Source organism: Gorilla gorilla, chromosome 13, assembly GCF_029281585.2.
Source record: "Gorilla gorilla gorilla isolate KB3781 chromosome 13, NHGRI_mGorGor1-v2.1_pri, whole genome shotgun sequence".
Classification (NCBI taxonomy): Eukaryota; Metazoa; Chordata; class Mammalia; order Primates; family Hominidae; genus Gorilla; species Gorilla gorilla.
The window spans coordinates 49,757,132-50,045,489 of NC_073237.2; the positions used below are offsets into that span (position 1 = coordinate 49,757,132).

At 38.1% G+C, this 288,358-nt stretch overlaps 1 protein-coding gene and 1 non-coding gene across 20 annotated transcripts; both read left to right on the forward strand.

The window, feature by feature from the left end:
• Positions 1-1,894: 1,894 nt before the first annotated feature.
• ZDHHC21 (zDHHC palmitoyltransferase 21) lies at positions 1,895-133,149 on the forward strand. 19 transcript variants are annotated; one of them, XM_055351093.2, is made up of 13 exons: positions 2,014-2,217; positions 5,105-5,153; positions 7,186-7,246; positions 11,761-11,910; positions 15,321-15,449; positions 18,077-18,183; positions 21,097-21,295; positions 22,552-22,650; positions 27,092-27,203; positions 30,521-30,659; positions 49,137-49,253; positions 69,667-69,710; positions 70,252-75,619. In XM_055351093.2, exons 7-13 carry the CDS (start codon positions 21,142-21,144, stop codon positions 70,382-70,384), a joined length of 798 nt encoding a protein of 265 aa, XP_055207068.1. In that variant the 5' UTR covers positions 2,014-2,217; positions 5,105-5,153; positions 7,186-7,246; positions 11,761-11,910; positions 15,321-15,449; positions 18,077-18,183; positions 21,097-21,141; the 3' UTR covers positions 70,385-75,619. The 19 variants fall into 19 exon arrangements, 18 of the variants coding, with proteins under 18 accessions (XP_063552442.1, XP_063552441.1, XP_063552443.1 ...); XR_010130198.1 differs by lacking the exons at positions 7,186-7,246; positions 11,761-11,910 and adding an exon at positions 66,452-66,602 and having other exon boundaries at positions 1,995-2,217; positions 70,252-70,342; XM_055351088.2 differs by lacking the exon at positions 11,761-11,910 and having other exon boundaries at positions 2,013-2,217; positions 18,009-18,183.
• Positions 133,150-255,417: 122,268 nt separating this feature from the next.
• TRNAH-GUG (transfer RNA histidin (anticodon GUG)) lies at positions 255,418-255,489 on the forward strand. The gene has a single exon. It is a non-coding gene; the product is annotated as a tRNA-His (tRNA).
• The last annotated feature ends 32,869 nt before the right edge of the window (positions 255,490-288,358 follow it).

Consider the following 288,358-nt stretch of genomic DNA (forward strand, 5'->3'; position numbering starts at 1 on the left):
GGATTCTACTTTTAATATGCAATTGGGTAGCTGGATTTGGGTGGGGGGGGGGATTTTACATTTAATATGCAATTCTGGTAGCTGGATTCGGGTAGGGAGGAGTCCACATTTAATATGCAATCAGGTAGCTGGATTCAGTTAGGAGGGATTCCACATTTAATATGCAATCAGGTAGGTGGATTCGGGTGGGAGGGATTCACATTTAATATGCAATCAGGTAGCTGGATTCGGGTGTGGGGGGGATTCACATTTAATATGCAATCAGGTAGCTGGATTCGGGTGGGGGGGGGATTCACATTTAATATGCAATCAGGTAGCTGGATTTGGGTAGAAGGGATTCACATTGAATATGCAGTCAGGTAGCTGGATTCCGGTGGGAGGATTCCACATTTCCTCTTCCTTCAAAGTGATTGTTTATATGTAATATCTCCTTCTTTTCAAACAGAGAAAGTTACAAAAATCCTACTACATCAAATGATTTATGAAAAATAAAGGTAATTCTATCAAAAGCAATTGTGACTAGTCTTTCAACCTCGCTATGCATATATCGGGGAGTATATTTGTTAACCTGAAAGGTAATAAAACCTGTTTATGGGTAAATCAATTCCTACCACTGGGTTCTTTTGGGAATATCTAGCAATCTAGGTCAGTAATTCTAAAACTTGAGTGTGTATTAGGATCACCTAAAAGGCTTGTTACATCACGGATTGCTGGGCTACACCTAAACAGTTTCTACTACAGTAGATCTGGGGTGGGGCAAAAGAATATGGATTTCTCACAAGTTGCCAGGTGATACTGATGCTGCTGGTCTAGGTATCCCACTTTCATAACCACTGACCAAGAGTTTTTAAGGTCACAAGGTGTTTGTAATTAGTTCAGAAACCAGCACACAACATGTTTAAAAATCCTTAGCAATACAAGGTAATATGAGGCCCCAAACAAGCAACAATGTGTACTATATAAGCACAGTGGTGAGAGAACTCTGGTTTGGCAAGATTTCCACTCTCAAATCTGGATAGGGTTAAGATCATCAGAGAGCAGGGCATTCTAGAATGGGGAAATGAACCAAATTAGTTGGAGCTAAGGCTGGAGAGGTAGGTAGGGATGTGTCTGTGGAGGACTTTTAAGCACATCTTATAAGGAGTACAGATTTTATCCAACAGGCAATATTTCTTCCACCAACACACTATCTCCTCCTGTGGCACGTGGGCACAAAGATCTAGCTCCACATTACTGCAAACGGTTTAACCTTCCCCAAATACTGTTCAGCCGGAGTGAGGTGGAAAAGTTAGTAGATCTCTGGTGTTTGGTGAAGATACCAAGTTAGACTGAGAGGTGGATTACTTGCATCGCTGAGTCCAAAAGTTGTCGGCTTTTGCAGGGATGGGAAAGCAGGCAACTTTTGGAGGTCTCCCAAAATATAAGAAAAGATTGTTTGGGTGTGGATTTAGGTTGAGGACAGGAACAGGAAATATCCTGGGATGTCTGAGGCAACCCAATAGAGGGTCTGAAGTGGACGAGACCATGCACTACGGTGCAATGCTTTTCCATCTTTACGGTGCACCCCAGGAGTCACCTGGTGATCTTGCTGAAGTGCATGTACTGATTCAGCAGGCCTGAAATTGTGCATTTCTAAGATTGTGAGTTCCCAGAGGATGCTGATGCAGCAGACCGCGCTTTGAAGCAAGGTACCATGGGACATCCAGAACACCTGCGGGGAGAGAGGCCTGCTGGCCACATCCCCCGAAGAAAGGATACTGCAATCTTTTAAGCTAAGGCCCCCATCCTGTCTCTCGGGAGAGGTGAGCAGTGAGGATATGGGGACAATGAGAAGGACGGCTCAAGTAGGGCTGGGGAGGAGCAGAGGCGCCCAGGCGCGCCAGGTGCAAGCGCTCAGGAGAGTGCGGTCTGACTGGGTCCGCGGCTCTGGGGCCGCGGCGCGATTGCAGGAGTTTCGGCCCTCAGCGGCTCCCATCGCGGCTCCCGGGAGCTAAGCGAGACGGCGACGGCGGCAGTCGTCCCTCCCCACGCGGGCGCGCGGGCATGCGGACACCCACTCGGCCGGTCCAGGCCCTCAGCCTCCCGGAAGCGGAAGGGGAGAGCGGCCCGGCCTGGGCGGCGGCGCCGGAGGAGGCGGAGGTGGCGCGGCAGGAGGAGGGGAAGGAGCTGCTGGCGGTCGGGAGAGCGGCGGCAGCGAGAGGCGAGCCAGCGGCGACGGTGAGTGTGCAGGCGCGGGGGCGAAGCGGCCGCCCCCACCCCCACCCCCACTCCCACCCCCACCCCCACCCCCACCCCCACCCCCACCCCCACCCCCACACCCACCCCCATCCCCGGCCCCCGCTCCGCTCTGCCGGGCCCGCCCGCCGCTCCTCCGCGCGGGGACGCCCTCACCTGTCCCTGCACGCCCCCTGCACCTGCTCTGTTTGGAACCCCGGGGTTTCTCGGTGCCTCCCCGCCCCAGGCCTGGCCTTTTTCAGAGCGTCTTCTGCTAGAGCTACAGCCACTTGCTAAGTGCTCCTCCCTCAACTGGGGGTGGGGGGTTCCTGCTCTAGTCGAGACGATGTTGGCTATTTATTTATTTATTTATTTATTTTAAATCTGTATCCTGAGTTTCTCGCTTGTAAACTACAGTTTCTCTCTCCGCACCCCCGTCTGGAGACCTGCACTGGGATCCCGGGTTTCTCTGTGCTATTCCAGAGCTTTTCATTCATTCCAGACTTCTGGTGTGAAGCTGCAGAGAGGACAAACAGTTTGCTCCTTTATTGACCTTCTCACTCCTCTCCTCTTGATCCAAAGAGGTTTTCGGGAAAATGGCTTATGGATGGCAGCAGTTTGCACTTGTTACTGTTCACTGTAACAGGTCGCTGGATTGTAACTGCAGAGTCCATTTAAGTTACGGTCTTTTTCAAGCTATATGCGGGTCGCATGTTAAGATCCCTTGAGAGTCAGGGTGGATGTCTGTATCACCAGGGCTGAGAGGACATGACCAATTATTACTTTAAAATATTGCAATATAGCAGTCTCTAAAAGTACAAGAGAAAAAAAAATCAAGGTCATTGTGGGCGGGTCATAAATTATATTGTAAAGTTACAGTCCAAAGGCGACTAAGGATAATTAAGTGCAGTTTAAAAAGATGTGTTAAATAGGTCCTCAGCCTACTATGCTAATATATGCACTTTTAAAAGTTCACTGCTTTCCTTGTGGTAAGAATAATATTAATAACAGTCACCATTTGATGACTGCTTAGTATGCGCCATTCCTGGATTAAAAGGCTTTTGCTGTAATATTAAATTCTTCCAACTCTTTAGATTTTACTTATTTTAAAGGTAAAATTCAGAGAGATGCTCTATTTTTCCTTAGTTGTGCCATCTCTTAAAAGCAAAAAGATATTTGAAGAATTGAGGTGAGAAATCCATTGGAAAGAAAGAGCCAAATGAGATTTGGTGTCGTGGAAAGAAAAACTAGATTCTAGTCCCATTTCTGTCACTATCCAGCTGTGGGGTTACAGGTAGGGCAATGACCCATGTTATTTTCTCTATACCATCAGAGAGTCAGACTAAATTATTTAAGGCTTATTTTAGCTTTTCCATGCTTACTTGGAAAATGTTTTTAAATAAGACCCTTTAACGTGGTTTGAAGATACATTAAAAACATATACGAAGTATTAGTAAAATATGAAAATATAAGTTAAAATGTATAATTCCATAATTGTTTTGGTGTAGTACTTTTCCAGAATTCATCATTTTCGATGGAAACAATTCTATTACATCCTTTCACACTATTGAGATTTCTGTTAACATACTTGAGAAGCTGTAGTTGGAATAAATGAAATAGAGCGTCATTTAAAGAAAATGATGAGGACCGTGTCACTTTTGCCTACGAGGTACTTTGTTTAATAAGAGAAATCTAAGCATTTAAAAATGCAGACACATAATCAGCTTAACAGGAAGTTCTGAGACAAGAATCAATAAATCATAACGTGTACTTCTTATTTGCCTACTGCCTCATTTCTTTAATTCGTAATGACCGATTCAGAACCTGTGGAAAAATGCATGAATAAAATAATGGTTTTATAAAATGTGACCCACATATAGCTTGAAAAAGACCGTAACTCAAATGGTCTCTGCAGTTACAATCCAGGGACCTGTTATAGTGAATAGTAACAAGTGCAAACTGCTGCCATCCATAAGCCATTTTCCCGAAAACCTCTTTGGATTGAGAGGAGAGGAGTGAGAAGGTCAATAAAGGAGCAGTTTATTGTTTGTCCTCCTGCTAGTCTTATTATATAGTGGTTTAGTAAAGAAACTGCTTGAGAAGTTGAGTAATGTCTCCATGGAGCTGTTTTTCTGGAACTGTAATTGAATGTGACTCAGTGAAAACTTTTTTAGCATAGGAGGTGACACAGTGGCAGTATCAATACTACCAGGCAAAAGAGGGAAGGCAGAGGAAAGGCTGTTTTTATTGCCGAGAGTTTGTTCCCTTAATTCAGTTTTACTTTTATATTAAGGAATGTAACCTTTTATGTTGTTTTAGTAAAACATTAGGGCTCAGATTCAACTTTTCACATGCATTAAGTGTAATAGGCAATTTAGCATCTGGTAGAATAATCAGTGCTTAAATAACTCTTATTAAAGGTAAAAATACAGGTGAAATTGTAAAACAGTTTTTATTGTTAAAAGTGATTTGTTAAGAATTCTTGATAAGTCAAGTCAGACTAGTTTAAAAAGCACATTTTCATAGACATGTGAATCATCACTGTGCTCATTGATAGGTCCCTGAACAAAAATACCTTAGTATGATGGTACTTTATGTGTTTGTTTTGCTCTTTAGACCTAACCTAGGCAAAATTGTGACATTTTTGAAGTTTGCCTTCTGCCTTTCAAGCTGCTTTTTCCTCTGTGCTATTTCTCTCAGGGTAGATTAACCTTCTTCCCCATTTCAGAGACTCTCTTAACCGATGTGTTGCCCCTTCTACAAAAGGGCAGGTTGGGTAAAATTGGTATTTTACCATTCACTGGTGAATTTTATTTTAAATCTAACATAAAATGCTCAAGTGTGAGGTCAGCCAGGCTTCTGATTTTAAGCTTTTTATCTGTAATTACAGAATGAAGAACTTTTTCACTTACTGCAGGATTTTCAGCTTCAGCAAGCAGGTGAGGAGAGATTTTTCTTATGGTGTTAGTGTTCTTAAATCATGCCTGCTTTGGTAAAGCCTGGTGTGAAGGAAATCTAGTTTAGTCTTCTACCCCCAACCCCCCACCAATCTCTCTTGGTGTGGTGGGTACTAGAAGGTAAGTAGCAGGCTTCCCTTCCCTCTTGGAAGAACATACTTGATTCATACCCAGGAAAAGCCTGGGCCTCTTCATTTCTGGCTTTTACTGTATCTGAAGGTTTTTTCCTTGTGCTGATTTTGGAACAAAAGTTACCTTTTTTAATCCCTGTCCCTATCCTACATTTAATCTTGCCTTTTCAGTCCCTTTTCCCACTCCTGTCTCCCTAATGAAAATTCCCACAGAGACCTTTTGTACTGACTGAAACAATATTTGGTGGTCTTTAATTCGTATCACCCCACATCTCCCAAGCTATTTTTACTTTTTGTTAGAAGATTCTAATGAAGTGAGTTTGAGCCAGGGAGAATGGAGACCGAGGCTGCAGTGAGCTGTGATTGCAGCACTCCAGCCTGGACAACATAGTGAGACCCTGTCTCAGACAAACATACCCAAAAAACAGTGCCCCAGTTATCTACTTTCTCTAAAGTTAAAGCAAGTTAATGCAAGCAGGGAAAAAGAAAGGTAAATGCCTGTATTAGCAGTACTAATACTACTAGTAGTAATACTACTAGGATAGTGTTAACAGTATTAATACTGCAGTGTAGTACTACTAATACAGTCATTTACATTTATTTTTCACTCATGAGACTGGTGCACACAAAAACAAATTTATGAGAAGAGCAACAGCTTATGCTCAGTTTTGCCCAGAATGTAATTTAAAGACTTAGTCTACAGAGTGGATTCTTGAAACCATTGATGGTGCAAATATTTTATGCTTTGACACTTTGTCCACCCACGTTTTTACAAAGTCTTCCTGGAAAACTCAGCAATTGATTCAGAATCCCTGTGTGCATTATACATTCTTTATTAGCTTCTGAAATCAAGTACTGATTTTCTTTCACACTTTATTCCTTTGCTCACCAGTCCTGCTTTTACTTGAATGTGATTTAGTTTAGGGGCTTCAGTTCATTCATTCTATTTTAGATCAAATCTCTATTTTTGGTTTTCTGCTTAAAGAGCCCCCTAGCCAACGTGTAGAAATACAACTTCAGCTAGTATGATACTAGCTGAAGGGCTGTAATATTTGAAGTTTTTTTGACTAGTTCACGGACTTTAAAAAAGTAGATAACGGGGCATTTTTTGTTGTTCTTGTGTTTGTTTTGTTTTTTGTTTGAGACAGGATCTCACTCTGTTGACCAGGCTGGAGTGCAGTGCAGTCACAGCTCACTGCAGCCTTGGTCTCCATCTCCCTGGCTTAAGCGATCCTCCCACTTCAGCCTCCCAATAAGCTGGGACTACAGGCATGTGCCACCACACCCGGCTGGTTTTCTGTTTGTTCATTTTTTTTTGTTGTTGTTTTTGAGACAGAGTCTTGCTCTGTCACCCAGGCTGGAGTGCAGTGGGGTGATCTCGGCTCACTGCAACCTCCGCCTCCCGGGTTCAAGCAATTCTCCTGTCTCAGCCTCCCGAGTAGCTTGGATTACAGGTGCCCACCATCATGCCTTGCTAATTTTTGTATTTTTAGTAGAGATGGGGTTTCACGATGTTGGCCAGTTTGGTCTCGAACTCCTGACCTCAGGTGATCCACCCGCCTTCGCCTCCCAAAGTGCTGGGATTACAGGCATGAGCCACTGTGCCTGGCCCCCATTTGTTTGTTTTTTAACTAGAGGCTAGGTCTGGCTATGTTGCCCAGGCTGCTGTGGATCTCCTTAGCTCAAGCAATCCTACCCCCACTCACCTCCCATCATGGTATGATCACAGGCAAGAGCAGGCCCTGGGGTATTGTTAAACTGTTTCATTACTGTTAATGATGGGGACCTAGAAACGCTGTTTCATTCTGGAGTTTGTAAAACTAGAAGTAAAACTTATCTTTCACTTTCCCTTCCTCTGCTCTCTCCTTCGCTCCCCTGTAAAGTTATCGTTTTGGAGGCGCTGCTTTGCCAGTCAATTTCTCATTTAAGCGTGACAGCAACTGTGTAAGTTGACATTTTTATCTCCGTTTTACAGATGGTCAAACTGAAGCTTGAAAAGAAACTAAAGCTTGGAAAGTGAATAAGAAACTATGTCATAATTTCTCTTTTAACATCTGTAGAAGATTAATTTTTTAATCTGTTGATAATCAACTGAATATCTATGTGATATTTAAAAAATTGAATTCCTAATTGGCAATGAGAGCTTGATTTTTATGGAGAATTATTTAACTGCCACACTTGACTAGTTTTCAGAGTAGAATGATATCAGAAGTCAAAAAGTTTTATAAATATGTTTACAGCTGTAACTCTGCTTTCTAAATTCATTTGGCTGTAATTAATAAGTTTAGAATTTCATATATTCATCTAATAAGCATTTTCTCTTGGCACTGTGGAAAAAAAATTTGGTGTGTTTGAAAACTTAGCTTGTAAATTGTTAGATTGTATTCTTTCAGGCGTAGCAATATTAAAAATATTTAATGACTTTATAGTTTTGAAACTTTGAAATTGTTTTGTTGTTCCAATTTTTTGAATGTTTAGGCCCAACGTTACTTTTGTTTTGTTTTGTTTTGAGACAGGGCCTTACTCTGGCACCCAGACTGGAATGCAGTGGCACGATGATCTCTGCTCACTGCGGCTTCTGCCTCCTGGGTTCAAGCTTCAAGCGATTCTCGTGCCTCAGCCTCCCGAGTAGCTGGGATTACAGGCGGGCGCCACCATGCCTGGCTAATTGTTGTATTTTTGGTAGAGACGGGGTTTTAACATGTTGGCCAGGCCAGCCTCAAACTCCTGACCTCAGATGATATGCCCACCTTGGCCTCCCAAAGTGCTGGGATTACAGGCATGAGCCACCATGCCCGGCCCAGCATTACTTTTATTACCACATAGATGAGATTTCATTTCTCAGTGGTAGTGGTGTTTATCTAGTACTGAAATACGAATCTCATTTCAGAGGCTGTGTCTGCAGTGTAGCTCTGATAACTATAAATGTAAAGTAGGATTTTTCTTGATTTTAAGCCAGCAAGTGACTGGGATTTGACTCATGGGTGATTGGCCTGTGCTATAACCTACTAATGTTACTGACAGAAACTACTATTTTGCTGAAACATTAGGAAGCCACTCTCAAGTCATAGACTTAGCAGCATTATTGTTTTTGGCCATCTTTCAAAAATGTTTGGTTGTACCACATTTAATTCTGTTTGAATTTTTTTCTGAAATAATTCATTTATTTGCCATTGGGGTAGCAGCTCTTTAACATTGTTTTTTTGTTTTTTTGAGATGAAGTCTCGCCCTGTCGCCCAGGCTGGAGTGCTGTAGTGCAATCTCTGCTCACTGCAACCTCTGCCTCTTGGGTTGAAATGATTCTCGTGCCTTAACCTCTTAAGTAGTTGTGATTACAGGCACACACCACCACACCCAGCTTATTTTTGTATTTTTAGTGGAGACAGGGTTTTCCCATGTTTGCCAGGCTCGTCTTGAACTCCTGACCTCAAGTGATCCTCCCACCTCGGCCTCCCAAAGTGCTGGGATTACAGGCATGAGCCGCTATACCCAGACTTTAACTTTGTAATTCTGTGTTTAGTCTCTAAAAAGGAAAGGTGCAACCGAGGAGCCCACTTTAAATTAGCTTAAAAAGTTAAGAGTAGAAACAAAGTTCATTTGACAATCTAATAACTATGGACCATAGAAAAGTTGACACTGGGAGGAAATACAGGTTCCGTGCCCCCCACAAATGTATAAAGGGAAAAGAAATGTAATAATTTTGATGTATTTTTTACATTCTCAGTATTTAATAGTCTGCTGTTGCTGGGTAACCAGCACACTTAACACACTTGTAACTTGGCCTTTGTTCCCTGTCTTGGAGAATGGTTCCACCCTTCACCTAGACCCTAAGTGTGAAACTTGGGAGCCATCCTAGTCTGCCCTTTGCTCCCAATTGATCACTAAGTCCTATCAGTTTTATTTATTTAAATTCTGCCAGATCTGCCCCTTCTCTTTTTTTTAATTTCTTCTTTCTTTTTTTATTTATTTTCTTTTTTTTAAATTATACTTTAAGTTCTAGGGTACATGTGCACAACGTGCAGGTTTGTTACATAGGTATACATGTGCCATGTTGATTTGCTGCACCCATTGACTCGTCATTTACATTAGGTAGTTCTCGTAATGCTATTCCTCCCCTCTCCCCCACCTCACGACAGGCCCCAGTGTGTGATGTTCCCCTTCCTGTGTCCAAATGTTCTCACTGTTCAATTCCCACCTATGAGTGAGAACATATGGTGTTTGGTTTTCTGTCCTTGTAATAGTTTGCAGAGAATGATGGTTTCAGGCTTCATCCATGTCCCTACAAAGGACGTGAACTCATCCTTTTTTATGGCTGCATAGTATTCCATGGTGTATAATGTGCCACATTTTCTTAATCCAGTCTATCACTGATGAACATTTGGGTTGGTTCCAAGTCTTTGCTATTGTGAATAGTGCCGCAATACACATACGTGTGCATGTGTCTTTATAGCAGCACGATTTGTAATCCTTTGGGTATATACCCAGTAATGGGATGGCTGGGTCAAATGGTATTTCTAGTTCTAGATCCTTGAGGAATCGCCACACTGTCTTCCACAATGGTTGAACTAGTTTACAGTCCCACCAGCAGTGTAAAAGTGTTCCTGTTTCTTCATATCCTCTCCAGCACCTGTTGTTTCCTGACTTTTTAGTGATCACCATTCTAACTGGTGTGAGATGGTATCTCATTGTGGTTTTGATTTGCATTTCTCTGATGACCAGTGATGATGAGCATTTTTTCATGTGTCTTTTGGCTGCATAAATGTCTTCTTTTGAGAAGTGTCTGTTCATATCCTTTGTCCACTTTTTGATGGGTTGTTTGTTTTTTTCTTGTAAATTTGTTTGAGTTCTTTGTAGATTCTGGATATTAGCCCTTTGTCAGATGACTAGATTGCAAAAATTTTCTCCCATTCTGTAGGTTGCCTGTTCATTCTGATGGTAGTTTCTTTTGCTGTGCAGAAGCTCTTTAGTTTAATTAGATCCCATTTGTCAATTTTGTCTTTTGTTGCCATTGCTTTTCGTGTTTTAGACATGAAGTCCTTGCCCATGCCTATGTCCTGAGTGGTATTGCCTAGGTTTTCTTCTAGGGTTTTTATGGTTTTAGGTCTAACATGTAAGTCTTTAATCCATCTTGAATTAGTTTTTGTGTAAGGTGTAAGGAAGGGATCCAGTTTCAGCTTTCTACATATGGCTATCCAGTTTTCCCAACACCATTTATTAAATAGGGAATCCTTTCCCCATTGCTTGTTTTTGTCAGGTTTGTCAAAGATCAGATGGTTGTAGATGTGTGATATTATTTCTGAGGGCTCTATTCTGTTCCATTGGTCTGTATCTCTGTTTTGGTACCAGTACCATGGTGTTTTGGTTACTGTAGCCTTGTAGTATAGTTTGAAGTCAGGTAGCATGATGCCTCCAGCTTTGTTTTTTTTGCTTAGGATTGACTTGGCAATGCGGGTTCTTTTTTGGTTCCATATGAGCTTTAAAGTAGTTTTTTCCAATTCTGTGAAGAAAGTCATTGGTAGCTTGATGGGGATGGCATTGAGTCTTTAAATTACCTTGGGCGGTATGGCCATTTTCATGATATTGATTCTTCCTACCCATGAGCATGGAATGTTCTTCCATTTGTTTGTTTCCTCTTTTATTTTGTTGAGCAGTGGTTTGTAGTTCTCCTTGAAGAGGTCCTTCACATCCCTTGTAAGTTGGATTCCTAGGTATTCTCTTTGAAGCAATTGTGAATGGGAGTTCACTCGTGATTTGGCTGTTTGTCTGTTATTGGTATATAAGAATGCTTGTGATTTTTGCACATTGATTTTGTATCCTGAGACTTTGCTGAAGTTGCTTATCAGCTTAAGGAGATTTTGGGCTGAGACAATGGGGTTTTCTAAATATACAATCATGTCATCTGCAAACAGGGACAATTTGACTTCCTCTTTTCCTAATTAAATACCTTTTATTTCTTTATCCTGCCTGATTGTCCTGGCCAGAACTTCCAACACTATGTTGAATAGGAGTGGTGAGAGAGGGCATCCCTGTCTTGTGCCAGTTTTCAAAGGGAATGCTTCCAGTTTTTGCCCATTCAGTATGATATTGGCTGTGGGTTTGTCATAAATAGCTCTGATTATTTTGAGATACATCCCTTCAATACCTAATTTATTGAGAGTTTATAGCATGAAGAGCTGTTGAATTTTGTCAAAGGCCTTTTCTGCATCTATTGAGATAACCATGTGGTTTTTGTCTTTGGTTCTGTTTATATGCTGGATTACGTTTATTGATTTTCGTATGTTGGACCAGCCTTGCATCCCAGGGATAAAGCCCACTTGATCATGGTGGGTAAGCTTTTTGATGTGCTGCTGGATTCAGTTTGCCAGTATTTTACTGAGGATGTTTGCTTCGATGTACATCAGGGATATTGGTCTAAAATTCTCTTTTTTTGTTGTGTCTCTGCCCGGCTTTGGTATCAGGATGATGCTGGACTCATAAAAGGAGTTAAAGAGGATTCCCTCTTTTTCTGTTGATTGGAATAGCTTCAGAAGGAATGGTACCAGCTCCTCCTTGTACCTCTGGTAGAATTCGGCTGTGAATCCATCTGGTCCTGGACTTTTTTTTGGTTGGTAAGCTATTAATTATTGCCTCAATTTCAGAGCCTGATATTGGTCTATTCAGAGATTCAGCTTCTTCCTGGTTTAGTCTTGGGAGGGTGTATGTGTCCAGGAATTTATCCATTTCTTCTAGATTTTCTAGTTTATTTGCGTAGAGGTGTTTATAGTATTCTGTGATGGTAGTTTGTATTTCTGTGGGATTGGTGGTGATATCCTCTTTATCATTTTTTACTGCATCTATTTGATTCTTCTCTTTTCTTCTTTATTAGTCTTGCTAGCGGTCTATCAATTTTGTTGATCTTTTCAAAAAAAAAAAAGAAAAAAACCAGCTCCTGGATTCATTGATTTTTTTGAAGGGTTTTTTGTGTCTCTATCTCCTTCGGTTCTGCTTTGATCTTAGTTATTTCTTGCCTTCTGCTGGCTTTTGAATGTGTTTGCTCTTGCTTCTCTAGTTCTTTTAATTGTGATGTTAGAGTGTCAATTTTAGATCTTCCCTGCTTTCTCTTGTGGGCATTTAGTGCTATAAATTTCGCTCTACACACTGCTTTGAATGTGTCCCAGAGATTCTGGTATGTTGTGTCTTTGTTCTCATTGGTTTCAAAGAACATCTTTATTTCTGCCTTCATTTCGTTATGTACCTAGTAATCATTCAGGAGCAGGTTGTTCAGTTTCCATGTAGTTGTTCGGTTTTGAGTGAGTTTCTTAATCCTGAGTTCTAATTTGATTGCACTGTGGTCTGAGAGATAGTTTGTTGTAATTTCTCTTCTTTTACATTTGCTGAGAAGTGCTTTACTTCTAACTATGTGGTCAGTTTTGGAGTAAATGCGATGCGGTGCTGAGAAGAGTGTATATTCTGTTGATTTGGGGTGGAGAGTTCTGTAGATGTCTATTAGGTCCTCTTGGTGCAGAGCTGAGTTAATTCCTGGATATCCTTGTTAACTTTCTGTCTTGTTGATCTAATGTTGACAGTAGAGTGCTGAAGTCTCCCATTATTATTGTGTGGGAGTCTTAAGTCTCTTTGTAGGTCTCTAAGGACTTGCTTTATGAATCTGGGTGCTCCTGTATTGGGTGCATTTATATTTAGGATAGTTAGCTCTTCTTGTTGAGTTGATCCCTTTACCATTATGTAATGGCCTTCTTAGTCTGTTTTGGTGTTTTTGGTTTAAAGTCTGTTTCATCAGTTACTAGGATTGCAACCCCTGCCTTTTTTTGTTTTCCGTTTGCTTGGTAGATCTTCCTCCATCCCTTTATTTTGAGCCTATGTGTGTCTCTGCACGTGAGATGGGTCTCCTGAATACAGCACACTGATGGGTCTTGACTCTTCATCCAATTTGCCAGTCTGTGTCTTTTAATTGGGGCATTTAGCCCATTTACATTTAAGGTTAATATTGTTATGTGTGAATTTGATCCTGTCATTATGATGTTAGCTGGTTATTTTGCTTGTTAGTTGATGCAGTTTCTTCCTAGCATCTGTGGTCTTTACAGTCTGGCATGTTTTTGCAGTGGCTGGTACCGGTTGTTCCTTTCCATGTTTAATGCTTCCTTCAGGAGCTCTTTTAGGGCAGGCCTGGTGGTGACCAAATCTCTCAGCATTTGCTTGTCTGTAAAGGATTTTATTTCTCCTTCACTTATGAAGCTTAGTTTGGCTGGATATGAAATTCTGGTTTGAAAATCCTTTTCTTTAGGAATGTTGAATATTGGCCCCCGTTCTCTTCTGGCTGGTAGAGTTTCTGCCAAGAGATCTGCTGTTAGTCTAATGGGCTTCAGTCTGCCCATTTTTAGTATGCCTCCTGTCTTAAGTGTCACTACCCCACCCACTTACACACACACACACACACCCACACACACACCATTCCCCTTATAAGTTACCGTTTTTGGGGTGCTTACTCCATGTGTCCTCATCATTTCTCATGGGGTTAACAGTCAGTCTACCTAGTTGCATGTGGTCAATGTCAGTGCTTTATCAGTCCACCAAAATTCAGCCCTCAGATTGTGTCTGTTCTTCCTAAAATGCAAATTTGATCATGGCATTTTACTGCCTAAAATCCCTCAGTGGTTTTCCACTGTGTTCCAGGTGAAATCCAAACTCACTTGCATGGTTTAACAGTGATTTTCAATCTGAGGATCTACCTGTGGGTCATGAAATTGGTTTAGTAGGCTATGACCAGCATTATACATTTTTATTAAAGTAAAATAAACAGGTTGCAGTGGTACCCAGCTGTAGTGCCAGTGACCCAGGAGGCTGAGGCAGGAGGATTGCTTGAGCCCAGTGTGCTAGGATCGCACCTGGGAATAGCCACTGCACTCCAGCCTGGGCAACATAGTGAGACTGAGTCTGAAAAAATAAAAAAGAGTAGAATAGAATAGCAATATCAGCGCGTGTCATATGTAGTAAGGGTAAATATCGCTTCCTTAAACTTTTTTAGTTATTCATATATATCTGTGCGTACTAGTAATGTTATAAAATTTATTAGAGTTGGTTGTGGTCAAAAGGATGAACATCTTACCCCATTCTATATGCAGTGATTCTTGTTATTTCAGTTTACTCAGATTTTCTCTGCCTGCTTTTATGCCTTTGCTTATTCTGTTGTCTTGGTCTGAAGAGTCTCCCTTCTTCATCTAGCTACCTCACAGGGTTTGTTGTCTTCAGGAATCTTTTCCTGATGGCTATTTACCATAAGAAATACATTTTGTAACACAACCTATGAACCAGTATCCTTACCATATGAGATAACAGTCTTGTCCCCTTGCTCTCTGTCTTGTCTTGTCTTACTGCTCTTGTCTGTTTGCTAGTCTGCCTCCATTGAAGATAGAGCCTCTCTTTTTCATCCATACCCTGTGTTAAAGCATAGTATGTATAGTGTGTAGTAGTTAAGTGTTGATTGAATTAATAAAATAGTGAATCAGTGTATGTTATATACAGTACTTTACAGTATGTTTTTTTAAGCTTGAATTGTAGAAACTGACTTATGTTTGACTCTCTTAATGGTTTCATTACAGGAGGATTAACTTTCTTAAAGCATTTTAAATTAAAACTTCCATTTTAAGCTGTTTATGAACTGTGATTAGATTCTTCTACCAGAATCTATCGTTATTTTGTGATTTGTGGTCAAGGAAGTGTGTGATGAAGTCCAAATACTGGACATATAATGCTTATTTGATTTTATTGGAAGTATAATGCTTATTTGATTTTATGGGAAGTGGGTGATTTTAAAAGAGAGACTCTCAGATATAATTGTAATCAAATGCAAATTCTGAGGGGATGGGTGGGATATGAAAGCACAGAATCAAATGGAGTTGAATTTTTTTTTTGTTATTTCTAAATTTAAGACGTTTGTAATTGGCATTTCCACAGTTAGAATATTTAGTTGCTTATCGTTTTTTTCTTTGTGAGAAATCATTGTTTGTTAAACCATTAATAGGTTCTCATGGAGAACTGTTATTGAAGAGAGATCCATTTGGTGGGATATAATTAAAAAAATGAATCAAAAGAAAATCTCTAAATGCAGATGCCAGAAAAATTACAGCACATCTCAGTGAATTTGCAAGTGGTAAGTTTGCTTTTGATTTTACATGGTGATATATTTTGGAGTTATGGGCCATAGTATCCTTGGAGTCTTATGCTTAGATGCACTTAATTGTCAGTTAGCAAATGTAGTTACTTTATGTTTATTTAAAAGTTTTTATACTAAATTTTAACCAAACCTGTTTTCTTAAATAAGACTTTTTCTATAGAGAAAAATAATCTGTAAATAATATGAGTTTCAGAAACATCTTTCTGAATCGTAAGTCTTATATGGCTTTACAGCGAATCCTTCTGTACTTCATTTTTAAAAATACTAATTTTAAAAGCATTTACTATAAGGATAATATATAGTGACAAAGAGGCCTAAATTAAACAGTTAGTTTGTAAGTTTAGTGTCTCTTAGGTTATCTTTATTTTTAAGTTAATTGAAAAGAATTTAGAAGTACATGGTTGTTGATAAACTTAGAAGAAAACATAAATATTTGAAAGCCTTCCTTTTCACTACTCCTTTCTCTCTCAGCCCATTGAGAACAGTTTGGCTGGTCTGTTTTCTTGCAGTCTTTTCTTCCTGTACTTGTGCAGAAATTACTTATGCACATACCTGCATATTTTTTCTAACAAAAATGTTATATAAACTATTCTATAAGTTGCTTCCCCAACACTTAATTTTGAAAAATTTCAAACAGAAGCATTGGAAGAATTTTGTTTAACATCTGAATACCTATGACTTAGATTCTTACCTAACATTTTAACAAATTTCAGCACATACTCATCTGTCTTTCTGTCCACTATGTTATTAATATGGGGGATTCATTTCAAAGTAAATTGCAGATGTCAGTATGCTTCCTCTCTACATAATTCAGTATACATATTGCTAACTAGATCTCAGTATTGGTTTATAGTTTCTTAAAGGTAAATTTACGTACCATGACATGCAACAATCTTAAGTGTACATATGCTGAGTTTTGATAAATTCATCTTTGTAACTCAGACTCCATTATCAACAGAAACATGCTTGTTAGCACCACAGAGAGTTCCCTCATGCCTCTTCCTGGCCTGTCTCTATCCCTGTCTCTTTCCAGAAAAACCAGTTACGGTCTGTTCCCTCTCCACTCCTAATGGATTTTGCCTATATCACTTGCTTTATTCACTCAGCAGTATGTTGTGGGTAGTTATATGCAGATCTAAATCTGCCTTCTTTTCTGCCTTAAAAAAAAATTGCAATAGCTTGGAAATAGTCTACACTATGGGTGTATTAGAATTTATTTGATCATTCCCTTTTCTCTACATGGACATTTAGATTGTGCCATATTTTTATGATTACAGAAAGTGCTGTATCCTTGTACATCCTTGTCTGTATATATACAGTTTCAGGAGTACTTTTTAGGTAATACTAAAGATAAAACTGCTGGGTAAAAGAGTTTTACATTTTGATACATACTGCCAAATTGCCCTCCCAGGATGATTGTATCAGCTTACATGCCCACAGTAATGTATGAGAGTGTCCTTTTTTTTCTGTGCCCTCTTAACATTGGATATCATCTTTCTAAAAGTTTTTCAATACAATAGATGAAAAATGTACCTTGTTAATTCCTAATCAGTAATGATTAGCCATTGGATTTTTTTCCCTTTGTGAATTGCTTCTTTATATATTTATGTTGTATGCCTCTTGTCGGTCATGTGTTGCAGTATTTTTTCCAGGAATGCTTTGTCTTTTAACTTTGCTTTTCATGTGTTTTGGGCTTCAGATGTGTTAATTTTTATGTGGTCAGACATGGTTGATGGGTCTTCATTGTGAAGGCCTTCCTTATTCCAAGAATATAAAACCACTTGCTATTCTAATAGTTTTCCTTTTAATGAAATTTAGAAGAAAAAGATAAATCATTGTGAACTGAAGTGCCAGGAAAAATTTCAAATGGAGAGTGAGATTCAAATTGGCCTTGAAGTCTGAGTTGAATTTAGATGAGTAAGCAGAATGGTAGGCACATTTCAGACAGGAGGCATGGATGGAATATCGTCAAACAGTGGTAACAGGACCACTTAGGCTGAGGTGAAGAATCACATAAAACTGTAAGCATAGACATATGTGTTCGGATAGATTTCTTGGTAATTATTTTGGCTAATCTTTATGCTTTTCTAAAATCTGCATCTTGATGTTATAGTTTTCTGTCATTTTCATGGTGACTTGAATATTCTTCTTGAGGAGAATATATGGTGAAATACAGTTGCCTGAAAAGGCAAAAAATAGTGGTATTCTTTTGGAGTAAGTTGAACATTATAAATATTTACTCAGTCTGGTTTATTAGAGTTAAATTATAATTGTTTTTAAAGTTTGTGCTGTAGTAATTTACATCATTTAGTCACTGTAGTCAACTATAGTTACCAGATAGCAATCTTAAAAAATGTTGAAGTACCAGTATATCCACTAGTTACTTAATCAGAGTTTTGAGTTATGAGCTCACCATTTAATATACAAATTAGTATGTCAGAATCTCCAGCTAATGAAAGTATTTTATGAATGCTGTCCTTAAGACCGAGTAACAGCATTGTGTTCAGTTTGGTTGTTGCTCAGGATGTGTAATAGTTTCTCTTCAGCCATAAGCCACGCCTGGTAGATATTAATTGAGTGGAGAGATCTTGCACCTCTTCCAGTTATGCATTTGTGGTTTGTCATCTGATTTGGAGCACTTGGAAGATCACTGTTTTGTGTTCTACGACCCAATTGAGAGGATTATGTGGAGCTAAGTTTTACCAATCAGGTATTTAAAAAAATATATTCAACATCTTATTTGTTTGTTGTTTTATTTTTATTTTTCTATCCTGTGCTCACTTTTCCTTAGGGATGCTTGCTTTTTTAGAGAGTGTCATCTATGTATGTTTACATCCAGGAAAAATGGACATATTTTAAACTATACTTTTCACTATGTAATTTTTTGTTGCTGTGAGAGATCTCTTCCAGTGATGAAGAAAAATTTGTTCTCCAGTAGAGGAGAATAAAAATAGAGTTCAAAAATTAATATTTGATAATTTTGCCAGTCGTTTTGCTGGCTCATGTACTTTTCTGCTTCTAATGTTAATAAATTTAAGTTACTCTCATATATACTTAGTGAAATTCATGTTCTGTTTTTAGTCTTGTATAGAACTGAAAAATTAAAGAAAGAAAGGTACATAAAATTAATAATATTGAACATGTTAAGAGAGCACTTGTCATTTCTTTTAGCACTTGATAGTTGGCAAGACTAAAAAATTTACATTGTCTTGAATGTTTCTCTTTTTAACTGTGTAGATAGCTTACCATTTGTATTTGAGATTCCTTTATTAAAATGATTCTTAGCAAATTAAATAGCATGCTTTATCCTGTCTGACTTTCCTCATTTTAATGATACCAATCTGTCTTTCGATTTTTAAATTAAAAGATAAATAAATGAAACTTTTATTAGTTTAGTGGCCTGGGCACTATTTCTATTTTAGAATTCATACACAAGTTAGAACATATCTGATTTAAACTATTGACTGGTATTACATTTGAGTTCTTTTTTTGTTTTGTTTTTTGTTTTTTTTCTGCTGCCCCAATATTTGCAGGATCTAGGGATGAGGAAATGGGGGTATTCCTTTAAAATCAAGTGTTCCTTAATCTCTTTTTCTTTGTTTCAGTATCTTTATAGCTTTGAAGAACATTGGCAAGGCCTCTAAGGGATGGTACCCTGAGGCTTTTCAATTGATTATGAATTGTTCTTAGAATGAAGTAGACTGGGATATAGGCTGAAAATCTGGGAATCACCCTTGACACTTTCCCCTGTAACCCCTAATATCTAATCAACCAGAAAACACACTGGTTTGATTCTAACAGTTGCTCCTTTCTGCAAACCTAATTTTGGCTTTTGCTTTCTCTTTGCCTAATGGACCTCTGTCTTTAATTTTATCATTCACACCAGAGCTTCAGTAATTTATTCACAGTACACATTTCGTCATGTTAATCCCCTGCTTCAATAGCTTTCCATTGCCGAAGAATTCAGTCTTAGCATTCTAACATGGCATCTTTATGTCCTTCATGATATAGGCCCATATTTCTTAGCACTCACTCTCCACAGAAAGCTTTATGATTTGTGATGGCAGGTTGTAATACCTCCCACAATTTCTACTCTTGCTCCTCCTATTCCTTCTGTTTGCAGTATTCTTGTCACTTTTCATTGCTTAGATAACTTTTACTAACCTTCTAAGACTGAATTCAGGTTTCACTTCTTACAGTAAGTCTTACTTGAATCCTCGTTTAACTGGTCCCATCTTCTTTGCCCCTACTAACATTTTGTTTTCAAATCTGGAACTTACCATATTATATTAAACCTTTTTTCTGATTTTTTTTCCCATTAGACTGTTCCTTTAAGCAAAGACCATGTCTTCTTCATCATTGTATCTGCAGTGTCTAGCAAGTGATGGGTGTGTAGTGGAGACTCAGTGAATATTTGTTGAACTAAGTGAGTTCAACTCGTGGTAACATTGAAGTGTTAGTGAAGCCGATGGGTCAGTGGTTCCTAGACACCAGTCAACTGTTTTCAGACTCTTGCAGAGCATTTTACAACATTTTATTGTTTTTTGAGTTTTATGAAGAATTATGATTCAGTAGATGTAGAATGGGGTCTGGGGATATGTATTTTTAAAAAGCTCCCCAGGTGTTTTTGGTTTTCTTACAGGCTAGAGAACCATTGTCCTAGTTTATTATTATACCATTATATTTTATGTAAAAGGTACCCCCTAGACTTTATACAGCGATTTATTATTTCAGCCTTGGAAGTTATATCTACCAAAGTATGGATGTATTTTTAGTCACTTTTTTGGTACCATATTTATATAGAAGTATTTTAAGTCCTTAAGTGTCTCATTGAGAGATCTGTTGGCATATTGTTAACACTCAACTAAAAAAAGCCTCATTTAAACACGAGTCTTCTTCAACTGATCATAATGAGATTTGTTGGGCTTCATTCTATGAATTTTAGTATTTTTGGCAATTTGTAATTACTTTTCACTTTTTATTGTCATTTTTCAAAATACTTAAAAAATGTTTTATTGTAGTTTAAAATTAAAGTAGAGTGCACAAATCTGAAATATACAGCTCAGTGAATGTTTACATATGTAGATACACATAAAGTACCACCCAGGTCAAGATATGGAACGTTTCCCAACCCCTCGTTCTCTCATGTTCCTTTTCAGTTAATATACACCCCTGCAACCACAAGGTAACCACTGTTTTGACTTGTGTGACCATCAGTCTTCTGATTAAAGCTACTAAAAATTTTTGTACATAATCTTTTGGTGAACACGTGTATTCATTTCTTTTGGGTTTACACAGGAAGTTGCTGGGTTAAGGACAAACTTGTGTTTTAAATTCAGTAGATGATTCCAGTTTATACCTGTGATAGCAATTCATAATGAAACATTGAAATTATTTGAAGCTTATGATAAAATTTGAATATCCTGAAACTTCCGTTTGTTTTCCCAAGTATTTATTGTAAAAATATATATACAAAGAAATATCAATAAATATATCAACTACAGAAAGAAAATATCAAATATGCAAAGAAAACTCAATGTCATTTTATAAAAGTTGCCAGAAATACAGGTTTTAGTGAAATTTTTCTATGTAAGTAATTATTTTCTTTGTTCCTTCTCCTTAGGATCATCCTTCCTTGTGGGTTAGCAGGCAGTTATAAGATTGCAAAATGGGTCTCCGGATTCACTTTGTTGTTGACCCACATGGTTGGTGCTGCATGGGTTTGATTGTCTTTGTTTGGTTATACAATATTGTTTTAATTCCCAAAATTGTCCTCTTTCCTCACTATGAAGAAGGACATATTCCAGGCATATTAATAATAAGTAAGTTTCTTGATCTTTATTTTCTTGTATAATTATTTTTCTCATTGTAAACGTTTTTGGGGTGTAGTGCCACTATGATAACTTTCCTTTTAATATATTTAGTATTTTAGCAGTTCTGTCAATATTCAGTTATTTACTAATTTATGAACTTACGGAAATAATGGCCTTTATAGATTTGCAGTTAGATAAAAGTGATATCTCCATTTTTAACTGCAAAGTACATGAAGACCATTTTGTTAAAAATAGAAAACTGACACAGTAGTGATAACTTGCATGTCTCTCTATATTTTTATTATTGCTGTTTTGTACCTAATTACAAATGTAGATATTTTAAGAATAGAGACAGTATACATTACTGAGAAGTGAGAATTTCATAAGAAAAGTATTGATTACGAAGTTGATTATGATAACACTTGGAACTTCTGGATAGTTATTAGTCAATTGGTGATGGCTTGCTTATGATTAAAATAAATTGAAATTATATATTTTACATGTACATGGCATTTACAGTTTTCATGCACATTACCTCATTTTGACCTCACACGAACCATGGGAAATTTTATATATATATGATAAAACTGACCGGTACTATGCAGTCAGTCCTGGATTGAGCACTCAGACTATTCCTTTTACATGTACAGTATGTTTTTTTTTTATCGCCCCAACAGAATTTCTCTATTCTTACTAATGTAAAAATGTAGAATTATGGTGGCCAAATCTATTTTCCCTTACTATTTTTGTTTTCTGGTTATTAATTTTGAAATTAAAAAGTTTCTAAGTCTTAATTCTCAAACTAATCATTTTGAGATCCATCAAAAGGGACAGTTGAACATCACTAATTCAGAGTAATACTGAAGATACCCAGTTAGTTAATGAAAAAGTTTAGTTGTAGAATTTAAAATGGTATTTTGATCCTTTCAAATATAGAACATGTAGTAATTAAACGGGAGCCTATTCATTTATGCCATTATTAATAGGAAGTCCCTGTTATTAAGGGATCTGATTTATAAGAACTTTGAGTTACTATCATGTAAAATAATAATTAAAATTAGTAATGATTAAAATTAGGACTATTTAAGATAGTCCTCCTGACAGTATTATTTGGTGAGTGAAATCAATTATTTATTTTTTAATCTTTTGAAATTTTTTCTCCTGATGGTGTTTGTTAAAATATACATTTTAAACTTTAAATATGATTGTTGATAAAATGTTTTGAAGGGTAAGTGACTAATTTATTTAATTTATTTATTTTAAAGTATTCTATGGCATTTCCATATTCTGTCTGGTTGCCTTAGTGAGGGCCTCCATAACTGATCCAGGAAGACTCCCTGAGAACCCCAAGATCCCACATGGAGGTATGGTACTCTGGATTTATCAGTTTTGCTGATGCCAGAATTACTGTCTTTATTTACATATTTTATTGCTTTTAATATATATTGGTTATAAATGTCATCTAACACCACTTTGAAGTCTTTGCTTGTATGTGTCTTTTCCAAACTTCTCTACTTAAAATTGCAACCCTGCTCCCCCTGCATCCCGGCAGTTTCACCACACCCCATCTCTTGGCTTCCGTATCACATATCGTATGATCCTCATGGTAATTGTATGAGGTAGGTAGGCTGGGTGGTCAGGAGCATAGATTGTCCTTCCTGGATTAAACATCTGGTTGTTGGTGTGCGATCCAGCCCAAAGACCCGGAACCTTGTCTCTGTCATCTTATTACCATGGATCTATGTACAGAGATAATTTTAGCTTTTTATTCACCTTTGTTATGAATCTGGGGAAAACTTAAGTCATAATGTACTTTTTGGTGCTGGTTACCTGATTCTTTTGTAAATATGATTTTAATTTAGTAAAAAAAAATACAAAATTTTAACAGTGAAAGATAATATTGAATGTCTAGAGAGTTGAAACTATAGAATAGTGACATTTATTCAGGAATGTTTAAAGGTTGAGCAGTTTCATATAACTGAATTCTTCAAAAAGGGAATCTTGAAGTCCTAATACTTTGGTGATTTTAACTATTTTTTTATTGAATTACTCTGAAGTATTTTACATGTGTTTCTGCTTTTTTAAAACACAATGACTTCAGTATATATGTGACCCACTAAATATGAGGCAATTTGAATATAAGGAAATGTTCCATTTTCCCATGAGAAGATTCCCAGAATTTGACTTTATAAACTTTTGAGCATATAGATGAAACAGTCAAATGAAATAATTACATGTTTGTTTATATTACTTGAATTGTTCATGTGTGTATTTGAAATAAAACAAAATGAACACCTTCAGTTAGAAATATTTTTATCGCTTTCATATTTTATGAAATTTTATTCAAGTTCTTAACTGTGTTTAAAAATGGTTTTTTGAGTATAATTTACATGCCATATAATTTACCCAGTTAGAGTGTACAATTCTATGGGTTTTTGTATACCCACAGTTGTGTAACCATCACTGCAATCAACTTTAGAACATTTTAATCGAGTTTTTCACTTGAATGTTCGACATGTGGTTTTGTCATTACTAGAGCCATGTTTTTTGACATAGCATTACAGAGGAAATTCTTTCAAGTTAAAAAAAATGCGTCCTGTTTTGATGCGGTCTCTCAAAAATTTACCCCGAGCTATAAGGATTCCTGTATTCAGTAATCAGGGTCATGTATTCACTCATAGTTTTAGTTTGATCCTCCCTCTTACATTGCTTTTTAAAGGTGATCTGTGAGAGACTTACTGACATTTATTTCCTACATTGACAACTGATTCTTGTCAGGGAATCTGTTAGGACCCAAACTTTGTATTGATTTAGGTAATTTCAAGTAATGTTTTTCTTCTCAAAGCATTACATAGTGATTTTAAATATATTAATTGAGTGAGGGTCCCTTAAAATGAGAGTCTTTTAAAAGACTCATGTAGAGGGTGATTCCTTCCTTTCTGAGGGTCAAACAAACCAAGCATTGCATTATATTCATTCAAGCATTCACAGCATTAATAAATCTCCAGGTTAAACAAAATGATGTATTTACTCACATTAAACAGCCTCAGTCATTTATGGAGTTTGCCTTTTTTTTGGTTTTGTTTTATATTTTGATTTTTCTCTCCCTTAAAAATATATCTGTTAGCTTTTAATTTTTTGAAGCTATCATAAATTTCAGTTGAATTCTTTTTCTCGTAGGCTTTTTTTTAATATTATTACATGGCTAGTACAAAAATCACTAGACATCAGAATGTATTAGTCACCAAGATCCTTTGTGGACTTGAGTAAAGGAAGGAAAGGGAAATGACTAAGAAAGGCTTTAGAGATATGTAGGGTGTGTTAAGATGGATGGATTTTTTTTCTTGCTACACAAGGCAAAAGCACCTTCTAGATGATCAATTAAATTTCTAGATTTTTTACAATAGTGATTTCTCCTTTGTTCCCTAAACATATAGATATGTATGTGTTCATATAGATATGTGAAACTGTGAGTTTTTACAGGTATTTCTCATTTTAGATACTTATGTACTATCTTCATGTTATCAAAGGAATGACTCAAGTTCTTTCTTTAAATCAATTTATGGTCCAGACTATAGATTAGCAAATAAATTCTTCTTTACTATAAAGGCCCGTAGTAAATATTTTCAGCTTTATGGGCCATACAGTCTCTATTACAACTCCTCAGCTCTGCCACTGAAACACAAAAGCAGCCATAGACAATATGTAAATGATGGGTACATCAAACTTTGTTTATGGACCCAGAAATTTGAATTTTATGATTTTACATGTCACAAATTGTTATTTTCAATAATTTAAAATTGTAAAAATTATTCTTAGCTCATAGGTCATACAGAAACAGGTGGTAGACTGGATTTGCCTGCAGACTGTAGTTTGTATCTGTGGTCTAGATTACAAAATTGTAGGTTTTCTCTAACTATAGCCAAGTGCTCTCTTCTGAGAATACATTTTAGATATAAAATGAAGAATTTATTCTCTAGGATATTATATGCTGATTTCTCAGAAATTACCAATAATGAATACACCGTGTTTATGTTTTAAGTGGCTGATAAAAACAAACTTTTTATATTGCCTTTTAGTGAAAATTGGCTCGTTGTGGAGCGCCTCCTTCCTGTCTATATTCCTTGCAATGTGTGAATTCAAAGTTTTAACATTGGGATGTTTGGGAGCATTGAGCTAAGTAGGGGAGTGTAATATGATATGCTTGTGACATTGTAATATGCTATAGATTAAATGAGTTTTTATTTCACTTAGAGGTAAATAGTACTAGTTTAACTATGTAAATTAAGCTTTAGTACTGTTGCTCTTGCATGATTTATTTTCATTAAAATAACTGTAAGAAATGAAAAAGTATTTTCTTTTAAAATAAGATTTGAAGTATAAGAGATAATTTCTCAACTTTCATATTATTGGAACAATTAATTTGATGTAGGTTTTATTCATACTTTGTTTCTTCAGAGATATCTGTAGTGGGAATGTTTTCCCAACGCTTTACTATATAAAAGTCCAGCGTGTTGATGTTGCTCCTGACCATTCAACTAAAGTAATGGAATTCAAACAGAGAATCTTAAAAAAAAAAAAAGAAAAAAAGGAAAAAAAAAGAAATAAAAATATCAATATTGGTAAAAAAAAAAAATCCGTAATCTGAAAAAAAAAAAAGAAAATTGAATATTGTCTACTATTATCTTTCACTTTTATTTAGAATCTTTCATTTTTTGATTTTAGACTTTTCATACGTCAGCAAGCATTTAGTGACTACCTAGTATGTGCTAGGGTCCTACTCTTCATATACTAAAATTCAATCTGAATATAGGAGTTAGGCTAATCTTACTATGTCCATACTTTTAATGAGGTTATGGGATAATATAAACACAGATGATGAAAATTAAAAGAATTTTGTAAAAGAAAAATTCCATTCCAACATATTTAAAAGATACATTTTTGTATAATAAGGCAATTGTCTTTTCTAGGAAGATGACTCTTCCATAGTTTTCGCGGACCTAATTAGGACAGTTTTTAATGAAAACAAAAGCCTTTTCTCTTATGCAAACTTCGTGTTTTTGGCACAGAGCTTAATCGTGTGCTGTTTCACTCCAGATTAGAGGAAATTGCTAGTTGGTGGTAGTTCAGTGTTTTATGAAGAACTCCTTTATTTTCATTAAAAATAGTAGTTATCTTATAACATTTTTCACTACTGAAACTATTCTGATACCTCCCAAACCCATATGACATCCTTCTCTAACCAGTCCCATACACACTCTTAAATGAATCTACTGATAATTTTTAAAATTAAATGATTTAGGGAAAGTGCGTGTGGAGGGAAATGCCATCTGTTTTTCAGATGAGTTTATAGGGTTGATTTCAGTTTACTAATCAATTGAAGCCAGGGTCAGCATTATTTCTTCTTTAGAGCCTTTAGAAAATGAAATTTCTAGAAATCAGTTTGTTTAAATAAAATTGTTTTAGTATAATAATTTGGTTGGGCTCTAGGGTTTTGTCATTGGATTTTACTTATATTCTCACAGTATACCCAGAATCCAAATACATTGTTTTCTGTCTCTTACTTTGACTATAACAATAGTGTCTTATTTTTGTAGTCTTTTAAATTAGAAACACACAAAATAAGACATATATAGAATAGAACAGCAGCATTTATGGCAAACACGTTTACGCCAAAGGCTTAGAAGAAAAATCTCTTAGATTTTTATGTTGAAGGCTTCCTATAAAATCTTCTAGAACAACTGTTGGTAAATTTCAGGATTACCCACTTCCCTTCATTAAATGGATTTTAATTTCTTTCTTTAGAAAGGGAGTTCTGGGAATTATGTAACAAGTGTAATTTGATGAGACCAAAGCGTTCCCATCACTGTAGCCGCTGCGGCCACTGTGTGAGGAGAATGGATCATCACTGTCCATGGTAAGAATAATTCACTTCTAGCAAAGAAAAGAGGGGTGGGTAATAAAATGTAAATCTTACAACTTGGCAGCTTTAAACAAAAGTTATGTTAAAGTTATACAGTTTTACAATATCTTAATAAGGGTATCTTTATTTAGATTATATGGTTCTATCAACTCCCAAAGTCATTTTTCCACAGAAATCCTATCTTTTCCAACAGGGAGAGATTTGAGCCAAAAAAGTAAGAATTAACTGCAACCTGATATACAAAAGGATTAAGGTGGTTGTATTAAATGAGGCAATGTATATAAAACATTTAATACAATATCTGACAAGTAGGATGTACCTAAATGGTAGCTATTTCTAATTGTAATAAACCATATGCATCCGAATGTTTATATCCCCTTTTCATTTGTTTAATTAATAACATGTCAGACACCCTGATAACCTCTTCCTTACCCCTTAAAGCTTTTTAAGCATTATGTGTTGGATATAGCTACTACCATTATGTACATGTTGGAAGTATGTGAGTGATAATTAGCTGATTCTGCAGAACTGCTAACAGTTTTGGTCAATAGGGGGCTCTCTTGTAATATTTAAAGAAAATGTTCAGTTGAGAAATAGAATCTTTGAAAACATGCTGCGTGAATTCTGTATTGTATCTCATTTTAAAGCTGTCACAAAAATCTGTGAACAAGATATTGTATTTAATTCTGTTTTCTTAGCATTGGCTCTCTGTATAAATATTTAAACTGGTATAGTGTAGAATTTGACAAATGTATCTGTATACATATATGTAGTATTTATGTTTGTATACACATACATGCATATATGCAAATTTACATAATGAGCCTCTTAATTTATAATTGCTTTCATTTAAAATTGATTCAAGTGGAGTTTAGCTTTTTCTAATGTTAATCTATTTAGAGTTTTCTTTATTTTTGATAACTTATTTTGATAGCACAGTTAATCAGCAAACTTCTGGTGGAAATTTGTTTTTTTGCATAGACTGATTGTTTAAATAGAAGATAATTTCCTGAAGTAGGAAAAAGTAAGAGCATTTTCGATAAAAGCACTTTGTTACTACATAAAAATTTTAAAAATTTCTAAGTCTGTCAACAAGATAGAGTAGTGTATGACATATAGTTGATGTTCAAAACTGTGTCTTGAATTTAAACATAAATAATTATTTGGGAATTACTTGGGAATAAAGATTAATTCCCGAGTAATTTTCTTAAGCTCAGTGATCTGTTTGCTATCACAACAGTAATAGATTTTTAGAAAGCTAGGTGAAACATGTATTCAGATAATTGCTGATCATACAGAAAAGCTCAGTTTTTAAGCGCTTCTTATTGTAGAGTTTCTTATTCACTAAAACACAAATGTTCATGATGGAAGTGGATATTGATGCTTTTTTTTTCAAACGAATGCAGTAGTAAAAAAGAACTAGGAAAGACTCACTTATTGGTGACCAAATAAGGTGCTATTTAACCTTAATTCTAACGTTGGGGTGATTTCTCTTTCTAGGCCTCTTGCTTCCATAGTTTTAGTCAACTTTTCAGAAGTTGGTAGCAGTGAGGGGGAGGTACAAAGGATTGGAGGATCAGAAAGGAGAGTAGACAAGGGACCTAAAGAGATTCAGGAATTTTTATCATTGAATTTCCTGATAGAGCACTGCTGAAATGTTCAGAGAGCAGGGGAAATGTACAGTGTAAATTGGAAGCAAGGAAAATTTTTGATGTTTTCAGAAATTGCACTACTTAACTGCCTAACACAGTTTTAGGTTTGGAGGTCAATTCTCACGTTGCCTCAAGGTTTTCTGTATTTGTGGCTCTGATCATTCTTTTTTTTTTTTTGAGATGGAGTCTTACTCTGTTGCCCAGGCTGGAGTGCAGTGGCATGATCTCAACCTCTGCCTCACTGCAACCTCTGCCTCCTGGCCTCAAGTGATTCTCCTGCCTCAGCCTCCCGAGTAGCTGGGATTACAGGCGCATGCCACCATGCTTGGCTAATTTTTGTATTTTTAGCAGAGACAGGTTTTCACCATGTCGGTCTGGTCTCGAACTCCCAACCTCAGGTGATCTGCTCCCCTTGGCCTCCCAAAGTTCTGGGATTACAGGCTTGAGTCACCGTGCCTGGCCTGATCATTCTTTCTAAGTAGTTCAGATGTTACAAAAAGAACTCATATAGATTGAATACCTTAGTGCTTCTTAAAGCTGTTCTGGTTAAGAAGAATGCTGTGATCATAGACATTGTTTCTCAAACTTCCTGGGGACAGGAAAGATGGAACAATGATAAGTCATCTTTCAATCGGCAGCTGTTGAAGAGCATTTTTGAGTGTATATTAATACATAAGCACACTTCTCTTATAATCCTGCTTGCAAATAACAAAGCACAGTAGATTTTCGTGTTTACAAAACATGCACTCTTAAGTCTTAAGAAATGCCTCTGTAAGGTTTTTCAGTTCAGGCCTGTATTTGACTTTAAAAAATGGTTTAATGACAAAGTTAAAAAGAGCAATTTAAGTTAGGACCGAAACCTGTTACATCGTTTCTTTTTCAGTGACAGTATAATACTATTTTGAAATGAAAACATTTGTGCAAAGTCATTTGTAGTCTTGAACTAGGGTTTTTTGCTGGAATTTTAGGATACTTTGACAATTTGGATATAATAAATGTGGAACAATAAAATATTCAGCTTAAATTAGCCTTGAAAATTTTTTATTGTAACATTAATCCTCTTTCCTAGTTAGGGTTCACTGTTGTATTGGTGGAAGTATAGCTGTATGTATTTATAAATAGTTTTGAATACATTTTTATTTTCAGCAACCAGGGGTAGATTTTTAAAATGAAAAGTGAGTGCTTAGCAGTTATGTCAGAGTGGTATGTTTCAGCTGTTTTACTTCAGGGCATTCAGATTGCTTTTCACAGCTAGAATGCCCTAAAGGAAGAGCAATATACAGGGAAGCAGGGTTCTTGCTCTCTTGGCCCCTATGTCTTCTAACTGTATATCCTCTGGCCAGAGGCTTAGCTCCTTTGTTCCCTGTTTCCATATCAGTGACACAGGAGACTACCGTCTGCTCTTCCTGTCTCGCTGAGTTGTTATGAGTTGAAGGGGGATCACATATGTGGACTTCCTTTGTGAAGTGCTTTACAAATATAAGATGGTATATTTATAGTTTTCTCTGTATAGTTTGTTTTTACCTTCAAGTGGCCATAGCATATCTCCATGAAGTTAAGCATATGTGATATTATTTGTTTCTAATTTAGTCTTATTGATCCTGAGGTGAACTTCTTGAAATTTAAAATATTGTTTCTTTTTCATTTTTTTTTCTTTAGGATTAACAATTGTGTTGGTGAAGATAATCATTGGCTCTTTCTGCAGTTGTGTTTCTACACTGAACTTCTTACTTGCTATGCACTGATGTTTTCTTTCTGCCACTATTACTATTTTCTTCCACTAAAAAAGCGTAATTTGGTAAGAAATGTTTATATCCACTAACATTAGAGCAGTTGTAGCATACAATTATTAACATGTGGTTCCTTTAAGTACAAAAGATTGTAAACAAAACAACAAAAGATGGGAAACAAAACAACAAAAGTAAACTCCCAAATTGGTGAATTTTGAACTATATTGGGATTGAGAAAGTGGGCCCTAGTCTGACATTTCCTTTTAATGAAATTCATTTATGGTTATTTATTAGTGTTGAGCTTAGAAAGCAACACGTTGAATCTTTCAATACATGTGTCTTGGTTTAAAAATATCTAAAATAATTAAAAACAAAGACAAAATGTTCTTGTTTCTTTTCAGGAATAAAAATGCAGAATGTAATTTTTAAAGGTTCTCAAATAGTTATGTTCTTGAGAAAGAGAACTTTTTTTCTCCCTGCCTTTCATCAGTAATGATGTCATGAATTTGCAGGATGCTTTAAAAAGTTATCCACTGAGAATATAATGCATGCTAGGACTATAGTTTTAGAAATGTTTCATCTTATTTATAAATTTCTGATATAATTGGCGTTAAAGTTAGATCATGTAAAAGAATGTACATATTCCCTGGAGTAATCTGTTTCAAATAATTGAGCCTAATAAGAAAAGCATTAAAATAAAATTCCTCAGTAGGATTAAGGTAATAATTTTTTTAAGTGACAGAGAAGTAGAGTTTAGTGGTGTTAATGAAAAACAAAGACAGGCTAAGAGGTAACGAATGCATTGTAGTATAGTGCTGCAGTATTGGCAAACTATGGGCCTTGGTTTAAATTCAGCCCTCTACCTGTTTTTGTTAAAAAAAGTTTTACTGGAAAACAGCTACTTTCTTTTGTTTATATATTGTCTATGGCTGCTTTTGTTTTATAAGAGCAGAACTGAATAGTTGTGGCAGAGACTGTATGGTCTGTAAAGCCTAAAATATTAACTGTCTGGCTCTTTACAGTAACTTTGCCAGCCTCTGGTAGTGGAAAGATCTTGTCTTTGTAAACAGACATACCTAGGATTAAAGCCTGTTTTTTATTATTACATGCATAAGTTTTGACACATTGTTTAACCTCTCTGAATGGTAATTTTCTTCCACTGAAAATGTGAATAATAATGAGATTAAATGAAATAATATATGTAAACTTAGCTGGTATATAATAGACATTCAGTTTATGTTACATTTGATTTTAGTGAAAACTCTCAGAGGGAGGAAACAATTTTTCTTTGGCCTATTAATTTTCATGAAAATTTTAGAGACCATTTTACAGTAACCATTTATTACTGGAAGATTGATGACCAACTAAGGAAATTCCAATAATCAAATGAAGGATTAAGACATTTGAAATTACAAACTAATTTTCTTCTCCAAATGAAAGGTAGAAACTGGAGAAATTAATGGCAATTAGACAGTCACCTTTTTTTAAAATGGAGAAATGGATTATGGGTTATATTTGAATATACTACATATATGTATATATTTACATGCATAATGAATATTGGAAAAAGATCAGCAGCATAGTAAATGTTTATTAAGAGATTAAAAATATCAGGAAGAAGAAAGTATATAAAAAGTGAGTATAAAAAGTGGGTTTTGAAAAGTCGAACCAGATTTTCCTTAGAGCCATCAATTGTAGATGCAAGCAGGTGATTTTTTTAAATAAAAATCATAATAATATGTTAGTAGCATTTTAGCAAATGAAAATCAAATCATTATGTTGGTTGTTAGAAAGCTACTTTAGGAATGAAGCAGTACATTATAAATAATTCTAGGGATCTGACAGTTATTTGTGTCTAGTAGTGCTGAGCAGGAATCGTTCTCTTAGCCTAAGTCTTATCGTTTCCTTGTTGTATCAAGCGGTGTACTTTTATAATTACCACCATATTAGCAGTAATGAAATGAAAACTCAGATTATGTTATGAAATTTCCAGGATCATTTTGCTTCCTATTGAGGAATCGAGTAATTTTTAGTTTTGTTTATGATATATTATCTCAGTGTTTTAGTTTTGTTTATGATATGTTATCTCAATGAATGAAGTAATTCATACATATTATCAAGTTAGGTATATGGAGAGAAGAGCTTTACCACAGTATTTCCCATTGTAAGAAAAGACAGACAAATTTAAATACATAAAATTGAATGTTTATTAGCACTGTTCTAACCTACTTAAGTTTAATAGAGTAAAGCTAAATTCTAGGACCAGAATTATAACTAAACTTGAAGAAAGTATTTTATAATCTATGTAGCTCTAAATATTCCAATGATCTGAAGCAAATGAATGTTCAGTAGTTAGTCAATATACATTGAAATGAATTCCAGTCATTTCATTGATTTAGAAGTTGAGAGTTTGAAGCTACATTATAGACACATCCAAATTTCGTTATATCTTTTTGGTGGATTGATTCTTGTATCATTATAAAATATGCCTCTTTATTCTTAGTAATGATTCTTGCCTTCAAATTTTTTTTCTGTTATTAGTTTAACTATATCAGTTGTCTTTTAGTTAGTGTTTTCATGGTATATCTTTTTCTGTCTTTAATACTTTCAACCTATCTTGATTACTGTGTCTCGTAATGTGTCTTATAGACAGCAGATATTTCATCATTAAAAAATTGTCTTTTAATATGAAACATTTAGTAAATATTTACTTAGTATAACTGGTATTTTGTCATCTTCCTATTTATTATTTGACTTCATCTGTTCTGTGTTCCCATTTTTCTCCTTTTCTTTCCTGTTTTGGAATTTCTAATTTAAAAAAAATTCCAATTTTCTATTTCTAATGGCTTTTTCTTTACTCTTTTTATAGTTTTCCCAAAAGTGAAAACATTATTCTGATTTTTTTGAAGTATAATATAAGTTAGTACTTTACCATTGTGCACCTAATGAAAGCAGTGGTCTTGGAACACCCTCTGTCATATCATTTTTCATATTTTGGGGTAGAAGGTAGATGTAGAAAAAAATCACGTGATAACAAGACATTATTGTTGTTACATACACATTATGTGTTATATTGTTATACAAGTTATATGTTACCTATAGTCAGTATTCGTTTTGAGTTATCTACATATTGGTGCTTTTTCTAGTACTCTTTATGTCTGAGCCTCCTCTAGGCTTATTTTTTCTGCTTTTAGTGCAAGTCTGTTGGAACAAATTCTCTCAGTATTGGTTCCCTGAAGATGCTTTTATTTCTCCTTCATTTTTGAAGGATTTATTGTTTGGCACAGAATTGTAGATTGGTGTTTACTTTCATTCAGTTTTTAAAAGATGTTATTCCATTGTCTTATGGTTTCCATCATTTCTGTTGTAAAGTCAGTTGTTGGTCTTACTGTTACTCCAATGAAATATGTTTTTCTTTCGCTGTTTTTATGATTTCTTTTGGTCTTTGTATTTTAGCAATTATTCTGTGATTCTATGATGTGCTTTGGTATTGTTTTCTTTGCACTTTTTTCTGTTGGAGAGTTTATGTAACTTTGAATCTGTGGCCTGATGTCATTCTTAAATTTTGGAAATTTCTTGGCCTTTATCACTTCAAATATTACCTCTGCTCAATTTTTTCTCCTGCAGTTCTGGGATTCTACTTACATGTACGTGAAGTCTCATGGTGCTGCATATGTTCTGAATTTATTTCTTAACTTTCCTTTTTTATTCCCCCTCTGTGCTTCATTCTGGATATTTCCTATTAATTTATCCTCTGGTTTACTAATCACCTCTTCTGCCATGTCTCTGCTACCCTTAAATCCTTCTAATGAGTTCTTAATTCAGTTATTATATTTTTCACTTATAGAATTTCCATTTGATACTTTCTTTCATTGATAATTTCTGTGGTGAAATCATCTATTTTGTCATCTATTTTTTTAAACGTGTTAATCACAGTTATTTTAATGTCTGTGTTTGATAACTTTAACTTTGAGATCCCCTTGTGGGTCCGTGTCTGTTGACTCTTTTTTCTTCTCAATTTCCAGATATTTGGCCCTGTCTTCTGACATGTCTAAGTTAGAATACTGAGCATTTTGCATGACAAATTGTAGAAAATGTGGTTGTGTTCTTTCCTCAGATTTGGTTTACTCTTTTTTTTTTTTTTGATAGGATGTAAGAGAAGGCTCATTTTTATCCAATCAGGGGTTTGTATAATAAGAATTTCTAATGCTAAATAACAGAACATTGGTCTTAATATAGCAGTTTTTGGAAAGATGCCGTTTATTGCATTTATTGGTATTTTGTAAGGAATCTTGATTGCTGGATTTGTCTTTGTGAAAGACTAGTTTCAGTTTGCCTTTATTCCAATAGTATAGTCCTTCGGGGTCTCAGCTGAAAAACTGAGGTGTTTATTGTGGATTGTGCCCTACAGTTACTGTTTTCCTGGCCTTGGAGATTTTGCAGGATGTTCTGAGTCTCCGGTTCTACTTGACTTTTCATTCAGTACTGAATGTGAATTGACAGGTACTTTCAGATAAAAAGCAGTGCAGAATATATGGCTCACCTTAACGCCTGTCTACTTTCTCTGAGATTTTGGCCTCTTAAGTTCTGGGGAGTTTGGCTACTTGCCAGTATCTTTAAACAGCTGTGTATTTATTAATTAATTGGATTTTATCTGGCTTTTAATAGTGTTTTTGGTGTGAGCGTTGGTCTCATACAAACTGTTTCCTCATAGGTGTCAATGGCAATAGCATTTTGTTTAAAAAAATTTCTTCCCAGGTGATTCTAATCATTGCTGCCTAATTGCATAACTCCAGGAGGCAACACTCACATCATAGTCTGTGTAAACAGTATCCTGTGGAGTTGTGCAGTGCAAAACTTCTGTGGCCATAAGGTCTGAAAAGTGTTGTAGTGTAGGGAATGAGACTCATGGTGGACTTCATAGGTGAGATAGAGATTAACCAAATGGGGAGATGAAGGAGGTCATTGCTGGGCAAAAAAAACAACAAAAGCCTTGAGGCTGTAACTGGAATAATTGGTTTTAAGGGCAAATCTTTAGTAAAATTCCAGCAGTATAACAAACTTCTGTAAAGCTAAATAATAAAATAATGTTCTTACTTCAGCAGTTCTTTTGTAAATTACATTTACTGTGTTTTTCATAAAGGTAGAAAAAAATTGCCAATAATTTCAGAACAAAAGTCACCATTATTACCATTGACATTTAAAAAAAAAATGTTTTATGGTGGAATATTCTTCAAAAAAATACTGCCTCATCAGTGTTTTTTGCAAGTCTTTTCCTGTGTTTCTTTCATTTTTCTCTAAAACAAGCAAAAATCTGTATCCAGCTCTTGATTATGTGTATAAAACTATGTGTGAATAAAGACAGTATCAGGAACTTCATCTTATTATCCTTTCTATTATTCAGGATATGGAATAAGATCCCTAAAGGTCCCTAACTATCTTTGGATATTGCATTAATGATTATTATACATATTTTTTGTGGGAGTAATGATGCAGTTAAAGCATGCGGTGGACTTTGACCCTGTGTTCTTCCGTCAGCCAGACTGAAGCGAAAGCTGTAGTCTGCATTTTCTTTCTACCCTTTCACGTAGATAGGTGGCAGCATAGTATCTTTTCTAGCCCATCTTTAAATTCCAAAGCTGAATGGAATTGCCTGGGTCAGAAGAGAAAGTGTTAACTTTCTTGTTTTTCTTTTCTTGTTTTTTAAGGCGAAAGTGTTTATTCATTAAACAACAACAACAACAAAAAATGAGTTGCACTTTGACCATTGATGTAATGGCACTTAACCTGTATTTAGTAGAAAACTGGTACATTGTATGTTATGCTCATGGTAAAGACAGTTGAGAGAAAGCAGGTTGTTCACAAATTCTGGGAAATGAACAGATTGGGAGCCTGATTTTCTTCCATTTCTCTCTTCTCCTCGCCTTCTGTTTTCAGGAGAGCTCTTTCTGAGCTGGATTATTTTAATTTCTTTGCAAGTGCCCCATTGTTTTTTATAGTAACTTAATGCTTTTTAGATTTCTTCTTAATCTTTACTTTTAAAATATTCTTTTATCATGAACGTTCAAAGATTTATATGTTTTTACCATGTGAAGTTTTGAGGAAATACTTGAATTTATCTTTTGTTGAGGAAGTAAGGACTAAGATGTGCAGGAGATAAGGAATTTATAGTTTATCATGAATCAATGCCCAAATTTAGGATTTATTTTTTAAGCTATAGATATTGATTTATATTCTGAGTCTTATACTAAAAAAAGGCCTGTGAACCTAAAAAGAATTAGTATTTACTATCTTTATCAGAAATAGTAACTAAAAAAATCCCCAAATTCTCAGTGTAAAAAATGCATGTCTAGAAAAATTGCAGAAACTTGAGTAATAGTTTTGTTTTCTAAATAAATGGAGATAAATTAAACATTTTTTGTTAGAATCACAAAATCAATAAAGATTATAAACTTTGAGATGTTTGGAGAAGTTTTTCAGATGTTAGACATTAAATTAGTTTGCATCATTTGCATTTATCATTCCAGTATAATGTTGAATTTTACTTAAAACCCCTCTAGAAAGTAATGTTTGACTTTAAATATTTATTGGCATGAAAATCATTGCCTAGGTTCTAAAACCTGTAGATTGGGTAATGATTTGGCATTTAAGTGAATAAAATAGATGGATATTGAAGAAAATGAACTGTCATTTTTTACCAAGGTCCATATTTGACTCTTTCACATAGTTACTTTAAATGCTTATAAGCAGATGCCTAGTCATTTGGTATATTATCAAACTCTATTTCATTTTATTGGATACTGGTTATTTACCAAAACTAGAAAATTGTGGTTTTCAATTAAATATGAAGGAAAGTACCACTGTATTTAAAGAGTATACCTTCTTAAATTTATTGTATGTTTATCCATGAATATTTTATTGGTAACATGTTTTCTTTTTATATTATTCTGGATTTGTGTATTACTTGAATTAGTGGAAAATGTCTACTCATATGAAATATTTCTGAAGGGATAAATAGTATGGTTGCCATCTTACAGGTAAGGTAACTGAAATTCAGAGAAGTTCAATACCTTGTCCAATCACAAACTTGCCACTTGACAGAGGTGTGATTTGGGCCCATGTCCCTAAGTCATGTTCTTGCTATTACTAAATCCTATTCAAGCTCCCATTCAATACTACTTTTTGCATTTTTCCCTCAAGGAATTTTTTAGCAATATTATTGTAGGATTAAAAATATTAAATATATTTTAAAATACTAAACATCATAATATCTGCTCTTCAGAGAAAGCTCAGTGAACCTCCTGATTGGTAGATTAATATTTTGCTGTTTTCATTGAGGCAGTCTGTTATATCTTATAAAGGCATCTCAGTGGGTTAAAAATATTTTTTTAAATATGTACCTGCTGGAAATCAGCTGCAGGCAAAGTTTACTATTTCTCTACATGAGAAAATACAAGCTTTTTAAAAAAATAATTTGTGGCTATTACTGTCAGAGATTATACAGCTAATCTTTGATGGTATACCACTTTAATTCTAAAATTATGTCGTTTAGCTTCTTTTTAGATGAAGTGGATTCTGATAATTTCTAATTGTTGTATACTTATTTTTATGTGAAGGGGAAAAGCATACTAACTGCGTTTAAGGCTATGAGAGCAGTGGGTGACAGAAGGGGAAGAGAGGAGAGAGAATTTCAATAAAGGAAATGCTGCCAAAATTCAGAAGAGGAAAATAAATAATGTTTAGCAGCCTAGCCAACTCTTCTGCTAGGAAGATACATTATTATTATTCCAATTGGCTGATATCTAATAGTGTTGCTAGGGATTTGATGTCAGAACTGTTCCTACAGAATTATTTGCCTAGCCTTTTAGCTAACAAAAAAAAGAAATAGCCAGAAGACTTGGCTGCAGGTAGCTTTGAATATTGGTAAATCTTTTCATAATTTATTTTAATCTTTTTGTATAATCTGTTTTAAAGTCGCCTGAGTACTTCTGCTATTTAAAAAAATATTGTAGCCTTAATAATAACTTTTATTTTCTTAATATCTAGAAGGTCATTTATTTTGTTCACTGAAGAATGGAAAAAAGTTGCTAAAATAACACATTTAGCTTTTTAGATTTTTGGAAAGAATAGCCAAGAGTCAAGAATAGCCAAGAGTATTGTGGAATTAAAATTGATATGAGATGAAATTTATTTTTAATGCTAATATAAAAGTAATTTGGCTTTTTTGTTCCTGTTTCCTGAGATGCTACTAGAGATATTCCTTAGTAACACTTTTTATTTTTTTTGCTTGAAAAGAATAATGTCAGATATAGTTTATATTTATAAAGAAATAAGAATAATCTATTCTAACAATTGCCAATTCCATTTGTCAGTATATCTCTACATTTTTAGTGAGAGATGGAACACAGAAACCTTATAATAAATCTTAATCCTGTCCTACAATACCAGGTTGACTGAGTATATGTCCTCATTAAACATGTTTCCATAGTCAGTTATAAATATTAATAGCATTTAACATAGAACATTTAGCAGTTTTTATTTCTCTGTAAAACTGTTACAGTTACTGTGAATTTAAATGGTTAAAACCTGGCAGAAATTTTATTGTCTTACTCTTCTTTTACTTTTACCAAACACTGTAGCACTGCATTAATTGGTGAATGTAGTAAGGAAGTACGTTATCCTGTTCTCTTATTGGATTGCCCAAACTTTTCTAGAATTTTTACTGCTAAAATATGGTCAGGCAGACAAAATAATTTTTGTGGAATACTTCACCCTCAGCCATGAACCTGACAGTCAGATGCTAGTGAAATACGCTCTGTAAGACAGTTGCATACATATGATTACCAAAATTTAGTGGATAATTCTGAACACTCAATGACAGCCATTAGGGAGGTATAAATAATTATTTGTTTCACTTTAGATATTAATTGCCATTAGGATGTAATAAGACTGAGAAAAGTACATTTTACCTGAGTGTTGGGTTGGGAAGTGGAGGGGTTTTATGTAGAATAAGCTTGTGACTTCTTTTCTTATGTTTTAGAATATAATAAACTTAAGCTAAGGGTCATTCCAAAAAGTGCTCATACCCATACAGGTATCATAGGATTTTATTTTAGGATTAAATTAAGATTGCTTATTTTAATGTGAGAGTATTTGCCTTATGAACCTACCCTCAGCATGTGAAGTTGGTAATTTAGTAATTTTGAAAATTCAAATCTGTATGCTTTAGATATCTCAGATGTGATCTAAGCTGTTTCTGTTATTTTTGTTTTTTAATTTTATGATTTTTACTGTCTCCAGGTGTTTCTATTCTTTTAACAACAGAGAAAAACAAAATCCTTTACCAGTTGGTACAGTGGTTCTCAGTTGGGAGGAGGTTGACTTTCCCCCACAGAAAACATTTGGTAATGTCTGGAGATGTTTTTGGTTGTCGCAGCTAGGGGAGTGCTACTGGCATCTAGTGGGTGGAGGCCAGGGATTCTGCTAAATGTTCTGCAATGCACAAGAGAGTCCCCTGTAACAAAGCATTATCCAGCCGAGTGTCAGTAGTGCTGAGGTTGAGAAACTGTTCAGTAGGAGGAAGATCACAAAGAAAAAAAAAATTTTTACTTTTCAGAGTAGTCTTATAAAAACACAGAAAAGTACGTATAAGCTATGGTTTATAAATAAAAATTGCTTCAAACTCATTGATAGGAAAATTGTCATTTTATATATAAAATTTTATTTGTAAAACACAGTTTTTTATTTTAATAAATTGTGAGGAACATTTATTCAGTCATTCAGTACATATTATTGAGTGTCTATTCACTTCCCCTTCGTCTAGGCTCTAAAACAAAGTTCCTGTGTTTAAGGAGCTTATGTTCCAATTAGAGAAGACAGGCAATAAACAAATATATGGTAAACAATATGAGTATTATGACGTATAATAAAGCAGGGTACAGGGGTGGATATAGTCAAGGAAGACCTTTCTCTAGTGACGCTTGAACAGAGACCTGGAACTCAAGCAAGTCACTGTTGTTGACATTCTCAAGGAACAGTAAGGAGACCAGTGTATCTTGAGTGGAGTGAGTTAGGGACAGAGCAATAGGAGATGATGAGTTGAGAGTAGTAAGGGCTGTGATTGGACTGGAGACTTTATTAAGATGGTTAGTGGTTGGGACTTTGTAAGCTGTTGGAGGGTTTTGAGCCATTACACAATCTCATTTACATTTTAGTAAAAAAAACCTGATTGCTATGAAAAATAAAGGACAAGGATAATAGCAAGAAGACCAGCTACTAGGCTGCTAAAATACAGTCCAAATATGAAATGATTATTAGTAGTGGTAGAAGCGTTTACAAGTGGTCTGTTATAGTTTGAAGAGCTAACAGAATTTGGTGATAATTTGAATGTGGGCTGTGAGATACAATGCGAAACATCAAGGATATTTCCAGGACTTCACTGCCCAAACAACTGGAAGAATGGAGATACCAGTTACCGAGAGGGGGAACCTGACGAAGAATAGTTTCTGGGAAGAAGTTAAAGATTTGGGTTTTACACGTTTACTCTGCCTACTTAACTTCCAGGGACAGATGTTAATTAAGCAGCTAGATACAAAAATCTGGATTTCAGTGGGGTGGTCTGAGCTAGATAAATAAATTTGGGAGCTTTCAGCATAAAGATGATATTTAAAGACATGGAAACTGACTGGAGATTTCCTAGAAGTAATTCGAAATAGAAAAGAAAAGAGTTCTGAAGACCAAACTGGGCACTCTTCAGTTTTTGAAGTTAGAAAGATGAAAGGTACAAGAAAGGTGACTAAGACTGCAGCCAGTGAAACACGAGTAGAATGGTGGTGAGAGAGGGTCAAGAAACGTGGTGGTAAATTGAAAGAGAAATTATCATGATGGACTGTGGAATATAAACAAGTAGGGAGTTGAATATATTCTGGAAAGCCAGTGACATGGTGGTTGGGCCAAGGAATTGGAGCTCCCATCGGGGTTGAGAATTTGTTAGCATTGATAGTCAACAGGGAGTTAGCTCAAAAGAAAGCATGTGGTATTCATAAGGTGACATACTTGAAATTGTAATTATGTTATGAGTTACAGTTCTTAGAAATGATAAGGTATAGTGTATAGTCTTAGAATTTGAATTGAGATTAGGATATAAGATAAGTTTATAGGAAGATATGAACTGAAGGAATTCACAGATCAAGTATTTAATTATTTGTTAGATCATAAATAGCCAAATCTGACTCTTCTTTTCATTTAGCTTGCATTAAGAGGTGGTACCCCCCACTGCCTAGTTTTGTAACATTTAAAAATTTTTAAATGATACAGTTCTAAAAGATTATGAGATAGGAGTATAGGAATATTATTAATATTTCATGAGAGTGACCCTCTCCTCCTCTGCTGGTTTATGTGTAAGGACATAAGTATGTTTATGTACATGTTGCCTATGTGTTTCTTTTTCTGTGTTTATTGCTGCTATTATACATGTGAAACAGTCCTTGTAGATACTTTTCTCTGTCTCTTCACGTGTTGAGGGAAGAGACAGTTCTTTGTCCAATTTTCTTTGTCTTCATTCATTCATTTAATAAATATTTGTTGAGCTGGAGCTGATTCTACATTCCAGGCACTCATCATTGAACAAGACAGGCAAAAGTCCCCATCTTCAAGAAACTTGCATACTGCTAAGAGAGACAAAACAACAAATAAATAGATATATATCAGATGGAGATAAATACTATGAAAAAAATAAAATACAGCAAGGAAATAGGGAATACTGGGATTTTCTGTAATTTGGTCAAGGAAAAGCTCTCTGATAAGGCGATATTTAAGTAGAAACCTGAAGAAAGTGAGGGGAGTATGCATGTGGTTGTCTGGGGAGTTTTCTGGGAAGAACAAATGCAGCAGTCCTGATTTGAAAGTTCGCTAGCTATGTCTGAGAAATACCAAGGAGGTCAGTGTAGTTGGAGGTGAGCCAGGAAGAAAGTGGTAGATGAGATCAGAGAGGTGGTCTGACTCTTCCTCTCCTTTTTTCCTGTCTCTCACATCCTTTTCTGTGTCTTATTTGACAAATTTTTGTCTCTGTTTTTTATAGGCCATTTATAACTAACTTTTACGTTTTATATGTATTTTAAGAGTTTGGTTTTCTAAAATTAATAAAAGTATTTTTATATTCTGTATTTCACTGTCACAACTTTTGGTACCTTTTATATTGTAAAATGTGATACACATATGAAGGAGTGCATAAAAATAAAAACAGTTAAGTGAATCATCCTGATGTTTCTTTTGGGCAGCATTTGGAAGATTTATCCTTTTTGTTACTTTAGATACAGTTTATTTTCATTGTTGTGAATCCTCATAATATTTCATTTAATATAAAGCCATTTATTCGTTCTGTTGGTGGACATTTACTTTGTTTCTAGTTTTTGGAGGTTATAAATAATGCTATTGTAAGCAGCCTTGTTTATTCCTCCCGCTGTACATGTGCATGTGTTTCACTTAGATGTATAGCTAGAAGTGCTGGTGTTCAAAGGTTAATTGGTATGTTCCTTTAGATAGTGTTAAACAGTTTTCCAAAATAGTTGCACCCATTTAAACTCCTACCAGTAGAGTATATGAATTCTGATTGCCTCATATCCTTACTAATACTTAAATCTTCTTAACATTAGCCATTTGGTATGTATGAGCAGTACTTCATTGTGTTTTAATTTACATTTCTCTGATGACTAATGATACTGAACCCCTTTTCATATATTTACTGATTATATGACTGGCCTATTTGGCAAAGTGTGCCTATTTAAGTATTTTTCCCATTTGACTTTTTCTTGGTAATTGTAGGGCGTTTTAGATTAGTCCTTTTTTTGGAATGTGTTGTAAACATCTTCCACTCTTTGGTTTATCTTTTCACTCTCTTAATGGCATTTTTTTGGTAAACAGAGGTTTTAAATTTTAATATACTCCACCTTATCAACCGTTTCATTTTTGAGTGTTGTTTTTTGGGTTCAGTTTATAAAATATTTTTTATCCTTTCTAAAACCAATGTAATTCTCCTTTATTATCATCTGGGTACTATATTTTTCTGTCTTTCCCATTTCTACCTGGAATTGAATTTTGTGATTCTCATGAGATAGAAGTCAGGGTTTCAGTTTTTTCATAGATAAATAGTCAATTGATTTAGCACCATTTATTGAAAAGATAATTCTTTCCCCTCCACTCTGTAGTGCCATCTTTCTCATAATCATGATTCATATGTGTGTGTGTCTGTTTCTGTTTCTTTTCTAGTCTGTTGATCTATTTGTCTCTCCTTGTGGAGAGACAATACCACACTGTCATTACAACTGTGGTTTTATAAGAAATGTTATCTAGTAGAACAGTAGTTTTTAACCTTTTTTTTAATTCCCATTTTCTTCCTATGGAAATTTTCTCCTCTCACCACCCCTGTGAGGTTAAATACTAAGAAAAAAGATTTTGTCAGATAAGATTGTGTAGAGCCACCAACCATAGTGATAGCTAAGACTTTTTTTCTCCCTCTAAGAACCAGTTTTCTCCCACTTGGGAGCAAAACTTGCCCTGTCGAGAATACATGCAGTAGAACCGACTTTCCTACCTTGCTCTGTTTATGTGAGCCTCATGGTATTCTTTGTGTTTGTTTTTTCCTATGAAATAAAGAAACACCTTAGCAATTTCTACAGACTAAAACAAAGTAAAAAAAAATATATATGTGTGTGTGTATATATATATATGTATGTGTGTGTGTATATATATATGTGTATATATATAAACTCCCACCAGTTGTATATAGTATGTAATGTGGTTATATATAAGCAACCTGACCAAATTGAGTTTATCCTAGGAATGAAAGGTGGTTTTTGCACTAGAAAATAAGTCAGTATATTTTATCACATTAACAGGTTAGAAAAAAAATTCAAATAGAGCATCTCAGTGTATGAAGACAAAGATAAAATTCAGGATTCATTCAGGTTACACACTCTTAGTAAACTAGAACTTAGGAGAACTTTCATAATCAGATAAATGGTCTTTCTTCCCGACCCCCTTAAAAAAAACCACAAAATCAACCAACTATAGCATGCCAAGATGAAATGTTGACTTCTTCTCTCCAGGTTGGAGACAAGGCATTGATGCCCCCACTATCATCATTATTATTATTAAACATACTACTAGAAATTCTAGCCAATGCAGTAAGACAAGAGAAAGAAAGAGAAGGTACAACTGCTGAAGGAAATAAAACTGTCATTACACATAGATGATGTAATTGTATAAATGATTTATCTATAGATTCTTTTGGGTTTTTAAGAAAGTATAAAAAATGTGACTATGAAACAATATTTTTAAAAATCTATTTTTATATGCTCACAAACAAACCTTTAGACAATGAAATTAATAGCAAATGCCATTTATAATAGAATCAAAAAACAGGAAATTACTGAATTAAATCTGACAAAGTGCAAGTCCTTTAGAAGAAACTTAACGAAAGGTAATGGAGAGAATATATTATACGTGAATGTATGCATGAGTATGTGTTGTAACTTGAAAATGTAACTTTAAAATTTTTATGCAAATACAAATTATCTGGAATAATCAAGACATTCTTGCAAAAGAATAAGATGGGATGACATGGCCTACCAGGTATTGAGACTTATTACAAAGCCATAATAACTAAGACATTTGTCACTGTTGCAGGGATAAACAAACCAAGGGAACAAGAGTAGAGAGCCCATGCATGTATGGATACTTGATCTCAGGTCACTGAGGAAATGACAGCTTTTTAGATAAGTCATTCTGGAACAGTTGAATATTCATATACAAAAAGTAAATTCAGATTCCTGTCTTTCACTGTGCACAAAAAAACTAAATAATAATTCTATGTGAATTAGTGACCTAAATGTGAAAGGCAAAACTTAACAAAGCTTTTAAAAGGCTTTACAAGATAATATAGGAGAATGCCATTATTACTTCAGCATCAGGAAAGATTTCTTAAATAGGATATAAAAAGCACTAAAGGAAAAGATTGATACATTGGACTACTTAAAATTAAGACTTCAGTTTATAAAAAGGTGCCATCAAGAGAGTGAATAGGGTAGTTTCAGAGCAGGAGAAGATATTTGCAATATGCAACTGAAACATAGCAATATCCAAAATGTATGAAGAAGGAGTTAGTAACCTTTACCTTTAGGGTAGGGGTGAGGGAGAGCCAGCAATGGGGAAGGAATACACAGGAGGCTCTACTTGGTTTCAGATGTTCTAATTCTTGAGAGGATACTGTTACTTTTCTTCTTCTTCTTTATATATATATATTTTTTGAGACAGAGTCTCACTCTATTGCCCAGGCTGGAGTGCAGTGGCACGATCTCGGCTCACTGCAACCTCCACCTCCCAGGTTCACGTGATCCTCCTGCCTCAGCCCCACCTAGTAGCTGTGATTACAGGCACGCACCACCGTGCCCTGCTATTTGATTTTTATTTTTATTTTTTAGTAGAGATGGGGTTTCGCCTGTTGGCCAGGCTAGTCTCGAACTCCTGACCTCAGGCGATCCACCCACCTTGGCCTCCCAAAGTGCTGGGATTACAGGCGTGAGCCACGGTGCCCGGCCCAGTGTTACTTTTCTTTAAACTGAACACATGTGTTTTATGAATTTATCTGTATATGAGCACATTTCTTAACAAAAACGGAAGAAATGTAAACAATAAAGAAATACATTTATTGATTATATTAGTTTGCTAGGCCTGCCTTAAGAAAATACAACAAAGCGGGTGGCTTAAACAACAGAAATTCATTTTCTCACATTCTGTAGGCTACAACTCCAAGATCAGGGTGTCAGCAGGTTAGTTTTCTCCTGACGCCTCTGTCTTTGGCTTGCAGATAACCACCTTCTCTCTGTCCCCACTTGGTCTTTCCTCTGGGAACATCCATGGTGTCTCTCAGTGTGTCCAAATTTCCTCTTCTTATAAGGGAACCAGTCGGATTGGATTAGTGCCCACCCTAAGGGCCTCATTTTATTTTAGTCACTGCTTTAAAGGCTTTGTCTCCAACTACAGTCACATTCTAAGGTACAGGGGTTAGGGCTTCAACATAGGAATTTTGGGGGACCTAATTGAGCCCATAACACTGATTATGTAGTAAAGATCTCGGATAGCAAATGGGTTCCTGTGATTTGGATAAAAATTTTTAAGCCAATTTTTGGATTCAAAAAGTGTTAAATCTAAAAAAATCTAAGACAGAAGTAAAGATGTACTCTAGAGAACAGTGTTAAGTGTCTCAAAATATGGATTTAGTGCTGATGATGTTAATTATGCATGTGTGAACTTGGAATACAGTTGTTTTTTTGAAAATGTAAAAGCGATAAAAAGCAATTTCTAGATTAAAGTTTTTTTACTACTGTATTTTACATAAATACTTTAAATATAAATGTATAACCAAATGAATAAATGTAATATTATAAGTAGATCTTTTAGTCTCATCTCCATCCTTGACATTTATAAATTGTAGTTGGCCAAAAATTATTTTAAAATCTTTTCACTGGGAGTAGAGTGGATGGATTTTATTTGGTCATAGATGGTAATTTTAGTACAGTAAGCTCTGCTATAATGCAATATGTGCATTCCTAAAAATCACTTCACTGTGTAAAACCGTGCATTAAAACCACAGGGCTTACCACTCCGAAACTTTGTCTGTGACACTCAAAAGGATAGGAATATAATAAAAACAATAGCACTCTTTTATATAAATACTAAGTGATTAAGAAATACATAAATACTATGATAAACATGGCACTTTACCTTGAGAAAGACCTGAAGTTTTCTTATGGAAGTGAGCATCAGGAGGGTTGCAGAATGTGAATTATTGTGAAGTGATGGAAGGGAGGGTCTGTGAAATTGGAGGGAAAGTTGTAATACTAGATGTGGGTGGGTGTGGCTCATAGCATGGAAGAGAAACTGAGGTGGCTGGTAGATGTTTGACGGGTGAGTGTGTTTTGTGTATTCCTACATATTTTGGTTCATCTGGGTACAATTTTTTGTGTTCGTCTAGGATTTTTTCACAGATAAAAGTATGCATAAGAATGATTGCCATGGTCAAACTTGTTTAATGTATCAATTATGTTAGAACAAATTTGTGTTTTTAAATAGTGTTAAGGCAGAATTTACTTATTTTTTTATGTCATCCACAGGCCCATCATTTTGGTTTTATATGTTTTATAGGGATTCTATATTGGGTTCTTTTTACTGAAGTTTTGAAATGATTGCCTAATATTTACCTGCTACATAACGTTTTAAGTGTCTTGCTGAATTCTGAGTTTTTCCAGGCTAATGAATAAGTAATGTGGATGTGGAATCAGATTTTTGCTTGAGTCTGGTGGTGACTCAATATAATACACACAGAAAAGTATCAGTTCTTTTGTTTCAAGCAAGCATACTATCTCTGGTGGCCTTCCTATTTTTGAAGTTGCTGTTAGGATACTTTAATCCTTAACATGAATCAGTATAAAAGAAAGCATGTGGGTGGTTGTGTTTGGGTGTCCTTTCCATCCACTTGGTGCTTTTATTTTCTGTGGTTGTTTTATTCCACAGCTTAGCAACAGCAGATTTCCAGGAGAAGTCTTAGTTCTTCATCTCTCTCTCCTTCATCTGGTCTGTTGGTTGGTAACAGTGAGAGTAAATGAAATGCTTTTTGTTTTTCTGTCTTCCCACCACAGTGTCTTTGGTTTACTTTTAGGACCCTCATTTTCAATCTCTGAGCCAGAAGACCTGCCTTTAAATCACAGCATTTCAATTCCTCCCTCCTATCTAGGCATTCCTTTATGTTTCTACAGTACTCTGCATGCATCCCTGTTATAAAATGTATCACATTGTTTTGGAATTTTCCAAAGTTGGGCTCTCTTTGTAAATAAACTGTACTTCTTGAGGCCATGGACCATATTTTTATCATTTATACATTTCTATTACGTAACACAATGCTTGGCAGTGGTGGTTGGGTGACTGGATGGAAGAATGAATGAAGTAGGCTTGAAGAGAGCTGTACTTATGATCCTATTATATATGATTTCTCTTCATTTTGTCCACGTTAATGATTTCTAGATATCTTGATCACTTGAACTTTAATAATATGAATCATGCTGTGTATTCAAACTTTTTAGCAGAGAAATAATAAAATTCCTTTTGTAAACCAAAGATTGTACAACCATCTGTGTTTTGTTTTGTTTTGGGTTTGTTTTTCTTTTCTTTCTTTCTTTCTTTTTTTTTTTTTTTGCCCAAAATAGGTTCAAAAAACAAACAAGGCTAACTTGCACCTAAGATTGAGGAGTTTTGATGCAGTAGAGTAGTAAACTCCTGTATTTTCCAGCTTGCTATTGTAAATTAAAATACCTATTTTTGAAATTTTAAAATATTTATACATTGATTTCAATAGAAGTATAAAAGAGGGAGAGGTAGTTCTTTTAAGATAATAAGGAAGATGTGTTATGGCTCAATTCTTGATTATTATTGCGACTGTAAGCAATATAAGCAACTCCGAATGGTTTTTAAGACTTTCTTTTTCTTTTTAGGACCTCTTTGTTTTTAGACATGAATTGGCCATAATGAGACTAGCAGCCTTTATGGGCATTACTATGTTAGTTGGAATAACTGGACTCTTTTACACTCAACTAATTGGCATCATCACAGTAAGTATATTTTTAATGTAAAGTAACATTTATGAATATATTAGCTAATTATGAATGTAATTCTCAAAAGTTATAGGAAGTTTAGAAATCAAAGGAGAAAATTACCCATGCTTTTTAATACTTTCATGTGCCTATGTAATTTTAAAGTAGTTATAATCAAGTACAAAGTACACACAATTTTGTATCCTGTTTTTAAAAGCTAACAAATACAGTATTTTTATATGACTATAGACATCATGTTTGTAGTTTTTTATTGATACACGGTATCTTACATATTTATGGGGTACACATGAGTATCTGTTACATGCGTATAATATATAATGATCAAATCAGAGTATTTGGGGTCTCCATCACCTTGAGTATTTATCATTTGTATATATTAGGAACATTTCAAGTCCTCTCTGCTAGTTACTTTAAAATATACATTGCTGCTGACTGTAGTCACCCTACTGTGCTGCTGAGCATTATAACTTATTTCTTCTGTGTGTTTATAACCATTAACCACACTCTCTTCATCCCCTGCTCCACCCATGCACCCTTTCCAGCCTCTTGTATCTCTCATTCAATTCTTGACCTCCATGAGATCAGCTTTTTTGGCTCCCACATATGAGTGAGAAAATACGATATTTGTCTTTCTGTGCCTGGTTTGTTTCATTTAACATAATGACCTCCAGTTCCATCCATGTTGCTGCAAATGACAGAATTTCATTCTTTTTATGGCTCATAGTGTTATTCCATTGTGTATATATACCAGATTTTTAAAATTCATTCATCTGTTGATAGACACTTAGGTTGATTTCCTGTCCTTGCTCTTGTGAATAGTGCTGTGATAAACGTGCGAGTGCAGGTATCCCTTTGATATACTGATTGTTTTTTTTCCTTTGGATAAATACCCAATAGTGAATTGCTGGATCTTATGGTAGTTCTATTTTTAGTTTTTTAAGAATTCTCAGTATTCTTTTCCTTAGTGATTATGCTAATTTACATTCCCACCAACAGTGTACAAGAGTTCCCTTTTCTCTGCATGTTTGCCAGCATCTGTTACTTTTTGTCCTTTTAATAAAAGCCGTACTAAGATGATATGTTATTGTGGTTTTGACTTGCATTTCCCTGTTGATTAATGATGGTACTTTTCATATACCTGTTGGCTATTTGCATATCTTTGAGATATGCATATTCATGTCCTATGCCCACTTTTTAATGGTACCTTTTTTTTTTTAATTGTTGAGTTCCTTGTATATTCTGGGTAGTGTCCCTTGTCAAGCAAAAAGTTCAAGTGTTTTCTCTCATTCTACAGGTTGTCTCTTCACTGTGTTGATTGTTTACTATACAGCTTTTTAATTTAATAGAGCCCCATTTGTCTGTATTTGTTGTCTGCATTTTTTGAGGTCTTAGCCATAAAATTTTCATCTAGACCAAGTCGTGAAATATTTTTCCTAAGTTTTCTTCTGGTAGTTTCACAGTTGTAGGTTTTATGTTTAAGTCTTTAATACATCTTGAGTTGGTTTCTGTATATGGTGAGAAATGGGGTCCAGTTTCAGTCTTCATTCTTATGCATATGGATATCCAATTTTCCCAGCACTTCTCATTTATTCAAAAGACTGTTTTTTTTTCCCAATGTATGTTCTTGATGCCTTTGTCAAAAATCAGTTGGCTGTAAATATATGAATTTATTTCTGGATCCTCTATTCTGTTCCCTTGGTCTGTGTGTCTATGTGTCTGCTTTTATACAGATACTATGCTATTTTGGTTACTGTAGCCTCATAATATACTTTGAAGTCAGGTAATGTGATGCCTCCAGCATTGTCCTTTTTGCTTAGGATTTTTTTGACTATTCGGGCCCTTTTTTGACTTCATACAAATTTTAGGATTGTTTTCTCTAATTGTGTGAAAAATGATGTTGGTATTTTGATACTGATTATATCAAATCTGTAGATTGCTTTGGGCAGTATGGTCATTTAACAATAATTCTTCTGATCCATGATCATGGGATAGCCTTCCTTTGTTTGTCTCTTCCTTTAATTTCTTTCATCAGTGCTTTGCAGTTTTCCTCATAGAGATCTTTCACCTCCTTGGTTAAATTTATTCTTAGAGTGTTGTTGTTGGAGCTATTGTAAATGGGATTGTGTTTTTTCTTTCTTTCTTGGCTAGTTCATTATTGGTGTATAGAAACGCTACTGATGTACTGATTTTTGTATGCTGATTTTGTATCCTGTGACTTTACCGAATTTAATTATCAGATTGAAGAGTTTTTTGGTAGAGCCTTTAGGTTTTTCTTGATATAAGATACCATCAACACAAAAGGCCATAGATGGTGTTTATTATATTGTAGTATGTTTCTTCTGTGCTTAGTTTGTTGAGAGTTCCAGTTCCTTCCTCTTCAATTTTTTGAAATAATTTGAGGAGAATTGGTGTTAGTTCTACTTATTTCAACACTTGGTAGAATTTGCAGTGAAGTTATCTGGGTCCTGGACTTTTCTTTGTTGGGAGACTTTTTATTACTACTTTGATATCGTCACTTTTTATTGGTTTGTTCAAGTTTTCTATTTCTACCCAATTCAATTGTGGTAGGTTTTATGTGTCTGGGAATTTATCATTTACTCTAGGTTTTTCGGTTTGTTGGTATATAGTTGTTCATAATAATCTTTGATAATCTTTGTATTTCAATGGTATCAGCTGTAATGTCTTCTTTTTCATGTCTGATTTTATTTACTTGGGTCCTGTCTCTTCTTGGTTAGTCTTGAAAGTGGTTTATTCACTTGTTTATCTTTTCACAACACCAACTTTTTGTCTTATTGCTTCTTTGCATATTTTTTTTAGTCTCTTTTGCTTTTACATCTCATCCGGTCTTCATTATTTCTTTCCTTCTACTAATTTTCGGTTTGGTTCATTCTTGCTTTTCTGGTTCCTTGAGGTGCATCATTAGACTGTTTGCTTGAAATCTTTCTACTGTTTTGATATAGGCATTTATTACTGTAAACTTCCCTCCTAGCACTGCTTTTGTTGTAGTCCATAGGTTTTGGTATGTTTCGTTTTCATTTTCATTTGTTTTAAGAAAGTGATTTGCTACCTAGTTTCTTTCTTGGCCCACTGGTTGTTAAGAACCACGTTGCTTAATTTCCATGTATTTGTATAGTTTCCAAAGTTCCTCTTGTTATTGATTTTTAGTTTTATTCCACTGTGGTCTCAGAAGATACTTGATACAATTTAGATTTTTTTCATGTTTCTTGAGACTTGTTTTGTGTCCTAACCTATGGTCTATCTTGGAAAATGTTCCATTTGCTGATGAGAACAATGTGTATTCTGTAGCTGTTGGATGAAATGTTTTGTAAATATCTATTAGGTCCAGTTGGTCTAGAGATCAGTTTAAATCTGATGTTTCTTTGTTAACTATTTTACTAGGTCTGTCTAATGCTGAGAATCCTGTGTCCAAGTCCTCAACTATTACTGTATTACAGTCTATCTTTCCCTTTAAATCTAATACTTGGTTTATATATCTGGGTACTCTGGTGTTGGGTGCATATATATTTAGAGTTGTTATATCTTCTTACTGAATTGATCTCATATAATGGTCTGCTTTGTAACTTTTTACTATTTTTAACTTAAAGTCTGCATATCTGATATAAGTATAGCTAGCTATTCCAGCTTACTTTTGGTTTCCATTTGCTTGGAATATCTTTTTCTGTCTCTTTACTTTCAGTCTATATGTGTCTTTACAGGTGAGATGAATGTTTTTTAGGCAGCATATTGTTGTGTCATGTTTGTTTGTTTTTTTAGTCCATTCAGAAAGTCTATATGTTTTAAATGTAGAGTTTAATCCATTTACATTAAAGATTATTATTGATATGCGAGGCTTACTCCTGTCATTTTATTAATTGATTTCTGATTGTTTTATATATGCTTTGTACTTTTCTTTTTCTTTTATTGTTTATCATTGTGGTTTGATGGTTTTGTGTAATGGTAACATTAGAGTTCTTCCTCTTCCTTATTTGTGTGTTTGCTCTGTCAGTGGGTTTTTAATTAATTTTTTATAAAAAAATTGAGACAGAGTCTTGCTCTGTTGCCTAGGCTAGAGTGCAGCGTTGCGATCTTGGCTCACTGCAACCTCCACCTCCCAGGTTCAAGCAATTCTTGTGCCTCAACCACCCAAGAGTGGGTTTTATACTTTCATGTGTTTTTATGATGGTAGCTATCATCCTTTCGTTTCCAAGTGTAGGACTCTCTTAAGCATTTCTTGTAGGACCAGTCTAGGGATGATAAAGTCCCATAGCTTTTGCTTGTTATCACCTGCCTTTTTCCTTTATTTATGAAGGATAATTTTGCTGGAAATAGTGTTTTTGTCTGAAAGTGTTTTTCGTTCCACACTTTGAATGTGTTATCCCATTTTCTCCTGGCCTATAAAGTTTCTGTGGAGAAATACACTGTTAGTTTGATGCAGATTCCTCATATGGGACTTGATGCTTTCTTTCTTGCTGTTTTTACAATTCTCTGTCTTTGACTTTTGATAGTTTGATTATGATGTGCCAAATCAAAGAAGACCTTTTTGCATTGTATCTGTTTGGGGATCCCTGAGCTTCCTATACTTAGGTGTCTAGATCACTTGCTAGACTTGAGAAGTTTTCAGCTGTTATATCCTTAAGTAGGTTTTCTAGGTTTTTTGTTTTCTCTTTATCTTCTGGGACATTACAAATTAAAGTATTTGGTCACTTCATGGTATTCAATATGTTGTGTAGTCTTTGTTCATTTTTTAAATGCTTTTTTCTTTATTTTTGTCAGACTGGGTTATTTAAAAATACCTGTCTTCAAGTAATGAAATTCTTACTTCTCCTTGATCTATTTTATTATAGAAACTTTGAAATGTATTTTGTATTTCATTTAATGAATTCTTCAGTTTGTTTGGTTCTTTTTTATTTGTATTTGTTTAGTAAATTCCTCATTCAGATCTGGAATTGTTTTTCTAATTGGTTCGTATTTTCTGTATTCTCTTTATCTCATTGAGCTTCTTTAATATTACTTTGAATTATTTTTCTGGGATTTCATATATATCTTTTTGATTGTAATATTTTATTGGAGAATTATTGTATTTCTTTGGAGTGCCATATTTCCTGCTTTTTTATGTTTCTTGTGTCCCTATGTTGATATCTATGCGTCTGTTGTAACAGATGTTTTTTCCAATTTTTTGAATTTGCTTTTGTGGGAGAGGACTTTTTCCTGGACATGTGTCTGTTGTGTTGGTTGGTTGGGGCCCTTTGGTTTTGATTCTGGGAATGTGCAGTATTATTGTTGCTGTAGGATTTGTTTGGCTGTAAACAGCATCAGTGGTATCTGTGATTTCATCAGTGGCTTAGGGTGTGGTTGTTAGTGGATGTTGTGGTGAAATTTTGCTAGGGACCGGGTTGCCAGGTGGGCTTGTCCTTAGTCCTTAGGGTTGCCAGTGGGCTTGTCCTTAGTCCTTAGTGGTGGCAGCAGCAAGTGGGCCTGTCCGTGGGTACCAGGGTGACATTGGCACTGCTGTTAGCAGGTCCACACAGACCAATTCTTGGGCCTCCACGTGGCTTGTTCAGGTGTGGATAGTGGCAGCAGTGCGCCAGGCAGGTGGACAGGTTCTCGGGTCCTGGGAAATGGGCATGTCGTGGGTAATGGCAATAGTATTGGCAGAACAAACCTCTGGCTCCCAAGTGGTTTGTGTAGGCGTTGACAATATCAGCAATGGGCTGGGTGGGCCAGCCCTCAGACCTGCAGGTGGCATGTGTGGGTGCCAGCTGTGGTGGTAGTAGCAGGCTGGGTGGCCCTGACCTCTGGCCCCTGAGAGGAGTGTTCAGGTGCCAGCAATGGTGGACTGGGCTGTAGATGGTCCCCAGGCTCCTGGACAGTGTGCTTGGGTACTGGAGTTTGGGTATGGGCAGACCTAGCCTCAGCTACTGGTGTTTGGGGTTGGGGAGACCTAGCCTCAGGTCCCTTGGTGGTACATTCACCCACTGGCTGTGGTAGGCATTGGTGGGGTGATCTCCAGGCCCAAGGCAAAATGTTTGCGTGGGGGTGGCATCCATTGCAGCCTTGCTACTGGGGAGGACGGGGTTGCTTTCAGTGGCTGCAGCTGTATGCAGCGGGCTGGGGATTGCACACTTTGCTTGTACTTCAACCTGGCAGTGCCAGCCCACAATGGCTGCTGTGGGTGGGGGTTTGACATTGGGGCATGTGAAAATGCACCCTGGATTTGCTGCTGGGATCAGCAGGGTCTTTGCCAGTAGTTTGTGCTTCAGCCTTGGTGGTAGCAGCCAACTGCAGCAGTGGCTGTGGGCAGGGAATATCACTGCGGCTCCAGAAATGTGGAGATGCAGGGGCTGTTGGGCTCACTGGCAGGATACAGTCTGGTGAGGGCTGGACTCTTAATATGGTGCCTTCCTGGAGCTGCTTAGGGCTCAAAGGCTGTGCGGGACCCAGCATGATCCTCCTCTCTGGAGCGGTGCCTTCATGTATTCTCCAGGCAGCTCCCATTAGTCTTGAGACTTGTGAGGGTTTAGGGGCTTTCCTCTAGCTAGGATGCAGGAGTCTGCAGTGGGAATGTTGGGCAGTGGGGGTCACTGACTTACCCTTTTCCTGCACTGGGGAGCCTCTCCATGTCCCCACCCAATTTTGGCTGACCAGGCTGCCTTGCTTTCCTGTCAGTCCTTGCTTTAGGACGGTGTTTCCATTCACTTCTCTGTTGAATTCCAATGTTCTCTCTTAGATGATATATTTTACGTGTGATTATCTACTCACTATTTTGGTTCTTCTTTGTGAAGGAGGTGAGTACCAGTTGTTTCTAGTCAGCTATCTTGAAGCCCACCTACACGTTTTTGTGTGGACGTACATTTTCATTTCTCTGGGGTATATAGAAGTGGAATTGCTGAGTCTAATGGAAACTACATTTATCTTTTAAAGAACTGCCACTATTTTCTAAAGTTGCTGCATCATTTTGCATTCCCACTAGCAGTATTTGAGGGTTCTAATTCCTCTACAGCCTTGGTGACAATTGTTATTACCTGTCTTTTAAAAAACGGTAATACCTCATCATAGTTTTAATTTGCATTTCCCTGGTGAACTAATGAGGTTGAGTATCTTTTCACATGCTTGTTGTCCATTTGTATATCTTTGGAGAAATCCTTTGACCATGTTTTAATTGGGTTGCCATTTTACTGTTGAGTTAGAAAAGTTATATATTCTAGGTATAAGTCCCTTTGTAGATATATTATTTGCAAATATGTGATTTGCAAGTATTCTCACATTCTCTTAGTTATATTTTCACTTTATTAACAGTGTCTTTTGAAGCACAAAATTAGTACTTTTTATTGTTTCAATTTATTTCTTTCTTCGGTAGTATATGCTTTTGGTGTCATATCTAAGATACCATTGCCTAATCCAAGGTCAACAAAATTCACTCCTATATTTTCTTCTAAGGGTTTTATTGTTTTAGCTTTTACATTTAGTACTATGATTCATTTTGAGTTAATTTTTGTACATTGTGTGAAGTAGGAGTCCATCTTTATTCTTTTACAGTAGATACCTAGTTGTCCCAGCACCATTTCTTGCAAAGACAATTCTTTCCACCATTGAATAGTCTTGACACCTTTGTTGAAAATTAACTAGATGTTTTCTGGACTCTTAACTCTATTTTATTTATCTGTATGTCTGTCTTTATGACATAGATATATCTTTATGCCAGGACCACACTTTCTTAATTACTGTTGCTTGATAGTAGTTTTGATACATTTTTACTGAATATATTCTGATAAACACTTAATTTCTTATCCACACTATATATGCTATACAGGCATACTTGTTGTATTGTGCTTTGTAGATAGTGTGTGTGTGTGTGTGTTTTAACTAGTTGAAGGTTTGTGGCAATGATGCATTGAGTAAGTCTTTCAGTACAATATTCCCAACAGTGTGTGCTTACCTGTTGTTTCTGTGCCATAGTTTGGTAATTCTTGTAATATTTCAAACATGTTCATGATTATTGTATCTGTTACTATGATCTGTGACTGGTGATCTTTGATGTTACTATTGTAATTATTTTGGGGCACCACAAACTGTGCCTGTATAAATGGCAAACTTAATTGGTAAATGTTGTGTGTGTTCTGACTGCTGCATTCACTGGCCATTCCTCTATCTCTCTTCTTTGGGCCTTGCTATTCCCTAAGGTACAATAATATTGAAATTAGGCCAAATAATAACCCTATGGTGGCCTCTAAGTATTTAAGTGAAAAGAAGAGTTGCATGTCTCTCACTTTAAATCAAAAACTACAAATGATGAAACCTAATGAGAAAGGCATGTTAAAAGCTGAGACAGGCTGAAAACTAGACCTCTTGTGCCAAATTGCCAAGTTATGAATGCAAAGGAAAAGTTTTTGAAGGGAATTTAAAATGCTACTTCACAGAACGTACAAATGATAAGAAAGTGAAGCAGCTTTATTGTTGATATGGAGAAATTTTTGGTGGTCTGGATAGAAGATCACACAAGCCACAACATTCCATTAAACCAAGCCTAATCCAGAGCAAGGCCCTAACTCTTCAATTTTATGAAGGCTGTAAGAGGTGAGGAAGCTGGAGAAGAAAAGTTGGAAGCTAGCAGAAGTTTGTTCTTAAGGCTTAAGGAAAGAAGGCATTTCCATAACATAAAAAATGCAAGGTGAAGCAGCAAGTGCTGATGTAGAAGTTGCAACAAATTATCCAAAAGATCTAAGATGATTAATCAAGGTGGCCACACAAAACAGCCTTCTATTGGAAGAAGATGCCATGTAGGACTTTTGTAGCTACAGAGGAGAAGTCGATACCTGGCTTCAAAGCTTCAAGGTACAGGACAGACTGACTCTCTTGTTACGGTTAAATGCAGCTGGTGACTGTAAGTTGAAGCCAGTGCTCATTTGCCATTCCAAAAATCCTAGGCTCTTAAGAATTATGCTAAATCTACTCTGCCTTTGCCCTAGAAATGGAAAAACAAACCCTAAGTGACAGCCACATCTGTTTACAGCATGGCTTGCTGAATATTTTAAGCCCACTATTGAGAACTACTGCTCAGGAAAAAAAGTTCCTTTCGTAATATTACAGCTCATTGACAATGCATCAAGTCACTCAAGAGCTCTGATGAAGATATACAAGGAGATTAATGTTGTTTTCATGCCTGCTACATCCATTATGCATGCCATGGATCAAGGAGTAGTAATTTCAACTTTTAAGTCTTATCATTTAAGAATACCTTTCATGGGCTATAGCTGCTGTAGATAGTGATTCCTCTGATGGATCTGGAGAAAGTACATTGAAAACCTTCTGGGAAAGATTTACCATTTTAGATGCCATTAAGAACATTTGCGATTTATGGGAGGGGACCAAAATAACAATATGAACAGGAGTTTGGAAGAAGTTGATTCTAAACTTCATGGTTAACTTTGAAGGGTTCACGACTTCAGTGGAGGGAGTTACTAAAGATGTGCTAGAAATAACAAGAGAAATAAGAAGTGGAAGATGTGACCGAATTGCTACAATCTCATGATCAGTGTTGAATGAATGGGAAGTTGCTTCTTATGGATGAGCCCAAAAAGTGGTGTTCTGAGATGGAGTTTACTCCTAGTGAAGATACTGTGGACGTTACTGAAATGACAACAAAGGATTTAGAAGAGTATATGGACTTAGTTGGTAAAGCAGTGGCAGTGTTTGAGAGGATTGACTCCAAATTTTTTAACGAAGTCCTACTGTGGGTAAAGTGCTATCAAATTGCATCGCGTGCTACAGAGAAATCTTTCATGAAAGGAAGAGTCAACCTATGCAGCAGACTTTATTGGTTTTTTTGTTTGTTTGTTTTGGGATGGAGTCTCTCTCTGTCGCCAGGCTGGAGTGCAGTGGCGTGATCTCGGCTCACTGCAACCTCTGTCTCTCGGGTTTAAGCGATTCTCCTGCCTCAGCCTCTCAAGTAGCTGGGACTACAGGTGTGCACCAACATGCCAGCTAATTTTTGTATTTTTAGTAGAGGTGGGATTTCACCATGTTGGCCAGGATGGTATCGATCACCTGACCTCGATATCCACCTGCCTCGGCCTTCCAAAATGCTGGGATTACAGGTGTGAGCCACCGGTTTATTGTTTTAATTGTGACAGCCACCCCAGCCTTCAGCAGCCACCACCCTGGCCAATCAGAAGCTGTCAACTTGGAGGTAAGACCCCCTACCAGCAAAAATATTACATCTCCTTGAAGGTTCAAATGATCATTAGCATTTTTTATCAATAAATAATTTTTAATTTAAGGTAAGTATGTACATTGTGTTTTAGACATAATGCTGTTGTTCACTTCATAGAGTATAGAATAAACATAACATTTATTTGCAGTGAGAAACCGAAAAATTTTTGCTACCGGCTTTATTGCAATACTCGCTTCATTGTTTAGAACCAAACCTGCAATATCTTCGAGGTATTTCTGTAAGTTATTTATGGTTTTTGTGTATCAGGTTTGATTCTGACTCTCTTCCCTTCTATCAACATGTTAATTCTCAAATTGCAAGGGTTTTTTTCTGTAGTATTGAGCATTACATTTTATTAAGGTAGAGAGATTTGGTTATGAGGTGATATTTCTAAACTGAGTGGAAACCACATTTGTTGAATAATGCTCCCTCCAAAAGTTTCATCTCTTTCTGCATATGTGTAGTAACCTCTCAGAGCACTGTACCAGACACTGCTGGTATCTATAGCAATTACACCTCTGTAAAACAATAAAAAAAGAATTATTAAGAAAGAGAAAGCAAGAGAGAGGATATATTCTATTTGTTATCCTAACCTTTAGTCACTTTACTTTCTCTTGAATACAAGTACTTTTTAGAATTACAATGAATTTTTAAATCTCTTTAGCTGGGATTTCATAGTGAACCTCAAGCATTACCCTTTTTGGGTTTAAAAAAGAAATTAAAAAGGGTTTCCAGAATGTAGTCTTCCTCACATTGATTTAAGATTCTTTGAGGCTTGATTATTTAAAAGTCTAATGCATTCAGTGTTTAATTTTAAATCGAATGAATTAAATTAGCACTTAAATACTATTTAATATTTTAATTAAGTTAAAATATAGATGATGCTTACTTTATAAAATAAGTTTGCTGTTTTGTGATAAAATTAAGATTACAAGAAATTTTACATCTGCACATGTTTTTGTCATAATTTGAATCCATGGATCTCTCTTTACAGTGTTAAGTGATGAATTTGTCGGGTTGCAGAAGAAAGAAGTGGGAGAAAGAATCACAGTAAATTTAATCCTTCCATTGCAGTCTTACTTTTTCCCCTACTCTTGCACCCTAAAGATCCTAGAGGCATTTTGGGAAACTACTCATATGGATATCATTTCATTACATAAACTATTTTATTGCATAGCTTGAATATAGACCTACTAGACATCAAACAAGCAAAATAAGTGCTGTCTCTTTGGGATTTAGCTTGAGGTTTCAGGGAAGCAGCATATCACTTTTCAGTAATTTTTTTACCATTATTCATTTTTACTTGGAATAAATAAATCATTTGTCTCATCTTCCTGTTGATAGTGGAAGGTAACAGGATAATCATAGCAGTGATAATCTGATGTCATTTTAGACCTAGCAAGAGTAGATTATCTGTGACCCAGATAAAATAATTAGAAATTACTTTAACTTAAAAATAGTGGATTTGTAATCTCATTTTCAAGGTTAAAAGATTTCAACACAACCAGATGTTTCTGTTAAATAGACTAATCTGAAGCCCAATTCAAAAGGATTACCTGCGATTATTTTTCGATTTAAACAGGATTTAAATATACGTTTTTGTGCGTTTTTACTACAATTTATATTGGAATAAAAATGTTTTCAAATCAGTCTACTTCGAGGCATTTTTTATTAAGGGAAACAGGTTAGTCAAATTATTTTTTAGACTTCAGACTGTTTAGCCTGTTTTTTTGTTTTTTTTGCTGTTTCTGAATGAAATGGATAGTGATGTTATTTAATGTAATTGATGTTGTCTGAATTATTGAGCAGTAGTTCACACATAGCCAACAATAATGTCCATTCTGATGAGCACTAATACTAATAGCGCTGGGTGATTGTATTCGTCATGTTTTCAGTCACTGGGCTTGGAGAGAGTTAATCAGGAAGTGCTGTAACAGCTGGTACAGCGCATTCTGGTGAGGTTCTGACAGTGAGCTATTGTGTACCATGACACTGCTCTGACAGTTTATCTAAATTTTATATACAAGCATTTTTGTTTTCTGGGCTCTGTGGAGTTTATATAATAGTGTAAGCTTTTGATGATGTCTCTGAAGATTTTCTCAGTTGTGGTGAGGTTGGGGGTAGGGTGAGACAGATGTATTTAGTTGCAATTTTGTAAAAGACTAAATTCTCAAACAAAAAAAAATAGTGATTTTTGCATTTGGTTTCACAGGTACTATTGTTGGATTCTATTTGAATTGCTGAAGATAGCTTAAATCAAAGCTTTTCAAATTAAGAAGAAAATATTTTCCCCCATAAATACTGGCTCATATTTAACTCACCAAGTTAATGTTTACTTAAATAAATACAGGAGAAATCATAAATGCAGGGGTGACAATTTTAACTTGGTTACCTTACTCAATGAAAAGTATCTTGTGTTCAAAATGTTAAATCAGTTTAAAGGAGACTATCTACTAAACATCATTTTACTAATCAGTTGATTTACTTGCCTTTTAATCTATACACAGAAATGTAGTCCTGAAATTATTAATTCCTATAGTTAAATTTTGCCTAGTATTCTGCCAAATTATTTTGAATTAATAGCATTCAGTACACTCTTTATAACAATTATGTTTGATGTACTCAGCTCCAGGTCAGCATTGCAAACATGAACATCATTGCTAATTATGCTGACCCCAGCTCACATATACTTCTATAAAGGGAGCTCTGTAAAGCATTTTTGTTTTCCTCTGAATTTTTGCTTGATAAAAATAAAATAAATGTATTTCTAATATAGTATTTCCAATTGTAATATTATATGAAAGATTTTATAGCTTTTTTAAAACCTAGAAAGTTAATTAAAATTTAAAGTGTCCCTTCTTTTTAAATATGCTTTTAATGTCATATAGTAAAATTGGGTATAATATTTTTTAGAATTTTGTATATGATAAGTTTATAAAAAACTAGGTTCCCCCTTGCCAAGGGCATTTGTTTAAATACCAAGTTATATTTCATACTTACATGAAATACTCTTTTAAAAAAATTATCAAAATTATTTTGATAATTATGGTGTGTGGAATTGGGCTACTCTTTAGCATATGCATGTTCCTATGTAAAAGCATATTTATATTGCATAATTTCTGTTTGCTCAGTGTAATAAACTGCTTGTAAATATTTTTGATAAAACTAATTAAAAACAAATCTTTTTCTATAATTTATTTATATGTTCTTAAATCAGTACTGATTGCTTGAGTGATTAAATAGATGCTTAAAAAATGTTCGTAAGGAAACTAAACATTTATGGGTTTTCCTTTTACTAACAATTTTTCCTAGATATTCATTTTATTATTTCATGATCTGAATCCACACAAATATTTAATCTGACATTAAAACATAGGACTGCAGAAAGCAGTAAATCTTATATTTATGGTTTGCTTATGGTATTTCGGCCCAATAATTTATGTACATTTTATTGATATATTATTATTCCCTGAATCTCAGCCAAAGGGGCATGTTAAATGCCTATCTTATTTCTACTAATAACCAAAAATCTTATCAAAGTATAATTTTGGTGTTAAAAGTGTAAGAGTAGTTAAATTTGAGTTTTGATTATAAACAGTTTTTCAGCTGTTCCAAATATTCTAATTAGTGTGAGACTTATTTATACAAAACATTATTGTATATAATCATCCTTGCTGGCTTCCTCTCTATGTTACTATATAATTATTTCCTGTATACTTGACTACTTTTACTAGATTATAAGTTCCATGATGCTAAGGACTGTGTCATAATAGATACTTGGTAAATTTTTGATAGATGGATAGATGAATGAATCATGGTTTACATATTTAGGACTTGTTTTTTCAACTGGATTATAAGCTCTTAGAGGGCATAGGATTTTATATGTGTAGTCTCTTGTAGTCCCTATTATTTTATTTTTCATTATAAAACCACTTGTTTGTTTGTTTAAACATAATGTTGAAAAGTTACATTTTGAGGTAATTGAGGTATTTCTTTCCAAGCCCTCTCAAAAAGTAGGTAGTAGGCAGTATCACTAAAATCTTAAGACTGCCATTTATTGAGGAGTTATAAGGGGTTTTGACATAATTAACTCATTTAATCCCCACAAAAACCTATGAGGTAAGTGTTATTATTTGGAAATGGAGGTAATAGAGTTTTAGCAATTTTCTTTAGATTATACAGTCAGAAAGTGGCGTTTAAGATTAAGAGAAGTGTGAGGATTATTTTGGAAAGAGATTTTCAGTGTCTATAAATATAAGATCTGTTGCCTTCTCACTTTTGTTCTATGATTGATTCAATGTTTATGTGAACATCAGATCCCTGATAAAAGACATAGCTGGTCTTTTGTTGGAAATGGGTGCTTAAAGAACCATTCATTTCAAATGAGGAAAGTAGTTCTGACTTAGAAGGAAGACAGAGCTAAGATTAACAGGACATTTCCGTCTTTTGATTGAAAACAATACTAAAAATAAGGAATCATGCTATTTCTGTTCATGTCCAATTAGTTTAGTGCTGCAAATTTATATTAAGTTGACCATTTTGTACAATATGTGCTGCTAAGTGCTATGGAAAAATTTAAAGTTAAATGAGCTACTGTTCATATACTAATCAGAGGTGCTAAGAAGTGAAATGAAAGTCTTTCTTAGAATTAATATAAATTAGTAATAGATAAAGCAGGCAAATCTCTAATTGTGAAAAACTTGCCTGAGTAGTGTTTTTAATTTTTTAATTTTTAATTGATATATAATAATTGTACATATTTATGGGGTACAATGTGATGCTTCAATGTTTGTATACATAATGTAATGATCAAATCAGTAATTAACTTATCCATCACCTCAAACGTTTTTCATTTATTTGTGGTGAGAACATCCGAAATCCTCTCTTCAGGCTATTCTGAGATGTACAGTACTTTGTTGACTGTAATCACACTGCTGTGCAATAGAACACCACAATTTATTACTCCTTTCTAATTGTAACTTTGTACCCATCGACCATCCTCTTCCCCATCCTTCACTTCTTTCTACCCTCCCCAGTCTCTGCTACCTACTGTTCTATTCATACTTCTGTGAGATCACCTTTTTTAAGATTCTGCATATGAGTGAGAACAGTCAGTATTTGTCTTTCTTTAACTGGCTTATTTCATTTATCCATGTGATCACAAATGATCATACTTCATTCTTTTTTTGGCCGATTAGTATTCCATTGTGTATATATACCATATTTACTTTATTCATCTGCTGTTAGACACAGGTTGATTCCATATCTTGGCTATTATGAAGAGTGCTGCAATAAACATGGGACTCTGACATACTGATTTTATTCCTTTGAATATACGGTTGTCCCTCACTCTCCATAGGGGATTGATTTCTGGACCCCACAGGGATATCGGAATCCATTGAGGCTCCTGTTCCTTATGTAAAATGGTGTAGTATTTGAATATAACTTATGGACATCTTCCCTTGTACTATAAATCATCTTCTAGATTATTTATAATACCCGATACAACATAAATACTATGTAAATAGTTGTTAAACTATATTATTTTTATTTGTATTATTTTTTATTTTTTTAATAGTTTTCCTTAAAGTATTTTCGATCCATGGTTGATTGAATCACAGCTACAGAACCCACAAATATGGAGGGAGGGCTGACAATGTACCCAGTGCTGTGATTGCTGGATCATATAGTAGTTTTGTTTTTAACTTTTTGAGGTGCCTCCATACTGTTTTTTATAATGACTGCATGGATTTACATTTTCCCCAACAAGAGTAAAGGTTCTTCCCCAGACTGTGTAAGGGTTCCCTTTTCTCCACATCCTTGCCAACATTTACCTTTTGTATTTTTGATAATACCCTGGGATAATTCTGATTGGGATGACATGATTTCCCATTGTGGTTTTTGATTTACGTTTCTCTGATGGCTAGTGGTGTTGAACGTTTCTTCATATACCTGTTGGTCATTTGTATAATCTTTTCTCTGTTTTAGAATCAGATTTTTTTTGTTTTCTCTCTTTTTTTTTTTTTTCTGTTGAGTTGTTTGTGTTCCTTATGTATTCTGGGTATTAACCCTTTGTCAGATGTATAGTTGCAGAGATTTTCTTCCGTTCTTTAGGTTGTTTCTTCAATGTATTTTTTTTTTAAGAGACAGGATTTCACTCTGTCACCTAAGCTGGAGTGCAGTGGCATGATCATAGCTCACTGCAGCCTTGAACTTCTGGGCTCAAGCAAACCTCCCACCTAAGTCCCCCAAGTAGCGAGGACTACAGGCACATGCCACCATGCCATGCCTGCTAATTTTTTAAAGGTTTTGTTTTGTTTTGTTTTGTTTTTGTAGCGACAGGCTCTCACTATATTGGCTGCACTGGTCTTGAACTCCTGGCCTCAAGCAATCCACCTGCCTTGGCCTCCCAAAGTCCTGTAATTACTGGCGTGAGCCACCGCACCCAGCTATTCACTATGTTGTTTCCTTTGCTATGCAGAGCTTTTTTGTTTGATGTAATCTCATTTGTCTATTTTTATTTTTGTTGCCTTTGTTTTTTATGTCTTACCTAAAAAATCCTTATCCAGGCAATGTCATAAAGCATTTCCTCTATGTTTTCTTCCAGTAGTTTCATAGGATCAGGTCTTAACATTGAAGTTTTTTATCCATTTTGAGTAGATTGTGTGTATAGAACAGTGTTTTAAACTCTAGATTAAATCACCATAGAGTCATTAGGTAACTGTGTAGCAGACTTGGAAGCATCAACAAGACCTATAATAATAAAGAATGCAGGGGATAATTGAGGTTAGATTGAACTGTCTTCAAGGAGTCTAATGAAAAGAATTTTCTTACTTTCCTCAGGTCTGCAGTTTGGCAGGTCTAGAAACTCCATTTTGAAATTGTTTGCAGGGTTAAACAGGTCCAGAGGCAATGGCTCTTACTTCCAGACTCAAAAGAGATAGTCATATAACAGATTGTTTATTCCTTTATGTGCGATTGTCAGGTGTGCCAAAGGACTCTTCAGCACATTCTTTCTCCTGTATGACAACATATGTGGCAAAGTGTTGCTTGGTGAGAATGAACTCAAAACAGGATGAGTTAGTTGGATGGATTGTATCATCAAGCGCTCTATGCCAAGAGGACTGGGTTCTCAGGTCTGTTAACCAGGAAACCTCTGGTGATAAATTCTTGCTCTTTATCCCACCCCCCTGCAACCTCTCATTTTCGTAACATCAAGCCAAGAGATATCTCTTTCTCCTTTTCTCTTAGGAACTTCCCCCCCGCCCCATTCCAGGTATAATTTTACTACTTAGGATACAGTTGTAATAGTCAACATAATTTTTTAGACTAGACCTGAAAAATAATTTCTTATGTAAGATCACCCATCAGAAGATAAAATATTATATAAAATAGGTAGGGCCTGTATTTCTGTGTGTCTTGCTGTTTCTAGTTCATTATTTTTAAGAACATCCAGTTTTTAAAATAGTAAATCATTCTCATATATCTCTTGGTCATGTAGACTGAGGAAAGTCTTAGATATTTTGATCATTAGACTGTAATCGAGGTGTAAATATTTATAAATAAAAGTGTTCTGGTAGACGACACATAGTAAAAACTTGTTTGTTATCATTCCTGGACAAATGAATTTCTCTGGATAGCTGAGTTTTACATATAACTGAGAACTTATATTTTGTATTTAAACTCCTTGAGGATAATAGTTATCTTATTGGTCCTTTCATGATGAGCACTAACTGTGTTGAGTCTTTAGTATTGAATGAAGTTATCTGCACCAAAATATTTTTAGTGGTTTTTTTTTAATTCCAAAAGTATATTAAACTTAATTTGACACTTGAGGATAACTTGTGGTTTTTCATATTCTTCATAGTAGTAAACCCTGTCCTCTTCTAGTTTGCTGTTTCTGTCCTGCTAGTGAATGTGATGACCTAATTTGTATTGCTCTGGGTGTGTTATATGTAAGCACCAGTGCAAAAACTTGATGACGTGTTTGGTTGCTAAAATACAAATTGTACTTATAACAGTATTCTGGATAACAGAGTTACAGACAGATGAGCATTTGCCATTTCTAGAGGGAAAAAAATAGCCTATTTTGGCCAGCCTCACAAATCCTACTCATAAAGTAATGGTAAGCATCACATTGTTTGAAAGAATAACCATGCTTATGATGATTTAATAGTATTTTAGTTATTTCCCAAAACAGATTCAAGAAAGGTATCAAAAACACTTGAAAATAAAAGCTTTTTCTGTATGAAATCTAAATCTGAAATCTTTAAAGTTGATTTTTTTAATGCTACAAATAAATCCTTCAGGATTATAAACAAGTTGTAATTTCTCCGTAGTAAAAATTGCCCTTAATCTTAGCTGGTGAGAGTAGTCTGACCTTTCATTTGCCTTATATACCATGGAATAGTTTATAGTTTTTAAGTGTTGTCCACATCTGTGATCTTAGGCCATTCATATACCTTTCCTAATAGCTATTCTATTTCAGCTTTCTCGTTGACTTCTGTCTCATCTTTTTCTTTGTACTTTTGCGTAAGTTGTTTTAATTGCTTTGGAACAACGTGTTACTATCAAAACTCTAAGAAACCATTAAAATGACTTACTTCCTTTACAGATGTGGAACCTGAAGCCCAAATTTCCTCTAAGACCCTAATCAGTGTTGTCATATGTTTGTAGACTGTGTTTTCATAAAGTAAGACATTTTGAGGAAATTGCAACGGAGGAGAGAAAGGTTAATTATTAATAGAATTGTCACTGGATACCGTTAATTACAAAGCTTGATAGGAAAACGAATGAATATAGAATATGTAGCTAATCTATAACTTTTTAAAAATTCCTGGAAAATGTGTAAATGAAACTTATTAGTTATTAGTTATTAGTTATCTTAAAAATAGATCCATTTTCTCTGATTTTCTCTTACATAGGCTAACTGTAGTTATGCAACTATTCATAATGAGAATTTAATATTATGAGCTATTAACATCTCTAAAGAGTTGTTTTTGAGTGAAGGTGCTGTTTATTAGCATCATTGGAAAAGTTTTACAGCCAAATAAGTTCTTGGGATTTTACCTGTAGCTGCAAGAGTTTGCATGAATAGTACTGCTTAATAAGTCCACCTATGTATAAACAAAGTGTTAAGGTAAAGTAAGGGATAAAAAGAGGAAAACTTCTCCAGCTTTTGGTGTATTTGAATGAATGTACTCTTTTGCACTGTTTCAAAATATATTTAAAATACAAATAAATATCTAAAAATAAGATTGTGTAATTTGTGTTTTGATTATTTGGCTATTGCTTATAACAATTTGCCAGTCTAATGATAAGTCTTCTGATAACACAAACCAGCATTTCTGGAAGCAATCTTCTGTTTGTTGAAATTTTTTTTTTACATGTTTGTGTTAGAGCCTTACAGAAAGCATACAATTAGGGAATTGTATTATCAAAAAAGTTATTTTTTTTTCTAGAACATCAGCTTTATTTTTTTTTTTGAAAATCAGAGCCAAACAAATAGAATATTAAAAGTATGCATCAGTTTTAGGTTATCTATGAATTTGCCATATTACAACATCTATTATTCTGAAAACTAAACTGACCAGAGTTCTTTCTTAGCAGAAAAAATAACTTTTTTTAGGGTACATGTGCCCTAAAAAAAAGTTATTTTTTCTGCTAAGAAAGAACTCTGGTCAGTTTAGTTTTCAGAATAATAGATGTTGTAATATGGCAAATTCACAGATTGCCTTGTTGAGTTTTGTTGTTGTTTACAGAAACCCAGAACCAGTAGCACCCTGACTCTTAGGCAGTTTTCTGTTCATTAGTTTCTTTCATATGTCATTTTAGTATTTATTTTTTAATGCATATTCACTGACAGTTAAATTGAAAGTAGATTGTAGACTTTCAAAGGAATTGTCAAGAAAGCAAGTGTAATAAAAAGTTATATTTTAATGAAGTGATACTGTCATAATTTTTGTGAGGTTTTTGTATTTGAATAGGTTTTTTCTTTTTGCATAGTGTAATGTTGATTTTGTTTTTCCAAGGGGATTCCAGCAATGTATGAAAGATAATTTAAAATTCATAATACTCATATATAAACTGTTTAAATCTTTAGAATATTTTTGGAATAAGATTAAAAACATGATAGAGTGGATACAGAATAAAGACTTAATAACTTTCTTACATCTGAATATAATTTTTTATTTTTAATAGGATACAACATCTATTGAAAAGATGTCAAACTGTTGTGAAGATATGTAAGTATAAAACTGAAGTGTATAGTATTATTTAAAATTGGAAAGAACTGGACATATTTGAGAAGTATGTGCATATGGTAGAAAGATAATATAATGATGGCTTTTTCTTGGTGCATTGTCTGAGGCCTGTGCTAGGCAAGCCTACCCCAGTCTTACAGTAGGGGTTTTCCAGCCATGGTAGTTTTCACACTAAAATGCTGATCATTCTTGTGCCTTGTCTAACTAAAGTAAGTTAAATTATCTGTCCTGAAAGTACATCAAAAGAGATTTGCTACTGTGTTGTTGACACACATTCTGTTAATCCTGAGATTTTCCTCTGCTTCAAAAGTTGCGCTCGGTTGATTGACGACACAGATACAATATCTGCTATCCAGAGTTAAAACTCAGCTGCATGCCATAATGAAAGAAAAGCTGTATTTATGATGCTGGGACACAATTCATCAGAGTCCAGTAATGGATCCCCAGCCAACCTGTATTGTTTTAGCTGACTGAAGTGCACCATGGGAGTGCTGTCTTTCACTAATAATGCTGTCTTCTGTAGATCGAGGCCCCGAAAGCCATGGCAGCAGACCTTCTCAGAAGTTTTTGGCACTCGTTGGAAGATCCTGTGGTTCATTCCTTTCAGGCAGAGGCAACCACTGCGAGTTCCCTACCACTTTGCCAATCATGTCTAAACAGATGGATGGTGGGCACAGATGGGTCCTCCATGCTGGAAATGCGTTACAGGTTTTATGATAATAGAACTATGACAGTCTTCAAGTCAATTAAAATCCACCCACCAATCTTAGGCATCATAATGTGCCCCAGGCTTTATTTTAATAGTGATCTTGATCCTGTTGTGGGACTAATACAAGATCTATATTTAAGTTTTAAAGCATGTTTACTTTCAAATTAGCTTTCCACAGGGATTTCTTGAAATGCTTTTGTTATTAAACTCAAAAGGCAGTGATTAGGATGAAATAATTGTACATAATTTATTTTAGTACTGACAGTGTTATAGATTCTAATTCATGGTAAATTTCAGATGTTTATTTAAAATTTTCACTTTTAAACAGTAACCAAATCTAAATTTAATTATTCAGGTTTTACAAAAGTTGATACACCTTCTTATAGTATAGGTAAATTTTCTTTTTCAAATCCAATTTAAAATAACCTTTCCTTTTAAATGTGCTGCAACGTTTTTAAAAATGCAGCAGCGTAGGAGTGAACAACAGCAACACAAAACGGGCATTGGTTTCTTAGGAGTGGCTTGCTTACGTTTTCTTCTTTTTTCTTCACCAAAACCAACATAAAAGTACCACTGAAGTAAAACACCAACTACCTACCTTACTATAAAGGAAATGTTAAAATTTTTTTCACAATAATTTTTCAATTTTCACTATTACTGTTGTAATTATTGATTGTGATTAAAATATTTGCTCCCAGGAGAACTCCTGACCAGTGGGCATGTATTCCTATTTTATCCTAAGATTTTAATGAGCAAAAAGGGGAGAGAATTTGCAATAACTTCACAATTACCTTTTCTAGTGCAGTTATATTAGAATGCATATGTTTTTAAAATGCTAGTATAACTAGATAGTATATAATGTACAGTATAAAGAGGAATATTGTGCTTTTGAAAAGAGTATACTTTTTACTTTTATTTATGTACTAGTAGATGTAAAATTTCACATTGAAGGTTTATATATATTGGCCAACTCATATAGAAATTTTATTTATAGGAAGCTACTACTAAAAAAAGTCACTAACTTTGTGTACCTATAATCCCTAAATTAAAATTAAATTTTAATTGGCTGGCTGTAATTTGCATTGAGAGACCTTTTACTAGTAGCTAGTGTTAGGAAGTGAACCTAAAATAAGAAAATATAATGATCTGTGTTTATCATTAGCCTTGTACAAATGTAAATTACTAATAGTGATGTTCTCTTGCAAGGCATAGAACATTTGTATGAAAAGACATTTAGTATGCTTTGAAAAAAACTCAGCTTTTAGTTTTTCTCCATTAGAATACTGCAAAACCCATATATCTTTTTAAAAAATGTATGTACTCACAGTCTTTCCCTTGAAGAGAAGATTGAAAAAGTCTACTGTTCATAAACCATGCTAACATTTTCCTTTTAGCTAGTTTTGAAAGTAAGGAACAATACCTGGGAAATAATTAAACAGAAGGTTACCATTGTCAGCCAGTTGGCTATACTGTGGTTAGTTCTTTCAGAAATTGTAAATATCTTGTAGCATATTCTGAAATAATAGAGTAAGTTCTTCTCAGAGATGTTAATATCATGTTTTTCGTGTTCTAATTAGAATACTTTATTACTTACAAACTCAGAAATGCAAACAGAAATACAGCAGACGAACATATTTATTGGTACTGAAAAGAGACGTAGTAAATTAAATAGAAGAAATATATTTATAAAGCTTAGTGAAACACAAAATTAGAATGTTCATGTCAGGCACATGGGTTTGGATTTTGTGCAAGCTAATTTGGCCACATTTGGCCTGGTGACAGAACTGTTCATAAGGAAGTAATATATAGATAAGGTAGGTAGATATCAGTTGAATGCCTTATATTGTATATATTCCTTTCAAATAAAGACCTTGAGAAAACAGCAGAGCCAAGTGAAGATCCCCTAAAGAACTTTGTGGCTAATTTATACTTCATGTAGTAGCAGTGGGTACTGGGCAGGGTCTCTTTCCCACTCTGATGATTTGTGTTCTTATTTTTCCTAGATTTACCTCTTCTAGGGCATATTCTTTTCCCTCTTCCTCTTTACCTTTCCTGGTCCTGATCCCTCTGTACTCAGTTCCCCTAAATTATTGGACTACAAACTAATATACTAGAAAAGCATATACTTATTTTATTTGAATGCAGAAATGCTATCTATCAGTATATATACATAAGAATGTATATTACAGTATATCTATATATACTTACACTGTAACTTTCAGTATTCCCCAGTTAGCGTACCTAACCCTCCTGTGGGTTTTGTTAATTCTTGTTAGACTACTGGAGAAAAACCAACTGGCAGTTTGCTAAGCCTATCTACTGGTGTTGTTTCTGCGCCCTCTTTTGGCTAATTGATGTAATTATACTGGCTCTAAAGATTTACTGCCCCATGAGTAAATAGTATAGCCACATTCTGAACATATCAAAAGTACAAACTTAGGAGGAGTGTATGTACAAAAATGTAAAATTTTATGAAAATGAACATGTTTTTATGATGTTATTTCTAGTTCATAAGAATGTGATGACTGCTTTGCTTCATTTATGTACATTCCCATTCTTGCTGTCAATCACAAATTTATATCAGATTAGGATAAACTAAGCCATTTTATGTATTTTATTTTAAACCTTATTTTGGCAGAGTAATTCCTTAGAATTGGAAAAGCTGTTACTTTGAAATTACCAATTTATTACAAAACGTAGAAATGTATTGTAGCTGCAAAGACAACCAAGCATTTTCTGTGTTTTAATGAATATCTAAAAAACTACATTTAGTTTATTTTACTCAGTTTTGAAATGATTTTTTTACTGGCTCTATTGCCTTAAAATAACTAAGAGATTAATGATTCTTTGTATAATTTTCCTTTTCTTTGTTCTTTTTTTTACATTTCGCAGTTATATCTATAGTTTTAGTAACAATTTCTTGTGTATTCTGGATAACTGAAAACAACTAAAGGTGTTGGGCATTAGAAAATAATTGTGAGCAGTAAGATTACTGATGTAATATGTACGTTGGACTAAAGTATTTCTTTATAAACATTCTATTTGATTTTAAGCAAAATGTATGTTAAAGCATGTTTTTACATCAGTAAAGTCATTTGTCGACCTTCTGGAAATGAAAGGTTTTTACCTAGATACTGTAAGTTACACCTCCTTAACAATCGTATTTGTCATTGTTGTTTTCTGCAAACAAAAATGTTTATGGGCTTCATGTAGGCTTAAGATTGTAGGCAAAAACGGACTGAGTTCAGGACCCTTCAAGCAGTAGGCATTCAGTTACAGAGCAGTTGGTACTTTGTAACCCAGACTTGCAGTTTAAAAATATCAAGTTAGCTGATGTTTCATTATAATAAAAATACTATTTTGCTTAAGAGTTGTATTACAAATATTTGTGCTTAACATTAGAAGTAGCTGTTTTAAATTGTAGTTAACATATTAACTTTTTCAGAAAAAAAGCATAGTTTATTTTTAATAATGAAATAGAGAACATAATACGTAATGTTCAGTATAACAGCTGAGTTAAAACATCTGCCAGGATTAACATCAGTGCATTTTTGCCAATGCATAGAGGCATTTTTCTCTAAGTATGATGGCTAATGATAACTGTTCTTTGTTACCCATTCAAGTCACTCCCATACAAGTAACTAGCTGGTGATATGTTTCACTCCAAAGGGTGTATTAATTCTGAATGCTAATCATGAAGACTTAAGTTAGGACAACACTTCAAACCAGGAAGTGTGAACTGATTTAGATTATAGCCACACAATTTTCTGTGTGTTAGATCATGGGGTAGTTTGAGTGTTTTCACATGTATTGCTATAAAATCACAATGTACCAAGCTCTGGTTTAATATGCCATTAATACTAATTAATAGAGCTGCTAGTCTGTCTCTGGACTTTTCTCTAGTCTCTGCTTCTCTTGCGCTTCCTGTATCAATAGATTACTTAGCTCAAGTTTACCAAGTTTAATAACCTATAGTTACTTTATTGAATAAGTTTCTGACATGACCTCTAATATACATAGATATATCTAGAATTTATTTGATAAAATTCACACATACAAACATTGAGTAGTTTGCTAATAGATACAAATATTAGATTTTCACACAACTCTACTACTGCTTTAAAACATATAAGTATTGGTAAGTGTAGCAAATAAGCCATGTACATTTAATGTGTTCTACTTGCTAGTATTAACTGTATGATTAATGAATGTGTTATTTAATGCCCATGTTTGTTAACTTTTATTCTAGAAATCATCCTCTGAATTTATTATAAATCACAAATTTCATTGTGCTCTATATTTAGTCATTCTCAGTTGAATTCTAGAATATTCCACAGTACAATGTAAGAAAGTATTAGAATCAACTTGCTTGAACTATTTTGAACCAGTGTTGTGATTCTATATGTTAATCAGTATTTAGCATTTCTGCTACTTTTGAGATGATGATGGTTTAACTTCAGGAAAGTGACTTTTCTGACTTCTTTTATTATCATTGTGCAATTTTTAACAACAAAACTCACTATATCTTTGTCAGTTCTTCAGATGTTACAATACTGCCTGCTAATTTGAAACAGAAATAACAACGGTATTTAAAAAGTCATTGATATTACTGATACTTTCCATTATCATTATATTTTTTACTATTATTATGTTCTTTTTGCCTTGTCCACCCTAGAGAATAGGTACAAATGAGTAGTGAGTATCCAAAAACTTACTAAGATGGAGAGAAGGCTAGATGGTGCATGAATAATCAGCATCTCAGCAACAGAGTTGACTGGAGCCAGTTTCTGACATCAGAGAATCTCTTTGCTGTAATCATTTTAGCCTTATCTCTTATTTATACCATTTTTATGGGAAGAGTTGTTAGTGCATATAAGCATTTAGTTTGAATTATTTAACTTAAAGAATTTGTATTGCTGTTTCTCTTCAGTTGGTCAGATGCCTTTTATAAATATTTTAGTTTTAAATATAATTGTGTAGAGTATGATAATGTGAAGTGTTAAAAATAATGTGGAAAACTCAGCTATTTAATGCAGAGGAGAAATGAATAGGTTGACCAAAGTTTGAAAAAACTGGCACCTTTTCTGGAAATCTCTTATTGCAAAGAAAAGATACTGAGTGTATAGAAAATTTTGTCACCAGAGGAAAAATAAACAATATATAAGGGTGGCTTTCACTTTAACATTTGGGATATTTTGGAGTTCTTGATACCTCGAAGGTCTCCATTTCTATTGGTATTTTGAATATCTGTAACATGTAATGTCGTTCTTATAACAGTTCAACACTGATTTTTTCGGTATCGATAGCTTTATATATAAACAAAGATGCGGACAAAATAGCTTAACAGAAGTTGTGGGCTTTTTTGTGGCTTTGCCTGCCTGTTTGACTAAATACAAGGTTTAATTGTTTGCAGGCTATTAACTAAAGGGAAAGCTTACCTGCGTATTGCAAGCTATATATTCTTGCCAGTATGCATTGGATGATATTTTAACCTACTGGTGCCTGAAGTTAGTGTTTTATAACCTCAACAACTATAAAACATCCTGGTGCTATTCACTTTAGCATTGAGTGACATTTTTAATTCCTGTACCAAAGAGTTAATTTTATTTTTGGTTGACTGAGTTTTCTTCTCACATCGTTGTGTATTTATAAAGTAGAATTTAATGTTACTAAGAACAGTTTGATTAACAGATCTTATTTTTTGCATGGTGCTGTGGCAATTTAATGGATTTTAAATGTTTCTCATTTGGATTTTTTTTTAGGTAGGCATGTATGGATTTTAATTTTGTATTTTAATATAGCTTGGCTACTTTAAAAGGTAGTTTGATAGGCTGAAGTTACAAAAGATAATTGAAGCACTTTTCACAAGTTGTTTTATTTCTGCAACAATGAATAAAAAAGGTAAGAACTCTAATTTATATAAATGAACTATATAGCTTATTGGGCACTTTAGTGAATACTGAAACAAAATACTAAAATGAAGAGTTAAGGTTCATTCTCATTACACATCAAGAGTTCAGCGTGTGTGTGTGTGTGTGTGTGTAATCTTTAGTGGCTTTAAAGAATAATATTGCCATTTGTCTACTTTGCAAATAAAGATAACAACACCTTTAAAATATATGTATGTGTACATATGTGTGTGTAGATATATATAGAGAGAGATACGGAGAGACAGAGAGACAGAGAGAGAGAGAGAGAGAGAGAGAGAGAGATGCTTTCCCAAGAGGAAATGCATATGTACCTTGATTTAAGCAAAACTGATAACAGAAAATTGAACTTAATGAAAGAAAAAAGTCTGGATATGGTTACTCACTTTACATAGAGTAAGCTTTTTAAAACTAATTTTGCTTAGTAGTTAATTTTACAAAAAAGAAGAAAAACACCCTTTAAGTGTACTCGTAATTTAAAACACCTTTGAAATGTAATTGTCCAAATGTAATGCTGCTATGTATATTATTTGGGTTCCAGATTTTTTCCCTTTAAAATTCTCAAAACACTCAGTGTCCTTACAACTGCAGCTAAAATGGTTAATCATTCTGGCAAGAAGGTGACAGTGTGTATATTGGAAAGGCAGACATTCACATTTGAAAATATTTTGCATTATTGTTAGCTAAAATCAACCTCTCCTTGAATGTAGATACAATATATGGTTTTGCAGTCAATTCTGAATGGAAAAAAAGAATCAAGTCTGAAATTTATGTGAAATGTGGCTTCAGATCATTTGAACAATATGTAGAAATCTAGATGAACATATCATTAGAGGTGAGAGCAAAATTTGAAAGCCTAATGAGATGAAGCAACATTATCTCTCTCTAATCTGCCAACAATATTCCCTAGATTGTGTTGCCACTGTATTGATTCTGAGTAATTTGGCTTGTTTATGCGTGATTTAAATGCATGTGGCTGAATGCAGTAATTTTTCAAGTTATTGAGTAGTAGAGAATTCACCACTATTCACTGTCTCCCAGAGATGAACATATAAAAGAAAAAAATTCTACTTCATATATGTAAGAATATAGCAACTAAATGATACAAAAGTAAAAACTTCCACCAGAATCAGAGATATTCCGACAAGTGAATTGTGAGTCTAACACGGGAGGACAAAGCTAGGCTCTTGCAAGGACAGAGCACACGTGGATCATGCTGTATGAGCTCACTTTGTGTCCCTGGAATTAGTGTTTTTTTGTGTGTGATCTAACTGGCAAGTTTAATGAATAGCCAAAATCTATGTTATTCTTGAGGCTTCTAAAATTATGTGTGAACCCCAAGTTCTGTCTAGTATTATATCCCTAAAATGCTTTTAATAGTGGTATGTTACAAGTGGCATAAGAAGATCCTGTTTTTAAATTTGTCAGGCATTTTATTATTCAGTGCATAATATGTATAGATCTGAGTGCTGTTTTCCTTGCATTGTCTATTATTTTTACCTTGTCTTTCCCCTAAGAGAATTTAAAGAAAATCTTCACCAATATTTCTAGTGTTGATGGTAATTAGGAAAATAGTAGTTGAGAGATATAAGAATAGATTGAGAAGAGTGAGTAAAATGGGTGAAATGACAAGTGGGAACCATGTAGCTGAGATGTATTTGTTTAGATGAAAAGTCTACACTGGTTCTTAATATGAAAATCAAACCATGTATCTACCTTAAGAACAATGTTGTTGTTTTTAATTTATTGTAGCGATTTAGTTTTTTTCACGTAATATTTCTATTTTCTTTGCAGATTGTTTTTAATTTAAATTGTGGAATTTTTACTTCTCAAAATGTATTAAGTACTGTATTTTTTGAAATCTTATTTTTAAATAAATATTTTTTAAAAACATAGGACTGTTTTTATCCTCTTACCTTTCTTACTTAGGAAAATTAACCCAAATTCTAGATTTCAGCACTACCAATGTAATAGGTCACTTTTAAAAATTTTATACAATGTGGATAATTATTCATGATTACTAGCCTTAGGATATTGTTCTGCCATAATCACAAAATTCATTAAGTATTCAAAAAGAACTAGGTGTACATACTAGGGTTGAAATTGACAAACGCAGTATTTCTAGTCAGGCATGTTTATCTTAGAGATGACGCAGATGGCTGGATTCAGTCACCCAATTTATTTAACATTTATTGTGGCAGACACTATTTTATAGAAGTATTTTTTCTTGAGGGGAATAATTTACATACAGTAAAATGCAGAAACTTTAAGTTTACACCTAGGCACTATTTTAGATCTGGCAATATTGAATTAAAGCCTGTGCTCCTATGAAGTTGGCCAAAAAAAATCACCAGCTCTGAAAAGACAAATCAATCAGCAGGTCTTAAAGACAGTGAGTTAGTAGAGACTGCCCTGAGATTGAAAGACAGAGGTTTAACTTTATTTTTTAAATTCTTTTAAAAATTTTATTACCAGAAAAGTAATTTTGAAAAATATTCTAGATTAGTAGATAAATTATTTGATAGATTTGCAAATAAAACTATAAATTTTGCTTTATTGGTAAGTCAAAGCAGGTTTGTCAGAAAGTTTGCCTTCTGATAAACTTTTAAGGATTATAAATCTTTAATCTTGTTTCTTTTGCAATTTCCTTTGTTTTGATTCTAAGTAGCATTTATAATAATATTTTCTTAGTGATGATAAGTTACAACAGTTCTCAAACTTTTTGGCCTCAGGTCTCCTTTACATTTATAAAAATTACTGCAGGCCCCAAAGAATTTTTGCTTATGTAAGTTATGTTTATCAGTATTTATTGTAATAGAAAACAAAACTGATTAGGATCTAGGAGAATTTGAAACAAAATGGGAAAAAATTTAAGTAGTTGCTAATTCATTTAAACATAAACTCATTACATGTTAACATAAATAACATTTTTATTTAGAGACCCATGATTTTATGTTTCTGCAAAGCTCTCATGTCTGCCTTCATAGAAGAAAGTTGGATCTCATACTGCTTCTGCATTAGACCAATTGAATTGTTATTTTGTTGGAAGTATCTGGAGAAGTCTGATCTTGTGCAGATAATGTAGTTGGAAAAAGGAGGAGTATTCTGATCTTTTCAAGTAGCTGGATATTTTCCTCTGGTACTACACTAAAACTCAAGTGATGGTTTCTTAAAGTTTAGTTAGTTGCAATATGGAGTCAGAAACAATACCAAGGAACTTTTCGTATTCTCAAAATCCACTGGTCTCTTTTTCACTTTGGAAAGTTCTTTTAGCCATACAAAATTAAATTCATTAATGTTACCACTGGTCTTGTCAGAAAAGTAGGTACTGGGAAGTGGTTAAGTTTGTGGTGACATTACATTTTTCAGAATTCTAATTTTCATGTGAAAGCTTGAATTTTTTTATTGGCAACCACATACTGTCAGTAGTTGTCCTTGAAGTGAGAGGTTACCTTCACTTATTTTTGAGAAAATGCTTGCCAAATACCCAAGTCTGAAAAACTGGTTTGTCAGTCATTCCTTCAAGTATAAAATGGTGTTCCATGAAAGAAAGTGGCTAGTTCAGCTTGCAACTCAAACAGTCACACAAGTGCTTTTCTTTAGTAATAATACAATTAAACTCTGGAATTCACCTGAAGTGCTTTATGTGTACTTCCATTCTGTCAAACAATATTTAAAATGTGCTCAAGAACAAGCTTTAGTAAAATTAATGGTTTTTGCTGTTTCATCAGTATTAAGTGAAAATGGCTTGTCACCTTTTTTAAGCGATAGTGTGGTTTAATCTAGTTAATTTGGCTTTGTTTGGGGAGGAAACAATTGGGGAAGGTAGAGCAGAGCAACATACATTTGAGACTAGATTCATTTACTCTGATAAGTGAGAAGAAACGTCCACTGCTAAAAATAATTTGAATGTGTGTCTGTATATTCCAGCTTTTGAACACTTAAAATATGTATGCTTTACAAGTTCACACCTACTTAGCCTTGTTATAAAGAGGCAAAAACTAAAAATACGTGATTCTATTATAAGAGTGCAAAATCATTTGAGAAGTTGCCAGATACTGTAGATGAACAAATGCATACAAATGCTGCTCTAGGCTGACCAATTACCCATATGAGCAGCAATTATATTAGCGTGCAAGGGCAATTGGAAGGAAAATTGGAGCCTGTAGACATCCAGCTGAGCAAACAGTACTGAGGAAGGATAGAGGATATGTGTTAGCTTGAAAAAAAAAATACATCTAAGCTAACTTAAAAAAATATTTGTATCAGTCACAGCACATTCTTTGTATGTCCTCTGGATGACTAGTATTTTCAAATTAGGCCCCTTCTCCAAACAAGAAAGCACCTCTGTTTAAAGATCAAACACAATAAAAATAGCAATGTGTTTTGCATTTTTTAAAAAAGCCAGACTATTGAGGAAATTAGGAACTTGGAATATACAATTCCAAGCACTCAGATACTACTGTAGACACGTATTTGAGTGTGTCTTTAGTAGTAAGTTTAATTGTGGCATGGTTTGGGTGATACTTAATCTTTCTTAGTATTGAAATTTACAACTTTAAAAAATTAGACATGTTCCCTCCTCCCCAAAAGTAGCTGCTGGCTGTAACTGAATGTTTGAGTACCTAGTACAAGATGGAGATTTTATAGTTCCACATTGAAACTATAGATGCGTAATCCTAGCTGAAGTCAGGACCAACAAGTTAATGAAATTTGTTTTATAACTTGTGTAAGCTTTGTAGCTGTAGAACAGATATCCTCATTATGTTAAACAGGTTCATATTTTTAATGGTGTCTAGAAGTAACCAGTATGAAGGGTTTTTGGATGGTCTGCACTTGTAACTTGATGTCTGGCTTTTAGCGAGTTTTTCAGTGTTCAAAAGCATTTCAGATATTCTCATCATGGAAAAGTACCCACAATGTGGAAAATACTGATCCAGTCAGTGCACGATACTGTGCTGTGAAGTGCTCTAATTTTTGTCATTTATTTTTCATGTACATTTTTTACATTTGAAAGTCTCCAATAATTTGGGTAATCGCTGTGGTAGGAACCTTCTAAGAGGGTCTTCAGTGATCCTCACTTTTTGGTATTCAAAGCCTTGTAGAGTCTTCTTTTTCCTCCTCAGAGGTGAACACTGTTTTAAACATGGTATGTAGCATACTGATACATGTTTTTATACTTTATGTAAACATGAAAAATTGATCAGTTTTTAAAATTTACATAACCCTCCCACAACAGCCCTGATCTCTTGTCCTTACTTCCCCCCCGCCCCCAGCCCATAGCACTTATCACCATCTAGAACAAAATGGAAAAAATTCCCGTTACCAAAATCTTCACTCCCACCCTCCTCCCCAAAAGTAGCTACTGGCCATAATTTGATGTGCATCATTCCACTCCCCTTTCTTCACATTATCATATGTGTTATATATGATATTCCTATCATATAATGATATATGATATTCCTATCGTATAATGATATATGATATTCCTATTGTATAATGATATATGATTATCCCTATTAACATATAATAACTTTTTTTTTTGGAGACAGGGTCTGCCTCTGTCACCTAGGCTGGAGTGCAGTGGCGCAATCTCAGCTCACTGCAGCCTCCACCTCCTGGCTCAAGCCATCCTCCCACACCCAGCTAATTTTTATATTTTTTGTAGAGTCGGGATTTTGCCATGTGGCCCAGGCTGGTCTGCAACTCCTGAGCTCAAGCAGTCTGCCCGCCTTGGCGTCACAAACTGCTTGGTGATAGGCATGAGCCACCATGCCCACCCTCTTCTGTACAGTTCATATCAATAAACTATTATTTAACCATCCCTCTGTAGTTGACATCATAGAGATTTTTTTTTTTTTTTGCTATTAGTAACAGTGCTATGGAGGACAGTCTTGTGCAGAAATATTTGTGCCCATTTGTTAGTATTTCTGTAGGTAAAGTCTAGAAGTGAAATTGACAAGTCAGAGGATGTACATATTTTTAATTTTGATAGGAAGTACCAAAATGTCTTCCAAAATTCTTTACACACATTCTCACACGAATACTATTAATCTTTAAAATTTGTAGCAAAGTAATAGAGGTGAACGTCTGTTTTTTTTTTCTCGTGTATTCTTTGTTTATGGTTTTTGACTAGGTTACCTTTGCTTGTCAAATGTTAGTAACTTTTTATTAATATATTTCCTGGGTATTATTTTTTAATCTATTTAATGGGTTTCTAAAATTTAACCCAGTCACTTGTTTTTCTTTATGGTGATTGTTCCAGTTGCTTTTGCTATATAACAATCCCAAACTTAGTGCCATAAAACAACCAACCATTTTTTTATGGTCACGTTTTCTGTGGGTCAGGCATTCAGAAAGGGCACAGCAGCTTTTCTGTCTTCCATGGTGTCTGAGGTCTTAGCTGGAGGACTGAAAGATCCTGGAAGATTCTATGGCTGGCAACTGCAATCAACAGAAGCCTCGTTTACTCACATACCTGATGGTTGATGCTGGCTGTCAGCTGAGAATTCAGCTTGGGTTATCATCCAGAACACCTACATGGACCTCTACATATAACTTTGGGCTTCCTTACAGCATGGTGGCTGGGTTCTAGAAGACAGTGGCCCAAGACAAACAGAAAGAAACTATGTCACTTTTTGTCACCTAGCTTCAGAAGTCACAAACCTGTAGTCCCAAGCTTATCCAGAGTCAGAGGGAGAGAACATAATTCCATTTCATGGGAAGAGTGTCAGAGTCACACTTCACAGGAAAAGTATATAGGATGGGAGATATTGTTGAGGACATCTTTGGAAATTAAATTTGCCCAATCATTATGTTGTATGGAAGAATTAAACTACCTTGAAATTTAATACTTTTTATTATGACTTCTGGGTTTTATTACCTCGTTTAGAAAGGTCTTTCCTAAATCAAGATTATGTATTTTCCTTCATTTTTCAAGAAAACTTTGATATTTTTGTTTTTTTAAATATTATGCCCTTGAATCCATTTGAAGTTTATTTTCATAAACTCCAGTGTAGCTTTATTTTTACACACTTCAATGTTTTGTACATTTTTGAAAACTTGTTTCTGTAATATTGTATAGTGAGAAACTAAATTATTTCAGATGGACAAAATGTTAACAACACATAAGACCTGACAGTATAAAACTCCTAAAAGAAAACATAGGGGAAAAGCTTCATAACATTGTTGACTTCTTGGAGATAACACCAAAAGCACAAGCAACAAAAGCAAATATAGACAAGTGGGACTGCATCAACTTTAAAAGCTTCTGCATAGCTAAGGAGACTTAATAGAATTAAATGGCAGTGTATCGAATGGGAGAAGGTATTTTCAAACCACATATTTGCTAAGAGGTTAATCAAAATACAAAACGGGCTCCTACAACTTAATAGAAGAAAAAAATCCATATAAAGACTGATTAAGTAATGGGCAAAGGACTTTAATAGGTATTTTTCCAAAGAAGACACACAAATGACCAACAGGTACGTGAAGGGATGCTCAACATCACTAATAGAGAGGTGCAAAACTACAACGAGGTATTATCTCACAACTGTTAGAATGGCCATTTGAAAAAAATAGTGGCGAGGATGTGGAGAAATTGGAACCCTTATGTACTGTTACTAGGGGTGTAAAATGGTGCAGCTGTTTTGAAAAACAGTATGGAAGTTCCTCAGAAGAATTAGAAATGCTATATGATTCAGGATTCCCACTTCTGGATATTTTTCAAAAAAAAAAAATGAAACCAGGATCTGGAAGATATTTGCACTCCCCATTTCATTAATGCATTATCATTATTCATAATAGCCAAGAGATGGAAACAACCTAAATGCCCATTGATGGTTGAATGAATTTAGAAAATTTAGTATATACGTACAATAGAATGTTACTCAGCCATAGAAAAGGAAGGAAATACTGTCAGATGCTGCAACTTGAACCTTGACAACATTTTGCTAAGTGAAATAAGCCAGCCACAGAAGGACAAATACTGCATGATTTCACCAATATGAAGTGTCTAACGTAGTCAAACTTATAGAAACAGTAGAATGGTGGCTGCTGTGGGGAGGGGGAATTGGGGAACTGCTGTTCAAAAGGTATAGAGTTTCCGTCACGCGAGTTAAAAAAGTTCTAGAGCTCTGTTGTATAACATTATGCTTATAGTACTGCACTATACTTAAAATTTAACAGTACCGTACTGTATATTTAAAAATTTACTAAGAGGATTGATCTCATGTGCTTTTTGCCACAATAAAAAGTAATGTGAAGTATGAAAAATAATAACTGGAGAGTTTACTAAATTTGTGTAATTAAAAATACCAAGATTAATTACATGCTAATGTTTTGCTTTTTTCAGTTTTCTCACTTTGTTTTCTAAAAACATGCAATGTTACAGATACATCTAAGTCCTCAACCTGCAGTTTTCCTCCGTAGAGGTAGCCGCCATCCTAAAGTCAGTGTGAATTATTTTCATGAATGTTTTTGTACTTTTATGATGTATGTAGCATCCATAAATGATACTATTTTCAAATTTTACATTTATGTAAATTTTAATCAGCATCACATTTTTTAAACAAAACATCTTTATTAATGTAGATTTGGGCCATTCATTATAAATCCCACAGAACAATTATTTGAATAAACTGTAGTTTATATATTATTCACTAAGTGGATTATTTCCTTTGTTATTAACTTGTTCAAAGAGAAGTGAAATAGTGGAATGGTAAGGTATGTGCATCTTCAACTGTAAAAGCTTTCCCAAATTGCTCTTTAGTCAAACCAATTTACACTCCAACCAACATATATATTGTTTCATCTTCCCCCACATCCTCACTAACTCTATATAATGAATTTTTCCTGTTTGTTATTGATACATATTTTTGCATCTTCCTGCATCATTTGTCAGTCCAATCGATTTGCCAGGAATCTAATGTAATTTTCTGGAAAAAGTCTTTGTAAATATCGAGAGAAAAAGTGAATAAAAACATGACTCTAATAACTCAATAATTCATGAAGGATATATTTTCTTAAAAAGGCAAATCAAGGGATGAGTCAACATCTATGACTATAAATATGAATAAAAAATTATGCTCTTATGAGGTAGCCAGAGATAAACCACATTACTGAATACTTAGAGTTTGACCCCTGTAAAGTTCAGGATCCACTTGATTGTATTTGTTTCTTAATAAAGAGCAGCGATTCCCTTTTTCTAAATATTTCACAGGTAGAAGATAAATTTGTAAAGTCCTTATAAAAATAAGTATTGCCTGTTGAGATCTTATTTTCTTATTTTATTTATCCAGCAAATCAAGATTAGCTCAGTAATTTATGTATCACATGAGGGTAAATTAACGAGCTTTGGTTGCGTTTATGTAAAAGTGGTTGAATCCAAATCTTTCGTGTTCCAGTTGTGCTTGTTACTGGGTCTTCATAGAAGTAAAAACCACACTGAGGAAAAATATCACACCAATTTTTTGTTTAGCACATTTTTTCACATCTGATTTACAGTGTCATTTGTGTCCTTGAAGTATAGCATGCATTTAATTCTTCCAGTGGTTATCTTAAAAATTTCAGAAGGATTTACCTATATATTTCTAATTGTAATATTCATGTAAGAAATGGTACCTCAAATAGGAGGTAACTCCTCCTATTTGAAATAAGAATTTATGTTTTTATTTTCTATCATACTTTTTAAAATATAATTTGGAGTTTAATAGATTATTTTCTGTCTTCCATTTTAAAGTTCACTTTATTGAGGGATAGTTTAAACACAACAAAATGTATTCATTTTAAGTACATTTCAGTGAGTTTTTAGAAATATGTATATCCATGTAGCTATCAACATATTCAAAATATGGAATATTCAATCACCCAAAAAGTTTCCTCAGGCCACTTTACTGCTCCCCCTCCTTAACTCCCACCCCTCCAGGAAACACGGATCTGTTTTCTGTGACTGTAAGTTAGATTTGCCTTTTACAGAATTTCGCATGAATGAAATTCTCTTTTTTTTTTTTTTTTGAGACGAAGTCTCTCTGTTTTCCAGGCTGCTGGAATGCAGTGGCATGATCATAACTTCACTGTAACCTCGAACACCTGGGCTCAAGCAATCCTTCTGCCTCAGCCTCCCGAGTGGCTGGGATTATAAGTGCAATTCACTGTGGCTGGCTTTTGTCCTTTGTTTTTCACTGGCTTTTGCTCAGCATATTTTTAAGATTCATTCATGTTGTGAGTATGTTTCTTTTCGTTTCAGCACTTTAAAAATGTCATCCCATTTTTTCTGACCTATAAATTTTCTACTGACAAATCTGTTTGTCTGATGGGGATTTCCTTGTATGTGACTTGATGCTCTTCTCTTGCTGCTTTTAGATTTATTTCCTTTGGCTTTGGCTTTTGACAGTTTGACTATATGGTGTGTGCATTGGAAAAGACCTGTTCAGGTTTAATATACTTGGGAATCACTGCACTTTGTCTATCTAGATGCCTGTATCTCTGGCAAGACTTGGGAAGTTTTTAGCTATTATTTCATTAAATAAGTTTTCTGTGCCTTTGGCCATCTCATCTCATGGAACTCCCAAGATCTGAATACTTTGTCACTTTATGAGGTCCCTTGTGTCATTGTAGGCTTTCTTCATTTTTTAAATTTGACTGAATTATTTCAAATGACCTGTCTTCAAGTTGAGAAATTCTTCTGTTTGATCTAGTCTATTGTTGAAGCTCTCTATTGAATTTTTTTATTTCATTCATTGAATTCTTCAGTTCCGTTATTTCTGTTAAGTTCTTTTTTTTATTATTATTATACTTTAAGTTCTGGGATGCATGTGCAGAACATGCAGGTTTGTTACATAGATATACACTTGCCATGGTGGTTTGCTGCACCCATCAACCCGTCACCTACATTAGGGATTTCTCCTAATGCTATCCCTCCCCTAGCTCCCCCACCTCCTGACTGGCCCTGGTGTGTGATGTTCCCCTCCGTGTGTCCATATATTTTCACTGTTCAACTCCCACTTATGAGTGAGAACATACAGTGTTTGGTTTTCTGTTCCTGTGTGCGTTTGCTGAAAATGATGGTTTCCAGCTTCATCCATGTCCCTGCAAAGGACGTGAACTCATCTGTTTTAATGGCTGCATGGTATTCCATGGTATATATGTGCCACATTTTCTTTATCCAGTCTATCATTGATGCACAACTGGGTTGGTTCATAGTTTTTGCTATTATGAATTGTACTGCAGTAAACATACATGCACATGTGTCTTTATAGTGGAATGATTTATAATCCTTTGGGTATATACCCATTAATGGGATTGCTGGGTTAAATGGTAATTCTGGTTATAGATCCTTGAGGAATTGCCACACTGTCTTGCACAATTGTTGAACTAATTTACACTCCCACCAGCAGTGTAAAAGTGTTCCTCTTTTTCCACATCCTCTCCAGCATCTGTTGTTTCCTGACTTTTTAATGGTTGTCATTCTAACTGGCATGAGATGGTATCTCATTGTTGTTTTGATTTGCATTTCTCTAATGACCAGTGATGATGACGTTTTTTTTTCATGCGTCTGTTGGCTGCAAAATGTCTTCTTTTGAGAAGTGCCTGTTCATATCCTTTGCACACTTTTTGACGGGGTTGTTTTTTTCTTGTAAGTTTGTTTAAATTCCTTGTACATTGTGTATATTAGCCCTTTGTCAGATGGGTAGATTGCAAAAAATTTCTCCCATTCTGTAGGTTGCCTGTTCACCCCGATGATAGTTTCTTTTGCTGTGCAGAAGTTTTTTAGTTTGATTAGATCCCATTTGTCAATTTTGGCTTTTGTTGCCATTGCTTTTGGTGTTTTAGTCATGAAGTCTTTGCCCATGCCTATGTCCTGAAAGGTATTGCCTCAGTTTTCTTCTAGGGTTTTTATGGTTTTAGGTCTTACAGTAAGTCTTTAATCCATCTTGAGTTATTTTTTTGTATAAGGTGTAAGGAAGGGGTCAGTTTCAGTTTTCTGCATATGGCCATGCAGTTTTCCCAACACCATTTATTAAAAAAGGGAATCCTTTCCCCATTGCTTGTTTTTGTCAGATTTGTCAAAGAACAGATGGTTGTAGATGTGTGGCGTTATTTCTGAGGCCTCTGTTTTGTTCCATTGGTCTATATATCTGTTTTCATACCAGTAGTACCATGCTGTTTTGGTTACTGTAGCCTTGTAGTATGGTTTGAAGTCAGGTAGCATAATGCCTCCAGCCTTGTTCTTTTTGCTTAGGATTCTCTTGACTATACCAGCTCTTTTTTTTTGTTCCATGTGAAATTTAAAGTAGTATTTTCTAGTTCTGTGAAGTCAATGGTAACTTGATGAGGATAACCTTGAATCTATGAATTACTTTGGGCAATATGGCCATTTTCACCATATTGATTCTTCCTATCCATCAGCATGGAATGTTTTATCATTTGTTTGTGTCCTCTCTTATTTCCTTGAGCAGTGGTTTATAGTTCTCCTTGAAGAGTTCCTTCGCATTCCTTGTAAGTTGTATTCCTAGGTATTTTATTCTCTTTGTAGCAATTGTGAATGGGAGTTCATGCATGATTTGGTTCTTTGTTTGTCTGCTATTGGTGTGTAGGAATACTTGGGATTTTTGTGCATTGATTTTGTATCCTGAGACTTTGCTGAAGTTGCTTATCAGCTTAAGGAGATGTTGGGCTGAGTCAATGGGGTTTTCTAAATATACAGTCATGTCATCTGCAAACAGAGACAGTGTGACTTCCTCTCTTCCTATTTGAATACCCTTTATTTCTTTCTCTTGCCTGATTGCCCTGGCTGGAACTTTCAGTACTATGCTGAATAGGAGTGGTGAGAGAGGGCATCTTTGTCTTGTGCCAGTTTTCAAAGGGAATGCTTCCAGCTTTTGCCCATTCAGCATGATATTGGCTGTGGTTTTGTCATAAATAGCTCTTACTATTTTGAGATATGTTCCATCAATACCTAGTTTATTGAGAGTTTTTAGCATGAAGGGGTATTGAAATTTATCTAAGGCCTTTTCTGCATCTATTGAGGTAATCATGTGGTTTTTGTCATTGGTTCTGTTTATATGTTGGATTATGTTTATTGTTTTGCATGTGTTGAACCAGCCTTGCATCCCAGGGATGAAGCCCACTTGATTGTGGTGGATAAGCTTTTTGATGTGCTGCTGGACGCCCCTCCCCCCACTAAGCTTGAGCATCCCAGGTTGACTTCAGACTGCTGTGCTGGTGGCAAGAATTTCAAGCCAGTGGATCTTAGCTTGCTGGGCTCTGTGGGGGTGTGATCCGCTGAGCTATATCACTTGGCTCCCTGGCTTCAGCCCCCTTTCCAGGGGAGTGAACAGTTCTGTCTTGCTGACATTCCAGGTGCCACTGGGGTATGGAAAAAAAAAAAAAACTCCTGCAGCTAGCTCAGTGTCTGCCCAAACAGCCATCCAGTTCTGTGCTTGAAACCAGGGCCCTGGTGATGTAGGCACCTGACGGTATCTCCTGGTCTGCAGGTTGTGAAGACCATGAAAAAAGTGTAATGTCTGGGCTGGATAGCATTGTCCTTCATGGCACGGTCCCTCACAGCTTCCCTTAGCTAAGAGAGGGAGTTCTCCAACCCCTTGTGCTTCCCAAGTGAGGCAATGCCCCACCCTACTTTGGCTCATCCTCTGTGGGCTGCACCCACTGTCTAACCAGTCCCAATGAGATGAGCCGGGTACCTCAGTTGGAAATGCAGAAATTACCCGCCTTCTGCATTGATCTCACTGGGAGCTGCAGACCAAAGCTGTTCCTATTCGGCCATCTTGCCAGCCCCATAAAGGCACTTCTTACATGGTGGCAGCAAGAGAGAATCAGGTTCTTTTTTTATGTTTATCTCTTCGTTAAATTTCACACTCAGGGATAGGTGAGGTGGCTCACATCTGTAATCCTAGCACTTTGGGAGGCCAAGGCAGGAGGATCGCTTGAGCTCAGGAGTTCGAGACCATCCTGGGTGACATGGTGAAAACCTGTCTCTACAAAAATAACAAAAAAAATTTAGCTAGGCCTGGGATGTCACATGCTTGTGGTCCCAGCTACTTGGGAGACTGGAGTGGGAGAATCACCTGTGCTGGGAGAGGTTGAGGCTGCAGTGTGAGGCATGATTGTGCCACACTGCACTCCAGCTGGGGTGACAGAGTGAGACCCTGTCTTAAATAAATACGTTAATTAAATAAATAATAAAAAATACATTTCTCATTCAGATCATGAATTGCTTTCCTATTTTTTGTATTGTGTTCTCTTATATTTCACTGAGCTTTTTTAATATCATTCTGCATTTTTTCTAGGCATTTCATAGATATTTTTTTCTTGTTGGAATCTTTTGATGGAGAATCATTGTGTTCTTTTGGACGTGTCACATTTCCTTGCTTTTTCATGTTTCTTGTGTCCTTACATTGATATCTGCACATCTCATGTAATAGTTGCTTTTTCCTTTTTATGGATTGGCTTTCATAGGGAAATACTTTTTCCTATAGATGTATCTATAGTGTTGGTTGGGTAGGGTGATTTGGTTTTGATTCTGAGTGGGCACAGTAGTGTAGTCGTTGTATTATTTCTATGGGTGTAATCAGCATCAGTAGTGTCTGTAAGTTCACAGTGGCTTAGGCTATGGTTGTTAGTGAAGGTTGTGGTGAGGCTTTGCTGGAGATGAGGACACCAGGTGAGCTAGTACTCAGTCACCAGTGGTAGAGGCAGTTGGTTAGGTATGTTGGCCCTTGGGTCTTTGGGCAGCATACATGGGCACTGCAGTAGTAGGTCTAGGTGGACTAATCCTTGAGCCTCCAGGCAGCTTGCTCTGGGCTGGTTGTGGAGGCAGTGGGCCAGAGAGGTCGGTGGGCCCTTGGGCCTTTGGTCAGTATGCATGGCTTTGATAATGCCAGTAGTGGTGGTAGGCCAACCCTCAGGCCCCCAAGCAGCATGTGTGGGCACCAGTTGCAGTGGCAGTGAGCTGGGCAGGCAAGTTCTCTGGCCCCTAAGTTGTGTGGAGGGGGAGGGCATGTTGATGGTAGTGGGTAGAGTGGGTTAATTCTCAGGTACCCAGATGATGTGTCTGGGTGTTGGTAGGCTGGGTGGCTCTGTCTTTAGACCCCCAGAAGGTAGGCACAGGTGCTGGTGGTGGTGAGCAGAGCAGGCCTGTTGTCAGGGCTCGTGTCGCTGTGTGTGGCTGCCAGTGGTGGCAGGTAGGGCAGATCAGTTCTCAGGCTCCTGGATGGTGCACTTGGACGGAGGCAGCAGTGGCAGTGGGTGGGACAGACTTTACCTCAGACCCCCGGATGGTATGTGCAGGTGCCAGCGGTGAGGGCTGGGGCAGACCTGTCCTCAGGCCTCTGCGTGGCACTGGGGCAAGCTGGTCCCTAGGTCTCCTGAAAGCACATGCAGGTGTGCGGTGACTCTGCTGCTAGGGAAGGGGCTGCATTGTTCTCAGTGGCATTGTCCCAAGGCAGGCCGCTCTCAGATTCTGAGGAGTGTGTGCTTCAGCTCCCTTTGTGCCAGAGCAGCCTCCCTGGTCCACTGCACTGTCCATTCCCTGGGATGTAGGATACTGCTTGGGCTAGAGTGCTGGATACCCAGCCACACTGCTGAGTCCAGCCAGCATTGTTCTGCTGCGTCCCTCTTGGTGGATGTGGTGGAATGGCAGCAGGGCTCCAGGGACGTGGAGATAGAGAGGGTGTTGGGCCCTAGGGAAGAATGTAGTCCGGTGGGAGCTGAGCTCTCAAATGGCACCATGCTATAGTTGCTTGGGTCTCGGGTTGTGTGGGACACATCCAAAACAAGCTCCCTTTCTGGAACAATGCTGTTGCATGGACTTCAGGCATTTCCCTATGCTAGTCTCAGGGCCTGTGAGGGCTGAGGGGCTCTACCTTGGCTAAGATTGCAGGAGTTCGCAATGGAAAAGTGAACTGGGGGATCTCTCACTTACCTTTTCCCTGCACTGGAAAGTTTCTCCTGGCTATGAGCCTATCCCAACCAGGCTGGCTGCTTCACTTCTCTCTCCTTCCATGCCTCAGAAGTTCTCTGACACTGCCCTGCTGAATTCCAGTGTTATCTCTAAGAGTCTGTATTCAATGTGTGATCTTCTACTCACTGTTTAGGTCCTTTCCGGAGGAGACAAGTGCCAGGTACCTCTAGCCACCAGCCAGTAATTTATTCTATTAGGAATTCTGGGATATTTTGTTCTCTGTTATTTTTTTTTCTTTCAGAATTCTTTGCTTTTTCTTAATCAGGCAGTTCCAATGCAATTTCCAGGAATGAAGCAATAGACAAAGGAAGTCTTCCTATCTGAGTCCAGGCATTTGTTAGTCAAGCTCTTGCTAGTTTTCATCTTTTCTCTGCAGGGAGGACCAGGAGATGGTACCAGGTCTCAGTCCCCACTGCTTTTCCTACAGGACCAGTGAATACTCTCACTGCTCTGCTCTTGGAGAGGTGGCCAACAACACACACAAGCAGCATGTAGGTATGTGGAAGGTTTTCTAGGGACATCACCCATTTCCAGGTAGCCATCCCCATCTTACACACACTCCTTCAGGGCACTGAGCCCCACCTCTTCATACCAACAACCTAGCGGCTTGCTTGGGGCGCAGCCTTATGTTGCCACTGAAGAGTGATGCTGTGGCTACCACCACTACTGAAGGATGAGGTGAAAAGACATGGGGGTTCATACTCATTCTGCTGTTCCATTTTGTTGCTGAGCCAAATTCCATTGTATTACCAATCTTCAATTTGTTATCTATTCATTTACTATAAACATTTGGGTTGCTTTCCATTTTGTTCTATAAATGAAACTGCCATGAACATTCACATACAAGTCTTTGTAAAGACATGTTTTCATTTCCCTTGGATAAATGCCTTAGAGTAGAATTACTGGGTTGAATGGTAGGTTTATGTTTGATTTAATAAGAAACTACCAAATTTTTCACGATCATGCCATTTTACACTCCCACCAGCAATGTATGAGTGTTCCAGTTGCTCCGTGTCTTTTCCAGTACTTGGTATTATGGGTCTTTTCAAGTTTTAGCCACTCTAGTGTATCTGGTTGTGATTTTAATTTACATTTGCCTGATGGCTAATGATGTTGAACATCTTTTATGTGCATATTGACTGATCTGGTATTTTCTTCTTTTGGAGATGTCTTCTTTTTTTTCCTTCATGGCATTTGCAGCCAATGGAGATGTGCTTTCAAATCTTTTGACCATTTTTAATTGGGTTGTCTTCTTACTGAGTCAAAAGAGTTTGTTATATATTCTGGATACCATTCCTTTGTCAGATGTATTTATATTTTCTTCCTGTTTGTTACTTACATGCCTTAAAATTCACCTGTTATATTGTGCACAATTGAATATTTTGTAGTAAATGTATAGTTGTACAACCTTCACCAAAATTCAGTTTTAGAACATTTCCATCACCTTAGAAAGACCCCTTGGACTCTGGCAACCACTAATATGCTTTTATAGATTTGATTTTTCTAGGCAGTTACTATAAATGGAATCATACATTATGTAGTCTTTTATGTCTGACTCTTTTCACTTAATGTAATGTTTTTGAGGTTTATCTGTGTTGTACCATGTGTCCGTAATCTATGCCTTTTTATTGTTGAACAGAACTCTGTCTTATGAATATGCCACATTTTGCTTATGCATTTGTCAGTTGATGAACATGTGGATTGCTTTCAGTTTTTGGCTATTATGAGTAATACTGCTTTGAATTTACATAAAAATGTGTGGACATATGTTTTATTTATCTGGGGTAGATACCTAAGAGTGGAAATCTGCATTGAATGGTAAATTTATATTTAATTTTTAATAAACTATTAACTAGTTTTAAAAGTGTCACATTTTACCTGACTACTAGAAATGTATGAGGGTTTCAGTTTTCCACATCTGCGCTAATGACTTATCTTTTTTATTATAGCCATCCAAGTTAATATGTAGTGGCATTTCATTGCAGTTTTAATTTGACATTCTCAAATGGCTAGTGATGTTGAACGTATTTTTATGTGTATGTTTATTAACCATTTGGATATCTTCTCTGATAAACTGTCTATTCAAAATTTTTGCCCACTTATTAAATTGTTTACTTATTGTTATAAGAATTGTGTGTTCTGGATACAAGGACTTTATCAGATATATGATTTGCAAATATTTTCTTTTAGTTTGTGGTTTGTCTTTTCATTTTCTTAATGATATCCTTTGAAGCACAAAATTTTTGATGAATTCCAATTTATCATTTGTAAAAGTGATCATGCTCTTGATATTATCTAAGAGCTCTTTGCTTAACCCAAGGTCATGCAGGTTTTTATCTAGAAGTTTCATAGTTTTAGGTTTTACATTTATATCTACCGTGATCCATTTTGAGTTAATTTTTATGTATACTGTGAAGTGAGGGTCTAAGTTTTCTTTATTTTGTTACATATAGATAATCCGGTTGTGTCAGTACCATTGGCTGAAAAGACTGTCTTTCCCCATTGAATTGTTTTGGCAAATTTATTGATAATCAATTGATCGTAAATGTAATGCTTATTTCTATCATGTGAATTATGTTCTGTTGTTCTTATCCTTATAGCAATACCACTCTGTAGCTTTATATTAAGTTTTGAGTTCAGGTAGTATAAATCATCCAGCTTTGTTCTTTTCTTTCAAAATTATTTTACCTATCTTACGTCCTTTGTATTTTCATATGAATTTTAGGATTCTTTCATCCTCATTGGTGCTGCTCACCATGCCCATTGCACCATGACCAGGTCATAGTAGGAACTATCTACATCTGAAAAAAGCTTTTCCATGGAACTGGGGTTTTTATTCTCCAGATTTTCAAATATCTTACCTAGCAATTTTTGAAAACTTCCTCTATTTGCTTGAGGGCTATCCATTTCTTAGATGCTGCTCTGTGGGTTCCTCGTTTACTGTGCTGAGGTGACCAGGGAAAGTTCAGAAACTAGGCCCTGTTTCCCCAAGCTGTCTCCCAAGCCAGGAACAGGGTACATCCCCTCCTGCTCCCAGTTAGTGGCTCAGGGAGCTCTTCCCACTTAGTGGCTCAGGATCTCTGCAGAGACCAGGTGGTCTAGAAGCACTTGCCCTTCACCCTGGGGCACCGCCATCCACCATTTTCCATCCTGGGTCATCTCTCTTGAATCTGTAGGACAGTGTTGGTTATGAGGACCCAGTGGCAGAGGTTGGGCTGGACCAGCATGTGGCAGAGCTGTAGCTTAACTAGGGACATGTCCAGAAGTGACTGTCATTGAAGATTATAGGAAGGGACAGTCTCAAAACTGATCAGGGCTCCTTCCATGTCTTCCTTGTAGTCAACACATTTCCTCTTTAATCCTTGAGCAAACATCGTGTCATGTGTCATGATGGTTGCCTGCCCAGCCCAGTCCACTGTCATCGTCCCACTCACCACCACCGAGTAGAGTGTGACATCTGGCCAGCACAGGGTGGAGAAGGTCTATTCAGATTTTTTGTATTTCCTGTTAAGCCTGTTTTGGAAATTTATGTATTTTCTAGGAATTCATCTCTTTTATTCACGTTATCTAATATGTTGACATAAAGTTGTTCATAGTAGTCCCTTAAAATCCTTTCAATTTTTGTAGTGTCAGTAGTGATGTCCTCTCTTTCATTCCTAATTTTCGTAACCTATCTTCTTTTTTTGTTTTGTGTAGTTAGTGTACTTAAAGGTTTGTCAATTTTGTTAATCTCTTTAAAATACATACTTTTATCTTGATTTTCTTTATTGTTGTCATTTTCCATTTCCTTTATTTGTACTATAATTTCTAATTTCCTCCCTATTTCTTTTTTTCTACTTGCTTTGAGTTTACTTTTTGAGATGGAAGCTTAAGTTATTCGGTTGAAACCTTTATTTTTTCTAATATAGATTTTTAAAGCTATAAATTGCCCTCCCTGTACTACTTTAGCTGTACCACATAAATTTTGATATGCGGTGTTCTTTTTTATTCAATTAAAACTATCTTAATTTCCTATTTGATCTGTTGTTTGATCATGGATTGTTTAGAAGTATGTTGTCTAATTTCCGAATGTGGAGATGTCTCAAATTTGTTTCTGCTGTTGATTTCTAATTTAATTCCTTTGTGGCTGGAAAACACACTTTGTATGAGTTCAGTTATTTTAATTTATTAGGATTTATTTTATGGATTAGCATATGATGTATCTAGAACAATTTTTCATATGTGCTTGAGAAGAACATGTATTCTGATAGTAGGTTACAGTATTCTATAAATGTCAGTTAGGGCAGTTGGTTGATGTGTTTGTTGATGTCTTTTATATCCTCACTGCTTTTCTGTTTAGATTTTCTGTCAATTATTGAGAATGGGGTATTGAAATCTTTAAATATTGTTGAATTGTTATTTCTTCTTTTAATTCTTTCAGGTTTTGCTTTATGTATTTGAGAGTGCTCTTGTTAGGTATGTATAGATTTATAATTGTTATGTGGTCCTGACTGTATACAGTACTGTTGGGTTTATAACAGAAAATACATGTACAAGTCAATATCACTTAAGAAAATCCTTCATGAAGCAGTAAATATGTATAAATATATATATTTTAAAAGAGAAAGAGGAAGGAAGGAAACGGAATTATATCGAAACAAAGTTTCTGTATTTTACCGAATTAAATAAGTATAAATCCAGAATAGATTGTGATGAGTTACAATGGACATTCTAATTGTTACACTAACTGCTAAGAAAATAAGCCAGTAAAATATGCTTAAAATCAATAGAGGAATTAAAATGGTACACTAAAAATAGATGTTTAATACAAAAGCAGGAAGGAAGGAACAGAGAAAAAAATATAAGACACAGAAAACTAATTGTAAAAATGGCATGCAGACATCCAGTTGTACCAATAATACTTTGATGTAAATGGAGTAAAAACCTCAATAAAAAGGCAAACATTTTCAGACTGTATAAAAAGCAAGATCCAACTATATGTCTGTAAGATAAAATTTAGATTCAGACATAAATAGGTTGAAAATAAGAAAATTAAAAAACAGATATCATGCAAGCAGTAATCATAAGAGCTAGAATAGCTACCTTGATATCAGGCAAAATAGATTTTAAGCTAAGAAATATTACTAGATAGAAGAATATTTTATAAGAGATATACTGAAAGGTTATAATTTTATATCAATAACTTTTACTGTTTCATGAAGTATTTTTGTGAGTGAAATTGGCTTTTTTCTTGTAGTTTTCATGATGGACAATACAATTGATTACTAGTAAAGACTGATGTTATGTCTCAATTTGTATGAAGGGATCATGGACCAGTTTTAGAACTGCTGACTTAAGCCATTTACATTTCATATAACTTCATTATAATTGTGTTTAAATCTGTCATCTTGCTATTTGATTATTATTTGTCTCATGTCTGCTGCTATCACAGAATACCTGCGACTGGAGAATATATAAAGAACAGAAATGTATTTATAGTTCTGAAGGCTGGAAAGTCTAAGATCAAGGCTCCAGCAGATTCAGTGTTTGATGACCTTCTTGTTGCATTCTCAGTGGCAGAAGGGACAAAAGTGCTAAAAGGGACCAAATTTACTCCCTCAATCCTCTAATAAGGCACTAATCTGTTCATGAGGACAGGTCCCTCATGACCTAATAATCTCCTAAAGGTCACACCTCTTAATACCATTATGTTAGGAATTATATATCAACATGAATTTTGGAAGGGACAGAAACATTCAAATTATAGTGTTCTATCTGTTCTTTGTTCCCTTTTCCTGCCTTTTTTGGAGTAACCCTGTATTTTCCTTTACTCCATTTTATTCCCACTATTGGTTTACTAGGTATACCTCTTTTAATTTTTAATGGTTTCTGTTAGAATTACAATATGCCATATCACAGACTACCCTTAGATATTACTATGCTACTTCAAGTATAATGTAAAAACACACAACATTTTGCTTCTATTTCCCCCTTTGTCCTATTGCATATTGTTGTTGTATATTTTTCTGATATATGTGTTATAAACTTCCTGATACATTATTATTACTTTTCTTTTGCCAGTCAGTTATCTTTTTAAAAAAAATTAAAAGTAGGAAAAATATCTTTCAAATTTCCCCATATGTTTATCATTTCTGGTGCTCTTCGTTCCTTTTGTAGATCCTAGTTTTCATGTAGCATCTTTATCCTTCTGTCTGAGAATTTCCTTTTACATTTCTTGTGATTCAGGCTTGCTGATGATAAATTTGCTCAGCATCTGTTTGTCTGAAAAATTTTTCTTTCACCCTCATTTCTGAAGCATATTTTTGTTGAATATAGAATTTGAGGTTGGTGGAGTTTGTCCCCTCCCCACATTCAGCCCCTTCCATTCTATTATTTTCTGGTATTTATATTTTCTGGTGAGAAGTCTGTGAAATTTTTTTCTTTTATTCAATATGTCATTTTTCTCCATTTTAGAAATAGTCCCATTATCTCTGGTTTTTAGTAGTTTAAGTATGATGTGTCTTGGTGTGGTTTTCATTGTGATTATCTACTTGAGTTTAAATTTGAGTCTATTATTTTCATCAGATTTGGAAAACTTTGGTCGTTATAACTTCAAATATTTTGTCCAATTCCTTACTCCTAAACACATGTAATATGACTTAGTATTGTCACCTAGCTTACTAAGACTCAGTTCATATTTTTCAAGGCTTTTTTTCTGCCTGTCCTTTTGTTTGAATAGTTTCTATGTTTCATGTTCACTCTCTTTTCCTCTGCAGTGTCTAATCTGCTGCTAACCCTGCTGCTAACCGTGAAATTTTCATTTTAGATATTGTATTTTTCATCTCCAGAAGTCATATTTAGTTTTTCTTTATATCATTCATTTCTCTTTTAATTATATACATGTTTTTCTTTAAATACTTAAACATGGTTATAACAGCTGTGTTTTAAGCTCCTTGTCTGTTAATTCCATCATCTGTCATTTTTGCATCTGTTTTTATTGACTAACTTTCTTCCTCATCATGGTCACATATCCTTGCTTCTTCCCATATTTAGTAAAGTTTAGTTGGATGCTGGATTGTTTTAATTTAGCATTTTGGAGTGACTGCTTTTGCACTTTCCTTTAAAAGTATTGGACTTTGTTTTGATAGTTGAATTACTTGCAAATCAGCTTGATCATTCTGAGACTTGTTTTTAACTTTTGTTGAAAAGGCTATGCTACTTCAAGTATAATAAAACCTAGTTTTAGGTTTATCCTGGAACTAAGGCATGTGTTCAATTTGAATGTCTCCAACCCTGTGTGAACTCTGAAAATTGTTCAGCTCCCAATTTCCCAGTAATTTTTTTTTGTTCAGCCTTGCAGTCTCATCCTACTCAAGTGTGGCTCTGTATCCAACAACAGTCTTGGAGATCTCATGAAGATTTCTGAAACTTTTGCTCTGCAGGATACCTTCCTTTGTGGTTATGTGCCCTGAAAACTCCAGCCTCCGTGTCTTCAATTCAGTGAGACTACTACTCTGCTTGGATTCCCCTCTTATACAATGGTCTACCACGTGACTGCAAGCAGAAATCTAAGGGAATTTCAGGAGTCACCTCATTTATTTTCCTTTTTTTCAGGGATTATAGTAGTACTATACCACCTGTCAGCCAATGTGTGAGAATGGTGGTTTCATACATTTTCTCCAATTCTTTCATTGTTACAGGAGCCTCCATTACTTTTCAAACAGTAATGCAGTTGCAGTTGCCTCTCCTTTTCTTCATTATGTCTTTATCTCTGGCAGTTTGAGCCAAGAGAGGGCATGGAGAAGTACAATGACTAGAGAGCACTTCTGTTGAGGCTCATTCATTGACTCCTACCCCAGTGCTTTATGAATGTGTGCTGCAGATGTCATACAGCATCACAGCTTCTTCTCTAATTTATGAGCCATAATTTTTTTTTTTGTATTTTCATTGTATTACCTGCTTGGTTGCAAGAGGATGATGAGGAGGACTACTATAGGATAAATTTGTTTTTATAGAGCAATTTCTCATGGATCACGAGGGATGGTACCCCGTTTTCCTCATTGATATCGGCTTGATCATCTGAGTCAGTGGGCTCATTGTGGAAACATATGGAATCCTTTATGCTTTTTCTCAGGCTGCTTCTGTTGCATGAAATAAAGCCAGAGTTGATTGTGAATTGAAGCCTCTGTAGATACTTTTTAAAAGATCTTGTTCCGTCAGCCTTATAACTAATCATCATCATCATTACCACCACCATCATCATCTATACTTTATTGAGGAATCTCAACCCACTGGAGCAAAGATATAAAGCTTTTTTTGTAAGTAAATGTGCCCTGTTAACTCCCATTTGCGCTACTGGATGATGGCTCCCTTAATGACATTTTGCTTAGATTCTGTAATGTTTTTCAGTCACTTTTCTTTATCAAAACATTTATTCTGATAGTTAAGCCTTGCTCATGTTTAATTTTAATCTTTTTTTTTTTTTTTTTTTGAGACAGAGTTTCGCTCTTGTCGCCCAGGCTGGAGTGCAGTGGCGCAATCTTGGCTCACTGCAACCTCCGCCTCCCGGGTTCAAGAGATTCTCCTGCCTCACCCTCCCGAGTAGTTGGGATTACAGGCACCTACCACCACGCCCAGCTAATTTTTGTGTTTTTAGTAGAGAAGGGGTTTCACCATGTTGGCCAGGCTGGTCTCGAACTCCTGACCATAGGTGATCCACCCGCCTTGGCCTCCCAAAGTGCTGGGATTACAGGCATGAGCCACCGCGCCCGGCCTAACTTTAATCTTTTGTACAATTCAAAGCCCTATTTCACTCCTACACCTAAGTCAGGCTAGAGTTGAAACTCCAGAGCTGCTTTCTCATGCAGAGATTCAAGTAGGAAAGAGGAAGAGGCCAAAGGACAAGAGCCAGGTTCTTCCCTATTGGTTGTTTCTGCTTCTCTAACCGGCACCAGCTGACTGTTGACATCTTCTGTGTGGTTAGTTTCCTCTTACTGGCTCTTTAGTCATCTCTCTGGAGAACGCTGGGAGAGACAAAAGATACTCTCCTCTGCAGATCCCTTGATTTGAGGGATCAGGCTTCCACTTGACCTCTTTCCTCTCCTTTGACTCCAGTGAAAGACAGTCTACCCGGCAACATCTTGTAGCTGGGATGCTTTTGCATGGTAGGTGAGGCTGTTTATTGAAGTATAGGTGAAATGAAAAATGTTCAGCCACCCCTAGGTGGTATCCACCCAGCTCATGGAAATTTTATTCTTTCTATGAAAACAATGGAAATGTAAGCAGCTTCTCAGCCAGCTCTCTCAACTCCACCATCTCTTCCTCACTCATTTCTCCAAGACCAAACAATACAACACATACTCAACAGGCCTGGTGCCTTACCAGCTTTCAGAGGATAGATGATCATTAATCTCTTGGTTAATGAAAAGTGAGGGTTTGGTGAACCTACAGAACTTAGCTAGAATTTCTTTTAGGGTCTTTCTCCCTTAGCTTTGAGGAGAAGCATCAGGTATCCTCCCCCATGGGAAAAGGGAGGTTATAGACTCTTCTTATGAATATTCACTCACAGGCAACACATCTTTGCCAGTTTTTCCTTTATTTTAATAGGATGGCTGGGGTTGGAGTTGGGGAAGACGGAAACCGGCACCCTGCCGTAAACCTAGAACATTTTGTGCCATCAGTTTATGCATTTGCTGCAATTCCAGGACAATGGGGAAAATCCTGTTTTATACTAACAACAACAACCATGAAACTATACTACTAGTAGCTGACATTTACTGACTTCTTATTAAATGCCATGCATGGTACTGAGAGCCTTACAGGCATTACCTCCTCAAATCCTCAGGACTATGAAATCATCCCTTATTATCTCTATTTTCCAGGTAAGAAAATTAAGGTCACCGGCTATTCTGTAGTAGAGCCAGAATTCAAACCTGGAGTCTGCCTTTTGAGTTACTAGTGGTGTTTTCCCCCCAGATTATGTATTTTGGGCGTTGATACGACTGAGTTTCCATCTTTAGGTGCATCTTCGCAGGTATCAATTGGAGGAACTGGAGAAGATGCACTGGCGCTGTGAGACAGAAGTCATTCTCAGCCAGGAGTGTCATTTTCTCCTTGGAGTCTCTAACTTCAGGATTCTGTGATTTGGCCATAAATAATAAATATGGTTTAGTAGAGGTTAATAAAATGTTTGTTGAATTACTGCCAACTTTATTCTAGGTCCTTGTTTCTTTGGTTGTTCTTTTAGGGACTAACTGCCTCTCTGGGAATTAATTTCCCAGTGTGGATTTGAATTAATTCCCCCAGGCCACAGAATTGTAATCTGGAAGAGTTCATTCAGCGAATGGCACCCAGCTTTTCTCTCTCTGGTTTGCCAAAGAGACTGTGAGGCTTTGTTTGAACACAGGCAACAGTGCTGGACGGCAGATGTTTACAAATAACATTTGTTTAATTGCTTAGGTACTTTATAATGTATTTTTCTCTTAAGCTGTGGAAAACATCCTTTATCAGCTTTAAATCAGAGTAACTTTGGAGGGCCCTTCTGGCTGCCTTTTTTCCTTGTGCATTGGTCCAGACAGATGCAGTGAACAAAAAGAAGAGAAAGGGGAAGCTGTTGGCAGTTACCCTCAACTTTGCCTCTTTGTAGCAGCAAGCAGCAATATAGAAATGAGTACCGTTTCCAGTTTTGCTCCCCACCCCCTGAGAAAAAAGCACCCAAACCAGCAGAAAAGCACTCAGAGCCATCTAGCTGAAAAGACAGTCAAGGAGGGGGATTGTTTGGTGGCAGCCCCTCTGTAGAAGTACACCTTACAGCATCTATAGTCAGTTTCTGAATTCTGCGAATTTCTCAGGGACCTGGCATGGCCTTTTTGGCTGGTACAAGCACTAGTAGAAGGTTTATGTGAGCATAATAAGAGTGCCCAAGGTGGCCTTTTACTCTGCACTGTGACTTCAGTCCCTTACAAGTGCTGCAGAGCGCCTGACTATTGCACATTGAGAGGAAGCGGGCATGTGGTAAGTTGGTCTAGATTTCAGATGCCTTCAGGTTTCTAGGGGAAGCCCGCAAGAGGAAATGGGACTCTCAGAACCACCTTCAGAGATATATTGTGGCCACAGACTCTTCTCACTCTAGCCTCAGCGTGCCAAGCTTTAGGGCCATTCTCCTCCACCCTTACATCATTTCCACTGACGCTTCTGAAAGTACCCACAGCCAGACCTCACCAGGAGAATTTGATTCAGTAGGGCTTGATGTCAAGTGGGAATTTGCATCCATATATCAATCCATAACATTTGAGATGTTCAGCTATGGTCAGTGTAACCACTACATTAGTGCTTTCTAAAATATGTCACTAAATATATCCTTTGTACGTAACAGTTACGAGAAGGTTCTCTAGAACTAAGATTCCAAACCTGGCTCTGCCACTTATTAGCTGTGTGACCCTGGACAATACACTTAAACTCTCTGTGCCTTATTTTCATAATCTCTGATATGGGGATGGTAGTATTTACCTCGTGCGGCAGTTTGGGGATTAGATGAATTATCACATGTGAAACACTTAGGATGCAGCAATCTCTCAATACATTGTTATGATTTGCCTGTAGAGGAAAGAACATTTGCTTTGAGGTTTGTTTTGCTGGATTCACATAGAAAAACAGAGAAAATTTCCTTGCTCTACATCTGGCCATTACATAGCAAGAGCCTTTGGAGCTACTCTGGAGTGCCAGTATATTGTTTCCTTTTAATTCTTGCTGTGATTTATGTCTCTTCTTCAAAAAACAAGCTTTCTTATACAACCCAGATTTTATAAAATGTTTTTATTTTCAAATCAATACAATTTATTTAAAAATAAAAAATAAGTCTTAGGGACTACTTTGGCTTCTCCAGGAGTCAGTCTGATAGTAGACAAGGCACCAATCCTCCTGTGACAAATACACTTATTCTAGGCAAATACTCTTAGTATTTTTTAAGTTTAATTAGCTTCAACAAATATTTGTTAAATACGTACTAGATGTGAGGCACTTTTGGTAAAGGGAGGAAATAAGGGAAATAAATCTAACCTTTATGGAGCAGCTGCTTTATGCCAAATACTATTGTAAGAATTTCATAATCACCCTGTTTAATATCTGCAATGGATGTGGTTAGCTGTAGTTTACAGATAAAAACCCTGAGACTCAGAGTTTGTTGCTCTGGCATTTATAAAATCCCAGGCTCTCCTCTTTCCACTGTGCCATACCATCTCAGAAGATTCAAAGATAAAGATGGAACAGAGTCTGACCTAATGATGGTGTTTTATATTTACACAGTCTATTGTGGTTTATAGCAGCATGCATGTCTACATTCTGCATTCTGATTTGAATACAGATCCCGTAACTGCTGCCCTATCCTGTATTCCAGCCGACGTTTACAGAGTTGATCATAACCTATGTTTGTAGGGACCTTGATGCTATCGGAGTGCTTTTGTCCTACTTCACATGTTTATCATAATCTTTTGAAGGAATTAATGACAATCCTAGTGATGGCAATATTTAGTAACCATTTACCATGTGCCAGGCACTATGCTAAGAGTTTTCCACATTGTCTCATTTAACCCTTAGCGTAGCTGGTAGATCATTTTCACATCTCCATTTTATAGATAAGGCCACTACAAGCATTATTGCAGTGCAAAAGTTAAAACTCACATCCAAGTCTATCTGCCTCCAGATCCCCAAATCTTAATCACTGTTATACTAAAATATTATATGTATCTAATTAATGAAGAAACCAAGGCTCAAAGGGGTTATGGCCTTGCCCTAAGTATGTCAGTTAGACTGGGAATCAATCTCCCATCTTCTGATGATACACTTCTGATCAATAAAGCACACAAATGCAATAGTAAAAGGCAGAATAGGCAACAAAATAGGAAAAATGGCAGATGTGTGGTCCAGTGGGGTCAGGAAAGGCTTATGAAGAAAGTGAGCTGGACCTAATAGGATGAATAAGATTTCCAGAAATAGACAAAACCAGGAAGGATATTTCAGATGAATGGAAGAGGATTAGCAAAATGAGAAGACATGGATAGTACAGAAACAAAAACATGCTAGTGTTAATTTACCACAATATGAGGTGTACCTAGGGTGTTGGGACATGAGTCTAGAAAGCTATGTGTGCTTCTGTGCAAGTCTGAAGTATTAGCTCCTACATTGTTGGAGAATGGGGAGCCATTGAATGTTTTTGAGCAAGGAATGTGTCATGGTCAAGGCCACACTTTCAACAATTTTAAAAATTGATACATAATCATTGTTCATATTCACAGGGTACAAGTGATGTTTTAATACATGCATGCAATATGTAATGATTAAATTGGGATAATTAGCATATTCATCACCTCAAACATATATTTTTGTGATGGGAACATTTCAACTCTTCTAGCTATTTTGAAATATACAATAAATTATTATTAACTATAGTCAGCCTACTGTGCTGTCTAACACTAGAACTGAGTTCTTCCATCTGACTGTATGTTTGTATCCTTTAACCTCTCTTCATCCCTTTTTGCTCATTCTTCTCAGCTTCTAGTATCCATTATTCTACTCTCTACCTCCATGAGATCAACTTTTTTAGCTCCCACATATGAGTGAGAACATACAATATTTGTCTTCCTGTGCCTGGCTTGTTTTACTTAATGTAATGATCTCCAGATCCATTCATCTTGCTGCAAATGACAGGATTTCATTTTAGTGTTCCATTGTGTATGTATACACACCATATTTTCTTTATTCATTCATTTATGGACACTTAGGTTGATTCCATGTAATGGATATTGTGAATAATGCTATAGTAAACATGAAAGTGCAGGTATTTGTTTGATATACTTATTTTCCTTGAAAAAAATGCACAGGAGTGGCATTGCTGGATCAGTTTTGTGAGACACCTCTATACTGTTTTCCACAATGGCTGTACTAATTTACATTCCCACTAACAGTGTATACGAGTTCCCTTTTCTCCACATCCTCATCAGCCTTCATTAGTTTTTGTCTCTTTGATGGTAGCCATTCTGAGGTGAGATGATGTCTCACTACAGTTTTGATTTTTATTTCCTTAATGATTAGGATGTTGAGCATTTTTTCATATACCTGCTGGCCATTTGTATGTTTTCTTTTGATAAATATTTATTCAAATCCTTTGACATAATCACACTTCTTAATGTGATTATTTGGTTATTTGCTGTTGAGTTGTTTGAGTTCTTTCTATATTCTGTATATTAGTCCCTTGTTGGATGAATGTTTGTAAATATTTTCTCCCATTCGACAACTCCACTCTTCAATCTGTGATTGTCTCCTTTGCTTTGCAGAAGCTTTTTAGTTTAACATAGTCCCATTTGTATATTTTTGTTTTTGTTCCCTGTGCTTTTAAAGAGTGGCTATAAAATCTTTGCCTAGGCCAGTGTCCTGAAGCATTTCCCAAATGTGTTCTTCTAGTAGTTTTATAGTTTCAGGTCTTACATTTAAGTCTTTAATTCTTTTAGTTCAATTTAATGGCTTTTGTATATGGTGAGAGCTGGGGATCTAGTTTTATTCTTCTGCATATTAGTACGCAATTCCCAGAACCATTTATTGGAGAAGCTGTAATTTCCCCAATGTATGTTCATGGTACCTTGGTCAAAAATCCGTTGAGTGTAAATGCCTGGATTTATTTCTGCATTCTCTATTCTCGTTCATTGGCCTGTGTTCATTTTTATACTAATACCATGCTGTTTTGGTTACTATAGCTTTGTAGTATATTTTGAAGTCAGATAGTTGATGCCTGCAGCTTTGTTCTTTTTGCTCAGGATTGCTTTGGCTATTTGGGGTCTTTGTGGTTCTGTGCAAATTTTAGGATTGTTTTTCTATTTCTCTGAAGAATGTCATTGTTATTTTGTTAGGGATTGCATTGAATCTGTACATTGCTTTGGGTAACGTGGTCATTTTAACAATATTAATTCTTCCAATCCATGAGCACGAGATGTCTTTGCATGTTTTTGTCCTCTTCAATTTCTTGTATCAGTGTTTTGTACTTTCCATTGTAGAAGTTTTTCACCTCCTTGTTTGAATTCATTCCTAGGTATTTTGGGGGTGGGGAGTAACTGTTGTAGATGGGACAGCTTCATGTCATTTTCAGCCAGTTTGTGTTTGGTTTATGTAAATGCTACTGATTTTTATGTGTTGATTTTGTATTCTGTAACTTTACTGAATTCGTTTATCAGTTCTAAGAGTTTTTTGGTAAAGTCTTTATGTTTTTCTCTATATAAGATCATGTTGTCTGCAAAGAGGGGCAGTTTCCTTCTTTTCCAGTGTGGATGCCTTTTATTTCTTTCTCTTGCCTGATTGCCCTGGCTAGGACTTCCAGTAGTATATTGAATAAGAGTGGGGAGGCTGGGTGCTGTGTCTCACGCCTGTAATCCCAGCACTTTGGGAGGCTGAGGCGGGTGGATCATGAGGTCAAGAGTTTGAAACCAGCCTGGCCAACACAGTGAAAACCCCATCTATACTAAAAATAGAAAAATTAGTTGGGTGTGGTGGCGAGCACCTGTAATCCCAGCTACTTGGGAGGCTGAGGCAGGAGAATCGCTTGAACCCAGGAGCTGGAGGTTGCAGTGAGCCGAGAACACGCCACAGCACTCCAGCCTGGGCGACAGAGCTAGACTCTGTCTCAAAAAAAAAAAAAAAAAAGTGTTGAAAGTAAACTTACTTGTCTTTTTCCAGTTCTTAGGGGAAAGGCTGTCAGTTTCTGCCCATTCAGTATGATGTTAGCTGTTGGTTTGCCATATATGTCCTTTATTATGTTGAGTTATGTTCCTTCTATGCCTAATTTTTGAAAATTTTTATTATGAGGTAATGTTAAATTTTATCAAATACTTTTTCTGTATCTATTGATATGATCATGTGGTTTTGGACATTCATTCTGTTGATGTGCTGTATCACATTCATTGATTTATGTATGTTGAACCATACTTGTATCTCTGAAATAAATTCCACTTGTTCATGATGTATTATCTTTCTGATGAGTTGTTGGATTTGGCTTGCTTGTATTTTGTTGAGGAGTTTTGCATTTATGTTCACCAGGCACGTTGGCCTGTAGTTTTCTTTTTTTGTTGTGTCTTTCTCTGGTTTTGGTGTCAGGATAATTCTGGCTCCGTAGAATGAGTTAGGAAGAATTCTCTTACCTTCACCTTTTGAAATACTTTGAGAAGAATTGGTATTCTTCTTTGCAAGTTTGGTAGAATTCAGCAGTAAAGCCATTCCGTCCTGGGCTTTCTTTGTGGGAAGACTTTTTATTGTGACTCCATCTCATTCTGTATTATTGATCTATTCAGATATTGTGTTTCTTCCTGATTCAATCTTGGTAGGTTGTATGTGCCCAGGAACTTATCCTTTTCCTCTAGGTTTTCCAATTTGTTAGTGTGTATTAATAGTTGCTTATGATAGTCTCTACTGATCATTTGTATTTCAATGCCTCATTTTTCATATATGATTTCATTTATGATTTATGTTTTCTCTCTTTTCCTGGTCAGTCTAGCTAGTGGTCTTTCAAGTTTGTTCATCTTTTCAAATAGCCAACTTTTTGTTTTGTTAATCCTTTGTATTGTTTTTAAGTCTCCATTTCATTTATTCCTGCAGTAATCTTTATTATTTCTTTTCTTCTCCTAACTTTGGGTTTGGCTTGTTCTTGCTTTTCTAGTTCTTTAAGGTTATTTATTTGAAATTGCTAGGTTGTTTATTTGAAACCTTTCTACTTTTTTGATGTAGGAATTCATTGCTATAAACTTCTCTCTTAGGACTGCTTTTGCTGTATCCTGTAGGCTTTGTTATGTTGTGTTTTCATTTTCATTTGTTTCAGCCTTTTTGATTCCCCCTTAATTTCTTCTTTGACCCAGTGGTCATTCAGAGCCATGTTGTTTAATCTTCATGTATTTGTACAGTTTCCAAAGTTCCTCTTGTTATTGATTTTTACTTTTGTTTCATTGTAGTGCATGAAAATACTTGGGCCGAGCACAGTGGCTCACGCCTGTAATCCTAGCACTTTGGGAGGCTGAGGTGGGCAGATCACCTGAGGTCAGGAGTTCAAGACCAGCCTGGACAACATGGTGATACCCCATCTCTACTAAAAATACAAAAATTAGCTGGGCATGGTGGTGCATGCCTGTAATCCCAGTTACTCAGGAGACTGAGGCAGGAGAATCACCTGAGCCCGGGAGGCGGAGGTTGCAGTGAGCCAGGATCTCGCCACTGTGCTCAAGCCTGGGCGACAGAGCAAGACTCTGTCTCAAACAAACAAACAAACAAATAGTTGATATGATTTTGATTTTTAAAAATTTTTTGATGCTTGTTTTGTGCCCAAGTGTGATCTAGAGAATGTTCCATGTGTTTGTGAGAAGAATGTGTTTCCTGCCACTATTGGATGAAATGTTCTGTAAATATCTGTTAAGTCCATTTGGTCTAAAGTGCAGTTTAAATCCAGTGTTATTTTGTTGATTTTCGTCTAGATTATCAGTCCGACGCTGACAGTGAGGTGTTGAATTTCCCAACTATTATTATATTAGCATCTATTGCTCCCTTTAGGTCTAATAATACTTGCTTTGTATATCTGGGTGCTCTGGCTTGCGTACATATATATTTAAAATTGTTGTATTAAATTGATACCATTATCATTATATAATAAACTTCTTTGTCACTTTTTATGGGTTTTGACTTGAAGCCTGTTTTATCTGATATAAGTATAGCTACTTTTGCTGGCTTGTGGATTCCATTTGCATGAAATATCTTTATCAGTCCTTTCACTCGCAGTCTATATGTATCTTTACAAGTGAAGTGAGTGTTCGTGTAGGCAGCATATAGTTGGGATGCCTTCTAAGTAGGGAATTTAATCTGTCGGTATCTCCTAAGTGGGGAATTTAATCTGTTTTCATTCAAGGCTATTATTGATACGAGGATGTATTCCTGTCATTTTATTAAATGTTTTCTGGGTGTTTTGTGTATCCTTTGTTCCTTTCTTCTTCTCATGTGTTTATCATTGCAGTTTGGTGGTTTTCTGTAGTGGTAAAGTTTGACTCCCTTCTATTTCTCATTTGTGTGTCTGCCCTACCAGTGAGTTTTATATGTTCATGTGTTTTTGTGATGGTAAAGATCATCTTTCACTTCCAGATATAGGACTCCCTTAAGCATTTCTTGTAGGGTAATTCTAGTCATAATGAATTCCTCAGTTTGCTTGTCTGAGAAACTTTATGGCCGACAGTTTTTTCTTTCAACACTGTGAAAACATCATCCCATTTTCTTCTGGCCTGTAAAGTTTCTGCTGAGAAATCTACTGTTAGTATGATGAGGACTCCCTTATATGTGACTTCATGCTTATCTCTTCCTGTTTTCAGAATCTTCTCTTTGTCTGTTGTCAAACTGTTTTGACAGTTTGACTATAATGTGCTTTGGAGAAGGCCTTTTTGGATTGAACCTATTTAGGGATTCTTTAGCTTTCTGTATCTGAATATCTATATCTCTCAAAAGATTTGAGAAATTTTTAGCTATTATTTTATTAAATATGTTTTCTGTGCCTTTGGCCACCTCTTCTCCTTCTAGAACTCTCAGAATTCAAATATTTCTTTGCCTTATAGGGTCCCATATGTCAATTTTGGCTTTCCTTGTTTTTTTTTTTTTTCCTGTCTGACTGTGTTCTTCAAAAGACCTGTCTTCAAGTTCAGACATTCTTTCTTCTGCTTGATCTAGTCTATTGTTGAAGCACTCAATTGTATTTTTTATTTTATTCATTCAGTTGTTCAGTTCCAGGATTTCTGTCTGGTTCTTTTCTATGATATCTGCCTCTTTGTATAATTTCTCATTCAGATCATGAATTGTTTTTCTGATTTTTTGGTATTGTTTACTTGTGTTCTCTTGTATCTCACTAATCTTCCTTAATATCATTATTTTGAATTCTTTTCTGGGCATTTCACAAATTTCCTTTTCTTTCAGATCTGTTACTGGAGACTTAGTGAGTTCTTTTGGAGGTTTTATGTTTCCTTGCTTTTTACATGTTTTGTGTGTTTGTGTGTGTGTGTCATTACATGAAATCTGTGTATCTGGTGTGGCAGTCTTTTGTAGGGAGAGAGTTTTTCATATATATATATATATGTATATAAAGTCAACACTATATATATATATATATATAGTGTTGGTTTGGTTGGGTGCTTTGGCTTTGACTCTGAGTGGACACAGCAGTCTCTGTATGATTTCCCTGGCTGTAATCAGCATCAGTGGTCCTATGAGTTCCTCAGTGGTCTAGACTGCAATTATTTATGGATACTATGGTGAGGCTGTGCTAGGGACAAAGGTGCCAGGTGAGCTAATCCTCGGGTACCCTTGTTGGTGATGGTGGGCAGAGTAGGCCTGTCTTCAAGTCCCCAGATCGTATGCATGAGCACCAGTGGTGGCAGATGGGGTGGATCAATCTCTAGGAGACTGGATAGTGCACTTGGGTGCTGGTTGTAGTGGGTGGAGTGAGCCTGTTCTCAGGCCCCTGGATGGTGCACATGGGTGCTGGCAGTGGTGGATGGAGCAGGTCCATTTCCAGGTCCCCAGACAACACACATATGTGCTGGTGGCAGCGTTGGGAGGGTGTCTTCAGACTCCCCTGATGGTTTGTGCAGGCATCAGCTGTAGTGGGCAGGGAAGATCAATCCCCAGGCCCCTGGACAGTGCACTCAGGCATAGGTGTCAGTGGTAGTGGGCAGGGCAAGCTTGCTTTCTGGACCCAGATGACACACGCAGTCACTGGCAGCTGTGGCCATGGTGGGGCAAGGAGGTCCTCAGCCCCCAAATGTTGCACACAGGTGGGCAGGGTGCAGGTTGATCCCCAGACCCCTGGATGACATGCATAAACACTGGCAGTAGTGGGCAGCACAGGCCTCTACTCAGCATCTCACAGTGGTGTGTGCCGGTGCAGGTGCAGCAAGTGGAGCAGGTTGATCCCCAAACCCATGAATGATGTGAGCAGGCACCGGCATGAAGCCACAACTTAAGGAAGATTCTTGTGGCAGGCAACACTGAGACTAAGAGGAGCTCATTGTAATGATCCTTGAGATAGAAGGAAAATATAAACCAGTGTGGAAAATGTAGAAGGGGAAAATTCAGATAATACTGCCATATAGAATTAGCAATACCTCACAACTGTCTGGATGTTCAGGGCCAGAAAGAACGAGATATCAAATATAATTTACGTTTGAGCCTAGATCCCTAAAAAAATTGTGTTGTCACCAATGAAAATAGGAAATTTAGGATTATGAGTTAATTTAGGTGAGGAGATAATGATCTCCTTTTGGAATAAGGCACTTTGAGGTGAAGCCACTTATTAAAATGCAACCAAATATACAGTTAAGGGAGGCAGTCAGAGGAAGGTGATAGTAGCTTAGGCTATCAAGGAAGCAGGCATATAAAGAAAAAAGACAAGGCACAACTTTTGAGCATTTCTATATTTAGAGTGCCGGCAGATGATAAGGGGCTCTTAAAGGAGGTAAGGAAGTAAAAAAAGGAATGACTAACATTAAGAAATGTGACAGATAGTCAAGGAAGTTGAAATCAGAACAAAAAATTTAAGAGCAAGTTTGATTTTGGAGTGATTGTGAACAGGAAGGGCTTGACACTCGGGAAATCAAGAAAGCAAAGGATTAAGAAGCGAGTGAGCTGGACCAGGCAGAAAGAATGGGCAGCGAAATCTCACAGGAAATCTTTCAGTAAAACTCTCATCAAGAGACAAGATCAATTCAATCCCATTTTGCAGTGTCAAATGGCAAACTGCATGCAAGTCAAAGGGTGTATATGCTGTGTTAATATGCAAATCTGTATTTTCAGAAGATATGGAGAAAATGAAAAGTATTCAAAATCAACATGAGGGAGATTTCTAAGGCAGTTCTTCTAAAGAAGATGAATGAAAAATACAATGTCAGGCCGGGCGCGGTGGCTCACGCCTGTAATTCCAGCACTTTAGGAGGCCAAGGTGGGTGAATCACGAGGTCAGGAGATTGAGACCATCCTGGCTAACACGGTGAAACCCCGTATCTACTAAAAATACAAAAAAATTAGCCGGGCGTGGTAGCGGGTGCCTGTAGTCCCAGCTACTCCGGAGGCTGAGGCAGGAGAATGGTATGAACCCGGGAGGTGGAGCTTGCAGTGAGCCGAGATGGCGCCACTGCACTCCAGCCTGGGTGACAGAGCGAGTCTTGTCTCAAAAAAAAAAAAAAAAAAGAAAAGAAGAAAAATACAATGTCACAATGTCACAGGTGTCACAGGATGGAAATGAATTTTCAACTTAAGAAGAGATCACAATTTTGGCTTTGATACAACATTTCACTAGTAATTAGAGGAGTGAAAACTATAGCTTCTGAGAGAAAAAAATTCTAACGTTATTTCAAATTCAGACACCAAGTTTCTGGAAATAGCTAGTAATGCACCTGGCTACACAGGGCCCTTGTAGATAAACAAGATGGCTTCCTCATAGTGACACGGTGTTCAGAGTTCTCTTAGTAAATGCTTCATTTCAAAGCATACGTCTCTTCCAACATATTACAATGAAAGGACAGCAGTCTTTTGTTTTTCCTTATTATTATTATGACTTTTTTTGCAAGCTGAGATCTCTGTAACATGTTACAGTGTTGGCCAGATTAAAATGAGTCTTTTCAAAACAGTCAATATCTGAGTATTTGAAGAGGATACACAAACTTTCAGTTCTTCACAGGTGTGATAACTTTATCATGTACCTCTGGATAAAACCAGATTATGCAAAGAATAGACTCTGATTCCAGATCATTCATACTTACCTCTGAGTTCAAAACATACACATACACATGCACACACACACACACACAGAGTGAGAGAGAGAGAGAGAGAGAGAAGCTAAAATAGTACAGTTAGAGAACCAATGCTTAGTTTTAACTCTTTTGGAGGTAGCAAGACCTTCCCTTCCTGGGGAATATGGAAGTCTCATTGTTTTATTATTTTGACATGTGGCTGCCTTTAGATGAGTTTGTCTTTCTTTCTGTACATAGTCAAGAATCAGGAAATGAATAAAATGCTCATTGCTTACTTGCCTGTTCTCTCTACTTCAGTCCCTTACAAATTGAGAGAGCCCTGTTTGCTCTATTCTTGTGTTCTCTTTATTTAGAAAAGTATAGAATGTGAAACAGTTACCTCATTATTTTTAATGTTATTGTGAAAAAATTATAGAAAATCAAAAAAGAAAAAGATTATCTATAACTTCATCCTAAGAGAGACCACAATCTTTATTTTAATGTATTTCCATCCAGTCTTTTTTTGCTATGTGCATTCATTACATAATTGTACTCATAGTCTAATACAACTTTGCATTCTTTTTCATTTCTATTTCTATCTGAAGCATACATTCACTCTCCATGCCTCATCCTAGAGACTGACACAAAGATTTTCTACTTTGTCAAGAAGGCTGACTGGGAGACTGATATTTACCAATTCACTCTTGAGGGAAACACACTGGTTGGTTGGACTTGAATCCAGCTGTATCCTGGTTACATTTCTTCTAGTCCCTTAAAACAAAGAGGCTGTGTCACCCTTGAAAAGGCCTACTTATCTGCCTTAAACAGTGTGCCAGTTCTTTCATCTTCCAGAAATCTGAGAAGAATTTTTATCATGGTATATAAAGGGTATAAATATAAGTACAATGTAAGATGACAGCCAGGAGCAGTAGCTCATGCCTGTAATTCCAGCACTTTGGGAGACTGAGGCAGGTGGATTACTTGAGTCCAGGAGTTCAAGACCATCCTGGGCAACATGACAAAACCCCTTCTCCACAGAAAATACAAAAATTAGCTGGGTGTGGTGGTGTGCACCTGTAGTCCCAGCTACTCAGGAGGCTGAGGTAGGAAAACTGATTGAGCTAGGAAGGTTGAGGCTGCAGTGAGCCATGATTACGCCTCTGCACTCCAGCCAGGGTGGGAGAGTGAGACCCTGTGTCTCTAATGCTTGATTACTAGACTTATTATCCTATATTCACTAAAAACAGAGTTGGAACTGGGATGACCACTCACTTCAGCAATAGCCCAGAATCATGCCATGGGTTGCATAGTTTGGAATGAGGATGGCAAATAAGATTTGAATTTCTATTTTTCTTCAATTGGCGGTGGTTGTACTGAATAGAAATCTGGGTGTGTTTCATCTCAATAAGAAAGAGTATCATGATCATTTAGCAATTGATCTCCTATTTCAGACACAAGAAATTTCCAGCACGCTGCCTCAGATTTATCATCCTTTTAGACAAATGTTTATTTAAAGCCTACTACATGTCATGTACTTTGTTTACATTATACGATATATTCCTCATAGCAATATGAGGAAACATACCATTTTCTCACATGGGCAGTATAGGAGAGCAAAAGTGAGGTGCACACCCAAAATTAGAAATTCGAAAAATAAAATCAGAAGATAAAGCTGTGAAATCAACATATAAACTTATATTGTCAGAATGGCTCCCAGAATAGTAAAATTGGCCAATAATCATATTTAATGTGTAAGCATATTTTGAAGAAAGATTGTCAACCAGAGGAGGATAAGATTGATAATATATTGAAGCTTAGGAGATAAGAAAATAAGATGTCGCTGAATCAAATGTTGGCTGTACATTCCCAGCAGGGCTGTTCAGCTTCTTATATTCAGCAAACATGGAGTGTCTGCTGTGGGCCATGCATTGTATTGGATGCTGGTCATGTGAACGAGGCTGGAGTACTTCCATTTATTTCCTTCAGTCTTTTCTCCTTCTCTCAGATATGATTTCTCCTTCAACCTATATGTTCTCATTGTATTTCAAAACAATAGTCATGAATATTCTAGGACTAGGATGCAAAAGGAAGGAGGGGAAGATGTGATCCGGGGGAATTGCTCCATTATTATTATTCTCAGTTCCTGTCTGAGAACACTTCAAAATCTTTTTCTTTCTTTCTTTTTTTTTTTAAATTATACTTTAAGTTCTGGGATACGTGTGCAGAATATGCAGGTTTGTTACATAGGTATACACGTGCCATGGTGGTTTGCTGCACCCATCAACCCATCATCTACATTAGGTATTTCTCCTAATGCTATCCCTACCCTAGCCCCCAACCCCCTGACAGGCCCTGGTGTGTGATGTTCCCCTCCCTGTGACCATGTGTTCTCATTGTTCAACTCCCACTTATGAGTGAGAACATGCGTTGTTTGGTTTTCTGTTGCTGTGTTAGTTTGCTGAGAATGATGGCTTCCAGCTTCATCCATGTCCCTGCAAAGGACATGAACTCATCCTTTTTTTGGCTGCATAGTATTCCATGATGTATATGTGCCACATTTTCTTTATCCAGTCTATCATTGATGGGCATTTGGGTTGGTTCCAAACTTTTGCTATTGTGAACAGTGCTGCAATACACATATGTGTGCATGTGTCTTTATAGTAGAATGATTTATAATCCTTTAGGTATATACCCAGTAATGGGATTGCTGGGTCAAGTGGTATTTCTAATTCTAGATCCTTGAGGAATCGCCACACTGTCTTCCACAATGGTTGAACTAATTTACACTCCCACCAGCAGTGTAAAAGTGTTCATATTTCTCCACATCCTCTCCAGCATCTGTCGTTTCCTGGCTTTTTAGTGATTGTCATTCTAACTGGCACAAGATGGTATCTCATTGTGGTTTTGATTTGCATTTCTCTAATGACCAGTGATGATGAGCTTTTTTTCATATGTTTGTGGGCCACATAAATGTCTTCTTTTGAGAAGTGTCTGTTCATATCTTTCATATACTTTTTGATGGGGTTGTTTGTTTTTCTCTTGTAAATTTGTTTAAGTTCTTGTAGATTCTGGATATTAGCCCTTTGTCAGATGACAGATTGCAAAAAATGTCTCCCATTCTGTAGGTTGCCTGTTCACTCTGATGATAGTTTCTTTTGCTGTGCAGAAGCTCTTTAGTTTAATTAGATCCCTTTTGTCAATCTTGGCTTTTGTTGCCATTCCTTTGGTGTTTTAGTCATGAAGTCTTTGCCCATGCCTATGTCCTGAGTGGTATTGCCTAGGTTTTCTTCTAGGGTTTTTATGGTTTTAGGACTCACGTTTAAGTCTTTAATCCATCTTGAGTTAGTTTTTGTATAAGGTATAAGGAAGGGGTCCAGTGTCAGTCTTCTGCATATGGCTATCCAGTTTTCCCAACACCATTTATTAAATAGGGAATCCTTTCCCTATTACTTGTTTTTGTCAGATTTGTCAAAGATCAGATAGTTGTAGATGTGTGGCATTATTTCTGAGGCCTCTGTTCTGTTACATTTGTCTATATGTCTGTTTTGGTACCAGTACCATGCTGTTTTGGTTACTGTAGCCTTGTAATATGGTTTGAAGTCAGGTAGCATGATGCCCCCAGCTTTGTTCTTTTTGCTTAGGATTGTCTTGGCTATATGGGCTCTTTTTTTTGTTCCATGTGAAATTTAAAGTAGTTTTTTCTAATTCTGTGAAGAAAGTCAGTGGTAGCTTGGTGAGGATAACCTTGAATCTATAAATTACTTTGGGCCGTATGGCCATTTTCACAATACTGATTCTTCTTATGCATGAGCATAAAATGTTTTTCCATTTGTTTGCGTCCTCTCTTATTTTCTTGAGCAGTGGTTTGTAGTTCTCCTTGAAGAGGTCCTTCACATCCCTTGTAAGTTATATTCCTAGGTATTTTATTCTCTTTGTAGCAATCGTGAATGGGAGTTCACTCATGATTTGGCTCTCTGTTTGTCTATTATTGGTGTATAGGAATGCTTGTGATTTTTGCACATTGATTTTGTATCCTGAGACTTTGCTGAAGTTGCTTATCAGCTTAAGGAGATGTTGGGCTGAGTCGATGGGGTTTTCTAAATATACAGTCATGTCATCTGCAGACAGAGACAATGTGACTTCCTCTCTTCCTATTTGAATACTCTTTATTTCTTTCTCTTGCCTGATTGGCCTGGCTAGAACTTCCAATACTATGTTGAATAGGAGTGGTGAGAGAGGGCATCCTTGTCTTGTGCCGGTTTTCAAATGGGATGCTTCCAGCTTTTGCCCAACCCAACTGTCAATATTAGACAGATCAACGAGACAGAAAATTAACAAGGATATTCAGAACTTGAACTCAGCTCTGGACCAAGCGGACCTGATAGGCAGCTACAGAACTCTCCACCCCAAATCAACAGAATATACATTCTTCTCAGCACCACATTGCACTTATTCTAAAACTGACCACATGATTGGAAGTAAAACACTCCTCAGCAAATGCAAAAGAATGGAAATCGTAAGAGTTTCTCAGACCACAGTGCAATCAAATTAGAACTCATGATTAAGAAACTCACTCAAAACCGTAGAACTACGTGGAAACTGAACAACCTGCTCCTGAATGACTACTGGTAAATAACGAAATTAAGGCAGAAATAAATAAGTTCTTTGAAACCAATGAGAACAAAGACACAACGTACCAGAATCTCTGGGACACAGCTAAAGCAGTGTTTAGAGGGTAATTTGCAGCACTAAATGCCCACAGAAAAAAGCAGGAAAGATCTAAAATCGACACCCTAACATCACAATTAAAAGATCTAGAGAAGCGAGAGCAAACAAATTCAAAAGCTAGCAGAAGACAAGAAATAACTAAGATCAGAGCTGAACTGAAGGAGATGGAGACACAAAAATCCCTTTGAAAAATCAGTGAATCCAGGAGGTGGTTTTTTGAAAAGATTAACAAAATTGATAGACCACTAGCAAGACTAATAGAGAAGAAAAGAGAATAATCAAATAGACACAATAAAAAATTATAAAGGGGATATCACCACTGATCCCACAGAAATACAAACTATCATCAGAGAATACTATAAACACCTCTATGCAAATAAACTAGAAAATCTAGAAGAAATGGATAAATTCCTGGACACATGCACCCTCCCAAGACTAAACCAGGAAGAAGTGGAATCCCTGAGTAGACCAATACCAGGTTCTGAAATTGAGGCAATAATTAATAGCCTACCAACCAAAAAAAGCCTAGGACCAGACAGATTCACAGCCGAATTCTATCAGAGGTACAAGCGGGAGCTGGTACCATTCCTTCTGAAACTATTCCAAACAACAGAGAAAGAGGGACTCCTCCCTAACTCATTTTATGAGGCCAGCATTATCGTGATACCAAAACCTGGCAGAGACAAAATAGAAAAAGAAAATATCAGGCCAGTATCCCTGATGAACATTGATGCGAAAATCCTCAATAAAATACTGGCAAACTGAATCCAGCAGCACATCAAAAAGCTTTATCCACCACGATCAAGTGGGCTTCATCCCTGGGACACAAGGCTGGTTCAACATATGCAAATCAATAAACGTAATCTATCACATAAACAGAACCAATGACAAAAACCACATGATTATCTCAATAGATGTAGAAAAGGCCTTTGATAAAATTCAATATACCTTCGTGCTAAAACCTCTCAATAAACTAGATATTGATGGAACGTATCTCAAAATAATAAGAGCTATTTATGTATGACAAACCCACAGCCGATATCAAATTCTTATTCTAACATTTTGGAGTTTGATTCCCAAGCTTGTAAAGCATTTAGGTTTTTATATGTAAATACATATGATGAGTTTGACTCCATTAAATTCAAATTCATGATTAAAAGAGTCACAGGTCAGTCTTGCATTTCAAATTTCTGAACCTAAAATCTGGAAAGGAAATGGGATTTTAAAAAGTTAAATGAACTGAACAATTAGCAGCTTTATAGCATGTATTTTTATGGTTGACCCCAGCATCAGTAATGCACATTATGAAATTTTTTCATCGCTTCATTTAAAATAATTTCTAGGCCGGGCACAGTGGCTTACACCTGTAATCCCAGCACTTTGGGAGGCTAAGGTAGGCGGATCACCTGAAGTCAGGAGTTCAAGACCAGCCTGGCCAACATGGCGAAACCCTGTCTGTACTAAAAATACAAAAATTAGCCAGGCATGGTGGTGGGCGCTTGTAATCCGAGCTACTCAGGAGTCTGAAGCAGGACAATCACTTGAACCAGGAAGGCGGAGGTTGCAGTGAGCTGAGATCGTGCCACTGCACTCCAGGCTGGGCGACAAGAGCGAAACTCTGTCTCAAAATAAAATAAAATAATAATTTCTAACTTGGAGCTTTAGAATTGGCTTAAGTTAAACTGGTTTTTGGATGAACTGGTTTCTCCAGTTTTAGAATGCTGTTTATTTAAATGATAAACTGAATATGATTGGCATTAACTCCACTATAAACAAAGCAAATGATGCTTGTATCTAACTATCCAGAGATCCAAAGCAACAAATGGATGGGCAGAAGGAATCACAAGTGAAAAATCTACAGATTCAATTCTATTTTTAAAATGAAAAATTTCTATATTAAAAACATCAAAGCCTTCCTCCCTCTTTCCACCCTCCTTCCTTCCCTCTCTCTCTTTCTCATTTTGAATAATGTGCTGGTGTGATTTTTTTTTAAAAAACAGGCTTCCATTTACCCTAATTTCTTCACTTATTTCTTTTCAATTTGGATATGCTTCTGTAAGGTGACTTAAACTCTTTTTAGGAACAAGGCTGATTATGAACAGAGAAATTTAAAATAAATAGAATAGAAACACACTGAATAAAGGGAGAAAATTTTGCCTTTTGAATTGGCTGTAATTTTCTTTCCACTCCCCGCTATCCCATCTCACGCATATGTAGGAAACATCTTCTGAATGTCTAGCACCAAATTAAGATTTAGTGCTGAGTGCAAAGAGCTTAAAGCCTAGCAAGAAAGACAGACAATTAAACAAAATAAAATACAGATCAAGTGTAGTTAAAGGCTATAGCATGAACGTTTTCTCATCAATGTATTGACTTAGGCACGTTTCAATGAGCTAGTCCTATGAGCACAATTACCTGAAAACACATACAGGCGAGCCATGGACTAGCTGGTGAGACAAAGTCTTTAACAAAGAGACGACATTTAAGTAGATTTTGTTTATTTAAAAACAGTTACTCTAGCAAAAGTAATGCAGTCAACCTCCGTTCTCTCCTCCTTAGAGTCCCACTCCGTAGAGACAATGATTTCCAGCACTTTTAGGTTTTAGTTCTGCTAGCAATATTTTTCTAAATAATATGCCTTTCTTGATTTTTTTCAAAGGTAAATATTGTGTATTGGTTTATCTCTATGGAAAACATGGACTTTACTTTCTTATTACTGGACCTCCACTCCCTACTTCCCATTTCTTTTCTGGGGTGTTTGGTTTTGTTGTTATAGCAGAGGCTGTGCTCCAAGGTCTCATGACCTTGGGCAGATTGTTCCTGTATAAAGCTGCCTGAGAGCTCCGTATGGAAGGGCTAGGCCTGTTGACTGGAGGCTTCACTATAATTTTCACCTGATTCACACTATGGGGGAATCAGGCAGTTATCCTGGCATTTAACTATCCAGCTCAAAAATGTCAATGTTTTCAGGTCTTCTCTCTTGGGCTGGTTAATTTTCTTTTCTTCTTTTCTTTTCTTTTTGTTTCTTTTCTTGTCTCTTCTTTTCTCTTCTCTTCTCTTTTTCTTTTCTTTTTTTGAAATGGAGTCTCACTCTGTTGCCCAGGCTGGAGTGCAGTGGCGCTATCTCAGCTCACTGCAGCCTCTGCCTCCCGGGTTAAAGTGATTCTCCCATCTCAGCCCCCTAGTAGCTGGGACTACAGGCATGTGCCACCATGCCCAGCTAATTTTTGTATTTTTAGTAGAGATGGGGTTTCACCATGTTGGCCAGGCTGGTTTCGAACTCCTGGCCTCAAGTGATCCGCCCGCCTCGGCCTCTCAAAGTGCTGGGATTACAGGCATGAGCATCCGCACCCGGCAGGGCTGGTTAATTTTCCTAAAAAGGAACCCTGCAGTCTCTTGCTTGGAAGGTATATGTCTAGTTGTCAGCTTTCCCAGAACCAAGCTGGGCATGCAGATGGGAGTTTCACCTTCCAGTATGTAGACTTCTCCTTTATCCTACTGTTTTCAGAATGGCACCCCTTTCCTGAGCTATGCATGCTCTTTCCAACTGCAGGGTTCCTCAGGGTTAATCTCTCCAGGCTTCTGGGTGGAGAAAGATATTCACATGATTGTGTGGAGAGGTTGAGCACATCCAGGGGTGTCAATCGCTTCTTATACATTCAACAAATCCTGTTTTCACACCGCCCACCCCTGCCTTCCTAGGCATCCAGTACTCCTAGTTTCTGAGTCCTCTGGGTTCTGTGATGAGATTCACCTTATTGCTTGGCTTCCCCTCCCCTGCAGGTGCTCAGCCTTTTTTGGTCTGCTAAGTTGGATATCATATATCTGCTTTGCACATCCCAAAGTTTTGTTGAAATATTTTATCACCTGTCATATTCTCTTCTCTTTGCCCTTGTGAGTTTATGCATCTTTATAAAAAAATTTCCCATTATGTCATTTTACTAAGTTTTCGTGAGGTGGAAGAAAAGGCATCTTCAATTTGCCTTTTGGAACTTGGAATCATAAGTTACATTTTAAAGGACAATTTAGGGATGAAAAGGCATGGTGGACTGAAAAGGGCATTTTAGTTCAAGGAAATAGCAAGTCCAAAATGTAGATTTCTAAAAGGATCGGGCACCATGGTTAGGAAATAGGGATTGTAGTTTGGCTGGATCATGGGGTATAATGGCAAGGGGGACTCTAAGGAAAGTAGACAACGCCGTTGCAAAAATAGCTCCGATTATTTCCCTCCCTCCATGCATGCTCATTGTAATGTGACTTTGCAGTATTTTCCATCAAAAAGGAAAGTTTACTCCTCAACCCCTGGAATCTGGGCTGGACTTGTGATGGCTTTGGCCAATAGGATGTGGCAGATTGATTACACACAGTTCCAACTAGGCCACAAGGGGCCTTGCATCTTGCACTCGCCATTTTGGAACCTGCCCAGATGCCACTAGAACAAGCTCAGTTAGGTTGCTTTGAGTGAGAGATGTATGACCCAGTCATTCCCTATTGCCCCAGCTGAGAGTCAGGCAGACCCAGAAGCCGTCACTTGGCTGACTTGTAGTTGACCACACATATGTGGGAGCCCAGTTGAGACCAGAGAAAACACCCAGCTGAGTTGCTAACCCACATAATTATGAGCTAAATATGTGGTGGTTAAGTGGCTACATTTTGGGGTTGTTATTCAACTGGAGCTAACCAATCTTGTACCCAAATAGAAATTTAAAGAGGCATTGTGGAGCCAATAAAATAATACTGGTTAAAATGACACGTTCAGATTCTGGTTCTTCCTTTGCTACCAACCAGTTGTGTGTCCTTGGGCAAGTCCCTTAATCTCAGCCTCACCATCTTTAAATTACAGGCACTGGGAGGTGGACCAGATAAGTGGTTTTCAAGCTTCTTTGCATATGTGAACCCTCTAGGAGCGTGTTGAAAATAATCCTTCTGCCCTCAATCCTATAAATATGAAAGATCTATAATTTCCTTTATTTCCCTGGTGATTCTGCTGCAGCCAGGCCAGCAGGCTTACCAGACACCAGTGGTTGACAACCATGAGATCTTCCAGGTCCCTTCTGGGTTAATAATCCTGTGAGCTTAAGTCCCTTTTCTTGGTTTTGCTGTGGCTTTAGATGTTTTTTCCTGCCTCCACCATGGTGCCAGGGTTTCCTTCCCAAAATGTCCCTCCATGCCTGCCTCCCACCACTGGGGCTGGATCACTTTCCACCTCCCTGCTTTCCCAGCCCACCCCAACCCCACAGGCTCATGTTCAAGCTTTGTTATCAAGCGTGTAACTTAGTGATAGTTCTGCTTTTAACACTGATTTCCACATCCACTTCTTAGCTCTTTTGATTATTAAAGAAAAGGGCATTCTATCTGGACATTGTCCCTCAATCTTAAAGGGAAACCACTGATTCCGTAGCCTTTTGGATTCCCCAATAATCAACTGCGCATTTCCAGTGTTCTTTGGCAGCCTTGTGTAGGGGTTATACGTTGTTCAATCTGCTGTTTTCTTAGGTTCTCAAAACCAGTTTTTCGAAAAGATCTTAGTCTTCCGCCCTTGACATTGCTCGTTTCCATCTGGAATGCTCTTCCCTTAGGACCAGGTTTCCCCAGCTAGAGTTTCTCCTTGGTAACAGCTTTACCATGAATAACAGTAGTGCCATCTCTCGAATCAGATACAAAGCATTAGTCAAAGCCTTACTGTCTCTTCTCCAGCCGTGTGTGTGTGTGTGTGTGTGTGTGTGTGTGTGTGTGTGTGTGTGTGTGTGTGAGATGGGGCAGGGGGTGAGAAAATGGAAGATTTTTCATAAACTGCCTCCATATTGTATACTGCCTCTCCATCCCTTAAAAAGTGATCTTGGGACATCGGACAAAAGCTGTAAGGCAGATGGCAAAACCTAAGTAGTTCCCAGCCTTAGGACAGTGGGTGGGGTTTGCAAGAGGCAGGCCTCCTGGGAGCTGGAGAGTGCCAGGCTCAGGGAGATGAAAGAGACACCCTTTGTTGTTGCTGGGTGACCTGAAAGTTTGACCCTGTCTGGCACTAAATACACCCGTCTCTTTGGATTCCCCTCTGCACTGGGGGAGTCAGCTCCTCCCAGCTACAGTAATTAGCAAATCTGGACAATTTGCAGATAGGTTTTAAGTCCTATTTAGGATTTGAAAACCAGCAGGGGTCAATAAAGTTAATTTAACTTTTTTATTGTGAAGCTAGGGTGATTTATGAGATAATGCACATTCAGCCTAATGCGCTCAGGAGCGTGCAGCCACTTACTGTGAACTCAGCTAGCATCAATCAAATAAATAACCTGTTAACAATGTCCTTCATTTTCAACATAATCTTATCTCAATAAAAGTAGCCTTTTTCATACTTAAGACAACAACAAACTCCGTCTTCTCATTGTTTGGCCGTGAGTGAAGCTTCCTTCTCTGTCGTTGGATGGAGCCTTGCTGGAGTCTGCAGATGAACCAGCTTGGTGGCCGATAGATTGTTGCCTTTCAAGGGGCCTCACACTCCTCTTGGTATGACCTGCGGATTGTGTCTCCCTCACACTACCATAAGCTCAGTAGCAGGAGGTCCCGTGGGGCCCCATGGGATGAGCTCTGCTCTGCACTGGGAGGACTGCATTTTACATAAAGATGGGCACCTGCTGGTGGAGTGACCCAGGACAGTTCTTTTAACCTCCCTGTCTCTCGTGTGTGTTTCTTATTGATATAGAAGGGTGTAGCACCAGTGGTCCCAGAGCGGTTTCAGCTCCAGCATTTGTGAAGTGAACACACTTCTAATTTTCCCACCACTTCAGTCCTCCAGCAGCTGGTGAGGCTGTGGACCCTGTGAGATCACCCACAGGGCTCTCGCCTGACTGATAGAGTTGGGGTTGGTTCTCCTGCCCTCTGACCAGTCCTGGATACCATTGCTCACTTCGGAGGGAAACACTGAGACCTTTTGTTTTTTAATTCATAAGACTCAACACTAAATAACATTAAGTTGTTTGTATTCCAAATGCCAGCGTGTGCTTTGTTTTCTCATTTTCTCTTTACCTGAATTGGAAATCAGGACAAAGGTTAGCATTTTTGTTAGAAAAGGAAAGTAAGGTGTGGCAGCTCTAAGTCACTTGCCCGGAGTCATGTGGCTAGTGTTGGTGACATTGCACTAAAAATGTAGAGCTTTGGATCCCTCATTGGAGCCCTTTTCACCATACTCCATCACTTCAAAAATGAAGCCACTCCTGAGAGGTGACACCCCATTTCTACCTGTGTTTTCAGTCTTTCCCACACAGATATTTCCCAGGACTTGGTGGGTAGTAATTATAAGCTATTGTAACTGCCTGTTCATTTTCAAATTTCTTTCTTTATGAATTGGGTTTGGAAGAGGTGGAGAACTACAGGCAAATCTCTGCAAAATGAACACAGTCATTCACCCACACAGCCACATCTAGTCTGTGGACAAATGCAGGGGCCACTTGGTGCTGGGCTAGGTGCCAAGAACACAGTGTAAATCAGACCCAGGGTCTCGACAGCCAAGAAGAGAGTAGATGAATCCATAGCATCCCTAAGCTAGAGCAGGAACTAGCTACCTTACAGCAGTAGCTCCAGGCTTTGGGACTGTAAGTGCATTCATTCCTAGGACTTATTTCCTCAATCTTACTCTCTCATTTGTCCAAATACCAGAAAGGAAATTAGTTGAGAATGTTAGAGCTGTTCTGTGTTCTCCAAGATAGCACAGTTCAAAGGCAATATAATGTGAGCCACATATATAATTTAAAATTTTCTAGCAGTCACATTTGTAAAAAGTAACAAGCAGTGGTAAAATTAATTGTTTATTTTCTTTCACTTAATATACCCCACATGTTATGATTTCAACATGTATTCAATGCAAAAATTATTTATAAGACATTTTAACATTTTGTACTCAGTCTTTGAAATATAGTGTTTTTTAAACTTTCAACACATCTCAATTCAGAGCAGCCACATTTCAAGTCTGCAGTAGCTGCTGCTGGCTGTTGTTGCCATATTGTACAGGGCTCTGCACTGGGGTTGCCTCAGAGAACAGGCAGTGAAGCCATGGGGCCAGTGTTTTAATCACCTGTGCCTCCCCACAGGGCACCGGGCGCAACTGGGCAGGGGCCTCCTGGTCTCCTGCTCTGATTATGCTTTCGGGGAGAGGCTGCATCCTCTCTCCTGTGCATAGCTGATCAGCAGCAGGGAGAACCCTCCCCTCCCCCAGGTCCCAGCTCCGGCAGGCCTCCTTTCCTAGCTGTGAAACATGACCGCTGGTCAAGCCAGGATTGCCGGTGCGCCTGGGAGCAAGCCTCCTGTTTGCAGCTCTCATGAATTGCTCTTTCTTTTCCACGGAGCACAAAAACCATTTCCCTGACTCCCTTTACTCTCATCACAGCATTACAACGACCTGCAGAGGGAAGGTACACAAGGCTCCCTTTGTTTCTCGGCTTGGAGTCATACAATGTACCTGCTTTAGATGAAAGTCTTACCCTGCAAAGCCACATTTTTTGGTCCCTTTTCTTCCTTTCCAATTTTTACAGAGCCAACAATCAAACCTTCACTTTCAACATTTAACCTTATAAAATATGAGCAGGTCTCGACTTTGAAGGTGGATTTGAGAGTTTCCCAGCTTCCTGCCCAGGGTTTGGCTTTCTGAGAGGAAAGCTATGAACTGGGCATTGGTTCTGAAGGCTCCAGAAATCCCTTTACGATGCCCGCTGATAATTTGGTGACCTTATGTTGTCCTCTGTTCTCACTAAAACCATTTGCAGACTTCGGGGGAGATGCCCTTTACAGAAATGGGTTGGGTGAAGCTGCTGTGTAGTTAGGTGGTCCTCACAGAGCACTGGCATAAAGGGATGGGGGTCAGTGCCATCTCTGAGGACAGTCACTGCCCAGCAGTGGAGCCACCTGTCTCACCTCACCCACCCCACCTCAGAGAGCCCACTCCCAGGAGAACGTGTATAATGTGGACCTTCCTGTCACAGACAACATTGTTCTCTTTTTTGAAAGGTAGAAATCTTGCATTTACAGCGTAGCAGGACAGTTTCAACCTCAATCAAGAGATTTTGTAACATTGTCTTAGGTACACCTTAAAAAACAACACTGAAAAGAAAGCAGTTCCCTGGAGGGTACAGACACAATGGCTTTTCAGAGGATCCTTGAGTGGTCCCAGGACTTAGGATACTTTTAAGGTATTGGAACCTTTATTTTGGGGAGAGCCTTGGTGCTATTGCACATAATTTTCTTTTGAGGAAAATAATGTTTATTACTCCTTTCCTTCTCATCCTCACATTTGTTTTGCTCCACGCTCAACCTTCTCTAGGAGTTTGCTGTAGAGCAAGCTTGTCCAACCCGTGGCCTGTGGATTACATGCGGCCCAGGATGGCTTTGAATGCGGCCCAGTACAAATTCATAAACTTTCTTAACACGTTATGAGGTTTTTTTTGTTTCAGCTCATCAGCTATTGTTAGTGCTAGTGTGTTTATGTGTGGCCCAAGACAATTTTTCTTCTTTCAGTGTAGCCCAGAGAGGCCAAAAGATTGGACACCTGTGTTGTAGAGAAACCATAGTTCAAGTTGTGAGTATGTATTGAGCACCCATGATTTACCTCCCACAAGACTAAGTCCTAGAGATGCAGGGAGGCCCAAGTATTGCCCTGCCCTTAAAGCACTCACAGGCAGTTAGAATGGGTGAAATTGTTATTTTTGCTTTTCAATAGTCATTATCTCCTGAATCTCTCAATTAGAGGTTGGTAAACTAGACTGAGGGCCAAGTTTGGCCAGTGGCCTATTTTGTTTTGTTTTGCTTTAAATTGTGTTGAAATACACATACCATAAATGTATCATTTCAACCATTTTAAAGTGTATAGTTCAATAGTGTTAAGTATATTCACACTGGTCTACAACCAACCTCCAGAACCCTTTTCATCTTGCAAAACTGAAACTCTCCACTCATTAAAAAAAGAACTCATCTTCTTCCCCGCCAGCCCCTGGCAACTGCCACTCTACTTTCTGTTTCTATGATTTTGACTGCTCGAGGTATTCCTATACATTGAATCATGCATCATTTGTCTTTTTGTGGCTGGCTTATTTCACTTAATATAATGTCCTCAAAATTACACCCATGCTGTAGCATGTGCCAGGATTTCCTTTCTTTTTAAGGTGCTACAATCGCAGAGTTCATATGGGCTGCAAAGTCTAAAATTTATGATGTAGTTCTTTACAGAAAAAAAAATTGCCAACTTGCTTCAGATAAACAAGAATTGGTTATGTAAATGCCCTTATCTTCTTGTTTAAAATGAATAGACCCTATACATAATAACAGCTTGCACACAATTTTGCAGATGATAACTTTCGCACACATTGCTGCACTGTGCCATGGTATGGTATTTAAAGATGAGGAAACTGAGACTTGGATTCCTGTTCCTAGCCAGCTCCCATTCTCATGGCTTAGGGCAGTGGTCTGAAGTGATTGCTACTCTCCTCAGACTCACTTACCTTAAAACCATCCCCTACTTTTCAGAAATGACCTTGCAGAAAATGTAGCATGGGGCTGAATTTCTTCAAGTTTTTTCCCCCACCAAATTTATGTTTGTATTAGTCTGTTCTTACACTGCTATAAGGACATACCTGAGACTGGGTACTTTATAAAGGAAAGAGGTTTAATTGACTCACAGTTCCACAGGGCTGGGGAGGCCTTAGGAAACTTACAATTATGGCAGGAGGGGAAGCAAACATGTCCTTCACATGGTGGCAGCAAGGAGAAGTGCAGAGACAAGCAAGGAAACAGCACCTTATAAAACCTCATGAGAACTCACTATCATGAGAACAGCATGGAGGTAACTGCCCAGATGATTCAATTACCTTCCACCAGGTCCCTCCCATGACCCATGGGGATTATGGGAACTACAGTTCAAGATGAGATTTGGGTGGGGACACAGCCAAACCATATTAAACTGCTTCTGTTCTTGCTTTCTGTCTCAGAGGGACTACCCCCTCCACCTGAGCTTGCAATCCCATCTCATCCCACTTTCCCTGGAAGCTCCATCATCCATCCTCTTTCCTTATATGATCAGCCTTTCCATTTTCTGAGTCATTTGCCTCTGCTTTCAAACAATGCTACTTCCCTAAATACATCTATAGCTACCTAAACATATAGAGAGACAGATATAAATATCTTCATATAATAGTATATATCCATTGTCTAGCTATTGACTGAGCTATCATCTCTCTCTCTCCTATCTATCTATCTATCTATCTATCTATCTATCTATCTATCTATCTATCTATCTATCTTCCCAACCTGCCTTTCCTGCAAGTTACCATTTTCTATAAGGCTTTATTTTATTTTATTTATTTTGGTAGCAAGTGACAGAAAAAGCAACCTGAATGAATTTAAGAAGCAAGAGGAATCGGTAGGATGGGTCCCAGGGTGGCTCAGACAGCTGAAGTGAAAGCCAAACAAGCAGCCAGACTTCAGGAAAGACAGCCGAGGGTGGTTTAGGCCCCTGAGGGGCTCCAGAGGATGCCCTGTCTTTGTGTTATACATCCCTGCTTTTCTCTGTGTGGCTTCATTCACCCGGACTGTTTCTCCACCAATCTGGAAACGTGGTTGTGGGTGTCTCCCAGGGTCATATCTCTTCAGCATTGCCACCAGAAAGGAATGACCAACTTTTATTTCCAGTGGAATCATCCTCAGGGATGACTCCAATCAAACTTTCTGGGGCCACACACTACCCTGTGATGGGTACCATGATTGCAACATTTTCAGATCCCTGTGCTAAGAGTGGAGGGTAGAGCAGTTCTTCAAAAGAAGGCAGGCTTGCTGTAGCCAGAAGGAAGGGAGGGGCACTGGACAGCAAAAATAAATGGATTTTCACTACATGCTTTATTTTCTTTCTTCTCTTTTCCACCAAATGTATTGAAGGCACTGCCATGCTTTGTGTATCTACTTAATCAACTTTTGTTCACTCAACCAATTCAATCAGGCTCACCTTCCATCTCTACAAATACCTTGTTAAGGTCACTGATGTCCTCCTTGTCCATCTTTGACTTCTCTTGAAGGCTTTGGACCTATTCACACCCTCCTTTTTTCATCTGCCGTGGCTTTGGTGACAACATTCTCCTAGTTCTCCTATTTCTCTGCTGACATTTCACTCTTTTTTGACCTTTGTCCTACTGATTATTTCTTTAAAATGTTAATTCTCCAGGCCAAAATTTTGCTCTGATTCACACCATACAATTCACCTGGGCATTGTGATGGCCTCCTGACCCATCACCACATATAACCACGGACTCCTAAGTTGTTAGGTAACAGCCCTTTCTCCATCCTGCTCTCCTGGTAGGCATTTACTAGCTCTTTCTCTGGATGTCCCTCAGACGCCTCTCATATGTATAGAAACAGACTCACCATTTTTTCCTCCCTGGCCTCGCCTCTAAGAACCTGCTTCTCTTTGTGAAGTTCCATTTTGAGTAGTGGCGCCTCCATCCTCCCAGTCTGCTAAGCCAGGAACCTGGCTTCACTTTGCTCTCCTCACTCCTCAAATAGACAAGACAAGCCCACCTCACACATATCAATCAGATCTATGTTTTGTTTTGTTTTGTTATCTCAATGCCCATATCCACTGCTTTGGTTCTGCAAGACATTATTGCTTGCCAGAACTATTTGCAAAAGTTTGCAAACTCACCTCTCTGTTTTTAAACTTTTCCTAATTCCTGCAGGGTGAACTTATATACAAATTTTTCCAGAGTACAATCTGATCTTGTGACTCCTTTGCTTAAAAATGTGCATCTTTTCCTTGGCTTCTGAAGCCCTACACAATGGGCTCAACCAAAATTTACTGGTTTAATGCCTTGATACTCCCTTCCATGCAGCCCTTGATTCAAACACTTCAAACTGAACACTGTTCTCTTCATGCTTTTTGAAACATTTCATGTTTATTTATATCAAATTCATACATGTGCATAGTTTTTATGGTGAAAAAAATTGTACCTTTGAAGGTTTTCTGTGAAAAACAGTAACCTCTGTTTCTGCCCCTTTTAGAAGTAACCATTTTCAACTCTTCATTGCTTTTCTTTTCTTTTTTCTTTTTTTATTTTCTTTTGGTGTTTGCCTCCATATTTCTAAATAACATGTTCAAATGTCCTCTTTTGAGTTCTCAGAGTTAGCATTTACACGTATTTTGTCCTCTCCTGCCCATCTGACTCACACACATACATTTTCCCTTCTACATCCTTGCACTATAATTATAGAGTAAGTTTTGGTAGAAACATTCAAATTCTGCATTAATATAACTAGGTGAATATTTTTCACAACTGAGCCGTGTTATATATCAAGACCATGTTTCCATCCTTGAACAACTTTTTATTTTCCCATGCGTTAATAATTGCCATGATCTTTGAATTGTTAACTTTTCTATATGCCAATCAGTGATTCAGTCCTAAGCTGGTTGCCAGAAGTTAAAATATTCTCTCAATATATTCACAGGTCACGTAATCCATCTGTTTTATTTATGTTGTTGGGATTCGTCTCCTGACTCTAACTCCTCATACGATTTTTCAATTTGAGGGGAGTGAAGATGAGGTTAGGAGAATGCACTCAGAAACAAAATACTAAGTACAGCACTCTAGCATTTGGAAGGAAGAGAAAATGCTTTTCCTCAGATATCAACCCCACTTTATTTTAAAAATCATCAAATCCGTTTATTTCCTATGTCAAGGTATTGCATCTCTTCTTGAGCTACATGGCCTGGGGTCTTCCTTCTGACTAGTTCATTTCTACTTACACACAGCTGGAAGGCACTTACAAAAATAGCCCTTCATCTGGGCACAGTGGCTCAAGCCTGTAATCTCAGCACTTTAAGAGGCCAAGGCAGCTGTATTGATTGAGGCCCAGAGTTTGTGACCAGCCTGGGCATCACGGTGAAACCCCGTCTTTACTAAAAATACAAAAAATTAGCTGGGCATGGTGGTGCAGGCCTATGATCCCAGCTACTTGGGAGGCTGAGGTGGGAGAATCACCCGAGCCCGGGAGGTCAAGGTTGCAGTGAGCTGAGATCGTGCCACTGCACTCCAGCCTGGTCAACTGGAGTGAGACCCTGTCTCAAAATAAATAAATACAAATACAATAAAATAAAATGTAGCCTCTTCCATCAATGTGTTGTGGGATGATGACAATGTTGGTGATGATGATAATGACCCTATGGAAGATTATGCACAAACATGTCTAAATTATATCTGTTTTGATCTTGCAAAGGACATAGAGCAGTCACAGAACAGGAGCAAACAGCCTGCTATGTCTACACAACAGCCCTAGAGATTAAACTGTGAGTACTCTCATTTTACAGAGGAGGAAATGCCAGCAGCTTGCACAGGGTCACAGAACTAGTGTTTACGGGACAGAGGAGTTGAGCTCAGGAAGTCTAACTGCAGAGCCCATACCTTCCTCTATGCTGTACCACTCTTGAATCTTAGAAATGGTATACTAGGTGTGGTACCAATGGACACAGTAACAAAATACTGTTACTATTCTCTCTGGTCTCACTTCTAGACCCAACTGGGCACACCCCGTGTCCCAGGATATCACACTTTGTAGTCATTCCCTCACTTTGCCATGTCTTTCTCTGTGCTTTTGCAGATGCTGTTCCACTGCCAGGGACTCCCTCCCCATATCTTCCTGGAAAACACTTGTTCACCCCTTTGGACAATTCAGTTATCACTTCCTGGAGGGACACTTTCCCTGACTTTCCCAGAAGATTTCCTTCTCCATGTTCTGCAGGGACACCACTTATCCTGCTTCCACTATAGCATGAATCAGTGCTCTCTATACAAGTGCCTAGTACACTGCTTGGACCTCTGAAGGTATTTAGTAAAAGTTTACTTAATAAATAAACAAAGAAATCAATGAATGGATGAATGAATTTTCTTAAGTAAACTTTCTCCATAGACCAAGAACCTTGTAAATTCTCCAGAACGACTTTCTCCAATTAAGAAATTTTCCCCAAATCTTTCCTCCATGGTTTACCTTCTCCTAAATTCATTTTTTTGTTGTTATTTAAAATATTGCATAGTGGAAAGTGGCTGACTCTGAATTTCTAACTGTTTTTATTATTCCCAACTGAGTGCAAGTATTCCATTCCGCTCCTTTGTTATTCTTTTCAACATTCAACATACATATTACTCATAAAAATGTGACTTCCTGCTTTATTTCCAGTGTAACATGAAATCTACCAGAGAAGTTTCCATAAAACCTACCAGAGAAAATGAAACCTAGCAGAGACAGAAGATTTTATCTGTTCTTGTGGCTCCCCACTGTCCGCTCGCATCATGTAATTCTGCTTAGCACTTCTGGGCCCATTTCCTTCAAAGCACTTTCCAAGCATGACCTAAGTGATGTATCACAGGCGAGGGGGTAGGACGCCAGGAACTTGAGCTGTAAATGCAGAACTGTTAAACTCAGTTTTGGAGGAAATTAGATTTTAGAGTTGGAAAAGAAATATGGTCCTGATACTAACACCCTGTCTCACTTCAAATGACCAAACCTCCACCTCTCCTCTGACATCTCCTCCATGAAGACAAGGGGGTTATTATGTTCACTGGAAGGGTGACTGAGAAGTGGCTTTTCCAAAGGTTATGAAAAGCTATAATCCCCATGGGCAGCCACATTAAAGGACAATTATTTTCCTAAAGATTGTCAAAAAAAGAACTGCCATCACTTCATAAACAAAACACAGTATGCTGGAAAAGCCAGTAATCATTCAAGGACACACATCATGTTAAATTGTAATAATTAACACTTGCTATTTGTTAAGTGCCTACTGAGTGCCAGGGGTTGTACATACAATATCGTTAATCCTTTTCACAGCACTCAGAACAAGGTAATGAATCTTCAAAAGTGAAACCTTTTCCCAAGTCCAGTCTCTGTGACCCCTTTTAGCTTCAAACTAGGAGGATTCTCTCACATAAGAAGGACATCTTTTAGAAAATGCCACTGGATGAGGAAAAGGCTAAAGGTTAACTAAGGAATTGTGCTCACTGAGTGAACTTTTTCAGAATTAGTTTTTCAGTCTCATGGAAAGGTCTGGAAGGTTCAATTTAGCACAGGTGTGACCACTGGGGAGTGAGACTAGGGGCTGTGTATCCAGAGAGGGGAAGTTTTCGGTTTTTAGAGTATAGCCTTCTGATTCACTCACAATTATGTTTTATGTAGTGATTTAGTAATTTCAAAATATTATAATGAAGGTACAAATATAAAGATCCTTTACGGCAGGGCACAGTGGCTCACACCTGTAGTCCCAGCACTTTAGAAGGCCAAGGCAGGTGGATGGCTTGAGCTCAGGAGTTCGAGACCAGCCTGGGAAATGTGGTGAAACCCCATCTCTACAAAAAAATGCCAAAACACTAGCCTGGGGCATGCCTGTAGTCTCAGCTACTAGGGAGGCTGAGTGGGGAGAATTGCTTGAGCCCAGGAGGTTGAAGCTGCAGTGAGCTGTGATTGTGCAACTGCACTCCAGCAAGACCCTGTCTCAAACAAACAAACAAAAAAGCCAAAAAAATCCTTGATAATCCAGATCCTATTTCCATTTATTACATCTCCTTCCTAGTCTGGTGTTCTCTGCAAATTCAAGTAGTCATCCTTAGGTTCTTCCTGCAGGCAGGGGTGGGCTCTGTCTCGTTCAACACTGGATCTGCCACATCTGGCAACTGCCCCGTGCCTAGTGAGTGCTCAGCCATTATTTATTGAATGAGTTCTCTGCAAGAATTCAAAATTTTCAGTTTTTCTTTTAAAGTTGATATAAAAAGTTGAACATTCTAGACATCTTGGGACTGACATGACATCTTGGTGCATTTGTTTGCAATAGCATGCAAACTTCTCACCAAAATGGCACAGACCAATGAGAAAAGAAAACTAGGCAACCTAGTATATAGCTGATGTGTTTGTACTAGGCTAAGGTCAAGAAAACAGTGTCAGACTATGGAATGATAACTGCACAGATGTCACCAGGCCCTTCACAGTATAAATACAAGGGGCTCAAAAGCAACTGCCCCATGGAGGTCAGGATGACACATGTTAAACCAGTGATTTCACGTCAACCAAAGAACATCACCTGTCACATTAATGTTGTTAATTGGACTCTTATAAGATTTTCATTTTATTTTTATATTTTAGATTTGTAATTGTATAAAAGCCATAAGCAATATTTATAATCTTGTGTGTGCCTATGTTTAAATAATAATATGAGCAAAATACCAAGTCAAACACTGGGGGTCCATCAAGGAATCAATCTGAAGAACTACAATCTCAAATTGTTATTGAAAATACTAAAGCAGACAAAGCCAAGGAAAAGAGCCCTATGGCATGTACCTTGAATTATTCACACACAGTTGTCAATCAGGTAAAAATACATGTAATAGAACTATTACTCAAGCTGTACATTTTATCCACAGGATATAATCACAGCTTTATATGCTGTTTATCAAAATTAAGGCATACAATGTCTTTGGCCTCCTCCTCCTATCAGTCTAGTACTAGAAGTTGTTCATTTAACAGATGTCTACAGTGAGCCCTGTAGGTACTGGACCCTGTTTTAGGAGCTTGGGATCCCAGCCTTGGGAGCTTTCAGTGTACAATCCTTCCAAAGTTCTCCTCAGACCTCTACCAAGTTGTGGCTGTACCTCTGATACTGTTTACCAGATTGCATACAGTTTTTATTATCATACATCAATTAACATAACCAGACCAGAAATGAGATATATGCAGTTTCTACCTTCCTGGAGACTTGAACTCCACTAAGTTGAGCTTCCACTGTACTTGTGGCCTCAATCCTGAGGCCAGGGACCAGCCAAGCATCCCCACCTCGTGGCTTTTCTCCCTGCTTGGCTTCTTTCTCCACAGGCCAAGGAGACTTGTGTAATTTGGCCTGAATTTACGCATGTAATTCATTTGAGTTCTATATACCTTTTCTGCCCATTCAATAGATCCTCCCTCTGAGTAGCACAGACCCCTCAGCATAAGAGATCTGATTTATGTAGAGAAGTGAGAATGTGTTTTAATTGACATCAAGTTGAAAGGGTAGGAAATAAAACTGTATAAAATCTGATTACAGTTATGTGTAATATATGCATACATTCTAAAAAGATTGAGAGGGAAATTGTTATATTACTATATATATTATAAATATCTTAACAGTTCCATGCTTGTTAGTTTTTCCCATTGAACTTGAACATAGTTAAAATGTAATTAAATAACTGAATTTAGTTGACATGACATGTTTGGGTGAACATATGATGCCTTCAAGTTTTCACAACTTTTTAAAATATTCACAAGAAGGTGATCAAGATTGGCCTTAAATTTATAACACAATTGCCCGTAAAGTTATCTTTTTCCTCTTTTTTCTTTTTTTTTTTTGTTATGGGGGTATATGCTTTGCCCAGTGTTCTAGAGTGTTAACTGTTTGTATGATTTATCAGAAAGACAAAAAAAGTCGACAATGATTTTGATTTCATATTCTCCACTTCTCTCAATGCCCTTGAAATATAGTTCATTAGGGCTGGGTGGGATTCGGTTTCCTCTTTATAAGTTTGGTCCTGTTTCGGGAAGTCAGCATTTCTGTCTTCAAAAGAAAAAGAGGATTAAAGAAGATTATTTCTAATTGACCTTCAGGTCTAAAGCAGCACATTCAGAACAGCTCTGTATGATACACATATGTGAAAAGGTCTATCAGATGTAAAGGAACTATAAGCAATTGAACTTGGAATGATAAATTCATATAAATTTAACAAGGCGTGGAATAATATAGTGGTGACTTTGTTTTGGTTATAAAATAAAAATTATTTAACTTCTGAAACAATGAGCAGTTGATAAAGTTGAAAAATTAAGAAATAGTGAATGTTAACATGAACTGTAGAATGCTTTTTCCCCAATATCTCTGTATTCTATTAAGAGACAATATATTAGCCCATCACAAATGAACAAATATTGTATGATTCTGCTTATGTGCAGTACCTAGGGTAGTCAGATTCATAGAAACAATGGTGGTTGACAACTGGAGAGAGGGAAGAATGGGGAGTTATTTTTTAATGAGTAGAGTTTTAGTTTAACAAGATGGAAAGAGTGGATGGTGGTGATGGTAGCACAATGATGTGAATGTACTGAATTCCACTGAACTGTACACTAAATAATGGTTAGGATGTTAAATTTTATGTTATGTGTATTTTGCCACAACTTAAAAGAGAGGCAATGTATTATGTATTATATAAATACGTAATACATATTATACATACAGGAAAGTCTGTTTTAGTTCCATATATTTATTTAAGTTGGGAGCACCTTTTTTCCCTAATTATAAAAGTCAGACATAAAATTGGAAATGTAAAGACAAATTACTTCTTTACAGATGACATAATGAGAATTCTGTAAGGTATCTGGTAAGAGAATTGATTTTTAAATGATAGAGCATTCTTATAAGTACACGTTATTCAGAAAATGTAATGGAATCATGAATCTTATATATAACTTTTAAAATAAAATACTTAGAAATAAAATTAACAAGAACTTATAAAATTTGAGTGAAGGAAAGCTTAAAACTTTACATAAGACATAAAATAAATTTGAATAATTGGAGAGACATGCGTAGTTCTAAATATGAAAACTCAAAGTGTAAAACTGTTGTCTCAAAATCTATAAATTTAATGTACTCTTTGCAAAAGTAGATAAATTGATTCCAAAGTGTGTATCAAAGATACATATGTGAGAATACCCAAAAAAGTATTTTAAAAAAGAAAGAAGAGTAATTAAAGAGGATTGGTACCTCTAGTATTAAAATGTATTCTCAAAACTAATTTTAAATGGTTGGTACTGTTGCTAGAGTAGACAGACAGATGAATGGAACAAAATACAATTCAAAAATAGAGCCAAATGCATATGTGAATTTGCTATATGATAAAAGTGTATTCCAAATCACTGGAGAATTGATGTAATTTTTAAAAAAATTATATGAGGGCATTGGCTAGCCCTTTGGAAAAAAGAAACTTAAGACTTTGCCCCTCATGCCAAAATAAGTTCCTGAGAGCTCAAGAATGTAAACTTACAGTAAGTTAGTAAGTAACTAAATAAAAGTACCAAATAAAAATATGAGCGATAATTTTTTATGAGAGTGGAGTGGCAAGGCCTTTAGAATAAAGACTCAAGGGCCAGAAACAATAAAGAAATAGTAAATAAATAGGACTGTATCAAAATGAAACACTTCTGCAGAGAAGTACCATGGATAACATAAACAGAAAATGTTAAAACTAATGTCCTTAAGATATAAGGAGCTATTAAAATTAAGGAAAAAAAACGGCAACCCAATAAAAAAAGAACAAAAAATTTGAATCAGTTTGCCAAGAGAAAGAAAGAAATGTAGCTTATAAGCTTAATAAAAAGATGTTTATTATAATTCAAATGGGAATACAAATTTGGAAAAGTGATTTGCCATTTTCCACATCAGATAAGCTTGGATATGTTGCTTTAGTAAGAGTTTAGGGAAGCATGCACGTTTATCCACTGATTAAAAAAAAAAGCGAGAATTGCTACAACTTCTTTGGAAGGCATTTATGCAACAAATATCAATATTTTAAATGACCGTACTATTTTTCTAGTAATTATCATACCAGGTATATCTTATCCTAAAGATATACCTTCACTTGACAGCAAAGACATCTATGTAAAGGCCATATAAAGGATGCTCATTTCAGCTTTCTTTTAATATCAAAGGACTAGGAATATATATCTGTCCATAAAAAAGAGATCAGTTAAGTAAATTAGGATACCTCCATGCAATGGAGTATTGTAGTCATGGAAAGAATAAGTTACATATGATAGTTTTAAGGCCCAATAGACAAAATGACTGAAACAAAATACAGAGAACCCAGAAACAGACCAAATGATATATGCTCAATTCAAATTCAGTAAAGTAGAATACCACATAGCCATTGAACATAACAGCTATTAGTAATGCAAAAAGTAGGAATTAAAATAGGGTTCTATTTTTAGTTGTTAATGAGCAAATATTTAAAGCATGGTAATATCAGTATTAGTCAGGCTACCGATTTGTTCTCATTTTTTTGATTTCTGTATGCGGTTTTGTTCATTCATTCATTCATTTAACCAATATTTATAGTGTAATAAACTATACGTTATGCCAGGCACTGAGTTCTTATTACTCAAAGACTAGTTGATGAGAGTATAAATTCCAATTGTGGTAGTAGAAATCCATAGCTTAAAATAGTCACACTTTTTACTGAACAATTTATCTTCTAGAAATGTATCTCGTATGAATAATAAGGTAAGTGTGCACAGTAGTAGTTGAAAGGATATTTAGCATAGCATTTGTGGAAGATTACCAAATGTCAAAAATTCCTTCATGCTTTTATGTTATATTTCTTGTAATGTGACGTTGCAGATTCTCACCAAGCAATAGAGTCTATTCTTCACCCTTTGACTCTGGGTTGGACAGATGATCTGGGTTGGGCAAAAAGACATTACTAAGTATATTAGAAGCTAAGGCTTAACAAGCACTTGCACATTGGGGCTTGCTGTCCAAGCCTCTGAGACCACTGGTGAAGAAGCCTAGGCTGGACCACTATGGATGAGAAACCACATGGAGAGAGGACCCCTAGTTGCTTCACAGAATAATGAACTAAAAAAAAAATAAGAAATGTCGTTCTTGTAAGTCGAGAAATTGTGAGGTTGTTTATTACACAGTGAAAGCTAATTGATAAGGCATTATTTGTAATTTCCAATCAACAATCCACCTATATGTTTACCAGAAAGACATATAGGTTGGTTAAATTCATACAATGGTGATAAAGTTTGGATGTGTGTCCCCTCCAAATCTCATGTTGAAATACATCCTCCAGTGTTGAAGGCGGGCCTAGTGGGAGGTGTTTGGGTCATGGGGACAGATCCCTCATGGATGACTTGGTGTCCTCCCATGGCAATGAGTGAGTTCTTGCTCCGGTAGTTGATGTGAGAGCTGGTTCTCTAAAGGGCCTGGCACCTCGTCCTCTTGTCTATATTTCTCCCTCTTTCTGTCTTGCTCCATCTCTCTTTCTTGTTCCCTCTCTCGCTGTGTGACGTACCTGCACCCTCTTCACTTTCCACCATGAGTAAAAGCTTCCTGAGGGTTCATCAGAAGCTGAGCAGATGCTGGTGCCATACTTATACAGCCTGCAGAATCATGAGCCAAATAAACCACTTTTTTAAATAAATTACCCAGTCTCAGGTATTCCTTTTAGCAACTCAAAACTGACTCAGAAAATTGGTGCCAAGGAGTGGGGCATTGCTACAAAGATACCTGAAAATGTGGAAACAGCTTTGGAGCTGGGTTACAGGCAGAGGTTGGAAGAGTTTGGAGGGCTCAGGAGACAGGAAGACAAGGGAAAGTTTGGAGCCTCTCAGAACCTGGTTAAGTGGTTGTGAAGCATTCTAAAATGCTTTTAGAAACATGAATGGTGAAGACCAGGCTAACAAGGTCTCAGATGGAAATGAGGAAGTTATTGGGAACTGAAGCAAAGGTCGCCCTTGTTATTCCTTAGCAAAGAACTTGGTGCATTGTGTCCATGCCTTAGGGATTTGTGGAAGGTTGAACTTAGGAGTGATGATTTAGAGTGTCTTTTGGAAGAAATTTCCAAGCAGAAATGCATTCAGGAGATGGGGTGGCTGCTTCTAACAACTTACATTCAGATTTGGGAGCAAAGGACTTAATGTTGGAACTCATAGTTAAAAGGGAAGCAGAGCGTAAACATTTGGAAACTTCACAACCTGGCCATGTGATAGAGAAAGAATCCAAGCAGGCTGTGGAACAACCACTTGCTGAAGAGATTAGCATGACTAAAAGGAAGCCAGGTGCTAATAACCAAAACAATGGGGAAAAGGCCATGAAGGCATTTCAGAAGTCTTTGAGGCAGTCCCTCAGTTTGGGGAGCCAGGCCCAGAGTGCTACTACTGCTCTCTGCTGCCTCAGGAGGCTACTGCTGCATCCAGCCTGCTGCATTTCCAGCCTCAGCTCAAAGGGCCCAAGGTACAGCTCAGGCTGCCACTTTGAAGAGCGCAAGCCACTATAAGCCTTGGAGGTTTCTACTTGGTATGCAGAATACAAGACTAAGGGAGACTTGGCAGCTTCCACCTAGATTTCAGAGGTTGTATCAGAAAGCCTGGATGCCCAGACAGAAGCCTGCGGCAGGGGCAGATCCCCTTCAGAGAACTTCTATTAGGGCATGAGGGGAAATGGGGGGTTGGAGCCCCCACACAGAATCCCCACTGGGACACTGCCTATTCCCCACACAGAGTCCCCATCAGGACACTGCTGTGCCCTTCAGACCCCAGGATGGTAGAGCCACAAGCAGCGTGCACCCTGGGTCTGGAAAACCTGCAGACACTCAACTTCAACCAATGAAAGCAGCCATGGGGGCTGTACCCTGCAAAGCCACAGAGGCGGAGCTGCTCAAGGCCTTGGGAGCCCACCCTTTGCCCCAGTGTGCCCTGGATGTGGGACATGGAGTCATGGGAGGTTATTTTGGAGCTTTAAGGTTTAATGTCTGCTCTGCTGGGTTTCAGATGTGTGTAGGGTCTATTGCTCCTTTCTTTTGGCTGATTTCTCCCTTTTGGAAAGGGAATGTTTACCCAATGCCTGTACCACCACTGTATCTTGGAAATAGATTACTTGTTTTTTGCTTTACAGGCTCAGTCTCAGATGAGACTTTGGACATGGGACTTTGGACTTTTGAGTTGAGGCTAGAATGAGTTAAGACTTTTGGGAACTACTGGGAAGGGATGATTGTACTTTGCAATGTGAGAAAGACATGAGATTTTGGGGACCAGGGACATAATGATATAGTTTAGATGTGTGTCTCCTCCAAATTTCGTGTTCAAATGTAAACTCCAATGTTGGAGATGAGCTTAGAGGGAGGTGTTTAGGTTATGGGGCACATCTCTCATGAACAGCTGAGTGAGTTCTTGCTCTGGTAGTTTACAGGAGAGCTAGTTGTTTAAAGGAGCCTGACACCTCCCTCTCCTCTCTCTCTTACTCACTCCCTAGCCATGTGACATGCCTGCTCCTACTCTGCCTTCCATCATGAATAAAAGCTTCCTGAGGCCTCACCAGAAGCCAAGCAGATGCTGGTGCCATGCTTATACAGCCTGCAGAGCCATGAGCCAAATAAACCTTCTTCTTTATAAATTACGCAGTCTCAGGTATTCCTTTATAGCAATGCACGATGGCCTAATACAAATGAAATATGAGACTGCTGTTAAAAATGATGATGTGGATTCGTATTTACTGACATAGAAAACATCTTGATGTGCTAAGTGAAAAAAAGACAATTATGAAACAGTATGTCCAATATGATTTCTTTTTGTTTTTAACTATAAATATGTCTGCCAGTTTATACTCTAATGTTAACAGTGGTTATTTTTGATGATTTCTTAAATTTTAAAAATAAATTTTGCTTATATCTGTTGTCTTATTTGTCTACTTGGATTAAAAGAAATAATAAGAGTTTGGGTTTTTTTTGAAGAGAAGAAATACTGAATCAAGTCTGATTTCTATAAGTAATATTTTAATTAACTGACAATTTTATTTTAATTGATAACTAATAATTGTACATATTCATGGGGTACATAGTGATGTTTTGATATATGTAATGTATGTATCAGATCAGAGTAATTAGCATATCCATCATCTCAAACATTTATCATTTGTTTGGGAACTAGCTTTTTAAAAAGCCATCATCTGTATATACATCCGGCTCCCTAGCACCGTCTTCTTTCCATTTCTCCCCTCACCTCTGCTTTCTGAGACTTCTTTTGCACCCCTGCCCATGGGCTCTGCTTCTGTGTCTCTCTCTTTCCACTGTCCTCTCTGTGGTTGTTGGCCTCCATGAAACATTCATTATTATTTAATTTTTTGCCTCTGTCACAGCCCTTTTCTATCCTACTCGGGTTCCCATGAAGGATCTGTGTTCGTGAATGAGATCTGAGAGCACTTGGCTGCAGACATACTTTTGTCTTCTCAGGAGGCAAAGTAATGTGAGAAGACCTAGGATGGAAAGAACGTTACAAGTGCCCAGGGATAGTATTGATATGGGTGGCGGGAGGCGGCAAAATTAGTGCATGAGAAAAAATGCCTTCTGGCTCAATGTAAAAACATAATGCAATGATAACACATTGCACTTCCCATTCTCCCCAGTGCCTGCTTAGTGTTTTTATTATGACTTTTATTAAATAGCTCAATATCCTTTCCAGAGTGTTTGTAAAATTCTGACTAATCTTGAGATAAACAATCCCTTTTTAGTGATGGAAAAACAGATTACCAAAATGATTAGGTGATATGTCTTTGGACAGAAGAAAACCTGATTTTAAACTCTGTCTTCTGATTATTACTAGTGAGCTAAGTACTTTAAACTTCCACAGTTAGCAATTCTGAAAGGAATGGCGCGGCCATGCCGATGGTCTTTCCACAAGTAAAATGTCATTTTGCTATGGAAAATTTAAAACATCAGTGATGAAAAAGTAACAACAAATAGTCTCAGATTGGGAAAATAACACTAGTATTTGTCTTTACTTTTCTACCAATCTCCATGTGTCTGTATTTATTCACCTTTCCCTCCGTACATGATGTGGAAACAAATTTTTTAGGTGGGTTTACACAGGTAAAGTTACCACGTTTATGAGGCATTTGAGGCAGCCTGTGAGCCTTTGTATCAGGTTTTCCAAACAGTCAATCAAAATGCTAAGTGATGCAATGTAATTATGTGGTTTTGTGAGCTTTGGGATAGTTTTTATTTTTTTAACTGGTTCAGCCCCATGTTTTCCCTAATGGTTACAAATGATTAGAGGCTTGGAGCTATGAAATCTGCTTAGTGGAAGGTAATCCTGCCCTAGTAGTCATTCACTGTGCCTGGGAAAAAAAAGTAGTGTTTAATATATTACAGTGTAAATGGTTGCACTGATGCTAAACTGAAGCAACTATTATTAACTGTGGGTGTGTGTTAATTCATAATTACAGTCGAACCTCTTTCTTGGAGTCACCAAAGATTTATCTTGGGTTCTTTAATACCATGCAGTAAGTATGGGAATAAATTCCTCAAAGCTATATATAATCAGACTGAAGCACATTTCTCTTCAATGTGTGTTCTAAAATGTGTACACAACTCTCTATCCTTTATTGGAAATTCATATCTTATTGGCCTATGCCTTTTTCTGGCTGTTTCTCATTGTAACATCACCTTTAAGTCTAAATATATTGAAGGAGCAGATAGATATGACAGCAAGACTAAAATAATGTGGTTTGTGCTAAACACTCTCATTTTAAATCATGTAGAAATTGTCTCACGGCTCTGGTAAATGCCCCCTTTTCTCTACCCCTCCCTGTAAGAGAAGTTTAGAGGCTGAATTACAAGTATTATGGGACTGGGTGGGTGTCAGTACTGAGATTCAAAAAGAGAACAGTGCACCAGTTTACTAAGTCGAACTAGTGCTTTCAAATAAGATGCTCAGAAACTCATTGTTCCTCAAATCTTTCTGACCTATTATGTGCCAAGAATTGTGCTGGGTGCTCTGAATACACATGTCCTAGGCCCTGTTTTTATGAAGATGTGGCTGGAGTCTAGCTGGAGACACAGGCAAGCAAGCATATCTGCATTGCAGTGTGATTCGTGAAGATCACAGAGGAAAGTATGCATTGCAAGTATTGGCCAACTTAGGTGGGTCAAGGCCGAAGGGGTCTTCAGAGAATAAATGGTGATCATAGACACAGAGGCTTCCAATACAGGCGTTGGAGCAGGTCTGGATGCAAATCACACTTCTACAGAACTTATTCCATGAGCCTGGGCAGATTTTCTCATCTACACTCAACTTTGTTTTCCTTATCAGTAGAAATGTAATAGATAATACTAGTGAGGCAATACATGTGAAACTTTAGTGCAATCCCTGGCACATAGTAAAATCTTATTAAATGATAGTTATTATTATTCTTATTATATTGCTCACCATCCCCACATTATAGATGAAACTGATGGAAGCCTATGGGGGAGAAGTCTGTTATCGCAGTGCACGCAGCTGTGTGAGAAGGAGCATGGCTTTCAAACTCTCTGTCCACATTTCTCCAGTTACACAATGACACCTGGGAAGCTGAGCCCACTGAAAAGCCAGCCTTCTCTGAGCATCTTTTAGACTTTGTCTAGTGTGTGCCACTCTGCAAAACAACAAATGAATGGCCACGTTGCCTTTGTACTTGTGGAAATGACATTTGTCTGGTAGGGCAAGGGGTTACTATTCTTTCTCTGTGAATATGGTCTGAGATGGGCAAAGTGGGGAAAGCAGAGGAGGAGATGGAGGAGAAAGAAGGATGGGAGGCAGAAGGGCAGCAGGATCAGAGAAAGAGCCCTTTATCTCCAGCCATGGACACTAAAAACCCAGTGTAAAATTGGCCTGTTGTCTCCAAAGCACTTAAAGTAGCATTGAGTCATCTTTCTTTTCCACCATCTCCTTGTGTTGGAATGAGAAGGGGAGAGGAAGTGGGTCCATTCTGAAACACTGACTTTCACCATGAATGGGGCAGGGGTTCTGTTTAGAGGCAGGAGGTCCAGATGGGACTTATGAATGGATTCGGCCTGAAGGGACAGTGATGAGGCGGGAGAGGAGGTTTTGGGGTTTTGTTTTTCAAGTGTTGTTTCATTTGCAGAATTTATGGTAGAGTGCATAAGTCAAAAACAAAATGGCTCTCTGTTGGCCCAGACATCTGTGGAGTTCTTTGATAAGCATCCCTTGTACTTTTCCAAGGCTACAGAGATCCCTAGAAGGCAGCAAGAACAGGGCAGGGGTGGTGGCGTTTGAGGCTGAGTACCTTGGTGATGCAGGGAGATGGGAGTGAAGGAGGACACCTGTGCTTCCTACAGCTTGCTGGGACTTTGAAAGCTGAAGCACAGCCTGTCAGAAACCTTGTTCAAATGCCATCCTCCTGGGAAATCCCTTCCATTTGTGCAGCCCTCCACAGCGTCTTCATCCAGACCTCCCGCCAGCACCACACAGCAGGAGCAGGTGCAGGTGAGGACCCTGCAGCGTACAGAGGCTGAATGATATGTGCTGTTGTCAAAGCTAGTAAATGGCAAAGCCAGGGCTAGAATTTAGGTTCTTTTGATTCTAAGCCCAGTTCTTTGTCCTCAGTGTTCAGGCCTGCTATTGTGTGTAAATGTGAATTAGTTCATGAACAGTTGGTCAAAGAGAAATGATGTTGGTATAAGGAGGACATAGTGTTGGCTCATACATGATTTATCTGAAGGGACCTCAAATAATAACAGTAGAATGAAAATATTCATTAGGAAAAAGAGAAACCCTTAGCTTGGCTGCTGCACAGGCATCAGGAGTCCCTGTCAATTGTATTTTTACAGATTTAAAATAGGAACTGACCTCTGTGCTGGCAGGCCAGGCTTGTGTGGCTTCTGGCTCATGGCGACTTGCATTGCCTCCATGCCCACCTTCATGGGTGGCCCTACTGACTCACAACTTCACTTCTAATTGCATTGCTTTATCTCTTGTCAGCCTTGCTCTAATTTTCAGCATTTCTACCCCGTTATTTCTGTACATTTTTAATACGTAAAGTGAGAGTCTGTGGCCATGTTGGCGGCCTTGCAGGGCAGCAAAGTCTCTCCCCACCTACTGGTGATCATTGCTTTGGTTGGTGCTTCAGTTACAAAATGCAAAGGTTTTTAAAGGTCTGCCCCAAATTTATGTTTGTTATTAGCCCTCTCACTTAATCTCTCATCTTCTGATTAGGTATATGTATTTACTTTTATTAAACACACATAATCACATGGACTCATTACAAGAATGGGTAATATGGGGTGAATTCTACTACTTTCACTTTACAAAGAAAAAAAAACAGACTTTAAGAGGTTAAATAATGTTTTCAAGTGGTAGAATTGGAGCTGAACCCAAAGTCTGCCTGACTCTAATCACATTTGTGGTTAGTAGCTACCATACTGGGCAGCACAACTGTAGACTATCGTGCTCTGCTCTACCATGTCAGTTTCCTGAGCTTCACGGCATTCTGAGCTTGCAATTTGTGACATTTTAAAATATTGCAGAATGACCTGTCTATTGGAATGCAGAACTGATGCTTTCAGTCACAGAATAGCTGTTCTATAAGAAACTTCTTATTTTGTTCACATTTTTGCAAAATTAAGATTTAAAATTTAAAAGAATACCTGAGTTCAGATATAAAAGAATATTTGACTTGCTCCTAGTTTTTCCCCCAAGATCACATGGCATGGTTAGCCTGAAAAACAGAAAATTGGGAGATATTATAATAGCCAACTTCAAATATTGAAGACAATTTTGTGAGAAAGGATTCGATTTCTATATAACCAAAGGTGGCCACAAGGAGAGCAATGGATAAAGAATAGTCAGTTTTATGTGAAAAGAGAGGAGGCTGGCTTGGAAGAGAGTGTGTGCCTATATTAGAACAAAATAAGTATATGAAATTAGTGATCTATGGTCAATCTTAAGTAATTACAAAACAAAGAGCAGATTAAATCAAATGTTAATTTTAAAAAAGGAAATTCTAAAAATAAGATGTAAAATAAATGAAAAATAAAACAGAAAAGCAATAGAGAAAACCAACAAAGTCAAAAGTGGGAGCTTTTAAAAGATTAATAAAATTGACAAAACCTTAGCTAGACGGATCAAGAAAAAAAGAGAAAAAGAATTACCAATTTTAGGAATGAATGAAAGAAGGGTTATCATGACAGAACCCATTGACATTGACACAATAAGAAGATATTATAAACAATTTTATGTCAGTTAATTTGACAGATAAAATGGATAATTTTTTGGAATACATTTTACCAAAACTGACATGATAAGAAATAGAATCTGAATAGCCTATAGCTGCTAGAGACTTTGAATTCATAATTTAAAACTTTTCCAGAAAGAAAACTCCAGACTCATATGGCTTCACTGGTAAATTCTATCAAATATTTAAAGAAATAATAATGCTCCCACACAACCTGTGTCAGAAAATAGAGAGGGAGAGAAGACTTCCTAGCTTATTTATTGAGGCCAGCATTACATTGATAGCAAAACCAAACAAGACTACTCCAAGAAAAGAAAATTACAGATGAATACTCACTATGAATATAGACACAAAAATCCTTGACAAATCAAATTGCCGGATATTTAGCAAATCAAATCCAGCAATTTATAGAAAGAATAATAAACGCTCAACCAAGCGGGATTCAAGAATGCAAGAGTCGTTCAACATCGCAAAATTAATTAGTAATCCACAACCTTAAGAGATTAAAAGAGAAGACGTCTATGATCATCTCAGTAGATGCAGGATAAACATTAGATTTACATTTATGACTTTTTCAAAAAGAAAACTCTAAGCAAAATAAGAATAGAGAGAATTTCTTTAATCAAGACCACTATAAAAACCTATAGCTAACATTAAACTTGATGAAATATTGAAGGCTTTCCACCTAAGATTGGAAACGAATAAGAATGTATTTTCTCACCACTGTTATTCAACATTGTAGATGGAGATTATGGCCATTTAAATAGTGAAAGAAAAAGAAGTAAAAAGCACACAGCTTGGAAAGGAGGAAGTCTAATTCTCTTTCTCCACAGATGACATACTTGTGTACAAAGAAAATCCTAAAAAATCTACATGCCATTCTCCTGCCTCAGCCTCCCGAGTAGCTGGGACTACAGGCACCTGCCACCATGTCTGGCTAACTTTTTGTATTTTTAGTAGGGATGGGGTTTCACCGTGTTAACCAGGATGGTCTCGATCTTCTGACCTCATGAGCCACCCACCTCGGCCTCCCAAAGTGCTGGGATTACAGGCGTGAGCCACTGCGCCCGGCCCAATTTCCCTAACTCTTACAAATCAACTGCCTTCCCAGTTACACATTTTCATAGCACTTCTTTAAAGCATCCATCATAGGTGTAATTTTGTATATACTCAATGTGAATGTGTGATTAATGTCATTCCTCCCCGTCCCCTGAGCTGTAAGTTCCTCCAGAGCAAGGAGCATGTATATTTTTGCTCACCAGTACCTAGTAAACTATCTGGCACATGGCAGGTAAGCAATAAATATTTGCTGAAAGAATGAAGACTGCCTGATGAATGAAAATTTTTATTGTAATCAGTTCCGCTCCCACTTTGACAAAAGCAGGTGAAACCATAAAACTCTGCTATCCATTCCTCCCTCTCTCCTCTAATTCCAAATCTATGCAGACACACCCCACACTGCCTATGGGGGCCTTCTTTTTTTCTTTCTCGTTTTCCTGAGTTCATTGGCACCAGATTTTATTTGTCTTACAACATGTGTGTGTGGCAAAGGCGTTGAGAAGGGGAGTGAAAGAGGTGGGGTTGGGAGGGTGGGGGGGGTGGGCATATGGGGAGATTTGCCTCTTAATGGCAGCTTTAAAGAGATAACCCTGCCCTTAAGGAGCCCAGCAGTAAGAGACTTTGTCAGTCATTAAGAAATCTGCAGCGGCCTTTGTTTGTTCGTAAGAACTTTCACACTGGAGGGCATTCCAGGCCACCTATCACTGCTTTCCATCAAGGCTTGGGGGTTTCATGTTTATCTGTGTTACTCATGTGTTGAACTTGCACCAGCCTCCCTGAGTGGCTTTAGGAGGTTTATTTGTGAAACCCGCCTATCGCTTGGCAAGATTTGCCGTGTTAGAAAGGGGCAACATGGCAGTATATTGTTACTCTGCCTTCACTAGTGCTTTCATTTTTTATCTTATTCTCTGCCTTCTGAAAGCATGAAGGGAGAATACTGCTCAGATCTCATGGACTGGGACTGCTTGTAGCACTAGGCAGTCCTCTAGAGTCTGCCTATCACCAGCTTTAGTGTTCAGATATTCAAACACTGAGATGGAAAAGTGTATTGATTTACTTTTTTTTTCAACTTTGTATTTTGAAATCATTTGTAGATTCAAAGGAAGTTGCAAAGAAAAAAAAAGGTACAGGGAGGTCCCATGCACCTTTCATCTTACTTTTTGTTTTTATTTACAAATGCGATACATGAGCATTATGGAATTTCAAAGAGTGCAAATGCATACAAAAGTGCATGTTCCTCCTCAGTAATTGAGTCAACATTTTTCTAATATTTTTCCTATGCACAAATGAGTATATGGATATGGTTGTGTTATTTATCAAAAACAGGATCATGCTGTCCAGCAAACTTCTTTTCCTTACCCAGAATCAAAGTAAAAAATATTTCTGTGTCGGTAGCCATAGCTGCCGTATATTCTTGTAAACAGCAACATAATAAGAGAGAAAATGTTTCAAACCCTTATTTTTAGGAAACATGGCATTTTTTTGGAAACTTGCTAAAGAAAAGTTAGTATAAGAATGAGCACACTGCAATTCCAGACTTACTTCTCAAAAGAAAAAAAAATACCTTTTCTAAGGGAAGCTCAGACTCTCAGACTCTGTTCATGGTTTTAATCAAATTATCCTTGTCTGTAAACAAACACCTTCTCCAGGAGAAGCTGGAGGTGGATCTTATCATCACCGGTATGTCTCCCACTTTAATAATCAGTTGTTTCCATTCCTTTAAGTGCTTAATCTTCCTGTTTAGGAAGGTAAAAATTCTGCTACTTGTCTCAAAAATGGCCTTTTGTCCAGCATGCTGAATGAGACTCAGGCCCTTCCTCCGGGAGTCCTTAGGGATGAGAGAGATCAATTCCAATGAGATCTCGAGGGAGGCGGTGGGAAGGACTACCGGAACCCACCATGCAGGTGGGTGGGAAGCCAGTCCTCCCTGGTGGGTAAGCACTGTCTGTGGCATGGGATCTGCTCAGTGCTGACTTGTTTTTAAAAGAGAGGCCGACTCGCTCCAGGCCTCCTCCAGACAGCATCACCAAGGGCAGAAAGTGAAGGTGGGGCCCTGGGGATTGCCCCTGGCTATTTTGATGGGCTCAGGTACTAGAGATGAGGCCCTTGTAGTCTTAATGTTGGATCCATCTCTTCTCTGCAAAATCCAGACCCCTCAGGACACTGGCTGGAGGGAGATTGCAGAGTATGACAACAGTGCTAGAGGCTGAGGAGAAATAGCTGTTAGAATGGCCATAGGTCCCTCCCTGAACCTCAGAAAGAATGGAAAGCTCGACTTCTTCCCTCAGAGGAGAATTAGAGGGATTGAAGATGTCTCTGTGTCATCACCTGGCTTGCTACACGTTCTCTGCTACCCTCATGCTGACCATGGGCCCAGTCGAAGGCTCACCTAAATTCCCCTGACTGACACTCTGTTTTATTTCTGCCAGGTCCAGGGAAATGATTGGATAACATGTCTGACTACTCCAAACAGGCTCTTAATGGGCAATATTCACTTGTTACTGTTAGCTGGAGTTGCCTTCTCCCACACTTTGCATTTTGGCTCCACCAGGACCTCTGAGCCTGAAACCCAGAAGTCATTGCAGACTCCTCTCTCCATCAGCCTGCACACCCAAGGCCCGCTCTTCTGTACTCTAATGACTCTTTATGGCCACCCCTACGGTCTGAGGTCATTCATTCACTCGACAGATGTTCGAGTGTTTGTGCGCCAGCCTCTGGGCATGAATGATGAGCAAACTCAGCCCTTCTTGTCCCTGCCTTCATGGCGCCTGTGGCTTAGGGAAACGAAGTCTTCATCTGTTTTTCCTAAGCTTTTGCACCGGACTGCTCTGTTCTCAGCTTTGCTAACTCAGTTCATCCTCCATGTGGTCTCTAGCGCATTAAAAAGAAAACACCCCCACCCCCAACCCAAGTCTTAATTTCATCTTTCTTCCTGATGGTATGGAGAAAGAAGCAGCACTATATGAAGTGGCAAAAGAGCAAAGGCTTAATTTTAACTCTTCTGCTGATTATCTGTGTGAGTTCTGGTAAATCTCAGTTCTCTCACTTTAAAAATGGAGTTGGAGGAGATAATACCAATGCTAAAATTTATACTGATTCTAATCATTAGCTACAGCTAGGAATGGAGCTTTGCATAATTTTTAAAGTACTTTATCAAGATATGATTGCTATATAAATAGCTATCCATGTTTAATGTATACATCTTGATGAGTTTGGGAGTAAGTATACACCCATGAAACCATCGCCACCATCAAGGCTCCAAACACATTCATGCATGACCTTATTTCATCCTCATGACAACCCTGTGATGGATACTATGCTCAGCCCCCTTTTATAGGTAAAGAATCTGAAGTTTACAAAGTTTAAGTAACCTGTGCATGCTCCCCCAGCTAGCAAGTGGCAGACCAGAACTCAGGACTAGTTCCCAAACGGGAGCTCGTTTCTCTATATGCTGTACTATGACCTATTACTATGTTTGTGAGCACAGGGCTCCTACACTCAGTACAGGATTAGAGTGGAATTGACAGAGCTAAAAAGCTAAAAATAAAATAAATCACAAAATAGCTTAATAAAATGGTTCCCCAAATCGCCTCTAAACCTCTTGGCTCCATGGGTCAAGATCCCTGAGCACTGATCACTCCTATCTACGGAGCTGGAAGGGAGTTAAGCCAACCCCAGAGCCTGGGGAGTGCAGGGGATGGATGAGAAGCCAGCTAGAGCCCTGGGCAGAGGCAAAGAGAGCAGACTGTGAGGACATCTGAATGGCTTCATTTTCACTTCCTCACTCTGCTTTTCCTCTCTATTTTTCTCTCTCGATCTCTATATCTGTTTTCCTCTCTGATTATATTTATATCTCCCCTTCTCTTCTACGTGGTGAAGTGAGACTTCTTTCCCCCTGTCTGCTTTCTCTCTCATTCTCTCTTAGTTATTAGCAATGCGATTTGGGGCTATTTATGGGCACAGAAGTTAAGAGTCCTGCCCAGAGGTCACACAACTAGTAGGGAACAATGCTGTGATTTGGACCCTGGCTTCTCGGACAGTGCCCATTGGCCACAGTCCATCTTGCTTGTTGAAGAGGCGGTGACTGTGAATAGTTGAAGGCAGTGAGAGACACATTGTAGCCTCTCTGCGAAGGTTACTGTCCTCAGGCTCAGCTCTAGGCAGATCACTAGTTTATTTGCCAGTGGTGACGGAAATTAAAGCACTGCCAGAGCATGCCTGAGCAATAGTTGGTGATTGCTTTGGGCTACAGACCTGGCTTTTCCCAAACATTTGTTCTAGCCAGTGAGGTGTGCAAGTTGGAAAAGGCTGTTAGAGGCAGCATGGCTAAAGGGTGGGAGGGGAGGCTGCAGAAGTGGGGGAAGTGGAACTGTAGGCAGGGGCAGATGCTGTGGAAAAAGGAATTGGAGAGGAAGAGCTGAGATTTGGGGTATTTTAGGGATTTAAGCAAGGCAAGATGTAATCACCCCCCAAAGTGTACATGAAGCCATCAGTAGTGCTTTTGAAGTTACTTCGTGTTTTTAAACATCCAATTAGCCTTTAGAACGGCGTCAGGTGAGATGAGTTCAGTCAATGAAGCCAGTCACAACTGGCGTCCACCTGAGAGCCCCGTGGGCCTGATCTCCCCAGGTTATGGGCTACACCGGCATGCTTATAAGTTTCACTCTCAGTGAAAGACGCCCCACAGGCCGCCGAGGGAGGAGTGCTCAGCCCCTGGACATGCCTTTTGGGAATGTTAGCCCCAGTTCTGAATTTGTTTCCTGTTTAGCTCTGCCGGTGACCCCCGGTCAGCTGTCCTCTGGCGTTCCCCAGCCTCACAGAAGGGGAAGGGCACAGGTTTGTCATTTCTGTCCCCGTCTCTTTGTTCCTTGCGGATCCCAGTTTTGTCCATAAATGCTGCAGCCTCTCTCTCCCGGCCGCTCCTTCCCCTGCTTCCCTTATCATCTTTCGGCATTTCCTGCTTGTGTAATCAACTCATCAAAAGGAGGGGTCCCCACAGTGACAGTGATAACGAGCCTCCCAGCAGGTCCGCCTGTGTATAGGCTGCACAGAGTGCCTCGATGATGAGAGGATGCCCAGGGGATCTGTAAAGCCTTGGTGGGCGGGCGCTCTCAGGCCAGCGCCCCAAAGTTGACCTCTGCTTCCTGAGAGCTCTTGGAAGACGGTGCTGGAGGGAACGGCAGGTGGGAATCCTCCTTCCACCTACAGCACCTGAGGGAGCCAGGCTGAGGCAGGCACTGATTGCAGGGAGAGGAGGAAGCGTGCAGCCACACTGCCCTCGCCGCCAGGCCAGAGAGCTGCCCCAAAGGCAGCTCTGGAAGTGCCTGGGGAGTGATGACCTGGGCTGTAGGGAGTTGCTGGCCTTGATCAGCCCGAGGAGGTCTCTGGCCCCATCTCTTTCCCTGGCTGCTGTCACAGCAACTGGACTTCCTCCTGCCTGTGACGACATTGGGTGAACATAGTTGTGAGATTGATGAGACACAGACTGTATCTCATTGCCCTTCACAGCCCCAGTGTTTACTGTGATGCTTGGCACATAGTAGGCATTCAGCATCATTGCTGCCATCTGAGAAAATTAAAACAGGAAAATACGATCAACATTAACAGGCTTGCTATCCAATCATTGCTCAGGGGGAAAAAATACAAATAAGGTGAAGAATGGAGTAGGGAGAGAGAGAAAAAAGGAGGAACCCAGAGCATGGGGTACTTCAAAGGCAGAGATCTGGGTGGGGCATTTCAGTCCCCTCAAACCCCCTCCTGCCTGAGAATTAAAAAAAGAAAAAAAAAAAAAACCGGAGGAGGGAGAAACAGAAGAATCGCCAGCCATGAGGGGATAAGCTGGTCGGTGAAGGGCAGGTTCTTTTGCTGCCAGCCCAGAGTCAGGCTACCTTAAGCGCCTGTCCTGTCTGAGACTGTGGCTGACATGTCTCCCCAGGTGAATATAAAAATACCCAAAGGACAGAGCCCTTCGGCAGCGGTTGCTTTTCTTCTTTGAAGTTCACAGGCTGAAACAAGTTGCCTCTTCTGCCTCACACACAGAGAAAACTCCGGTAATACAGCAATTTTTTCCCTTCATTTTGACTGAATCAAATAAGAGTATGTCCTTTTAAATTGTCTGCAGAAAATGTAAATTCTAAGCCTGAAAGTCATTCAGAAAATACTAGCAGGGCATACAGAAGGCAGAATGACTACGTGTCAATGAAAAAAGGTTGCCTGGATTTTGTGGTGTACAGTAGGGGCTCCAATAATCAACAGCACCATTTGTAGAGATGTGTTTGCCTTTTTGTATTTTAGCAAAAAAAAAAAAGCAGGAATAAATATACTTGTCCTCGTCTGGATTTCTTATTATAGTGGCAGGATTCTTTAAGATTCTCCCTGCAGTATTCAGGTTTTTACTCTTCAGAAGAAAAAAAAAAGGCTGTTCAGAGCGAGTTGTTTTATTAGTAAATGTTAGTTCCTGACTTGTGTGTGCTTATTGGAAGGACTCGTTCAAAGTCCAGGAAGAAACAGAAATGATCAGTGCTTAGGGGATAAAGAATTTTTTTCCCGAGAGTATGACATGACAGAATGACTAAGTGAGGGAGCATGTCCAGAGTCAGATTCTGGCCACACCCTGCTCCTCCCTCCTCATTTTTGACCAGCTCTTTTCTAGATGAAGGAAATAATGTTTCTAGGCCATCTTCAGAAGGAAGTGAGCACCAGGCCCATTGCCTCCTGGTTGAGAAACTGTTCTCAAGGCTGATTTATCCTTCCAGACTGCAGGACTCTTCTTTAACAGTGATTTCAAAGAGTTAAACTGCTTCCATATGTCCAGCATGAGAATGGAGTTTTGTAGCCTTTGGCAACCTCAGCTGAATCCAGCTGCAGCTGCTACCTGTGTGTTCCACTGTGTGTGTGTGCGCGTGTGAGTGTTCTCACACACACCCGCACGCCCGTGTGTGCAGTGACATCTGAACCATGTTCCGACTGTGTCAATGAAACTGTTATGTCTTTGTTGGGGAGATATTAATTCTGAGCAATTACAGCTCCCTCTCTCCTCATTCCCTCCCACCCCCCTCCCCTCCCTTCATCTGCTCAGCAAGGACCATGGACCATGTCAAACAATATACAACAGAGAAGAATGCAAATAAACTTTAGTCTGCATCGCCCAGCAAAGCAGTTAGCCGCCCACTTGCAAGATACTTAACTCTTGTACACATGATACACAAAGAACGCTAGCTACTTTCACCAATCCCTTTAGACCAAAAAAAAAAAAAAAAAAGGCAAAAGAACTGATCCTTGTCTTTCTATCTGTGAGGTTGCAGTTCCTCCTGCTAATAAAGGAGCTTTCTCCCATGATGCAGTGTGATAAGGATTGGCCTACATGTAGTCCAGCAAGCCACCGCTGATGTTTTCTTGATTAGGTGTCTTATCTTCCATTGAGCTGCATCTGATGAAGGTTGCTGACAGCATAATGGCTGGGAAAACGTCGGACAGCTCCATAAAATGGCAGCTATGTTATGACATGTCAGCCAGGACCTGGTGGATGGTAAGTTTGGCGTAATAACAATTTTTTCACCCACCCCCAAAACTTCCCTCCCTTCTTCCTTTCGAGCTCCTCCTTTATTGTTCCATGCACGTGTTATAAAGTTCGCTGCCTGTGGAAAGTTCAAGCTCAAGTTTTGGGACCCTGGGGTGCCTCTGCACACCAGTGTGCTAGATAGGATTTCCCTGCTATTGTGGCCGGGGGCATAGGCCTTCTTTTTAAAAAGGCAGCATGAGTTTTTGTTCACTTTTTTTTTTTTTTAAAGAAAAATGCAAATGGTACAGTCGGTCCCAGGCCGGCTGCTGTGAAATATATGGAGGTGGGGCAGTCAGTAGGGGATTGGAGCCTTCTTGGCTAATTGTTCTTGCATTGGTCTTAAAACAGAGTAATGTACTTCTTTCTTCGGCTCCTCTGAATAATGATTTGGATAGTGTATTGTATCATGTTGTGTGCGGCTCCCTCATCAGTATGCGACTGTCCCCCACGCTTTGCCTTAATTTGGAATCCACCTCCCTTTCAATGAATACTGTAACTGGAGCAACCACTGATTACTATGCCACTCAGCGTAATTAAATTTAGTTAATGAGGATATGCATATTCAGTTCATTATTTTTCTTTGCTCAGGCAAATGTGTGTGGGTTTGTTGTTGCTGTTTTTCCCCCCTTATATTTGTCCAGCTGCAAATGTGGGGAAGAAGGAAAGGAGCATAAAAATTCAGGGATATTGGTGAATCCTGTGACTCAACTTTTAACATAATATTGGGAAGAGAGAAGTTGTAACTTTCTGTAATCAGAGTGCTGGGATGAGAGGTAGTAGTTTGGGGAAAGAAAACCTTTCACATCCAAAAAGTGCTACATGATAAATTTCAACATACTGATTTCTGTTGTGTGGACAATGGTCTCTTGTATGCAATAGTCGTGACAAGAATGGGGAAACCTTTCCACAGGCAAGCATTTCATATGACTATTAAATTCGTCATTGGGTTCATTCATCTGAACATTTACTTTCTTTTCTCATTTTCTTTTTCTTCTTTTTTTCTTCTTCTTTTTGCCCCTTTCCTTTTCTGTCTTGATTGCTCTTACTCGTTTGCTTCGATAATTATTGTGCTTACTACAAGGGCTGTTTTTCTCACAATTAGTGCAGTGGAAGACAATGGGCACTTTATTCTAGGTGGGGAGGGGTATGGCCAGCCCTGGTGGTCAGCTCATCCACTGTGCCCGGACAGAAGGAAGCTTGGTCTGATTAGTCCTGGCTTCTGGCATTGCCAGGCAAGAGGGTTTCTTATGAATGTGTTTGAATTTCCTGAAAGGTGGATGTTATGCTGTTGCTCCTAGGCATCTGGTGAAAGCTCAATGTTCAGGGAAGCTTCCCTGGAAGCTGAGTCCTTCTCCGCACCCTTTCTTATTAATGTGAGATGTGTAAACCTGCAGGAAAACTTTTCTGCCGCTGCTACTTGTTGCTGTTTTGAGTACTCTGACTCAGAAAGAAAGGCCAGTTCCTCAAGGAGAGACAGAAACCTATCTCTCTCTCTCTCCCTCTCTCTCTCTTTCCCCTCACCCCTATTTTATTCCTGATGAAATAGATTTTACAAGTGATATAAACTCTAAAGTGGCAAACTGTTATTTATGGTTGTATCTCTTACTATACTTTAGTACTGTGCATGTACATGGTGAAATCAACTGGCAGATGCTTGGGGGAAAATGCTGTGAAATGTTTGTGTAAAAGATTTGCTTTCTGTGACAATACCAAGGCTTGGAAGTGATGTTTTAATAGTTACCCTGCCTCTTAACTGTCATTTTACGTTGTTCTAAGAAGTGAGTTTTAAAATCAATATTCTTACTAAATGAAACATTTTCTGTTGGGGAAAAGTAAAAAGGTTTACTCTCTACAATTTTACTGAAAAACTGGGATTAATATGGGTATAGTAAGCTAATCACTATTAATATTTTGACATTAAATTTCACCATTCTACTTCTGTACAGTCAGATTGCAGCTTCTCAAGAGAAGTATGCTGTGAATATTATTACTAAAGATTTGCATAAGCTGATTGTTCGTTTTTAGAAATTGTGGTCTTTTATTGCTGAGAAGATGCCAAGTATGTACAGGGACAAGTTCAGAGGTAAAATATTAGGCTAAAAATTATTGCATAATTTATTTTGGTATTTAATCTTCATTAGGTTACATGAAGAGTATGTAAGTTTCTTATTGGGACCACTCTGTTTTAATAAACTTTGTTATTTTGGCACCAAAGTGTTTAAGGGATTATTATTTAATGTGTCATTGAAAACTTGGAATGACAGATGCTTTGTGGAAAACCTAATTAATCAAACGAAATGACTGCTTATCTTTAGTAATACATTGGAAGAGAGAGAATTTAGAAGAGAGACAGAATACATGGGGGTTACTTTTACATGGTTCCCCTGTTGTGGATGTAAGGAAGATTTTTTAAATGTGTTTTAAGGTTCTTACAAACTCGTTTATTGTGATTCTTCTCTCACTGTGACACTGATTCTTTTATTTTTATAATAACTCTGGGCTCTTTGTGTAAGAAAGGATATTGTGTCCTTCTTTGGCTTAATCAAATAAAATTTTAGTAACCAGATCCTGAATTCCAAAGCTGCAGTGTTAAAGTACCCAGGCAATTGCTTCCTGACTTATTGTCTGTTTCAGTTAGATTCTCTTATTGTGTGACAATGATCATAAATTCTACTTGACAGGGAAAAAGCCCAAACAAGACGTAGTTGTCCAATTCTACATCTGTTTTCCTTCCTAGACAGGCATGTTTTAGTAAAACAGAGGGAGGAAAAACATTTTATTGAGACAGCTAAAAATAAACAAGTACACGAAGAGTAAACTCCTGTGTGTGTGTTAAATATCATCTACCTACATTCAGTTTTTAAAATGACGCATCCTTATATATTTTACTTCTTTAGATGATTTTGTATGTGACTTCTTTCAAGGAGAAAAATCATGTAAGCAGTTTAAATTACAGTTGCTTGGCTATATTTAGAGTTCTGTTGATGACCTTTCACATTATTTAAAAATACCGCTTGGAATGTATTAAAGACATATCTCCTAAACAGCACTATTTCATTAATGGTTATTGATGATGCTATATGTTTCCTTTTAAAGCACTCATAAATTAAACTACCAAAAACAATTTTTGGACTTTCCATTCTATTTTGTACTTCACATTTAAAGCTCTCTGTGAGACTTAGTAGAACTTCTTTGTCAGCTATTTGGAACTTCAGAGTAGCAGGTATGCACCAGACATTATTTTTTTCTCCAACTTTCATAAGTCTAATCATTTGATCCCATCAGAACCAGGCCAGAACATTTGTAAGTTTACTTTAACCATGAAGGGTAATTATTTGAATATTAATCTGTAAAATTAGTTTGAAAATTAATTTGCCAGTCTATGCAACTTGAAATTCTCATAGTCTTGTAAATAGTAACAACAGTGAATGGGCATATAAGCACAAAAACTAGGCTAGATCCTCTATTATCCAAGGTTATTCTTTGTTGAACACCAATCAGTCTGCTCAGTTGTAATGTGCTTTTTGTCTTGAAAGAAAATCATTTTTACTTTTTGAGAAGTTAGTGTGTTAAAACAGTGAACCAAGTACCCTCACATAATCTTATTTTGTTTAAGACAATGTTAATAAAAGTGTTAAATCCATCAATTGTTTGCTAGGCTGTTTTAATAATCAAATTTTGTTCTCAATGTTAATTTTAATTAAACAACTTGGCAATAATATCGGTATATGTAGGCCACATTGAAAAGATTGTTTTCACAGCAAACATTTCTCTGAAGCCTTTGAGAAGTTGAAGTGAAAGATATATAATTGACTATTTTAAACTGAAAATCCTAAAATTAATATATCCTCTTATAAATGCTGAAACTAGTATATGTTACGGTCTGTATTTCATTTTCTTTTACTAAAAACTAAAGAATTTCTAAAGAGTCTGATAAATATGCTAAATATATATATTAGAAAACTTCTGCCTAACCTAGTAACCACAGCTGGACTCCTGTGGTAATCTACCAGCCATGCAAAGATATATCTGAAAATCAAAATTCAATATTTATTTAATTTCAAATTTTATTTAATTTCTAGAAATGTAATTGAATATGGAAATGTAGAAATGTGGTAGAAACTAATAGATACCATACCATACATATAATAACCATATCAACTAGTTGTCTAAAGATATTATGTCTAAATATTAGATCTATTTGTAGAATTTGAAACTATAAAATTTATGTTTCATTTGACAAATACCTGTAAAGAACATACTATATGCCAGGCTCTTTCTAAGGGGCAGAGGAGACCAATCCTATCGCCCCATTCTGGAATCAAACCCATGTCACAGTGTTATGGAGGGGGGTGATCAACATCATATTAATGAAAGCTTCTGAGTAATTTCTGTTTTCTCTAAAATGTTGCTGACTATATAGCTATTATAATACATTTGCAGATTTATCACTCAGTGTCATGGTAATTAGTACATCTTTTCAGTATCCTTTCTTAGACCCAGAGGTGGATGTTAATTTTACTATTACTTCTAAGCTATCTCCTGTACAATTAATGACATAGATAAAGAATAATGGTTTATTGAATACTAGTTTCTGAGTAAAACAACAACAACGATGATGATATCTGAGTGAAAAGAAAATTTTAACATCTGTAAATAATAGTAATTCTTTTTTAATATATCAAATTTTGTCACAGACAAATTATACTTTTTTCTTTCATGTCTTCCTTACCTATGTTCTTTAGTGTTGCATTTTCATTTGTAGTACCATTTTAGCATATTTAAATACAAGTGAACTCTATGAAAGATGTGGTAAAATACATTAATATTCTTCCAAGATACTTTCTTATATGGGAATGACTTTTATTTCATTTTCCATGATTTATTTTCATGTATGTGCCTGCATAACAAATGTAACATGTAAACTTTGGATAAAGAAAAGTATCCTTAGATCCTATCTTAATAAACAGTGATTAGATGGTTATTAATTTAATCAGAGAGTAAGGAAACACAAGTGCTTGCCTATCCTCTTTTCCAGTTCTTTTTTGGAAGCAAAGGGTCGTGTTCTCAAGGAGAGTTATCTCTTCTATCTATGGGAAAGCTGGTGTTGATTTTCCAGTTTAGAGACTAGTCAACAAAGAGAGATATCTGATGCTCACGACGTCATTGAAACTACAGCATATTTCTGTAACATGGCTGAATGATGTCAATCACTATTTTTAGGCATTTTAAAATTCCCCAAGATTGTTATTTTCTATGCTGTGATTTGTAATACATATTGTTCTGAGGGGGTGAGAAAGTCTGCTCAGAAATAGGAAAATTTAGCAGGGCAGGAAAAGAGAATTACATTCCCCTGTTGCGTCTCGATGTGCAAAAAAGTCAGGATATTGATATTCAGTGCAAAAGTTCTTTTCACAAGAAGTTCTGCTAAGGGATATATGTAGCTATGCTACATGTTTTATTAACTTTTAAGAATTCTAAATTTTATTGCATTTTAAATGCTTAGCAAAGAGCCAGGAGAAAAGAAAGTACTCAGGAAATGTTCGTTATGATCATTATTATTATTTCAACTTACACTAAGCATGCTTTATAAATGGAACAGATTTAACATATCATGTAATAGACAGCTTTAATAACAATTTCCATTTCTCAATGTTCTAACATTAATTTTACCCCAGCACCTCCCTAAAAATATGACTTTATTCAGAGAGCTTTTTTTTTTCTAACTTCTCACATACTATGTTCATTTTCTGAGGTTAGAACATAATGGATATGTTTATGAGCACAGGGCTGAATCCTGGGAAATGTAGATTTGGTGACCTCTGGCAAATGAATTTGCTCCTCTCATGGCTGGTAGAGGCAGCTGTAAAGTGCAGATAATCATACTCATTATATGTCGCTCCAACCTGTCGTGAGGATGAATGAGATGGAGTCGGCGAGGCACCTGGTGAATGCTTTGTAAATACAAGGTCCACGACACATACCCAAGGGGGCTAATACAAATTGTGGCTATTTATACAGTCTCAGGTCTGAGCACTTAGTAGGTGCCCCAAAATACACACAAATAACACGGTGTGTTATTTGAATGGAACCATAACATTTCCTGTGGGGTTTTCATAATCATGTTGAGTTTTTAAAAATTCACATGAACATTTTTGTGGGAACTGCATACATTAAATGAATCATAAAAATTCAGTATTTTCCATTTCAAATTGTAGCAGATTTCTTAAAAACAGAGACTCCTGAAATATTTTCTCATGGTTAGCAAGATCCAATGGCTAATGTTACACATTAGCTTAATTTTAAACATTAAATACCACGATTTTAAGGGTAAAAGAAACCAATGACTATGGAGGGCCTCCTCTTTGCCAGGTGTTTGCCTGGTACTTTGGAAGGCAATTTATATAAATCATCTCCTTCAGTCTTCAGCACAGAGCAATAACATAGACATTACCAGAACCACTTTACAGGGGAGGCCACTCGACTTCAAGGTTAAGCAACTTGCTGAAATGCACTCCACTGATAAGGGGAGAAGAGGAGAGAACACGAAAACCCTCAAAGTTTAAATAAAGTTTCTCTGCTCCTTCCCAAGAACCCGACCATTGACTATTTCACCCATATGATCTGGGTTATAACTAATTATTGGTGACCATGGTAAGGTGTTTGACCATTGCCTGCTTTACATCAGTCTGCCCCTCCAGCGCCATTTCATGCCTCTTTCTGGGGCTCAGCTCTCCCTCTGTGTTAAATGGGCCAGGACACTCACTCCAGAGCTGTGTCTGAGAACTGTAGAGCTCTGGGATTGGAGGTAGTTGAATTCTTTGGAAATGCGATTCCATTCATCTTTCCTCGAGACAATTAGACTCGCTATAGTCATAAGCCATCTGGGGGAAATTTTTTGGAAAGAAATTGGCAAGCAAAGTGTTTCCATTTTCAGGTTTTGATGATATCTGTTTACCTCCTGGAGCTCTTGTGAGGCTCCAATGAGATAATACACAGTCAACGACTTGAAAACTGTAAAATGCAAAACAAATCTAAGGTATACATATTATTATCTGGTGATATTAAACATGGGTGGATGAAGAAAAGCTTTCCAGAATTTTGCCGGTGTTCTGGAGTGTGATATAATGGTAAATTCTCACCAGCCAACAGAGGAAATGCCAGCTGCTAAAACATTGTATGATGCTATCTGCAAATTCTGCTGCTAAACTCAAAAGTATTAATCCTTCAGATAACAATGCACTGCTAGTTCACCAACATCTCATGTAACAGTAGTGATAATATCTACCACCTCTTTTTGTACATTTAATGAGAAGCCATGAAATTTTTAAAAATTTCACCTGTGCCATTTTGCAGTTCAACTCACATTTTTCATTGATCCAAGTTTGCACCTTAGCTTGTACCACAAAAGACTCTTAATCATTCTTAAATGAAATTATTTTAACTCACACTTAGCTTATATTATAATGGGAAAGATTTAGCTGGTCACATAATGAACAGTACATTATGTTGTAAATGGGATTTTTTTTCTGTTATTTTCAAGATTGTGAGAGAGAATATTACCAGCAACTGTTTGAGAGAAAACACCCTAGCACATTTGATACGTTTCTATGCTATAGGTATGAATGTTTAATATAAATGGGTCTACTATATTATATGGCACTTATTATGTGTGAATATAAGATTTACCTTCTATTATTTAGTTGCTCAAGTGTGCAACCAAAATTATAAGCCCCAAGAGGATGGGGACCACATCTTATTTACTAGCCCTAAACAGCATTTTGTACCTAAAAGGCCCTTAATGAATAATTGCTAAATTGCATCAAGACTGCTGCTATCCCATTTTACTAAGAGAGAGGGGAATCCAGTGAGCACTCAAGTTCTGAATTGATCAATGGTAATGAACTCAAATCTGTGGGCCCAAGTTATGAATTGTTATGCTGTCTTTTTCCAGATAAAACTTAAATGTACTAGAGGCATGTTGGAATTATGATGAAATTAGCAGCCAAGTTTTAAAACTGAAGGTAAGAGTAAGAAGAAGGCCCATAGCAAAAGTAATAAGTTTGTATTTCTCTGCAAGCACATGAGCTCAGTCATTATTAAGTGGTAAGGCAGCAGACGGACCTACCGCCCTTGTCAGCAAACGTCATCTCTAACTGTCACAATTCTTTTATCGGACTGACTGAGATCATTCAGGGGTCTAATAAGTTAGAGATTTTGGAAAAGGTCAATGTATTTGGGGGATAAATGATCAAGGCAAAGTGACTTTGGAATAAATGAGCTTTTTGTATATTTTCTTATTTTTGACGAAATAAGTTTCATTTAAGAGGATTGATTATTTTTCCAGTGTAAGGCTTCAGTCATTTCCCCATAATTCTTACATTTATGGCGATGTCGGGAAGGTCTCTGGCATGGGCTGGCATTTTAACATTCAGTGTTTGGGTGAGAGTTCAGAGGCACACGCAGGAATAACAGAAACCTCAAGTAGAATGGGTAGACTGTGGAGAGGTGTGGGTGTGTGGGAAAGTGAGTAGGAAAGTATCCAATCACTTGTGAAGAAGTACGTGCTTATAAATAATTTTGAGAAAGAGATATTTAAAGTTAAAAAAGCACTCCATTTGGATTCAGCCCTGCTTTGACCACTGTAAGTTGGTGTCTGCATGAAAGCTGAGCCAACACCAAGTGTGCTCAGGTATTATAAACTCTGCAGCCCAATCTCCAGAGCCCGAAAAATCACCTGCCCTACTCTTATGACCCACTTTTCCTCAGGGCTCTCATGAAGTAAAGTTGAGAGAGTACTCTGGAGGCCCCTGAAAAAAATCAGGTCCCTCTCAGCCAGACACTAGCCTCTATACCAGCAGCAACTTTTCTTTACCTCAACTCTCTCATGCTTATTTTCAGATATTTTAAAGTGAAATGATGGTAGAGACACAAGGGAGAAAAATTTGATTGTGGATTATTATTTTTGCTCCCCAACACTCCAGTCACTGTTAGAACCAGGAGCACTGTTCTCCCTTCTAAAGCAGAGCCTCTGGTTTGAAGGAGGAGGGAAAGAGCTGTGTCTACAAGATAAGCAGTCTTCACCTTCAACAATTCTTACTACTTCAAGGTTCAATGCCGATGCTGACAGCTAATCTGATGAAAATTATGTGGAAGGAAATAAACTTTCATTTCTCCAGTTTGGACTTTGAACAATAAAGGTGGAAGAATATGAGACTCAAAGTAACATCATATATGCTCTAGCATGCACTGCAGGGGATAATAGTTATTGTGATTTTCCAGAATTCCAGGTAGTTTGCTATTATCGATAGTCCTAAATGACCTCACGCAAACTTCGTTCATCTTCTCTAGTATTTCCTCTGGTTTCCTGTTAGGTGGAATCATGGAATCCTATGTGATACAATAATAACAAAGACTTTAAAAGAGACAACAATGCTTTTTTAATCCATACATAGAAGAAATAACACTAAATTGTTATTTTATTTTTCCAATAAGATGTTAATTATCGTATGTGAGGCTATTCATTTTATTGGCACCAAAGATGTTTATAAATGGTACCCCACATAATACAAACCACATGTTTATGTAGCATGAATGTTCAATCAATTAGTTTACACACATAAACGCTGGAATATTGATGACACATGTTAGTTTTTAGTGGGAAAAAAGCCAACAGAGCTAATTTGATGCATTGATCCTTGGGACCTTCGCACAGATGTAAACCTTTGACTTCATCGCAAGTGATTTGGCTGACAAACAGTAGCTTGTAATTATTGTTGTGCCATCATAAATTAATTAAAAAATCAATCAATCAGCTTAGACCAGGCAGGCCAGCCATATTTGTCAGTTTGGGCTGTTTCCCTTCACTTTACTTCCCTCACATGTTCTCTTCTTATCAGACACTTTGAAAACATTTGCTTGTGCCAGATTGGCTTTCTCCTAAACTTTCACAGGGAATTCCAAACAAATAGCATGGATATGGGGAGATATTGCTGAGGAATTGATCAATATTCTCTAAACTCCTGGCCGTAGGACTACCAATGGGTAGAGTGAATAATTATTGAGCATTCAAAGCCTTTTGGCCAAAGCCATCTCCCCACGCAAGGGATAGGAAAACAGCACCTCAATCTTTGGGCAAACAGGCATCATTTAGGGACTGAGTGATTGCTAATGTAACAGTTTTCAACATTGTCCCAAAAGGTGCTTCTTTGATTATCTTTCCACCCAAGCCTATATTTTGAAAGATTCCATTAACTGAACAAATTGCATGTATTAAACTGTGAGCTGTTTTTGCATTTTTCAGATAACACCATCCACTAGGAACTCCTATGTGCCAGGTTCTCTGCTAGGTACTTTGCATATATTATCTTATTATTAAATAACAATTTGCAACAACCTTGAAAAGTATATGTAATTCCCATTTCACAGCAGAAAAATACTGAGGCCCAGGGAGTTTAAATAGTTTGCCCAAGCTTACTCGGCTGATAATGGGCAGTGCCAGGATTAAAAGTCAGGTTATTGGCACTTCCCATAACACCATGATTAACCAAAGACATCAAAGGACTTCTGAACAGAACATTACAAGCCGTGTTTTCACATGGAGTTGATGTACTTCTAGCCCAAATCAAAGAGATTTGACATTTTAGTTAGAGGACAGAACCTTATTCTGGATAAACCTACCATTTTCGAATGGTGTTTGTGAAATATTAAAAAATAGTTCCTGCATAATTTTATTCAATCTCCTTTCAAGAAATTTGAAAGGGTGGAGAACTTCTGAATCTCTCTTTGCCCTGCTCACTAAGGCCACTCTTCCTGTCAATGCAGAAGCATCATCCACCACTTTGTGAATAGGGTGTCATTGCTGCTTTTGTTTAGCCTCATTTTCTTGTCCTGAATCAATGGGGCAGTAGAAAAACAGCTGAGCATCCAAAGAACCAGATGGATGTCCCCAAACTGGTCTGTAGGCATAAGCAAGCCATTTAACCTCTGAGTCCTGACTACTTTTTTGAACCACTGTAAATGAAGCAAAGGAAAGTCAGTGGTTTCTCACTTTTTGGGCCTTCCATCATTTATACATAGAACTAAAATAATCTATTCATGAAGCAGCCTTACCCTTAGTACCTGAAATGCACATTTACTAGTTTTCTACTTTATTCTATTTCATCTTTTTAAATGAAGGTGCTGTCTCACTAAATTGATATCTTGACCTGCTAATGGGTCATGACACATGGTTTGGAAAATACTGAGTGAACGCAGAAGTTCTCTGTAGAAGCTAAATTTAATATCTGCACAGAAGTGCTTCAGATTCTTGTGTTTAGAGGTCTTTCATTATTTCAGCCCCTCCTTTTAAAGGAATTTCATACTCACTAGAAGAGAGTGACTATTTTGCAGAATGTGATCTTGGTCTGTGGCACTGCTACAGAACATTCCACTGAGGTGTTTCTCCTCTGAGCTGCTCTAAGTACAAGTCAGTCAGCCCTTGGAAGAAGGACAGGTTACGTGCAGAGTAAGTAATGCCTGCCGGGCTGGGTCTGTGTTCATAATGCATGTTGAATTCTTATCTTAAATCATTAGGGAAATAGCACCTATTAAGACAGACCCTTATTTTGTAAATAAGATCATGGAATGAAATTGGAAAATTTTAGGGAAAAAATGTGTGTTGCTCATAATTACTATTTAATTGGTCATTGAAAACATAAAGAAATGGCCTTTTGATAAAATTACAATTAGATAGATAGAATGGGTATTTCCTAAAGAGTTATTTTTTTCCCTGAAATTTTTAGTAGAAGGAAATCTTAGGTGCAGTGTAAGATAATATCTATTGTGCCTCACATATCCTCATGTGAATGAAGGAAAGTTAAACATTATAAATAGTTTCTTTAGAATATGGACTTCATATTTTCACCAATCTGAATTTTATCATGTTTATAACGTAGAGAACTAAGGGGAAGCTAAAATTAAAATGGGAGAGAGTATGGGATATAAAAATACTTTTTGGAGAGTGTTTTAGGTTATGTAGAGAGGAAGAATAGCATTATGGTTAAGGGCCTAGGCATCTAAGGCTAGACTATCTGGGCTCAACTCCCAAATATGCCATTGCCCAGCTAGGTAAACTTGAGCAAATGACTTAACATTTCTGTGACTCAGTTTCCTCAGCTGTTATGTGGGGGTAGTAGCAGGATCTGCTTAGTAAGATTGTTGTGAGGATTAGATGAGTTTTATTCATAAACCATTTTGCCAGGCATATATTGGGTCCTCATGCTAATAGTAATTAACTCTAAGTAGGGCATAAGCACAACGCACCGCAGTAAAATGCCTGACAGTATAAAGTATACAAATAAGAAAAGACACAAATAAGGTTACAAAACAAAAACAACCCCTGCCTCCCAACCCCCCGCCAAGAAAACACACAACAGAAACTACTACTAGGAGAAGTGATTCTTAGCAGTTAAGTCAGTGGCTTTAGGCTCAACCAATTTCCACAAAGACTTTGCTTACTTTTCTGAGAAAACTATTTCTTCCAGACTCTGAGCTCCTGTTTAGTGTATTTACTCCTTATGTCATTAATTTCATTTTTCCCCTAAACTCAATGATAAACTTCTGGAAAGCAGAGATCCAATCTTACTTAGCCTTATATTTCCTCTCTCAACTTCTCTTCCTGGCACTCAATATCCTTATACCGATACCATCAGACTTGTTGAACGAGGTTGAGCTTGCCTTAAGTTCTAGTCTCTTAGCCCATTATTAGTGCTTTGAGAGCCCAGGACACACAATTTATAAATAAAGCCAGTCCCGCTTTTCATAGAGGCACCCCACCATCACCACCATACACACAACTTAAAAATGAGCTGTGCTTTAAAAGCTCATTAGAAGCTATTCATTAGAAATTTTGTGATAAGTGCAGTGGGTCCAAAAGGACCCATCAAAGACGATTTCACCCACAGTGCACCAGACGCAATAATGGCTCCAGGCAACTGGGGCCTGGACTTTCCCCTTCCTCCTTCCAATAGCCCCCTTCTTAGCAGGTGAGTGGGAATCCCCCATCTCCCAGTGGCTGAGCATAGACTCCGCTGCTCCAATCCAGAGAGGGGAGTTGGGAATTGGAAATATGGCCTGAGGTTCCTGGAGAGTGCAAAGAGGGTGAAGGAGAGATCTCTACTTCTCATGCTCTCTACCCCATTTCTCTTTCATTTTCCCATTGCTGGCAAGGAAAGGAGGGAGTAGTTCTTCAGCTTCCCTTCCTCTACAACTTGGTTTCTCTTCTCTCTTTTTTTTTTCTTGAGGTTCTTCCCGTAGTCTTGAGCCCAGAAACTGCGGGACAAAAGTAGTGGTGTTAGGAGTAGGGATGGAAGGTGGACCTAACAGATAACTTCTTTCTACTCCTCTTTCTCATATCCACTCTATTTTTTGTTTCCCACTAGGCTATCCACAATCTCACCACTGGATACTAGATTATGATGACAGCTGGGGATCCTGAGCTGTTAGTTCAATAGTGGGTGGCATTCATCAGGAAGACTCTTACCAGCAATGGGCCTATAAATTTGTGAGGAATGGTGACAGAGATGGGTACAGAAGGCAGGAAAAGAAGCTCAGTTCTCAAGGTAACCTTGCTCAGCCAGCTGGAGCAAGTCATGAGTTGCCTGTATCCATAGATATAAACACCTAGCCTCTATTGCCTACCTTGCCCCAAAACATGGGGCCGTGGCCATAGATTGAGAGGTCGCTAGCCTCTATAGAAAAATATCTTTATGATGACCTTGTTGCGAATGTCTTATCATTTAGGCCATCCATATTTCCAATGGCATATAGACCCAAACGTTTCTTATCAATACTGCATTTGTAACTGCATAAATATATTTATTCTATCCAAAATTTTTTATAGTGTATTTATAACAAATGCTGTATGAACAAGGCAGGCTTAGTGCTCTTCCTTGTGGAGTTTACATCTAGTTAGAAGACAATGCAATAAGTCTTTTGTTGCTGCAGTATTGCCTGACTTGGCGCTACATAATAGAGGCACCTAACTCATCTTGAAGCTGGTGCAGTTTCTTTAGATGCAAATAAGAGAGAGCAGAAGATTAATTCCTGCAGAGGGATGAGCATATGCAAAGGCCCAGTGGCAAGAGAGAGCATGACTCTGAACTGGGAAATAGCCCGTGGAAAAAGGCATCATGCTGTAAGTGAGGGCACTTAAATTAGGCAGAAAAAAATCCACGCCAAGAGCCCTGCTATTTTGCTGACTGATGTAAAGAAAGAAGGTCCAAGAACAGGGCCATGGGCTATTAAATCACTCTATCTACACACACATATACACATACACCACCACGACCACCGCTACCACACACCACACATCCACTGCAGGACAAGGATTTCATTATAGTGAAACTTCACAGACATAGATCAAGTAACATAGGACAAGGGTCTAAGCTCAGATGGCTGCTGTTTCTGCAAGTTTCTGGTTTATCCAGCCTATTAGACTGTGGCCAGATGTACTGTGTTACCTACATAATCCTTATCAGCAGCATTCCATCTGTGTCATCCAAGTAGCAGGAATAAGCAGGCACCCTTTTGGAAAGTGGCCCAAAGGGTACAGAAAGCAGGTACGCCTTGGAGGCATGTAACCCACATCCCTGCAAGTCAGGAGAGAAGAAAAACACATTGGGTTTCTGCCCCAGATACTCACTTGAATTGCTCCTGCATTCCAGAGAGAGGTTGGTGGGGGGAAATTTGGAGGTTAGCTGTGGGCCTTGGAGTGATGATTACTTTGTAATGGAACAAATTAAATTATGTGAAATTTTAGATGCTTTCCTCCTGCCCTAGTGGCTCCCAATCTATTTAGGGGTAGTCAGAAAAAGGGGACCTTCACAACAGCTGCTTAGCTGCTTGAGCTCAGAGAGGAAACCCATAATTTGTCTGTAATCCCTAATGCCAACAGTTGTTCATTAAGAAACAAAACTAATGTAATCTTGATTATTTGCTCAGATTTCTACTCTATCATGTTTTGTACATCTGGCAGGCTAATGTAATTTTCCTCAGAAACCCAAAGCAATCTGGTGCTCAGACAACACCATGCAGATTTAGGTAAATTCCAGGCTCAGATTAGCATAATACTAACTAATCACGAATATCATTTGCATTCATTAGAGTGTTGGGGAAAAATTGTTTCTAAATGGCAGAAAATTGAAAGAAAGATTAAGGGCAAGAGCTTGAAAATCCTGTTTGGCTTGATACGACTATATTACAGATGATTTTTCTCTTACAAGGCCTAATATTTAATGTGGAAGTATTAATTAGAGTATTGGAAAAAGATTGCATCTAATTGGAAGAAAACTAAGAGAGATTAAGGACCGGGCATATGGACTTGCTTTTGCTTGATTCAAATGTGGAACAGATAATTTCCCATGCAATGCCAAGGAGCTTAAATGTGTAAAAGATAGGGTGATTAATTTTTCAGAAAGAACAAAGCCTTTTTTTTGAGATAACAGAGAAACACAATTTCTTTCCTTATGGAGTAACAAGTTATCGGTCAGTGCCTTTGTTTTTGTGATCAAGGAAAGAAGGTAACAGAATTAAACTCCTGAATCTGAAATACTTCCAAATAAAGGGGAAATCCCATAAAGCCCACACACTGGGCAAACCTAAAATCACTGGTAATAGATCCCAAATGTTGTACTGATTTAAATAATAATAATAAAAAGATTCAACCCCCACCTCCTGGTGGCTAGCTATTTTCTTTGCAATTTCCAGGGCCAGTCATTTGGCATTTGTGGAATTGGTTACAGGCCGTGTGCTGGGGCCTGCGCCTGACTGTGGTTCCAGGCAATTGTCTGCAAATCCTGTCTCTGGGCAGCTCGGCTGCTGTGGGGCTAAATTCAGCGCTGGCTTCCTGAGGGCTCGGAGCAGGTGCTCGCCAATGGCTTTGGCTTCTCCCTCTGACAGATGAGCGAGCCGAGCCGCTCCCCTGGAGGGAAGCCAGCTGAGCAGCCATTAGCAGTCACAGCCTTTGAATGTCCAGGCTAGTCTAGCTGCTCACAGAATCCTGACTGTTTGGGATTCAGGCTTTGGCCTTAGCCTGAATGAGGTCAGGCAGCATGGTAGAGGAACTTGTTACTTAAAATGTGTTCTGGGTGGCCAAGCTTTGGCATCATCTAGAGGCTTGTGGGAAATGCAGAAACTCAGGCCCCACCCCCAACCCACTGAGTCAGCCTCTCTGCATTTTCACATGGCCCCGAGGGTATGCATAGGCTCATTCAAGTTTGAGAAAAGCTGGGTTCTAGGACATTGGGCCTCAGACGTTCAGAGGCATAATGAATGATCACACCAAGAACTTGTCACAAACTCACATTCCTGGGCCCACGATTCAGTTTCAAGAGGTCTGGGGAAGGTGAGGTGAGGCCCCAGGTGACTCTGATGCAAAGGGTTCCTGGCACCACACTAGAGAAACACCTGGCTAGAGGAACACTCATGGATTCAAATCCACCTTGCCTACTGAGTTAGTGGAAAAGTTGATTAATGGCTCTAAACCCCAATTTCCCCACTTTAACATGGAGCTCCTATTTTACAGGTTTGTTGTGAGAGCTCAGAGAGCTCAGGTCTGCAGAAGGTTTTAGCACAGCATCCTGTGCATTTTAGGCCCTGGCTAAGACACTACTTCCCTTTTTCTTCCTTCTCCACTTTGCAACCCACTTCCTCCATCTGATTCCCTGCTCACAGGGTCTTCCCTATGCCCCAATGTCCCTACCTTAGCGATAGCTTCCCAATGCCCCTTATGCTTGTACCTGTCCAGTTCTATCCTTCCTTCTGGCTAGGTCTCCAATCTCCAAGTTTTTTCTAACAACCCCCATCCCAGCCCCCAATTCTAGCTGCAGTGCAATAAAGTGTATCTGTCCCAGAGCCTAGCCTTTTAGTCTCAATTCTCTGCTAAACTGGCAGATGACTCAAAGCTAATAGCTAAGATTCTGTGCAATGGTTTAAGTATGCCGTTTCTGTTGGGTACTTTAAGGAGATGTAATATCTTAGCCCAGTGGTTCTCAACTATGGCTACATACTAGAATCATCTGGAGGTCATTTTATAAGATGCCCAAGTCTTTCAAATCCACTGTGATTCTGATTCATTTGGTTGGGAGAAGACCCATGCATTGGTATATTTTTAAAAATTCCCAGCCAACTTTTGGGCTGCTCAGTGAGCAGCCCAAACTGAGAATTAGTGTCTTAAAAAAAGTAATCAAGGAGGCCAATAAAAAGAATATTTTAGCTGAAAAAGACCTTTCAGCACACACCAGATTAGATCAATTCAGCCATCTCTCAAGCAATATGGGTGTTAAATATTGACCCACGTCTCATTCAGTTCTCTAACATACCATTATTTAGGTTTTTCATGATAACTGCTTCCTGGAATTAGCTTTAGAGGTAAGATTCCCTTCTTTGTTAAGTCATTAAAAATACTGTGAGAAAACAACTTCTTCTTCCAAAACCAAATCTATGAATACTAGGAATATCTTTTTAGTACCTAGGTAATTCCATAACATCTTGCTCTTGTTTTCAGTAAACTACTTTTTGGAAAAGAGCCAAGCGGGTGTGCATGCCCAGAAAGGTGGTGGATGCGTGTGTGTGTGTGTGTGTGTGTGTGTGTATGTATGTATGTATGTATGTATGTATGTATGTATGTGTATGTGTGTGTTCCAAAGATAAAATACGCGTTAGGAAATTTCAGTAGAGTATCACAGTAAAAAAATTGCAGGGTTGGATAACAGACAAACATATATCAGATCCTTGCATTCCTATAATAGAGCTCTGAAAACAAACAGAAATGTGTAATACAATGTCAAACAATGCTCAATAAATGTAATTTCCTTCCTCATTCATTCATTTACCTCAAAGCTACATTGCCACAAATTTTATTTGCTGAATTCTCTAGCTGCCATGTAATAAAGCTAGCAATTAATAAAAATTATTAAAGCCCTAATAACTGAGGTAAGCGACATTCAGACTAAAATTATAGACTGTTAAGAAAATAAAAAGTAGCATCATAGGCATTTTTCAGTATTTAGTATCTGTCACTCACTATTAAAATTAGTTTGCATATATTACCTCATGTAATCCTCATTAAAACTCTGAAGTAGACATTAATATTTTTCTTTTAGGTTAAACAAACTGAGGCACAGAGAGGTGAAGTAACTTGCTTAAGGTCACAAAGAGAGTAAGTGATGGAACTGGATTTGCCAGCATGCTGTATTCAATATCAAAACTTATAGGATCATCAAAACCATAACTAAAGAAAAAAAACTATAGCTTTTCATTTTGTTTCTTTTTTTTTCTTTTTCTTTTCTTTTTTTTTTTTTTTTTGAGATGGAGTCTTGCTCTGTCACCCAGCTGGAGTGCAATGGCACAATTTCGGCTCACTGCACCCTCTGGCTCCCGAGTTCAAGCAATTCTCCGGCCTCAGCCTCTTGAGTAGCTGGGATTACGGGTATGCGCTACCACACCCGGCTAATTTTTGTATTTTTAGTAGAGACGAGGTTTCCCCATGTTGGTTAGGCTGATCTCAAACTCCTGACCTAAGTGATCCGCCCGCCTCAGCCTCCCAAAGTGCTGGGATTACAGGCGTGAGCCACCACACCCGGCCTTCATTTCTGTTTCATTTAAAATGAAAATAAGTGAATTAAACCTTTACACAGGAAGATGGGGAAAACAAATCTAGGAGAGTAAGAACAAGTTTTTCTTTTTTATAAAAAGCAGAAATTAATGAGATAGAAGAAAAACAATAGACGTGAAAAATAAAGAGTTGGTCTTTGGAAGAAAAAAGAGAAAACGAATACATAAATATACGCTGAATAAGAGGTATTTTTAATAAAAGAATACTTTCTGCATCTCTGTGTGGGTATATTTAAAAATTTAGATGGAATAAACATTTTGTAAGTAATAGATAAGCTACAAAAACTTGGGTCTAGAAATACAAAACCTAAGCAGTTACATTGTCTTGAAAATTCTTTTAAAAGTTAACAGAATTTTCTCTAATCTTTTTTTTTTTTTCAAAAGCTTTGGAACATATGATTCTATGGAAAAATTCTTTCGAAGTTTCAAATAATTTCCATGTCTGGAAAGAAAAAATATAGAAAGCTATTCAATTCATTTTATAAAGGTAGCTTAACTCTGATTCAAAAACGTGACAGAGAAAAGAAAGACGGGAGGTAGGAAAAAAGGGATGGAGGAAGAGAGAAAAGGGAGGTGGAAGGGAAGAAACACAAGAGGGAAGAAAGGAGAAAATTTACTCTACTTTATAAATAAGAGTACAAGAAGCTAAGTGAAATATTGATAAATTGAACCCAGCAGTATATTAAAAGCATAATAATAAATTGGCAGATTTATTACATTTTTCATTTCTGTAGGCATATTGGGTTAATGTTAAGACTTCTATTATTTAATCCATTATATCAATAATTCAAAACAGAAAAAAACCCATATAATCATCTAGTTATATGCCAACAAAGATATGCCTAGAAATATGAAGATACTTTATTAATATGATTATAAATATCTGTCTCAAAGAAACAGGCAAAAATCATACTTAGTAATGAAAGTCTGCAGAACCGACTTTCACAGAGTGTGTTGTCTGAAAGAGCAGTCCCTTTGAAATCTAAAAATACTCCTCAAAATTACATTTCTATACTAAATAAATTTGGGCATTTCATACTCTGAACCCCTCTAAAAATTTCACCAGCTACATGTACCTGGAGTTTGAGAAGTGTTTCCTCAGCTTTGTAGACGTTGGAACCCTTTGCCCAAATCATATCTTGGGACCAGCGCTACTCATGGGACATCTTGGGAAACACAGAGTTAGAAAATACAACGCGAAGGAATTCCATTCACAATAGTAACATACATATAAAATAATTAGTAATAAACCAGACAAGTAATGTAAATTATACTGAGAATCTCTTTAAAGACTTGAGGATAGATAATCTGTTCTTTATACCTAAATAAGTTTAATTGTGCAAAAATACCGGTTTGCCACAATTAACTTACAAATTAACTATATTGAACCCAAGAGGCCTTGTTTTTTTCTGACTGGATAAAATGATTCTGAACTTTATATGGTAAAAGAAATAAGAAGATCCAAGAAAAAAATGGAAACATATTCTGACTTATCAAAACATATTATAAATGTATAATCATTAAGATAGTGTGACTTTGGGGTAAGACATCAATCAGACAGATCAAGTAGTGGAATACAAATTTCAGAATTAGAACCAAAATACCTATAAGCATTCAGAATACATTTGAAAAGCAGTGTGTCATAGTGGCCAAGACCAGTCATAGTGTGTGGGTTCTGATTTCAACTCCACCTGTTACTGGCTGTGTCATCTCAGGCTAGCCTTTTAGCTTCTCTGAGTTTCAGTTTTCTTGTGTAAAGAAGTAGAAGTAACTGAGTACTTAACTCATACAATTAACATACAGTGATGAAATAATGTTTTCAAAATATACAGAAACTATTATATAATAAGCACTCAATATTTGCCATTATGATTATGAAAAAATAAATTTGATTACATAAAAATTAAAATTATATAAACAAATTTGATAGGGAAATGAAAAATTTATGTAATAATGAAAAGATTATAAAGATTCTTTTATAAGGTAATCAAGTGTAAAATCCTCAAAAATATGGGAAAAATTTAAAGAAGCAATAAACATACACACAAAAAATATAAACGAACTATGAATATATAAGAAAATATGTACTGATAACAAATTAGTTACTTTTTTCTTCTATAAAATTGGTAAACATTCATGATTCCCAGTATTGGAAAGATAAAGAAGCATTGCTAGTGGGAATATAAATTGGCAAGTATAACACAAGATCTTTGGAAGGCAAATTGGCAATATTGATCAAAAATCTCCAAAACTGGCAAATCTTTTAACCTCAACCTCCCAATTTATTGACAAAATCATCCCTAATGTGGGACACAAATTTGGTTACAAGGAACTGAAGCAGCATCATCAAAGAGGAAATATCTGAAATATTAATACTTGAAGGTAGGGGGGATCTTATGATGTACTACCAGTAAGCAAAAAGAAAAGGTTATGATTCCGTATGGCAGTTCCGTCACTAAGAACATAAAAAAACACATAGAAATGAAGGCTGAAAAGGTGTACACCAAACATTTTATAGTGGACATTTCTCAATTATGAGATAAAGATTTCTGGTTTCTTAAAATGTGATTTTGAGGTTTTTGTACTTTTTTGAATTCTCCAATTTCATACAAGAAAGCAATAAAAATATGTTTTTCAACTTACTTTTAAAATAAAAAATACTTTTAAATGGGTAGGAAAACAAAAGAGAGATTAGTTGAAACTACCCTATGAAATGAAATCTATACGCATTTTCCACTGCAGTTATAATATGTTATATGCAAAAATGCTACAGATATTACACATGTGGTTTTGATATTAATATACAATATCTTCCCCAAGATTTTGGTTTAAAACAAAACTTTTGTCATACACACACAAACACATGCTTTACCCAAGAGTGTCAAAGAAAATTGAGTCTATTCTAGTGTGGGGTGGATTTCTGGTCTCTCATTGGGTACCTTCTTAAGCTTTTCTGTTTCCCCTTATTTTTGTCCCAGCCCATGTTCATCTGCCCTAAGATATTGCTTTTTCTCTATCAGAGTTCTTACTGCTAATTGCAGATAATTTAAAGCATTTAACTTAAATCCATCACATCTCAGATTTAAAATGAGTCTTCAAGGCCGGGCACGGTGGCTCACGCCTGTAATCCCAGTTCTTTGGGAGGCCAAGGCAGGCAGATCACTTGAGGTCAGGAGTTCAAGATCAGCCTGGCCAATATGGTGAAATCCCGTCTCTACTAACAATATAAAAATTATCTGGGTGTAGTGGCATGCTCCTGTATCCCAGCTACTCAGGAGGCTGAGGCACGAGAATCACTTGAACCTGGGAAGCGAAGGTTGCAGTGAGCCAAGATTGCACCATTGCACTCCAGCCTGGGCAACAGAGCGAGACTCTATCTCAATAACTAAACTAAAATGTAAAAAATAAAATGAGTCTTCATAAACTCCACTGTAAGAAGTTGCTTTCTCAAAAATGCTCCAAGAACTTACCACACCTGCTAGTTTTTAACGAGGAAGGGCCATTTCACCATGGGCTGGGTCCTTCAGCTCTCTGTCTTCTGACCCTATTCTATCTTTCTCCATTTTGTCCTGGTGCTTCAGGGGTGGAATGGTTGTTTCATCATTCCCTGGCCTTTTTGACAGACAGAATAACTTCCAGATTGGACCCAAGGAAATAAACTGGAGAAAAGGAGAGGGCAAGGAGTACTGTTGATACATTTGCTCCCTACAAAGTACAGGCTATCTGTGAAACTTGCCAGGCTTGTTGGCTTATGATAGTAGTATGATGTTGATAAAAATATGTGTTAGGAAGTATTTAATACCAGAGAAAAAAAGGAAATGGGAGATCTAAGTTTTTCACCTTTGAAGTTTTAATGAAATGGAGCTCGATTTAGCAGAAGCAAGAAATGGTATGGTTTTCATTGACAGAACTTAAGGAACTAATTTTGCCGTATTATCTTGGGTGGGGAAAGTGTGTGGAGAAAGATTATCATTCATCTTCTGCAGAACATGTGTGGCTGGCCAGTGACAAAGATGCCTAAACTTCCAATTAATTAGCACACAACTGACATTCTAAATTATCCAGAAAGTGTCTGATTTATTCCTATAGTAGAAACTAGGATATGAGCTCTACAAGGGTAGGGATTTTGGTGTGTTTTGCTGACTAATGTCACCACCAACATCAGTGTCCAACACAAGTAAGTCCTCAAGAAACGCTTGCTGAATGAAACAACTCATTTTAAGAAAGCAACTCATTTCAAACATTTATTATAAACAGAATGTATTCCATTTCCTGGGGTCAGTACGTCTATGTCTTTACACCTTCATTCTCATTGCTCTAAGTACTGATATACTGAGTATCAACCAAGAGGAAGTAATATATTGTTATATTCAGGATGTCAAACAAATAAGTTTCAATTTGTGAACAAGAGTAGAAGAAGATTCAGTTCTCCATTAATCAAATGTTTTAATTCAGCAGCATGTTAACTAGGACTCCTTTGCTAACAGGGGATCCAAACCAGCTTGAACTAGCACAGGCAAAAGGGGGGCTTTTTGGTTTATGGAGTCCAAGGAAATGTGTAAAACCAAAGTGTAGGAGTAAGAGGCATGTAGCCGGACCATCCTGGCACCAGAGGCCAAGCACCACATCCCATTCGGGCTTGCTTCCAAGCTTGAGTGTTTGCTTCATTTCCACTCCCTGGAGATAGACTTTCTCCGTGATATGGGACACAAGACACAGTGGTTCCTGGACTTTATGTCATATAATTCTCGCCCTCTAAGAGAAACCGTTGATGTCAGTTCTAGACTGTATTTAAATTACTGAGAAGGATTTTCATTAGATTGGCTTAACTAACTCCTTACCCCTAGATCAAACAACAACTTCTAGAAGGATGAGGTAATATGAGACATTGAAATTTCCCAAAAGGGATATATGGACAAGGAGTGGGTGGTTTCCAGCAGAAATGAAAGAGGGGCATCTAGGCAGATCATCTCATCAGTGTCCACTACACTCAACTGCTGCTCCTGCTGTGGAAGGTGATCACTGCTTTTCTACATAAACATCACACATACACACATACACAAACACATATACATATTTACACATATATGTATATATAATGTTTATGTAGAAAAGCAGTGATGCTTTTCTGTGATGCTTATATATTTACACATGTAATATGAATATATAATATGAGTATATAATATGAATATTAACATGTATATTTATATATTAATATTATATATGCCTAATTGTTTGGATTCATGTGCTTAATATTCATGTCCCTTCTGTGTGACACAGGTTCAGGACATGAATATATATATATATATATATATATGTATGTGTGTGTGTGTGTTTGTGTGTGTGTGTGTCTGTGTCTGTGTGTGTTTATGCCTCTTTGGATTCATGTGCTGAACCTGTGTCACATGGAAAGAAAAATTTTGTCACCTGTCTGTTTCTGATGCAGGCAGCCTGTGTGATGGAGGCTGACACTCAGCCTCAGGAAAATCATGTCTATTAGAGAGTTTTGATGGTTGCTTTATTTCTGTCTGACCTCCAATCAAGGAGTGAGTTTCAGCATTCCAACCTCTTTCTTCTTCTCACCCTCCTCAAAAAACCTAACGCTCTGCCAGTTCCTTGCGCTGCTATTTAGGCATGGAGAAGATTAAGATATATCTGCATTATCTTCCCATTACCAAGAATAGTGTTTTTTTGGAGAATACCAGTTTAAACAGTTTGACTTGGAAAAATATTCCAAACCAAACCTGTATTTAGTGTTTAACCTAAGGACTTCCTTAAAACAATTGCCCGCTTTCCATTATTTTTCTCATGTTTACTTGAACAAAGAAAAATGTTATATATATCTGAAGGAATTAGTAATGAAAGCTTAACTTTACAAAATAAACCTACTAAAATGGGTGCTTTAAAAGGTTTCACAATAATCAACTATCATGTGTTGACTGTGAAGAAACAGATATAATATAGAAAATACATCTTTAAAGCTCCACTTATGCAAAAATAAAAACTTTTATATCACGCTCCCTCAAAGAATGTATGACAGATATTTTAAGATCATGATAGTGGAGTAAAGGATTGAAAGCCAGAATTCAGAACTTTGGATGCTAAAAAGTGACTGATTTTGTTTAACCTTAAAATTATGTGGAATTGTGAAGAAATGTAACAGGACACAGTTGGATTAGTTATGCGATATTTCCTTATCAATTGTTAGCTACTGTGCATTGCTCTAAAAACTTTTTAAAATGATTTTAATAAGTTTTAAAACATTTAAAAATCTTTAAAAACTATTTAAAACATTTAAATCTTTATGGTGTCGCCTGTAGATATGCTGTTCTTTGGTAGAAAATACCCACAGCCTATATTTAAAACATGCCTAACAGTTGATTTGTGTTACTTTTTAAGTCCATCTAATAAGTTGTGTGTTTTCTAAAAGAAGAAAGAAAACCTAATAAGCCCGTATGTTTTCTGCTATCAACAGCTCCCATGCCAAAACCTACCTTCCTAGAAAACTGCTCTCCCCTTTCAGCCAAGCACCTCCCCACACTCTCTGCTATTTACAGCAAAATATTCACCTAAAATATTCAACCAAACCTTTAAGGGTGGAGTTTTAGGGGTACAGTAAGGATGGAAAATGAGAAAAAGGAAAGGTGAGGCTATTTAGAATAAACCTAACTTACATACTCACATTATCAATATGTAGGTACTTCCAGCATCTCTCCATATTTATTTTCCTTCACAGCTCCTCCAAAAATAATCCCTCCTAATTATTTGCTTCATGTTATATTGTCCTTATGAAACCTTTATTTTACCATCTCTGGAATTCTTATCCTGTTCGTTTCTTCTCAAGAAAGAGTTAGGAAACAGGACAGTGAAACCTCATGCAGTAGCCTATCCTTCTTCTAGAGACAAGGGGTTCCTCTCTAAAAGTTCAAGCTTTGGCAAATCTTTCCATCCTCCTGAGCACCTAGCATGTCTGGTGCATGGCAGGTGATCTCATGGGTGGCAGGTCCATGCATTTCAGAGGGTGAATCACTAAAAAACCCTCTGTGGGCAATCTCCCCTCCCCCAAGCAGCATAAACCAAAATTAAGATGCAAGACTTATGTCAATGGTAATAAAACATGGGAAGTTGGGTGTATTCATACTTTGTAGGATGTAAAACTTACACACCAAATTTCAAACATTTTATTAATAAATACCACAAACTTCACAAAATCCAGAAAGTTGTATAATGGTTTTTATTTTGTCTAGCATGTTTCTATAATGACTTTTTCTTTCTATTTGGCTGCATATGTTTTATTACCTCTTTGTATTATAACAATTGTGTAATCCCATTTCTGTAGAGATAATAGATCATTCAGGCTTCTAGTAGAGTGGCTCAAAAAATACATCATTTACTTTGTAGAGAAGTTTCAAGTCACAAATGGTTTTCAGTCATGATATACCTGTAATTTCCTCTGCAGTTTCTTGCTCAGGTATTTCTTGGTGACAGTCAAGCGCCAAGCCCTTGAAGAATTCCCACCCTTTGATACCCAGGCAGGGGCCCGTGCTGCTGTAGGTGGTCCAGCTCCATGGCATTCCTGCTGCTCTCTGTTCCCCCTCCCCAATCCCACCCTTCTCCCTACCAAGTCCTACAGAAGGGGTTAGGGGGCTTTGAAGTGGGAGCAGAATTGCAAATTCTACAGATTCTTCTTGGTTGTGGGCATGGGGTGGAGTAAGTGGGGTTTGTGTTGGTATTCTTCCTGTGCCACCAGCAGCCCCTAGTCCCCAGTTATCAGGGGGTGACCCCTAGACCAGAGCAGTGATTCATGCACAAGTTCAAGGCTCTGACTGCTGCCTCCTCTTGGCATCCTTGGAAAAGGCTCCAGCAAAGTGAGATGCTGTAGCTCAAGCTTCATTAAATGTCCCCCTAGGGAATCCTCCCTAAGTTATTCTATGAAGCTAGTTATCACCCTAATACTAAAACCAGTGAAGAACATAACAAAAAAAGAAAACTACAGATCAATATCCCTGATGAACATACATGCAAAAATCCTCAACAATATACTAGCTGACCAAATCCAACAGCATGTCAAAAAGATCATATACCTAGAAAACCCTAAAGATTCCACCATGATCAAGTGGGTTTCATACCAAGGATGTAAGGATGGTTTTATATCCACGAGTCAATAAACATGATACACCACATAAAGAGAATTAAACGCAAAAATCACGTAATCACCTCAATAGATGCAGAAAAAGTATTTGAGATAATCCAGCATCCCTTTATGATTAAAACCCTTGAAAAATTGGCACAGAAGGGACATACCTTAAGGTAATAAAAGTCATCTATGACAAACCCACAGCCAAAATTGTATGGAACGGGGAAAAGTTGAAAGCATTTCCCCTGAGAACTGGAACACAACAAGGATGCCCACTTTCACCACTTCTATTCAACATAGTACTGGAAGTCCTAGCCAAAGCAATCAGACAAGGGAAAGAAACCAAGGGCATCCAAATCAGTATAGAGGAAGTCAAACTGTTCCTGTTCGCTGATTATATGATCATATACCTAGAAAACCCTAAAGATTCATCCAAAAAGCTCTTAGAACTGGTAAATGAATTCAGCAAAGTTTCAGGATACAAAATTAATGTACACAAATCAGTAGCTCTGCTATACACCAACAGTGAGCAAGCTAAGAATCAAATCAATAACTTAACCCCTTTTATAATAGCTGCAAAAAAATAAATAAAATACTTAGGAATATACCTAACCAAGGAGGTAAAAGACCTCTACAAGGAAAACTACAAAACACTGCTGAAAGAAATCATAGATGACACAAACAAATGGAAACACATCCCATGCTCATGAATGGGTAGAATCAATATTGTGAAAATGACCGTACTGCCAAAAGCAATCTACAAATTCAATGCAATTCCCATCAAAGCACCACCATCATTCTTCACAGAACTAGAAAACACAATTCTAAGATTCATATGGAACCAAAAAAGAGCCAGCATAGCCAAAGCAAGACTAAGCAAAAGGAACAAGTCTGGAGGTATCACATTACCTGACTTCAAACTATACTATAAGGCCATAGTCACCAAAACATCATGGTACTGGTGTAAAAATAGGCACATAGACCAACGGAACAGAATAGAGGAATCAGAAATAAAGCCAAGTACTTCAAATACTTATAGCCAACTGATCTTCGACAAAGCAAACAAAAACATAAAGTGGGGAAAGGACATCATATTCAACAAATGGTGCTGGGATAATTGGCAAACCACATGTAGAAGAATGAAACTGGACATCTCTCAGCTTATAAAAAAATCAACTCAAGATGGATCAAAGACTTAAATCTAAGACCTGAAACCATAAAAATTCTAGAAGAGAACATCAGAAGAACCCTTGTAGACACTGGCTTAGGCGAAGACTTCATGACCAAGAACCCAAAAGCAAATGCAACAAAAACAAAGATAAATAGATGGGACTTAATTAAACTAAATAGCTTCTTCACAGCGAAAGAAATAATCAGCAATTAAGAGACAACCCACAGAAGGGGAGAAAATCTTCACAATCTATACATCCAACAAATAACTAATATCCAGAATCTACAAAGAACCCAAACAAATCAGCAAGTAAAAAAACAGTCCCAACAAAAAGTGGGCTAAATGAATAAACGATCCTCAAAAGAAGATATACAAGTGGCCAAGAAGCATATGGAAAAATGCCCAACATCACTAATTATCAGGGAAATGCAAATCAAAACCATAATGCGATACCATCTTACTCCTGCAAGAATGCCCATAATCAAATGTCACATAGACTTCAGAATGCCCATAATCAAAAAATTTAAAAAAAACAAACAACAGATGTTGGTGGATGTGGTGAAAAGGGAACACTTTTACACTGCTGGTGGGAATGTCAACTAGCACAACCGCTGTGGAAAACAGTGTGGAGATTCCTTAAAGGATTAAAAGTAGATTCACCATTTGATCCGGCAATCCCACTCCTGGTTATCTACCTAGAGGAAAACAAGTCATATGAAAAAGATACTTGCACACACATGTTTATAGCAGCACAATTTGCAATTGCGAAAATATGGAACCAGCCCAAATGCCCATCAATCAATGAGCAAATAAAGAAAATGTGATATATATATTATTTTATGTATATATACACACACACACACATACACACACATATATATATACCATAAAATACTACTCAGCCATAAAAAGGAATAAATAATGGCATTTGCAGAAACCTGGATGGAATTGGAGACTCATTCTAAGTGAAGTAAATCAGAAATGGAAAACCGAAAACACTGTATGTTTGCACTCATAAGTGGGAGCTAAGCTATGAGGACACAAAGGCATAAGAATGATACAATGGATTTTGGGGAAATGGTGGGAGGGGAGTGAGGGCGAAAATACTACACATTGGGTACAGTGTACACTGCTCAGGTGATGGGTGTACCAGAATCTCAGAAATTACCACTAAAGAACTTATTCATGTAACCAAGCACCACCTGTTTCCCAAAAACCTATTGAAATAGAAACAAATTTACAAATTAATTAAAAATAAAAAGAAATAAAACTTCCCCCTAGGAAACAATAGGGATTCCTTACCAGCAAATCTGCCCGTATTTATGAAGATGTGGAGGACCTGATGGAAAAGGAAAGAGAAGTTAACATTCGTTAATCATCTGCTGTGTAAGAAACGCACAGATGACATACGTACCCATTTATATAAGTAACTGATTTCTTGACAAGTGGAATTCAGTGATGTTTGAGCAGAAAAGGTTTTGCACCACTTTCTTTCCAACACACTATTAGATTTCCTGTCCCTGGAGATTATTTGGCCAGATTCTTAATCTTCTCAGGTCGCTTTCAGGCATCAATAGACATTCTTATTTTCAGGACTCTCACCTCAATCCCTTATCTGCAATTCTGCAATCTCTACAGTTCTAGAAGTCTAAACTTTTTGAAGTTTGCTACAAAGACATTAGGTGGAAAAACTATACATAAACGTATGTGAGGCTATGTGTAGTGATTTACATACCTTTGCCTTGTGTGGAGAATAATACTTTTTGCTGCAGAAATATTAAGGGGTTTGATTACAGAGTGCTGCCCTACCCCAGCTGATGACAGGATCTGCATCATATGTCCTTTCTAAAACTCACAATTAAGTGCTGGATTCTGAAGTCTATGTGGCCTCAAGCGTTTTGGGTAAGAGATTAGAGACTAATAGCTAATGTTCTAATATCTAATATCTAATATCAAAACTTCCATTTCTCATCCAATTCAAATCTTCTCTCCCGGGCCAGCAGAGGTCTGTTCATTTGTTCTGTGGAACAGCAATGGGAAGAGTGGAGGTGACCCTGGGCCCTGCCTGTTCTGTAATAATTCTTCCATCTACTTTTCCCTCTCATTCTCCCATACTCACCCAGGAGCCTCCGACTCCTCCAAGGCAGGGGGAGAGAAGGAAGGAGGAAGGTAAATTCTCTGGTGCTATTGTCATCTGGGCGTGGTGCCCTCCGTGCTCTTTCCCTCTGATGCTCTCATTGCACCCCTGCAGGGGGAAATGGGCTTCGAGGCACAGAAGCATTGGGGCAAATCCTGCCTAGATGGTCCAACATCCCTGTGTAGAATGAGGGGGCCCTGGCCACCTATTATACTTAGCTTTGGAGTCCCAACAGAAACAAAGAAATATCCTATTGATTACCCTGTGACTCATCCATTACGTCATTGTTAATGTTCACAATTAACCTGTGAAATAGGAATGGCCAATTTTACAGATGAAAAAGCTAAGGTAATACAGCAAAGTGAGGATTAAAATTCATATTAATTCATGCATGTAAGAAGGAAATTACATTTTTTTAAGAAGAAAGAAGATTAAAATACTAAGATTAAGGAAGCAAAGAGCACAAGAAATCTGTATACCAAAGAGGCCAGAAAGGTGCATTTGAAGGACTCTGTGTCTCTTTATTTTATGAGCAACCAGAAATAAAACAGCTTCTTTGAAGGGCAGGGAAAATATTTGTCTCTAAATAGTATGATCATAGGAGCGGAAAGAGAGGGCAGATTCTAAAGAACCACATTTAGACAAAAGGAAAACAGGACGTGAACAGAAACTACAGGACTGTATCTTCTGGAACTTTCTGTTCCCACTCACCACTCATCAAAATCCAGAAAAATCTGTAAGCTTTAAAAGTCAAAAGTGGGTTTGAGATCCACTGCTATGAGTTAGAAGCCTCCATTGTGCTCAGAGTGGGTCTAAATTTGGAAATAAACTCAATCCCACAGATTCATTATACAATTGGCACGACTAGGAGAGGAACTGAAAACTTTCCTTGTCTGAATTTCTCGCTTCTTTTGAGAAGGAGACTTAACGAGAGAGGCTGACATTTCAGAGACATAGCTTAGCTGAGTTTAGAAACCAGGGAGTGGGCGGTTTTCAGAAGGCACCTGTAAACACCATGTAGATTCGCTGTGGGAAATGCGTGAGAGTCCCAAGATGGCATGAAGAGAAACAAAGACGAATATTCTCCTCCCACTAAGAAGAGAAAAAATGTAGGACTCTAGGGCGGCAAGGAATGTTTCATTCACTCATCCATTCATTCAAGAAATACTTATTGAGTTGGATTTTTTGTTTGTTTGTTTGCTTTTACCAGGACTGGGCACTGGGATTCTAAAGTAAATGAAATATTAAATAAGTCACAAATGTTTATATAATTATAAACTGAGACAAGTACTCTAAAGGACAGTGTGACTCTTTATAAGAGGGTGTAAAAGAGGGAACTGATCCACATGATGGAAACTGAGGTTTCCCTGAGCAACTCTCATTAGATGTCTCATTACTCTGTGATGAGTAATAACCTTGGCTAACGTTAGTTGATCCAGCCATCTTCTAATTGTTTTACATATATAATTTTGTGCAAGCCCCAAGACAACACTGTGGGGGTAAACGTGTTCTTGCCTCTTTCTGGAATAGTCTTCTTTCCTATTCACCCACTTAATGTCTTAGGGAAAGGCAGTGGTCTGGAATGTAGGCTAAGAAGCCAGGCTTCCTGGGTTTGAATCCTCACTGCCCTACTGACTTGCTGTGTGACCTCAGGCAAGTTACCTAACCTCTCTGTGCCTGTTTCCTCATCTGTGATAACAGGACCATGACAGTACCTACATATGCTGGAGAAATTTAAAGCAGACCAGTGTGACTGGCAGGAGAGTTGTATGAGATGTGGCTAAAGAGGTAGGCAGGTTGCAGACCCTGAATTTAGCAATAATTGAGTGCCCGCTATGCGACGGGTACTATACTGGAAGCTTTGTATCTGTTATTTCAGCTGAGTTGCTTCTCTTCAAGGAAGCACTCATTAACCAAATTATCGAATGAGTAAAATGCAATTGTGCTCTTTTAAGGGTGATTGAATACACTGCCTTCAGCCTAGGATTCTTCTTCAGAAAGGAACTGTGCCAACTGTATAGCTCTCTGATTAAGTAGTCTCTTTCCTCAGCCATTTCTAATGGCAGAGTCCCCTGGGTTGGAGCAGAAGAAGTGAATGCAGTTAGTTGGAAGGCATGAGATTTGCACTCAAAAGATTGAGGCTCAGGTCCCACTTCTGCCATGTTTCTGGCTGTGTGAGCTTGGGCCCATCAATTCCCCTTCACAAGCATTATTTTCCATATCCAAAGAATACAATACTCAGCTGCCTTTTCAAGTTGCTATAGAGATCAGGTGAAATAATGCACATGGAAACCATTTTCACAATCCAGGAGGCAGCACACAATGTTAGGGACCAGTCAGTATTCATTGAGAGTTGACTTCTGCCTGCCCCCTGTTCTGGTCAACCTACTCGGCCCAAGCTAAACACCCCATTCAAGTATGGAGACTTGTTACCATGTGAGATGCCACCTCACACAGGAAGGGAGGGGGAACAGCTGTCCTGACCACCTTCCCAGCTTCCACTGAAGAAGCTCTTTTTCTCCTTGGGCTGGGTCCTCTCTCCTGCTACCTCCACCATCCCGGTCTTCATTCCCAAGCCTTTCAGCCAGACATCAGAATTTCTCCTTGCACAGGTGCAGTTAAATAAGGCTTTACTCCTAGGAGTATTTGTCATGTAGATGGCTCACTAGAAGAAAAAAATATATATTTGCTGGCATAGATGGTGGTTCTGAAATCTTCAGTATTAATACTCCAGATCTCTGCTTCATTCTCTCTCTCTCTCTCTCTCACACACACACACACACACGCACACACACACGTACACACGTGCACATACACACACACGTGCACATGTGCACGTACACACACACACACACACACACACACACGCGCACAATTGCCAATGACTTCCATACATAGCCTTCAACTGTAAAGCTCTGAAGGCAGGAACCCCATCTTGATCACTTAATCTCCAGTGCTCAGCACAGAGCCTTACACATAAGGGACTAGTAAATGTGTACTAAGAAAGCAAAAGAAGGAAGGAGGGAAGGAGGGAAGGAAGGAAGGAAGGAAGGGACAGCCATGAGTGTTTCCAGTTGTGCATGGCTGCAGACAGTTCTTAGACTAGCTACTGTAGCCACTATTTCCCAGTATTTCTCCCCTAACCAGGAAGCTCATCACACTCCCTGTGATTTGGAACTTCCAGACACCCAAATTTCCTCTGAAGTTTATGCCGCGACTCCTCTGTACATCAATGATCTGCATCCTGAGCTGGTCCAAGCTGTTTCTCCTCATGTGATGTTCTTCTCGAGTGTATCTCAAGGTGGTTTTGTCCTATTTTGTCCATCTTATTCAAAGAGGAGTCATATCCACTTTCCTTTCAGCTGCAGCTAAGTGTTCTGCTAGTCTTTGTTTTCACTGGTTGTCCACGCTACCCAGTAGGACAGTTGGAATCACTCCAGAGCTATTTGTTGGTAAACTTTTCTGATCAGGCTTGTATTGGCTCAAACCAAATGTGAGATTCACACAAACCCTTGTCTGTTTCAGTCATATTACAACTCTTGGAGAATTAAGACATTTGGGAAGAGTTCCATATCTTCTCCTGACCTTCCAAGGAGGCATGAAGGTAGAAAGAGCACAAACTTTGGAGACAAAATGATCTGGATTTAAGTCCTAGTCCTGCTGCTTTCAGGGCAAGGTCATTTCTTCCTCTGAGCCTTAGTTTTGCTTACTCATAAAATGAACATAATAGATCTCCTTTTTGTCTAGGACTCTTTTAGTTGCAAGTGACATAAACCCAATTCAGATGAGCTTAATACAAAAACAAAGTGGGAAATCCTTGACAGTTTGTCCAGCTTCAGGCAAGTTTAGATCCAGGAGTGCAGACAATCTTTGAAACTTCTGGTACTTCCTCCATCTCTGAATTTGACTTTTCTCTGCATGTTACTTCATCTTGAGGCTTCCCGTTAGCAGTTGGCAGTAGAAATGGCATGACAAGTCCTTTACTCAGCCAATCAAAAGAAAAAGACCCTCACTCTTCCTGCAAGCATTGTTCATAGAGGAAATCTACTCTGCCCAGCCTGGATCAAATACCCACCTCTGTGGCCAGATAGTTGGAACCTGGTTATAGACAGCTCTCCAGGGATAAAGCACGTGTACAGTGATAGTTACCACATGGAAAGCATCCTGGAAGATGAATCAGACTCATTACAGAATTCCCTCAATGGGTCCTTATGAGGCAATTTGTAAAGTGCCTCATTTGCTATAAGATGGCATTTGAAAAGTGTCTTAAACAATGATGAACACATTATGTTCGGCTTTAGTTCTTTTCCTCCCTTTCCCTACTTCCTTCTTAAAATCAGAGAATCTCAACTATAGGACCCAAAATGAACCATAATTAAGCCACTCTCTAGGACATAACCTCCTAGACACTGGTGAACTGCCATTTAGGCAGAGCCACGAAGACTGCCTTGGACAAAATGATTTGAACATTAAGGCACTCCTGTAATAACTTTCATTTACACATATGAGCCCCCTTGGCACCTGTCCCATGTTCACCTTATATGGTATTACCAAAAAAGATGTAATTGGGTGACATTGATAGAATGTAGTAAGTATAAAATAATCCTGAACAAAGTAACATCTGACAACATTGATGCCTTCTTACAAGATTAAAAAAACCTAGATACCTGGAATATAACTTAAGACCCTCAAATTATCTTTCTATAGAAATTGGCATTCTATTCAAGTAGTACAGCTTGGACTCACAGGCAGGTTCTCGTGACTTTGTGAGTACTTTGTAGCTTATGAAAATATTAAGTAGTAGATCTGAATGTGTGAAATATTGTGTGGTTTGTTCCTAAAAGACTACAATGAACTAAGCCTTTCTGATTTGGTGACCATGCCAATTTGTAGAAAAAGAAATACACAGACCCATTATTGGTGTGTCACAAACTAAGCAGGAAGCGTAGACCATTTCATATTCACAGAAAACAAATGAAAATGCAATGGCTAGTATTTTATTTCCCAAGTGTCTAGTAAAGTCCACGCCAGTGTTTATTGGCTAAGAGGATACTTCTTGGGGAGAAATCTGGCTCTGAGAGGGGAAGTCCTAAGTGTTTCTGTTTGACATTTTCTTTGCTGGGGAGCAGCAAATGCCATAGGAATTGTGTGGATACCTCACTTATTAAGGAACAGGGAAATGACTTAGATGGACTACGAAATGCAAGGTGCCAAGGGTTCCCAATGTAATGACAACTAAGATGGAGCAAAGAAAAGAGATAGGAGCTCACAGATGCTGAAGATGTGGTTCTTGTAGGTTCACTTCTGCTGAAGGCCACCAAAGCCACCCAAATTAAATACACGTTGAACATCCTCAATCTGAAAATCTGAAATCCAAAATGCTCCAAAATCTGAAATTTTCAAGCACCAACATGGTGCCACAAGTGGAAAATTCCACACCTGACCTCATGTGATGGGTTGCAGTCCAAATGTAGGTACACAACACAGTTTATTCAGTGTCTCCAAGGGAAAAATAAAATTAACTTCAGGTTATGTAGATAAGGCATATATAAACCATAAATGAATTTCAAATTTAGATATGGGTTCCATCCCCAAGATATCTCACTATAGACATGCAAATATTCCAAAATCCAAAGATAAAAATAAAAAATTTGAAGCACTTCTGGTTTTAAACATTTCAGATAAGGGATACTCAACATGTAAGAGTGAAAATAGATTGTATTTATTGAGTGCTTACTACTTGCCAAGCCCTGAACTAAGCACTTTAGACATATAGTCTCATTTATATCTCACAACAGCCCTATGAGGTAGCTTTTATTATTCCCATTTTACAGGTGAAGAGATGAAGACTTAGAAAGTTGAAGTAACTTCTAAGTTACTAAGTAATTGGAAGATGTGGAACAGAAGCTTAGATAGTTGATCCTAGAACCTTAGTCACTAAACCATAATTTCTGGATTAGAGCAGAATAGATTTAAGATAGTCTGTGAGAAAATTAAATTCGGGGGAATATAACAATGGTGGAATTTTCCATTTTTTTTTGATTTTTCTTTAAATATAGTTCTGGTCTAGAAAGAGGCTTTTCTTGTACACTAAGCTTCTATTGTCTCCCATCTGTGTTTTTAACAAAGATAATTAGGGTCATCTTGGTTCAAGCAGACCTTCTTATTTTTAATTACACTGCACCTGGAAACCTGAAAGAATGTACAGATTCATCTTAGCTTCCAGCCGATGCTTGAAATGATTGGCATTGCCCTCAAAGGACAAGAGGTCTTTAGTGAAGAATTCAGGAAATCAGGCCTTGGACCAGTCCACATAGTCCAGCAGTTAAAATTGCTCTCTAACTCTGTCTCTCAGACAAAAAAAAAAAAAAAAAAAAAAAAAAAAGTTCATTTCTCTTCTCTTCAATCTATTGCTGCTGTGGTGATGGCAAAAGCACAGAGTAGCTCTGCTGTTCCTGAAATCTGAAATCCCCGTAGATATGTTGCAATGTGTGAGATTAGCTTGACTTGTCCTTTACCTCGACCTCAGCCTGCTCTCCTGGACTATCTCACAGCCATGGGTGTGGGAGATCTGCTTTGGGATTTATTTCTGAGAAGCTTCAGGTGAGGTCTACGTGTGAGTGTGACCTTCCTTAGACCACTGATCCTCTTCTCCAGATTTTACTTCAAAGGAAGAGGGATGCAAACAGGAACGCTGTGAATAGAGAAAGGAACAAGTAGCAGATCATTTTGCCTATATCTCCAAAGACATTGAAAGGTACTACATCAATGCCACCAGAAGTTTTTAAACATGTTTTTCCAATTAAAGACTTAAGAACATGTTTGGAATAAGTGGAGTAAATGGCTTGTCAAAAATTTGACAGCCACAGCCAGAATTTGAAAACAGAAAACTAAAGCACAAGAGTACTGCAGTTGTGACGATTTTAAGGAAGATTCTGTGAATTAATGAGTGCAGTGAGTGGGGAAAGGCCCGGAGTGGATGGTTTTTGGGGTAGGATGGAGACCTAGGCAATTGAGAGTGGCCAGTCTGAAGGACTTCAGAGGTACAAACATGCAGGAGAAGCAAGGGGAGTGCCTGTTCTGCAATAAGTCTTTATGCCTAGAAGAAAGAGCCCAGGTACATTTGCTGATGTAAAATCACTGGGTAGGAAGGAGTGGGCATGCTGAGCGCCTCTTTCAGAAATGAAAGCAGAAGCAGAAGTCTCAATAGCCATAAGAGAAGGAGTCAGAACCATGGAACTACACTCTATGACAAATACTCTGCCAGCTTTGTAGCACTCCATGTTGGTAACATTTCCTGGATCTGCGAAAAAGAAAAGAGGCCTCAGGAAGCCAGTCCAGGCTAAGAAGGACCTCCCGATACAGCAGCATTTAAAAGACCCTTTAATGGATCTACAGTGCTGGTGGAAAATAGAACGGTCATGTTTATGTCTTTGGCATGTGTACAGTACAATAGAGAACCAAAAGGGGAAATAAGAAGTCTGACAATAAGCCCAGAGAACATTTGAGGAATTCAAAGTTTCATAATAGTAACTTTGAAACTGTTGAGTCAAGTATAAGATTGCTGTTTATTATCTGGATACAAACTCCTTACATGAGGGAAGAAATGTTTGTTGTTCTGGTTGTTTTTAGTTTTTGCTGAATTTAAACCATAGGCAAATGGACAAATACCACTTGCCTAATGAGTGGAGGACTGAAAATGTGAATTCCACTCCAACATCCCACCAGGAACTCTTAAAATAAAAGACAAACCAGAAAACCCCCTCGCCTAAGAATATGTCTCATGTATCAGCCAAACTCTAAACCTTTCTGAAGAAGAGATACGTTTCCACAGTTATGCTCAGGGATGGTGCCTTTAATTGATGTGAAACCTGATCTAACTTAAAAGAACTGATCTACTTCAAAGGAAAAGCTAGTCCTCTCTGATTCTGCCACTTCCATTAATGAGAAATAAATAATAATTGTTTTGCCGCAAAAGACCTTCCCCATATTGTGAAACAACCTTTACCTACAAGGAGAAGAACAAGGAGGGAGGAAGGAAAATAGCCTCACATGGAGATTAAAGAAAGTCTTTCATATTTTGTAATTTGTGCCAGACACACTAAAGTACATTCTGGTCCTGGGAAAGGTCCATTTAGCCATGTTTTCCTTCAAGAGTCAATATTCATGCAAGAAACAGTTATGGACACCTACACTGAGTGGGGTAGGAGCACAAGGTATCCGTTCTTAGCATTGAACAGATGAAGCAATTATGACATCCTTGCTCTCAAGATGTTTATTTCATAATCTAATAAAGTCTTGAAATAAATTATTTAAGCATCAAGGTGATGCTATTATGGGAGAATTTAACAGTGGAATACATTCAGGAATTTTCCTCTTTTAAAAGATCTAATGATAGAGTTACAGAGAAAAATGCTTTTTCCTTTCTAACAATCTGTGAAATTACATTTAGCACGCAAAAAAAAAAAAAAATGCTTCTGCCTCAATTACCAGTGCTTATTCCTGGTAATTCAAAAACTCAGAATTTTTAACTGCTAGCCAATCATATCATGTGGTGTGACATTTTTCATCAAAATCATGACAATATCTCCTGAACATGGTAGGAAAGTATAAGCTCTAAGAATGGGAGCCAGGCCAAATATGGCCTTAACGAGTGTGGGTCCTGGGAGGCCCTCCACCCTGCCTTGTGAACATCTGTGCTGTAATAAAAGAGAGAGAGCACTGCCTTAGAGTAAGAAGAACTGAGTGAGTTCAAACCTGAGCTCTACCCTTGAGCAGCAATAGTAATCACTGCTACCATTTAGAGCACAGCATCACGGGCTAAAGCCTTACTGAAATGTGAACAAAACCCAGTGAGGCTTATTCCTCATTCCTCATCAAGCAGTAGGAATACGAAGCTCAGAGAGGTTAGTTTACCTAGCTGAGTATCAGATTCAGGATTTCAACTCAGAACTGACCAGGTTCAAAGCTCTTCCACAGTGGACACACTCCCTTTCACATCATGGCCCTTAGCCTCTTTACCTATAAAAGGGACCTAGCAAGGCCTCCCTGCTATGGTTTGGGTCTGTGTTCTTCACCCAAATCTCAAGTTCAGTTGTAATCCCCAGTGATGGAGGTGGGGCCTGGTGGGAGGTGATTGTATCATGGGGGTGGATCCTTCATGAATGGGTTAACACCATCCCTTTGGTGATATTCTCCTGATAGAGTTCCCGTGAGATCCGATCATTTAAAAGTATGTGGCACCTTCCCTTCCCCCTCCCTCTTCTTCCTGCTCTGGCCATGTGAAGTGCTGCTTCCCCTTTGCCTTCCACCATGATTGTAAGTTTTCCTGAGGCCTCCCCAGAAGCAGAGCAGATGCCAGCATCATTCGTCCTGTATAACTGCAGAACTGTGAGCCAAGTAGACCTCTTTTCTTTTTATTTATTTCTTTTTATTTTTTAAATATTTATTTATTTATTTATTTATTTATTTATTTATTTATTTATTTATTTATTTTGAGGCAGAGTCTCACTCTGTCACCCAGGCTGGAGTGCAGTGGCGCAATCTCGGCTCACTGCAAGCTCTGCCTCTGCCTCCTGGGTTCATGCTATTCTCCTGCCTCAGCCTCTCGAGTAGCTGGGACTACAGGTGCCCGCCACCACGCCCAGCTGATTTTTCGTATTTTTAGTAGAGATGGGGTTTCACTGTGTTATCCAGGATGGTCTCGATCTACTGACCTCGTGATCTGCCCGCCTTGGCCTTCCAAAGTGCTGGGATTACAGGCGTGAGCCACCGCGCTCGGCTCTCTTTTCTTTTTAAATTACCCAGTCTCAGGTATTTCTTCATAGCAGCATGAGAATGAACTAATACCCTCCCTCACAGCATTGTCAGGGAAGAATAACTTAAATGTGGTAACAAACTTGAAAAAGATGTATAAACTGTGAGGTGCCAATGCATGAGATTCTGAGACACCATGCAATGAATGAGCAATTCATAGAACATGAATTCAGATTATATTTATCCCTTCATCATCATGATTTTGATATTTTGGGCCTCCTTTATGAAAAAATGGATATAGATTTTGTAGGGCAAATAGAAGCCACATCTCATCATTATTTTGGAATTTAAGAAAAAAATGGAGGGGGGAGGCTTTGAATTTATAATTAAACTTCTGTGTCAAGAAGGTAGAAAAAACTCAATAGATAAGAAGTAATTTCCACAAGGTAAGGAGAAACTTCTAGATCATCCTACTTCAAAATAAAGAAAGCTATGAGTGTCTTGAGAATGCCACAATGCAATTAACAGGCTGTGGATTTTGAGAGGACTCCCACCTATCACTGATGCTGCTTCAGGTCAGGTCCATGGCTTTCTCTCAGCCCTATCTTCTGCTGTCTGTCTTGCCCACATTCTCTGCCCCAGAACGGTTGTAGTTGTCCTGGTACATGACTTTTTCCCACACTTCCTGACATTTTACATTTTGTTCCCACTTTCTGAAATTTCTTCTTGCCCTTATTCATCCTATTTATCCTCAGTTTATATGTTCCCTTGTACCTTCACCATCTAGTTCAAATCTGTTTCTTGATTTTTTTAAGATATGTCAAAACCCTATCTGCACTCTTTCAATAATTATAGCTAACACAGTGTGCTTACTATGTGCATATATGGTTCTCAGAGCTTTACATGCACTCAATCATTTAATCTTCACCACAGAGATATAAACTATAGTTGAGGAAATTGAGATGAAAAGAAATTAAGTATTTGTCCAAAATTATATCGTTGGTAAGTGGGAAAGCCAGGATTTAAAACCACATGGACTAGCTTCCAAGCCCACATTTGGGCTTCTTTTAATTTCTACATAGTGTTCCATTCAATGAATGTAACACAATTATTTATTCTTTAGTCAATGAACATATGGGATGTTTCCAGTTTTTGCTATTACCACTAGACTTGCTATGAACATTCTTTGCACTGGAGATTTTCTCCAGGGTATAAAACTAGGGTTACAAAATATATATCTAGAGTATTGTGAATGATAATCTCAAATGACTTTCCAAAGTAGTGGTGTACATTCCTACCAGCAGTGTAAAAGAACCTATATTTTTTGCCAGTGCGTGGTAGCATTGGATAGTAAGATGGTATCGCATTGATATCTCAATGTGCATTTCTTTAAATGCTGATGAAATTGAGATTCCTTCCCTATGTATATTCAACCTTCACATTGTCTCTGCTGTGAAATGCTTGTTCATGTTTTCTACCTATTTTTCTACTGCGCTGTCTTTTTTCATTGAGTTGCAGAACTGTTTATGTAGTCTGAATACTAAGCCTTTGTCAACTATAAGTGTTACAAAGTCTTCCATATTTTGGCATCTTTTCACTTCTTCATAGTATCTTTTGACAATCAGAAGCTGTTTAACATAATCAAATGTATTAATCTTTTCCTTTATGGCTAGTACATTTGAGGTCATATTAAAGAAATGTTTTTCTACTTTGAGATCAGAAAGATATTTTCCCATATTTTCTTCTAGAATTTCTATAGTTTTGCCTTTAACATTTAAGTTCAGAATCTATTTGGATTTGATTTTTTATATGTGTATGTCCAACTAGATAATCAATTATCCCAGAACTAACAAAAGTTCCTCCTTTCTCTATCAATCAAAACACTTTGATTCATATGAAATGCAAATGCTTCACTCATTAGATTGTTAAATTTTGGTAACACATCAAAAGTGGGTAAAATCTGGGGTCAATAGTTATTGTTGGCAGAAGAGTAAATTAGTATAATTTTAGTGGTGAACAATTTGGCAACTTATCAGAATTACAAATGACCCATTTCTACTTCTAGGAATTTAGCCTATAGGTGCGATCTCAAATACGCCCAGAGGCTTATGTACAAAGATGTTCATTTTAGCATTGTTTGAGCATTCACTGAAGCAAAACCACCTAAATTGAAAACCACATGAATATCCATCAATGAGGTAAGATAAACTATGGTACATATTATGGAGCTGTTTAGAAAGGATAGGACAGTATTATATCCACTAAGATGGAATGTTCTCTAAAATATAAACATGGAAATATATTTAATACATATGTATAAAATAATATATGTGTATAGATATGAAAAGTATATTTTGTAAAATATAAAAGCAAACTACCAAAAATTGGGTGTGGCATACTATTATTTTTATAAAATGTGATTTATTTTTGTAGACTATCTCTGAAAATGTACACAAAAAATTTGAATAGCGATTGTCCCTATGGAGGAGAACCAGGAGGCTAGTAGCCTGGAAGGAGACTTTCTTCCTCTTAATGTCCTTCTTTTGTGTAGCTTCATTTTTTAACATTTGCATGCATTACCTATAGCTTGTTTTCATCTTAGTTAAATGAAAAAAAAATTAGTGAATACAAAGATAGACAACTTGTGGTCTCCACATTCAAGGAGTTTATAGTTTAAAAGGTACAAAGAAAGGCACACAAATAGCCATAAGATAAGATGGCACGTGATAGGGAAAGTTTCCAAGAGAAGAAAAATATCTTCTTGCTGGGCTTCTTCATGAACTACATGTCTCTTTTTAGTTTCTGTCCAGTATTATGTTTAGATAAACTTAAATCCACCATCAATCTGTTATATTTCCTCATTATTATTATGAACATTTACATGAAACTACTTTTGCTTATAACCCTTTTCAGTAAATTTCCAAGGATAAAACTATAGATCTTCTACAATTCAGATCTTGAAGAGAAAGAGGCAATTCCTCACTTACCTAGGGTACCAAATGGAGTATTCTTTCCGCTGGAGGAAAGATGAACATTTATGGAACATTTTTGGAATGTCAGACTTTGGGCTAGGGCTTAAATAGTGTTATCTTGTTTATGCCTTACCACAATTTCAAGAGACAGCTGTTATGTCATTTTCAAATGAGGAAACTACTGTATGTTATGCTGATTGCTAGCTGCTAACAAAGCTTCTCAAACTTTCCACTGGAGACAGAGAACAGAGAAAGCGTATCCAATCTGAGAGATACAAGCAAAAGCAGACTACCATAAGCTCATTTTTTAAAAGTTTCAGGTTTCATCTTTGACATTCACTCAAATCATGTATTCATCTTTGCTTTAATGTATTCATTTTGTATTCATCTTTGCTTTAATAAAAATAGTAATGTTGTCCCGTAGACCAGCAGTTAGAATCATTACTTAAGGAAGGTTGAGGCTGCGTAACCTGTGAGTATGTGGCCCTTGCTTCACACCACACACCACCTAGAGGTACACATTCCCCAGCCAGGGACTGGGGGAACTAGTTATGCTTGCTTCCCAGAGCCCACTGATCAAAGCAGTGCCAGCATAGGGTGGCATGAAAATTATAAGCTAACATTTCTGAATACATTTCTGAATAACCCAGCATACTATTTTACAAAGCAAATTTGTAGTGCCCATCCCAGGCATAACTGAACCAGAATTGGGGATGATGACTGGGAACCTCCATTTTTAACAAACTTTTCAGGTGATTTTTTTTTTTTTTTTTTTGAGACAAGGTCTTGCTCTGTTGTCCAGATTGAAGTGCAGTGGCGTGATCATGGCTCACTGAAGCCTTTACCTCCTGGGCTCAAGTGATCCTCCCACTGCAGCCCCTTGAGTAGTTGGGACTACAGGCTTGGGCCACTATGCCTGGCTAATTTTTAATGTTTTACAAAGATGGAGTCTCATTATGTTGCCCAATTTGGTCTCAAACTCCTGGACTCAAGCAATCCTCCCAAAGTGCGGGGATTACAGACACGAGCCACCGTGCCTGGCCTAGGTGATTCTTTTGTAAGTTAAAATTCAGATACATTCAAGTCTTCCTGAACCTACTGCTCCTTTCTGAACCTATCTGGAAATCTAAAAGCCCCAAAGGCAGGCCTGTGTCATGTTCTTTAGACTTCCTCTGGCCTCAGAACCAGAGGCTTCTGACCTAACCCATTTCACAGGACCTGAGTCTCCACTAACCCTGCCCTCCTGTGCCTGCCCATGCCCCTGACTGAAATCCTTCGTCGTCTGCCTGGAGCATGTACTGACATAGCTGAGGAGGTTGTCTGTGAATGAAAATTCAAAAGGAAGATATTTTTGTCTGAAGGTTTGCAAGAACTAATGATTAGCTTGGAAAGCCATGGTGCTGGCTGCTGCGTTAGCTGTGGGAGGTATGTGGGGTGTAGAAAGAAGGAAGGAAGAAATCTGGTTTCCTTTTTAATCACATCCCTGATGGATTTGAGCAAGGGACTCAAGTTCTTTGATTTTCTGTTTTCAGTTGAAATCACCCAGTTATCATCTCTCTTTGAGAATTTGCTTAGGAATTTGGGGGTGGGGTCAGGGAAGACCCTGGGCATCCCACACTATGGCCATTTGAGTCGGCAGGGGCCTAACTGCCTGTGCTCCACAAGCTTGAGTGTGCTACTAGTTTGCTTCCCAAAAGACCTTAAATTCTAATGGACAATTTCGTTCCATGAGATCTGAAAAGTGTTTCTCTCTGCCAGTTACATGCTTTCCCTAAATTAATTGTAAAAGGGTAACCAGGATGCAAACTGATTATTTTGTTTTTTCTGCTCTTTTGCCAATTTTGAGTGAAAGGCAGCAATATAAATGTTACCGTAACCATTTATTTTTTAAATCTATGGCTCTGCATGAAGGGAAGAAAGGCAAAGGTAAAGATGGTTTTCGTGTGTGCTCAAACCTTGTCTGAATCCAGGGCAAATTTTCAATGTAATTACCCAAAATTGGAAGACGTCTTTCAGGCTCATAAAACCAGTTTGTTTTTATCCAGACAAAGCCTTGCTTGGTATCCAGACATGTAAAATGTTGATGGTTAGAGAGTGAAAAAAACAAAAGAAAAAAGCATTTGGATAACCTGACACAAAAATTAAAATACACCATGTTTTAGTTCATAGGTAAATCAATCCAGATTGGGATATCTGCCTTCATCCCCTATGTAAGTCCATTTCTAAAATTAGTTTTATCATTTTTATAATTTTAAAATAATAGATGTTCAATGTAGAAAACAATAAAATATAGAAAAGGGTAATAAAGTAAGGACAAATTTCCTATTGTCCCACCATCCAGATATACCCCACCATGCTATATACCCCAGTTAATATTTTGTGGTCTGTCTTATACACACTTAACTCTCTCTGTATGTATGTGTGTGTGTGTGTGTGTGTGTGTATTTACATGCATACATACTACACACCTGCTATTGTTTTGAACATGGGGAAGGCCTGCTATCCAACCAAATTCCTTCTCATCAGGGCCAGCAAGATAAATGAGAATAGGTGTAACAACAGCTCTTCCCCCTACCAGTCATTAAAACTGATTGCACCAAGTTTGTCAGGTACTTCCGTTTGCATTTTGCTCAGTCCCTAGGCATATTTTCCTCCTTACTTCACCTTTTAGCAGTTTTTAATCCAGATCACCATTCTCTCCTTCTAGAACAGTCTCTTGCCTTGATTTCCATGACAACGAATCCTCCTGGGCTTTCTCCTGCCTCCTGGCCTTGTCTCCGTTGATGACATGGACTATCTAGTCTCTTCCTCCTAATGTTTCAAAAGATGGCTACTCTTGAGGGTTCTGTCCTAGAATCTTCTGTCTCCTCACTCTCCGGACATTTGGTTTTCATAAGGAGCTATGTCCTCTCTAATCTCCAAGCCTTCTTTCTATATTCTTATTTCTAGGTCACATTCCCCACTCTGTCCCTGTTCACATACACGCTTGACCAAGATAACTTTTACTTATCTTTAAGATATCAATTTAGACATGACTGCATTTGGAAAGCCTTTATTGACACCCGAGGTCCGTGTCAGTGTGTGTTCTGTGTGTGTCCGTAAGACTCTATTGTTTTCCTTCCTCTACTTATAGCACTATTTTATACGTATCTGTTTATTTGTCTATATGTCCCATTTCCATTGTAAGGACAGGGACTGTGTGTGTGTTGTCGGGAGGTTGTTTTTTGTTTTTTGTGTCTTGTTTTTGAGACAGAGTCTCACTCTGTCACCCAGGCTGGAGTGCAGTGGCATGAACTCAGCTCACTGCAACCTCTGCTTCCCGGGTTTGAGTGATTCTCCTGCCTCAGCCTCCTGAGTAGCTGGGACTACAGGCGCCCACCACAACACCCGACTAACTTTTGTATTTTTAGTAGAGATGGGGTTTCAGCATGTTAGCCAAGCTGGTCTCGAACTCCTGACCTCAGATGATCGACCTACATTGGCCTCTCAAAGTGCTGGGATTACAGGCTTGAGCCACCACGCCCAGCCAGGGACTGTGTTTTATTTTTCATCACTACATCCCAGATCCTAGCAGTGTCTGGAATTTAGTAGACTCATAATGTTTACTGAATAAGTAGATGCCAACACAACTACTAATACCATTCTTTGTGGTGTATTGTATAGTTCAATCAGTGAAGACTGATACACCTTCTTATATGAGCTGCATTCCTTCATCTTATGACAAAAATAAACATGATTTTAAAAGTTGAATCTTGTTGGAGGACAAAATCAGGTAAATGGACCTTTATCTGCAATTTGGGGTTTAGATTAAATATAAATGAGGGGCTTTCAACCCAAGAACTACCTATGGAATAAATTTGTAATATCCCTTCCCTAGAGCTCTTTGACTATTGGACAAGATGTCATGAGGTTTCTGTTATGGACTGAATTTTGTCCCCTCCAAATTCATTTGTTGTAGCTCTAATCCCCAGTGTGACTATATCTGGGGATAGGGTCAAATACCTATTTGGGAGGTAATTAAGGTTAAATAAGATCCTAAGGGCATGACTCTAATCCAAAAGAACTATGGTTTTATAAGAGGAAGGAATCAATCAATCTCTCTTTCTTTCTCTCTCTCTCTGTCACGTGACAACACAGCAAGAAGGTGGCTGTCTGTGAGTCAGGGAAAGAGCCCTCACCAGAACCTGACCAAGCTGTCACCCTGATTTGGACTGCCAGGCTCTAGAACTTTGAAAAAAATATATTTCTGTTGTTTAAGCCCCCCAGTCTATGGTATTTTGTTATAGCAGCTTGAGCTGTCTAATGCAGCCTCCATACAGATGCAGGCTCCCCAAGACTTAATCTGTCTCATTAACCATTAATCCTCTAATTTGAATGGAGTCTGGCATATTGCAGATGGTCAATAATTATCTATTACATTAATGAACTTTCAGGAGTCATTGTTCTGAGGCTGGAGGTGAAACATGATGCAAAGCAAATGGCCATCCAGGATGGTAGTAGCTGTAATTTATAGTTACTTGAATTCACACATACCTATGTTTGTATTGCTATATTTATTTATTTCTCTGATGCATTTATAAATTCTTAATTTTGTTTCTCCTAAAAAATGTTCTGGTTACTTATAAAAACACATGTTTTGCAGCAGAGTAATAAAGAAGTAGATGAGAAGATTGGGTATAAGGGCAAGATAAATCCACAAGTGAAGTTAGCATACAAGGATATATGCCATAAGAATCTGTACCATTTGGCTCTCAACCTGCTAGAATCCAAAGCAAAGAGTTAAATCTATTCAGTTATAACATTTGCAGTATCTGTAAGATAAAAGTAAACCAGTTGCCAAGAAGCTAGAAGGCGAATGCTGCTACTCAGGGCAGGGATTTTGTCTGTTTAGTTCACTATTCTATGTCTAGTGCCCCAGAAAAGTGCTCAGCAAAAACCGAGTGAGTAAGTTACATTTTTTAAGTGAATTAATAAATATAGTATTTTCCTAAGTTTAGTCACTGGAGGATCTTCCAAAAGGAGAAACTATGTAATAAAGTAGGTAACATCCTCAAGACATCCCTATGATCAACAAACTATTTAATTCCCTAGAGCTGTTTTCTTTTCACACTTCAATATAAACTGTTGGTGTGAAATATAATTCAACAAAATTAAATTTTGTAATATCAGTTCCTTAAGTTCATCAGTTGTAGCTTCCTGATGATCTGCCTTGTGCCAAGAATAAAATGTGTTTTCAGGCAAGTGTTCCGTGAAGAAACATTAAAGCTTATTTCTTGTAACATTTGATAAAAAATAGGCAGCAGAGTCTCAAATAATATTCTTCGGCAAAGAATCGATGTGCACCTGTGCATTATTGTTGAGGAACGATAGCCATGTGCTTTGACAATCAAATGTCTGTAAGGAAAGGTAGTGCTACTCTTAGATATTCTTATTGCTAACACTCACTGGGTAACTTCCATGTGCCAGGTACTGCGCTAAGAATTTCCTTTAATCCCTAGGAGGCAGGTACTCTCGTCAAACTCACATTTACCAATGCTTACAGAGGTTAAATAATGAAAATCACAGAACTAGTAGTGTAAGAGGCAAGATTTAACTCAGGATGTCTGACCCCAAAGCCTGACTTCTTGACCAATATTGATGCCTTCGTGAAAATTAGGGAAGCGTCCTGAAATGTGCCAGAGTTAATAAGGTTTGTTTTTCTCCTCCTCACCAAGCATAAACACACATATCCAGTATCCTGTATATGCAAAGATATGCTTTTCCACAGAATCCCATTCTGAACTTTAATGTGTTCTATATATCCCGGTAGCAATGAAATACGTGATGTGGTAACGATAGAATGTAATCATTTTCACATCTTACCAATTTTCCAAATGTATTTTGCTGTTAAATTTTTAAATAATTTTAGTCACAAACTAAAAGAAATTGAGTCTTTCTTTTAGAAACATAACAATTCTTTCTGTTAGAAACATACAATTCTGTTTCTTTTCGAACAGCCTAAGCAGGAGGTTATGATTCACTTCATAGCCCACTTCCAGAAGGGCCATTTTCCTGTGTCTTTTCCCTGAGTAAATAATGCACAAGATGATCATTGTCTGGGTGCAGTAACATAATGGGTTTTATTTTTATTCGAATTTTCATTTATTGATTTTATTTCTCTTCCACATGAATAATGCATCCTTTCAGAAGGCATCCAAATTCACATTATTTGGCACACTCAATAAAAAGTCCTTTATTTTGAGCAGTTACAAATACAAATTATGTAGTCAATGTGTTTTTAAACTGTTTAAATATGTATTTAGATGCTAAACTGAGGCATTATTAGAGAGGTTTGTATAGCAAGTGGCATACAGGTTTAACATTGTCCAAATATCTGCTCATCCTAATAAAATAACATTAAATGAGGCTGTTGTGGTTCATTTGGGAGAAATGGCATATTTAAATATTGATATAAACAGCATCCTTGTAATCATTAGCAGGGGCTGTAACTGTTAAGGTAAACAATGCAGCCCCTTCAGTGCTTTGCACAGATAGACATACTTGAGGGATGCAGTGTATCACTTGTCCCAAGAATTCTTTACTTACGTTCTATGTGATCAAAAGAGAACTTAAATAATGTCTAAAAAATGTCTAAACAGTTTTAGAAGATGTCTAAGATGTTCTTAGACATCTTCCTAAGAACATGGTGAGGGGGTGAGGGGTTCTGCAAATGGGGACTGGTGAAGGGAGCTGGCAGTACTCCAGAGAGCGGGATGCATGGCTGAGGAGCAGGGGACATAACACGATATCCCCTCCTGCCCCAGGGCCATTAGAATGGGTTTAGGACAGATGCATGATGATTTTATGGCTAACTATGCCCTTGGTCAGGGCACTGTACCTGGCAGGGATTTGTTTGAAAGGAGAAAAACGGAGGAGCTACTTTTGATATAGACAAAGAAGTTTAACAGAGATGGGATTCGTGAACTAAGAAAACTAATTTGTTCAGCTCAGCGACCAAAACCTTGTTTTTGGGAGAAAGAAGTGATCTCCTAGAACATGGCATTTCAGGAAGGTCTGGTGGTGGTCATTTGGGGTGGGGGGGTGGGGCGTTGTCTCAGTATTCCAACATTCCAACCCTTAGTTAGAAGATGAGGGTAAGAGTCACTGAAGGTAAATAACTTTCAAGGGCTTCAGAGGTCATTTAGTCTGGCCAATAACTGGAAGAGGACCAAAGGTAAAAATGGTGCCAACGCAGGGAATGGAGTGAGGGGAGAGACTGTGTCAGAACTGGGGAAAGAGAGGAAAGAACCTGCATAGCACCTGGTGTTGGGGACCAAAAAGCATGATTTCTACCTTGGGTGAGTCTCTTTGACAGATCACAAGGCCTTACAGGTCTCAGGTTCCTTCCTGCCCAGTTCTAACATTCTATGTGTTAGCAGGTTTAACTTTCCAGGTAGTAATATCCGGAGAGAACTAGTGAATGGAACCAGGAGTGGCCATGGAGATGGGGAAACACTTAATTTGCAGGTGGTCAGGCAAATTTTGGGACCTTGGGAAATCAGTCGACGGAGGAGAAGTTCTAAAGGGATGAGAGAAATCCAAAGTCAATAGGACTAAAGAGAAAGGCCGAAAGCTTATTTTCTTAATGATCATTTCCCTTTTCATCCAGAGAGTGTGAGTCACCCTTGTCTTGTTTTGGGTTCCTCTTGAAGGAGACTCAGAGACAAAGATTTTAATGCAAGAGGTTTTTTTGGGAGATAATCCCAGGAAACAGCAGGAGGGAAATGGGGAAGTGAGACAGGGAAGGGAAGGAGGCCAACAAAGGAAGCCTTATTAAACCAGTTGCTGCTCTAGGCACCTGGAGCTCAAGAACTCTGGAGGACAGAGCAAAACACACCTTGAGTTACCCCAACCATGAAGCTGGGATGCTAAGCTACATATACATATATATATGTGTGTGTGTATATATATATACATATATACACACACACATATATATATACACATATATATATATATATACACACACACACACTCAGTTTTTGACTCTTTGTCCATCAAATTAGTTATCCATGAACCCAGCCATTGGATGAGAGCAGCTTCTGGGGGAATTTACAGCCTAGCACTTCCTACTTGCTTTGCACACTGGTCTGTCATGCTCCCCAGTCTGGCAAAATCCTCAGGCAGTGAGTCATGGGGTTCACAGTAGATGTCCAAGGGGTTATAGGTAAGGCACCAACTGTGTCTGCTACTGTTTTTATTTTTTAGAAATTAATTTTAAAGCCTGGATCTGAAATTTTTCAACTTCTTTTGTTATGAAGTGATTTCCAGCAGGAGTGATGCAAAAGCTGAAAGGCTTTGTACTGCAGGAAGAGGATATGGTTAAAGGCATCAGGATGTCTACAAAACAGATTTATTTCCATCTCAGCAGGAGGCAGCCATGTTTCTCTAAGTGTTGATTAAACTGTTCCTCCATGGTGGCTCCCTTGTTTGTCTCATTCATGTTGTTCTCATTTACCTCCTTTTGCTTTGGGAATTTGCCAGCATGGAACTTGTTTCAACGGCTACATTGATTAGGTACAAGCTTATGTTAAGCTGGAAGCCAATAAACGTTTGGCTAGAGAACTTGTGGGGCTCATTAACCCAAGACAAGGTTTTGGGATGAAAATACAAATAGACCCAGGAAGGCCATGATGAGTGTATAAACACTAGACACATAATGGACTGTCCTTCTCAGTCAGGGGCACTTCACTTAACTTTTGAGATTAGCATCAAGGAAATCTCTCAAGTTCTTTCACATAGAGTCTCTTGAGGGGAGTCTGAATATGTGGGTCTGATGTCATTGGCAAATCTTATGCTTGCTTTGAGCTTTTGACTGGGTCAAGAAGCAGCATGGTACAGCTAAAAAGCTCAGGCCTAGGAGTCAAGAAGTGTTAGATTCAAATTCTGGGCAAGGTAATTGCCCTATGACCTGGTCAAGGTACTGAAACTCTCATTTTCCCAAAAAATCTGGGCAATAATTTCTACATCTCAAATTATGGGGAGATGAAATAAAGACCCCATATCTGAAGAATTGAAGAGGGCCTGACTTATAAAATGTGCTCCAAGGAAGTTATTTCCCTCCCTACACCTTTGATTATCTCTGCAATTAAAAAAAAAAAAACAAAAAACAAAACAAAACAAAAAAAAACCTTTCTGTCTCTTTCCCTTCCTCCCTCCCTCCCTGCCTTCTTCTCCCTCTTCCTTCCTTCCTGTCTCCTTTCTTTTTTTCCAACCAGGGATTTTCAGTATATTCACAAGGTTGTGCAACCCATCACTGCTATCTAATTTCAGATCTCTTTTTCTTTTGATTTGTTGGAAATGGGTTTTGTTGGTTTGTTTGTTTCCCGTAGTGTTTACAAAGAGCTGTAAGAGAACCTTCTTTATTAAAAAAGCCTTACATTTGAAACCCAATTTGTGCTACAGACTGCCTTAATATGTGTAAATGCACATGATCTTTACTTGGAAGGTATGCGAAGCCTTTGTAAGACCCAATTTACAAATGAAGAAAGTGAGACATGACAGTTGACCTAAGGACAAAACATGAGTGAGGGGCAGTATCTGAGCCAGATCTCAGATCTCCTGTTTCCATTCCCCAAATAGTACTCAGTGGTAACATCTTTACCTAGAAACTTTGCCAACATGTGCAAGGAATTGTCCTGTGTATGAGGTAGGCTGTAGCTTCTAGCATTAAGTCTCAGGGCTGGGGACATGGACAGATTGTCAGAAGCAATGTGGCCAAAAACTCCACCATACCCAAGCCTGTAGATTGAAGGATGGCCCTCTGTGAAACCCACAGCTGTTTCTCCGAAGAAGTTTCATTTGGAAGTCTGCTAGTATGCGTTTCAGTACCATGAGGGTGTTTCCCATATAAAGAAGAAGATGATGTCACTGCTACTTGCTGGTATCTACATGCACTCCCAGAGCCCCCTGCAATCCCCCACAAGGGTGCTTTTCTGTGCCTTTCCTCAGTGATTGTCTGTAAGATTAGCTTCCTACTAAAATTCTAACTAGACTTAGATTCTCTTTTATTCATTGGGTGAGGGACCTAGGATCTCTATTTAGTTTTATTTCCAATATTTTTTCCCTGTCATGTAGATTTGCAGTGGGTTTAGGTGGCAGTGTTTACAAATAATTTCTTGGTCTAATCCCAACTATTTAACATCTGCAAGGATGATGTAATATGCCAGCAACTGTTTAAAGTTGTTCTAAAAGGCTTTACAAATATCCTTTGTGAGTGTGCACCATGGTGATGGGAATGAATACACATGCTATTTTGTGAGCAATTTGAGTCTATCAAAATTTTAAATATGCTTATCTCTTGACCATAATTCCACTTCTAGGGCTTTTCCTGCAGCAATCACTCATAGCAATGTGAAAATATGCATGTGCAAGGATATTCATTACATCATTATACAAGTGAAAAATTGTAGAGAAATGCTAAATATATACTGATAGAGGGGATTCCTAAATATAATACACTATGGAATAATACTCAGCCATTAAAAAGAGTAAGGTTGATTTAAGTTCCCTGAAATGTTATTCATGATATGCTGATGAGAGATTGAAAAAGCAAATTGCATAGTAATATGTATTATATGGTCCCATTTTGTAAAATATAACAATACCCAAGTGATTTCTATATAAATGTAATAAATTTTTCCCATTTTTATACAAGACCTCTTTAGGGTAGACTCTGTTAAATGGTGTTCTACTCAGTACTTTAATAGGTTTGGAGATGCAGCTATTGCAGAAGGAAGTAAAGAAGTCTAACCTGTTCTGTATGTTTGAAGGAAGGAGATGACAGCAGAAAAGATAAGGAGAGGAGAGAGAGAGAAGGTGAGGGGCTAGCAGCATCTGAGGCAAAAGCAAGTGTAGCTCTCCCTGAAGCAAGATGGAGGAAAAGACTTAAGAAGTGAAGTCGTTAATGAGTGATTTTAAATAGCTTGCTGTGTGCTTCATAGTAGGAAGTCTGGCCAATAATCCTCGAATCGTCACTAAAGTCACTAATGCTTTGTGTGAATATGAATGTGTGTGTGCATGCCTAAATCCAGGAAGGGGCCAAGTTGTCCATATAAGTCAACAATGCAGAACAGAGACAGCAGCCAGAGAATAGGGGGCCTTTCTTGGCTTTGGAAGCACATCAAATCTTTGAAAATATGTAGAAATCTTGGGGAGGACCTTAGATTTCCTCAGGGCATAGAATGGGGGGGTGGGGTGGTTCAAGCTGTTCATCTAGATCTTATGGGTCTGGAAGACATCAGCCAACATCAGGATTACAAATACAGTAGAAGAACTATTTTTTGCCAAAATGCTTGCAATATGGCTAGATTAACGAATCTAGATATTCTACCTACAAAAGAACCCAATGATAACAACAAAACAAAACCTTAATCCAATCTATACATCTTCTGAATACGTTCTCCACTTTCCATTATATGGATTATGAAGTAAGAATGGGATGTGTAATATATTTGTATAATTTCATTTCAGGACTTTAAACTTTATTGCTTTTACTACATAGAAATAACTCTGAACCAGCCCAACTCATGCATTACCAAAACAGCCACCAACCTCACTTCGCAATATACCACCAAATGACTCTCCATGGCAACCAACCAGCACATCCCACCATATGCCACATACCGTGAGAAATTACTCCTCAATTATTACTCGGCATGATAGTTTCAATGGATAAGCATTTAAAAAAAAATCCTTTTAGGCCAATCTCATTATTTGGATGGTTCTGATATTGAGAAATCTGAATAGGTGACATTTTGTTATTTAGATATACATTCACTTATATATACCCAGAAAAAGATTTGGAATACCTACCATCACTTCAGAGGGGGACTTTTAATTTTCACTTTATATATACTACTTTATTATTTTCTTTTTTTAATCATAGGCATATGTTATTTTGTAATCAAAGAAAGAAAATGCTGTCCCATACTTGGTAAGCAGTCACTTCTCCTAATGCCACACCTTTACTGAATGCTATCCCCTACACACTGCCTCAGGCAGAATGGAATGTCATATGGGGAATTAGTTGCAGCTAGATGCTATTATTTTAAGAAATTTTAAACATCCTCTGCCTTTTCATTGAACTCAAGATGAGCACTTAACAATTACAAGTATTCCTAGAAGCAAAGAAATCATATATATTCTGGTATTTATTTAAAGTACTAAGAAATTCAAATTCTTTATATAATAAGAAGTAGCTTTAGTCTTTATCAGCTCAAACATTATGAGCTATAATCCATGAAACATGCTATTTTTAACAAATATTTATTCTTCCTATCATTCTGAATGTGAAACATTTTCATTTCTTCTAAGAACATTCCAGGTTTAAGTCTGAGAAATGATCCTGATCTTTCAACAATTGAAGAGATTGTGGGCACCTATCTCACCCCAGGGTTTTAGTCTCAGAGATTACTGGGTTTTCTTGCTGTCTTTTGGTTGGTTGTTGGTTTTTTTATTTGAAAGCTTAACTTCTCAATGTTTGTACAGATGACTAAATTCCCTTGTAATGTTAATATTAAGAAAGAAGTCAGGAATTTTGCGTGATGATCTTACAAGGAGAAATAATCCTGAAGCAATAAAAAGCCTCTAGAAAGTAGCCAAAGGACTATACAGAATAGCGTATGGGGATTTTATATCCTACCACATACTCTATTAATACAGCTTATTAATGGAAAGCATGAGAGGCTGACAAGTCAATCAAGGCCTGAGCATGAACACTGATCTGGCTCACATCACTGTCCAAGTTTGAGAAGGTGAGTCAAGATGCTTCAGTTGGGCATCATCTATACTCCCCATTATCTGATGGGCACAAATAAATTAAAAATTGAGCTGTTTTTACATTTTTTTAGATAAACTAAAATTGAGTGTTTTTCCCATTTAATCTTCCCAGGTGAAAAAAAAAAAAACAAAAAGCTTAGAAAAACTCTAGGAAATCGACCTTATCTTTGTCATTTGCAAATCAATCAGAAAAAAAAGTATTTTTCCTTTTGAACTTCTAATATTTGGTTTAGGGAGTAGAGTTAGAATTGTCACAGATAAACTATTGATTTCACTTTTCTGTCTGTTTCAAATTTGCCTCCTATTGACATGTGGCATTGACTTATTGTTCTGACAAGTCCAGGAATGTATTTTCTGAGTTTAGATTTGTTAAGTCCAGTTTTTTTAATTGTCGAATTTATTTTTTATGGTCCAGATTGTTTGGAACTCAGGGAGTTAGTGTGAGTAAAGTGGGGGAAGATCTACCGAATTGAATTCCTTTCCCCAGTGGTATTGTAGCTGAAGAAAAGGAGCCAGCTAATTATATTATTTAGGCATGGAGATGGTGAAGGGGATGGTGAGGTAAAAACCATAAATTTTGTGAGAAATTGTGTCATTTTGCCAAAAAAGAATGAGAAGAGGTCTTTGGAAAGCTCAGATGCTCCCTGCTTTGTGTGAATTTGACAGGTGGGTTGGTAGGTCCTGAAACACATACCCTTGGGAAGGGTTGGGGAAGGTCAAGGAGATGGGACATGTCATTGAGTGGGAAAGCAGGAAAAAGTGGGAGCTAATGTGGGTGTGGGGAATAGGGGCTGTCAGCAAGAAGCTGCGGGGTCAAGGAGGAGAGCAATGAAGGACAGGAAGCAGTGGGCATTCAAGACTCGCTGGCCTTTTTTCCATTTTCTCATGCTTTCTTTGGCACTTGACTGCTACGGGTTTTTAACTTCCTGAACTGTACCGTCCATCATGGAAGGCTCTCCTCACTTACTAAGGCTAAAAACACAGGCTCCATAGCCTCTTCATTTTATCACCCTAATGGTCAAAAGGTTCTTATCCTATTTTGCATTTGTTTCTTGAGGGGAACTTGAGAAGCAAAACTCTGGAGCCATACTCCCCAGGTGCAAATCTCAGCTCTACCACTCCCTGCTCTGTGACCATGGGCAAGTCACTTAGCACGCTATGCCTCAGATTCATTTTTAAAATTAGGATGGTAATGCTAGTATCTTTACAAGATTTTATGAGGATTAAATTAGCTGTTGGGCACTGTTGTGGTTAATTTCAGGTGTCAACTTGGCTAAGCTAAGTGATACCCAGATAGCTGGTAAGGCATTATTTCTGGGTGTGTCTGTGAGAGAGTTTCTGGAAGACATTAGCATTTGATTCAGTTGACTGAGTAAAGAAGATCACCCTCACTGATGTGGGTGGGCAGCACACAATCCATTGAGGGCCCAGAGTGAAGGGTGAATTCTCTCTCTGCTTAAACTGAGACATCCATCTCCTCCTGCCCTCAGATATCAGTGCTCCTGGTTCTTGAACCATCAGATTTGAACTGGGACTTACACTATTAGCCCCTCACCCCAGTTTCTAGCCTTAAGGTCTAATGGAATTTGCCTGTCAGTCCTGTCTTTCTTTTGATTTCTCTCTTTTGGAATGGGAATGTCTATCCTATGCCTGTCCCCCATTGTATTTTAAAAGTGCATAACTCATTTTGTTTAAGGGGTTTATAGCTGGAGGGGAATTTGGCCTCAGAATGAATCATATCTTAGGTCCCACCCAGATCAGATTTAGACAATATTTAGATGAGACTTTGGACTTAGATTTTAAGGTTGATGCTTGACTTCAAATGCTATTAGGATGGAACAAATGGGAGGACATAAATTATGAGAAAACGGAGCGAATGCTATAGATGGAATATTTTGGTTCCTCCAAAATTCGTATGTTAAAACCTAATCCCCAATGTGATAGTGTTTGGAGGTGGAGTCGTTGGGGGGTGATTAGGTTTTGAGGATGAAACCATCATGAATGGAATTCATGCCCTTATAAAAGGGACCCCAAAGAACTTCCTTGACTCTTACACAGCAAGAAGGCAGCCATCCATGAACCAGGACGAGGACCCTCACCAGACAGTGTATGTGCCAGCACCTTGATCTAGGACTTCCCAGCCTCTAGAACTATGATAAATAAATTTCTATTATTTATAAGCCACCCAGTTTATGATATTCTATTAAAGCCACCTGAACAATGTAAGGCAGGAACATGATAAATGCTCAGTAAATGTTAAGGGAAAAAATCCTCCTTGAAAACATAACACATTTATTCAGCATATGTCTGATAAAATCCTTGTAGTATGGAGTTGATATCAGGGTTGTGCAGTTCATCTCCATCCTCACACCATGTCCAGCAGGTTCCTGAAGACTCTGCACAGTGACTTCTATGTGAACTGAAGCCAGTGCCTCAGTCAATACTTAGGAGGTGATGGTGAAAAACGGTCATGGTTCTGAAAATAAGCCATGCATTTGTATGTTGGAAATCTTCCCTTTGCATAACTGGAAAACAAATCTATGAGTTTTTCAGCAAAAGTGGAGACATAAAAAAATCATGTGGGCCTAAATAAATTAAAAATCAATTAAAGGCATGTGCATTTGTGTGTGTGTAATACTATTGGAGTTCAGGTGTCGCAAATGCCTTGTAGTATACACATGGAACTGTCCTCAAACTGGATTATCAGCACAGAGTGGGATGCAGACTTGGAGAGAGGCAGTATAGCCTGATTGAAATGGGAGCCCGGTAAGAGACTAGTCTTGCAGGGCTGTGATGTTGGTAGAAGAAGCTTGAGAAGTAACACAGTGGTGAGTGATGAAATGTCCATTTGTGAGAAACCCGCTCCTTTGGGCCTGTTGAATCTGTGAATAAACAGTACCAACATCTGCAAATAGCACATTTTACAAGCTTGAATTGACTTTTCTGCAGAACTGGGAACCTCTTCATGGCTTTCTTCTCTGAAAATAATTCAATAATAAAATCCAAAAGAATACTTTTTGTTCTAGTCTTGGAATCTTCCCCGTGTGTCAAATGACCATTGATTTTCTACCCCAGGTCAAAAATTGTATCCCTTGATAAAAGGTTGTATGTATAGCATTTACTATACAATGGGATTATCCCAGGGTCTCTTCCTGAAACATAGCCTGTCCTTCAGTGTTTCTGCAGCTCAACATTGAGGGAGATTCTGCAACACGTCAGGCCTCTGAGAGCTAAGAAGTGTTCATTCCTTCACCTCTAGAACTATAAAACCCCCTGTCCTTAGGTAGGGTGTGGGGTTTAAGAAAATTCTACATCATGGGATGCTGAACATTGGATTCCCCTTTTAAAGCCTGGATGTTAAGATGCTTCACTTAATATGGTTTGTGGAAGCTAGAAATGATAACTAAAATAATTCTAGAGCAGTGCTTCTCAAAGTGTCTGTGGTGAAAAACCAGCTTTGGTTTGGTTGTTGTGATTTTCAATCTGTTGCGGACCAATCCTTTTTTTTTTTATTTTTATTTTTTTGAGATGGAGTCTCACTCTGTCACCCAGGCTGCAGTGCAGTGGCGCGATCTCGGCTCACTGCAAGCTCCACCTCCTGGGTTCACGCCATTCTCCTGCCTCAGCCTCCGGAGTAGCTGGGACTACAGGCGCCCGCCACGACGCCCGGCTAATTTTTTGTATTTTTAGTAGAGACGGGGTTTCACCGTGTTAGCCAGGATGGTTTCGATCTCCTAACCTCGTGATCCACCTGCCCTCAGCCTCCCAAAGTGCTGGGATTACAGGCGCGAGACCAATAATTTTAAAAATTGTAATAAAAACGAATTACTAGAAAAATGGAATTTAAAATAAAGCTTTACAGAATACAAGCTACACATTTTATTTTATTTTACACATTTTAATTACTAGATTCAACAGACATAAAATCACTGTACAATTGCTTTAATGTTCCTAAACTCTTGCTCTTAATTTCTGTTCTTGTTCCAATATGGATCTGGAATAAAAATTTTGTAGATGGACACTGGTCTATGGATCACCACTTGGAGTAGCACCAGGCTAGAGGTCGTTGAGAACAATACACTTTCGTCCATAACTTGGACCTAGTCTGGGAGTATTTCAGAACACACAGCAACATGTGCATTGCTAGTGCTCACTTAAATGACCATATCATCAGAAAGATACTGTGTTAAAATTATATTGCAAGGGACACAACATAGACCTCAAAATTTCAGTCAACCTGATGATCTACAGGTAATCCATTGACCAACACAAATTGTTCTGTGCGATCCCTCATCTTTCCTAGTTCTACATGCGTGAAAATGCCTATTACAGGAGTGCCAAGGGCTGTCTAAAGAGCAAGGGAACTCATTGAAGGAAAAATATAACCTGCAGGTCGGAGATGGAGGCAGAGAATGGAGGGGTGCCAAGTAGCTAGAAGCAGTAAGACCTGGACTATATGCCTGCCTAACACAGGTGGATCAATCACTTCAGAGGCCTCTTCAGGGGCAACTATTCCTGTTTGTCCCAACTGGGAGACAGCTCAGACTGGAAATAACTGTGGTTTCTGTAGGGCCACCCTAAGACTGATTGTCGCAAATTGGCTTGGTAAAGTGATGGACTAAACGTCCCTGATGAGTTCCAAGGCCCTGTGACAGGGAAAAACAGAGAATAGATGGTGACTTATGTGGCAAAAAGTGGAACCAGAAAAACCTTAAATTCTACTCCCCACTGGTAAAGGGAACTATGTAGATAAGGTCTGGCTAAGGCATCCACCATCCAAAGATCAGTTCTTCCTAAATAGTGCCTATGATTTTAGAAGCTTTGCAGTCTTCTACTAACTTGGTTATTGGGAAACAAATGTAGTCTTTGTTTTCCACGTGTTGCTTACTGCACATTCTTATTCCTATAAAATCAATATTTGGCCCATATGATGGCAACGCTTCTGGGGTGCATTCCACATGTGGTACACATTTGACTCTGCAGCTTATTTATAAATAAGCTCAGGCACAGGACAACAGTGATTAAAGACCAGCTGGTGCCTGACCTCAGGGAGGAGGCAAATCCATTTAGAAGCCATTCACCTTTCATCCAGACTTCATGTCCTACATGCATAACATCAGTGATGTGAGGAAGGAAGTTGGAGCTTTAGTCATCAATCCTGTTTAAGTGAAAGACTGGATCAGTGATTTTGAGTTTGTTGCTTCCTATGATTATAGAAGTTTATATTTCATTTCCACAGTATTTTTTAATAGTAACCTTATGCTAATTCAACATATGCTTACTGTAGAGATAATTGTCTCCAAGAATATCAATACATATGGAATTTTTTCAGATCATTAATGCTTTAAACTATGCATCGAGTTCAATTATCTAACCATTTCAGGTCCAAGGTCAGCTTTTAGGCACCCTGCCTCATCATTTCTGTTTCCTTTTTATCTTGGAAGTGGAAAGGAATTTAGAGTTCATCTTCTCCATCCCATTGCCTTGACAGATGAGGAAACTGAGGCCTATGAGGGTGAAATGGGTTACACCGAGGTCTTACAACAAATTGTGATTAGAGTCTGGGTTCCATTCCCCTGGCTCTTTGTCCAGTCTTCTTTTAGGTATTTCCTCCTAGTTTCGGCAGAAATCAGAGTTCATGAAAGAAACTCTGAATGTAATTGCTGTGGACATGTGGTCTCGAATTTATACTACAAGATGCTAATCATTGCCTGCCTGCGTGTCTGCTCATGCCCTCTCTAAAGGAAATCCCCCTATCCCAAGCCCCTGCTGCCTAAGCAGCCAGGTTTTGTACTATGTGACTCCTCTACTCCCACCATTGTTAATTAGTCCAGAGATGACCATCTGGCCCTTATGGAGTTCATCCATAGAAGGGTAAAAGGTAGATAGGACAATTCAAATTCTCTTTTTCAGGGGGGCAAACCAAGGAACAGAAGGAATTTGCTATTTGGAAGTGAGATCATGAAGCTGAAATAGGAGTAAGTTGAAAGCTCACAAATATGGCAAACCAAAACCATATGCAATTTAGAGTTGTATAAGAACAGGAACCAGGAGCAAGCAGGGAAAGCCAGTGAGTAAAGAGAGAAGAAAATGGAGCAGACATACAGAGTTGCACATAGACTCTGCAACATGGCTCTGCTGCAATGACAATAACAGCTGTTTCCAACCTGTGCCAGGCATTGCTCCCAGCTCCTCACCTGCATGAACTCATTTTAGTCCTCATGACAACCCATAGGGTGAATATTAATGTGATCTTTCTTTTCAGATAAATAAACTGAGGCACAGAGAGGTTAATTAACTTGCTGAAGTTCATACAGTTCCCTTCACTGCTTTAGTACCTGCCAGTCTGTTTGCATCCCTGTGGGAATCTCTGCAATAGTCCTTTAAAACACACACACACAATGGAAAATGTAATTATTTAACCACAACAAAAATAGAATATTTGGGGAAAATTGGACTTGAAATTTTCAAGCCTTGATTAAAAAGTCACCTAGACACAGTGTAATCATTTATATGATTTGGTTCTAATGTTCTTCCTCAATCCCTTCCTTGGGTTAGTTTGAGTTGGAGACCTCCCCAGGCAGAACCATGATGGACAGCCATGAACAACTATATAGGAGAGGACTTTATAAGGAATGCAGGCTGGATATTATGTTCTTGTCATTTAATGTCTGAAAGGGGGAATACAAGACAGTGGTAGAAAGAGGGAGGAAAATGGAAACCTAGCTAGTTAAATGCAGGAGAGCCCACATGCCCCACTTCCAACCAATTCATCTCAGGCACCTGCTGAATGATTTAGGAGCATGCATGCAGAGGGAAGAAGCCAGTAAAATACACAAGATTACGTTATTTCCAAATTTGGAAGTGAGAGGATTTTAGAACCAGAGGATGGGCAAAGGCAAACTCACTGATTTTATACCTAAGTCATACCAATGAGAAGAATATAGTAATCCAGAGATGGGTTCCGAATCCACATTTCCAGAGAAGAGCTCTATACATCAACAAGTGTCTGGGCACTTCTCATCACCAGGGAAGTTTGTGAAACCCACAGTGATCATCAGTATCCCATGTCATCTTCACACTAACTTTTCAAGTTGATAACAGGCTTATATCTTTTTGCCGTATGATAAAACTGAGTCTTACAGGGTTTTGGGGCCCTACTAGGTTCAGTTAGCACAGTTCTGTCCCCCAATCCCAATGTGTTCATACCTGGCTGCTTTGGAAAAGAAGTGGGCATCAAAAAATAGTCTTGATTGAGACAAAGGCAGTTAAAGGAACGTAGACACAGGACCACTGGTGTTCTACCTGAAGTGTGTGGAATCGAAGTGGGCATTGTTGTGCCTGCCCGCCTGTCCCAGACACACTTCTGATACCTGGATATGTCAGTGTGGAGCACATGGTTAGGATTAGAATGAGGGAGGAAAGAGGATATGAGAGTGAGAAGCCACCAGTATTTCTGGAGTTATTTTTGTTTCAAATGGTGGTCCCGTGTTAACCTCCGGTTTAAGAGAGAGACTTTATATGAGCTGGACTCCCCATACTTGTAGGAGTTACTTCCTGCCTATTTCATCAGAGTAACTAGCAATAAAATATGAATATTTGTAGTAAAAAGAACCTGTGACTTCCTTGAGAAGCAACAGAGAAGGAGGATGTGGTTCTGTACCTTTCTACCTGTGAGATCTGGGCAATTTACTTGTGAGAGTCTTAGTTCCCTCACCTATCAGTGAGTGTGATCATTTCTACCTCTTGAAATTGTTTTGGAATTTAACAAAATATGTATGTAGAACACCTAGCATGCAAAATGCCTCACAAGTGACAGATAGCTCCTTCTTCATATACATCCACTGTATCTCCACCAGTCTTCTATCCAGTTCCTGCCAGCATCTTATTCGAGTGGAGAATATCATCTCATGTTCCAAACTTTTCCTGAGAGAAGCTGAAAGAGGAGCAAATTAGAGCTGCTTTGGGCAGCAATTTTTACACACTCAGAAATAGTGCAACAAAATTAAAGCCTCCAAGCCAAATGGAATACCCACTCTCACCCCTCTACCCAACCTGGGTACCAGCTAACAAAGAATGCATCTCTATTCATTAATAAGTGGGCATTTTTTTGTGTTTATGTTACGCTAAATGTTGGAAATGACCCCCTTCCCCTTCACTGCCCTGAATGCCTTAGATCATATCATCTCCTCACCTTATCTTACTGGCAAAGAGGTGTACCTTAATTAGCATTTTACAAGCATTTTGTCTGCATTGGTTACCTTTAAGTTTGATAAGTTCTTGAAAGCTCTATATTCATTCACTCTTCTTAAAGTCTTGCTAAATACTCTCTTATACAACCAAGCTCTGATGACATCATGCTTCATAGCAAACATACATCCTTGGTGAGTGGCCTTGCCAAATCGGTTGGTTTTCTACATTTGGCACTTTGTGTGTAAGTTGGTTTGTTCCCCTATGGGGATAATTTCTGCACATAAATTCTGGAGAAACAGACTAATGAATATCTAATGCAAAGCTGATTACTCTTCCTTGAGTAAAGTGACATCTCCACAGGATTAAAGTCATATTTGAAAAGAACACACACTTGGAATTGCACAGATCAGGGCTTGATCATTTCCACCATTTAATACCTACATTGTTATTAAATCTCACTCAGCCTCAGTTTTTTCATCTGTAAAATTGGGACAACAGTGTCTTCCATATACATTTACTGTGAGGATCAAATCAAATGTAAGATGTTTGGCCTCCTGCAAGGGCTCCACAGACACAGGTCTTAGTTTTCTTTCCTAATGTATCTCAAGCACCTAAAACAGAGCTTGGCCTATGGTAGGTGTTTGATATGTATTTACTGAATGAATATCAAATCAATAAATATTTATTAAATGAGTAAATCAATATTGAATGAATAAACACATATTGAATGAATGCCAATTGATTGAATAAATAAATAATAAATATTGAATGGATAAACAGTTTCTAAAACCCTATAGCACCAGGACAAAGGATATCCCTTCACCCCAGTAAGAGCTGTTAATGAGACCAGCAGTCACAGGTGGCTTAGTTGGCAGCCCTAAGCCTATTTTCATCCTCTTCCATCCTCTCCTTGGCTTCTCTAATCACTGTCTCACCCACTCATGCGTCGCCAAATTTTATAGGCTTCTTAATAACTTTGCTGATGTGCCTGGATCTACTTGTGACCTGGCCAGACCCTGTGTGCTGGCTGTGCTGGGAAGAGGAACAGCTCTCAGTGACTCAGGTAAGGTGGAGGTCAAGGATTAAAATGAAGCCAGTTCCCTTTAGCACGGAATAGCCTTTTCTTCACATCAGGACAGCCTGTGGTGCCCTAAACTCATCAAATGATGAACTCTATTTGGATTCTAAATGACAGTTGTCAAGGAAACAGCCACTATTCCCCCACCACCCAACACCTCGAAGGGAAACCTAGAAGTCTCTCTCATTAGAGCGAAGCCTGACTTTTGCTGGTTCTCCTGCCCTCTTGCCCTGGCATGCCGGGATCTCACAGCCCCCTCCCGCACAGCATAGCAGTGAAGCCTCAGCTGTGGTCCTGGAATGGTGAATCTTTGGGACTCCAGATCTTAATTTCCTAACCCCAGCCTTGGCTCGTTTTCAGGCAAATAGAGGTCAGCCTGTCTGGTTTTCTTTCAGTGGGGCTAAAAGCCAGGCCATCCTTTGGGTGTTTTCAAAATCTGGGGCAAATTGCACTGTGTCTCCAGTCTCCTCAGCCCCAGCTCCCCCACCATAACCCATATATTTGTTTCTGGTTAAAATGAATAACAAAGGCAGACATAAAGAAGAATAGAGAGGGAGGAGACACCACAACGCAGACCCTGGGGGGCAGAGGAGAAAGAAGAGAGGAGAAAGGGCAGAGAAGGCCCCTTGCTGGTAGGACTGTGTTCCACCGCTATGGAGAGCAGGAGGGAAGGCTGACAGACGGGAGCTCCTAGCTTCTGACTGTTTTCAGGCTGGAAGCACCCGCCTCCATTGCTTTTTCCTCTGGCCTCATGATCTCTGAAGCCAACAGAGCGGGAAGTATGAGGGGAGAATGTAAAACGCAGAGCCCAGAGGATGGTGCGATCCAGAGTGCCGTGTTCCTAGGCCTTCCATCTGCACACCCCCAGTGCCAGTGCAGAGTGTGCTTTCAGAGCAGCCCAGTCTTTCCATGCCTCATCTTCATTGGAAAATAAGAAGAGACACGTCCCCTGCCTTAGTATTGCCTGCATACTACCACTTGGCAGACCTTCAGGATTTTATGACAAATAGTAATGAATAATTAACTAATCATTTGAGCTGCTGAGGATAACAGCCTTGCCTCAGCTTGCACCACCCCAGACAGGCCTTGACAGTGTTTCCTTTCTTCATAAAGGCTGGCTGAGATGCGGGCTCTCTCCAAACACCCGTGAGGCCATCAGGGAACTGGATCGTTCCTTCCTGCATTCTGCTTCTCACTAAGCTGCTCGCAGGAGAGTGAGACAAATACAGCTGGTGACTCGACTCTCTCTCAGTCCTACCGTGCTTTTCTATTGGAGACCAAAGTGTTGGGGGCCTACGACCTCCATGAGCTTCATTAGAGCAGTGGCTTGTCCCCTAGGGGACATTTGGCACTGTCTGGACACATTTCGATTGTCACAACTGGGAGAGGGAGTATTGTTGCTACTGGCATTTAGTGGGTAGGGTCCAGGGATGCTGCTAAACATCGTACAGTGCACAGGATGGGCCCCCACACCAAGAATTGTCTCGGCCCCAAATGTCCACCCTGCAGTAGAGTAGCAGAAGGACGTGTCTCCCCAACATGTTCCATTGCATCCTGGTGACTGTAGCTAGCCCAGGACCAAAGAACCTTGGGCTCCCTCGAGTGGTGATTCACACTATGACAGCCAAGAAGGGCCCATAGCTGCAGGGGGTAGGGCGTGTGTGTGTGTGTGTGTGTGTGTGTGTGTGTAACAAGTCATTTCATTCATCACAAAATATGCTTTGGTTGACGGTGACAGCAATTTTCATAAATCATTAATGAGCCATTTTCTTCTCTCTATGTTGTTAATATCTATGCAGAGGCCTTTGAATTCAGAGAGCAGATTTCCTTCTGATTAGTCAAACAGAGTGTTTATTTTTTGAAATATGTTCTTCCCATTTAGAGTAGCACTTGAGTGTGAATTTGTGTGATTTCTTTCTGTTTGTTTTCTTCCTAAATGGAAACTCCAAGAGCTTCCATCACGTTTCCCAGTCCTTCTTTTGGAAAGAGAACATTAGAAGGTTCCAGGATGGATGGCTCAGAGATAATGCTTCCATTTACATTTTTGAAGGGATGAGGATAAGGGGGTGGAAGGTAATTTTAAGATTCCAATTCTGATCATATGAACCATAATGAGAGCAAATCTTGCATGGCCCTACAAAGGTCTCTACAGTGAAGCCTTTGCAAAGCACATCTTGTTTATGACAGATTATTTGGTTTCCCAACCAAGCAATATTCTTAATGGGTTATTTAAAATTTAACTGACTGTTCTCATTTATCTTGTAGCCTGTCATCATGGCACTCCCATGTTCATATAATAATAATAATATCTATTGAGTACATTCCACATGACAGGTACTGTGTCACATTCATTAACTCATTCATTCTTCACAATAGTTGTATAGGGAAATACAACTGCATCTTTCACAGGAGGGATTGGAGACAAAAAGATAAATAACTTCACAAGGTCGCTCAGCCAGCAAGTAAGAAAGTGGGAAAGGAGTCAAGGTCAGTCAGGTCCCAAAGCATGCTGACCGTCCCACTGAGATCTTTAGGGTTCTGGTCCATCAGAACAGCTCTCCAAGGGGCCCTGGGGGGTCTCGGCCAAGCACCCCACCTCCTCCATCCTGGCATCATTCTTGTGATCCTTTCCTCCTAAGTTCTCTCTCCTGAGGCCAATTCCTTGCTACGCTCCATCAGCTGTTCTCCTCCTCAACTTCAGGTCTGTGTGCCTGTTTTCTCAGGAGAAACACCCTCCCTTTTTCCTCCAACACTTCAGGTTCTGGTTTTGTTCAAAGCCCACTTCTTACCACCACCATAAAGCCTTCCCTAATGTTTTCCATGTTGAAAATGTGCACCGTCTAGGTTTGGATGAAAGCCTGGCTCCTTCCACACACAGCACTGCCTAAGAGATAATAAAATATATCTATGTCATGCACTGGGTTTACAATTTGAGGTCTCCGTACCTCCTTCATTACCTGCACGATAAGCTGAATCGATGGAATTAAAATACCCAGCTCACTTCACAGGATTCTTACCATACATAAATGAGATAGTGGAAATGAAAACTTTTCATAAATGGAAGGCATTGTTTGATTATCATCCTGGTCTCTCTATTTTCAATTTTTATTACTTTCATTTTTCTTTTCTCTGTCTACTTCCAGATTTTGTTCAGTCAGAGACACAGCCAGTCACTAGCGGTAGGGTTGGAGAGAAAGTGGTTTTTCTTTTCTTGATTTCAGAATTTCCAACTGTAAAAATGCTACATGTTACAAGCAGCGTCAGACCCCATCGTAGATTGTGTTTTTAGAAAAGCAGGGAGAGGCCAGGCGCCCTGGCTCACGCCTATAATCCCAGCACTTTGGGAGGCCGAGGCGGTCGGATCACGAGGTCAGGAGATCGAGACCATCCTAGCTAACACGGTGAAACCCTGTCTCTACTAAAAATAGAAAAACTTAGCCGGGCGTGGTGGCGGGCGCCTGTACTCCCAGCTATTCGTGAGGCTGAGGCAGGAGAATGGCGTGAACCCGGGAGGCGGAGCTTGCAGTGAGCCGAGATTGCGCCACTGCACTCCAGCCTGGGCGACAGAGCGAGATTCCGTCTCAAAAAAAAAAAAAAAAAAAAAAGGAGAAAATCAAATTACTTCAGTCATGTAAATGATCCGAATAGCATCTTACATCCCAGAAAATGCAGATTTTAATAAAATGTGGGGAAAATTCATTTAACGATGCCACTCTGCTAGGAGGGGAGGAATTAGAGATTTCCTTTGCTATTAACAACATCACCATCCTGACATTGATGGGTGACAGAAACGGCTTTTTTTTCCTAGGATATTTATTAAATATATAAGGGAAAAATCCTGTTAAATGTTCGTTGAAATTGTATTGGCTTTAGAAATTAATTTATAAAGAACTGACATCTTTACATATTGAATCTCTCCATCTAATAAAGTATAGCTCTCCATTTATCCAACTCTTCTTTTATATTTTTTAGTAATTATGCCCATAAAGTCTTTTATATTTTCTGACATTTATTGCTGGGTAGCTGCAGCTTTTCTTGCTATTGCCATAGGCAGTTTTTTATTTAAATTAAGCTTATTTCAATTAAATAAAATAATAAAATAACTAATTAATTAATAAAACAATCAATAAAATAATTATTTTATGATTTAATTATCTAATTGAATTTTAATTCTCATGTGTATTTATTAAATGTTTGTTATAGTTGTTTATTATTAAATTTTATTAAATTGAACTTATTATGGACAAGCTTCCCTGCGTTTTGTGAAAGCTCTACCATTGTTTGAATATTAACATTGTAACATTTGTGAAGCACATACTCAGCACACAGGAACCACTACAATCAGCCTTTGAAACAAATGAATGTGACATTGTCTCTGCCTTTGGGAAGTGTTACATAACTTTAAAACATGATAATAACTAACAGCATAATTAATACAGTAAACTGATTGGCTATGGCCTTGTGCTAGAATCCCAGAACTTTCTAATAAATGGGAACACCTATTATATGAGCCTAGAGGCCCCATAGTTCCTGTGGTCAGGAACGCCTCACTTTTAAGTATGAAAAATTCTCCCAATTGATAGTCACTTTAAGAACTCTAAAACCCAAAGATAAGAATTCGATAGGCCTGTGTTTCTCTTACTGGTTACTCACACTCTGGAAGACTCCAGTGATGGATTCAAGAATACCATACGGTGGCCGGGCGCGGTGGCTCACGCCTGTAATCCCAGCACTTTGGGAGGCCGAGGCGGGCTGATCACGAGGTCAGGAGATCCAGACAATCCTGGCTAACACAGTGAAACCCCGTCTCCACTAAAAATACAAAAAATTAACCGGGCGTGGTGGCGGGTGCCTGTAGTCCCAGCTGCTGGGGAGGCTGAGGCAGGAGAACGGCGTGAACCCGGGAGGCGGAGCTTGCAGTGAGCCAAGATCGCGCCACTGCACTCCAGCCTGGGCAACAGAGCAAGACTCTGTCTCCAAAAAAAAAAAAAAAAAAAAAGAAAGAAAAAAAAAAAAAGAATACCATACCGTGATTCAGCACAATACACTGGGGTGATCAGCAGAAACCAAAGAATATATTTTATGCATCAGACTGAAACACTGGTTGTGTATTAAAATGTTTTGACTAATTTAACTTGCAAATAATTTAAAACACCTATATTAAGATAACTAGGGATACCTTATGAGCTGGAATGCGAAATTTCCATTTCTATTTAAGAAAAGGTGTTAGGACACTCTGCCCAGGAGGTTCCCAATCAGTCTTCTCTGCCTTTGGTGTCTTCAGGGGAAATGCCTTTGATGCCTCAGAAGAAATCATCAATAACATGTGTATACGAGACCCATCTGAATCCAGTTCTCCCCTTGCTTTTGCTATTCCCTGGTTGCTCTTTGGACTCTTCAGAAAGATACCATAATGCCATTAATACATCTTTTTACCTGCTCCAGTGATCCTAGAGCACCCACTTAAGATCTGGTGGAATAACTGCCCCAGGCAAAGTTTCCACAACTTAGGGTTTACAATTTGAGATCTCTGTGCCTCCTTCATTACCTGGAAAATAAGCTGAATAGATGGAATTAAACTACCCAGCCCACTTCACAGGATTCTTACCATACATAAAAGAGATGATAGAATGGGGTGCCGACGCTGGAATGCAGAGCATGGCATTTGGTTTCCTGTGTGCTATGTTAGTACTATATCCAGAAGGGGTGAGCTGATTGATGAAATGTGGAGGGGAAGCAACACATTTTTGCAAGTAGTTCCACAGTGGAAGAAAGACTTGAGCCAGAAGGACTCCTGCCTGCTGCTGATAGAGGCTGATTTGTAAGATGAGGCTTGGCAGAGAGTATCAATTCTGAGCTGAATTTTACAAAGTCGATTAGTTGGCTATGACACATCTATCACCAAGTCCTGTTTACTTTTCTTTTGGATTATTTCTTCCTATCACCTGTGTTCCTCCATTCCATTGCCACCTCATAGTTGGATTTCTTCAACGGGTTGATTAATTCATGTTCTCATTCAATAAACATTTAATCAACTCTGTGCTGATTGCTCTGCCAAGCTCACAGTTCCCTCAAGACCTCACAATCTACTGAGGGAGAAAAAAATGAAGCATCAGTTACCAATTGGTGGTGTAAAGACAATTGCAGAGAACAGTGTGGGATGCTATGGGACTGTGGAGAAGATTGAGCTTATCCAGCCTTGAGGGTCAGGGAGACTTGATATCTAATTACTGAGGAACAAGAGGGTGCACGGAGGAAGGGAAAAGAAGTACGATCCTTTAAGCCAAAAGAAAAGCTGCAGATAAACAGAGACATATAAAGTTCTGGTGTGGAGCTTGGGTCCTAAAGACTATAGAAAATTTGGAATAAATGGAACAAGATAGGGAAAGGAGTAAGAAGTGAAGTTGGAATAACAAGCAGAGACCTGGGCAATGGAAGGCCTTGTATGTTACACTAAGGAATTTGGATTTCATTATCCTTAGGGCAATGAGGAGCCATGGAAGGATTTAAAGCAGGGGAGAGACACTATCAAATTTGTGTTTTAGAAAGTTCACTCTAATTTCAATGTAGGAAATGGATTATCTGCATACTAATTTATTTAAAATTTCATTATTATAAATACATATAGGTCTATACATAGAATATGATTGATGGTCATTTATTGAGTTCAGGATTTTTGTGTGTGGGTGTTTTTCTTTTTTCAAATCGAGTAAGATCTAACTATCTGCAACAGAAATAGCCCTCTTTTTTTATTATACTTTAAGTTTTAGGGTACATGTGCACAACGTGCAGGTTTGTTACATATGTATACATGTGCCATGTTGGTGTGCTGCACCCATTAACTCATCATTTACATTAGGTATATCTCCTAATGCTATCCCTTCTCCCTCCCCCCACCCCACAACAGGCCCCGGGTTGTGATGTTCCCCTTCCTGTGTCCAAGTGTTCTCATTGTTCAATTCCCACCTATGAGTGAGAACATGTGGTGTTTGGTTTTTTGTCCTTGCTATAGTTTGCTGAGAATCATGGTTTCCAGCTTCATCCATGTCCCTACAAAGGACATGAACTCATCATTTTATATGGCTGCATAGTATTCCATGATGTATATGTGCCACATTTTCTTAATCCAGTCTATCGTTGATGAACATTTGGGTTGGTTCCAAGTCTTTGCTATTGTGAATAGTGCTGCAATAAACATACGTGTGCATGTGTCTTTATAGCAGCATGATTTATACTCCTTTGGGTATATACTCAGTAATGGGATGGCTGGGTCAAATGGTATTTCTAGTTCTAGATCCCTGAGGAATCGCCACACTGACTTCCACAATGGTTGAACTAGTCTACAGTCCCACCAACGGTGTAAAAGTGTTCCTATTTGTCCACATCCTCTCCAGCACCTGTTGTTTCCTGACTTTTTAATGATTGCCATTCTCACTGGTGTGAGATGGTATCTCATTGCAGTTTTGATTTGCATTTCTCTGATGGCCAGTGATGATGAGCATTTTTTCATGTGTCTTTTGGCTGCATAAATGTCTTCTTTTGAGAAGTATCCATTCATATCCTTTGCCCACTTGTTGATGGGGTTGTTTGTTTTTTTCTTGTAAATTTGTTTGAGTTCATTGTAGATTCTGGATATTAGCCCTTTGTCAGATGAGTAGATTGCAAAAATTTTCTCCCATTCTGTAAGTTGCCTGTTCACTCTGATGGTAGTTTATTTTGCTGTGCAGAAGCTCTTTAGTTTAATTAGATCCCATTTGTCAATTTTGGCTTTTGTTGCCATTGTTTTTGGTGTTTTAGACATGAAGTCCTTACCCATGCCTATGTCCTGAATGGTATTGCCTAGGTTTTCTTCTAGGGTTTTTATGGTTTTAGGTCTAACATTTAAGTCTTTAATCCATCTTGAATTAGTTTTTGTGTAAGGTGTAAGGAAGGGATCCAGTTTCAGCTTTCTTCATATGGCTAGCCAGTTTTCCCAGCACCATTTATGAAATAGGGAATCCTTTCCCCATTGCTTGTTTTTGGCAGGTTTGTCAAAGATCAGATAGTTGCAGATATGTGGCATTATTTCTGAGGGCTCTGTTCTGTTCCATTGATCTATATCTCTGTTTTGGTACCAGTACCATGCTGTTTTGATTACTGTAACCTTGTAGTATAGTTTGAAGTCAGGTAGCGTGATGCCTCCAGCTTTGTTCTTTTGTCTTAGGATTGACTTAGCAATGCAGGCTCTTTTTTGATTCCATATGAACTTTAAAGTAGTTTTTTCCAATTCTGTGAAGAAAGTCATTGGCAGCTTGATGGGGATGGCATTTAATCTATAAATTACCTTGGGCAGTATGGCCATTTTCACGATATTGATTCTTCCTATCCATGAGCATGGAATGTTCTTCCATTTGTTTGTATCCTCTTTTATTTCCTTGAGCAGTGGTTTGTAGTTCTCCTTGAAGAGGTCCTTCACATCCCTTGTAAGTTGGATTCCTAGGTATTTTATTCTTTTTGAAGCAATTGTGAATGGGAGTTTACTCATGATTTGGCTCTCTGTTTGTCTGTTATTGGTGTATAAGAATGCTTGTGATTTTTGTATATTGATTTTGTATCCTGAGACTTTGCTGAAGTTGCTTATCAGCTTAAGAAGATTTTGAGCTGAGACGATGGGGTTTTCTAGATATACAATCATGTCATCTGCAAACAGGGACAATTTGACTTCCTCTTTTCCTAATTGAATACCTTTTATTTCCTTCTCCTGCATGATTGCCCTGGCCAGAACTTCCAACACTATGTTGAATAGGAGTGGTGAAAGAGGGCATCCCTGTCTTGTGCCAGTTTTCAAAGGGAATGTTTCCAGGTATTGCCCATTCAGTATGATATTGGCTGTGGGTTTGTCATAAATAGCTCCTATGATTTTGAGATACATCCCATCAATACCTAATTTATTGAGAGTTTTTAGCATGAAGGGCTGTTGAATTTTGTCAAAGGCCTTTTCTGCATCTATTGAGATAATCATGTGGTTTTTGTCACTGGCTCTGTTTATATGCTGGATTATGTTATTGATTTGCATATGTTGAACCAGCCTTGCATCCCAGGGATGAAGCCCACTTGATCGTGGTGGATAAGTTTTTGATGTGCTGCTGGATTTGGTTTGCCAGTATTTTATTGAGGATTTTTGCATCAATGTTCATCAGGGATATTGGTCTAAAATTCTCTTTTTTTGTTGTGTCTCTGTCAGGCTTTGGTATCAGGATGATGCTGGCCTCATAAAATGAATTAGGGAGGATTCCCTCTTTTTCTATTGATTGGAATAGCTTCAGAAGGAATGGTACCAGCTCCTCCTTGTACCTCTGGTAGAATTTGGCTGTGAATCCGCCTGGTCCTGGCCTTTTTTTGGTTGGTAAGCTATTAATTATTGCCTCAATTCCAGAGCCTGTTATTGGTCTATTCAGAGATTCCACTTCTTCCTGGTTTAGTCTTGGGAGGGTGTATGTGTCGAGAAATTTATCCATTTCTTCTAGATTTTCTAGTTTATTTGCATAGAGGTGTTTATAGTATTCTCTGATGGTAGTTTGTATTTCTGTGGGATCGGTGGTGATAACCCCTTTATCATTTTTTATTGTGTCTATTTGATTCTTCTCTCTTTTCTTCTTTATTAATCTTGCTAGGGGTCTATCAATTTTGTTGATCTTTTCAAAAAAAACCAGCTCCTGGATTCATTTATTTTTTGAAGGGTGTTTTGTGTCTCTATCTCCTTCAGTTCTTCTCTGATCTTAGTTATTTCTTGCCTTCTGCTAGCTTTTGAATGTGTTTGCTCTTGCTTCTCTAGTTCTTTTAATTGTGATGTTAGAGTGTCAATTTTAGATCTTTCCTGCTTTCTCTTGTGGGCGTTTAGTGAGAAATAGCCCTCTTTCAAAGGGTGTTGACATCAACTCGTTCAAACTAAACTATCATTTTTTTAAATTTAATTTTGTAAATAGGTAATATATTAAAGTGGTTCAAAATTCAAAATGTGCAAAGGCTGTGCAGTGAATAGTGTAACTTCCATCCTGTTCCCTGGATATCCAGTTCATCTTCCCACAGCCAATGTTATTAGCTCCTAATATGTTTTTCCATAGCAATGCTGTACTTATGTGTATGTTCATATATTCTCTATTAGACTTTTTAAGATCAATGGCAGCATACAGTACACATTGCCCTTGGCCTTTTCTTTCTCACATGACAATTTTATTTGAATGTCTTTTTATGTCAGTATTTAGAATTGTCTCATTCATTGTTATGGTTGTACATTGTTCAATTATGGACCTGTACTATAATTTATTTAGCCATCGTCCAAAACTGGGCATTCTAGTTGTTTTAAGACTTTTGATTTTGCAAACAATTCTGCAATTAATAATGTTGCCATTGCCATTTCACACATGTACAGGTACATCAATAGGATAAATTTCCCAAAATGGGATGGCTGGGTCAGAGTATGTTCTTCGGTGCTTTTGACGGATATGGGCAAATTTTCCCCTATTGAAAACTTAGCAATTTGTACCCCTACCGGAAGTGCTTCCATTTGCCAACATAATGTGCTATCAAACTCTGGGATCTCTGCAATCTAATAGCTGAAACAATTTTATCTTACTTTAATTTTAATTTGAATTTTCAAATTAAATGAGTGAGGCTGCATGTTATGAGTGAGGCTGAGCATCCTTTCATATGAATAAGAGCCAATTAATACTTTGTCCTTTGAACTATGTGTTGATATTTTATTTTAATTTTCCTAGTGCATTATTGGCTTTTTGTGCATTGATTTGTAGAAGTTCTTTGGATATTAGAGAAATTAATTATATGTCTATATAAGTTGAAAACATTTTTGCAGGTTTGTCCTTTGTCTTTTTACTTTGTCTGTGGTGATTTTTGCCTTCCAGAAAAACTTTATTATTAAGTAGTTGAATTTAACCATCTTTTATGCTATAGGCCTTTGGATTCTGTGTCATAGCTTTAAAAGTCTTTCCCAACATAAGAATGTTTTTAAAAGCCAAGTGATTTTAACTTTCATGCCTTAAATGATAAAAAAAAAAGCCAAGTAGTTACTCCAGGTACTTTTGTAACTTCAGTTTTTATTAGGTGAATCATATGAAATCACCAATATTCGATAATTTTTGACCTACAGAAATGGTATTATGATCGAATCTAGTACATTCAGTGCTTTGATCCATTTGGAATTTATTCTGCAATATATGAGGTCAGGTCCAACTTGTTTTTGCAGATGCCAATCCAACTGAATTATCCATCTTTTCCCACTGACTATTAATGATACCTCTTGATACTAATTTTCCAAATGAACTTGTATATGTTTTTTATTTTCAAAACTCTCCCATTGATCTGCCTGTCCATTCAAAATGTCATATTAATTATTTAGATTCTATGTTTTAATATGTCATAATTCTTTTTTAGAATGTTCCTCTTTTTAAAAAATTTTTCCAAGTGAATTTAGAATTTTCTAGTCTAGTTCCCTAAAAACGAATGATAATCTTGTTTACACTTTTGTTAAGGTCACTTTGAATGTATAGCTTACCTGAGAGTTAATTGCCCTTTTTTTGATGGTACATTTTCTGAAGTAGCTTCTTAACTGTTTCTAGCCTCTCAGTTCTCTTCTCTAATCCGTTCATTCTGCAGTCTGCCACCTGACTAATCTGCCTAAACATCATCTTCATTAAATCATATCCCTGAGTTTCCCTAATCCACAAGTTTTGTTTTCATCTTTCTCCTTTTAGAAATCTGCCATGTACTCCTCTCACCCCTCCACTAACTAAAAGCCTTGATAAATCCACTTGTTCATCTAGTTCACATCCTCAAGTGAACTCTCACCTGGCTATTGCGACATACCACTTTTCCCTCTCTTCCATGAATCACGGCTCTACCTCACTAGTTAATAGTAAATAATGCATGACTTTTGTTACATCACACATATTTAACTTGAGTGGCTTAGGTTTCAAAAGCAGATAGTTACATGTTTATTACATTAAACCCCAAATTTCTGTGGTTGAAATAATGATACACACTCAGATTTTTATTACTTTGCACCTGCATATACCTTAAATTCCTGTGTGTCTCCATTATATATGTCTATTAATTCATTCAGTCTGTCACCAAATATGTATTGCAGGCCTACCATGTGCCAGGCATCCTGACAGTCATCAGGTATTTGTATCAGTCAAATTAAGCAGCAGTAACAAATAACCCCCAATCATGGGGGCTTACAACCATAAAAGTTTATTTTTTGCTCATATTACATACCTATTCCCACACAGCTTTGATTCTGCTCTAAATCTTCATTTCAGAATTCGATTCATTCCAGGTTCGAGAAGCAGCCCTATCTGGGATATGCTGGTGTCTTGACATAGGGGAAAAGCAATAGGGAGACCATATGAAAACCTTTAAAGCTTCTGCTCAGAATGACACATGTCAATTCCACTTATATTTTATTGGTCAAAGCAAGGCATGTGACTAAGCTTTGGGACTGGTACTATAACATTCTGGTAGGGAGGGATTCTGCAGTGAAAGGTACAGAATACTTTTAACAAATAGAACAACTACCACAGCAATAAAGTGATGGAAAAGGCAAATATAGAACTGATGTTACAGAGCTTACAAACTAGCAGAAAATGCAAACATTAGCCAAATAATAACCCAGTTGTGACAAATGCTTCAAAGGAGTAAGAGAAAATGGTAAGAAAACATAAAATAGGTAAGGCAACATAGTCTAGGTGGCTTAAAAGAACCTGTTTTCACTACCACTAGGAAATATTTGAGAGTTAACAAAAATTAACTAGGCGAGAGAGAGGGTTACCTCCTGGTCAAATGCTTTGAATAACTTAACATCATTCAAACCTTTTGGATGTATTAATTAGACCAAGATAAGCAGAATTAGCACACTTCTATTTTGCAGATTGTCTGCAGCTAAATAACAACATAATCTTCTCAGAGGCTCACTGTTCCACAATTCCTTATTAATACATTTTCCTCATTTGACAAGTCAGGTCTAACTTTACAATTACATTATTGTATTGACAATTGTACTGGTTTTGAGGAGTCCTAAACGACAACTTGTATTTGGACTGGAATGTACTTTCCTACAAATGGCAACATGTGAGTCTTCATATTTACACTACCTATATGTTTGTACAAAATGTGTAATATATATTGTATTTTTTTTTTTTTGAAACGGAGTCTTGCTCCGTCACCAGGCTGGAGTGCAGTGGCGCGATCTCGGCTCATTGCCTCCCGGGTTCAAGCGATTCTCCTGCCTCAGCCTCCTGAGTAGCTGGGACTACAGGTGCCCACCGTGCCCAGCTAATTTTTGTACTTTTAGTAGAGATGGGGTTTCACCATGTTGGCCAGGGTGGTCTCGATCTCCTGACCCTGTGATCCACCAGCCTCAGACTCCCAAAGTGCTGGGATTACAGGTGTGAGCCACCGTGCCCGGCCTATATTGTATTTTCTTTTTGTTATAAAAATTTACTGCTATTTGCAAAAGAAGTGGGCAGTAATTATGGAGCAAGGGAATAATGTCACCATTTCAAATGGGAATGTACCCTATCCCTAACATGTAATTTTTAGACCATTTCTACTTTCATAAGACAATATTACTTTCAATGATTTACTAAGAAATAAATGAGTAAACTAATAATGATGCTGTGTTCTTAGTCTTGTTTTCTTAATGGATGCCTCAGAAGAGAGCCTTTGTAATTCTGTCTCCATACCATATGTCTCTGTTGACATTAAAGTGCTTAGTTCCAAATGAGTTGGCTTCATTCAAGCATCTTAATTCAAGAGTAGATGATTAGATCTTAAGCTAAAAACCTATTAGGATGTAAGCACTTGTATTTTTGAAAAGTATTAAGGGAACATCATAGTGTGGTTGCAGATAAATCCTCCCTATCTAGTAGTGGGTTGGCAGAAATCTCATTTGATCTTCAAACATGACAGACTAGCTTCATGTCAAAGTTAAACACAGAATGAGAAACCTGCCAATGTTTGTTATACATTACACACACTGGATCATGTCTGTTTTTATCGTTTGCTGGGAGTCATTTCAGTGATCCTGTCTTTGAGCAGGGATAGTCAGAGAAGACCAAGTGTCCTTTGAACACACAAAAGATACCCTGAACAAGATTCTGAGATCAGGGTGGGAACCCACCTCACTGGGAGTTCTAAAGAGAATGCCACACTGTGGTGGGCTTATGCACCCATGAGGTTTCTTAAGAGGCACCATGCTACAAAGCAATCAAAGTGGAAAAAGACAAATCATATTCCAAATACTTTCAATCCCTTTGAGAAAGCACATACTGATCTAAATAAAACCCAATGCTATGATTGTTCCTGCTTTTATTTAACCACATGTGTGGTCCAAACTAATAGGATTCTCCCCCTTCTCCTCCCTGCTTCCAGTTAATTTGTTTTAGTCCCTATGTAATCCTGTCATCAGCAGGGCACAGTGATCTTCACATAGGGAATGTGAAAATCATTTGATAACCATCTGCCTAATGTTTTGGCAGATATTTGTTTAGCTTACAGAGCTACTACCAAGTTGGGACTCCTCTTCAGGAGCAGACATGTCTACTAGGGAATAGGGCCAAATACGAAGTCCCAGGGTCGAGATTTTCTCATTATATTCTGACAGATGACCTGTAGATGACTGTATCACTCCTGAAGAAAGAAATACAAGATTGATGTATCATTACCTAACTTCAAAAGCACCTGCTACTTCCTTCCTCCTTTCCTTTCCTTTCCTTTCCTTTCCTTTCCTTTCCTTTCCTTTCCTTTCCTTTCCTTTCCTTTCCTTTCCTTCCCCTCCCTCCCTCCCTTCCTTTCTTTCTTCCTTCCTTCCTTCCATCTCCCTCTGTCTTTCCCTACTTCCATCCTTCTTTATCTCCAACCCTCCCTCCTTCCTACTTTCCCTCCTTCTTTCTTTTATTTTTTAATGTAAAAAGTATCATGGATACAATGAAAACAGTAAGGGTGGGTTTTGATTAAAACTGCTTGGGAAATTTTAGTAGCTCATACCTCTAACTGTACCACCCCTCCGTGTGTTACCTCTTGGTTCACATCAGTGTTGACAGCTCCTTTATTACTCATTAGAAACACGAATAACCACAAAGGAATAAGAAAGGCTTTATGAGAACAGAAATGCAAATTGCTGCTGGAGAAAAAGTCAGATCTGTATGTCAAAGTAGTTATTGACTTAAACATGAAAACCTGAAAAATGAGAGCAGACATCCCGGATTAACTTGTACTGATAATGCCTCTTAACTGCATCCTCCCCCCAGCCCCAAGGGGCTTTGAGTACCATAAAGATATTATGTGGTCCAGACGTACAAATTAAAACAGGACGACAGGTTCAGAACTTGCAAAGAAAAAAAAATAAGGTCATGCTTTAAATAAATGAGGCTTCATGAAAATAAAAATTTTCATGAAAATTCAAATCAAAACATTAAGAACTGAGACCACAGTGGGAAACTCAAGCTGCCTTTCAACAGAAATATCCCCATTAGGACAAGTTTTCATATTCTATGTTAAATGGGAGATTAAAGCCCTCTTAAGTTACTGAAGTTTAATCATATTATACAAGCAAGTTCTAAAATATTATGATTTGTATGTGGCAACTGGATATTTGTATGCTAGTTCGATATTTGATGATGCTTAGAAACTATTGTCAAACTTATGTTCGGCCTGAAGTGGTATCGTGGGTTTTGTTTTGTTTTGTTTTTTTAAGTGCTTACCTTTTACAGATACATACTTTAAACATCCTTATATTTTAGAAACACAAACGAAAATGTTTATGAATAATTGGCCAAGAGTTGATCAATGTTGAAGCTGGGTAGTGAGCACATTAAGGTTCAATATATTATTCTATATTTCTATGTTTAAAATGCTTCACAATAAAATTTCAAAAGAAAGAAATACTGTGAAATATCAGGTATACAAAGATGTAGTAAAGAATAATCTGGTGAACACCTACCTATCCACCATGCTGCTGAAGATTTAAACATATAAATGTTGCTGAAAAATTATAAAGTGACTCGTCTACCTCAATTATCTGGCTACCTTTGTGGTGTCCCACTGGGAGGGTAGGAGCTGATGTCAACTCATTAAAATTGGTAACACCTCAAATGTTTCCTCCAGCTGGCTAGAGCAGACCTGGATTCAGGCTTCACCGAGGTAATGTGGTGCCAGCACCTGGACCAAAATCCCTGCTCTAAATAGTTGTGTGACCCCCTGTAAAGTTCCAAATTTCTGTGAGTCTCGTTTGTGAAAAATATAATTAGTGATACCAACCCTGAAAATGTATTCAAAGCATGACAGACAATGTCTGTAAATCACACGGCCGGCACTGGGTAAAGTGTAGCTATTTTCTTCAATGTTTTAAAATAAGACATTTGGACATTTCCCAACTGAAATGTATGAGAATCTCTGAACAAACAGTAAATAGATACTTCATGTCCGGTTGATAAATAAAACAAAGCCCAGTTTTTGCCACTTATAAAAGAAAATCACCTTGAAAGTGTTTTAGTAGTTCCCAGGAATCAGGAGGACAAAGTTAGAGTATTTATGAGTTTGTGGTGCGGGGGGAGGGGTGCTGTAACATCTGATTTAAAGGGAGTCTCTCAATGCAGTGTAGGGGGGCACTTAGAACTGAACAAGGTTTGTTATAAATAAAGATTGGAGTACACAGAGTGGGGAGGTTTTCAAAGTACAGAATAAATGATCTTTTGAAATTTTCTATTATTCTAAGAAAGGGTGATAAATGAAGACAGAATAATAGACTTGGGGAAAGTTCTTGAACTATAATATTATCTTCAACTTCAGCTTCCTGGGCAAGAGTTTCATGGAAAAGTAACGTTAGGTCAATGCAGTTCGAAGAGTAAAGTTGTGTTGATGTAAGCAGTAGGTTGAGTGGGTATAGATGTTTTCTTTTCCCAGTTATACAGAGGACTTTAATGAGAATGAAACCATCATTCTCAGCAAAGTATCACAAGGACAGAAAACCGAACACCGCATGTTCTCACTCATAGGTGGGAATTGAACAAAGAGAACACATGGACACAGGGAGCAGAACATCACACACCGGGGCCTGTTGGAGTGTAGGGGGCTGGGGGAGGGATAGCATTAGGAGAAATAACTAAAGTAAATGATGAGTTAATGGGTGCAGCAAACCAACATGGCACATGTATACCTAGGTAACAAACCTGCACATTGTGAACATGTACCCTATAACTTAGAGTATAATAATTTTTTTTAAAAAAATTTTATTTTATTTATTTATTTATTTTTAATCAAGATGGAGTCTTGCTCTGCTGCCCAGGCTGGAGTGCAGTGGCATGATCTCGGCTCACTTGCAACCTCCACCTCCTGGGTTCAAACGATTCTCATGCCTCAGCCTCCGGAGTAGTTGGGACTGCAGGCATGCACCACCATGTCTGGCTAATTTTTTTTGTATTTTTAGTAGAGATGGGGTTTCACCTTGTTGGCCAGGCTGGTCTCAAACTCCTGACCTCACGTGATCCACCCGCCTCAGCCTCCCAAATTGCTGGGATTACAGGTGTAAGCCACTGTACCCGGTCGAGAAATATTTTTGTCTGTTTTGACTTTTGTTTTTCAGCCCCAGCATGAACAGGGATTATATGATAAAAAATGATGCATTTCAACAAAATTAACTTCCTTTATGATCACACTTTCAACTCATACATTCTCTATTGCTTTTTACCATCTCATTTGAATATTTCCGACTGTCTTTAGAATGCTATTATAGCTTTATGCCAGTGATCCTCAACTTTGCCTGCAAATTGAACTCATTTGAGGAGACGTTTAAAGTCCTGAAGCCCAGGTTCCATCTTAGGCCAATTAAATCAGAATATGTGGAGTGGTGCATAGGCATCAGTAGGTTTTAGCTCTCTCAGTGATTCCAATGTGCATATAAGTTTGAGAATCACCGCTTGAAGCATAGTTGGGGAAATAAAATGTTGGGGGAATTATGAGACTTTGGTTGGACCCTGACACTAATGACTGACTTCTGAACATTGAAGCAACTTTCTGATGCCATTAAATATTAGTAGAAAATATTAGTAATGATACAGTATTATATACAAACATCCTGCCCTTTAAGGTCTGGGAATTAAATTGCATCAAATTGCATCAAATTTTTCAGGAACTTAAAGTTTCATGGTAACCTTCAATCTTTGATCATCCATCCCAGCGACTTCCTTTTCTTCACTGTCTCATAGTGCTCTTCCTTTATTCTACCCTAGCATTGACTCAAACTGGGAGCAACTCCCTTTCTTTGATTTGTATGCATATCCCTCTATCTCCCAATCCTCACTTATGCAAGATTTACTCAGGTGTAGCAGACATTGCTGGAGGTTGGAAAAATGAATGGGAATATTGCAAAAATATAAAAATCTTAATGTCGAGTATTAGATACCAGCTATCCATGGGATGACAAGTTCTTTACCCACCTTGCTTGCTGTGCTGTTACCACCCTACACAGCTCTGTGCTCCCACTCTATTTCTTATTTGCCCCTCTTTCAAGAGAAAATAAAAGTCCTACCTTTGTCTTATTCAGTACACTCCATTTGTTTCCAGCCTTATTCCCACACTTAGCTTTGGCTTTCCCTTTGCATATCCAAAGATTCATTAAAATCCTTTGATAGACAATAAAGCATTTACTCTGAATAGCACCTTCTCCACCCCAACTAGGTTTTTTAAGAAAAAGAAAGCACTGGAGAAATATTACTGCCACTCTCATGAGAATTATGACAATCCCTTTCAACTCTTAGAATATATAAATAGTTAAATCAATTCAGATTTTAAATAAAAATTTTTTTTTGGATGCAATCATTTAGTTCCTTATTTCAGCCAATAATTATGCCTACCACTATAGATACCGCAAGATACAAACTTAATGAAGAATGAAAAATCTTCCAGGAAGCATCAGTTTATTGAGGACATTAAGACAGATTCATATGACATAGTTAAGTTATACATAATACAAGAGACTAATTTTGTGTACAATGAACTCAGTCCCCAAGAATTGATTTTGCTTTATTGACAGTCACTTTTCTGTGATCCATATTTTCACACTGTATAATGTTTGCAAAGAACCAGACTTTTTCTCAATCCCATCTATGGTTACATATATGGTCAAACCACAAGTTATATACTTTTTTGATTCTCAGTCAAGTTTTCTATAACTTCATTGATAGAAAGCCAGATCAGTATAGGCTAAAGTATCAATAGAGGACTTCCAATTTCAGGGTAGGTACCTTGATCAGCCTTCCTTCTATGCATAATTTAAAAACTTGTCTAAATATGTGAAAAAGCATCATCTTAAATCGATCAATGAACTCTGAAAAAAGAAAAGAACTTTCAGCCTAGGAACTAGGATCATTTGTTAAAACAAATGAACATGAACTCTTGTTTTTATGACTTCTAAGATACAGGGAATGGGACATAAATCCCAGAGCCCACCAAGGTAGGGAGTCCACATGCCTGTATCCCAAAGAATTATACTCTCAGAATAAAAGTGAACTAGAAATAATGCAGCCATTTCTCTTCACTCCCACTCTCAAGCAGAAAACTACAAAGAAAATATACCGCTTTTAATGGTGAATGTGGTGAATGCGGAGTTAAGGTGAGAACAGAAAAAGAAATCACTACTGATAACTTATAGCCACAGCTTGTCTGAGATTTACAGCCTGAATTCACACTCATTTAGTGGTTTTAAAAACCTCAAGCCAAGAATTTAATTGAGAGTGACCCCACACTAATTGTACCACCGGGTGAAAGACAGAAATAAATGTAGATCCTCTCTAAAGAACACATCTTCTTTCCAAGCTCTAAAGAACTCCCGTGAATACAATTCTGAGAATATGGAGCATACTGCAATAAAACCTTACTAAATGCACAAGGAAATAATGCACCATGAGCAATAGCTAAAAACAAACAGAGCAGACATAGATTCATAAGGACTTCAGGTCGTGGAAGTTTCAGACACAGGCTATTAAAAAATTATGTGTAATATTAAAGAAATAAATTGCAAACTTGAAAATATGAAACAGAAACAATAAACTATAAAACATAACCAAGCAGACTTTCAAAGAACTACATTGAACTTACGAAATATAAGATTCTTATGATAAAAATACCTCAGGCATATAAAGAATTTCTGTGTTGGTTTATTCATATGTGATAAAAGCATGTTGGTTCTGCATAAATATAGATGTTATTATCCATTAGAGATGACTACTAAGGTATTTTCAGGGGAAATGTTATTTCAGATGGAATTATATGATATCTGAGATTTGTTTGAAAATTTTTCTAAGAAAAAATGTGTTTAAAGTGTGTAGGTAGAGAAAGATAAAATAAGATTGTTAAAATGATGATTATTAAAGTTGAGTAATGCACAGAAGTTGTTTTTATTAATACTATTCCCTGTACTCTTGTGATGTCTTTAAAATTACATAATAATACGTTCATTTATTTAAGAGACAGAATATATTTATGTAGCTAGTATGGGCCCAGATATTGTTAGTGTTCACTACATAATTTTTAGGTATGATTTTAAAATGTATGATTATACTGTTTTCAAGTCATATTATTATATATATGACACACATAAATTTTCACTGGCTGCTACAAACCAAAAGTAGATGTTTTACAGGAAAGAAATGAAATGGATGAGTTTGACAGTAGAGTAATGAAAGCTGAAAAGAAAATTTGTGAACTGTAAAAGAGATCTGTAGAAATTATCCAGAAAGAAGCACAGGATAACAAAACAATAGTAAAAATAAACCAAGACACAGACATGTCGGGTGTAATGAGAACACGTAATGTAGGTTGGACTGGAGTCCCAGAAGGATAAGACAAGGGGAATTAAGCAGAGACAGTATCTGAAGAGATAATGGCTAAGGATTTTTCAGAACTGATACAATGTTCCAACCCATAGATTCAAACCCAGTTAATCCTAAACAGTATAATTAAAAAGAAATCCATACTTAGACACACTATTGTGAAACTGAAAACATAACATACAAACAAAACCAAAATCAAAATGAGGAAATTACCTTAAAAGGAGCCAGACAGCAAAGGCACGTTCTTCGGGTGAGCATCAGTCTGAAAGCACCTATCTCAGCAATGAAAGCTGGAAGAGAGTGCGATTATATCTCCAACATGGTGAGAGAACCTGGAATTCTATGCCTAGTGGAAATGTACTTCAGAAATGAAGATTAAATCAATATATTTTCATACACACAAAATCTGAGCCAGTGTGTTACCAGAAAACTCTCTAATGGCTATTCTAAAGGATGTTATTTAGGCATCAAGAAAATGTTCCCCAATCAAACATCAAAGATGCAAGAAGAAAAGAAGAGAATGAAAAATGACAAATATGTAAATGAATAGAAATAAGTATTGGGTGTATAAAACAATAAATAGTGTCAGGTTAATCTCATTCGAGAACACAGCATAAATCCTAAACAAAATTTCATAAAACCAAACCAGCAATGCTCCAAAAGAATAGAACATAATGACCAAATTAGACTAATTTCAGAAATTCAAGGTTGGTTTAATATTTGAAAATTAAAACTTGTAAATTTGGAAATTAATGTACACATTGACAGATTAAAGGAGAAAAGTTGAATGATCATCTAAATAGAAGCCAGAGTATTTGCTAAAATTTAGTACTCATGTTATGATCTAAATTCTAAAAAAGATCAAAATTTCTTATGCCAACTGGCAATAGGAGGTAACTTCCTTAACCCAATAAAAGGCATCTATAAAAACTTACAGTAAATATTATAGTTAATGATAGTAATGGTAAGAACACTCTCTTGAAGATCAGGAAAAAGATAAAAATGCCTGCTATCACTCCTTTCCTTCAAACTTGTACTGTAGATTCTAGCCATCACAATAATAAAAAAATAGAAATGATTAAAATTATCACTATTTGCAATGATATGTATGACTATCAAAATAGAAAACCCCCAAAATATACAGTTTAATTATTAGAAATAATAAAAGAGTTTGGCAAGTTTGCCAAACAAAAACCAATACAGAAAAATCAACTACATTCCTATATACCAGCAACAAATAGTTGGGGCCAGAAAGCACCATACGGCACTGAAAATACACAAACTACAACTATACACATCAACATGGACGAAGCTCACAAACATATCATAAGTATAGAAAGCGAGCCACAGAAGAACACATACTGTATTGTTCCATTTATATAAAGTTCAAAAGCAAGCACAGTTGAACAATCTATGATTGAGGAATGTATACATAGGTGGTAAGACAAGAAAGAAAAACAGAGGAATATTATCATGTAAGTGAGGATATTAGTTACCTCTTGGAGAAGGCAGATAGTGCACAAAAAGGGTCTCTACAGTCCTTGTAATATTCTGTTTTAACTTGGTTAAGCTTATTTTCTTGTCTAAATTATTAATGATATACATATGTTTTTATATTCTTCTGACATATTTCACAATTTTTTAAAAGTCAAAGAGTAAACGGGGATAAGGACAAAATTTGGTAAATGTTAAATGGCTGGGTAAGGAAGTGTTGGCTATATCATCTAAGATTTGCGTTTTCTTTTCCCTCGATACATTTCTGAGTCTTTCAACATCTAATCATGAAAACAAATCTTTCTCTCTGGCATGAGTATAAGTAACACCTTCAGGGATAATTCACTCTTATTTAGAAGCTCATCCATTCTCAGAGTTTCAACAATTACCATTATGCTTATGACTTTCAACTCTATTTTTATTGCTTTCCATCACCCAGCCCAAGTGTCAATTTTTTCTAGCCATTACCTTCTAGAGAGTGCCATTTGAATGACCTACTGTTACCTAAAACTCTATATCTGGTTTGATGATCTATGTTGAATTTATGAATACTCTTCTAAAATCTACACTCTCTCCCTAGGTGTGTTCTTTCATTGTCTTGGTTTTAACATCATCTATATATTGCAGCTTCCAAACCTCTTACTCTAATCCTAAGCCTCTCTTGTGAGTTCCTGGTTCATGTACCTAACAGCATATTTGATATCTCAATTTGGATCTTTCATTGGCATCTCAAACTGACACATCAAATATGTACTTTCGCATGATTAGGGCCATGAAAATCATAAATGTGCTTAGAAAATGACAAATAATTTTGCTTAGCTGATCTTAGTATGAGGGATTGAACAGAGGTAGAAAATATTACCAGAAAAATAGTTTGGGGACACACACTGAAGAGCCTTTGATGTTTTGTTTAACAGTTTGGACTTTGTGGACAGTGGACAGTGGCAGAAATTTTTATTTTCTGTTCTTTTTTCATACAGTAAATATTAATTGAGGACCTCCCACATGTTAGGTAGACAGTATGCTCAGCAGTGAGAATATGTCCACATCTGTAAGTCAGTTTCTGTCTTCATGGATATTACAGTCTATTGTGAGATTTTAGCCACTAGATTTATATTTTGGAATGATAACTTTGTACATGTAGAAAATTAAAGGGTGAGACCACAGGCAAAAATAGGAAGGCAAGAATGCCAAATGCCTAGATTAAAATAATTGGGAAGTAAAGATGAAGAGATATCTCTGAGAGTGTTAAGAGGAGGATGTATTGCAATTGGGGCCAGGTTAGAATAAATGGAATGGAGAAGCATTGCTTAGAAAGGGACTGAGGATGGCATCGCAGTTTTCATCTGGCTCATGAAACTTGAGGAATGGCAGTGCCTTTACCTGAGATAGGTGATGTGGAAGAAGAAGGGCAGGTGGGTGGGAGACACCTGACTTCAGTTTGGACAGTGAACCTGAGATGCCTATGAGACAGTCAGTGAAGAGGCTGGGTAGCTAATTAGAAATATGGCATCACGTTTTTTGAGAGAAGCTTCAGATGAAGGCATTGGTTTGGAAGCCCATCTATAGGAAGTAATAGCTGAGCATAGAGGATGGAGGTGGGTAGCATGCAGACTGCCAAGAAGGAGAGCAGAGATGATCATTCAGATGACACACAAGAAGAAAAATTTGGCACTGCCCGACTGATTACCCTCAGCACTGCCATAGTTAGCTGTGAACCTTGACCTTCCTTTCCCAAAGCTCTGTGAGTCGGCCTCCCACTGTCCTGCATTCTGGGAAGGACAGAAGCAACACCACATATAGGCAGAAGAGTCAGGGCGCGGGGGCGGGTGGGGGGTTGGGTTGGATTTAAAGATCTGTGAAAGATTTGCCTGCCACCACACTTGGGATTGGCCATGTCGCAAGTGTGGCCCTGGGTCAAAGCCTTGTGCATAATAGCCTTCCGCAGACTGCAAACACTATACCTGATAGAAAAACATGTTCTAGTTATACACATTAGTGATACCGTTGTTACTAATAAAAATAGCAGCTCACGGTTTGTTATGGGTTAAGCCGTGTCCCCTCAAAAAGGTATGTTGGACTTGAACCCCCAGATCCTCAGAATGTGACCTTATTCAGAGAGTCTTTACAGAGATAATCAAGTTTTATAGAACTAGTGTCCTATCAAAAGGCAAAGTCTGACACGGAGACAGACACACACACGCAAAGATGAAGACAGAGATTAGAGTGATGCCAAGCCAGGGAACGCCAAAGATTACCAGCAAACCCCCAGCTTGGGGAGAGACCTGGGACAGATTTTCCCTCCCAGCCCTCAGAAGGAACCAGCCCGGCTAGCTCCTTGTATCCTCCAGAACTGAGGCGATCGGTCTCTGCTGTTTAAGCCACCCAGTGGTAGTGCTTTGTTATGGCGGCCCTAGCGGACTAATACATGGCCGTGTTTTACTGGACATTTTGTCAAATGCATTTTTTGCTCATGCTCATTTGATCCTCTCAACGACCCCTTGTGGAAGATATTATTAGGTAACCTCTTTTACAAGGTGGGAAACTAAAGCCATCAGAGATGCATGTTCCTGTGTGATAAGACACAGGAGACAGAAATTTTAGTGGGGAGAACATCAGAAAATTTCACACATGGGGCCCAGCACACTAACCAGCATTGTAGGAGAGGGTGGTGATTAGGAGAGGGTGGTGATTAAGCGAGGTGGACCCAGAGTTAGCCTCCTAGGCTCCAGTCCCAGCCCTGGCAGCTCTGGCTGTGTGGTCCTGAGCAAGCTCCTTCACCAACTCTGCACCTTGGTATGATGAAGAAAATCATATCGAAGGTTCTCCTGAGGATGAAATGACCTAATTCCTGTGAAGTGTTTAGCACAGTGCCTGCCGTATTACTATGTGCTCAACAAATGGTAGCTATTTTAAAACAATCATTCATGGGAAATTACAAGGGAGCAGAGAAGCCCTTGTAATAAGCCCTTGAGGGTAATACAATCATAGTTGCCTCTCGTAAGTGTACTGTAAAAAAGGGTCTGTAATAAATGCATTGTATATATTTAATGGTCTCTGGGTGTCTATGGCTAGGGATGGATAGCAACTACTGCTTATTCCATAGGCAGACATGGCCACTTGGTGATTCTCTTCCACAGCCCATTCACTCACCACTGGAGGAGGCCCTCTCCTGAGGTCAAGCCCATCTTGACCCCCCAGGAAGCTGCTTGTCATAGTAATAAGGGTTGAGACTGCCTTGTTAGATGACAGGCAGGAAAAAAAAAAAGAAGAAGAAAAAGAAAGAATTCTGGGCTATATGCAACTGGGAATTAATCAGTTAAAAGGTCAGAACATAAAGTATGGGTTTTGATATAGATGGATCCCACATGCTTTGAACTTTAAAAATCACCGCATAAGGTTTCACTATAAGCACGTTCACCATAAAGGGACTTCACTACACAAATAACGAGAAAAGAAACGAAATCTCCATCCTGAATTTTAAAAATGCAATTAAAATCGGCGCAGACCCACTGAGCCTTGCCAAATCCTGCTTTAAATAACAGTTTGGAGAATCACAAACTTCAATTACTTTTGGCAATGTCTTGGTTTTCCATGAGGCACTACAGGTTATTAAATGTCATAGCTATTTAGCTTGCTAATGAATAGTTTATCCTACATTCAATTAGGCTGGTTTTCCCTCCGATTTTTTTTTTTGTTTTCTCTCTCCTTTTTTTTTTTTTTTTTGAACCCACTCAAAGAATTGATAATTAAGGGAAAGCTGTCAAGGGTCCAGGTTTTTTTATCCAAGATATCTTTATAGTTCTAGGGCTACCTAGGGTAAAAATCTGGCTTCATCTTATAAACCTAATATCTATCTTCCACATCAGGAATGGCTGTCATAATGATGATAATAGTAAGAAAAATTGCAGTTGTATGTTCTACACAACAACTTTCAAACTGTTCTGCATATTTCACATTTTTCTCTTAATACCTTTGTGTAGTAGAAAAAGAGCAGGTTTATTATTCTTTTTAAAGTCAATGAGGCAAAGGGGGATAAATGAATGTTCCCAGATTATAAACTTCATCATGAACAAAGCAGAATGAAACATGAACATGTAATGTAGTGTTAATTCTGTGTTCATTTCATTGCATTATGCAGTTCCCTGGTTTCTCTCTCACTCTCGAGTGACTGAGGCATTGTTATCAGGGGATGCAAATAGTATTTTCATGTATTTTTGAATCACAAGATTATCAAGGTCTGATCAGTTGGACAGCAGTCTCTTCCTGATCAGTGATGTGCTTGTTTATTTCATAGCCCCGCTTTAATCAGGAGAGATTGTGGCCCTAGTGATTTTTGACATTCATAGAGAAGGTCAAAATTGGATATAGACCCTGTGTAATTCAACAAGTATATTTGTGAAATGTACTTCAGAAGAGGCAAAATTAAAATCACCAATAACAAAACACCTAACCATAAGAAAAATAGGCCAATTAAAGAGCCCTTCGATCGGTATCAGCTCCTTCTGCAGCTCTAAAATTAGACCGCACTTCAGGGATTCTGGATCACACCCAGGCCAATTCAATATTTCAATCTAGTCAGCGTGTGCTCTGTCCTAGGTGCTAAGGTGAAGCATGTGGGAGACAAGATGAGGAAGACACAGCTGGCCCCTTGCAGAGCTCTGTGGCGGTAGACTGCCCCAGCCCCACCTCAGCTCACACCAGGTGCCTCATGCATGTTAGGGCTCAGCCATTTTCAGAGCAAGCTCATTGTCACCACTATAAGAACAAATCTAGACAAAAAGTAGGTCCACCTGGTGAGCCAAATGCCTGGATCGTTCTGCAGAGGAGGGCTTTGAGGAACGACTTCCAGCTCCCATGTGGCTCAGCCACCCCCTCTCCTTCCAATTCCCACCCCAAAGTTCTTCTCCTGCCCTGCCCACTTAGCTCCTGACGAAATTGACTGAGATATTGGTTCATATAGGGCAGAAAAGGCAATGTGTCAGCCCAAAACTGGGGCAAACAGCTTCCGCCTCGGGGGTGTTTTCAACCCTTACACCGTGTTTTTGCCTCTCTACTTGTTTTCCTCACATGCCCCTGTCATGTCCCTATCTCTGGAATTGGAACCACCTGTCCAGACCCTGGGGCACTCTGGCCCATCTGGTGTCCAACTCACCCCTTGGCCCTGACCACTTCTCATAAACAGAGCCCAGTCCCTAAACCTCAGGCCACTTCTGGGGCTCAGCATGTGCCAGCCCTCCTGGCACCCCCTCTTTCTGGCCTGAGGCTCAGGGAAGCTCACTCCCACATCTGGGGTGGCCAAAGTATAGCTAATATTTATTAAGCACTTACTAAGTACCAGACACTCTTCTAAGCACATTGTATGTTTATTCAATCCTCACAATAGCCCTATAAAGCAGGTATTATTATTATCCCCTTTTTAGCAAGGAAATTTAAACACAGAAAGATTAAATCATTTGTCCAAGGCTATCAGCCCCAGACCTTCAAGTAGCCTGTGCCTCGTTCTGTCACCCAGGCTGGAGTGTAGTGGTGTGAGCTCTGCTCACTATAGCCTTGACCTCCTGGGCTCAAGGGATCCTCCCACCTCAGCCTCCCAAGTAGCTGGGACTACAGGCCTGTGCTACCATGCCTGGCTATCTTTTTATTTTTTGTAGAGAGGGGATTTCACTTTGTTGCCCAAGCTGTTCTCAAACTCCTGGCCTCAAATGATCCTCTTGTCTCGGCCTCCCAAAGTGCTGGGATTTTAGGCATGAGCCACAATGCCCAGCCTGAAACTTCTTAACAAAAAGTAGCTCCACAGGGATTGGTTAGAACCCTGTTGGCCATAAATCCAGAATGCTAACTGGGCTCCTTCCTGCCGACACTTTTCCTTCTTAAAACCTCAGAATCTTCATGTGATGGTAAGAGAAAATGTGGTCACTGGGGGCGTTCCCAGGCTCTCCAGTACTCAGCAATCCCTCTCTCCACCCCATGTCCCTCTTCCTCGGGCGTCCTGTTGCCACCCCTCTTTCTACATGCAGAGCCCTCATTCTCTGCTGCCCCAGGCCTTCAGCTGTTCTCCCGGCTCTCTGTTATTACACATTATCATTAATGGATCAGCCCCCGCCATGAGGTTTCCAAATAGAGGCCTGGCCCACCAGATCGTAAAGGTTAGGCCCGTGTATTCCAGGGGGCTGTGTCAGATGAGGAATTCTATTAGAAAGCTTTGCATCTGGAGTTTTCTAATGGTGCCTTCAGGCAAAAAAAATTAAAATGAAACCACCAACCAACAACCCCTCTCCACCTCCACCACCCCCTTTCCAGCTTTCCCCACAGCAAGATTGCTGACTTGGTTAAATAGAATTCATTAATAAGCAAGGGGGAAAATCACTCCAGGCAGTTTACTCTCGAAAATGTAAACTGTTAAAACATTTTGTGGTTACAAGAATTCTGAAAATAATGCGTTGTTCTCTGGTGTTTCATGCTCTCTCAGGATCAACGATTTTCTGACACACACAGGAAGCGTTGAGATGGTCACACGTAAGACTATTTAGCACCCAGCGTTTCTTTCTGATGGTGATGTGTTTGGAAACTTGAAATCTGGACCTGCAATTGACTTGGGCTTCCTCTGCTTTCAGCTATCTTATTTTCCCCCTAAAAATATGATTTATTTCCATGAGTGTGTGTAGTATGTGAGCAATCCTTGGTACCCTTACAAGCACGAGATTTGTCCAGCCTTTCTCTCCTTCCCTCCCTGCTTCTCAGTCCCCCCTCATCTACCCCCCACCAATCTCTCTCTTTCCATCTCACACACACACACATGCACGCACACGCACGCACATACACACACACACACTAGGATGGGGGTGGTGTTCTAGAAAGTACCCAAGAAACAAGAGGCAGGACTCTGGGAGGAGGGAACCGTGGAGTCTTCATTGAAGGGGGGTTCCCAACCTGTCTTTGTCTGAAAACTGGGCACTGGGCCAGCCTCAGCCTCACGGATTGCCACTCTTGGCCTCCAGCCCAGTGATGGATCTGACTGTCATTTCCCTACCCCCAGCGAGGCAGGAGGCACACTGAAAAGAGGGACGAGCAGGAGAACACAGAGCTTGGCCTGGGAAAAAGGGTAGGAGTGGCAATGCTGGAGATAGGACTCAGCTGGGGAGGTGGGGGACCCCCTCCGGTCCCAGGCCCTCCTGTCAGCTCCCAGCTCCTCTGTTAGAATCCATTATAAACAACCAGGGAGAGGAACAACTCCATCAGAAGAGCAGCACCAGGAAGCCAGAGGAGAGGCAGGAAAGCCAGGCTCTCTCACGTGGAACAATGAGCCCCTGGTAAACATTCATCTTATTTTTAAAACTCTGAAAGGGGAAGTCAACAATCTTTGGGAATGAATTCAATAGTTTAATGTCCCGCACAAGCAAGAACTTCTTGCTTACACCCAACTTAAATCACTCATACAACAGACTGATCCCTATTTAAAATGTGTTGCCATAGGCAGGGAAATAAGGCTGACAACATTTGGAAACCGACAAAGGGACAGCTTCCATGAACTTAAGAAAACACATAAAAGATAACTATAATAGCTATAAGATTCTCCTGCTTTGAATAGGTGTTTTTTCCTGCACACTTTTTACATTTGGATATTGTTTGTAAATGTATTTCCCTATATTAAATGTATGGCATGTCAGAGGCATAAAGAATCTGAAAGCTCATCTAGCCCAATTTACCTTACCTTTCTGATGAGGAAATAGAGACACAGAGAGGTCAAGTGACTAGTCCAAGGTCACACAGGGAGAAGGGTTGGAGAAAGAACTGGAATCCAGACAAAAGCAGGCCACTTTCTTCTCTGTCTCTTCCTCTCTCCTCCCTCTCTCTTGTAATGCCTTCCTGCCTTTCTCAACTTCAACCTCATTTGAAAACTTTTAAGGAAATATGTATTTCCTTCCGGGGTGCCAGCTCATATATTATCTCTATTCATCTGTGTCTCAGTCACTAGACTATAAATTGTGTGAAATCATGATCCATTTCTGTTTTCTTCTCCACTGAATCCTTAAGATTCAGAAAAAATAACTGAACTATAGTAGATCCCAAGTCTTTGTGAGTCATGAATACATTAGTGGGAGAGTGATAATAATGTCACTATTGATATAGCACAATCAGAGAAAAAGAATAATCAGGTGGTAGGTTGCCAAGAAGTTGAAAATGCCATCAGAAACCATGTTTTGGTCCCATGGGTTTTTCCTTTTGTAGTGAGTCACAGGTATTTGGCGCCGTGGAAGAAATCTGAATGCATATCCTAAGAAGACAGTGAATGTGCAGGAGAAATTTGGTAACTGTTCAAAAGTCCATCTCACTCTAACAGGCAAGAACCTTTCAGAGTCTATCCACACAATGACTGACATCAAGTAAAGGAGAAGCCCATACAGATGCCAAATGAAAGCCTTACCTGGTGAACACTTCTCTGTGTCAGGGTTTTGCTCCCCAGTCATGTGTGTCTTGAGGCACACAGCCTCACAGAGTTCTCCAAGCTGAGATTCACCACTAGTGGCATGGCTGGAAGTCCTGAGTGATGTTCACCTAAGATTTCCAGCTCTCTGCTTTCCGGGCATATGGCAGGGATGCACTGCCTGGGACTTTTATAACAGGCTGAGGCCATGGAACCAGATCTAGCCAGTGAGTTGTAAGAAGAGATTTTCATTGCTGGTTCAGGAATCTGCAGAGCTCTTTCCATTTGCCAAAGTAATGAGCAGTGTTCATGACAGTGGTTGTTACCTTAATCTGGCTCCCTGAGTGAGGAGACAGAGAGCAGGGCCATGCAATAAATGTGGATCAGCGCGAGGGAAGGAAAGCCTTCTTTATTCCAAGCCACTAAGATTTGCACATTGTCACATAGTATGACCTAAGCCGACAGATCCAATGTGTGAAGTAATTTAAGGAGTTACCTAATGGGTGTGGCATTTAATAGTATTAAAATCTGTGAAGAGAAAGTTATTCCTTTTTCATATCTTTTGTGGTCATTCGGAAGAGTCCAGAAGAAGCCTGGTTCTGAGGTCGACGAGGTTTTAACAGATCTGCCCACCTTCCTTTTAAACACAGAGCAGAACTTGAGCTCGGAGCTTACGGTGTCTGCTAGGATTTAATTCTATTGGTTTGTTTTCACATTTTGTTTTAGAGTGACCTCTATTTATGGAATGTGTTACTATGTTTTTAAATATATGGAATGTCGTAAACTTTCCTTTGAAAATTTTGTATTTAAATTATAGTAATGTAACTAACATTTCCACTGTGCTTACTATGTGACAGACCTATTTTAGGTTGACATGTACTTATCTGTTTAACCCTCATAATAATCCTATGAAGTAGTTGCTATTTTTATCTCCACTTAATAGATGAGAAAACAGAGGCACAGAGGTTAATAAGCAGCCCAAGTTGCCCCAGTTAGTAAGTGATAGAGCCAGAATTCAAATCCAGATAGTCTGGTTCCACAATTTGTATGCTATGAGTTGATCTTTTACAAATATTATTTCTCCTGTGGTTCAGTTGGTACATGGCCACAGCAAAAATTATGAAGGTGGTACATGAATGATTATACTTTGGGAAACAATTATGTCCTCTTTTGTCGAGCAAGAGATTTGGTTTGCCCTCTTGCCACAGGGTGATCTTTCACCAGACTCACCCACATGTATTCCTATTCAGGCCAGAGAATGCCTTGCCTGGTTCCTGCATAGGGCATGCATGGCTCAGGAGCAGGAACTCCAAGCAAGAATCTTCTATGTGGCCATAGAAGGAAGATGTATTTGTGAGAGATGGAAGAAAAAGAAAAGGGGCTATAGATGATCAGATGGGAGTGAGTGAGTGAACATTTATGTCTGAAACTTTTCTCTTCAGAGATATCCTCCTTCTAGAAGCCTTAGAGCTGTGGGCACCCAATCAACACATGCATGAGGTTCTTGCCACCCACATACAGTGCCAGCTAGCTCCAGCTGTTCCCAGGTCCTCTCTGTATAGAGGAATTAAAGGAGGCACGCTGATAACAATCCATTGATTAGGTATTTCTGTGCATTTTGTTTTAAGATTTTCAGCCCTTGGAATATCTTGTGTAGACTACTTACTACTTCAAGTTTTACAGCAAAGAAATCTAAAATCAATTTCCTCTTGAAACTTATCTAGCATAGAACACTCCAGTTTCTTTGTGTGGTGGCTCACTAATGTTATTGGGAAGTTTTTCTTGCTGAGATGATTCTGGCTTTAAGGCCTATAGATATTCTGGCGGGGAGAAAACTAGCTTCAAGGATCAATGAGTTTGAAAGGGATCCTTTCCTCAGTCAGGATGTACTGACTTTGGCTTCCCCTAGTAGGAAAAGCAAGTCTTTTTGAGTCTCTGCAGTCCCCATTTTGTTCTTGCTATATTTTTTATTGTTGTGCTGCCTAAGCAAATGGAAATAAGGCTAGTGGTGAAAAGATGCACAAAAGAGGCTCAGACGCATATGTTATTCAATGCAACATTATTTGGTGGTGGTTGGGGTGGGAAATCCATATCCATTATTGATTAAACATAGGAAGTGTGAGTCAACAGACTGGTATCTCTTAGTCTTGTTACCTTCATCACCATTTCCTGGACAGCAAACCCAGTGAATCCTGTCCTATCACAATTTTCCCAATCAGCCAAGAAGACAATGTTCATTTTATTTTCAAGGAATTTGTTATTGTTCCTCTAAATAATTAGAAATTACGGGAACACAGCTTCTCTTTCCAAATATTAAGAAAATGTACGTATTTAGGCAATAGATGGCAGTGTTTCCACAAATTTTAATATTGCAATAGCTCTTAGAGAAAGCTTAGTGCTCAGCTCTTCAGTAGCTTGCCGTGATCGTATAGTGGTTAGTACTCTGCGTTGTGGCCGCAGCAACCTCGGTTCGAATCCGAGTCACGGCAGGAGGGGAGAAGGTTTTTGGAAGAGAATGAGGCTGATCCCAAGCTGTACTGCATCTAAACAACATTTGCAACCAGACACGCAATCATGAAAATCAATAAAACAGAAAGCATTATGAATATTTTCAACTTCAGGGAGATGACATATGCAGAGTGACTTTATTAATGCACTAATCCTGTTGCAAGTGTGTTGTGTGTGGGGTTTTTTATTTGCACTGATGGGTAATATGATAAAACTGGAGTGTAGTGGGCATGTAATTATTATTAATTACAACTACTTAAGCTCTGCTTTGAGCAGACTCGTCAAGTCTGCTTGCTTTTGAGCCTTGCCAGGGCTGTACAGTAATAACAACCCTGAATTATTTGGAAAGATGTCAGCAGTAGATGTGGAAATCCTGTTTAACCAGGCATGAATTGTTGTTGGGTGGGTTTTTTTTCAGGATGACAGAGAGAAAATGAACTGTCCCTTATCAGTAATTGCAGGAAACATTTTGTTTCTATGATATGAACTGGCTGTAATTTAACTTTCCTGCATCATTGGATAATGTAAGAAGCCAGTTGTTGCTCAAAACGAAAATCTCTGAAGTGGGCATTTGGGTCTGATAAAGGGCATATTATAAGTAGACAATGGGGCTCAAACAATAAATAATGTCCATATATGGCAAAAAAATTTTTAATGACATTTTCCAAAAGACTGGGGTTTGTATTGTAAGTGGTTAAATGTTGAATTAATGTGAGAAACACAGCTTTAATGGGCCTTTCTCCAGGACTTAAAAACATGGACAATACAGCCTGAAAATGTCAACTGTAAGTATGTTATAATGAGGTTTTACTGCTCCAAAATTATACCCCACTATATTTTAAATAAGGGGTCACCAGAAGGTGTTTTTTAATGCGCCTAACCCCTGTCTCACAGACCGCCTAGCAAAAATTCATATTTGTTATTTATGTAATACTAAAAATATTTTCAAATAAAAATATGTGCAGAAACTAGAAACAGAATCTATCAAGTTCTTTCAGAGCCAGCAAATTCTTAGAAGTAATATTCTAGAAAAACTGCAATAAATATCTCTTCTCCCTTTCCAAAAAAAGATCAGTCTCTGATTATGGACCCAAAAATATTGGCCTCATAGCATTATGAAGTAAGTAAAATGTGCTTATGTCCTCTTTCAATACCCACTTTCAAGACTATTTTCTACTCTGAGGTCTCCTCTTCCTAAATATGGCAAATTCCCCAGTCCTCACCCCTTGCCCCTTATCCCCCACAAATTCTGCTTTCCCTTCTCCAAAGAGTTTAACCTAGGCTTTGCCTCAAGTCTGCAAGTCCTTCTCAGCTGCCTGGTACTAATACTGTTTCAAGAAGACAGCTGAATTGCAATTGTTCTTACATTAAAACAGAATAAGCCCATCTATGGTTATTTGTATTAAGAGGCTGAAAGTGCAATGAATTTCTCATTTGAAGAAGGAGATTGTGTTGGTCAGAATTCAATGGTTACAAGCTAAAGAAACAACATGTACTGATTTAGAGAGAACCGTGTACCCAGGAATGGGTGTAGCAGAGGCTTAAGAAACAATTGGAACTAGGGAATAAAAGATGACCAGAACCAACTATCTCCATCTCACCCCATATTTCTTTCTGAATGTTGCCTTTATTCTCTGAGACTGACTTCTACATGGCAAGAAACATGGCAGCCGGCAGCAACTCCTGCCTTTTATATCTGAAGCATTGTCTCCAGCAGGAGATTACCTTAGTTACTGCTCAAAAAATACTAGGGAAGGATCTTATTGGCTTACCTTTGGTCAGGTGTCCATCACTGGACCAATCAGCTGTGTACATGGGGAGAGATATATGTAGCATACAAGAGAGCCTCTCCCTTGTCTTGAGGCCAGTCTCACAGTAAGAGCATTGCTAGCCCTAGAGACACCTCAGTTGTCTCCCTCAGAAGCTTTTCCCACTGCACTAGTCAAGCACACCATTTGGTGGCTACTTCCACCAACCCATGAGTTCAGTTGCCAAACTACTAACAAGTTTACTGCCTTGTTTAAAAGAAAAGCAGTGGGGGGAGGGGAAGTCAGAATATGACAATCAATCTGGACTCAACTTTCTGCATAGGGACACAGGGCAACTGCTTGGACCAGGGGAGCACTTCCTGTTTTCTCTCCTCTGTCTCACCAAGAGAGGCATTTTTCCCCTGGATGACAGTGCTCCCAACTTAGCTAGGAAAGAGCACAAAATCTTCCTGACTCTACCAAATAAATCAACTTGAATTTGGGCAAGTTATCTAAGCTCTCACAGTAAAAAAAACAAAACAAAACAAAACAAAAAATGGTGGAGAGAGGGGAGATGATATTACCTTGATAATTAAAAGAATAATACACAAACAAACAAAAGCCACTTAGAACAGGAGCACATAGTAGAAATGCAACACTGGTGCCTAGCAGGCATGCAACAAATCATATTTCTTCTTACTATTTTAAGGCTGCCTTGTGCCCTCACCCACCATCCAGCCTCCATTGATAGACTCTCTAGAGTGAGTTTTCCATTAGCAAAAGGACTCTTTACCATTGACTTCAGAAGTTTTTTTTTTTTTAATGTGATTAAGTAGACTACAATCCAGGGGTAGAAGAAGAGTCAGGATCTACTGAGTGGCCAGATCCATGACCAAGTTTGCAGTCCTGGTTCACTCTTCATGAGGTTATTGTGACTGAGTGTCATAATAACCTATGGTTGTTTTCATCAACAAAGAGTTTGCTGACATTGGGTTTCCTTCTTGATGTTGTTAAAATGTGTTTTTACTCTAAAACCAACACAACATTGAGTTAGTTTTCAGAAATGTTAAAGCCCAAGTTATGAGAGAAAATTCTAATTTTGAATTACATTGAGAAATTATCTGCTTTTAAATTTTGTAGAATCATTTGAGAAATATCTCAAAGGCCCCATTATTTCCATGCCCATATTGTCTATATTTTATACCAAACCTAATACCTGTTCATGAAACATCAGGGAGACTATGATATAATCTTACAAAAACTGTCTCTCCAAAATGTCAATTACAAAGCATTTCAGGGCTGGACGTGGTGGCTCACACCTGTAATTCCAGCACTTTGGGAGGCCGAGGTGGGTGGATCACTTGAGGTCATGAGTTCAAGACCAGCCTGGCCAAAATGACAAAACCCCCTCTCTACAAAAAATAAAAAAATTAGCCACGCAAGATGGTGAGTGCCTGTCATCCCAGCTACTTGGGAGGCAGAGGCATGAGACTCACTTGAACCTGGGAGGCAGAGGTTGCAGTAAGCTGAGATCGTGCCACTGCACTCCAGCCTGGGTGACAGGATGAGGCTGTGTCTCAAATAAATAAATAAATAAATAAATAAATAAATAGCATTTCAGGGAAAAGGCAAGCCATTCTCAAACTAGATTCCTTGACAAGTCTTTAATGAGGAAACATTAGAAAAAGGACAGAATCCTGATTCTGATCACTTGGCTTTGACAACTGTAGTTTTCACCAGTTGCATTGTCATTCCCTGGATCCGTTTATTCAAATTATAACATCATTTGCTCATTGAGAAGTCAGGAAAGCTTTTTTTTTTCTTTTCTTCCTAGGAGTCAACTACCATGGCAAGAGGAAGTCTTAATTCGCTGTATAATCTGTTATTTTCTGTCCCTCGTGTTGGTGTAGCAGCAGTCAGTGATCTACTAGAGTTTGTTCAAGCAAAAAAAATTTTACCCATGTAACTGTAATTGAGTACCTGAATTAAAAATTCAGAACTACATATGCTTGCTTTATTACCATAAGCTTATGGCTTTACCTAAATGCCTCTTTCTTGCTTGCTCCCTCCAGTATAGTGGGTCAGAGTTATCTTCTTAACCTCCACCATTAACCTATTGAATTGGAAAGGGTTTATATTACAATATTTTCTATGCCTACATTTTAGTGAGCTTTCATAAATAAAAGAAATTAACATTTATTTTTCTGATTAAGTCATAAATTGAATTCAAAGTAAATTAGTCATACAATGAATACTCTCTTATTTAAAAACCAACATCTATTCCCAAATTATGAAGAATAAGTGGTTTTTTTCCAATAAAAATATGCCAATGCATAGAAAATAATTTATTACATCAGAATCTGAATGGATGGAATTCACTTTCAGGGAGTACTGCTGGCCAGAGAGGTTGTTGCTGCAGGCCACATGGTAGCAGTGGTGGGGAGGCGGCACTCCTAAGGTGCAGGACACTGGAGCAGCAGTGGACCCAGAGTGTCAGCTGGTGGTGGCTTTGCGAAAAGAAAGTGCTTACCCACCAACAGCTGCTGCAATTTCATCCACAGGATCCGAGAATTGAGGGATGATGAAGGGACTATTTCTTCCCTCTGTAGCTCAGCTATAGGAAGCATGAGACATTGACAATTCTGCCGGTGCTCCTAACTGTTATAAGTTATCACTTATCTAGTAACATCACCCTTAAAAGCTGAAGATCTGTGACAAGGCCTGGAAATGTGGGCCTTGCAGGGAGGAAAATTCTGACAAAAGCTAAATCTGAGACAAAGCTTTTCTAAAGAGACCTGGATTCAGATCCTGCCTTTGCCACTCTTGACTCCTTGACTTTGGACTTGACCTCTTTGTACTTTGATTTCTTAGCAAACCGGGGAGATTATGTGAATTAGGTAAGGGGATGTATATCTGGTGTGAATCCTGATGACCAGTACTCCCCTTCCCTTCCTTTCCTTTCCAGAGCCATAATCTTTGTTCTATGTTCTTTGTACGGACTTCCCAGCATACCAAAGTCAACCAAAAATAAACATGCCTTGGGTTGAGCCACTCTGATTGGCAGCAGCTGTAAGACGCGCATGTCTTCACCTAAGCTCCGTCATTTGATTGCAGGTCATGCGGCCCCTAGAATGGTGAACTTGTGTGTTCCAGTCCCTCTGATAATAAGCAAAGAGCCAGGCAGGGAGGTCCCGGTCAAGACGCGCCGGGTTAAGCGAAATTGCCACTAGATGGCGCTGCTTTTTGTCGTTCATCAAAGACCAGAGGCTTTTTCTTTCTTTCTTTTTTTTCTTCCAAGGATTCCTGGCCCAGGGTGTCAGCAACCAGTATCCTAATCTTACCAGACCTCTCTGTTTTCTGAAGGGAGGTCCTATTTTCAGCGTATTATCAAGATCAGAGGACCAGACTCCACCTGCAATCTGGGGGAATTACCTCAACAGTGTTGTCTTTATCCAGAGGTGATTTTAAAAGAATATATTGTATTTGAATGTCAACGTTCAAAGGCTTTGAGGCAGAAAATTCCATTTCAAAAGAAAGTGTGATTAATGAAGCCACATAAATCCTGTAGAGGCTGGAGCAATTCCAGAAATCACACCATGCAAATCAAAGAAGCAGGTTTTTCTACATCCTCTCTCACTTTCTCTTGTTCTTATTTCTGCACCATCTCAACCTTTCCTTCCCTCTTTCTCTTTCGCAGTTTCTTGAATACACGTCCCTCCAGTCTCCAAAACATAAGGGAACTTGATCAGAAATCCTAGATACAGCTAGCTTCAGGCTCCGACCTGAGCCATTTCTCCTCATTCTTCCCCCAGGAGATTCAAAGAGAGTTGAGGCTGTAGCATTCAACTCACACACCTCACTACTTGCTTATAAAATGGATTCAAATTCTGGAACTCCACTTGGCCCAGTCTTAACAAGATATTTTCCTTAAAGAAAAAGCTAGGCCAGGCACGGTGGCTCATACCTGTAATCCCAGCACTTTGGGAGGCTGAAGTGGGAGGATTACTTGAGCCCAGGAATTTGAGGCCAACTTGGGCAACATGGTGAAACCCCATCTCTACAAAAAATACAAAAATTAGCGAGGTACAGTGGCATATGCCTGTAGTCCCAGCTACTCAAGAAGCTGAGGTGGGAGGATCACCTGAACCTGGGGAGGTCGAGGCTGCAGTGAGACGTGATCACACCACTGCATTCTGGCCTGAGTGACAGAGTGAGATCCTGCCAAAAAAAAAAAAAAAAAAAAAAAACTGAATTAAAGAATAATGTAGATCTGTACCTTTTCTAGAAGAAGTGGCAGGGGAATTTTAGAGACTGCCCCACAAAGAAAGTTACCCAAAAATCCCCTTTAGGCATTTCTTTGTCTATTTCAAATTTCCTGCTTATACCAGCTGCTAAGTGTGCCACCGACTCTCCTCTGGGTTCTCCAACCAGTCACTCTTCTATTAGCCTTCTCCACTCCTGCATCCTGTTCACATTCCCCATCCTATCCATAAACATAAGCTCTCTATTCCTTGTGCTAGGAGTCCCCTCAGCACCCTGGAGAGGGTGATTGCCTTGGCCCAGTCTACCTGGGCTTCCAAGATGAGCTCCTTATCCAGAGTAACAATGTATCAAGTTGTGTAGTGTAGCATAGTGGAGTGTAGTCCAGTGATTGAGCACATGAGCTCTGGTGACTGATTCCTGTGTTTAAATTTAAGCTCCACCAATTACGGGCTTGATGACTTTAGGAAAGTTACTTGGCCCCTCTGTACCTCAGTTTATCCTCATGTAAAATGTAGATAATAATGGTATCTGCCTAAAGGGTTGTCATGTGAACTGAATAAGCTAATATAGGCAAAGCACTTAGAAGAGTATCTGGTCCAGAGAAAGCACAATACAAATATTCACTATGAGTATTATTATTATTACTATTATTACCATTATTGTATGCCACACATAAAGATGAGTAAAGAGAGTATAAGAATGAACAATATGTTATCTTTGCCTCCATAGAGCTGTCAGGCTAATGGAAGAAACTGTTAAGTCAATCGGCACTTGCAATCCATCATGATAAGATTATGAAAAAGAAAGCTACAAGTATGATAAGAGTACACATAGGCATTTAACCCCTAGTTGGGAATCTAGAGAAGGCTTCTTTTTGGCACTGAGACCTGAAAGGGGCCATGGAGTAGCCCCTTTCCAGAGACAGCTACCAAAACACACATCTTTTCTGGCTTTTGTGGGAAGGACACAAGCAGAAAAGAGGGAATCTTCTTCATATTTCTGCTGGATCTCAGTATGGCTCCAGTGCAGCGAGATCTGAAGGGAACTCAGCACCATTTTACAACTTGAGAGCTTTGCATTTTCAGGAGCTGTAAGAGGTTCCCCAGGCAGGGAAGTAGGATTGTTCCTGAGCGATGTGATATGGGAGGGGCCCATATCAAAGCAGTCAGAGAAGGAGGATACAAATGGATTTATTTCTGAATGTCCTCCTGGAAATATTCTGACGTGTTCAGCTAGAGGAATGGTTGGAGGAAGGGCAGAAGTTTGGTAGGCTTGATGAGCTGGTTGGGACAGAAAAATATAAAGACTTACAAACACTGGGAAAGTAAGTTTTTCCTTTTTTCTGCTTTTAAAGATTCATAAGATATCCAGTTTGATCAGTTAGCAAACATATATTACATGTCCGCATTGTATGAAGCACCATAAAACATGAAGATGCAACAATGAAAGCGAAGGTTCTCAATGAGCTTGCAGTCTATAGCAGAAAATAGACATGCAAATCAGTTCACTTATAATCCAACAAAATGTGTCATCATAAAGGTATGAGAAAAGCCTCATGGGATCACAGAGGAGAGTACAAAAACTACAAAGGCATGCCACCTGCATCTGGCCTGTAGAGCTCACAGTGGTGGAAGGGCACAGAATGCAGGATAAAGACAGGGAAAATCATGGAGTGATTAGTAAGATTATCATGCTATAAACAGAGCGCTCTGATTTTTTTCTTTAAGCCAAGAATTGCCATAGAAATTTAAGAATCTTCTTGAGTGACAGTTTAGGAGGATTTGGGAAAACTCAACGGCAGGACCACTCCTCCATTCTGCCAGCTACCTCCATCTCCAACGCATTTCCAAAAAAGGCAGAGTAAAAAGAAAGTAATTGAATAGAGATGGAAGAGGTAAGGAAAAGAAGAAAGGACATAGACCTATGAAGAAAGGTAGCTGTCATCAAACTCTCCAAGGAAGACTCTTTTTCTTCCTTTAGTCAAAAGGAATCCATAGGTGAGGTTCCCCCTAGAGCATCTACTGAGGTGCAGAGCCTAAGTGTATTTCATTCATTCATTCATTTCAACTATCATTTATTGAATGCATATTATATTAAGGTGCTACTCTATGTGTTGGGAGAAAGATGAATGAAACTAGGTCTCTGTAATGAAGTAGCCCATGGTCCAATCAATCAATAATCACAGTACCACACTTCTGGGTTTGCTGTGGCAATCCTGCAGTTTGAGGGAAAACAAATACCTCGAGATTAAGTGGTCCCATCTAAGCTTCAGTGGATAGCAAAAAAAAAAAAAAAAAAAAAAAAAAAAAAAATTATGTAGCAATGCTGAAATTTCAATCACACTAAAATTCATACATGCAGAGAAAATATAGTTTCTTATATATGTTTCCTTATATATGTCTCAATCATCTGTGCCCCTATTCCCCAGATCTCTACAACAGGGCATCAAGTGCATAGCTGGGCAAGCAGCAGGGCTCACATGATCTTGTAGAGGATGGAGTGAGGGGTCAGAGACCACACAGTGCCCCTGTTTTGCCCTCGATTCCTGCTGGTACAAATACTAAAGGCAGGGCTGGCAGACCTTGTGTACCAGCTTCTCTCATCTTGATCAGGGTCTAGTGGCCCTTTGTGGCTGAGTCAGCCTCTTCATCCTGGTTCTCTGTGACACTAAGAATCACTGTAGAGCAGTACCACTAGACCTATCTGGCCCCAAGCAAGGCTCGCTGACAATTCATCTGCCCTTGACTGCTGTGGAATGTGTGGGTGTCAGCCACACCATAGAGAAGCCTAGAGCTGAGCAGTAAAATGAAATTCCAAACACTTATTTTGCCTGTCCATGCCAGCGGCTAAACCCAAGGCCTCCTGTAGGAATTGGGCACTTGAGTACTTCCATATTTACTCACTACTCCTTCCTAGTCTCTAGAGCAAAGGCCCGGGGGGGAAATTGGAACAGAGCTGATCAATTCACTTTCCACCCTTTCTTGCCATAATTATCCTCCTAATGTTGCCAGCACTAGAAGAAATGGACTTTCCTTCCCACTTCCTCTTCTTGCCTAGATGTCCCTCATGTAAAATTCTGTCCAGTCCACCAGACTTATCCCCAGATATGTCAAACTGGAGCTAAAGAAAGTTTTAAAAATCCTTTCCCTCTGCATAGAGCCTGTTTCGCCTGCCCATTGTCTCACTCAAAATGTCAAGAACCCGCCCTCGGAGCTCTGCCTCTGAGTCAATAAGACCCATGGCTCCAGCCTCTGAGAGCAGGCAGTGAACAATAACTGGAGAAGGAAATTAAACTCTTGTCCTTAATGTCTGCAAAGAGGGTGTCACTTTTGAGATAATAAAATTGTATTTCTTTGTCTTCTAATTGGGTAGTCCAAGGAATGTCATTCTGCAGGTCGCCCCTGTGTAAACTGGGGCAAATGTTTCAAGCTCGAATAAGTTTAGGGAATGCTGAGGTAAACAGAGGTAAACAAAGGTAAACAGGTTTATTTAATGTGAAATTGTCAGAGTCTTTAATATGCTGATATGTTCTGTGAATTCCAATATGCTATTTCCAAAACTTATTTGACCCTCGAACACTTTTTTCACATCTCCTAGAAACAGTGTTCTGCAGAATATAGCAATGGAAAAGGCTGAAAATCCTTTGTCCCCAGAATCATCGATCACTACATTTCTTCTTCTGTAAGGGAGAAAAGATGAGTGGCTGAGGCACAAGTGTTTCAATATCTGATTTGTTTCCCATCTAGGCCCCTTCTTTACTCCCTTGGGTCTGTGCTTATTTTTTAACTGAAACTATCATGGCATCGGTGTTATGAGCATAGAGTACATGGGGGTTAGACAGTTGGAGAGACTAGAACTTAAAAGAGCTTCTATCAATGTAAACAAGCAAGCATACCCAGCCCCCACCCCTTGCCAAAAAAGCGAGAGATAAAAGGACCAAATTCCCGAGCTTCTCTGGGAATTCTCTGGTGGAGATGCATGCCGACCCGGGTTGCCCTTGTGAAGGATGGGAAATGGATGGTGGGTCATGGTTAAGGAATGCAAAATAAAGATCTCATGACTTTCAATATAAAAATACATATGGTGTAAGATTACTGCACAGTTCCCCACAATCAGAAAGAATGCAAATATTCCCTGCATGGCAGGAACAAGGAAAGCAGAATCTGAGTAGACAGAAAATTGGGATAAACAGGAAAGTTCTGGCCAAACTACTTTGCAGAAAATATAATGATCTTCAAATAGGTTCCCTAAAAGGGGCATTACCTAAGGAAAAATAATCAAAACTCAAGGGACATAGATGAGTTTTTAGGGAGGACAATGATGGATGAGAGGAAATGGCAGGAGAAAACTATAGACGGCCAGGATAATGGGCCCAGTGACCCTTTTACCTCTTCGTACTTTTCTTCTGTCCTGTGTAAATAGAGAAGAGGCCCGATGTCACGCTAAGTAAAAAAGAGGAAAAAATTGATATTTCATGTGCAGCCACATGTGGGCTGAAAGTATAACTCATAAAGAAAAAAATCAGTCCTCTTGTCCACATCTCTGTGTAAGAGGGCTTGATTTACATGTATAGCTTTAGCACGAGAAAACATCTGAGCACACAGGAAAACAGCAAGGAGTTCTGGGGTCCCAGAAGAATCAGATATTACTGGTCACTCCGTGCTCCCATGGATAGGAGCAATAAACCATCCTTAAGAATGAAGTAGATGAGTACTTTTTGCCCCTGATCTGATTACTACTCTCAGACTTTTCCTCAAAATGAAACATGATGTATGTATTATTTTCTAAGTCAATCAAAAGTAACTAATGGTGGCACTCTGAATTAAATTGTTAAATATTGCTACTGGCATGTGGGCATACTTTTTTTTACAAAAGGGTCTAATAGAGATAGAAATGATCATTTGAACTGTTATGAATCCATATAGCTCTTAAAAAATGAAATAAAATAAAAGCTGCCCATATCAAGGCTGTTGTTATTAAAAATCCAGAACTGTAGAAACATTTCATCTTCCTCTAGATGGAGGCTGGGGGCCTCCATGTGCATCTTTGTTTTACATGCCCAGCATCCTCCTGACCCTTCCCTTCTCGCTACTTTCAACTTCTCCCACAACACAGGGCTATCTATGGCTGGCAGGGCTGGGAACACAGCACTCCGCACCTTCCTCAATCGCAGAAGTGGTCACTGGATTCTGGTTGGGTGGATTTTGTACCATATTCTTCTAGCCAAAGAGATTAGTCCAAGATGTGGACCCATGACCTATGCTGAGCCAATCTGAATCCTTCCTTGGAGTGTCTTGAGCGGAAAGTGAGAGGATATTGTCTCAAGACCGGCCTTTTCAAGGTTGGGTTTTATAAGTGTGTTGGCCTTTAAGCCTTATTGCCTTCTTAAAGTAATTGAAGCTAGATGCTTATCACGTGCAATTGAAAGAGTTCCAACTAATACGGGGGCTTTGGCAGAATGAGAAAGGAGCCTTACTTTCTTTTCCTGACTCCATAAGAATACTTATAGCAGGCAAAGAAGCACCAGGCCAGAAACATTATGGTGAGCAAACATGGACTCCAGGGACATTCAGGCCTTTTGGAAGACAAGCATTCATGGACTGCTAATAATTAATGAATTTCAACTGATCAATGTTCTATAAGTAAAAGTGGCCAATAACCAGAGGCCTAACGTCTGGGGAAAAGGCAGGAAAGTTTCCATAAGGATCTGACAGTCTGAGACCTGAAGATGGGGAGTTGTTATTCTCATCTTCCTGGGTCGGAGTCTCCTTTGTCATGTTAACCCTGCATAGCATGGTGACTGCTTCCACTTTAAAATGTCTTTTTCTCACTAACTGAGCTAACACTGGCCTGTTTATATGATTATATTAGTGGGAATATAATTACTTTTTCTGTACTTTTCATACTTCCTGTGGCCTCATCAAAATGCATAAGAGAAACTTTTGGTCTGAGTAAAATGAAGTGCTAGGTAGAAAAGTGAAAAAAGTAGCCCTCAAGGAAAAAAAAAGTAGCAATTCTAATTCTTCTCTCATGAATTATCTTTGGAGTCCTGAATATCTATTAAAATTTCTGACATACCTGTAGATTTCTGCTCAATCATAAATCATGAAAATATAGAAGAATTGGGTATGCTTTGGTACAAAGAATATGCACTTTCATTGAAAATGAACTCTATAAAGGTGTATCAAAATGAATCTTTGCTGTTATGCAAATTAGCACTGGGCCAATTCTAGTGTGGCATCCTTTGCTTTGTCCAAATGTATCCAACTGTGATGGATCCACTGTCCATTGGTTTGTAGCAAGTAATTTACATTTGTCAACTTTCATTTGTATGTAGATAACTGACATTGAAAACCCATCTTCTTATCTTTCTCAATGGAAGAGTTAATCTGACTTACCATTTTCATGATGTATACTCTGCATTCCTCTTCAGTATCTTCAAATTCCAGGTAGTTTTTGACTGATTTGTTGTGTTCCTGCTTTTACATCTTATCTTATGAAAGAACATATACACTCTGTTAAATTAGATCTTAGGGCTTCTAGCCCTCCTCAGACTTTCTCTACCATGCCCCAAAGTATCTCATCCAATAATTAACATTTATAATTATTTAACAAATCTGTATTGAGCCAGACATTGTTCTAGATCTGAGAATTTATAAAATAGATGTTCATTTCAATTAATATGATTGTTATTTATCTCATTTAATATTTCTTAAGAATTGGCATCTAGAAAGAAATGAAGGAAGAAAAACAGGAAGGAAGCAAGGAAAGAAGGGGCTTGTCTCTTTATGAATACTACAGTTTTGCACATGGTATACATGCCTTATTTTTTTTTTTTTTGGCCAAAGATCCAGAGCTCTTAAATTATGTGATATTATTTTGTAACAAAATAGTTGAAGGCAGGATGTGAAAAAGAAACCAATGCAATTTACTTATAATTAACGAAGACTAAGTTTAAAAACGAAAAAAAAAAATGGCTTACTCTCAGTGGTGCTACTGTTGAACTGTCATCTAAAAGCTTATATAATTAGTGGAAGCATGTTAATTGAATTATGGCAATTAAGTCAGCCTTGAGACAAGAGGGTCCCTCATGATTGACGAGATAGTAGTAATTCTGCAACCCATTTCCCCTGGTAGGAAGTTTCGGGACTGTGTCTCATCCTGCCCCTTAGTATTTTAGCTATGATGCAGTGGCCAAATCTTGATTTCTCTGGTGTTAATTATCCACTTTGTGGGTTTTCTGGGCCCTTGGATTCTTCTCTTCCTTTCTACAGGGTTACCAGGTTGACAGCATCAGTGGTAGGCTAGAGCCATGAAGAGGTCATGCAATTTACATCTGTTGTTTTTACTACCAAATATCTTCATCAGTAAAAGATAAGGAGTGGGAGGAATGAAAATATTTGTGGGGTTGGTGTGGAGAAAATGATTATCTTTCCAGCCTTTCTTTGATAGCATCTTTTTTTTTTTTTTTTTTTAGACGGAGTCTCGCTCTGTTGCCCAGGCTGGAGTACAGTGGTGTGATCTTGGTTCACCGGAACCTCCACCTCCCGGGTTCAAGTGATCCTCCCCCCTCAGCCTCCCAAGAAGCTGGGATCGCAAGCGCACACCACCAAGCCCACTAATTTTTGTATTTTTAGTAGAGATGAGGTTTCGCCATATTGGCCAGGCTGGTCTCAAACTCCTGACCTCAAGTGATCTGCCCTTCTCGGCCTCCCAAAGTGCTGGGATTGCAGGCGTGTGCCAGCACGCCCGGCTCTTTAATGACGTCATTGTTGATTGAAGTGTTGAGAAAAGACTGAAGCCAGAGTTCACATGAGTTTGGGAACAGTTTGGGGACTATAATTGTTCATCTTAACCCCTTTTTATAGAGCCTGCAGAGTGAGCTAGCAGCATGTATATCAGGTCCTGTCCCCAGCCTGATATTAATAAATGAAGTAGCCTTGGGAAATTTCCTTCCTCTCTCCAGGACTAATTTACTCTATAAAACAAGAATGCTGTAGTTCCTTTAAACTACAAAATTCTATACTTTTTGGTCTATTCACAAGCTCAGGTTCATGTTTTCTAGGGTTTTGAATATGGATTGTTCTCATCATATGTCCTGGGGTGACAAAGCTGCGTGGGCAGTGTGTATGCCAGCCAGACATACCGATGGGAAGTGGAGCAGATGCCACTGAGGACTGTCAAAGGGTCGGTGTTGTGGATACCTCCAGAAAAAGAAAGCAAAAGAAAAGCCAACAGGGAGGAAGGGGTGGGAGGACCATACTGAAATGTCTGAAGACAGCGGTCCTGGGGAAGTTCTGTGAGCTGGGCCAGCTACGTAACATGCAAGGCTACGTAACGTAACAGGGCTCGATGCAAAATTAAAACATGGGGTCTCTTGTTCAAAAATCAAAAATTTCAAAATGGCTACAGCAGAGCATTCAACTAGACGCAGGACCCTTCTAAGTGCCAGGTCACATGCCGGTGAAGTGGGCCCTGTCTGTGGGCATGGTTGGTAGGGATTAATCCTGTTTCCAGGGGTTGGAATCGCAGCAACCTCCCCTCCCTGGTCCCCTGAATCTGCAAGGCTCACTTCAAGTCTGCTTTTCATTCAGTGCTATGCTTCTTTCTTGCTTGCTTTTTTTTTTTTTTTAACTGTGCTGCTAGCTGTATAAATATTTTACAGTTCCCCTATGAAAAGTTTCCAAGGGGCCCATGTTGAGGGAAAAAAATCTTTGAAAGGATTTTTTCCATAGCAATTAAAACCTTTCAAAGCACCGAGAGCTCCCCAGTCCCACTTTAGTGCAACAAACCTCTATTTTTTTGCCCAGTTTGGATGGCTCTGGGTCTGAAAGTAAGCCAGCCTCTTTGTTTGGTGACTTTGCGGCTTGCCGATAGACATTTGGAATTTAAATTCATTAGATACATGGCAGAGCCGTGGATGGAACTGGGATGGATTTAGAAATGCTGTGATCAGAAACTCTAACCCCTATTTCCTGTATCTCATTTACTGGGGTAAAATGACTATAAATCAACCTAAAGCTCATTTTAGCTCCCCAGATGAAGTCAAATGTACACTCTGACTTATGCATATACCATTTTTAGTTAACGCACCAATAAAAATAATTGTGCAAGCCTAAATTTGGAAGTGTTCCCAGCGTTTATGACAAAACTTAATAAAGCCAGGCACATTGAATGTAATATGGGAATTTTATTGAAATGAAATTAGTCCATCATGTAAGCTGCACGTTTTCCTCAGATTTCTTGGACTTCATATGAGAGCTCTCCTGGGGACCCTAATAGGGTCTTGCAAAAATTCAAGTCCAGTATGTAGAGACACAGGGCTCACACGCAGACTCTGCAGCTGGTAGGATGGTGCACTAAGTTTCCATGCAGCAAACCACACACACTTCTCCAAGCATACCCCTACTCTTTTCACCCCGGCTCTAAGCAGCAGATATATTGTTGTGGTTTTACTCAACACACGAGACTCCTGGAGAGATGGGGGTGGGGGTTCATTTGTAATTCTAGTAACAGTGGTATGTGCCAGAAACCTATTATGTAACTTCCCTGGGGAAACAGCATGGTGGGAGCCATTGTGGATGTTCATATAGTTTGGTTGCTGAGCTGTATTTAGGCATGAAAGACAGGGGGCTGTGAGATACTTTTTTCGCTGCTCAAAGGAGGAAGCAATATTTATTTCTTTGAAATGTGGGGTTGAGGGTGGGGGTGCAGGGACGAGAAGATGTGAATAAAGAAATTGAAGTTCTGCTATAGATTATATTACATTTACAGTGGTCCTCAGACTTTAATGAGTACACAAACACTTCCTGGGGTGCTTGTTTAAAAAAACTGTTCCTGGCTGGGCGCGGTGGCTCACCGCGCTGTAATCCCAACACTTTGGGAGGCCGAGGTGGGTGGATCACCTGAGGTCAGGAGTTCAAGACCAGCCTGACCAACATGGTGAAACCCCATCTCTACTAAAAGTACGAGAAATTAGCTGGGCGTGGGGGGCACCTGTAATCCCAGCTACCCGGGAGGCTGAGGCAGGAGAATCACTTGAGCTTGGGAGGCAGAGGTTGCAGTGAGCCGAGATCGCACCATTGCATTCCAGCCTGGGCAACAAGAGTGAAACTCCGTCTCAAAAAAAAAAAACAAAACAAAACAAAAAAAAAACTGTTCCTAGGCCCTAACTCAGGAGATTTTAATTTATGACACCTAGAACTACACCTAACAACTTGTATTTTAAATAATACCCCAGATGATTTTGACAGAGGTAGTCTAAGGATCTTAGTTTAAAATACTTCTATCTGGTTAGTCATCAACAACAGCAAAGAAACTTCAATATCTTTAATAAATGTTTGTTTTTGAGGTGTTACCATGTGCTGAGCATAGGGGAAGGTCTTCCAGTCCAACTACTTCACTGCATTTGGACCATCATCTTGGTAGGTGTCTAGTTTATTTTTTAAAATCTCAGGAGACCGATACAGTCACGATGAATATGTTCTGAGAAATGCATCATTAGGCAATTTCATTATCGTGTGAACTTCATACAGTGTGCTTACACAAACCCAGATGGTGTAGCCTGCTATACACCTAGGCTCTGTGCTATAGCCTGTTGCTCCTAGGCAGCAAACCTGTACAGCATGTTACCATACTGAATACTGTAAGCAATTATAACACAATGGTAAGTATTTGTGTACCTAAACATATCTAGACACAGAAAAGGTACAGTAAAAAATACAGTATAAAAGATTTAAGGCCGAGTGCGGTGGCTCACACCTGTAATCCCAGCACTTTGGGAGGCTGAGGCAGGCAGATCACGAGGTCAGGAATTCAAGACCAGCCTAGCCAACATGGTGAAACCCTGTCTCTACTAAAGATACAAAAAGTTAGCTGGGTGTGGTGACACACACATGTAATCCCAGCTACTTGGGAGGCTGAGGCAGGTGAATCGCTTGAACCCGAGAGGCGGAGGTTGCAGTGAGCTGAGATCATGCCATTGCACTCTAGCCTGGGCAACAGGGCAAGACTCTGTCTCAAAAAAAAAAAAAAAAAAAAGTAAAAATAGTATACCTATACAGGGCTCTTCTCGTGAATGGAGCTTGCAGGACTGGAAGCTGCCCTAGGTGAGTCAGTGAGTGAGGGGTGAGTGAATGTGAAGGCTTAGGACTTTACTGTACACTACTGTAGGCTTTATAAAGACTGTGCACTTGGGCCACACTGCATTTGTATTAAAATTTTTTCTTTCTTCAATAATAAATTAGTCTTAGCTTACTTGTAACATTTTTACCCTGTAAACTTAATTTTTTTAACTTGTTAACCGTTTAGTAATAATGCAGCTTAAAACACACGTTGTACAGCTGTAAAAAATGTTTTTCTTTATATTATTATTCTGTAAGCATTTTTCTATTTTAATTTTTTTCTTTTATTTGTAAATTTTTTTTTGTTAAAAACTAGGACACAAACACACACATTAGCCTGGGCCTACACAGGGTCAGGTTCATCACTATTACTATCTTTCACCTCCGCCTCTTGTCTCACTGGAAGTTCTTCAGGGGCAGTAACACACGCGGAGCTGTCACCTCCTATGTTAACAATGCCTTCTTCTGGAATACCTCCTGAAGGACCTGCCTTAGGCTTTTACAGTTAACTTTTAAAAAATAAGTAGAAGGAGGTATACTCTAAAATAACAATAAAAAGTAGAGTAAATACTAAGTGATGGGACTTTTTCAGCTCTGTTATAATCTATGGGACCATTATGGTATATGTGGTTTGACATTGACCTAAAAGTTGTTATGTGGTGCATGACTGTACTTCATAGCTTTGTTTTATAGCCTGTTTCAGTGCTTACTCACCATTGCTGTTTAGACTTTTTCTCTTAGGTTTATACAAATTTCTTCTTGCTGAAATTCCAGCCCATTTCTCCCTGGTTCTTCTTTAGAAGGAATAGAGACTAGTCGGATGGTGTCTTAATAATAATCCTGTATGTATTTAAAGGAGGTTAGAGTTATCTCCCCTATTAACCCACAGGCAGACAGATTTGCTCATGGCTCAGTGGCCAATTTCCATCTGTAAGGCTTCAAACCATTAGGTCCAAAGATGGCTGAATTAGGCCTGCACCATACAGGGGTGTCTCCTTTGATTACCTTCCCCAAAGCCATCTTGGTGGGACTTGAGGGATTTAAGGAGCTATTTTTGGACACCGACATCACCATTTCCACAGCCCATATGGAGAGAGTGATTATCTTTTTTACTTTCTCTTAAATGCAGTTCTTTCTACTTCCCTTCATCTTCCCTAAGCTTCATGTCTCTAATTAACAGATTATGAAACTTCTAGACCTCTTGGGCTAGAACAGAAAATAAATTGGAAAATTTAAAGGGAAATTGGACAGTGCCTTTTCCTCTTGGTGACAGCATTAGACAGCCTCTGAGGTGGCCTCCTGCTATTCACACTTTGTGCAGTCACTGGCCTTTGAGTGTGGGCAGGACCTGTGACTTGTTTCTAGTTGATAGAATATTGTAAAGGTGATGGGATGTCATTCATGTGATTATGTTACATTGTAACATATATATGGTATAAGTCATGTATTGTGGGTTATGCCTCGTATACAAGACTTTGTCTTGCTAGTGAAATTGCCCCAGAGACTCTCCTTGCTGGCTTGATGAAGTAAGTGGTCATGATGAGAAAGTCCACGTGGCAAGCAACCATGGTGGCCTCTGGGAGCTGAGGGCAGTCTCTAATCAATAGCCAGCAAGAAAGTGGGGCCCTCAGTTCAGCTGCAAGGAAGTAAATTCTATTAAGAACCTGAGTGAGCTTGGAAGCAGGTTCTTCCCCAGTCAGGCCTGCCTATGAGAATGCAGCCTGGCTGACAACCTGCTTGCAGTCTTATGGGATCCTGAGCTAAAGACCCAACTGAAGTGTGTTCTGACTCCTGCCCCACAGAAACTGTGAGATAATAAATACTTGGTGATGTTTTAAGCTGTTAAATGTGTGGTGATTTATTAGTCAGCAAGAGGAAACTAATAGAATGGCCATCTGATTTGGCTTATCTGACAGTGTGTGGGGAAGTGTACAAGGATTTTTTGAGAGAAGACCTCCAAAGAAACATTTAGCCTAAGTGTCAGGCTCAATAAAATACCTCATATTTATATACTTGTAAATATTTTGGACCATGCTTAAGATATTCTATAACATTTAAATAAGAGCTATTTTCCCTTTAAAATGAATAATAAATGTAACAACAAAATTGTCATTTACTGAGCACATTCTGTATGCTTTGGAGTGCTTTGTAGATACTAATTCATTTAATCCTCTTAACTGGCATGTAGGTAGGCACTATTATGAACTCCGTTTTACAGATAAGGAAGCTGAAACACCAAGAAATGAGGCCATCTACTTATGGTCACAAGCTATTAAACAAATTTGCCAAAAAAAAAAAAAAAGACAAAACATGAGAAAGGTTTTTGGCCTCTTGGTATCCAGTTATGTCCAATTATGTTTTCCATGTATCTTCTTTTTTTTTTTTTTTTTTTTTTTGAGACAGTCTCACTCTGTCCCCAGGCTGGAGTGCAGTGGTGCAATCTCGGCTCACTGCAACCTCTGCCTCTCGGGTTCAAGCAATTCTCCTGCTTCAGCCTCCCGAGTAGCTAGGACTACAGGCACATGCCACCACGCCCAGCTAATTTTTGTATTTTTAGTGGAGATGAGGTTTCACCATATTGGCCATGGGGTCTCAATCTCTTGACCTTGTAATCTGCCCACCTTGGCCTCCCAAAGTGCTGGGATTACAGACGTGAGCCACCACACCCGGCCCATATCTTCATTTTTAGAATTATGTCTAGAGATTATGAAAACAGGACATGGTATGTGCCTCACTAGACTTCCGAAAGGGCCTATACAAATTAATCAGCTATTTTCACTAATAATTACAATAAGTGCTGAGTAGACATAAGTGAATGCTTCGGTAAATCTATAAAGCTGGAAATTGAGACGTTCAAACCCTTGAACCAAGTAGGATTTCCACAGGAACACTCATTTTGGACAAGTTATTTGCATGTTGTTTCTATTTGTCTCTATTATAGTGGCTTTTTTCACTATATTTTTCATTTTGTTAGTATTATTTTGAAAATGTAGAAACAAAAGACTGAGCCTGACATGGTCAATGGATGAACCATTTTGTGGCTGTCTTAGGTCATGCTGTTTTTATGCATCCTGGAATGATATTAAATTACCTTTGGAAAAATAGCTGTACCATGTCCCAAGCTGGTGGGAAGCCTATGATTTACTTTTTTTCTACAGGCCTTAAATGTAATCAAGCATTCCCAAATTCTATTTGCAGCTTTTTTATTTCCTTTGGCCTTAAGAACCCCATTCAGATTCTGCCAACATGTTTTTAGTGAATGCTGGGAGGTAATTACTAGTGTCTTCACGTTACAGATCAAAAAACCCTGAGACTCAGAAAAGCAAAACTCTCTGTGGTTAAACAATTAGAAATAACCAATAAGGGATCTGAAATCAAACTATCCTGTTTCACACTCAAGGCCCTGTTGACTATATAACAAACTGAGTGCTATGTATTCCCTCTAAAAAGATTCTTAATGACAAATGATCATGAGCTAGACCATGCATGCTTCCCCCCACTCCTCATTGTGGAGTGTGCAGAAAAAGTAAGTAGAAGTTATTTAAATATGCCTGATACTGTTCCCCAAAATGGTGCATTTTTTAAGCTCACTGGGAAGGCTCCAGCTGCCCCAAGTGTGTCCTCCATTGCCATCCATGCCACTGGAGACTTATTCCTTTGGATCTGGAGGCTTTGTGCTCCTCATAAGTTTCATTACAAATCCAACAGATGGAGAGAGCACAGAGCATGATGGGAAGGCAGTTCAGAGCTACCCAGGGGTTCTTTGAAAGCCTCCCGCATATATTCTTCCAGTTAGAGATGGCAGTGCCAGTTAAAGAGGTGTGATTTGAGGGAAGGAGGAGGGGTGGTTTGTACTGTGGCTCTTCTGGAGTGGGCAGGGCTGAGCCCTGAAGTGGAGGCGCCCTTCCTAGAGTATTTATAACCAGACACCACCCCACTTAGAGAAGTAACTGAACTTTTAGCCTCCTCTGAACAAACATTTTTTAAAGCTCCTAAATAAAATATAAAAGCTCCATACCCCACCCCTACTTTTGTTTTGTCCCTGGGTCTAGTTTAATTATGTATCCCATGCCCTGAGCACTCCCCTCTGGGGAGTGCCTTCACAGTCGGCATCTCTTGTGTCTGGGGCATTGAAGAAATTCTTCCTTCTCCCTGAGAGTTGATCTGGAGTAACCCACCACAGCTGAGCCCTGCTCATGCCCCACATTCCAGATCACATCTTCTGGAAGCCCTACAACCGATGAGAAGAAAGTAGGACTTGACTCATGGGGAATTTGCGAGGGTTGTAGGGAGGCCAGTCGCAGCAGCAGGAGAAGAATGAACCTTCATTTTGAATCTCTCACACTCAGAGAGAATAACCCAATTTGAACACTGCCAACTTGTTCCTTAGCTGGTAGGTCTTCTGGTGCTATATGAAACCATCGCATTTTGCTTTACTCATTTGTTCAATAACATTTCCTTACTGTGTGTCAAGCACTACTCTAGGTATTAGGGATACAACAGTCAATTGGGTCCCTTTACTCAAAGCATAAATTGTTCAATGGGAGAGTCAGACACATGGATGAGTGATTGCAATTCAGAACAATACATTATGTGGGAACACATAGGACAATCTAAGACCATGTGTAAGTACTTTATTGCTGCATAACAAATTACCCCCAAACTTGGTAGCTTAAAACAACACATATCTATTGTCTCATACAGATTCTAAAGGTCAAGAGTCAGGGAGTAGCTTAGCTGGGTGGTTCTGGCTCAAAGTCAATCATGATATCGCTGTCAAGGTGTCAGCCAGGGCTGCAGTCATCTGAAGGCTTGGCTGGGGCTGAAGGATCTGCTTCCAAAAAAGCTCACTCACGTGGCTGTTGGCCTCTGTTCTTTACCACATAGGCCTCTCTTTGGGCTGCTCACAACACGCCCTGCCCTAGCCTCCCCATCAGAACAAGCAACCTTAGAGAGAGGCAGCAGACAGAAACCACAGTGTTTTTTATACCTAGTCTCAGAAGTGACTTCCCATCAATCCTGCTGTGTTCTATTGGTAACAGACCAGCCTTCATACAGTGTAGGAGGGAATTACACAGGGCATAAATACCAGGATGGGGGTTTATTGGGGACTGTCATGGAGACGGTCATCCTCATCCAGTCTAGGTGCATGAGAGAAGGACCCCAACAGAAACGAAGGCCACAGGAGGAAAAGAGTTCAAGCCCTAGTATTGTTCCATGGCTCATGAAGATTTGCAGTAGCTCTCAATTCACTAACAAGGGGTGGTTTCTCTCCTGACACAATCTCTTTCCTTCTTTGGATGCTTAGGATGGCCAGGTGCCCTTATATTGGGCTCATCCAGTCTCAGGACCTATCATTTTCTAAGCCAGGAGGAAAGTGGGATGAGAATATACTAAATTCCTTGGCCACTCTGAGCCACACCCCCTTGCATGAGGAGCTTTATCTGAACTCTACTAAGACCTCTGTAATAGATCAATTGACAAATTGTATGGGTCATAAATGTACCGGATTTGTATCATTATTATTGGTGCAATGTAGAGACTAATTCAATGTCAGTAAAAGTACCAGATGACCAACCAAAATTGCTAATATCCAGTAATGTGTGTCCACTGAAACTTCTTTTTGTCTTAATTTACCAGTGACTTTGTGGGAAGTCTGAAGGTTGGGGATTCTTAGAAGATTTCTAAATGAAATAACATCTTAATATTTTTGCTCATTTTTACAACTATGTCAAAATGGAAACACATTTACAAGAATTTGACTTTTTACTTACCACTAATTGAGATTTTTTTAAAGCATCAATTGTGGGGTTTGGTAAAAATTGACATATTTCTTCCAAGGGAAAATATACTGACCTTTGCAAGGTGTCAAAGGTAACGGAACTCTGACAATAGACTAATCTCAGACACTGATTATCTTTAACATTTATGTTCCCTGTATCAATAGAAATGAGAAGGAAATGAATGAGTCTGAATTTTAAATTCATCATTTTCTGTGTGCATTTGTGGTCTGGGTCTGTGGTCACTGAGCCAAGCACTGTAGACCCCAGAGCACAGGAGAGACCTCATGTTTAGGTAAGTGGGAGTTGTTTCGTGTCAAAACTAGTGGCAAAAGGAGTATGATGCTCCCAGGAGAGCAGGAAAGCATCTATCAGAAGACTCAAGTGTACTTTCTCTCTGCTCATAACCTTTAACCTCTTTGTTTTCTCTGAATCATTCTCAACTTTCTTCCACCACAATCTAAGGCAAGGCTGATTTTAAAGTACTTTTTCATTTCCCTTTTATTTTTAGGAGGTTACCAGAGGCAAAGGTAATCATGCTCTGATGAACTGTAACTCTTCCCAAATCTCCTAACCTCTTCTACCTTATGCATACTAGTTTACTCTGCCCTTTGCATTAATATTAGGCCCTTTCCAATAAATGATTCAAAATGTACGATAATTGATACACAGTATAACAGAGCCCAACAGTAGGACTCAGACAACTGAAATATTGGCTACAGTGGGGCAAAATATGAAAATATGGAGCTATGAAGTAAAATGCAAAGATTGCAAACATATAACAATATCCAGAATCTGCTTGGTCATTTGGAAAATGATTTTTTTTGGAAAGGTTTTTTTTTTTTTTTTTTGGAAAATAGTAGGTATAAAGAAAGAAACTCAGAGAAGGGTAGGATTGTCTCATGTCACTTACTGTATTTTGACGCATGGCTGAATTTTAAATGTTAAAATGACTTAACATGGTTACAGACTTTAGAAACCTGCCACCCACCCCCTATATCCCCTAGAGCACATCAAAGACATTCCTGTTAAAGATAAAAGTGTATATGAAAAGGCTAGTAGTACTAAAGTTTGGGTGATAAACTTATCTGTGTTTCCAAATCATAATATTGAACATTCATTCTTTTGCTTTAGCAACAGGTTTTAACATCAATTTTTCATATCCTAAATCCCTAATTAGTTCTTTTCTTAACCATCTGTTATTTTAATTGTTTATAATACCTTCTCTTATCAGACTGAAGATATTAATTATACTTCAAGTCCAATTCTATTTTAACTGGTTTCTTGAGACAGAAGTTCTTTTCTTTGTGTGATTGGTGTTTGTCTTCCTCCTTCCCAACTATGTTGTTGGAGTAGAGGAAGAAGCTACTTAACTTTTCTTTCTACTTTTTCAGCAAAAGTGGGGAAAGGTGAGCTGTGTCATAGACAGTATTCTAGTGGCTGGCCTTCGGAGTGTTGCCGCTCCACTTTCCTCATGTGGCACTGCCCTGTCTTCTCTAAGCCTAGAAGTACTCCCTTCAAAGAAAGAGCCCCCCATTGCTGCTGCCTGGGCCAGGGGTGAAGGATGGCATGGGCAGGCATTAGCATTCCTGGATATCCTACTGTAGAACTGCAATCCAGCTGTGTGGCTGGTTGTTTGTGAACCCTCCCCTGCTCCTAACACCCTTCGTCTCTAGACAGGGAGCACCAGCTCTGTGCTGAGGCTGGCTTGCACCTGCTCATAAGAACAGATACTTCAATTTTCAGGAAATTTGCCAGCCAGTTGTCAAACAGCCATTATTAAAAATTAAATTATATAAGCTTATAATCAAATAAATTATATGAAAAGCAAGCTAATAAATACTCAAAACTCATCACTTCCTAGTTATTTGGCTATATGTTATTATTATTCATGTTCTCGAGGTTATTTATCCATGATGGAAATGTTTACAGCATGCATGTCAGCAAACACTAAAAATCTGGGCTTCTTCCCCACCGCAGAACCAGTTTTTAAACATGTACCAGTATATCACTAGGCATACACTTCTGTAACTTCTCAATTTCTTGGCAGTACTTAAACCAGACTGGCTGGGTTTAAACCCAGATTTTGCCATTTACTGGCTATGTAACTTGGGCACATCATTTAACTTCTCTGTGCCTCAGTTTTATCACCTGCAAAATAGGGATAATATAGCAACTATTTCACGGGGTTGCTATGAGGATTAAAAAATTGATATTTATGAAGCACTTTTAAAAATGCCTGAAACCTAATAAGTACTGTGTATTTGCTAAATAAAATAAAATAAAAATTATTCTAAGAACCACTTTTCCCCTCTGATTCTATTGCAATTTTTCTTATCTCTCAAAATCTATTCTACTCTTTTTCCACACTAATAAAACATCCAACTTTCGTTGTACCCATGACCATTCAAAATAAAGATAAGATTTCTCGGCCTCCCATGAATAAATTGGGATCAAGTGATATAAACAGAAGCATCATGTAATCACATCCAGAAATTAATCTTCAAGTGACAGTTGGCAAATTCCCTTTGTCCCCTTTTTTTCTTTATTCCCGCCTCCATTGTGGTCTCTGAAACTTGGGTGTGATGGCTAGAACTCTACTCACCATATGGTACCATGGGGAAGAAAGTCATACCGTAGGAATAATGGAAATCTGAACATACAGATATGAAAAGAACCACTCATAGTTGATGACAATAAAGATGTAAGAAGTGGCTGAAATAGGTTCATGGTTTAGAATGAAAATAAAGATATACAGATTCAGGTATATCTGTATAAATAAAAAGAGGCTTGAGAGCTAAACTTAGACTCTTAATGATCTTCCAGTTCCAGATCCATGAGGCCCAGCTCCCGTGGCTCATGTTATTGGATTTCTGGAAGATTCCATGTCCCTTATTGCCATGTGCATCTTTATAATATACTTTCACTACTGGAGCTAATATAATTGGCAATTCCTTGAAAGTAGGCCTGAAACTAACTAAACCTTTTCATTTAGAATACAAATGTGAAGGTATAATTCTACTTATTTACAGGTATATTTTGTGCATTAAAATTTTTTTGTTGGGCTGGCGCAGTGGCTCATGCCTGTAACCCCTGGGCTTTGAGAGGCAAGGATGGGAGGATTACTTGAGGCCAAGAGTTCAAGACCTACCGAGGCAACACAGTGAGAACCCTGTCTCTACAAAAATTTTTAAAATTAGATGAGCACGGTGGTACACACTTGTAGTCCCAGCTACTCAGGAGGCTGAGGTGGGACAATTGCTTGAGCCCAGGAGTTTAAGGTTACAGTGAGCTACGATCGTACCACCACACTCCAGCCTGGGCAACAAAGCAAGATCCTGTCTCTAAAAATAAAAATAAAAAGTAAATATTTTTTTGGTGCAGACAAACTTACACCACAGGCCTTCTCCTTTGGAAATGTTTATTCCACACTATCTGGATTTTTATATATTATTTTTAATTCATGTTTTCCTTGGGGAAAATTGCATAGATGAAGTTTGTTTATCCTCTAACTCCTTTGTTGCTCGTTCTCATCTGAGTTAAGCTCCGTTTTGAACAGAGGCGTGCACCTGATGGACCCTCCTCAGACCTACTCCCAGTTCAGTAACACCACAGACTTTCTCTCCTTGTCTCATCACAATTTACCAATAAGATAAGATTTTCCTTAAGACAATGCTAAATAACTGGCCAGTTAATCAAAAACAATCTGATTTGCATTGAGACAATATTTGATTCTATTATGGACTTTATTATTGACTCATATGAAAGTATTAAACTGGCTCTTCCAGTTAAAGCAAAGGAAAGTTTAATATTTGCAGAATATTTAGTTAGATGTTTGGCATTATCCTAAGGGCATTATTTAACTTAACTTTTACAGTGACTGTGTCAAGGAAGGTTTTTTAGTTGCGAGCAAGAAAAACCAATTCTGGGTAACAAATAGGAAATAAATAAATTGAAAGGATATTCATTTGGGAGCTCACAGGGTTGCCAAGAGGGCCACAGAATGAGGCTTGGAAAATGGGCAGAAATAAAGATAAGGCAGCCCTACTATTAATTTTAATACTGATGCAATCTCTGCATTAACAGATAAACCATGATATCTCAATGGCTTAAAACAATATGTATTTCTCACTCACAGTTCAATTGGTGTTTGAGGGAAAGAAGGTGAGGCTTTGCTCTACGTAACCGCTAAAGAGGTCAAACTGACAAGACCACAAATGTTTTCAACATCGGACTTCCAGGATCACCTTGACCTGAATATTCTGTCACCAGATGAGGGGAAAAGAGCAAGTGGAGACACAGTCCATGTGTACCTTTTTTATAGGTCAAGACTGGAAGCAGCCTACGTCACTTCTGTCTACATTTCATTGGGCAGAAATTAGTCACGTGACCACACTTAGCTATGAGAGAGGAAATACCACCTAGTAAGAAAGAGGAACAGCTAGCTTGTCTCTGCCCCAGCCTATCCTTCTGGTTGCCAAACATCTGTGTCATGTTTCCTTCTACACACAGCACAATCACACACTCCCCAAGAAAGAGAACTCAAAGCACTGTCTACTCACTGAGTTAGGCTCTATGTCCAGATTCTCTAGGGATGCCATCTTCCCCTTAAGGTTCAGATTCATGGCTCACCATGGCCCAGCTATCTATAACTAGAAGGACAATTACCTACTGCCTCCTCCCCAACACATCCCTTCTAGAGTGGTGGGACAAGAACAAAATAATTGCGGTAAACATACCCTTGTGAAAAAGAGAAGACTCATAGCAGTCACTGGTGAAGGTGTCATATTTTACTGGAGGAAAGACGTTATGAAAACCCTGCTCTGGGAGTGAGGAAAGTTTCTGGAATAGATCCTAGATCTGCTTTCTCGGAGAAACTCCCTTGTCCATTGGTCTTCATAGCTCCTGGATCCACTATCTAAAAGTTTCTTCTTTGTCCTTTTCCTCCTTGGCCACTTGTAATATGAGTGAAGGAAAATACACCCTCCTAGGAGGCTGTATAACTTTGGTGGCCCAAAGCTTATTTTAATAATCAAAGGTATGCTTTAGTCTAACTTTATGGTTTCTTTGGCAGTACAATTCCCTCAAAAACCTAGTAGATTTCTAATATATTTACTTCCAATCAACTTCATGTGCTAGAAAGCATATCCAAGGTTCTTCCCTAGTCATAGGTCTTAGGCCTGATTTATATTCTTGCTTTCTAAGTCTTCATGTTTCATTCTCTGTCTACTGTATTGAGCCGATCAGGTCTAAACAGGAAGACTTCACCCTTGATTTGTTCTTAGCTGCGAGGCTGAGTCTTATTCATTCTGATTTCCTACTGTTTTTCTGGAAGCAGTCAATTTTTCCAACTTTTCAACACCTCTAGTTTCTGACATTCCATTTCATTTTTGCTTGAAAACAAGCCAATCCTTGCCTGAGTTCATCCATTTTTTTTGGAAATTGCTACTAACATTCTGTTTTCCAACCCTTTTCCCTAGAGCTAAAGAATCAGCATGCACTTGGCCTGTCTTTTGAGTTATAGCAAGAGGCAGTTTTATCAAAGGTTTTGCCACCGCATAACATAGATCTTCATCGTTCCAGCCTCCAAAGTCAGTTTCCCTGCCATTCACATCCTCGTTGCTTAGCTGATGCCAGACATTTTAGGTTTTTGTTATGGCAACATTCCACACTCTGGAATGAATGTGCACATTAGTTATGGAAATTCTAGCTGTTATTTGGATTTCCTGAAATCTCAATGACATAATACAATAGAAGTTTTTTTCTCATCCACTAAAATCTAATTGGTGAGGAGGCTCTGCTCCCTATAACCATTCAGGGACTCAGGCTGATGAAGGCTGTGCCATATTTAAATGTGACTTCAAGATTAGACTGGGCATCACCAGCCAGCTAATAGTTGAAGGAAGAGAGATTATGGAGAATCCGGTGGGAGGACTTTATGGATCAGACCTGAAGTGATATCTATTTCTATCAACCACAAACTATTAGCCAGAACTCTGGTAATAGGTCAAACCTAACTCAAAAGGGAGACTGAAAAATACAGTACAGTTGTATGCCCAGCAGGAAAGGAAAATCGGTAAAAAACTACACGGAGTCTCTTCCGTAAAGTGGAACCTCAGCCAAAATCATGCCAAACAACAGATGAGTGAGGACAACACCCCTTTTGCTGCTGGAGGCTGGACACGGAAGCTTGCACCACCAGTGCCTCCAGCATCCAAACAAGATACTGTCATTATGTTGCTGCCCCTTAGAAGACAATCTTGCTGCTACTGTCACACCTTCCACACTGGAATAGGTTCTCCACGGTCCTAGTCTCTTTAACTCACTAGCTCCCAAGTCAAAGCCCAAAGCAGATTTGTAGAGTTTAGGTCATAGGCCTACTCCCTTATTTGCACTAAAGCCTGGGAAAACAAGTCTGCATTTTCAGCTTCTATAGGGAGCTGTAGACTCTGCCCTCAATCGTAACTCATAAGGTGAGAGAGTCTCCAAATAAACATGGGGAATCAAACTAAATCAAAGGAAACAATTTCATGATGGAAATTTCAGCAACAATGGCAAGCTGGTAGGAAAGAGTATTTTGAACAAGTAGGAGGTGGCCTACTTTATTCTGTATATGTATATGCATGTGGTCTTGATTCCTATCCATCAAGGTTTGCTTTTATCTAGAGCTGTCTTGCTCACCACAGCATCCCACTGCCAAGAATAGTGCCTGATACTTGGTAGTCACTCAATAAATGTTTACCAAATCAAAGAATCCTTGGGGTGGTAGATATGCTCACCTATGCTTCTGTTCCTTCTTGCATTTTTGATAGCTGGTAGGGGTTGTTTACACCTAAATACAAGAATGAGAGTAAAAGAGCTTCAATATTAGATAGATGGACCACACCACAGGAGTGTCTCCTGCCTAGTTTCTGACTATAGAAGTATTCTTTTAATTATATAATACAGTCCATGAAAATCAGAGATAGGAGGAAAGACCAGTACACATTGCCAAAAATTATTTTTCAGGTTTTCTCCATTTTATCTTTCAGAAGGATATACTGAAATTTAAGTCTGAAAATTAATTTTTTTTATCCAAAGAGATTCATGTTCTTGGTCCATATATTTGGAATGATCTCTTTGAGGTGCTTCTTTTTCCTTAGTAGGCTAGTGGCCTTGAGTATGTCTTATAAGAATTTGTGTTTGTTTCCTTTTCTTATAGAACTCCTTCCTGGGAATGTGAATTATGGCATCTCTTTGACAGAGAAAGATTTGCTTTTCCAAAGATTTTAAGTGGCACTGATATTACATGACAATATTTTAAAAGACAACCGGCTAATACAGGGTAAAGATGTTTAATCCTTTCCTCTCTAACAAGAAAATCTCCTTTCATCCTGTATTATTTTCATAAGAAAAACTATGGCATGCATTACCATGTCTCAGTTTATTTGCCCTGATTTAGATGAGGTTAAAAAGTTATATGTTCAATGAGCTCTTTAGGAAAAAAGAGAAATGGGAAAGAAGAGGGGAGAGGAGGGGAGGGGAGGGGAGGAGAGGGAGAATCTGGCTTTCTTTTCCAGTATAACTTAGATTTAGAATTAAGAGTCTGAAAATTACAAAATATGGATGTTGGACACCATAAAAAAGGGAAATTTCTGGGAAAGGGGTATTCTGTCTCTTCTATTACACCCTAAAACAGGGATCCGGGAGCATGGCCACCTGGCACAGATGCCCTGCCTTTCCTGCTGAGGCTGCCTGCAAAAACCTATCGTCTCTTAAAGAGACAAGGCTGTATTCTGAACATGGCTCATCTTGGCCTGAGGAATCAGACCCCTTTTACATCGTTTCATAGCCGTAGATGCTTAGATTTTAAGAGTGCAGAGCCAGGTGCCTGTATAAACTATGTGTTTGAAAAGGGGCTGGGATAAAGGTGCAAGAACAGGACAAAAGAAATGTTCTGCTCAAACAATGCATAAGTGGAGAGTCTGTACATGTCAGCCAAAATGATTGTAAATAGGACTGAGACTATTAGCCTGGATGCTCCAGTCCAGTTTCAGTATTTCAAATACCTCCTGGTACTGTATTTGCAAATCATATTTGAGTAAGCACTGGAGCTTTTTTCCTTTTTACAAATCGACTACTTTTTGTTGCAGGATAAGATGAAAGACAAGATAAATGCTTTAAAAAATTATTAAAAAGTATTATTTTTTTAATTTCTGAGCACGTTGGAGTTAATAGTTTTGGCATCTAGTGTTTCATTTCAAGGCTAATATGCCATGCCATCTGCCAAGTGACAGTGTCTTTATTAGGTTACCATGGTATATAAAAAGCAAAATGCTTTGCAAAGTTTTTGAGCAGGATGATTTTTATTTCCCCCTTCAAATTTTTTCAAATGTAAATGAACATGTTTTCAATAAAACTGTTGAAATGAGTTATAAATATTGAGATGGTAGTACCCAATAATTTAAGGCCAATGTTTTCTTTTACAATCTTAATTTTTTTAAATCTGAGAATAATCCTAAGGCTTAGAGAATCTTACAAATATATATAAACTATTAATCCCATTACAACATTAATGACTACAAAAAATACTCAGAATTATTTCCTCATAATTGAAAAAAAGGCCTTTACTTCAACTGTATTTAAGAAAACTGAAACTGTTCATTTTTCTTTTGTTTAAGCTGGGAGCAAAGTACAGAGTCTCAAAGAAGGTGAAAAGAGAAAATGGGATTTGCAGAGTTTTTGACATAAGCTAATAATTTTCTCCTTAAAGCTAATGATTTATATGCACTAGTTTGCCTCTGCCTCCCAAAATGTAGTCTGAGGTGGCAATGTAATTCAGCTTTGCTGGATCAATTTCATCCAGCTTCATCTAAGCCGGATGATTTTTGCAAGTGTTTTTAAAGATAATGTGTGATCAGTATGTCTCTTTCATGCTCTGGCAGTCAAAGTTTCAGGCTTTCTCCCCCTTCTGTCTCTGGGGAAAATTTTCCAGGCTTCAATTTTTCCATATGCCTTGTAAAAAGAATTTTTTTAAATAAGTTGTTTGTGTCCAGGGGTACATGCACACATACACTAAGAGGCATACATATGTATTTAACTGAAAGAGACAGCAGTCATATATACTTTTGACAGTACTTTGACATTCATATAAGCAAAAGGTGTAGGGAAAAAGATTCCTGGCCCACCAGTCTCACTTTTGTTATTGAAATGAAGCACATTAGGGATTGTTCTGGAAAAGAATTTCTGTATAACTCATGACCTAAGCTTACTATTACAAAGCCTAGGATGCACCTCCCATAAGAGATAAGATTAAAATGACATGGAGATGGGCACTGGTAGGAGGCCCAAAAAGTACTCAGCATCACTGCTTATTTCCAATTAAAACTAGTGTTTCTAATTAAACACTAGACCACTAGGCTCTGTTTAGATCCACGGTAGAGAAATTGCATTCCTAAAAGCAACATGAGGGAATATAGAATACTTAACTTTCAAAGTAAGTCAATAAATACTTGTTGAGTAACTATTTATATGATAGGAACTGTACTAGGTGCCAAGAAGATTACTTGAGTAAGATAGACACTGCCCTAGGTTTCTTGTAGCTTCCAGGCCGATGGTGAACTGGTATTTCCCAATGATGGATAGTATTGTGCTTACAAAACTAAGACCCCAGAGATTGGAAGCAAGGCCTCACGAGGACAAAATTTCACAAACCCAATGTCTGTGCCACAAGATTGATTTCAGTTAGAAAATAGAGCAGGTAGAAGAGAGATTGACAAAAGTTGAACAGATTCAGGACATTGACTCAGTGAATGTCAAGAGGCTGATTGATCCCTAGCGTGGTACTGCTGAAAGCTATTGAGGTTGTCAATGGGTAGACACACAATGAGCCTTTTCGAGTAGTTTATTCTCCAATAAGCCTTTTGATAAAGACTTGGAATTGTCTGTCATATCTAT

Bases quoted from the DNA above. Each gene is read 5' to 3' on its own strand.
- ZDHHC21 (XM_055351088.2), top strand. From the start codon at position 21,142: ATGGGTCTCCGGATTCACTTTGTTGTTGACCCACATGGTTGGTGCTGC. The intron at 21,296-22,551 runs GTAAGTTTCTTG...TTTATTTTAAAG, and splicing joins TCCAGGCATATTAATAATAA to TATTCTATGGCATTTCCATA. The intron at 30,660-49,136 runs GTAAGAAATGTT...TTTTCTTTTTAG, and splicing joins CACTAAAAAAGCGTAATTTG to GACCTCTTTGTTTTTAGACA.